A 288358-nucleotide genomic window follows, 5' to 3' on the forward strand; every position below is an offset into this window, starting at 1 on the left:
AGTAACGAAAGTGCTGAGAAAGAAGCAAGTGAACGGTCAGAGCTTCTCCTTGGTTCGCTGGTTTGGCAAAGAACACGACAGTTGGGCTCCGAGCAGCGACGTGGTCAAGATTGGAAAACGACGTGAGACATCTACGTCCACCTGCTCTCGAACGCCAGCATGGATAAGTTTTCCTCGAATAAACTCAACGCCTTCACGGTAGCTTTCGATAGTCCGCTTCATCTCTCGAATCGCTATAAAGTCGGTCTGATGGATCTCAGCATAAGCAACGATTTTTTAAATATCGGGTACGAAAGGCAAGATGCGAAAATCGAAAATCGATACGAAACGGGAAGACGTTTGCTGTTGCGGTCCAAAGGCAGAACCAATCTAACGTTGCATTTCAAATATGTACCGTAATTCCCGCAAAATAATTCCCGTGTACACGGGACCCCTTTTCCAACGAGGGGGCGGTGTGTTGAGCAACATATCCAAGTTTATCGTCCTCATCTAGCACCAAATAAAACCGATCGCCAAGAGAACGTTGAAGCGCTTGGCGCGGAATTTGGCCGATGGCGAAGGAATATCGCGCGCAGTAAAAAAGACGGCCATAGCAACGGGGAGAGACGTGCTGGATTCCATGGAGGGCTCTGGAAACAACAATGGGAAGAAACGCCGCAAAAGACAACAAAACGCGCCGACACACGACGCACCTGCAGATATCTTTGGTACGCCGTGAAGGTCACACATCCGCTGCATGCTCCATCCATCATGACGCCAACAAAAGGAAAAATACAGACACAACGGTCACCGCATTGTCTTACGAGTGACGTGATGATATTCGAACCCCCTTCCATTCAATACGGCGTGGAAGGTACTTCGTACCAACCCTTTTATCCGGTCAACGGAGTAAATAATTTCGTGATCGAACTTTCTATTCAAAATTTACAAAGGGCACACTTGGATCTCTACGGCAGTTTCGTGTCTTTGACGGTGTGCATTGTTCGCGACGACGGGGGAGAAATGGACGAGAAAGATGTCGTTTTCCCAATAAACCATCTGTTGAGCGGCATGTTTAAGACGGTCACCGTTTATGTGAACAACAAGCTCGTCAGTTCCAACGAGTTGTACGCCTACAGGAGTATTTTGGACGTCGTGCTTTATTCCACGCCCATGGCTCAAGAAACAGTGCACGCGGCCGGACTCTATGTCGAGGACGACGAACATTTAAAGAACGATTACGACGTCTCGTCTCGCGGTCCGAAACAACGTTACGAAGCGACAAAGGGTGGGAAATACTTTAACCTCGTCGGTCAGATCAATACCGACCTGTTTTAACAGCCGCGCCTGATGGTACCTGGCGTCGAGATTCGCGTCGTTTTCCTCTTAAACAACGACGAATTTAAACTGATATCGGTCCCCAACGACAAGAAAACGTACAATTACGAGGTGGACATTAAAGAAATGACGTTATACTTGAAAAAGGTGACGCTGGCACCTTCCTTGTTTTTGGAATACGAGCGGTGGCTTCAGACCACGCCGGCCATCTATGTGTTACGCGTATTGGAAACCGAGGTGCGGAGCTTGAGTGCCGGGAGCTTGGAGGCTCACTTTGAAAATGTTTACCCCGAAAGGGTGCTTCCAAATCATGCGTCACCACGACTTTCTCGGCGACATCCAATCGAACCTCTACAAATTCCGCCATTACGACCTGTCTCATTCGATGCTCTCCGTGGACGGCCAGCAAGTGCGAGCCGAGTACGACTTTAAGAACGACCTCGTCAAAATTTCCTACTTTAACTTCTTGCAAGAACTGGGTGAAAAACATTTCAAGTATAGCTACGAGCGATTTAAAACGAACGCGTTCCTTCTCTACTTCAACTTGGACGTGGACAAGTGTTCTTCTCCTTCGCATTTGAACGAGTGGCGAAAAGGAAACGTTCGCCTGCAATTACGCTTCGCTAACGCCCTTCCACACGCGGTCACCGTCCTCTTGGTTTCCGAGTGTCCCAAGCTCATGTGCATCGACAAGGACCGGTCACCTTCCCATAGAAAAGATGTACGAGAGCGACATCTTGGAACTCGTGTCCCTGAACCCTCTCGCTTCCTCTATGCTGAGAGGCATTTGCGCTTCCGACGAAGCTTTCGTTTTACGCAAGCCCGGCTATTTAATCATCAATACGGAACAGCGAAGAAAGCGCAAGCAGCACTGGGTGCTCTACCTGAAAAACTACGACGGGTCTGCCGTGTTTTTCGACAGCGACGGACTTCCCCCATCGAAGCAAACCTTCGAAGGACTTTACCTGCAGTGGACGAGTATAACGACAAGTGTATTCAATCACCTTTTTCACCTTACTGCGGGCTTTTTGTATCTACGTAGCCACACAGCATGTCGAAACGCTACAGCTTGAAAAATTGTGTATCCATATTTTCCTGTAACCTCGAAGAGAATGACGAAACAATAAAACGTCTCCTCGTGAGCGAACTCGTTTCATAAAATAGTCTATTAGTCGTGTTTGAACATGTTTGGACGTGTTCAGCCACGGGCGGCGAACCGTCGAAGTCGCCCCTGGACACACTAGTTCCTCTCTCTCTATGACATCATTGAACATATTTGAACATGTTTGGACGTGTTTGAACATGTTGTGACGTGTGTAGACACGAACCCCGCAATACGAGAAACATTGCGCAGCACGAACTAGACTGGTGGTTAGTGTGCCGCGTCCAGTGTAGGAGGTCCTGGGTTGGAATCCCGCACTGGGTCTTCTCGTCGTCATATACAAGACGTCCCAGAGTGTTAGTTAGACATTAGTGTAATGTTTTATTCAACGTCGATGGTATCATTGTCATATGCGACATCGCAAAAAGGTGCGAAACACGGAAGGCGGGGTGGTCAAAGTAGAGATGACACCGTCGCAATGCGAGGAGGAGAAGAGCGGCGTAGCCACTATAAAAGGTGCGCTGGTTCTATACGACGATTGATCAAAAGCCCACGAGGGGCATCCATCCACGACGTGAGTCGTTTCGTGGACCAAAATGTAAGTTGACCGTCTCTGCTGTGAGAGTGTATTCTATGTATGGCGTTGTTTTTCAGGAACCAATAGCCGCTGTCACCGCATGACACTGAACACACACAGGGACTCATCCCATCCTCTCTCTCATCATCAATCTCAAGAATTCCTCAACTGAAGGGAAAAGTGAGCATTGTTTCGTGAGGGGAAATCTCGTACTGATTTTGTTTGACCGCAGTGCCACGCTGTCTCGTATGTCAGTACGACCCCATCGATGCCATGCTCGTGGCCGTAGAAAGAGAGCACGAAGCTAGAATAGAGAATCTCGGTAACAGTCCTGTCGTCCTTTCAGATGACGACGACAACAACAGAGTTAGTAGTCCGCCTTTCGTAATACCTGAAACGGACGACGACGAACCCCTAGATGGGCACGACAATGCAGACGAATTGGTCATATGGGAAGGGGATCAGTCGTAATCAGATTTTATGCCTCTGTCTGGTAGAGTTAGAGATGAATCACCAGATGCAAGCCCAGAATTTCAAAACGAAGCTGAGCCTGTCCAGGGTCGTAGAATCGTTGAATTACGAGGACACGTCGTAGAGAATCATCCCTCCGTCACGGAGAGACGATTCCTTCCTTTTTTGTCACAGATGAGGCATTCGACGGAACGGCTACTAGGTACATGCTTCTCTGTTCCCCGCACGACGACAACGTCGACGATTTGCGACTTTATCTACCGAGCATAGCTCCAGTAATAACGCGCGTCCTCAAAGCCTATCCCATGCCTTTCAAATTTTGTCTGTGCTCGAAAGCGCTCATGATTAAGGACGGAGCTGATGGGTTGACTTCTCATCTCCTCCACCTGAACCTTCACTTGAGAGTGGTTCATAACCGCCAAGAAATTGAAGGCGCGATAAATGCTGCCATCGCAGAGTCCTCGCAACGCGTAGAAAACTATGCGAGAGAAGGGTCTGGTTTCACCTCGAACGACGGTCCAATCTGTCGACTTAAAACTAACGCGCTTAAAACCGAAGCGGATTGGGTGCACGATCGAGCTTCCCGAGCTGCTAAAAAGAAAACGAAAGACTCTCACAAACGTCAAACTTCCGCCGAATCACGAAAACGAGTGTTTCAAGTATAGCGTGCTGGCACTCTTGCATCCGTTGAGGAACAACCCAAACGATTATGTTAGATACCGCAAATACATGAATCCTTCGAATCCGGAGACGCACGTAACGTACTGGCCGCCCTGCTTCCCAGTCACTTACGAAGACATTTCCCTGTGGGAGAGAAAAAACAAAATCTCCGTGTACATCTATGTGTTCGACGAGCAGACGAGTTCAATAACAACAGGACGGTTTCCCTGCACGCTCTATAAAGATAAAGTCCACTTGCTCGAGGTTAGAGACCATTTCTATGGAATCAGAAAACTTTGCACTTTCATGGGATGAAGTGACTACTTTAATTGCGAGAAATGCACGTCCGGTTACGGGACGAGAGGGGCATTGCAGCAACACGAACGTCTGTGTAACGACGTAAACGTAACGTAACGTAAACGACGTAACGACGTAAACGAAGTGATTCTCGAAATGCCAAAAGCAGGGGAGTGTGTCTCCTTCAACAAGATACAGTACACGCATCCCTATCCCTACTTCGCGGTGTTGGACACGGAGAGCGTCTTTGAAAAGGACGCACTCGTTAAGGACGCCGGGAGTGTGCACAGGATGAGCTCGTACTGCATCGTTGTAGTGAGAAGTTGGGACGGAAAAATACTAGGCCTAGATGGCTATTTCGGACCCAACGCAGCAGAGAAATGCTTGCTCTCGCTCAAGCGATTTAGCGATCAAATCGATAGGTTGAACCGTTGTCCCTCACCGTTGGTCGTGAGTATGGAAGACCACTTTCAGCACGCGAGCGCTACGCACTGCGAATTTTGTGGAATCAAATTTAACCGACAAACGCGAAAGGTGTCGCATCACGACCACACCCGCTTCGTAGAGCCCGGTTCTTCGAATTTTGTCGCGACGCTGTGTGATACGTGTAACCTTACGTGTCGGAACACCAAAGAACTCGTCGTGTGCGTGCACAACCTGCAGTACGATTTGAGCTCCCTTCTCCGCCACATGTACGTTCTAAATCTGGGCGAACCGTGGATCTTAGCTTCGAGCTCGGAAAAGATAAGAGGGTTCAACATTGGCGATCTCCATTTCCGCGATACCACGCAGTTTTTCAACCTGTCCTTGTCGAACCTGGTGGAAACCCTCCTCGCCAGCGGTGGCGAGAGCGCGTTTCATTGTACCCGTCAAATGTATGGTGACCGTTTCCGGCACCTCCTCAGGAAGGGCATTTACCCGTACACCTTCGTCGACAGTTTGTACAATTTGCCCGCACTACCGCCAAAGGAAGCTTTCAAAAGTGACCTGAACGACCAAGAGATCACGGACGAGGACTATCAGTACTCCCTCGAGATTTTCGAATTGTTCGAATGTGAGAACCTCGGCGGTTACACGCGGCTCTACGTCACGCTCGACGCTTGTCAGCTCTGCGACGTCATGCTGTATTTCAGGAAGATTGCGCTAGAGATGGATGGGATGGATATCCTACGTGCCATGTCCCTCGCCAGTTACGCGTGGAGTAGCGCTCTGAAGCTCACCAATGTCAAACTCGAGCTCATGAGCGATCGCGAGATGTACGAAACGATCGAAAAGGGAATCAGGGGAGGCATTTGTAACAGCTTCCACAGATACTGTCGGGCTAATGACGAGGGGTGTGACGATTACGACCCCAGCAAGAAAAGACTTTTATCCAGTACCTCGACGTGAACAGTTTGTACCCGTACGCGATGACTTTCCATCTCCCAACAGGAGGTTTTGAGTGGGTGGATCCTTCGAGGTGGAGCGAGATCGACATTCTCAACATTCCTCACGATTCGGAAGTGGGTTACGTGTACGTGGTAGACTTGTCATATCCAGAAGAACTGCACGCGCTCCCCAGGGATTTTCCCCTAGCACCCGAACACAGGTGCGTGGACGAGAACGAACTGTCCCCCAACGAACAGCACTTGAAACATGCGTTGGCGCTAAACACCCCTCCCACAAAGAAACTCTTGCTGACGTGCTACGACAAGGAACGCTACGTCGTTCATTATGCATGGCTCGCTCTGTACGTAAGGTTGGGCATGAAAATAAAACGAGTTCACAGCATCCTCTCGTTCTGCCAAGACAACTTTTTGCGGACCTTCGTGCAGAGAAACGTCGCGTTGAGGAATGCTAGACCACGAAATTCGAGAGACTTCTGTACAAAACCATGTCGAACAGCACGTTCGGTAAGTCGATACAAAATGTGAGACGCATGAAAAGGTACGCTATAGCCTACGACAAAGAAAGTGCACTACGAAAAGCTAGCTCCGTCGACAGTCATCATTTTCACATTCTGAGTGACAAGTGCATCTTGTACGAGATGAAACAGCGTCTTATCAAATGCACGCACCCCCTTTACGTGGGCTTTGCCATTTTAGAGATATCCAAAGTCCGAATGTACAGCTTCATCTACGAGTCGCTCTTTTCTCGCTTGGCGTGCCCAGTGCAATTGATCTATAGCGATATGGACAGCATAATTTTTTCTCTCACGTGTGCAAGCCTGGAAGAACAGCTGATGAAGATTGACAATCAGTTAGATCTGTCTTCCTATCCACCGGACCACCCGCTTTTCAACGACGACCACGCGAACCAGATGGGGTACTCCAAAGACGAGACGGGAGGTGGTGTTGTTCAGGAAGTCGTAGCCATCCGAGCGAAAATGTACAGCATTCTCTTGGCTGGGTCACACAAACAGATCGCGAGAGCGAAAGGAGTTAAGAGGGACGTGGTGAGGAAACACTTATTGCACGAAGTGTACCGAGATTCTCTGTTCAATGAAAAGACAGTCTCTCAGAAGCAGTGCACCATCCAGAGTATAATGCAAACAATGTACACCATTTCGAGACTCAAGAAGAGCTTGGTCCCCTACGACGACAAGCGCTATCTCGTGGATGCTGTACACTCCTTCCCTTACGGAAGCTGCAAATACGGTGAGCTTCGTTATGTTTTGACGCGTATACAATTACGATAGTACTCTCTCCTTGTGCAGCACCGGAAAACCTGGAAGAGAGTCCGAGAGCGTCGTCGTCAGGCATCGAGTAACCGTGGAACAAAGAGCTGCATGCGCATGTAATCGAGAATAAAAGTTCTAGTCGAGACATGCTTCTCTCTCTCTCTCTCGCAGACAGGAGAAGCACGGGTCATCGTGGCAGTGTGGTAGCGGAATGGGTGTACGAAAAGAATGACCATTCCGTCATCGTACTGGTTCCGTGACCCGCGCAATCACGTCGGCACGAAGAAGATTCCCCTTTTCTGGCACGTCTGATTATCTCGTTCTGTTCGTGAGATCAGGCAAGTTAGGGAGGGTGCAGGCATCTATCGTCCAACTCCTTTGTTTGTATTCAATAAAGATGTTTCAGTGAAAGAAAACACAGAGACTCGTCAAAGTTATTCGGACTGTTTAATGCGTTGCATGTCGATAACCAAGCTGTATTTCAATAAATCGGTAACAAAGTTGGCGATGTAGACTGCTTGCAAATGTCACTGCTTCCACGGGGCGTCCTTAATATGAGCGATGGCACGAGCTAGAAGGTCCACGATGTCTGCAGCGGTGTAGTTGAATTCTGCATTGGACAAGCTCACAAATTCGCTCATCAGTCCCAGGGGTCCGTCCGGAACCGTTATGCAGACGTTCTTGTAACGGGCGTAGATCCGACGCACCATCTCCTGCAGCGGCCCCGGCGAGATCTCTCCTATATTGCCAAAGCCTACCATGTCTATCACGTAGCGAAAAGCAGTGATGACGAGCTCGTTGCGGGGATTTTCGCTGTTTAAACATTCCTTCTCCACTTCTTCCCAAGAAGCATGGGTGCGGGAACAATTTTGTAATGAGTGGTAGCTGTACATCTTCACTTATTGATGACGCGAGTGCGCGCTGCCTTTATACAGATAAACGCGCGCGCAAAGAAAGGAGAGCGAAACCGAAACTGAGAAGCCACCCGTCGCCGCTAGGAGCGCGCGCGCAGCGGGAGGAGCGGAGAGGCGAAACCGAAACCACCCGCGGGTGGGTGGCGCAAAGGGCGCTAGGAGTGCGCGCGTAGCTGCCGCGGAGCGGCGTCCCAGTCAGTTGCTGGCTGTGTGTCGCGGAGAGCAGACGTGTGCTCGGTTGCTCCGCAGTCCCCGCGCCCGCTCAGTTTCTGCCTGGCTGATGAGCAATCAACGCGGGGGAAAAGGTGAGTGATTTGCCGCGTTGTTTTACCGCGCTCCTTTTCTCGCATGTTTGCCGTGCCCCCATGTTTAGCGGTGACCAACGAGTGATTTGCCGATGTTTGACTGCGCTCGTGTTAAGCCTTTTCTCGCATGTTTAGACTTGTTCAGCAGTGACCAAGCCTTTTCTCCGTGTTGACGCACATTTAGCGGTTCCCACCTTGTTTTAGCTGCATAGTGTTGTGACGCTGTGGTTAGGCCTAGTTGATTGCCTTTTTCCCCAGTGTGTACTGTTTTCTCCGTGCTGTTTAGCAGTAGTGGTTAGACCTTTTCTCTCGCATGCCTAGACTTGTTCAGCAGTGTTGCCATGTTTACCTGCCGCTAGTGTCTTGTTCTGTCTTTCTCGCATAGAGCTACGATGGTGGCGCCATCTGGTGTGATGCCTTGCAACTAAGTGGCCACCTGTCGTCGATCTCTGCAACTGCTGGGTGCCAACTACCAACATGGCGGGCGCTGGTTACTCGGGTGTTGCGGAGAGGTTTCTTCGCCGCGGCATCGTCAATTTTCGAATAAATTGTTTCTCTCCTCTTTATTTCTATATGTGTATTTTATTGTCGACATATATTTTTATTTTTTATGGACTCTCGTAGTGCACAACGCTCAGCTGGTCTGGACACGAGATAGACGCTCCCCAATTAGTGTGGTGACTCCCTGGAGGGTGCTGATTAATGTGGGGTCCCAATTAGCTCTAATTGCTAATTAAATCGTGTTCAGGACAGTTGAGCGTTGTGCACTATGAGAGTCCATCCCATACTACTCATTACATCCTGTCTGAAGAGGTGCAGAGTGGGGCTAGGCAGCGGCAAAGGCAAACCCTCCAATTATTTATTGAATCGCAAGATTATTTCCTTGACAGGAGCTCTGCTGCTGTTAAAGTGATGAAACAGTGCGCTCGCTCGGGGAATCAATAAGGGGTCCCGATCGCGCGCGTCTTTGCGTCAGTGCACTGTTTTATCACTTTAACAGCAGCAGAGCTGACATGCTAAATGATGACTCCCACAAAGTAATGAACTCTTGAAAATGACAAAGTAAATAAAAAGATACCCTGTAGTTGTTGTTGTTATCATTTCCTATGTAGTATTAACACAACGGGAGTGAGACTTAGTTGGCGTCTCTTATAGAAATTCGACATGCAGCAGACGATTATCCTTGCGATCATCTGTTTATGGAATTTTATCGTGCATGTGCTTCTCTTCGTTCCCTAGTGTCATTTCTATGTACTCTGGGACATTCCTAAGTGTGGGAGCGATGTGTACTAGTTGTGAAGAGGACAAAATTAAAGCCAATCATATGGACTGTTCATCTACATAGACAAGTGTTATTCATTTCTGCTTAGTTGCACCACGTACACACAGGTGAGCGTAAATAACATGTATGCGGGTGACCGTAAGTACAAGAGGTACAAAAAATATAAAGTCGTGCATAGCCCGGGATTGCATTGCATGCAGACTGAGTCAGACGTGTACAAGATGCTCGAAAATGTATTTAAGAAAATACAATAAATACTAGCGTTAGATTGTAATTAAGATAGAGTATAAGTACATGAAAATCGAAGTAATTAAAGTAGAGTAAAATACTTCAAATGGTATTTGAAATACAATTAAGATACTATTTATCCTTGAACGCAAAAAGTCACTGGTCAATGTGGCAAGTCGCTGCTATGTGACATGAATCACCTAAACCCCGCGCACTACGCTAGCCGCCGCTGTGTGATAGAACTCATCTAAACGCAAGTTCCAAAAAGATGACAAAGAGGTACCACATAACTCCACTAAGTATATGTGACCAAAACAAAGCCAACTTCTAGCAGGTCCCTGCTCGGCGAGGTCAGAATTCGGCGTCACCGCGTCAGGGCACACATAATTGAACCTACACCCGCCAAGGATTAGTACACACAGGGCAATATCTCTAAATGGAGACTTCCAAGAAGGGCCAATGTCCGCGTCAAGCCCTAGGGACTCAGGAAATTTCCACTGAACAAGTAAGATAATGAAAGACGAGACACAGAAAGTTTGAGAGGGAGATCCAAAATATGTAATTAGGCTATTGAGTACAAAATACAATGAAATTCATTTTAAATCGCGTACAAATACACAAAACAAAACGTATTTAGTAGAGTGCCAAAATACAGCTAATTGTATTTAAAAGATAGTACTCCAATACGTACAGGTCTAGACTGACTGTATACACACACGATATCTACACTCACTGCACGCGAATAGCATTCTTATGCAGCTTGCCAGGATGATGAAGTTGCCACAGAATTAAAAAAGTTCGTCCAGTTCGCTTATGTCCACTGCTTTACCCAGTAGTTCCATGTGTCTCGTGACTCGTGGATCAACTATCTCAGGAATCATATATCCTACATAGAGGTTATTAATGTTAGGCAATATTTTTTGCCAGAACGCAAGGTTCCTCTTGATGGTTACAACTTGCATGTCCGTCCGCGACCACACTGCGAGTTTGCAGTAGCTCCTCTTCGCAATGTTTAGCTGAGCTTGTATTTGATAGAAGTACTTGTGTGATTCTGGAAGATATAAGCTGCCGTCTTTCGATATTTTTACGCCAATGGAATGGTTGCGAGCGGTCTCTGCGATGGTCATGTAATTCTGTGCTGTTGCAGGGCATTTTATTTCGAGGATTCCGTCGTTGTCGATAAGGCGGTCAGGAGTGGTGCATACGTAGGGTATACCAGGGTCGACGAAAACGCCACATTTTTCACTTCAACGTTCGGGTATCTCGCTTGGAATGCTGATGCTGCGTCTTCCTCGTGGTCGATGCCGTACTGACAATCTTTCCAGCGGAACGACTTGGGATACATTATGGCCTTCACTAAAGAAGAGTGCTTGAATGTTTTTCTGTGTGGGCGACATATACTATGTATTGAGGTTGATGGTATCCTCATCTTTCTTTGTGAGTGCCACAGATCAGACTTGTTCTGTTCTAGTGTAGACTTCTGCAGACTGTCAGCTTCCTGGCTGGTCAACTGTATGCCACGCACAAAGTCTTTGGCTTTCTCAATAAAAATTGTCCTGTCCAGATCTAGTTTTTGAGACTGTCCTCCATAGTCCTTGTCTCCAACGGTGCTTGCGAATTTGGGTGTTCTCGATATTGGAGCCCTGTCGAACCGCAACGCTCTTTTGCATTTTCGTTCATTGCGCTTTTGTCTTGATGTTATTAGTTTCTTCAGGGCGGATGATGGACTTTTCGCGACGAACTTGCGCAGATAGAAGTCGTGCCATCTTGCACGTCTCATGTTGTATGCGAGTGCTGCGGCGCGACATCTGTTACCGTAATTTTTACCCTTTGCACAGTCAACGCGTTTGCCACCGACTGTACGCGCCACCATGCTCATGTAGGTCTCAGCGGCATTACTTGTTGCGTCGAGGAGCAGCATATCGGATCTGTCTGCAAGTACGTCTATTGCTTTCTGGATTTCAGTCATCATGTTGGATCTCAGAAGAAGATTGCCCTTTTTCGTTCTGCTTTCAAGTTCCACAGCGTCGCCTCTCTTGACGGAGCAGTGCTCGCTTGGACAGCCGCTGTGGATACCAAATACGTGGTATGGGCCGTTCCTCAGTGGATGGCGCAGGCTACTGACCGCAGCAGGCGATACTGCAGTGTTCTCTTGTGCATGCCGTCTTATTGTGGATCTCGCAAGACCTTTTAGGGCTTTGATGTTAGCTGTAGACAATAGCTTCCTGGCGTCTTTGCCTTCAGCTGTAGCGAATGTTTCAGTACCCTTTGCTAGGTTATACAGCCGTTGTGTATAGTTTTTTACCATGTGATTGACGCATTCTACCTTTCTCACTGAACGGCCGTAAGGAACCTGTTCCTGGACTGCAACGAAAACACTGCTATCCCCGTCTCCAATCAATGTAGTGTACCTAAGGCCGTACATTTCTTCACTTTCTTTGAATCCCTGTACAATAATGTCTCGCTCCATGGACGTTGAAGACGATTTCCAGTTGCAAGAACACGAGTGGGGTAGAGGCTCCTTATGCTCCAACTCAGCGCGTCGACAAGTTGTGCAGAACTTGTTGCGTACTCCGATGTAGAGAATCTTGCGCGTGTAACGACCGACAATGACAGCCACCCCGCTATTCGCATTGTGCCCATGGCCGAAAGATCGCTTGCTCCATCCTCCATCTACAATGACTGGGATGTTCCAAAAGCCGTCGGGATCGCGACACTCCTTTGGTTGTTTGGCAAGCTCAACCTCTTCGGCCGCGGCTCTCTTCATGGAGTCTAATGTCGCTGATTGAAGGTTTTCCCCAACTTTGTTCTCACATTTCTGGTAGAGCTTATGCGAAAGGAATGGAAGGCCGACTGATGCTGTTAGTTCTTGCGCCTGCGTGTACCCGATCCCGATGGAAAGGCACCCTCTAACAAAATCAAGATTTATGCTGTCGTTTGTGACGGTCATTTTTTCCGTCCGCACGAAGTGAGTGAAACTGCACAGAGGTTACTTGGAACAATGATACTCCAGAGTGGCGATAAGTCCAACTCTGACTCAGAGTTGGACTTATCGCCACTTCAGAACACCTATGTCAGAACACCTAACCTAACCGACCCTCTTGCCGGACTCATAAAAACGAAATATGTCGGAACACTTAACCTTACTGACTCTCGTGTCGGACCCTCACGAGAACGAAATATGTCTCAACACCTAACCTAACTGACGCTCGTGCAGGACCCAACACCAATCGTCCCCAAATGTGTGTGAGTGCACGCGTGAAATCAAGAACAGTTCACGAAATCAGCATTATCACATGTAAGAAAGTGATAGTTCTGAGATGCGAATACCTCATATCCCATACCCAATGGGGAAAAATGTAAAGTCAAAATTCAGGTGTCCAGTCTCGTGAAATAAATTCGCGTACACGTCCGACCATGTCTGGCGTTGTCAAGCCCGTTCCCGGCCCGGGCCCGGTGGCTGGAGCCCGAGACCGGCCCAGGACTGCCTAAACAAAGAAGGCTTCTTTGTACAACTGTATCTCACCACAAAATAGACAGTTTTGCTGGTGGGTCAAGGCTACATCTCCGTATTCTATAAGCCTCAGTGGCAGGTCAACAACCAAGGCTGCTCTCTTGGTTCCCTTCGTACTTTCAATCTCAATGTGGCTGGTGTTCGCCTTATGTGTTGATGTGGATGCACGAACACCTTCCGAGGTGTCGCCTTTTCCAGACGTCGAAGCCTCGTCCTGCTGCTGACTGTGTTGCCGTACGTTAGTAGTTCCAGATAGGGAGGGTGAAAGGACCAGGTCGTCTGCACCTCTCCCCTGCATCTCAGGTTCCTCTGAGCTCATGGGGCCACTTCCGTCGTCAGGGCCGGTTTGAGGATCGACAGGCATCCCATTCCAGCTCGGGCCCGGCCCGAGCCCGAGTCCGCCGGCCCGGGCCCAGCCCGTACCCGATTGTTTCCATGTTCAGGCCCGGTTCCAGCCCGCCTCTGCTCTATCTGTTCTCGAGGTTCGGAGGCGTACTAGATTTACTAAAGAGCACAGCGCAGCAAGGAAAAGGACGTAGCTAATTGGTGGAGAGTCAGGAGGTACACTCGAACGCAGCAGCGGCTGTGTTTCTCTGCCGGCAAGCCGCTCTGTGCTTGGTGCTTGCTTGCTTTGGAACGCAGCGGCGCGTGGGCGTATGTACATTGCGGTTCAAAAGAGACTCATCGCAGCTCTATGGCACATGATTCGGTGTTAGTTCCTGTTTCTTGAACTTTCACGGGAACGAAATATATGTCAGAACACCTAACCTAACCGACCCTCTTGCCGGACTCTCATAAAAACGAAATATGTCGGAACACTTAACCTTACTGGCTCTCGTGTCGGACCCTCACGAGAACGAAATATGTCTCAACACCTAACCTAACTGACGCTCGTGCAGGACCCAACACCAGTCGTCCCCAAATGTGTGTGAGTGCACGCGTGAAATCAAGAACAGTTCACGAAATCAGCACGATCACATGTAAGAAAGTGATAGTTCTGAGATGCGAATACCTCATATCCCATACCCAATGGGGAAAAAAAGTAAAGCCAAAATTCAGGTGTCCAGTCTCGTGAAATAAATTCGCGTACACGTCCGACCATGTCTGGCGTTGTCAAGCCCGTTCCCGGCCCGGGCCCGGTGGCTGGAGCCCGAGCCCGGCTCAGGCCTGCCTAAAAAACAGCAAGCCCGGACCGGACCGGCCCACGGGCCGGGCCAGGCCGGGTCGGGCTTTCGGGTAAGGCCGTGGTAAGGCATTGTGGAGGAAGCCTTTCAAGTCTGCCGCCTGGAATGGTTGCAAGCGCGTCAAGAAATGTGTCAGGACAAGATGAAGACGCTCGACCACATCTTAGCGGCGGACAGGCTGACGAAAAAGAAGTCCAACTTTAGCCTGGATAATCTGTATTGGGAACGCAGTTCCCAATACAGATTACAGGACAACGACGGACAGGACGACGGAACACACGACGGAACAGGACGACGGACAGGACGACGGAATACAGGACAACGACGACGTGTAAATAAAAGTGATGCATTTCTCTTAGAGTCTCAGTCTCTTCTTTTTCTTCGTGCAACGCGTACGCACGCAACATGTCTTACCCCGAACCTTTTCGTTTCCATCATCCTTTTCGCGGTATCTTAAGCAGCCCCTCCATGTGCGGCAAATCTACTCTCGTTGCTAACGTGCTGCGGAACCTGAACGACGTGGTGGACAAGCCTCTGTCACAAATATTCTACGTGGAGAAATATGCTTCGCTGAGCATGCAGGACGAATTTGGGGACTCTGTAAAATTTACCAAGGAGCTACCGCGAGAGTGGGACACGTCGCGCGCTACGCTGATGGTCGTCGACGATCACATGACCGACGCCGGTTCCTTGAAGGAGGTAACCGATCTTTTCATTCGGGGTTCTCACCACGCCAACGCGTCGATTTTCTTACTCGTTCAAAACATCTTTTTCGACAGTACCCATTTTAGAACCATATCCTACAACGCCAGTTACGTCGTCCTGTGGCGCACCGTACGCAGCGTGCACCGGATGGAACATTTCGGGCAACAGCTATTTGGCAGAAAAAGATTGGAGTATTTTCTGGACGCATATAAAGAAGCGATGTCGTCGCCGCACGCTTATTTACTCGTGGATCTTCACAACTATACGCACGAGGACCACAGGTTGCATAGCAATATCTTTCCGGGAGAACGTCAATATATCTACGCTCCGAAATGAACCTCCGCCTTCACCTCACTTTACTCAAAGTACTCTCCACTCTACCCTCTCCGCGCCGTCGCGACGTCTTGAGACGTTCTTCTTCGTCCGACATGAAACACCTCTCCGAAATTTGCCTCAATGTATTGAACGGAAAGGTTGCTCTAGATCCAGGCATGTTCGCGCGTTTGAAGAAGCACAAACGCTTCTTACGACGGCTCGCCTACAAAAAGATTCACAAGAATCCGCAACGTTTGAAGCGCTATCTGTCTCAGCAGCGAGGACAGTGTGTTCTTTCGTCGGTGGTTCCTCTCATACTTTCCACCGTGTTGAACCTTTTCCTCAATGGCCAAGAGAATTGAAGTGACCACCTCCTCCATCGGAAACATTCTTTCCTCGAAGGAGAGTGATGACGTCAAAGTGAAACTCATACTGCAAGCACTGTATCGCATACTCAAGCAGTACGGATTTGACCCCTACGACAATAAAAACAAGGCGTCCGACGCTACAAATAACTTTGACTATTCGCTCCTCTCTCCAGAGGTGGACGAAGAGGAAGCGGAAAGGGTCGTCTCAGAATTAAAGGGGCCGTAAACAGGTACAAAAGGTGCACATTTCTTTGTGTTATATTATTGGAACTTAGTCAGTGAAAACTCCTTGCAATTACTAACGCTCAAAAACAAAAGGCGCTTGCATATGGTTGAAATATTCACTGCACTCTTTCGCATTTTAGCTCCGCCCCGCGCTCTAACTTTACGTCATTTTGACGTAGCGCTTTCCCCACCAATTACGATTGAGTGTGCCGCGTATGATTTTATTTCAAATGCGGAATAGGACTAGATGAACGTGAACCCTCTTCTATTCAAAATCTAAACAGTTACAGCCTGAAACTGAGAAAGAAATGCGTTTAATTTACGTATCATACGCGCACTACGTTTTCTGGACAGTAGCACGCAGCACACCACGAGTGCGAATGAATATCCGGGACTACAGTTGGCGATGGAACATCTTCGTCATCTTCGAATGGTTCTAACAACTGGGCTGCCGTACTTTGGTTTGAGCCACGCGGCATCGCGTCACCAGCTCGCGTGGTACAGTGGATAGCGTGCCGGACATATCACGTCGTGACTGGGAGGAACCCGGGTTCGAATCGCGTCATGTGATAGCAGCCCGACTGTTGACGTTTGCGCCAGCCGGAGATGTTGAAGATGTCGTGACGTTGAATTTCGGAACCACGGAGCGCAAAACCTCGTTCGCAAAACCACACAGCTGATAACGAAGTATGTTTATTGGCTGGTAATTTGAAACGTCATGTGCGCAGCTGGGCCGCCCGATTGGACGGCAAACGGCTACGTAGCCATGTGACGTATGCGTTGTGGAGAGAGGCTCGCTGGTTACTTATCTTTGAAAGCAGTTATATGGGTCAATGAGCTGGCACGAGCCGAACGAAATGTATATTTGGGTATTATGAGCTGCGTTCTTTCATGGGGTATCATTATTTCAGAAATGTTTGGTGGCCTCTTTACGGCCCCTTTAAAGAAGGTTATTTCCTGAGATCGCGAGGGTTGTGTCTCCGTCTCGGGCAAGCCCATCAGGCACGCCTCCATATACGAACTCGTCAATTATTTGTTGCAACGCAGACGGGAAAGAAACCTTCCTGGTTCCCCAAAGTCTCGAAACTATTGCGTCTGATTTCTCTGCCCAAATCTCGCGAGTCTCAACAGCAGCAGCAGCAAGCCTCCATTGCGTGGACGACTTATGGAGGGATATGACAAGCCAGCGGGTGGTTTGGGGGTGTGGACCGCTATAGAAAAGCGCATCACTTGAGCAAAAAGAAGGCTCTCGCCATTCTCAGAAAGCTGGATGCCTACACGTTACACCATCCGGTCAGAAGAAAGTTTAATAGGAGACGCATCATCGCGCTCAAGATCAACGACGTGTGGCAAATGGACCTCGCCGACTTTTCAAAATACAAGAGATTCAACGGTGGCTACCGCTATATTCTCGTGGCAATCGATTCCCTCTCCCGCTTTCTGCGCGCCCTCCCGCTAAAGACTAAGCGCCCCGCCGAAATGAAAAGGGCTATGATACGACTTTTTTGGGGAGGTAACGCACCTACACGCATCTTTTGCAACAGAGGAGGGGAATTCTACAACAAGACCGTCAAGGAGTATCTGTCACGAAAGAAGGTCCACATGCATTCCACCTTCTCTCCAGTAATCAAAGTATCGCAGGCAGAACGCGTGATACACACTTTACGCGACAGAATATTCCGCTATTTTAGAGTAACCGGAAAATACCACTTCGTTTCCGCGCTTCCCAAGATCGTGCGCGACTACAACAACACAAAACACAGGACTTTGGGCATCAGCCCGTCCGAAGTCACACCCGAAAACGAATTGGAGCTGTTCAATAAGATAAATGGGAAGCCCGTCATACCCTCCGTGAAAAAGAAGCTCAAAGTGGGGGATAAAGTGAGGGTCCTACTACACAGAAAAGGTTTTCATAAGAGCTTGGAAGGGAGTTGACCGCCTCAGATTTTCACCGTCTCCCGCCTGAGATACACCTCCCTTCGCGTCGTGCACCTGGAAGATTACCGGGGTAAGGAAGTGGACAGATCTTTCTACCCGGAGGAGGTACTCGTCGTAACCCGAGACGCCAATCAGTCTTGGCCAGTAACGAAAGTGCTGAGAAAGAAGCAAGTGAACGGTCAGAGCTTCTCCTTGGTTCGCTGGTTTGGCAAAGAACACGACAGTTGGGCTCCGAGCAGCGACGTGGTCAAGATTGGAAAACGACGTGAGACATCTACGTCCACCTGCTCTCGAACGCCAGCATGGATAAGTTTTCCTCGAATAAACTCAACGCCTTCACGGTAGCTTTCGATAGTCCGCTTCATCTCTCGAATCGCTATAAAGTCGGTCTGATGGATCTCAGCATAAGCAACGATTTTTTAAATATCGGGTACGAAAGGCAAGATGCGAAAATCGAAAATCGATACGAAACGGGAAGACGTTTGCTGTTGCGGTCCAAAGGCAGAACCAATCTAACGTTGCATTTCAAATATGTACCGTAATTCCCGCAAAATAATTCCCGTGTACACGGGACCCCTTTTCCAACGAGGGGGCGGTGTGTTGAGCAACATATCCAAGTTTATCGTCCTCATCTAGCACCAAATAAAACCGATCGCCAAGAGAACGTTGAAGCGCTTGGCGCGGAATTTGGCCGATGGCGAAGGAATATCGCGCGCAGTAAAAAAGACGGCCATAGCAACGGGGAGAGACGTGCTGGATTCCATGGAGGGCTCTGGAAACAACAATGGGAAGAAACGCCGCAAAAGACAACAAAACGCGCCGACACACGACGCACCTGCAGATATCTTTGGTACGCCGTGAAGGTCACACATCCGCTGCATGCTCCATCCATCATGACGCCAACAAAAGGAAAAATACAGACACAACGGTCACCGCATTGTCTTACGAGTGACGTGATGATATTCGAACCCCCTTCCATTCAATACGGCGTGGAAGGTACTTCGTACCAACCCTTTTATCCGGTCAACGGAGTAAATAATTTCGTGATCGAACTTTCTATTCAAAATTTACAAAGGGCACACTTGGATCTCTACGGCAGTTTCGTGTCTTTGACGGTGTGCATTGTTCGCGACGACGGGGGAGAAATGGACGAGAAAGATGTCGTTTTCCCAATAAACCATCTGTTGAGCGGCATGTTTAAGACGGTCACCGTTTATGTGAACAACAAGCTCGTCAGTTCCAACGAGTTGTACGCCTACAGGAGTATTTTGGACGTCGTGCTTTATTCCACGCCCATGGCTCAAGAAACAGTGCACGCGGCCGGACTCTATGTCGAGGACGACGAACATTTAAAGAACGATTACGACGTCTCGTCTCGCGGTCCGAAACAACGTTACGAAGCGACAAAGGGTGGGAAATACTTTAACCTCGTCGGTCAGATCAATACCGACCTGTTTTAACAGCCGCGCCTGATGGTACCTGGCGTCGAGATTCGCGTCGTTTTCCTCTTAAACAACGACGAATTTAAACTGATATCGGTCCCCAACGACAAGAAAACGTACAATTACGAGGTGGACATTAAAGAAATGACGTTATACTTGAAAAAGGTGACGCTGGCACCTTCCTTGTTTTTGGAATACGAGCGGTGGCTTCAGACCACGCCGGCCATCTATGTGTTACGCGTATTGGAAACCGAGGTGCGGAGCTTGAGTGCCGGGAGCTTGGAGGCTCACTTTGAAAATGTTTACCCCGAAAGGGTGCTTCCAAATCATGCGTCACCACGACTTTCTCGGCGACATCCAATCGAACCTCTACAAATTCCGCCATTACGACCTGTCTCATTCGATGCTCTCCGTGGACGGCCAGCAAGTGCGAGCCGAGTACGACTTTAAGAACGACCTCGTCAAAATTTCCTACTTTAACTTCTTGCAAGAACTGGGTGAAAAACATTTCAAGTATAGCTACGAGCGATTTAAAACGAACGCGTTCCTTCTCTACTTCAACTTGGACGTGGACAAGTGTTCTTCTCCTTCGCATTTGAACGAGTGGCGAAAAGGAAACGTTCGCCTGCAATTACGCTTCGCTAACGCCCTTCCACACGCGGTCACCGTCCTCTTGGTTTCCGAGTGTCCCAAGCTCATGTGCATCGACAAGGACCGGTCACCTTCCCATAGAAAAGATGTACGAGAGCGACATCTTGGAACTCGTGTCCCTGAACCCTCTCGCTTCCTCTATGCTGAGAGGCATTTGCGCTTCCGACGAAGCTTTCGTTTTACGCAAGCCCGGCTATTTAATCATCAATACGGAACAGCGAAGAAAGCGCAAGCAGCACTGGGTGCTCTACCTGAAAAACTACGACGGGTCTGCCGTGTTTTTCGACAGCGACGGACTTCCCCCATCGAAGCAAACCTTCGAAGGACTTTACCTGCAGTGGACGAGTATAACGACAAGTGTATTCAATCACCTTTTTCACCTTACTGCGGGCTTTTTGTATCTACGTAGCCACACAGCATGTCGAAACGCTACAGCTTGAAAAATTGTGTATCCATATTTTCCTGTAACCTCGAAGAGAATGACGAAACAATAAAACGTCTCCTCGTGAGCGAACTCGTTTCATAAAATAGTCTATTAGTCGTGTTTGAACATGTTTGGACGTGTTCAGCCACGGGCGGCGAACCGTCGAAGTCGCCCCTGGACACACTAGTTCCTCTCTCTCTATGACATCATTGAACATATTTGAACATGTTTGGACGTGTTTGAACATGTTGTGACGTGTGTAGACACGAACCCCGCAATACGAGAAACATTGCGCAGCACGAACTAGACTGGTGGTTAGTGTGCCGCGTCCAGTGTAGGAGGTCCTGGGTTGGAATCCCGCACTGGGTCTTCTCGTCGTCATATACAAGACGTCCCAGAGTGTTAGTTAGACATTAGTGTAATGTTTTATTCAACGTCGATGGTATCATTGTCATATGCGACATCGCAAAAAGGTGCGAAACACGGAAGGCGGGGTGGTCAAAGTAGAGATGACACCGTCGCAATGCGAGGAGGAGAAGAGCGGCGTAGCCACTATAAAAGGTGCGCTGGTTCTATACGACGATTGATCAAAAGCCCACGAGGGGCATCCATCCACGACGTGAGTCGTTTCGTGGACCAAAATGTAAGTTGACCGTCTCTGCTGTGAGAGTGTATTCTATGTATGGCGTTGTTTTTCAGGAACCAATAGCCGCTGTCACCGCATGACACTGAACACACACAGGGACTCATCCCATCCTCTCTCTCATCATCAATCTCAAGAATTCCTCAACTGAAGGGAAAAGTGAGCATTGTTTCGTGAGGGGAAATCTCGTACTGATTTTGTTTGACCGCAGTGCCACGCTGTCTCGTATGTCAGTACGACCCCATCGATGCCATGCTCGTGGCCGTAGAAAGAGAGCACGAAGCTAGAATAGAGAATCTCGGTAACAGTCCTGTCGTCCTTTCAGATGACGACGACAACAACAGAGTTAGTAGTCCGCCTTTCGTAATACCTGAAACGGACGACGACGAACCCCTAGATGGGCACGACAATGCAGACGAATTGGTCATATGGGAAGGGGATCAGTCGTAATCAGATTTTATGCCTCTGTCTGGTAGAGTTAGAGATGAATCACCAGATGCAAGCCCAGAATTTCAAAACGAAGCTGAGCCTGTCCAGGGTCGTAGAATCGTTGAATTACGAGGACACGTCGTAGAGAATCATCCCTCCGTCACGGAGAGACGATTCCTTCCTTTTTTGTCACAGATGAGGCATTCGACGGAACGGCTACTAGGTACATGCTTCTCTGTTCCCCGCACGACGACAACGTCGACGATTTGCGACTTTATCTACCGAGCATAGCTCCAGTAATAACGCGCGTCCTCAAAGCCTATCCCATGCCTTTCAAATTTTGTCTGTGCTCGAAAGCGCTCATGATTAAGGACGGAGCTGATGGGTTGACTTCTCATCTCCTCCACCTGAACCTTCACTTGAGAGTGGTTCATAACCGCCAAGAAATTGAAGGCGCGATAAATGCTGCCATCGCAGAGTCCTCGCAACGCGTAGAAAACTATGCGAGAGAAGGGTCTGGTTTCACCTCGAACGACGGTCCAATCTGTCGACTTAAAACTAACGCGCTTAAAACCGAAGCGGATTGGGTGCACGATCGAGCTTCCCGAGCTGCTAAAAAGAAAACGAAAGACTCTCACAAACGTCAAACTTCCGCCGAATCACGAAAACGAGTGTTTCAAGTATAGCGTGCTGGCACTCTTGCATCCGTTGAGGAACAACCCAAACGATTATGTTAGATACCGCAAATACATGAATCCTTCGAATCCGGAGACGCACGTAACGTACTGGCCGCCCTGCTTCCCAGTCACTTACGAAGACATTTCCCTGTGGGAGAGAAAAAACAAAATCTCCGTGTACATCTATGTGTTCGACGAGCAGACGAGTTCAATAACAACAGGACGGTTTCCCTGCACGCTCTATAAAGATAAAGTCCACTTGCTCGAGGTTAGAGACCATTTCTATGGAATCAGAAAACTTTGCACTTTCATGGGATGAAGTGACTACTTTAATTGCGAGAAATGCACGTCCGGTTACGGGACGAGAGGGGCATTGCAGCAACACGAACGTCTGTGTAACGACGTAAACGTAACGTAACGTAAACGACGTAACGACGTAAACGAAGTGATTCTCGAAATGCCAAAAGCAGGGGAGTGTGTCTCCTTCAACAAGATACAGTACACGCATCCCTATCCCTACTTCGCGGTGTTGGACACGGAGAGCGTCTTTGAAAAGGACGCACTCGTTAAGGACGCCGGGAGTGTGCACAGGATGAGCTCGTACTGCATCGTTGTAGTGAGAAGTTGGGACGGAAAAATACTAGGCCTAGATGGCTATTTCGGACCCAACGCAGCAGAGAAATGCTTGCTCTCGCTCAAGCGATTTAGCGATCAAATCGATAGGTTGAACCGTTGTCCCTCACCGTTGGTCGTGAGTATGGAAGACCACTTTCAGCACGCGAGCGCTACGCACTGCGAATTTTGTGGAATCAAATTTAACCGACAAACGCGAAAGGTGTCGCATCACGACCACACCCGCTTCGTAGAGCCCGGTTCTTCGAATTTTGTCGCGACGCTGTGTGATACGTGTAACCTTACGTGTCGGAACACCAAAGAACTCGTCGTGTGCGTGCACAACCTGCAGTACGATTTGAGCTCCCTTCTCCGCCACATGTACGTTCTAAATCTGGGCGAACCGTGGATCTTAGCTTCGAGCTCGGAAAAGATAAGAGGGTTCAACATTGGCGATCTCCATTTCCGCGATACCACGCAGTTTTTCAACCTGTCCTTGTCGAACCTGGTGGAAACCCTCCTCGCCAGCGGTGGCGAGAGCGCGTTTCATTGTACCCGTCAAATGTATGGTGACCGTTTCCGGCACCTCCTCAGGAAGGGCATTTACCCGTACACCTTCGTCGACAGTTTGTACAATTTGCCCGCACTACCGCCAAAGGAAGCTTTCAAAAGTGACCTGAACGACCAAGAGATCACGGACGAGGACTATCAGTACTCCCTCGAGATTTTCGAATTGTTCGAATGTGAGAACCTCGGCGGTTACACGCGGCTCTACGTCACGCTCGACGCTTGTCAGCTCTGCGACGTCATGCTGTATTTCAGGAAGATTGCGCTAGAGATGGATGGGATGGATATCCTACGTGCCATGTCCCTCGCCAGTTACGCGTGGAGTAGCGCTCTGAAGCTCACCAATGTCAAACTCGAGCTCATGAGCGATCGCGAGATGTACGAAACGATCGAAAAGGGAATCAGGGGAGGCATTTGTAACAGCTTCCACAGATACTGTCGGGCTAATGACGAGGGGTGTGACGATTACGACCCCAGCAAGAAAAGACTTTTATCCAGTACCTCGACGTGAACAGTTTGTACCCGTACGCGATGACTTTCCATCTCCCAACAGGAGGTTTTGAGTGGGTGGATCCTTCGAGGTGGAGCGAGATCGACATTCTCAACATTCCTCACGATTCGGAAGTGGGTTACGTGTACGTGGTAGACTTGTCATATCCAGAAGAACTGCACGCGCTCCCCAGGGATTTTCCCCTAGCACCCGAACACAGGTGCGTGGACGAGAACGAACTGTCCCCCAACGAACAGCACTTGAAACATGCGTTGGCGCTAAACACCCCTCCCACAAAGAAACTCTTGCTGACGTGCTACGACAAGGAACGCTACGTCGTTCATTATGCATGGCTCGCTCTGTACGTAAGGTTGGGCATGAAAATAAAACGAGTTCACAGCATCCTCTCGTTCTGCCAAGACAACTTTTTGCGGACCTTCGTGCAGAGAAACGTCGCGTTGAGGAATGCTAGACCACGAAATTCGAGAGACTTCTGTACAAAACCATGTCGAACAGCACGTTCGGTAAGTCGATACAAAATGTGAGACGCATGAAAAGGTACGCTATAGCCTACGACAAAGAAAGTGCACTACGAAAAGCTAGCTCCGTCGACAGTCATCATTTTCACATTCTGAGTGACAAGTGCATCTTGTACGAGATGAAACAGCGTCTTATCAAATGCACGCACCCCCTTTACGTGGGCTTTGCCATTTTAGAGATATCCAAAGTCCGAATGTACAGCTTCATCTACGAGTCGCTCTTTTCTCGCTTGGCGTGCCCAGTGCAATTGATCTATAGCGATATGGACAGCATAATTTTTTCTCTCACGTGTGCAAGCCTGGAAGAACAGCTGATGAAGATTGACAATCAGTTAGATCTGTCTTCCTATCCACCGGACCACCCGCTTTTCAACGACGACCACGCGAACCAGATGGGGTACTCCAAAGACGAGACGGGAGGTGGTGTTGTTCAGGAAGTCGTAGCCATCCGAGCGAAAATGTACAGCATTCTCTTGGCTGGGTCACACAAACAGATCGCGAGAGCGAAAGGAGTTAAGAGGGACGTGGTGAGGAAACACTTATTGCACGAAGTGTACCGAGATTCTCTGTTCAATGAAAAGACAGTCTCTCAGAAGCAGTGCACCATCCAGAGTATAATGCAAACAATGTACACCATTTCGAGACTCAAGAAGAGCTTGGTCCCCTACGACGACAAGCGCTATCTCGTGGATGCTGTACACTCCTTCCCTTACGGAAGCTGCAAATACGGTGAGCTTCGTTATGTTTTGACGCGTATACAATTACGATAGTACTCTCTCCTTGTGCAGCACCGGAAAACCTGGAAGAGAGTCCGAGAGCGTCGTCGTCAGGCATCGAGTAACCGTGGAACAAAGAGCTGCATGCGCATGTAATCGAGAATAAAAGTTCTAGTCGAGACATGCTTCTCTCTCTCTCTCTCGCAGACAGGAGAAGCACGGGTCATCGTGGCAGTGTGGTAGCGGAATGGGTGTACGAAAAGAATGACCATTCCGTCATCGTACTGGTTCCGTGACCCGCGCAATCACGTCGGCACGAAGAAGATTCCCCTTTTCTGGCACGTCTGATTATCTCGTTCTGTTCGTGAGATCAGGCAAGTTAGGGAGGGTGCAGGCATCTATCGTCCAACTCCTTTGTTTGTATTCAATAAAGATGTTTCAGTGAAAGAAAACACAGAGACTCGTCAAAGTTATTCGGACTGTTTAATGCGTTGCATGTCGATAACCAAGCTGTATTTCAATAAATCGGTAACAAAGTTGGCGATGTAGACTGCTTGCAAATGTCACTGCTTCCACGGGGCGTCCTTAATATGAGCGATGGCACGAGCTAGAAGGTCCACGATGTCTGCAGCGGTGTAGTTGAATTCTGCATTGGACAAGCTCACAAATTCGCTCATCAGTCCCAGGGGTCCGTCCGGAACCGTTATGCAGACGTTCTTGTAACGGGCGTAGATCCGACGCACCATCTCCTGCAGCGGCCCCGGCGAGATCTCTCCTATATTGCCAAAGCCTACCATGTCTATCACGTAGCGAAAAGCAGTGATGACGAGCTCGTTGCGGGGATTTTCGCTGTTTAAACATTCCTTCTCCACTTCTTCCCAAGAAGCATGGGTGCGGGAACAATTTTGTAATGAGTGGTAGCTGTACATCTTCACTTATTGATGACGCGAGTGCGCGCTGCCTTTATACAGATAAACGCGCGCGCAAAGAAAGGAGAGCGAAACCGAAACTGAGAAGCCACCCGTCGCCGCTAGGAGCGCGCGCGCAGCGGGAGGAGCGGAGAGGCGAAACCGAAACCACCCGCGGGTGGGTGGCGCAAAGGGCGCTAGGAGTGCGCGCGTAGCTGCCGCGGAGCGGCGTCCCAGTCAGTTGCTGGCTGTGTGTCGCGGAGAGCAGACGTGTGCTCGGTTGCTCCGCAGTCCCCGCGCCCGCTCAGTTTCTGCCTGGCTGATGAGCAATCAACGCGGGGGAAAAGGTGAGTGATTTGCCGCGTTGTTTTACCGCGCTCCTTTTCTCGCATGTTTGCCGTGCCCCCATGTTTAGCGGTGACCAACGAGTGATTTGCCGATGTTTGACTGCGCTCGTGTTAAGCCTTTTCTCGCATGTTTAGACTTGTTCAGCAGTGACCAAGCCTTTTCTCCGTGTTGACGCACATTTAGCGGTTCCCACCTTGTTTTAGCTGCATAGTGTTGTGACGCTGTGGTTAGGCCTAGTTGATTGCCTTTTTCCCCAGTGTGTACTGTTTTCTCCGTGCTGTTTAGCAGTAGTGGTTAGACCTTTTCTCTCGCATGCCTAGACTTGTTCAGCAGTGTTGCCATGTTTACCTGCCGCTAGTGTCTTGTTCTGTCTTTCTCGCATAGAGCTACGATGGTGGCGCCATCTGGTGTGATGCCTTGCAACTAAGTGGCCACCTGTCGTCGATCTCTGCAACTGCTGGGTGCCAACTACCAACATGGCGGGCGCTGGTTACTCGGGTGTTGCGGAGAGGTTTCTTCGCCGCGGCATCGTCAATTTTCGAATAAATTGTTTCTCTCCTCTTTATTTCTATATGTGTATTTTATTGTCGACATATATTTTTATTTTTTATGGACTCTCGTAGTGCACAACGCTCAGCTGGTCTGGACACGAGATAGACGCTCCCCAATTAGTGTGGTGACTCCCTGGAGGGTGCTGATTAATGTGGGGTCCCAATTAGCTCTAATTGCTAATTAAATCGTGTTCAGGACAGTTGAGCGTTGTGCACTATGAGAGTCCATCCCATACTACTCATTACATCCTGTCTGAAGAGGTGCAGAGTGGGGCTAGGCAGCGGCAAAGGCAAACCCTCCAATTATTTATTGAATCGCAAGATTATTTCCTTGACAGGAGCTCTGCTGCTGTTAAAGTGATGAAACAGTGCGCTCGCTCGGGGAATCAATAAGGGGTCCCGATCGCGCGCGTCTTTGCGTCAGTGCACTGTTTTATCACTTTAACAGCAGCAGAGCTGACATGCTAAATGATGACTCCCACAAAGTAATGAACTCTTGAAAATGACAAAGTAAATAAAAAGATACCCTGTAGTTGTTGTTGTTATCATTTCCTATGTAGTATTAACACAACGGGAGTGAGACTTAGTTGGCGTCTCTTATAGAAATTCGACATGCAGCAGACGATTATCCTTGCGATCATCTGTTTATGGAATTTTATCGTGCATGTGCTTCTCTTCGTTCCCTAGTGTCATTTCTATGTACTCTGGGACATTCCTAAGTGTGGGAGCGATGTGTACTAGTTGTGAAGAGGACAAAATTAAAGCCAATCATATGGACTGTTCATCTACATAGACAAGTGTTATTCATTTCTGCTTAGTTGCACCACGTACACACAGGTGAGCGTAAATAACATGTATGCGGGTGACCGTAAGTACAAGAGGTACAAAAAATATAAAGTCGTGCATAGCCCGGGATTGCATTGCATGCAGACTGAGTCAGACGTGTACAAGATGCTCGAAAATGTATTTAAGAAAATACAATAAATACTAGCGTTAGATTGTAATTAAGATAGAGTATAAGTACATGAAAATCGAAGTAATTAAAGTAGAGTAAAATACTTCAAATGGTATTTGAAATACAATTAAGATACTATTTATCCTTGAACGCAAAAAGTCACTGGTCAATGTGGCAAGTCGCTGCTATGTGACATGAATCACCTAAACCCCGCGCACTACGCTAGCCGCCGCTGTGTGATAGAACTCATCTAAACGCAAGTTCCAAAAAGATGACAAAGAGGTACCACATAACTCCACTAAGTATATGTGACCAAAACAAAGCCAACTTCTAGCAGGTCCCTGCTCGGCGAGGTCAGAATTCGGCGTCACCGCGTCAGGGCACACATAATTGAACCTACACCCGCCAAGGATTAGTACACACAGGGCAATATCTCTAAATGGAGACTTCCAAGAAGGGCCAATGTCCGCGTCAAGCCCTAGGGACTCAGGAAATTTCCACTGAACAAGTAAGATAATGAAAGACGAGACACAGAAAGTTTGAGAGGGAGATCCAAAATATGTAATTAGGCTATTGAGTACAAAATACAATGAAATTCATTTTAAATCGCGTACAAATACACAAAACAAAACGTATTTAGTAGAGTGCCAAAATACAGCTAATTGTATTTAAAAGATAGTACTCCAATACGTACAGGTCTAGACTGACTGTATACACACACGATATCTACACTCACTGCACGCGAATAGCATTCTTATGCAGCTTGCCAGGATGATGAAGTTGCCACAGAATTAAAAAAGTTCGTCCAGTTCGCTTATGTCCACTGCTTTACCCAGTAGTTCCATGTGTCTCGTGACTCGTGGATCAACTATCTCAGGAATCATATATCCTACATAGAGGTTATTAATGTTAGGCAATATTTTTTGCCAGAACGCAAGGTTCCTCTTGATGGTTACAACTTGCATGTCCGTCCGCGACCACACTGCGAGTTTGCAGTAGCTCCTCTTCGCAATGTTTAGCTGAGCTTGTATTTGATAGAAGTACTTGTGTGATTCTGGAAGATATAAGCTGCCGTCTTTCGATATTTTTACGCCAATGGAATGGTTGCGAGCGGTCTCTGCGATGGTCATGTAATTCTGTGCTGTTGCAGGGCATTTTATTTCGAGGATTCCGTCGTTGTCGATAAGGCGGTCAGGAGTGGTGCATACGTAGGGTATACCAGGGTCGACGAAAACGCCACATTTTTCACTTCAACGTTCGGGTATCTCGCTTGGAATGCTGATGCTGCGTCTTCCTCGTGGTCGATGCCGTACTGACAATCTTTCCAGCGGAACGACTTGGGATACATTATGGCCTTCACTAAAGAAGAGTGCTTGAATGTTTTTCTGTGTGGGCGACATATACTATGTATTGAGGTTGATGGTATCCTCATCTTTCTTTGTGAGTGCCACAGATCAGACTTGTTCTGTTCTAGTGTAGACTTCTGCAGACTGTCAGCTTCCTGGCTGGTCAACTGTATGCCACGCACAAAGTCTTTGGCTTTCTCAATAAAAATTGTCCTGTCCAGATCTAGTTTTTGAGACTGTCCTCCATAGTCCTTGTCTCCAACGGTGCTTGCGAATTTGGGTGTTCTCGATATTGGAGCCCTGTCGAACCGCAACGCTCTTTTGCATTTTCGTTCATTGCGCTTTTGTCTTGATGTTATTAGTTTCTTCAGGGCGGATGATGGACTTTTCGCGACGAACTTGCGCAGATAGAAGTCGTGCCATCTTGCACGTCTCATGTTGTATGCGAGTGCTGCGGCGCGACATCTGTTACCGTAATTTTTACCCTTTGCACAGTCAACGCGTTTGCCACCGACTGTACGCGCCACCATGCTCATGTAGGTCTCAGCGGCATTACTTGTTGCGTCGAGGAGCAGCATATCGGATCTGTCTGCAAGTACGTCTATTGCTTTCTGGATTTCAGTCATCATGTTGGATCTCAGAAGAAGATTGCCCTTTTTCGTTCTGCTTTCAAGTTCCACAGCGTCGCCTCTCTTGACGGAGCAGTGCTCGCTTGGACAGCCGCTGTGGATACCAAATACGTGGTATGGGCCGTTCCTCAGTGGATGGCGCAGGCTACTGACCGCAGCAGGCGATACTGCAGTGTTCTCTTGTGCATGCCGTCTTATTGTGGATCTCGCAAGACCTTTTAGGGCTTTGATGTTAGCTGTAGACAATAGCTTCCTGGCGTCTTTGCCTTCAGCTGTAGCGAATGTTTCAGTACCCTTTGCTAGGTTATACAGCCGTTGTGTATAGTTTTTTACCATGTGATTGACGCATTCTACCTTTCTCACTGAACGGCCGTAAGGAACCTGTTCCTGGACTGCAACGAAAACACTGCTATCCCCGTCTCCAATCAATGTAGTGTACCTAAGGCCGTACATTTCTTCACTTTCTTTGAATCCCTGTACAATAATGTCTCGCTCCATGGACGTTGAAGACGATTTCCAGTTGCAAGAACACGAGTGGGGTAGAGGCTCCTTATGCTCCAACTCAGCGCGTCGACAAGTTGTGCAGAACTTGTTGCGTACTCCGATGTAGAGAATCTTGCGCGTGTAACGACCGACAATGACAGCCACCCCGCTATTCGCATTGTGCCCATGGCCGAAAGATCGCTTGCTCCATCCTCCATCTACAATGACTGGGATGTTCCAAAAGCCGTCGGGATCGCGACACTCCTTTGGTTGTTTGGCAAGCTCAACCTCTTCGGCCGCGGCTCTCTTCATGGAGTCTAATGTCGCTGATTGAAGGTTTTCCCCAACTTTGTTCTCACATTTCTGGTAGAGCTTATGCGAAAGGAATGGAAGGCCGACTGATGCTGTTAGTTCTTGCGCCTGCGTGTACCCGATCCCGATGGAAAGGCACCCTCTAACAAAATCAAGATTTATGCTGTCGTTTGTGACGGTCATTTTTTCCGTCCGCACGAAGTGAGTGAAACTGCACAGAGGTTACTTGGAACAATGATACTCCAGAGTGGCGATAAGTCCAACTCTGACTCAGAGTTGGACTTATCGCCACTTCAGAACACCTATGTCAGAACACCTAACCTAACCGACCCTCTTGCCGGACTCATAAAAACGAAATATGTCGGAACACTTAACCTTACTGACTCTCGTGTCGGACCCTCACGAGAACGAAATATGTCTCAACACCTAACCTAACTGACGCTCGTGCAGGACCCAACACCAATCGTCCCCAAATGTGTGTGAGTGCACGCGTGAAATCAAGAACAGTTCACGAAATCAGCATTATCACATGTAAGAAAGTGATAGTTCTGAGATGCGAATACCTCATATCCCATACCCAATGGGGAAAAATGTAAAGTCAAAATTCAGGTGTCCAGTCTCGTGAAATAAATTCGCGTACACGTCCGACCATGTCTGGCGTTGTCAAGCCCGTTCCCGGCCCGGGCCCGGTGGCTGGAGCCCGAGACCGGCCCAGGACTGCCTAAACAAAGAAGGCTTCTTTGTACAACTGTATCTCACCACAAAATAGACAGTTTTGCTGGTGGGTCAAGGCTACATCTCCGTATTCTATAAGCCTCAGTGGCAGGTCAACAACCAAGGCTGCTCTCTTGGTTCCCTTCGTACTTTCAATCTCAATGTGGCTGGTGTTCGCCTTATGTGTTGATGTGGATGCACGAACACCTTCCGAGGTGTCGCCTTTTCCAGACGTCGAAGCCTCGTCCTGCTGCTGACTGTGTTGCCGTACGTTAGTAGTTCCAGATAGGGAGGGTGAAAGGACCAGGTCGTCTGCACCTCTCCCCTGCATCTCAGGTTCCTCTGAGCTCATGGGGCCACTTCCGTCGTCAGGGCCGGTTTGAGGATCGACAGGCATCCCATTCCAGCTCGGGCCCGGCCCGAGCCCGAGTCCGCCGGCCCGGGCCCAGCCCGTACCCGATTGTTTCCATGTTCAGGCCCGGTTCCAGCCCGCCTCTGCTCTATCTGTTCTCGAGGTTCGGAGGCGTACTAGATTTACTAAAGAGCACAGCGCAGCAAGGAAAAGGACGTAGCTAATTGGTGGAGAGTCAGGAGGTACACTCGAACGCAGCAGCGGCTGTGTTTCTCTGCCGGCAAGCCGCTCTGTGCTTGGTGCTTGCTTGCTTTGGAACGCAGCGGCGCGTGGGCGTATGTACATTGCGGTTCAAAAGAGACTCATCGCAGCTCTATGGCACATGATTCGGTGTTAGTTCCTGTTTCTTGAACTTTCACGGGAACGAAATATATGTCAGAACACCTAACCTAACCGACCCTCTTGCCGGACTCTCATAAAAACGAAATATGTCGGAACACTTAACCTTACTGGCTCTCGTGTCGGACCCTCACGAGAACGAAATATGTCTCAACACCTAACCTAACTGACGCTCGTGCAGGACCCAACACCAGTCGTCCCCAAATGTGTGTGAGTGCACGCGTGAAATCAAGAACAGTTCACGAAATCAGCACGATCACATGTAAGAAAGTGATAGTTCTGAGATGCGAATACCTCATATCCCATACCCAATGGGGAAAAAAAGTAAAGCCAAAATTCAGGTGTCCAGTCTCGTGAAATAAATTCGCGTACACGTCCGACCATGTCTGGCGTTGTCAAGCCCGTTCCCGGCCCGGGCCCGGTGGCTGGAGCCCGAGCCCGGCTCAGGCCTGCCTAAAAAACAGCAAGCCCGGACCGGACCGGCCCACGGGCCGGGCCAGGCCGGGTCGGGCTTTCGGGTAAGGCCGGCCCCTGCAGTGCTCTAGACCCGCACCGGAGCATCTTGCATTATAAGCAAGTTCCTCAAGCTTGGCTGCAATCGACTATATGTCGCATAATTACAAACGAAAAAAATGAAGAAACAGAGAATGCTAATCAGAAAGGTAATTAACAAACTTTTGCTAACTGTGCTTACGGGCTCGCCCTCTATCATGTGACTTCCGCGGTGGCGTGTGCACCTATGTAAAAAAAATCGATTAGTATTAGTTAATAATATAAAAATATGTATGGAATAAAAGAGGTCACCCTGTACATTGTTCCAAAATGCGTTGTTGAAAGCAGAGGCTGTCCGCGGGAACAGAACAAATCTCTCGCAGGCACCTGTTGTTCTTCCATTCTGACCTTTGTGGTTACATATGCGAAGTGGGCTTATTTTTTTCATCCTCTTCAACCTCCTTAATGAACCATTGATGCGTTTCATTAGTGCAAAAACAGTACGGAAGAACAAGATTACTTCGTGTTCACTCATTTTCCAGTGCACTTGAAAACGTTCACACATTCCGTGAACTTCCCATTCCATCGTCATTCCATTATTACGTGTATGCGTGAGTGTATGTGTCAAGCAAGAAGACCGCTTCGTTTCATCATTTTATTTTTTATTTATTTGTTTTGTGTTCCACTATTCTTAAACAGGCACGCACACTCAGAATGAGGTGAGGCGCATGGCACGTGAAATCTTTGCGATAATGCGCCGCTGCGCAGCATGTACTGCGTGTCCAGCCATAGTCAGAATGTAGTGGTTGTTTGGTTCCCCAAATTCGCTTTCTCCAACTCGTGGGCAGTAGAAGAGAAAGCCGGATACCAACACAGACAGGAGACATGGCCAGCGACTATGTCCCTTCCTACCTTTATCGCTGCTCACCAACTGGGACTGCAGCAGACAGGTAGAATCATGTGCTTTCTCTGTAATACGCCACGCATAGCTACTTGATAGATTTGTACCGCCTAATCCGCATGCTGTAAATGTACACAATGTTATCACCCAAATTGCGAAGAACGAAAACTCAGACACAAGTTGGTCGCTCGGTTTCGCTCAGTTCCGCCTCCCCAATTAGCGTCCCTCATTCTGTAAGCAAGTCCAAATGGATTATCACTTCAAGCCATTCGCGAAACTGTCAGCAAATCTGCGAAGCGATGACAAACCAGCCGAGACGATCGAAGCAGCTGAGCCACACGCCACATCTCGAACACGCGCCGCCGCTAAACACAATAAAAGCATGGACAAATATAGCAGCAAACCATACGTGAATCATAGCTCAAGGTCAGGCCGAAACCCGCGTGCTCTCGACTGCTCCGCCCTTACGAGGAGGAAACAGTCACTTCCATAAGGGAGAGCAAGGAGGGTAAAAAAAAGCAAATCATAAAAATTTCTCCCGCGCGCTATATAGTGAAAGAAGAAGACGTCACCAAGCCGGAGCGTTCCCCCTTAACGCGGAGGGTAGAAATTTCATTCCCCGTGAGACGAATCTGCAGTAATTTGTTGCATTTTAGGTAGTAGTGTTTAAATTTCATGCGCGCTCTGAAGTTGTGAAGAAACAAGGGAAGGGATGTGCCTGCTCATGAAAGCGAATTGCGAATCGGTATCGCAAAACGTTTCTTTTGTGTGTGTGTGTGTGTGTGTGTGTGCTAAATTTAGTAATTCTTGCCCTGCTTTATTACATGATAGGACGCGTCATGTAGCAAGCAGAAATATTGTAGCAGCACCAGCGGTGCCATCATCATCCTCGTTCATCATCACGCGCCCGCGTAGCCGCGGAAAATAAATCAGTTGGGCTCTCGCCGTCAAACCAGTCGGTTCTCTTTGTCTCTCCTTGAGTTCCAACAACTGGTGACCCGAACGTTCCGTGACCGAACATTCTAGAACCTTGGCCCGTGCTCCGCCATGCCTCTCGGGGACCCGCAAGCCAGCTCTGCTCCATCCCCGACGTCTTCACTGGCTGCCGTCGCCGTGAAGCTGCCCTCGTATCTCGACCGCAACCCAGCTGTCTGCTTTCTCCAAGCTGAGGCGCAATTTAACTTGTCTGGCATAACCGCACAACAGACCAAGTTTTACCATGTCATTCAGCCCTTAGTCCCTCTGCTGTGAAGGAAGTCTACGACATACTGGCAAGTCCTTCCCCTTCTACGCCGTATGACCAGCTAAAGAAGGCTCTTTTCCAGCGAACGACGTTATCAAGCCGCTCACGCCTGCAACAGCTTCTCTGGACAGAAGAGCTCGGTGACCGCAGGCCCTCTCAGTTACTGCGGCGCATGCGACAGCTGCTCGGCGTGGACGATGCCCTCAATGCGATGCGATGATCAATCAGCTTCCGTGGACGATGCCCTTCTGCGTGAGCTCTTTCTTCAGCGACTCCCGCAGAATGTACAAATGGTCCTGGCCACAGCGGCTGACATGACCCTCGACCAGCTGGCCACGCTTGCTGACGCGGTTATGGAGGTCGCCAATCCAGCTGTAGCTGCTGTGTTCCCTGCATTGCCCCCTTCGGAACCCGACGTCAACCGCGCCAGCCCCCGGAGTCCACCATTGACGACCTTTGTCGCGAGTTCCGCTCCCTGGCCGCGCTCATAGCCGCTTCCCACGCGTCAAGACCAGAAACCCACCTCAGACGGCAAAGTCGCGACCGAAGTGGCCGCAGTACAAGACGGTCCCCTTCCACCAACCGTTCCGCCAACCGAGACCGCAGCCCTGCAATGTGCTGGTACCACAGCCGCTTCGGTGCTCACGCACACCACTGCTTCCTACCTTGCTCGTGGCAAGAGGGAAACCAGTCGGCGGACAATTGATGGCGACCAATGGCCCAGGCTCTTCCTCCAGTCGCCTTTTCTACGTCCGCCAGCAATCTTCTGCCCGACGTTACCTCATTGACACTGGGGCGGAAGTCAGCGTAATCCCCGCAAGCCGTACAGACCGTCGACAACAATCCTTGTATTCCCTTGCTGCAGTGAACGGTTCCCGAATTCCGGTCTATGCGCAGCGGTCGCTCACCCTAAACCTCGGCCTCCGACGCACCTTTCGGTGGATTTTTCTCGTGGCCGACGTAACCCAACCCATTATCGGAGCTGATTTCCTTCCCCACCACCATCTCCTCGTCGATATGCGCCGTCGCAAACTCATAGACTCCTCCACCAGCCTCACTGTGTCGGGCATATGTTCGTCCTTGCAATCGCTTCGAATTGCCTTCTACCAACACTCAAGCAACCCCTTCCTCGCCATCTTGAGGGACTTCCCGCAGCTAACTCGCCCTCCTGACTGGACCCGGACCGTGAAGCACAGCGTGGTACATCATATCGAAACCACATGTCCCCCGGTCTTCACTCGTCCCCGTCGTCTTCCGCCGGAGAAGATGGCCATTGCACGCGCGGAGTTCGACCACATGCTGGAAATGGAAATCATCCGCCCATCCTCCAGCAGCTGGGCGTCGGCGCTGCACATGGTGCCTAAGAAGACCGGCGACTGGCGCCCCTGCGGGGACTACAGAGCCTTAAATCGCGTTACCATCCCCGACCAGTACCCCATCCCCCATGTCCGTGACTTCACAGCATCCTTACATGGCGCTACTATATTCTGGACCTCATACGGGCATACCATCAGATCCCCATTGCCGAGGCAGATATCCCAAAAACGGCCATAACGACCCCTTTCGGGCTCTTCGAATTTCCACGGATGCCATTTGGCCTTCGTAATGCAGCTCAATCGTTCCAACGGTTCATCGATCGTGTCATCCGTGGCCTACCGAATGGCCATGCCTACATCGATGACATTCTTGTTGCCAGTTGAACACCCGAACAGCACGACGCCGACCTGCGCCAGCTATTTTCCCGCCTCACCGATTTCGGCATAATAATCAACGTTAACAGGAGCGAGTTCGGCGTTCCCGAATTGGACTTCCTGGGCCATCACATTTCCTCGGCTGGCATTTCTCCTCTACCATCCAAAATCCGAGCGATCATAGATTTTCCGCAACCCGCCAACTTGCAGCAGCTACGTACATTTTTGGGGATGACAAACTTCTACCGTCGCTTGATCCCGCACTGTGCGGAGATATTAAGACCACTCGAATGGTTCCTGTCCATCAAGCGCTCCGCCACCTCGTCTCTGTCCTGGACGCTGACACTTCTGCCGCATTCGCCAACATCAAGGAAGCTCTTGCTAAAGCCACCATGCTGGTGCACCCGGTACATGGCGCACCAACCGCCCTCATGGTGGACGCTTCCTCCACAGCCGTAGGCGCGGTCCTCCAGCAGAGGACATCAGGAGATTCTGGATCATGGCAGCCCCTGGGATTCTTCTCCCGCAAGTTGCGTCCACCGGAAACGCGCTATAGTACCTTCAGTCGGGAGCTACTCGCAATTTACCTTAGCGTCAAGCACTTCAGACATTTCCTCGAAGGCCGTGCTTTTTCAATCTTCACGGACCACAAACCGCTCGTCTACGCATTCCGTTCTTCCGGAGCCAACTACTGCGGTCGTGAGCAACGACATCTTGCCTTTATCGCAGAGTTCACCTCAGACATCCGCCACATCTCCGGCCCCCTCAACCCCGTCGCCGACGCCCTCAGCCGCGTTGACATAGAACTCTTCGCCCTTGCGTCCGCGCCGCCTGCACTTGACCAGCTAGCCGAACTTCAAGCCCAATACGAAGAACTGAAGTCTCTGCGGTCGGCGGCGTCGACAAGTTTGATTCTTGAGGACGTAACCTTCCCCGAAGCTTGGACCCCAATCTGCTGCGACGTTTCCCGTGGCACTCCTCGACCATTCCTGCCCCCTGCAGTACGCCGCTCGGTGTTTGAGCACCTCCATTCTGTGGCACACCTCGGTATCCGGGCCACGCAACAGCTAATTTCTTCCCGTTACGTCTGGCCTGGTATGCGCTGCGATGTCAAGCGCTGGGTTCGTTCCTGTCAGGCTTGCCAGAAGTCCAAAGTCACCCGGCACACGACTTCGAACCCTGGTCGATTCCTTGAACCGGACATCCGTTTCGCGCACATACATCTCGACCTCGTCGGCCCTCTGCCTCCATCAAACGGATTCCGCTATGTCCTCACGATGATCGACAGGTTCTCTCGATGGCTGGAGGTCACGCCTATTGTTGACATCTCCGCTACTACGGTACCAGCTGCCTTCGTCCAGACATGGGTCGCCCGATTCGGCGCGCCCGCTACCATTACAACGGATCGAGGCAGGCAGTTCGAGCCCCGTCTTTTTGCCGAGCTCGCCGCCCTGCTGGGGGATACAAGACCCGTACCATCATACCATCAGGCATACCACCCCCAAGCTAACGGAATGGTAGAGAGCCCCCACCGAAGCCTTAAGACTTCCCTCAAGGCCACTTCCACATGCCCTTGGACAGAACCACTACCTCTCATACTGCTGTCGCTACGAACAACCGTCAAGCAGGACCTCCAATGTACCCCTGCTGAACTTGCCTACGGGACCACGCTCCGTATTCCCGGCGCCTTCTTCCCACCTTCTGCCCCCACCACTCCAGTCGACATAACTTCCTATGTTGAGCGACTACGGTCCTGCCTTGCCGACCTCCAGCCCCGCCCCCCCCCCCCCCCGATCTAGCACCCGCCCGTCTTACCAGCACCCTCTCCTGCAGACGGCTACCCACGTCTTTGTCAGGCACGATGGGGTGCGCAAGCCCCCCCAGGCCCCATACGATGGGCCCTTTCTGGTCGTGTCCCGTGGCCCCAAGCACTCACCGTCCAGATAGCCAACCGCACGGAAACGGTCTCGCTTGACCGGCTCAAACCGGCTTTCCTGGACGACAAAGTCGACGCGCCCCGGCTTCTACCACAGACTGTTGGTTCCCCTATCCTCCCCAGTACCTCCCCCGCCACACCCCTCAACGACGTGTCCGCCGGGCCTCTCCGCTACTTCATCTCATCAACCGCTACGCTGAGGGGAGAGCCGTGTAGCAGCCCCAGCGGTGCCATCATCATCCTCGTTCATCATCTCGCGCCCGCGTAGCCGCGGAAAATAAATCAGTTGGGCTCTCGCCGTCAAACCAGCCGGTTCTCTTTGTCTCTCCTTGAGTTCTAACAATGTTATGTGCGAAAAACTGTTTTTAGCTACGTTTTTTAAAGCAAAATCAGAAGGAAAAGAAGGCCTTCAACACAGTGATTGTGGCGAGGGCTGCGTTGAGCTACATTTGTTAGGCTTTCTTCAAGCAGTGTGCTTGTGCTTGTGGAAGCGCTTATACGCTGCTACCGCGAATAGAGACAGTAGAAATGAAGGATTGTGTTTGTTAGTAGTTATTGTTGTCGTTAGCGTGTGCATTTGTTATGCTTGTGAGTATGCACTTTGCTATTCGAGCGCGCTTTCGTGCTACTTTAATGGCAGCATAGCAGAAATTTTTAATTTTTCGATGGCTCGCACAAAGTAATGAGCTCTTGGAAATAGCGCAATAAAGAAAAAATGCTTTGATATTGTTGTTTTTATTTCCTACATATAGCGTTTAACACGCTGAGACGAGTCTTTTTACCATTTCTTATTTCAAAAAAATACGACGTGCAGCAGATGATTATTTTTGCGATAAATCTTTATTCCAGTACCTGCAGGATACATTCAGAAAGGTTTCGAGCTTGCTAGGTGGACCCAAGGGGAGTAGAGGGTTCGCAAAGCCCACTGCGCTGTTCAGTACTGAAACCTGCAGTCAATGATGTGGGGATTATATATATATATTTTAATTTTATTCGTGAGCCACTCCCCTATTTTAGTGAAAGATAGCATGCTTATTAATCAATACAATCTGGTTTGCTTTAAAAATGGTTTAGAGCTGCAGCGTGTAGCGGATGCTGAAATTATGTTCTCATTTTTCTGTTCCACTGTATATTATGCCTTCAAATTATTTTGGTGCAAGCGAATAGAAGTAAAAGGAAAGAATCAGAATTTCGTGTAGCCCATCTCTATTATGGTGTTGATGTTGATAAAAATAGTAGTAATAATAGGGAGGTGTATGATAGTTGCTGCATATAAGCATGGTGCCGTGTCTTTCTTTTTTTTCTGTACGCATAGCCATAGCCAACGCCCATTCCTGTTGAACATGAAAGAACTGATGTTCTGACTAACCTTTTCAGTGACTTTCATCTTTCAGCCCATTCCTGGCCTGCTTTCACTCGTTTTATTCTTTCATTTTTTTCTTTTTTCTCTCTCTCGTACGCGTCGGTCGGCAGGTGGTGAATCCTATTACATCCGAACCGAAGCTGTATTGCTTCATGGCTGCATACATAGTATATATCGGCAGTGTTTTGCGATGAATAATTATTGACTTAGAGAAATAATATGGATTTCTGTGACTGTAAAGACTCGCGACGCTCGTTGTGTGTAATGAAAAATGTTAGTCTGGATGTGTGTCTGTGTGCGTGCCTCACCCCACCCCATCTCGTCGTCATCATTTATTCTTGTTGTTCTGTGCGTGCGTATTTTATGCGGGGACCCCACTTCGCAAGTATGTTCTTTGTGTACGCCTCTTCCTGTGAGTCGAGTGAATAAGTTATGTACGATTGCGCGAAATATTAGTTTAAAAATGAGGTTTATCGCGCGCATTTTCTAATAGCGTTCTTTGTGGAATGCATTGCGTGCAATGTGAAGTGCTTGTTTTGGGCACACTAATTTACCAGGATTGGCACGGATTTTATGAGCCTTGCACGCTGTTATCGCAGCGAGGGCCGTGTTAAAACTACATCTGTTATGCTTTCATAAAGCGGTGTGCTTTGTTCTTATCGAATCGCTCATGCCTTTAGCGTTGAAATGAATGGGTGTGTTTGTTAGTTAACCGTCACTTATTGTTGTAGGTGCTTGATAGATTGTGCGTTTGTCGTGCTTGTAGCTGTGTTCAAGCTTAGTTCTATCGGTAAAGTTCAGAGTATATTATGCTGCTTAATAATTTTCTGAGAGGAGAAATGAGTGTGTCTGTTAGTTGTTTGTTAGCGTGTATCTTGTCATGCTTCACGATTCTTGCGTATGCACTTTGCTCGATAAAGCATGACACGCATTATAACTGTTATGTTTTGCAGTCATAGTTATTACAATTCCAGCAGCAATACGAGTATCTGGGCGCTTAACGCAGAGGGTAGAAATTATCGTCTCCGTGAATCGAATCTGGATTTATCTGGACGAATCTGGAGTAAGTATGATCACTGGATTTTCATAGCCAATGTGAACCAAAAACGGACGGTCGTGTGCGTGCTCATGGAAGCAAATTTCGAAATGTAATGGTGTAAATGACTTTCATATGCTAAAGTCACCAATTCTTGCCCTGCTTCACTGCATGAGAGGACGCGGAAGTCGCAGGAAGGAATGAGAAGTAAGAAAAACTTGGAGCGCTTAATTGCTAGTTAACACTGTTTTAAAAGCAAAATCAGAAAGAAAAGTCGTTTTTTGTGAATCGTGCGGCCTCCCACCCGGTTATTGCGGCGATGCCTGTGTTGAGCTACATTTGTTAGGCTTTCTTCAAACGGTGTGTTTGTTCTTGGATTCGCTCACGCATTTAGCGCGAATTGAGAGAGCAGAAACGAATGGGTGTGTTTGTTAATTGTTGTTTTTCAGTTCTTGTTTGTCAGTGTTAGCGTTTGTCGGGCTTGTAGCTCTGTTCAAGTTTAGATTTCCTGGTAAAATCCAAGGTGCGTGCTATTACGCGGTTCAATAATTTTCACACAGTAGAAACGGGAGTGTTTCTTTGTGTGTGTTCTGTCATGCTTGGCAGTAGGCACTTTGCTTCATATGGCATGACGCACATTATGACTTATGTGTTGATGATGGTGCTTAATTTTGCAGTCGTAGCGCCGAAAATCGTGTATATGAGCGTTTAATGCAAATTTCCGTCTCTGTGAGACGAGTTTGCTGCAATTTGTTGCATTTCAAGTAGTAATATTTAAAGTTCATAGCGAACGTGAACAAAAAAGGGAGGGTTGTGTGTCTGCTCAGGGAAGCAAGCTGCAAAACGGAATGGAGGAAATGCATTTCATATGCTAAATTTATTCATTCTTGCCCTGCTTCACTGCGTGACACATCATGTAGCAAGCAAAAATGGGGGCTGAGGAAAACTTGACGCGCTTTATGGATAATAATAATAATAATAATAATAATAATAATAATAATAATAATTGGAGGTTTACGTCGCGAAACAACTGAGATCGCGCTTTGTGGATAGTGCGCTACTTTTAAAGAGTAACATCAGAAAGAAAATATGATTTTCGCGCAAGTACTTTGTACTTTTTAGTACTTTGAGTGGTCCAGACTCGCTTATTATTTTCTCATCTTCAATAGGAGCGATTATTTTAGACAGAAGCAGCAGCTTCCATGAAGAGTGATTAGTTTCTTGAATTGTTGTACAAAAAAATATTGATGTGGTTCTTAATGATTGAAAGTAGAAAAAGCAGTTTTTGATATGTTTATTTAGTCATTTAGAAAGTCTTCGGAGTAATAGCGCTTAATTGCAAGGCTCAGTTTTTTTTTTCTCAGCCTTTGCGCATGGATGGTGTTTCCCTTAATGAGTGAATATAATTTATGACTGTTAAAAATGAGAGTTATTTCGTATGATCTTCAATAACAGGAGCAAGGGATTTTTTTGTAGCAGTAGTAGTTTTTGTAATCTTTAATGTAAGAATGAAAATCAGTAACAGCGCAGTAAAGAAAATAATATGGCGATGTAAATTCAATTAATCAGGGAGCATGAAGCACTCCTGTCTGGCGCGCATTCTTCACTCCTGATCGCAAGAGCAAACCTTTAAAACGTTGACCGTTGGGGCGGTGGTTGGATGCTCACAGGAGCAGCCTCAGACAATGGGAGGAAATGATGACGTCAACCAGCGCGGTGTCTGGTGGACTAGTGCTTCATTCTCGCAGGGGAAGCTAGGGCAATGGTTGTGGTGTAGGTGCGCACCCGTGTGGATTTCGCTTTAATGCAAGATTTCCATAAACATTGACATCATAATTGGTTAATGTATTTAACGAATAACAGAGGGGGATTTGCGAAGCTCTCCTGTCTAGACGACCTTTGGAACGGATGACGTCACGACCAATGACAGCGCAGAGCTCCTGATGCCCTGTCGGAGAAATCAACGGACGCTTCATTGCTTCGGGTGGATCTCTGAGTGGTGGTCATCCTGTTGGTGCTCTCCTGGCCACGGACTTCGTGACGAGCGACTTTAGGGCGAAGACTGTTTTGGACTGAGTGATGTGTGTGGAAATACTCCGGTGCCGGTGAGTTGTCGTTTTAATACCTCTTCTGTTGTCGCGTCTACCTACCCCCTAACTGCGATTACTTGACAGCGTGTATTCTGAGTAGTTTATGTTTTGCGATTTACCTTGTTGCGATTAGCAGAAAGTCTTCCCCTTGCTGTTGTTGTTATGCTTGTCCGTGCATGCCCAAACATGTTCGCAATTCCCTTGTTGCTATTCTAGTCGGTGCATGCCCACACATGTTCGCGATGGTGAAAATCTTGTGTGTGCCTGTTTTCGCGCGCGTTTCCCCCTCGTTAGCACTTTATTTTTTTTTCTGCATTCCGCGGAAGTCATCATAATGACAGCGGTGCTGCCACCTGACGTGATGCTTTCCAACCTGCCTGGTGTGACGCTTTGCAACCCGTAATGGCGGCGCCCATGGGCTGATGCTGTTACCGATCCTGGATTGACACATTAATGAATTGAATATGTATAGTGATGACTTGAATTATTAAATGAGTTTAGAAAGTGTATTTATGCGTATGTGCGCTTCTTTTCATGTGGTTTCATTATAGAAAAATACAAGTTAATGATAATTTGATATTTGCCTCCTCTCTCTCTCTTGTTGGAATGAATGGAAATTGAATTTATTAATTGAAAATTATATTCTACGCTCTATTATCGCATTCTTATGCGTGTATCAGCGATTTTAAGCGGAAAAATCGAAAATAAAAAACATAAAAATTCGGTGGCGGTGGGTATTTCAAAATAGGGGTGGCAGGGGGTGAGAGAGGAGGAAAATATCAAGTTGCTCGTTAACTTGTATTATTCCCTTACTACTAGAGCGCATTGGTACACTGCTCTGTACAGGAAATATGTAAGCTGAAATCGGTTGATTACACGAAAAAATCACACAGTATCGACGCATGTTTGTCCTGCAATATTTTTGGCTGGAAGTCTCGATACGTAAAAAGTGATTCCGAAAGCGTGCGAAGTAAAATTTAAAAGTTATTACGTTTATATAACAACCGAGCATACGCCAATGAGCCGCTCGCTGCACAGTTCGCTGACAATGATTTTTACCTCAGAGAAAGTTCTCCTATTGCACTACCCGTTCACCAATTATTCAGCCGGGGGACCTTATAAAACACCCGGTATACAGGCCATGTGAAATTTTAAATATGCAAGAGACAAATGAATGCAAATCAAATAAGCTGGTGTGAAGGGAAGAATATGTCTCGAAATCAGGAGCATGCCACACTTCGTCCATGCGATCAAAAAGAAAAGCAGGACGCATGTTTCGGGGAATGAAACGAGAACAGCCAAGAACAAATGTTATCAATGCGGCGAATAACATGACGCAAATTCGTGTCGCTCTCGAAAGACAAGATGGTATCAATGCAAGAGCACGGGCCATCTGTCTCGCGTGTGCAGATCTAGGCGGACAACGGCCGACGCAGTTCATAACGTGGACGACGAACAGCATGATAGCGAGCTGTTGTTATACAGCGTGTATCACTTCGGGACAACGAAGCGACCGTACGAAGTGGAAGTGCGGCTTGAAGGTATGCCTGTGAAAATGCAAGTCGATACAGGCGCAGCTGTTTCTCTCCTGTCAGAAAGCCTGTTCAAGCTGCTAAAACATCGCTAAAACGTCGCTTGCACAGTGCCCATTGAAACTCAAAACGTAAGGCGGAACGCCGCTTGAAGCCATAGGCCATGGCCCAGTCGCTGTGGAGTATAACCGACAACGGAAGGTTCTGCAAATCATCGTGGTACCCGGAGACAAGCCAGCTTTGCTTGGACGCGACTGTATTGAGAGCCTCGGGGTCGACTTGAACAGCATTCACGAAGTCCACCCCCAGCTAGCTCCGGACAGCCTCGTTAGAACGTATGCAAGCGTCTTTTCACCGGGTTTAGGCCTGATAAAAGGCTTTCAAGCAAAGCTTGTGCTTAAAGGGACTATCGCATCCGGGAATGTATGTAAGATACCGATAGGATAATGTTCGTCACCGTTTCAGAGTCAACTTTGCCAAATTTCTCTTCCGAAAACAGCTCACATATTAAGTAAACGAGTTTTAAAGGTCCGCATTCCATCTGCAGCCAACACGATGATGACGTAAGCCAGGCAAACGAATGGGAGCGCAGCGCAGGCGATTGTCTCAGAGATCGTCTGCTTGGCGCTCGCATCGCACTATACTAATAGAAAAGTACTCGGTAAATACGCTGACTTTCGCTTACCAGTGTGAGTGCAGTCCCTTTAAGGAAGGCAGCTTACCGGTATTCTGCAAGGCACGACCTGTACCGTATGCCATTCGTGAGCCAGTTAGAGAACAACTAAAGGATCTGCTAGCTGACGGCGTCCTTGCGGCAGTCACGCGGAGCGACTGGGCCACACCGATAGTAGCCGTACAGAAGCCAGGCAACAAAGTGCCACTTTGCGGATATTATAAAGTGACTGTAAACCTGTGCATCAAGAGTGATCATCACCCCTTGCCCACGGTCGAGGACTTGTTCACTGTTTTGGATGGCGGGAAGATGTTTACCGTTCTTGATCTCTGCGCAGCGTATCAGCAAATTGAGTTGCACACGGACTCACGTCCTTTGTTGACAATTAGTACGCACATGAGATTGTACCAGTACGTCCGAATGCCGTACGGAATTTCGAGCGCACCTGCAGTGTTCCAAGCCATTATGGACGAGCTTCACAAGGGACTAGCTGGGGTGGTCGGCTACCTTGACGATGTTCTCATCACGGGAACGACCTACGCCGAATGCCAGGTCCGAGTGGAGGCAGTCCTGCAGTGGTTCATGGAGCACGGCGTAAAAGTAAGGCAAGAAAATTGCAAGTTTTTCATGAAGTGCTGTTGCGTCACGCGGGGAAACAGTTGTCATCCCAAAAGCACTACAAGCGGAAGCATTACAACTTTTGCACGAAGGACACCAGGCGTGACGCGCATGAAAATGTTATCAAGAGGGCACGTCTGGTGGACTAAGTTATCCACGTGCATTGAGGAAGCCGTAAAAGGCTGTTCAACCTGCCAGCTTACTCAGAACGCAGCACCTAAAATACCGTGTTTATCGTGGGGTTGGCCAACCAGACGTTGGCAGAGGGTTCATTTGGACTTTGCATACTACAAGAACGAATGGTTTTTGGTTCTTGTTGACGCCTACTCCAAATGGGTGGATGTCCAATACATGAAGTCAACAACAGCGGCAAACACTGTGAAAACACTACGCTCGGTTTTTGCAGCTTTCGGACTTGGGGAAAAATATCGTGACGGACAATGGTCCTCAATTTGCCTCTGACGAATTTTCAAGTTTCCTCAGAACGAACGCTGTGCAGCACACGAGGACACCGCCGTACCACCCAGCCTCAAATGGAGCAGCCGAAAGACTCGTCCAGATAGTCAAACGAACTCTCGTACGCCAACTTCGGGATGAGGAGAGCACAGGAGTGACTCGGACGATTCGACATCGACTGGACCAGTTCCTCTTCGCCTACCGACCGTAAGACGCCAGCCGAACTTTTTCTATCCTGGAAGCCACGCACGAGATTCAGCATCTTGCACCCCGAATTAGCAAAGCGAATGGAAAGAGGTATTACTCAAGGACAAAGCCACCAAAACGGAACTTCGTGGAGGGAGTTTGAAGTAGGCGATAGCGTTCGAGTAAGAGGGACCAGATCGGGTGATCCAATATGATTGGAAGGCACTGTCGTGCGTGTCGAAACAAACAGTCCGGGTTCAAAGCCAAGAGCGGTTTGTCCATGTGGACGACATTACTTCACAGGCATGTCGTATTCCTGCCCCCAGAACGATCCGGACTCCAGAGGAGGCTGACTCGGCAGTCCAGCCTCAGGTAGAAGACCAAACAGGGACTCCTTTGGCAACGCCTGTGTCTACTGGAGATGAAGCCACTCCGGTGCCGGAAGTACGGCGAAGCTCGAGAACACGAAGGCAACCCGAAAGTTATGGTTTTGAGACAAAGTAAAAGGGAAAGAATGTAGTAGCCGATAGGAGGCCTATCGGGATGACGTCACATACGCTGCACTGCGTATCTGTATAGTATATCGGCATGCGTGCCGTTGCCGTGTCGAATTAAACACGTTTCCTCCTAGCATGCAGTGTGTCTTCCTGCCCGGCTACTACAGTATCATAGTAGTATTGGAGCACCCCAAGAACCGGACAACTTATAGACTAGCTTAGCCGCCATTAAACTGCAATTCGAAGAATTTAGGACCACCATATCATTTCTCGATTTCTGTACGCGCGATATACACAACGCTTCTTGGAAAGCAATTTCTGTGTTCCGCGCCTCGGACGACCTGAAACTAATCGACAAAATGTGAATCCAGTAATCCCAGTTTCTGTACCTACCAACTACCTCCACAGAAATATGAGTGGTCTTATTTCTACCACTGTGGTCTTGCGAGGCGTATCCGGCTATACGAACCTGCTGTCTGGCACATCTCTGCAATGCAAAATGGCACAACAATTCGTGCACCCACCCAAGCATGTTCATCACAGCTCAGAATATTTTTGTAGTTGTTTACTAAACGTAGGTTGATACAAAGTACACACTAACCCTCCTGCTTCTAATGCCACCTGGTACCAGCTTCCACTCCAACGGCCAAGTACTCAAAGCACGCGCTCAAAGTTTCAGATTGCTCGCTAGCGTTTGAGGAAATATGACCATCTGGCACACACATTCTTAATGAAACAGAACGAATTTGCTCAAAGGAACAAAGGCTCGGACTTTGTATAGTTTTTGTAGAAGTATACCTTTGAAGCCGGGATTTGTTTTCGTGATGAAGTTTAGCGAAGTGATGGTGCCTGAATCGATACTACCACGGCGACAAACTTGGGTGGCCCTCGAGGCTGTCCAAGTAGGCCAGGTGTGATGAAGTGCCCACATCGGCAGGTATTCATCTTGCGAATGCTCGCAGGACGCGCGATCCTAGCGCCATCCGCGGCGCCGCGCATACGCCACACACGCTCATCACGCCTCCAGTTATGATAGCTGGTCTGGGCAGGTTTGTACAGCACTGAACAAGCAAGAAGCCAGAGGAGTGCAAACTTTTGTGTAAGAATGAAAAAATATCCTAACAATGGACATCATCAATAATTAATAACAAGGACAATGCAGGCATTAAATCAGCCCACTGTCCAACAGAGCAACAGTAACAAGGAGCAGAGAACTATATGTCAGTCCTATCCGAGAACCCGCAGGAGAACTAAATAGTGATGATTTTTCCCTCCTGAATAAAGTCATGCATCTGCCCCTACGTACAGTGGTTACCTTAAGTGGTTACTTTGTGAAGTAAATTAATCGCAAAATTATTAAGAGTCATGGCAGTGCTACTCTCATCCAAATCAAGGGTGTGGCAGCAGTATCATAATTGTGAAGACGAAAATGATACTGCTTCAATAAGATTTTTTTTTCATGTCAAAAAAGAGTACAGAATGAGCAGCTAGATGTGTCAACAAGGGAAAGCATGCATCATAAGACAGAGCAGGATGGGACAGGTCTTGGCATGTCTGGACGTTGCTCAATGAGCAGTGTCATGCGAGGAAAAAGATAGGCTCGCATGACTGCTAGACAAGAAGGGAAAGCAAGCATAGAGAAAGCACTATTCAGCTGAGTGGGCCGAAAGAACATACACTTGACCAAAGTGGAAAAGACACTCACCAGCATTAAACTATATCTCAACGCACACACACACTCCACTTATTCAAAAACAGTCCTTATCGTAAGTTCGCCCGCCACAGAATCCACTAAAATCAACGCACACAATGCGCCACTGAAGAGCAAGACCCCGCGAGAGGTAATCCTTCAATTTTCTGGGGCTACAATTGAATCGCGAAATTATTAAGAATCGTTCTAGCACTGCACCTGTTTTGATCAAGGTTGTGGCAGTACTGGCATCATCGTCAAGACAATAATGACCAACAACAACCTTTCTTGTCCAAAAAAGAAAAAAATGCAGAGCTAGATGCATCAACAAAGGAAAGCATGCATCTTAAGACAGAACAGGTCAGGGCACATCAGGAATTGCTCAACGAGCAGTGTCACACAAGGCAAAATCGCGCGACTGCAGGGCAACAAAGGCAAGCATGCACAGAGAGGCACTAGAACAAAGTGAAGAAACAGTAATCAGCATCGAAGTATTTCCATGTACACAGCACTTCCACACTATAAATCTGCTCGACACAAAATCCACCAAAATTGTCGCACACCACCCCCCAGTGACGAGCCACACATCCGTACCCAGTGAGAGGCAAATTGGATCCCATTGCGGCTACACTTTTCCACTAATGGCCAATGCAACTGCTTGGAACAGAATCAACATGTGCCATCCACCAGTGGGACATCCATACCCGCGAGAGGCCAAGAGAGAAGTGAATCCATGCGCCCTCTGCAGCCCTTGCTCATTGGTCATGACGTCATATTACTGTCTCAAGGCTACACTGCTTTTTCCACTAATACCCAATGCAACTGCTATGGACAAGGTCCACCTAAAACAATAGAACCACGGCATGACGTCATCACCCAGGCATGCAGCTACATGGTTCAAGGACGCATGCGGCTGATTGCAAGATTGCACTCCTACTATATTAACGATTTTCCCTCTTGCTTTGGAGTTTAGAAAAACTACCACAAAAAGCCCGTACTACTCTTAATAAGCTATAACTAAAAGTTAACTATAAATTCTGGAGCCCTAAAATTCTACTCATTATAGAAACTGTACTATAATTGCGCTATTACATAGATTACTATCACTCAAGCGCTCCAAGTTTTTCTCTCTTCCCATTTCAGCCTAGCGGGTTCTGTCATGCAGTGAAGCAGACTAACATCCGAAATAATTAACCAAATACCACTGAGGGTGGTGTTCTTCATAGGCATTTCTACCCTGCGGTCAGATGGAAGCATTTCCGCACGAATACCCATAACTGCAAACAGCTTACTTCATAAACACACCGAGCACCCAACAACATCTCGCCCCCCAAACAAACAAACAAACAAATCCACTTCTCATGATGAAACACTGTTCAGCTTTACAAAGCGGCTTTCTTCTGTGCAAAGGCATTGAAAGAAGGAAAGAGCAGCGAAAAATTGCACATACTTGTGCTCGAATTGCTATGACTTTACAAACTGAAGCATACACTGATAAACTGCGAAAAACACGCATACTCCTGCTATTACAAAATTATTGCATAATGCGATACACACAACTGCATTGATCCTGTGTAAAGAAAGCACGGGACAAGGTTACACAAATTCCCATAAGCGATGATGGAAAAATGACTTCTACTCGGGCAGCATAATACATATACGCTGAATTTTTACGGGTGAAAATTGCTCTAAGAAAGGCACTGCTAAGCAAGTCGAGACATGCAACATCGCATACAAAACACTGATCATCAGGGAAATGGCCTAAGCCTGTGGCAGAAAATCATAGAGCATTCAGAAGTTAATTTTTCCATTTCGCGTAAACTAAACGGATGATGGCAATTTCTTGCTTGGAAGGCGACGCACAAATTCTCGTTAGTGAGCAGGGGAAATAACTTCTACTCGTAACACACTCTGCATTTCTACCAAGAAACCAACAGGGCAATGGACACCCCTACGCGACAGCGAAACAATAGAGATGCGGAACAAATGTAATGGATATTGTCAGTTAAAGGGACTCTGACAAGAAGTTCAACAAATCTTTCGTTTGCATCTATTACGAAGGTATAATATGCCTCCAAGCCACACGCGAAATATTTTGCTGTGCGCGGCGGCAAAGTTTGCCAAACGGGGAGTTGAAAACCAGCTTCGCTTTTCCTCGTCAACTCGCGCAATCGGCGCCGAAATCTAGCCTATTTGTAGTGGATATCCCGCAATTTTCATATGCGTGACGCAACCGTGAGGTTCATGTTTCATTGGGCGCCCGGGCCGGAAGTTCTGTTAGTGAGTTTGTGAGAGGGGCGGCATCCGGAAAGCAATCTTCAATATGGACGTCGAAGCAAGGAATGCGGAGACTTCGAGCCCGGAACTTTTTTCTGACCTTTCTGCGATCGACAAGGAAATTCTCTGTGTTGATCAGTTCGGGAGCCTCGCATTCGAAACGTCGCCGATGCCGAAAATGCGAGCCGAAGCCAGAGCTCTACGAACATCGGTCACAGATGAAGCTGGCAGGAACAGTCGCCGGTCTTTGACAGACAGGTAAGCGATGAGCTTTTTAACGCACACCTTGATCGAACATGTAAACGTTCTCCGAAATTTCGTGTCCTCATATTTAATGCGTGCTTGCTGTTTAAGGTGCCGGTGCGGCTGGTGTGTCATAATGCCGAAGGAGATCGAGTGCTTGTGCTGCAAGGAGCTCGAAAGCGCAGCCGAATGAGAGAAATATGAGTGCGTTACAACCTACGAAGATTTCCAACTTCTATGCCTCAGTCGACTGTCCTGAAGGTGGCATATTTTGAATTCCGTGGGCAGTTGCGAACCTATGAGCGACCATATTCACAAGTAAGTCACATGTGGCCCTGTCGAACGATGTTAAAATTTGAGCGCTCAAAATTGGTTTGGTCCTGCATTAACGTCGCTAAAAACTCTAGTACAGGGCGCAGCACATAAAAGACGACACAATACAGAACTGTGAATTGGAGAAAAGCAATATAGGCAACTGTGTAATTGTCAGTGTGCTGTGTCTTAAGTCACCTTTTTATGTATTGCCCTGTGCTTAGGTTTTGAGCGTAGGCTTTTAGCAATATTGAGTTTCTTACTTTCGACTCACTGAAAAGTAAAAAAAATGTTGGTTTCTAAAAGAATACAGCATATATAGTAATAAACAGGGTGTGTGCAGATAAATTGCAGTCACTCTCAAGTACATGTGGAAATGCCACGACACACACCCTGTACTGTGACCTGTTGCCTATTTGCCTAAACGTATTTTATGTACATCTGCGTAGACGCTATGGATATATTGCGTATCGCCAGTGTGCAAGGTGTTGTTGCCACAGGGTTGGGAAAAACAAGAGCATGGTCATCCCAACCTGTGCGGTGAACAGGATCTGGCGAGCCTTCCACACAGAAACTGCCACAGACTTCGAGTACCCAGCATCCTAACTGGAGGTACCTCTCCGCACAGCTCGTCTATCGCATTTAAAATAATTCGGCATCTGTATTTAAGATGACTTATAGCTCTCAGGATGATGCATGGTTCATGAGTTCAATATGTTGTGTTGTAACACAACACTAGTGCTTTTTAATGAGTCTGGCGGAACGATAGATGCACTCCTTTCGTGACATTGTGTACCGTTGCTACAGTGAAAAATTTATTGATCAAGACTGACGAACAAATGAAAAGCAAATAAGCATGTTCCTTGTAACTTCTGTATTTGTTAAGTGACCCATGTTGATGTCCCCCCTCATGTAATGCCCGCAAGGGCCTTTGAGGTATATTCATGAATAAATAAATATCAAAACCAGAAAGAGATGAAACATGTATTGTAATACCTATCCTCCCTTTGTGCAAATGATATATAAACATTCTCAGCAGGTATGTTGTCACACTTTGTCTCATTGTGCCTAAAGCCTAACTCCACCTCGTACATCATCTCCACATCCTCAACCTCCAAAGTTGATAAGGCTAAAGTAATAAGGTACTACATAAAAAAGGGGGAAGGAGGAAATTAAAAGCTGGCACGTCTAAAATTCAAAGAAACCTTGGTGCTTTCTAGGGGCTACTAATGTCTCAGTCCTGGATCAGATCCCCATAGAAAACAGCTTTTTCTGAACCTCAGTGATTGATTCCCTTGATTGCCCTGACTGTGAGGCAATACTCGTCGGCTTGGTGGCAAGTGGGCTTCCGTCTGATAGTGTGGTTTGGAATAAAGCGAGCAAGGAACATCTCTCTACGGTCTTAAGAAGGATATCAACATAACCTGTCAAGGCATAGCATTTCATACTGCTTTCAGTAAGTACAACACTGCTCATAGAAGTTGCGACCATTCATGTTGGGAAAGCATGCTGAAGTTATCTCAGGCAGTGCATCCCGAACTGGGAGTCAGGTTCATAGAGAGCACCTTATGAGAGCAACAGCGACAGTGCCCAGTGAAGACACTCCAGGAAGTTTGCGCAAGTTTAGGGGGTCACACCTTTTAACAGTTTTGATGGAAAGCAGGTGTGTGTAACACTGACCTCTGGTGTACGAGTTCTTGTTATCTACATTCACGTAGCCTTGTTCTAGTACTCTGGAAAAGCCTTAGCTCTCTTGCAGGAAATTGCTAATGAGTCTGAGTGTCTTTTGTGGAAAGAGGTTGTAACTGTCTTTTTGTCCACCGTTGTTAGTTGCCCTATAGCAAAAGCAAATATGTAATGCTACACACAATATCTAATGCTAGCACACTAATTGCTTTGAGTGTTCTCAGGCTCCTGAAATGGAGCTACCTCATGCATACGCTGTGCCATGTAGGCGAGAATATAAATCAGATTGTCTGTACTTTCGTAATTGGCCCTTCAGTGCTTTATGTGACTTCAAGAGTGGCATCCCCTAAACAATAGGCAATAAGAATGAGTTCTACAATGTAATGATCTTTGTAAAACAACACCTTTATTTTAAAATATATTCTAAATGCCGGGTGACGACCTCATAACATAACATCCTTTACTGCAAACACCGCTTAACACAACGATTAAAAACAGAGCGTAAACATTTTGCCGCCTATCCGGGTGGCCATAACAGAGGCTAAAGACGAGCACATCAGCCTACTTATCTAAGGGGGCGTCATACACATCTAAAAGGGTAGGCCTCGGTTTGTATTACAGGCTAATGAATCACGTCTGATAAACCAGGAGTCTAAGAACTTCCTAGGGAACATCGCAAGTCATGTGCAAGTCATGTGGTGTTACCGCACCATCGAAATTAAATACATGTCCCTTAAACCAACAATGGTAGACTAATACTAAATCGGTCCTGGTTTGAGTAGCGTTAGAAGCCCTGGCAAAGTCCCTTCTGTGCTCTTTTAGTCTTGTCCCACGTCTTTTGTCTGTCTCGCCAATGTAGGTGGCATCACAGTGTATGCACTTAACTTTATATGCACAGTCTTAATCCCTGATAGGCAGGGTACCCTTCAAATGGCGTATGAAACACCTTGGATGAAAGGACCAGTGATTTGACTCCTTCATTGTTGTTTATGACTGTTCTTTGTTGTAGCGATGAGACCACCCGGATAGGCGACGAAACGTTCACTCTCTATGTTCTCAATCGCTGTGTTAAGTCGGCGTTTTAAGTAAAGTATTCTACATTATGAACTTTGTTTGAATGACGATTAGTGGCGAGCTTCATACCCTGGACCACTACTCTAACAATTGCTTGCGGTAAAGTGGTGAAATGGGGTAATGAGCCTTGTAAACAATTTGCTTGGCAATATATTTATTTATCTGTCGTAGGTTGAAGAACGTGTGGTGTTACATAAAGGAGGGGCGTGAAATTATACAAGACCGAACACCTGAAGGCCTTGCTTCACACTAGATTAAAATATGATGCAAATGTAACGTGACAAACGCGGTATGGTGACGATATGATAGGTTCTCCTCACGAATGTTGGTACGGTGGCGGTTAGTCAAGAAACTGCATATCCTGTTAATGGTAGCAGGATCAAATTTTAATGAGGATAGTTTGGCCAACAAGCGAGCTTAAAGCACAGTGTCAAAAGCCCTTGGAAAAAAAATACTGCACCTACGAGGACCCAGAAATCAAGAGAGTTTAAAATGCCGTGACCGAAATATGTTAGTTTTGCCTAAATACCCTTTTCTAAAGCCATGCTGGAATTTAAAAAAAAAAAATGATAGACTCAACATGGTGAACAACGTGCTTGTATATGATGTGCTCCATTAGTTTACAGGGAACCATAAAAAGTGGAGCTGGTTAGTAGATAGAAGAAGCATAGTTGATACCTCTTCTGAAGACAGAAATTAGCTTGGGATCTATGCCCTCGACTCAGACACATACAAAGCACGTTTCACACAGATTAACGCATCTTCGTTCCAGCACTTCCACCTTCAAATGTTCATCGCTGTTGAGTGGTCTGTCATTCTTGTAACACAGATCTTAATTGAAATGCAGGTGCATAAGGGATGCTCTGAAAGAAAACTGTTTGGTTTTAGTCCTCTTAATGTTTCCGAAAACAAACTTCACAGTGACTGTTCTTCTAAAATGAGCAACTCCAGAACGAAGGTAAAAAATATCTCTGGCTATATCATTGTATACAACTGAAACATGGCACTTCAATTGAATAATGGCAGTTAAAGATGATGATGATGATGATTCAATTTTAATGTTACATACGCAACTCAGACTATAGTGCGCCAAAACGCCAAAACTGGTGTCGAGTTTTCCACACTAGGTGTTCAATAAGAACGTACGCTAGATATGCTATAGCATCAAAAGTACAGCGATATGCACACTCAACATGTGGTGGGGATATGTGAAACCAATATAACAATACTTACATTTCAAACTTCTTTGAAAAAGGCAGTCCAGGTCTGTCGGATCTGTCAGACTCGATATAAAGCCAGTAAGCACAGTGTGGAAGTATATACCGTCTCATCTTTCGGAAGCAGAGGTGCAGCCCCCACGACCTTCCGTCGTCTCAATGCTTCAGAGCCGCGTAGCCTAGTAAGGAGCCATCAGAAGGGTCACATAAAATATAACTGGGTTCATGAAGCGGAGGGTTCTGTGGGATACGTAACAAAGCATAGGTGTTACCATTACAGAACAGCTACGAGAATGATCAGATGCACTTGCATGGTTTTGAGTGTGTAGACTTGGAACTGAAATATAACTGTGCTAACCTTGTTGAAACTGCTTTTCCGTCAGCACCACACGAGATCACACTTGGTTTCTTTAAATGAAGGTTCAAAGAATTCAACTTCAGGATTTGCAGTACATCATCAGGTCCCAATGCTCCTTTGATATGCAGCAGACAGAATTTCACTGAGGGGAGTGAACCCCTCAGTGGGCTGCCACTGAGGCAGCTTTGTGGCTGCCGTTGCGGTTCGTTGCTTCGCAGCATATCAAGAACAGTACACCGCCATAAAATAGCCTGCCCAAAACAAGGGCTTCACCAGGTTCGCGAGCCAATTCTACTAAAAATGCTCGTCCCATACTACAAATTGCAATACAAACGCGATAACCATTATTTTAAAACCAATATTTCATGCAATAGTACAAAAATTTATCACTCGTGTCACACGAAATGGCAAACAAAAATAACTTGCAAAGTGAGATCCCAGCTTCACAAACACATCACTCACTGTCATTTTTCACATGCACACGCCACGAGCGAAAACCAATAAGTATCATCACAACCACAGAAATCCGTATTATTTCTCTAAGTCAATAATTTGCCACGCGTGAAACCACAGCCTACATGTCCTGTATACGTGCGCGCCGACGAAACGATAGAGCTTCGCTCCGTATGTAATAGGATATCGCCAGTCGACCGTCGCAAACCAAAAAAAATAAAGTGGCTCAGGAATGCTTGTTAGCGATACATCCAAGGAAAAAGCGCTGCGTGTTCTTGCGCAGCAATTATAATACAGAAGGGGAGTGGTTTCATTTTACTTCGACTTGCTTACACCCATATATTTTCTAATACTACTGAGTGGAACGGGTAAATGAGAACATCATTGGCTACACGCTTACCTCGCATCATTTTTAAACAAAACCAGTTTACAAATGTTCACAAGCACACGACCCTTCACCAAATAGGTGAGTCGCTTATGATCAAATAAAATGAGATAAAATAGTCATTCCAACATCATTGATTTCAAGCTTCAGTACCCAACAGAGCAGCGCGCACCCATCAACACGGCTTTTGCTCACCTCACACACTCGAAGAGTTTCTGAATGCGTTCTGCTGGCACTGGAATAAAATATTTATCGCAAGGATAATCGTCTGCTGCATGTCGAATTTCTATAAGAGACGCCAACTAAGTCTCACTCCCGTTGTGTTAATACTACATAGGAAATGATAACAACAACAACTACACGGTATCTTTTTATTTACTTTGTCATTTTCAAGAGTTCATTACTTTGTGGGAGTCATCATTTAGCATGTCAGCTCTGCTGCTGTTAAAGTGATAAAACAGTGCACTGGAATCGCGTCCCCACGCGAGGCACACGCGGCCCGCTCTCTCGATTTGGGCACTCTGACGCAAGGACGCGCGCGATCGGGACCCCTTACTGATTCCCCGAGCGAGCGCACTGTTTCATCACTTTAACAGCAGCAGAGCTCCTGCCAAGGAAATAATCTTGCGATTCAATAAATAATTGTAGGGTTTGCCTTTGCCGCTGCCTAGCCCCACTCTGCACCTCTTCAGACAAGATGTAATGAACAACAACAACTTTATTTTGACTTTGGAGAGCAGGGAGGTTCATCGCCAAAGGCGATACTCTACCCCATTGCTGGTGGGGATGTGGGGAATAAAATAACGAGCCCCCTCACAACAACGATCGAAGTCCGATGGTGTCCAGAAATATCAAAAGAGCTTTTGAGCGCAGATCATTGCTGGGCTGGATTGGGTCAGGGACCAAGCAGTTTCGATAGGGAGAAGGGGCGAGAGTCCAGCTGACTAAGAGACTGTTCGGGAAGGTTGGTAGTGGGGGCAATGAAGAAGAATGTGATGACGTCATGCAGTGGCTCTATGTTTCAGGTATCTGTAGCATTGTGTTGACCATTAGTGGAGTGTAGCCTCAAAAAATGGGAGGTTTAGTTCTCACTGGTCAATGGTGTGCATTTTCCTGGGCAGATTTACGATAAGGACTGTTTTTGAGTAAGTTGAATGTGTGTGTATGTGTGTGTGTGTGTGTGTGTGTGCGTGTGTATGTGTGTGTGTGTGTGTGTTTAGAAATAGTTTGATCCTGGAATGTGTGTTTTTCACTTTGTTCAAGTGTTTCTCTGCTCTTGCTTTCCCATGTTGTCTGGCAAACATGTGACTTTTTCGCGCGTGATAGTGCCCGTTTGGCAATGCACTGAACTGCCCAGACCTGTTCTGTCATATGATGCATGCTTTCCTTTTGTTGACGCATGTAGTTCAGTAGCTTTTCTTTTTGACAAGCAACATTCTTGTTGAAGCACTGTCTTGACGATGACGGTAGCGCTGCCACGCCCATGATCTGAATGGGGGTAGCGCTAGCATGATTCTTAATAATGTCGTGATTAAATTAGTTCAGCATGTAACCGCAAGGGGGACATGTGCGTGGCTTTATTCAGGAGGAACAAAGCGTCATTATTCAGTTATCTGCCTGGCTCTTGGATGGAACAGAGATGCCTCACTGAGCTCCTTGTATTTAGCCATTGACGCTGTTACTCGTTAGGATATTTTGTTCTTTCAGGACATATGTAAGACTATCTGGTCGTTTAGTAAGTCTTTGGGATTAAAAAGCATACTTATTACGATCAATTTTCATACGTGGCGTTTTGTGCTTTTCTGCAACAGTTTTTCTATCTTTTATGCAATCATTGTAGTAGAATGAAGGAAATAATCTTTGTATAGTGATTCAATAACTAACAGGTCCCCTGTCTACAGCGCGCCCTTGAACCGTGCAGCACCAAGCCTGGGTAAAGACGTCATACCGCGGCTCTATTGTTTCAGGTGGACCTTGTCCATAGCAGTTGTGTTTTGGCATTAGTGAAAAAAAAAAGTATAGCCTTGATACAATAGAATGACGTCATGACCAATGAGCCCAGGGCCAATAAGCAAGGCCCACAGAGGGGTCAAGGATTCACTTCCCTCTTGGCCTCTCGCAGGTATGTATGTCTTAGTGATGGATGGCGTGTGTTGATTCCGTTAGTGGAAAAGTGTAGCCTGAGTGGGATTCAGTGTGACTCTAACAGGGTATGGATGTGTGGCTCGCCGCTGGTGGGCGTTGTGCGACCATTCTGGTGGGTTTTGTGTCAAGCAATACAGGAGTGCCGTGTACGTGGAAATAATTCGATGCTGGTGAGTGTCTTTTTCACTGTGTTCAAGTGTCTCTCTGTGCTTGCTTTCCTTTGTTGCCCAGCAGTAGTGATATTTTCCTTGTGTGACAGTGCTCATTGAGCAATGTCCGGACATGCCCTGACCTGTTCTGTGTTATGATGCATGCTTTCCTTTGATGATGCATCTAGTTCTGTAGTTTTTCTGTTTTACACGAGAAGGATTCTTGTTGATCATTCTTCGTCACAACCTCGATCGTCACAACCAACGTCGATCACAACCTTCGTCTAGCTAGAACGATTCTTAATAATTTTGCGATGAAATTGGTTCAGAAAGTAACCGCAACAAGGACAGATGCGTAGCTTTTAGAGGAGAAAAAAGCATTACGATTCAGCTCTCTTTCCTGCCTCTCGGATGGAACAGATGTGGTCACTCTGTTTGCGATTAGCAGTGACGTGCCCGTACTTGCCGGGCGCTAGTTGTTGTTGCTCCTGTCCATGCATCACCACCATTTTCTGTGTTCTGCACAAGCTGCCTTGGCCTCGGGAACAAGAGTAGCATTGCCATGATTCTTAATAATTTTGTCATCAAATTAATTCAAAACGTAACCGCTAGGGGGCAGATGCATGACTTTATGTAGGGGAAGAAAGCATTACGATTCAGTTCTGTGCCTGGCTGTCAGATGGAGCGGACGCATCGTTCTACTCTCCTCGTGACTGCTGTTGTGTTGGACAGTGGGCTGATTTGTTGTGTGGCTAATTCTTTCGGATGTGATAACTTTGTCCTCGCTTTGTTTCTGATTAGCAGTGATTTGCCCGTGCATGTGGAGTGCGGGTTGTTGTTGTTCATGTCCAGGCATCCCTGCCATTTTGCAATCTTCCGCAAAAGCTGCCTTGCTCTCAGGAACAACAGTAGCGCTGGCATGATTCTGAATAATTTTGTCACGAAATTAATTCAAAAAGTAACCACTAGCGGGTGCAGATGCTTGATTTTATAGAGGAAAAAAACATTATGATTCAGCTCGGTGCCTGGCTGTCGGATGGAGCGGACGCATCGTTCTGTGCTCCTCGTGACTGCTGTTGTGCTGACATGTTGTTTGCCTTGTCCCCTTTGTTGCTGGCCATTGATGGTGCTTCGTGTTAGTATATTTAACTCTTGGTTTCGCAGCAGTTTGCATTCCTCTGTCTCGGTTACGAGTGTTTTTCTCCTTGCTCGTCCAGAGCTGTCGTACGCTGCCCAGATACGCCATGATGACGTCACTCGTGACGTCCCAGGATGTTCAGAACTGGTGGTCACGAGAAGGGTGGTGGCGCCACCTGGCGTGATGCCTTACAACTAGGTAGTCACCTGCCCCTGTAACCATCGAGCCAGCGATGGTCAGCGGCCGTTCCAGACCGCTTTCTTCAAGATGGCGTCGTTGATCTTCAACTAAACTGCTTCTCTCCTCTCTATTTCCTTTTTTTTGTTTTTATGGCAACGACTATCTGAAATCATGCAGAGCACTCTGGACACGTGTTAGATGCTTCCCAATTAGTGTGATGACTCACTGGACGATGCTGATTACTGTGGGGGGTCGTAATTATCTCTAATTCCTAATTAATGGCGTCCAGAGTGGTTTGTTCATTTCCAGATAGTCGACTACGCTGTCGCTTTTACTGGTGACCGTCTAGCCCCAGAAAATGAAAGGATTGCCTCTCACGAGGTACGGACGTGCTCTTCAGTGGAGCATGGTGTGCATTGATTTTTGTGGATTATGTGGACAGCAAACTTACAATAAGGACTGTTTTTGGACTGTTTGTAAGGACTGTTTGTTTGAATAAGTGGAGTGTGTGTGTGTTTAGATATTGTTTAATTCTGGTTAGTGTATTTTCCACTTTTGTTCAAGTGTATGTTCTCACTCACCTCTGCAGTGTGCTTACTTTCCATTGTTGTCTAGCGGTCGTGCGTGCCTATATTTTTCTTCGCATGACAATGCTCATTGAGCAATGTCCAGACGTGCCTAGCCCTGTGCCATGCCATTCTGTCTTATGATGCATGCTTTCCTTTGTTGATACACCGAGCTTCTCCTCTGTATTCTTTTTTGACAAGAACTTGCGGGGACAATGTCATTATTGTCTTCACAATGACGATACTGCTGCCACACCCTTGATCTGGACGAGAGTAGCACTGCCAGGACTCTTAATAATTTTGCGATTAAATTTGTACACAAAGTAACCACTAGGGGCAGATGCATAACTTTATTCAGGAGGAGGGAAAAAACATCACTGCTGAGTTCTTTGCCTAGCTGTCCGATGGAACGGATGTGTCCTCCTTCTGTGCTCCTTGTTACTGCTGACAGTCGGTTGATTTGATGTCTGCATAGTGCTCGTTATTAGTTATTGATGGCGCTCATTGTTAGGATATTTTTTTCTTCCTTTCACAAAACTTTGCATTCCTGTGTCTCCTTGCTTGTTCAGAGCTGTCCTAACCTGCCCAGACCATACTGGAGCCGTGAGGAGAGCGTGTGGTGTATGCGCGACCGCTTGGATGGCGCTAGGAACGCGCATCCTGCGAGCATGCGCGAGACCGGTACCAGCCCACGTGGGCACTTCATCACACTGGGCTACTTGGACAGCTTCGCGGCCCACCCAAGTTTGTCGCCGTGGTAGTATCGATTGGAGCACCGTCACTTCGCAGAACTTCTTCATCACGAAAACAAACCCAGACTTCATAGGTGTACTTCTGCAAAACTCAACAAAGTGCAAGCCTATGTTTCTTTGAGCAAATTCATTCCCTTTCATTTAGAATGTGTGTGCCACATGGTCACATTCCCTAAACCGCCGGCAAGCAATCTGAAACTTTTTGGCGCATATTTTGAATCATTGGCCATTGGAGTGAAAGCTGGTACCAGGTAATCAACTGTAGCAAAATTCTGAGTTATGATGAACGTGCGTGGGAGGGTGCGTGAACTGTTGTGCCATTTTGCATAGCCAAATACGCCAGCCAATAGTACACTGGTAAAAATAAGACTACTCATATTTGTGTGGAGGTAGTTACTATGTGCAGAAACTGGGATTACAGGATTCACATTTTGTCAATTAATTCCATGTCGTCCGAGGTGCAGACCACAGAAATTGCTTTCCCAGAAGCGTTGTGTGCATCGCGTGTACTGAAATCCACAATGAAATTGAGGTCCTAAATTCTTCGAATTGCAATTTAAATGAGCATAGAAGTGACAATTAACATGACTCGAAATCCTGCTGCTCCTGTGCAGCTGTCCGCAAGGAGTCACCATGCAAAATATTTCCGATCTGCGGCGCATTGTCACTGCGCAATAAAATTTAAAAAAAACAAGGCAGTGGGAGAACTGCAGCAAGCTCCTAGGGGAATGCTCCTTATTCTTGAGCGTAGTTCTTTGCTTTAGGTGCAATGCCTTTCCGTCAAGATGAAACTTCTCGTCAACTGAAGTCCTTAACATAATCAAAGAACCTGAATCAGAGAAGATGTTAGTATGTGACGTACATGCCATTTTGGCTGTTCGGCTTCCTGCACTCCTTCGCGGTTATCAGCCTCTCTTTTGGATTAACTACAAGAGGGTGACCGTGCGGACGCTCTGGAAGCTTTTTCGCAATACTATACCAGGTTTTGCACAACGAATGAATCGCACCTGAAGAGCGAAATGTGCAGTCCAACCAGGAAGTGGTACTGCGTGCAAATTTTCAACCTTAACCAACTTAAGTTTGAGGTCTCCACACACTTCATTTTGTACGTAGAGCTCTTCTCAAATGCTTTGCGAAATGAGTCATTAATGATTGATGTTAGAAAAGAGTTTTCTGAGTACGCTGCTTCTGTGTGTCCACCATATGAGGTGTCCCCTATCAAGTTCTGGACATCCCGCTCTAAATCATGGCCATTGTTATCAAAATGTGCATTGGACACGCTGGCAATGCCGGTTTCTAGCGCAAGCGTTGAACGTGCATTCTCGAAACTGCGAGTCGTTAACCGCAAAGGGCGTCCTGTTATGACAGACAAGAGTATGATGATGTGTGCATGCATTTATTGCAACAAGTTCTAGATGTCACCTTCATTTTCTACGTGTTTTGCATGAAAATCAATGACGTTACCATAGCTTCCTCACGTGCCACTGTTCGTATTACGACTCTGTTACACTTAATTTGTATCTAATTATAAGCATGCGGATTCGGGCATTTATTTTCTGGTCTGTGGAAAATTGCCGGAAATATCCGAAATTTGCCAAAGGACGTAAATGCCGAAGAACACCCGAGGAATTTCAGCATAGCAAAATGCCGAAAACTTCAAACCCTATTTATAAGGTACCCCGGCTGAATAATTGGTAAACAGGTAGTGCAATAGGAGAACTTTATCTGAGGTAGAAATCACCGGCAACGAATTGAGTTGCGGGCGGCTCATTGGCGTACGCTCGGTAGTTATATCAACATCATAACTTTTAAATGTTACTTCGCGCGCTTTCGGAATCACTGTTTACGTATCGAGACCTCCAGTTAAAAATATTGCAAGACAAACACGCGTGGATACTGTGTGTTTTTTGTGTAACTGATCGATTTCACCTTACATGTTTCCTGTGGGGAGAAGTGTATACCAATGCGCTCTTTGATCAGCTATTCGGCTGTCATCCTCCCAGTTTGCGCAATGTGGTGATGGGACATAAGAAGCAGCCGCAAACAGCAGGAGATGCATTGGTGTGATAGCACACAGCGCTCGCGGTCCATTCATCATAATCCATGATAAAAGAACGTTATTATGCGCTATCTCACCTATGGAAAGACAGCACTGCCAGATGTTTACCGGTCACGTAGAGAACAGATAACAAAGCGTCTCTTGCCCCTGTTTGTACTCGAAAATAGTGAAAGGACGCAGTCTAGCTGCTTCATACTGGCGGCATGAAGGCCCGAGACAAGAAGGAAGTAATAGACAACAATTTCTCAGACACAGCAGCGAACTTGTCGCGCACTTGCGTGAATGCAACGGATGCGAACCTATCTTTTCTGAAACTGAAGTACTGTGTAAAGAAAAGGACTTATGGCGTAGATTACTTAGGGAATCTTTGCAGATAGCTACACGTCGCAGTTGCGTCAGCAACCCATGCTTTCTGCTCAATCCTCCTCTCCGGAGATCTTTGTGTATTTAAGCCTTGGGTGCCATTAAAATTTTGAGCTGTGTCTGAAAAATTGTTTTCTGTTATTTTTTCACTGTCTCGGGTCTTCACGTCGTCATTGTTCGTAATCTCCCGTCGTCCCTTGCGTAAACCAGGCGGATGAACACGAAATTGACAGTCGGATAGATGATCCAAAGAGCGCATTGAGGCACTGCTCCGCGCAAAAAATGTGTAAACCGAAACCGATTAATTCCTCGAAAAAAAATATTGTGTGTCAATGCAGTTTTTTAATAATAACAAGACAGAAACGAGAAAAAGCACGACAGCAATTGAATAAACAGTATAACATGCGTACTGGTCATGGTTGATCACATGTAGTCAGTATCACAAGGAGCTATGGGCTCAAAGTGATTTTTAATGTGCCTTTTAAAACCATATATTGATCTACTCCCTTGTATAGGAAGTGGTAACGTATTCCATGTTTTGCTGCTGTATACTGAAATGAATAATAACCATAGTTTGTCCTAATTTTGGGAAGACTTAGTGAGTACGATCCATGGTACGACTTAGTGGAATAACACTGTTCCTTTCATGTAGAATAACAAATGGTATGAAACACATATCATTTCTTCGTTTGTAGACGATAGAACACAACCTGCGCATTAGCAACACTTTTACCTGAGGGACATTCAGCAATTGAAAGGCAAAAGTAACACTTTCCTGTCTTTGCAGTGATAATATAGCGCACAGCGCTTTCTTTTGCGCAAGATTGATGGAGTTAGTTGTTGAGTCGTAGGTTAGGGCATAGCATTCAATACCATACGTAATATGACTTTGAATGAAGGGCATATAAACCGCTCTGTGAATCGACAACAGGAAAATAATCTAAATTTAGTTATTACATAGATACCCGAATAGACCTTTTTGCGAACATGCGATGTGTGTTCATGCCACGATAAGTGTTCGTCAAGAATTATACCTAAATAGTTGACAGATGAGCGTTTACTAATAGTGTCGGGGCCGAGTACTAAATTGGCACTGAATCCTCCCGTGAACATTTGAGGTGATTTAAACACAACATAGGACGACTTCGACCAGCTGACAGTTAAATCGTTGAACTTCAACCCTGTATGGATCTTAGAAACTGTGTCATTTGCCTTAGCGTACAGATCCCTGATGTTGGAGCTTTGTAGACATATGGAGGCGCCATCAGCATATAAAATTGTTGGTACTTTTAGGTAGGAAATCAGATCATTCGTATAAACCAAAAACAAAAAAGGCCCGAGAATGGACCCTTGCGGGATACTGGCAGAGTGATAATGATTATGATGGTTTGACACTTAATGGTGTGAAGACATTGACAGTCAAATAGTCACAATGCATGTATGAAGTAAAGAGAGGAGCTGTAAAGAATGGGCAAATAAATCGTATTTGCATCTGGCCAAGGTGCTCTTCAGTGATAAATCACTTGAAACAAATAAGCACAATGCAACTAACGAAACGTCATAGGGCATCTTCGCAATACGATATGTTTGAAGCCTTTAAGAATACCTCAGTTTGTATTTTGTTTGTCTCCTCTGAATAAATAATTTACTTTGGACGGATTTATTCTGAATTCTAATTCAATGGCATTAGTGTGTAGCATTATTTCCGCAGTGTCGAGATCTCATACAGCAATTGCATCAAGTCTGATGGCTGATCACAAGTATATACATTAGGGTGCAGCGAGTTTCATATTTTGCGAATAAGTCTCATGGTAACAAGAGACAATCATAATGTAATAATGAATTTTCGTTAGCTGAACTGAGTAACCAATTCAGTGCATTATGATATGTACAAGGATGTAGTGTAGAGGTATGCAGGTAGAAATGTAGTAATGTGTGGTACAGCACTACAATCGCATTGGAGAGGAGACCTTAACACCTCTCACAACCAACACTGGGTGGAAGGATGAAGCGGGTGGGTGCAAAATGTACTACAGCACGTATTTACGTTTCCAAAGTTTCCAGCTCCCTTCCGTCACATCAATGGGAAATGGTATACGGTAACCTAGAAACAACATATTCACCACCGTCAATCGTCCCATGTATGTGAGGAACGTATCATTACGCGACCTGCAATATCCCCAGTTGGAGCGCCGTAAGCCCCCGTTGGCACACATTCCCTGTATAGAAGTGCGCAATCTTATTTCAACAAGATGGTCAGGAGCATGCTAGGGAATATGGGCATTTTGCGATCAATCATCTTGTTTCGGGTCCTGTCAGTGTCGCCTACCGTGACGAAGTGCTTGCACAAGAGTTATTGCGAGCACGGCGTTAGGCTCATAAACGTATAGCCATTACTCATGAACGTGCTAGTCATAAACGTATCCTTGCAGTATAATAGACAAGTTCCGCAAAACAAGACGGTCCGTGCAAATGCGACCCTATTTTAACCCAAGTACATTAGACGACCGAACACTGACAAAAGTACACCAAACTACCTCGTGTGAATGCGCACTGCTGCCTCTTCAATAAAATGGCCAACCCTCTCGGTGTACAATGCTTTAGCGACCATGCGTCGCCTCGTTTCGCATTTCTAACATTCAGATAGGCCTAATCACCTATACACAGCCATGGTTCACTCGAATCCCACAGCCTCACGAAGCAGCGCGGCTCTCTACTCTCCGCCCTCGCACTCTTTTTGCCCTTACCTTCTCTCTCACAATTTTCCCTCACCCGTCTTGTGACATTATAAATAATGTGCATGTGCTGTGGTCATACTTGCCAAAGATCGGTCCTCTAAGTCGGATACATCACGTGATGTGTCACGACGTGTCCGACATCGCTAAACAGAAGGTTTAAACGCGTTGGTGAATACGAGCATGCCCTAATGGGTGTTCACCTGGGACTCTCTTTTTTCAAGAGCACAATTCACACTGGTGCATCTCTGCGCGAGGTTTGTGTAGCACTTTGTTGTTTTCTTGGGTTGTTGTTTGGTATGTCGTATTTCACTCATCATTTCATAGTTCATCGAAAACACCAAGCCTATGGGCTGGACCATATTTATTGCAGCCCACGTGGAGCTTAAGCATACTATTGCTTGAAATGGTAATAAGATCTTGTCCTGACTAGTCCGCTAGGAACTGTCGATTTACACTCTTTTGAGTGATTACGCTAAAATTTCTGACTTACACAGTACATCCAATTGGTGGGTGAATACTAAACTATAGGATGCTCATCGAGCAAGGTGTTGGCAGACACCTGGTAGGTGGCGATGAGAGGGACGATGACCAAAGGAGCCGTGTGAGAACCGTCTCTTGAACATTCCACAATAGCAATCTATTGGAAGCGAACTAAATGCAGATATCTAGTAACTTATAGCATACAATATCAAGTAACTTAAACATGCTCATCTGAAGAAAGTAAATGTAGTTTCAATAGCTTTTAAACAAAGAAAAATCGGTCTTGAGTTTTATTTCTGGATGTAACGAGTTCCAGGCACGTGTGCTATAATGTAAATTAAAGACAATGCTTGGCGAGTGGCTTCTCGACGCTCTGCGCTCATTGGTGTCCAAGTGACTCAGGATACTGAGAGTAAAAGGTAATGAAATTCTGGTAAAAATTTGCCGTATGGCAAGCACCCTGGCAATGCCATTCTTCAATGTGAGCATGTCAATATTGAACCCATTCGACCGAGGTTCCAGTTGAACAACTGGAGTTAGCAGTATGTTAAACAACGAGATTTGGCCGAGGCAGACCACACTTAGGGACGACACAAACATGTATTAGCATCATTAGTATTATTCATTAGCAGTATCTGTCCCAGTTACAGAATATGTGTCCAAGCTTTAACCAAAATACTATTTCTGCTTGGGTATTTCTTCATACAATTTTCTGCACAAAGCATGGCCTGGGAACCCCGAATCGTCAATAAGCGGCGCAGCTTTCCTCAGTGACGTCCTGAAAGAAGAACAAAGAACATTGAAATCCAGACAAACCACGTGTTGCGAAGAAACTTCGCAATGAGACAAGGGCTGCACAGTAATGCCAAAAAGACAAACAATTGACTATTATTGTTATAGTTGATATTCATTTTAACTTTTTATTCATCTAGGTATAGCTAGTTTTAGGTATTCGTATTGCAGTTGATGCAAATACAGGGGCAGTTAATAAGGGTGCTTCTCAACGAGTGAGCCCTAATGTTCCTAAATGTTCGGTTCGACATGATGTTGTTTCGACAGCAGCCTCGACTCCATATCAAGTTTCGTAATTAGATACGTTCATTAATAAGATATGTCGGTTGTTTAAATGAATAATTATGGTTCTGAGGTCTGAAATCCGGAAACCAGAAACCGCAGCGTGCTGCAGTATGACAGGAGCAAAAACGCAAGATATGCATGTGTCCAGCGGAGTCCCGTGCCAGATGCGGATGGTTTTTCGCCTTTCCCTTGCTGTGACCCGCTCTCTCAGTGTGCCGTCGCTCAATCGGTTTTGCGCACACAATCTTTGCTGCCGTTAATAGCGTCGCTATCGCGATGATTTCTAGTTCTCCGGTGTTTCCGGTCACAAATGTAGAGCACTACGTCACGTTATGTACCCGGTCATATTCCGGAGTAGCGTGCATAAAGTTGAACTGTCGCTATATGTATTATTGATTTACAGGGTTGCCAGCATGCGTGTTGTTTTGATATGGCTGTAGTTTCCTTATCACTACATCGAGACTACTACGGTCGAGATTATGGAGGGCCACGCCTACCAGGTTTAACTGATGTGGGCTGATCTGGGCTGATGTGGAAAAGGATCCCGAACAAAACTGAAAGGAAGATTTCGCATCATCGTGACACGAAGGAACGACGATGCGGAAGCATCCTTTCAAGACTAGTTAGGGCGAGTTCTCACTTGGCGACGCCCGACGCGGCGTCGTGAACGGAGGGCGGAAATAGATGTGCATTTCCGCCGACCGGTCAGCGCGCACGATTTTCATGTTCCCACCACACTGGCATTCCGTCGTCAAAAGCAGACGAAAAATAAGGAGGAGTGGTCTTTCTGTGTCACCTGATTGGTCGCCGGTACATCGTTCTCGTGAGTTCTCGCCGACGTCGTGAAAGAAGTTCGGCATGGCAAGTTCTTTGGTTCGACGTCTATCTTGTCTCAACGCCGGAAATGCACATCTATTTCCGTCGTCCGTTCACGACGTCGCGTCGCTCGTCGTCAAGTGAGAACTGGCCCTTAAAGGTCAGTCTTGCCACGCCAAACCCCGAGTGATCATATCCGGTTTACACGAAGGCATCATCCTACGTGGTTGGCGCCTGCTCCACCGGAATAGGTGATAAAGGCAAAGAAGTCTCTATCGCTTTTCCCGAGGCACAGATTCTCGGAAACACAGATTCGTTGAGGGGCGTTCGAACCCGGGCCGTTTGCGGTTCGCTGGGCTCTTAAAAAGAAGTTTGGTCGTTGGATATTTGGTGGAAATATTACCGTGGTATCCGATTACAACCCTCTTGCCTATCTAGCTTGCACGACACCACAGGGATGTAAACTTGACGCTCGGCACTGGCACTGCTGAGGTGTAATGTAAATATTTTTCACTGCAGAGGTAACACACACGCACATGATAACGCACTCGCTTTGTCGCAGTTGCGGTTCGAGTAAGGATAGGTCGCCAAACACTTTTATGTTCGGATTAATTCGAACCCTAGAGCTACTATCGCACACCTTTGCATTAGGTAGATTTTTCTTTTGTGTGATCAGTTTCTTCCTTATATCATTGCCGACCATGGCTGTGAGCTGTTCTTGTTACACCTGACACCCATGTGTAGCTGACATACGCAGAGTTTTTTTTTCTTTTTTCTTTTTAGCCTTCCGGAAAGGATTCCGCCTACATTTGTGAACATTCTCCTTTTGAGTGACTGGGAAACGAGCTTCGGTGTTTTCTTTCTTTTCTAATGAGACTCCTACAGCTTAAGGTCCCACAACCCTTAGTTATTTAGTCTTTGTAATACAATAGTGCACCACAACGAGTTTGAGGAGGGGGAGGCAAGAGCTGTACATATGTCTAAACCCGAAGCCAGCAACCGTCTCAGGCCATGTTCATTGAGTGCACCATTGTATTGTGTAATGAGTCGGAGACATGTAGCCCCCTTGCCGGGTATGAGTAGAGGTGATAGCGACCCGTTCGCCCCGCTTTTTTTGCTTGTGTGTTTTTCATTTGGGTAACCCTAAGTCGGAAGCACTGACGACACCACGACGTGTTCAAGAATGCAGACAAGATTATCAGATTAAAATCACCTTGAGGGTAGCCTCTGACGTGTTCAGCATGCATGTGACCAACATAGTTCAATTAGCCAGTTAAGAGTTTGGTTTCGTCATTTTCTCGAGCGCCTCTATTGGGACAAACTGCTGGGTAATAGTTACTTTTAGCCTTTATAAGCTTGTGTAGGTAATTTTGGAAAGATGTCGTGCGGAGGAATTCGCCACGAGAAGGCCTTGATCGGCCTGAATATTTCCTTCAGCCAGCCGAATTCTGGATCAGCATGTCGTAAGCCGTATGTCGTTGCTTCGTACATACTGTAAATGAACCTGACCGTTGTTGAGCACTTTCGTTGCAAGGCGTGTCCATGGAATTCATTTCGAATTCGAACGGCACACCGAACCGATACGTCAACTGGTGAAGCAGTGGAAGAAATCGTACTAAAGGGCTTTCGAATGCTACCGTCCCCTTAATGCAACTCATCTACCTCACAATGACAGATCAATGAAATCCAACTAAGCCACTTTGGGGGAATCTCAGATTTTCTGGAAAACTCTGAGTAGTTTCCTGATGTAAAACTTCAACCCAACCGCAACGACGACTTCAAATGGAGCAGCAGGGATGGGCAATTGATGTGACGCTAATCTCACCAATACGGACCAAACACAGCCATAGGAGTGACTCTTCCGACTGGGTATATAATTTTGCGATACCCATGTTCAGAATTTATGTTTCCTGTTTCATCAATGCCTCCTGTGCATAATTTTATAATGAAGTTCATTGCAAGCATATATAAAATAATGGTTAGACAATGTCGAAAAGAAACGCTTATCCTATACGCAAACGCGCGAAAAACTAGAAACGACAAACTTTGATTTCGCGCCCCGATCATCGTAATTTATTTCGCACAAAAACTCATCAGCGACAACAATTGACCAATGTGCAAAATCCGCGATTGACGTGACCTTCCTGCTTGATTTTACATGGGGCCGACAATCTGTCTGACATACCTATTAAAATGTTCACAGATAATGCAAAAATCATAAATGTGTGTAAGTTAAATTGGAAGAGATTGTGTGGACTGATTGCCGGAGCGGAAAAGTACTAAATCACTGGCACGTTATTTAAGCTGCAACATAAATACTTTCTAGGCGTTTCTTATGTTTGCATTTTTTGCACTTTCGTATTTACTTTATCTTTCCTTCATCTATGTTACCTGTCATCGCTTATCAAGACGTTCGCGTTTTTCTAATGTGCACACATTTGTACAACACTCCCGATGGTCCCAACACATGGTCCGTATGAAATGATCGCCCCGGTGATACGAAATACCGATACATGATCCGTACAACGGCTAACATAGCGCAACGCAGCGCGCAACGTAGTAGAGGTTGAATAATTGTCAAAATGCAACTGGGGATAATCGAGAAAGTGTTTGTGATCGTCTGCATCTTCGGGTTCAGTCAATTTTCATTTAGTAGATTTTGTTGGTTCCACAAGGGGCCTCATATTAGAAGGCGTCCTTGTGGGGTAATTTTAAGCTGGCTACATAAAGAGTATAAGAGCAGTTCTTCATTCCAAGAGACAAGGAATTGCCCTCTCGCCAAAGTGCTGCTTGTGTTTAAAGCATTTGCCTCTCGTCGTAGACGTTGCTACTAGCTACTAACATAACAGACGATATCCGCATTGATGAGCATGAAAACATTTCAGTACGTCGTTCTCATGCAGATACTTACATGGAGAAGTCGACAGTGCATATATTCCTCCTACAAGTGGGCCGAACACTGGGATACCCTGTAGTACAGCAGCGATCCTAGCATGCCTTGCTGCAGTTTCCATAGACTTTCTCATCTGTGGAAGGTAAAACATGTCATAACGATGTGTGTTGTACCAGAGCCCTGATGCATGTCAAAAAATGAGGCAGCTTTCAGTTTACCTTTTCCATATCTAGGCCGTATTTTTCTTCCATAGCAGCAAGCGCTACGTTGCGTTTAGTGTGCTCTTCTTCAATCATCTAAAACAGAAAACGCGTTTATTAGAGAGGAAACAAGCCGATGCTTCTGCTAGCTCATGCACTTGTCTCGATCTACATTTCGTTTCCTGATGGCTGCGTTGTGTGACACATTTTTGTGCTGATATTCTGTGTACAACAGAAACAAATAGTTCAGTCCGTTAGGTATCAGAAAGAGAGTCGGAAATATTATTATTTTCGATAAGTAACCGTGGTTGGATGTTACTACAGTTTAGGTGCCGGCTTCAGAACTCGTATAAAGTCACATAATAAGGGTAACCTCTTTCATTTTCTTTTCATACACACGGCGAGCCTCGTCTCGTTCTTTCCCGACCCGGTGCTCCATCTCCTGCACACAAACAGTCAGACTTATAGGACAACACAAAACCTCAGTAGAGGCACATAACAGTTGGGCTTACGTTGGTGTAATCCTTCAACAATTTACGGCTACGTTTCCATGTTTCGTAGCGACCATCGATATCCTGTAACGAATATGCAAAGCCGATGAGACAATTGATGTTCTGAGGCTGGAACACATAGCAGTGACAAATACATACAAGGCCCCAAGTGCCTAAGAAATTAATGATGAAATATGGAAGTCACTGAAAGGGTTAGTCAGCTGTAGGACTCGAACCCACATCTTCTGGATTACCAGGGTCTACCACTTGAGCTAAGCTAACACACCTCCCCATCGATTTCGAAAGGTGCGTCATCTGAAGGGACAAACCAACCACTCTCTCACTCATCCCCCTTTCACTCTTACATTTGCTCAGATTTGCTTCCAGTAGTCGCTCGTGTCGATCCTGTCGTATAAATGTTTGTATGAGAGATATCCACCACTAACAGTGGTGGATATTATACAGGATAATGCTATATGATTAAGCGGACTCATCGTTGACGTTACTACCGAAAAATTGGCGCAATATAGGCAATATTGGCTCGCCAATATAGGAAGCCCATATTGGGTAAATGTGGAGCCTGGCTGCAGTTTTCACGTTGGACCAGTGTTGGAAGAACTGGCCAACCTGACTGTCCACATTGGTCCGATATTGTGTCAATTTTAGTGTGCTCTCCGTAAAAGCATTTTCCGTATTACAGCACCACAAAAGCTACCCAAGTTATTAATCAGAAATTTCCATGACTCGGCTTTTTCTGCAGGTCACGGTAGCTGCAGCAAGACTCATTGTAAGTTATATCGTATCCCGTTGTGGCCTCGCATGAGACAGGATGTTTTGCGGTTTGCTCGCTGCTGTCCAGTATGTGAAATGGACCGATTGGACGGGCCTTACCGGTTGAGTGCGCAACGTACATCTGTTACGTTAGAATTGAACATTGCAATATCTGTTCCTTGCCACAAACGAGTACATAGAACGCATCTATTCAGCAGGACGAAGGGCAAGAGCACTCCAGAACATGTTCGTCGCCATCCCAACCTTTCTTCCACACTGTCGACACAGTTGCAAACCGCTCGGGATGGGACAGCCCATGGCGGGTTAGCGGAGTCTCCTCGCTGCAAACTTTGCCCTCGTTGACATCAAATGTGATGTTTTTCTTGTTCTTTTTTGTAACTTCTTATTTTTTGCCCTTTCCAGATGCCACGTCTGATCAGACGATCGACGGCCCCCCTTATGCGCGGGCGTGATGGCGGCCGCCAGTGGACAATCGTCAGCTTCATCCTCAGGAGAATATATCGATGTGCGTGTCCTTCGGGATTACGGCGCGTCGGAACACGAAGCACCCGTGGATTGTGGGTCCTGGATCGCACAGTGTTAACGTTGAAGCCTCTCTTCGGTCCCATAATCACGAGCATTCTTCGAGAATAGTCTCCAGTTTTGAACCTCTATACATTGCGCTTTATGGTGTAAGACTAGGCAGAGTCTTATCAAATTCGCGGTTCGTTTTTCTTTCGGAAAGGTCGTTGAATATGAGTGATTTTACGCTTTGTGGGTTTCGGAAGTGTGTGATGATGATGATGGCCAGCACACTTTGAAAGACATTAACGTTCTGGATCAAGTTTGTGTTGCAGCTTACTGTTTCGCCTGTGTTCATCTGAGCGATTCGCAACTCCACCGTGCATATTCTGTCGTTTGCAAGGCATGTGAAATAACAGCTATACGGGGTGCCCCAGAACATGTGTCATTGAATTATAATAACAAAAATACACCACCTAGAATCATGCGGCCAACGACATTTGTTTTTACTAAGTTTTTGCCACCTCCTCCTCCTCCTGAACGTCGTGTAACGTAAGTTTAATTATGTAAATTTTTGCGAACTGAAGTTGGAAATTTGCCAAGTAAAGGTCGCTTTTTTACCCCACCAATGTGAAGAGCGTGCCTAACTTACTCCAAGTAATGATAATTCGCAGGGATATTCAGGAGTTATCCCATCGGAAAAAAATAACCGAACATCATTCTCTACGGGGCTCCCACAGGATAGCACGCGAATAATTTTTCAGCGCAATCGTTGTCAGTCCGACGAAAGGAGGTTGGAAACCCAGCCCACACCGGCATAGCAGAAAGAGATAACACAGGCAAGGCTTATCGCGTCCCGGTTTCGCTGGGATCTGCTTGCCCTCTCCCAATTTCAGGAACTGCCACTTTTTTTACTGTCACTCTGTGGGCTGGGTTTGGAACCGCCTTTCATCGGACTGAGAGCGATTCCGCTCAAAAAGTCGTAGCGCGTTATGGTCCGATGCTCCGAATGAACGATGTTCGGCTATTTTTTCCGATGGGACAGCCCGTGAACAGACCTGTAAAAAATACTTTTCCAAAGTAATTGAATTACGATTATAATTACATGTTCATAAAAGAAATTAAATTACAGTTACAATTACTCATTTTCTATTGTAATTCGATTACAATTACTGAAAAAAGTAATTGCATTACACTGAATTACATTCACAAAGTTGACTGCAACGGGCAAACTGCAAGATTTGATGTACACATTTATTGCACATGTTCTGAACGATGGTGCTTCTGGTACAAAAACAAGTTAGAGAATTCTTACACAAGGGCAAGTCTCTTGCTATGTTAAAGAAACACCGAACATCACACTCGAAAGGCTTTCTTTCTTCAGGTATGTGAACAAAGTGCAGATCATGAGTGCAGCTTGTAACTTCCATTGGCTTTCAAGAGTATGGTATTCTCAAACTTCTTGTCTGTGAGGCTGCCACGTCTCCTTGTCATAACAAGACCACTAACCGAAGACAGACGTTCCACTGGTGCACTGCTGGGCAGCCCAACGTTGTACTTCTTGAACACCTTGAACACCTCGAGCAGGAAGACCTTTCAAGCACTCTAACGACTCTGAAGTGCGGGCCGATACCCACAACTCCTGCTCCTTTTCCCATGGCGCAAGAGTTTTTCTCCTTCTACATTCGAATGTAAAAAATCTATACCGAAAAATGTGCCGATCTGAATCGAGTCTTTGGGTAATCACTGCGAAAAAAAACGAAAAAAACGATGTGGAACTGACAAAAAACTTTAAACATTGGGCCTTCCCAGATAGCGTTCAAAGTCATTCCGAAAGTAATTCGAAATGCGTTACGCATTACTTGTAAAAGTAATTCAATTACGGTTACAAATACATAAAACCTAATGTAATTCCGGAAGTAATTAATTACTACGAAACTAATTAATTACAGTAATTCAATTACTTGTAATTACTTCACAGGTCTGCTCGTGAATATCCCAGTTAATTATCATGAATTTGAGTGAATTCGACACGCTCCTCATACTGGTGGAGTAAAAAGTTGACCTGTACTTTACTTTAATTTCCGAGTTCAGTTCGCAACTATTTGCATAATTAAACTTACGATACATGCCATTCACAATAGGAGGTGGGAAAAACCTAGTAAGAACAAATGCCGTTGACCGCATGGTTCTAGCCTAGGTGGCGCAGTTGTTTTATTATAATTCAATGACACAATTTCTGGGACACCCTGTATCATTTTATACGGCGGTTGTGCTTGCCTTTATTATACAGTGTGCGTCACTTAAGGCTGACAATAACTTTGAAATTTGAAATTTTTAAATTTGAAAAAAAAAAAAAGTCGTTGAATATATGTATTCCCGAGGAGGCCTACTCTAAGGTCCTCCTGTATCAGGGCGTAGTGTACCAGTAGTTATAAAGTCCTACCTCGTCAATATTGGATTTGATGTTTGTATCAAACAATATATTTACTAGAGAAGCGGAATGCAGCATCCTTGAAGGCATATCGGACCACAGGATGGTACTGTTAGAATTTGGGACCCTTCACCAAAAACGGCAGCAGTTAACAACTCGCGTATTTAATGACTTTTCTAGGGCAGACGACAATAGTGTAATTGATGAGCTTTCCAACTTCTTTGATACCTTCAGTGCCCTAGCAATTTCATCTGTGTCAGTCAACTCCCTGTGGGACCTCTTTAAACGAACAGTGCATGAATGCATCCGGAAGTTCGTGCCCCAACGCCGTAAACGGTTTCGTTCCGAAAATCCATGGATAACTCGCTCAATAATTCATAAGAAAAGGAAAGTACAAAGATTAGTTAGGAAGGGCGACAAGAACCTATCTCTTGATATCAGGCGGCTTCGTGCTGAACTGAGAGCGGATATACGGGAATCAAAAACAAGGTACTTCAACATAACACTACATAATCTGCTAACATCGGACCCATCCAGGTTCTGGAGGCACGCCTCGCCGAACAAAGATAATCAAATAATGATAGCACATGGCGATAATATTGTTCACGACGGCTGCTCCGTATCCTCTCTACTCAATGAACATTTTGCTGCCATATTTACCATTGACGACGGGTGCTTACCATCTGTGGCCAGTTTTCCCACAGAACCAGTGCCACGACTTAGCATTAGCGAGCAAGGAATCCTTACACTACTCCTTAACTTAAACGGCAAGAAGGCCATAGGCCCAGACGGCATCCCAAATACTTTTCTAACTCGGTACGCCGAGTGGTGCACCAAGTACCTTTTTCTTATTTTTAACGTATCTTTGACACGTGGGGAGCTCCCGGACGATTGGAAGATAGCCAAGGTTGTTCCTATTCCTAAAACAGGTTCCAAACTAAATATTGCAAATTACCGGCCGATATCCCTTCTGAGCACATGTAGTAAAGTATTAGAACATATCGTATATAAGCATATTTCAAAATATCTGGAAAGTAAGAATTTCTTCTCCACCAGTCAACATGGCTTTCGCCACGGTCTAAGCACAGTGACACAGCTTGTGAACATTACCCATGACCTTGCCAAAGTTGTAGACGCTCGTGGACAAGTCGACGTTATTTTTCTGAATTTGGCTAAAGCATTCGACAGAGTCTCTCACAGTAAAGTATTATTAAAATTGAAGGAAATTGTAAATGATGAACTCTTTACCTGGCTTTCCAACTACCTTGACAATAGAAAACAATTTGTCCATGCGAATAACGCCGACTCGTCCTTCGTACCAGTTACATCCGGTGTTCCCCAGGGCTCGGTCTTGGGTCCTTTGTTGTTTTTAATTTTTATAAATGATGTTGGTATGGGTATCGATGTTAAAATGAACTTTTTTGCCGATGACTCTGTATTGCATAAGGAGATCAATGGCGGTGATGACTATGCATGTTTAAATAATTGTTTGCAGAAAATGGCTGACTGGTGTGAGACATGGCAGTTACCTCTTAACATAAATAAGTGTGTGGTCATGAGTGTCACTCGGAAAAGGAAACCGCTCACCTTCAATTATTGTATTAACTCAGTGAATCTCTCAAGGGTCTCCGAATACAAATACCTGGGCGTTTTTCTTACATCAGACCTGCGCTGGAATAAGCACATCCAGTGCATAACAAAGAAGGCTAACAAGAAATTATGGTTCTTAAAACGTCATTTCCGTGAATGCACAGCTCATACTAAGTTAACGGCATTCAAAACATTAGTCCGTCCTATTCCGGAATATAGTGATATTGTTTGGGACCCGTACACCATTGCGAATATTCGACTTCTTGAATCCGTACAAAGGAGAGCGTTACGTTTTATTTTTAAGTCGTACCATCGTCTCACCTCAGTTACTCCTCTTTACGCACGGAGTGGCTTAATACCGCTGGAAGAGCGTAGAAAGACTCATAGGCTCCAGTTTCTTTTTCATTTACTCAATGGTCAATTTCGAATCAATCATCAGGACTATATCACTCCACACGCACCCAGATCAACACGGCTAAGCCATCAGCGCACACTCAAACCATTCCAGTGCAGGACTGACTGCTTTAAATATTCGTTCTTTCCTCGAACCGTCGAAGAATGGAATTCTCTGTCATCTGCTCAGGTCTCACACCGCTCTGTCACGGCATTTGTGAAAGGCTTGAACGCAGTTACATGATGTGACATATGTGTCCTGTTGTAAATTATTTTGGACTTTCTGTGCCCCTCCTACTGGGACCCTTTCAGGGTTTGTAGTATTTTATAAATAAAAAAAATAATAAAATAAAAAGCCGTTAATCCACTTCATAATTTATCTTCTGAAATTTGTAAAAAGAACTTCGACCGCGCAATTGCGAAGTTTTAGAGCACAACCATGAGGTGTTTAGTCCACTAGAATCGAAACAGCATCGCATTTCTGTGCCCTAGGAAAAACAATATTTGAAGGGAACTATTTTTTAGCGTTGCGCGAGTCCTGCGGCCACTTTTTCATATCATTCTCTGGGTGCATTATGATCGTAGTTGTCAATGCGCAAAAAAAAGAATAAAAAAAAGAGAACTGAATCATTCTCTGGATGTCAGGCTCTTTCTCAAAGCACGGGGCACCACCTACTTCGCTAAACCCAGTAGAACTTACACACTTGTCGAGTAACGGAATCTGTGATTTCAACTTTGTTATCTACGTGGTTTTTTGAGGTTATCGATATGCAGTTCTATTGCGTGAGCTGCTGACCCACGCGACCTGCTCACTGCCCTAGGGAGAGCGGGGCACCAGATCGCTCACGTCATGGAAGCCCATTACACTCTTTTAAATTGAGAAGGTAAGTGTGTCAGTAAACCATCTATTACATTGTCTGATAACGAGGTCGCCTTTTTAAACAGTTAACCATGCTGTTGTTATCTACGGAGTGAGATGGTTTGTTTCCCACATGCGTGTGGCGCTCTTGAATGTCGCCACCTGTCGCCTGTTACCGGTCTGTGTGCCTACGTCTGTTTGTACTTTATCTAAAATACACTTCAGTTGTCTGTGTGGTTCCTTTTGTGCCTCGTCCGTTAGTGTTCCTAAATTGCAGGGATGTGCAGTAGTTAACTAGTCGTGGTTAAACTACTAGTTAAGCTACTCTTAGTTAAATAGTAGTTAGAAACTACTTTCCAAAATGATAGTTACAACTAGTGGTTAAACCACAAGTACTTAACTACAGTAGTTAGGTTACCGCGGGCTGGAACTACTTCGCATTTTTTCACTTAGCCTTCCGTATGCCTTACGGCCTTCTTTTTTGTACTTACTAGCGACAACCGTGATAATTTTTGGTGCGTCACACGTATGCACAACATATCACCAGTGTGCATCTGACGCATGCGGCAAAAACTCCTTCAGCAGTGTCATTCAGGGAGAGAGCCGCATAACGCACTGGAATGCTCAATGCTGGTGCACTGAGACCCATGCTCTGCCTGGCGCAAGAGCGCCAAGCGCGTGGGGCGAGAACGTGTTTCGGCGGGGCGTCAGGTGACATGCATGACAGGTGTTGCAACAGGAGCGATGGCTGTCGGAGCATTGCACAAACATGTTGACTGAGGCTGCTTATGCTACGTTCACACTACGTCAGGGAACGCCGCGAATGTCGCGAACGACGGAGATGCCGGTGAACTTGTCACGTTCACACAGCAATCCGTGAATTTCGCGGACGCCGCGAAGGTGCCAGAAGCCGCAGCGCGAGAGTAGAGATTGCTTCTGGTGGTGGTGGTGGTGGTGGTGGTGGTGGTGGTGGTGGTGATAGGGCTTGCCGTTGTCGGCCTCACGTATGTGGGCAACGTCACGACTCACGCCCTGGGGGAATGTGCGTCCTGGGCCGACTTCTAAGGGAACTGTGCCGACATATGTCTGAAAGCGTCTGAGGAAAACCCAGGAAAAACCCCAGACAGCACAGCCCGCACCGGGATTCGAGATTGCTTCTACTTTTGACGGCAGTGCCGGGAAAGACGCGAGTCTGGACCAATCAGCGCGCTCCGCGAGCGAGAATGCTGGGACGGGAGAACAGCAGCGTAGAGAACAAACATGGAGGATGCATAACCTGGTCTACGAAATTCTAATCAAGACTCTAAGGTAGAGCTAAATGGTGTACGACAGCAAACGCAAGAGGAGCGGAAACGTAGATATAAAGACCTCATCATAGCAGCTGCTGAAAGACGAGGAAGTAAGTGTGTCGACTCTGTGTAGACATGTGTCGTCTGCTGCTCGAAGCGGGCGTCGCTTTACAGATTGCTGTATAAAACGCAATAAATGTATCACAACGACATTTTACGTATTGCACGTGTGGAGCTTGAGTACAATTCGAAGAATGAAACGGATCAGTTTCTGTAGTGGAGTACGGTGGTGCCAGTAGTGCCGGCATTCCCGGCGTTCCGAACACAGTGTGAACGAGAGGGCCGCAAATGCCGTAAAAGCACTGAATTAGTTTCCCGCGTTCGCGGCTTTCGATGACGTAGTGTGAACGTAGCATTAGACGCCGAATGGAGACATTCGTTGTCAAGTTTGTGTTCAAAAATGTTACGGCGTATGAGCGGCAAATACTTTTTTTTTGTCTTAATCATGCTTTGAAGAACAGCCTGATGTCAGTTGCGAAAGGGGGTTAACACCCAAATGGAGAGACGAGAAAGTGGCCACAAACCCCGAATATTTTGTACCTTCACACACACACGCATACAGGGTGTTTCCTTTTATTTGCAACAAATTTTCATAAAAAGGGGAGTTGCCTTAGAGCGGTTTTACTTTTGTCATTGGATTACTCGATGGGGTTGCTACTAGGAAACCAAATTTTTGGTAAGTTAGGGGAGTAATTCTCATATATTTCAATTGACTTTATAGTTATTACTTCAGGGAGCACATTGCAATTATAATATTAAAGCCTGATCACCACATGATTCACTCGAACCACTGATGAAGGACTAACGTAATCGCACAGTGTGCTAGAGACCTAAGTATTCACCTTGGCCGTCCAATGGACACACAAGTTGATCGCAAAAAGAGCGACGGTGACGTCGATATTTCAGCCCTCACTTAACGTCGCAGAAAAACTATCTTTGTTTGTTTTTGTTTTCTTTTTTGCTTGCAAAGAGCTTCGCGCATCGCCACCACATATCAGCGCTTATCGTACCGGGGAAGGGCAAGAGCTGAGTCCAGCAGGATGAAAGGACTGATGCGGCAGCGACTGCGAACACATGAAGGAACGAAAGGAAGGGGAAAAAAAAACAAAGATCGTGAAACATACGGCGGTAAGGGTGTGCCACAATCGCGTATGACGTTCTTCTGTGACGTTAAGTGAGGGCGGAGATATCGACGTCACCGTCGCTCTTTTGGTAATCACTTTCTGTTTACAGCGGACGGCCGAGGTGAAATGCTTAGGTCTATAGCACGCGCTGAGATTAGTTTAGCCCTTCATCAATGGTTCGAGCGGACCATGTGGTGATCACCATTTAATATTACAATTGCAATGTGCTCCCTAAAGTCAATAATTGAAAAGTTCATTATAATATATCTGTTAATTAGTCCCCTAATTGAGCAAAAAATTGGTTTCCTAGTAGCAACCCCGTCGAGTAATCCAAAGGCAAAGGTAAAACCGCCCTAAGGCAACTCCCCTTTTTATGAAAATTTGTTGCAAATAAAAGGAAACACCCTGTACATACAGGGCGTTTCACTTAAGAGTGACCGAAAACAAGATAAGCCAATTGTCCTGTCTTTTTTTGACGCGAGTGACGTCACATCACTATAGCCTTGGATTTGATAACTTCGTTTATCGTAATAGAGTTCTTCCGGTGACTACTTTCGGCTTACTTGTCTGGAATCTCCATCCCGTGGCCCACCTGTCCCCTATCGGCAGCGAGAGAAATAAAATGTACTTGAGATAAAAATTAGAAACCTTCTGCGTCATACTTGTGAAGGTTCTTGCCGCCACAACAGGTGGTTTTCATCAGTGTACCTCATTAATTTGTCTAATTAGCTTAATTGAACAAAAAAAATCCCAAGGAAAGGGAATTTTTTTGTGCTAATTAGAAAGGCCATGGCCACAGCACACCATATCAGTTACAAACAGCATCTTTCACGATATTTACACAAAAATTAGACACCCGAAAACTTGCCATCTCTGTAAGCGCGCTTTTGGAATTCGCGGCGGCGGGACTATTGTCTCGGCTCGAAGACACTCCCACTGCGCATGGAACCAACATGAGAAAACAGAAGGAAAAAGGGAGGGCTTGGACTGGATTCAATCACGTATTTTGCCTTCACAAGCTTATCTGTTCGCAGCCATGAGTTAATGATAATCACCGAAGCCGGTTGTCCTCCTGGGTGTTTTTTATTCCCTTCACTATTTCACATAAAGAGTACACGTAGAGCACATAAAAAAATGTAACAGTTAAAGAAGGTGCTCAAAGTGGCTCCCATTTTTCCCGATGCACAGCTGGCGTCTGTACAATGCATGATTTGCTGCCATCCGCAGTTCCTCTTGTGAAATCGCACGACAGAAGTCGGTTATTCTCCCCTGTAGTTCCTCTGGCGTTGCGGACTCGCTTTGGTAAACCGCGTCTTTAATGCGGCCCCACAGATAGAAGTCCAAGGGGGTCAAATCGCTGACCTTGCACGCCAAGGCACAAGGCCGTGACGTGGCATCGCGTGCAGTGTGCTCCTTCACCCTCTCACATTGGTGTGAAGGAAAGACGCGGCTTCCAAGACGCGCAAGGAACAAAATAAGGAAAAAAATGGTGTTCCTTCCCGAATTTTTTGTGGACGATCTATCGAACGGATTTTTGTTCTGAAAACGGCTCCGGTATCAGGTGACCGAATGGACCAGATGTCCTCATTGGGACAATTCCGTAGCTTTTATAATTAAAAAGTTAATTCTTGACAGTTAATTAAGACATTGCCTTAGGAGTTTGGTAATGCCCACCCAAGGAGCGCCCTTCAGCATATGCTATATTGCAATTCACTTGATCTAGGAAAAGTGGTGAGTGTGAAAAAAAGTGAAAAGTCAAACGTCGCCATGCCAGTGCTGGACAGCTGTTTCGGCCTTCTTGGGCCTCATCAGCAGTACGCAGGCAGGCAACGTTTGAGCGGATGGCGTCAGACGTTCACGTGGCACGTGATGCCTCCCGTCAGGGTGTCCTAAGACACCTCTGAAAGCCCAGAGCAAAGCCAGTCAAGTGTATAAGGGGGAAAAAAAATAGCAGGAGCTCTTTGGCTGCACGTATAGCATATGTTTGTAAGTCAAACGTCGCCATGCCAGTGCTGGACAGCTGTTTCGGCCTTCTTGGGCCTCATCAGCAGTACGCAGGCAGGCAACGTTTGAGCGGATGGCGTCAGACGGTCACGTGGCACGTGATGCCTCCCGTCAGGGTGTCCTAAGACACCTCTGAAAGCCCAGAGCAAAGCCAGTCAAGTGTATAAGGGGTAAAAAAAATAGCAGGAGCTCTTTGGCTGCACGTATAGCATATGTTTGTAAGTCAAACGTCGCCATGCCAGTGCTGGACAGCTGTTTCGGCCTTCTTGGGCCTCATCAGCAGTACGCAGGCAGGCAACGTTTGAGCGGATGGCGTCAGACGGTCACGTGGCACGTGATGCCTCCCGTCAGGGTGTCCTAAGACACCTCTGAAAGACCAGAGCAAAGCCAGTCAAGTGTATAAGGGGGAAAAAAAATAGCAGGAGCTCTTTGGCTGCACGTATAGCATATGTTTGTAAGTCAAACGTCGCCATGCCAGTGCTGGACAGCTGTTTCGGCCTTCTTGGGCCTCATCAGCAGTACGCAGGCAGGCAACGTTTGAGCGGATGGCGTCAGACGGTCACGTGGCACGTGATGCCTCCCGTCAGGGTGTCCTAAGACACCTCTGAAAGCCCAGAGCAAAGCCAGTCAAGTGTATAAGGGGTAAAAAAAATAGCAGGAGCTCTTTGGCTGCACGTATAGCATATGGTTGTAAGTCAAACGTCGCCATGCCAGTGCTGGACAGCTGTTTCGGCCTTCTTGGGCCTCATCAGCAGTACGCAGGCAGGCAACGTTTGAGCGGATGGCGTCAGACGGTCACGTGGCACGTGATGCCTCCCGTCAGGGTGTCCTAAGACACCTCTGAAAGCCCAGAGCAAAGCCAGTCAAGTGTATAAGGGGTAAAAAAAATAGCAGGAGCTCTTTGGCTGCACGTATAGCATATGTTTGTAAGTCAAACGTCGCCATGCCAGTGCTGGACAGCTGTTTCGGCCTTCTTGGGCCTCATCAGCAGTACGCAGGCAGGCAACGTTTGAGCGGATGGCGTCAGACGGTCACGTGGCACGTGATGCCTCCCGTCAGGGTGTCCTAAGACACCTCTGAAAGCCCAGAGCAAAGCCAGTCAAGTGTATAAGGGGTAAAAAAAATAGCAGGAGCTCTTTGGCCGCACGTATAGCATATGTTTCTAGGTCAAACGTCGCCATGCCAGTGCTGGACAGCTGTTTCGGCCTTCTTGGGCCTCATCAGCAGTACGCAGGCAAGCAACGTTTGAGCGGATGGCGTATCGATTACGGTGGTATGGTATTATATGGTAATATGGTATCGATATGGGTATCGATTATTGATTATCGATTACGTATCGATTATGGGGATCGATGGGTTAACTGCCATCCGCTCAAACGTTGCCAGCCTGCGTACTGCTGATGAGGCCCAAGAAGGCCGAAACAGCTGTCCAGAACTGGCATGGCGACGTTTGACTTACAAACATATGCTATACGTGCAGCCAAAGAGCTCCTGCTATTTCTTTACCCCTTATATATATATATATATATATATATACAGGGTGGTCTACCAACCCATTTGCGGAAATGAGTTTTGGCGTGACTGAAACATGCTCCATCCAAGTTTCGGAAATCCGGGAACCTTTCTGCAGACCCGGGAAAAAACGAGTTTTAGACCTAGAGTGTTGCAAGCCACTGGATTCGTTTTCTCATGGCAGCGCCTACAACTTCACAATTGACATCTTCGTTGTAATCCTCGTAACTAGAAAGTTATAATTTTTTTTCCACTAATCAATTAATTAATTGCGGTACTAAAATACTCTGAAACACTTTAGGCTACTAGTAATACTATGCAGTTTGTTTCGTTGTGATGCAATGAGCCGTTATTTTTATTAAGGTGGGGTTCGATTTAAATGAAACACCTTGTATGCATATATATATATATATATATATATGTCTGTAACTCAAACATCGCCATGCCAGTACTGGACAGCTGTTTCGGCCTTCTTGGACCTCATCAGCAGTACGCAGGCAGGCGACGTTTGAGTGGATGGCGTCAGAAGGTCACGTAACACGTGATTCCTCCCGTCAGGGTGAGATAACTCACTCACTGAAAGCCCAGTGCAAAGCCAGTGAAGTATAAAATGAAAAAAATAGCCGGAGCTCTTTGGCTGCACGTATAGCATATGTCTGTAACTCAAACATCGCCATGCCAGTACTGGACAGCTGTTTCGGCCTTCTTGGACCTCATCAGCAGTACGCAGGCAGGCGACGTTTGAGTGGATGGCGTCAGAAGGTCACGTAACACGTGATTCCTCCCGTCAGGGTGAGATAACTCACTCACTGAAAGCCCAGTGCAAAGCCAGTGAAGTATAAAATGAAAAAAATAGCCGGAGCTCTTTGGCTGCACGTATAGCATATGTCTGTAACTCAAACATCGCCATGCCAGTACTGGACAGCTGTTTCGGCCTTCTTGGACCTCATCAGCAGTACGCAGGCAGGCGACGTTTGAGTGGATGGCGTCAGAAGGTCACGTAACACGTGATTCCTCCCGTCAGGGTGAGATAACTCACTCACTGAAAGCCCAGTGCAAAGCCAGTGAAGTATAAAATGAAAAAAATAGCCGGAGCTCTTTGGCTGCACGTATAGCATATGTCTGTAACTCAAACATCGCCATGCCAGTACTGGACAGCTGTTTCGGCCTTCTTGGACCTCATCAGCAGTACGCAGGCAGGCGACGTTTGAGTGGATGGCGTCAGAAGGTCACGTAACACGTGATTCCTCCCGTCAGGGTGAGATAACTCACTCACTGAAAGCCCAGTGCAAAGCCAGTGAAGTATAAAATGAAAAAAATAGCCGGAGCTCTTTGGCTGCACGTATAGCATATGTCTGTAACTCAAACATCGCCATGCCAGTACTGGACAGCTGTTTCGGCCTTCTTGGACCTCATCAGCAGTACGCAGGCAGGCGACGTTTGAGTGGATGGCGTCAGAAGGTCACGTAACACGTGATTCCTCCCGTCAGGGTGAGATAACTCACTCACTGAAAGCCCAGTGCAAAGCCAGTGAAGTATAAAATGAAAAAAATAGCCGGAGCTCTTTGGCTGCACGTATAGCATATGTCTGTAACTCAAACATCGCCATGCCAGTACTGGACAGCTGTTTCGGCCTTCTTGGACCTCATCAGCAGTACGCAGGCAGGCGACGTTTGAGTGGATGGCGTCAGAAGGTCACGTAACACGTGATTCCTCCCGTCAGGGTGAGATAACTCACTCACTGAAAGCCCAGTGCAAAGCCAGTGAAGTATAAAATGAAAAAAATAGCCGGAGCTCTTTGGCTGCACGTATAGCATATGTCTGTAACTCAAACATCGCCATGCCAGTACTGGACAGCTGTTTCGGCCTTCTTGGACCTCATCAGCAGTACGCAGGCAGGCGACGTTTGAGTGGATGGCGTCAGAAGGTCACGTAACACGTGATTCCTCCCGTCAGGGTGAGATAACTCACTCACTGAAAGCCCAGTGCAAAGCCAGTGAAGTATAAAATGAAAAAAATAGCCGGAGCTCTTTGGCTGCACGTATAGCATATGTCTGTAACTCAAACATCGCCATGCCAGTACTGGACAGCTGTTTCGGCCTTCTTGGACCTCATCAGCAGTACGCAGGCAGGCGACGTTTGAGTGGATGGCGTCAGAAGGTCACGTAACACGTGATTCCTCCCGTCAGGGTGAGATAACTCACTCACTGAAAGCCCAGTGCAAAGCCAGTGAAGTATAAAATGAAAAAAATAGCCGGAGCTCTTTGGCTGCACGTATAGCATATGTCTGTAACTCAAACATCGCCATGCCAGTACTGGACAGCTGTTTCGGCCTTCTTGGACCTCATCAGCAGTACGCAGGCAGGCGACGTTTGAGTGGATGGCGTCAGAAGGTCACGTAACACGTGATTCCTCCCGTCAGGGTGAGATAACTCACTCACTGAAAGCCCAGTGCAAAGCCAGTGAAGTATAAAATGAAAAAAATAGCCGGAGCTCTTTGGCTGCACCTATAGCATATGTCTGTAACTCAAACATCGCCATGCCAGTACTGGACAGCTGTTTCGGCCTTCTTGGACCTCATCAGCAGTACGCAGGCAGGCGACGTTTGAGTGGATGGCGTCAGAAGGTCACGTAACACGTGATTCCTCCCGTCAGGGTGAGATAACTCACTCACTGAAAGTCCAGTGCAAAGCCAGTGAAGTATAAAATGAAAAAAATAGCCGGAGCTCTTTGGCTGCACGTATAGCATATGTCTGTAACTCAAACATCGCCATGCCAGTACTGGACAGCTGTTGCGGCCTTCTTGGACCTCATCAGCAGTACGCAGGCAGGCGACGTTTGAGTGGATGGCGTCAGAAGGTCACGTAACACGTGATTCCTCCCGTCAGGGTGAGATAACTCACTCACTGAAAGCCCAGTGCAAAGCCAGTGAAGTATAAAATGAAAAAAATAGCCGGAGCTCTTTGGCTGCACGTATAGCATATGTCTGTAACTCAAACATCGCCATGCCAGTACTGGACAGCTGTTTCGGCCTTCTTGGACCTCATCAGCAGTACGCAGGCAGGCGACGTTTGAGTGGATGGCGTCAGAAGGTCACGTAACACGTGATTCCTCCCGTCAGGGTGAGATAACTCACTCACTGAAAGCCCAGTGCAAAGCCAGTGAAGTATAAAATGAAAAAAATAGCCGGAGCTCTTTGGCTGCACGTATAGCCAATAGTACCAATAGCCAATAGCCAATAGCCAATAGCCAATAGTAGCCAATAGCCACGTATAGCACGTATAGCCAAAGAGCTCCGGCTATTTTTTTCATTTTATGCTTCACTGGCTTTGCACTGGGCTTTCAGTGAGTGAGTTATCTCACCCTGACGGGAGGAATCACGTGTTACGTGACCTTCTGACGCCATCCACTCAAACGTCGCCTGCCTGCGTACTGCTGATGAGGTCCAAGAAGGCCGAAACAGCTGTCCAGTACTGGCATGGCGATGTTTGAGTTACAGACATATGCTATACGTGCAGCCAAAGAGCTCCGGCTATTTTTTTCATTTTATACTTCACTGGCTTTGCACTGGGCTTTCAGTGAGTGAGTTATCTCACCCTGACGGGAGGAATCACGTGTTACGTGACCTTCTGACGCCATCCACTCAAACGTCGCCTGCCTGCGTACTGCTGATGAGGTCCAAGAAGGCCGAAACAGCTGTCCAGTACTGGCATGGCGATGTTTGAGTTACAGACATATGCTATACGTGCAGCCAAAGAGCTCCGGCTATTTTTTTCATTTTATACTTCACTGGCTTTGCACTGGGCTTTCAGTGAGTGAGTTATCTCACCCTGACGGGAGGAATCACGTGTTACGTGACCTTCTGACGCCATCCACTCAAACGTCGCCTGCCTGCGTACTGCTGATGAGGTCCAAGAAGGCCGAAACAGCTGTCCAGTACTGGCATGGCGATGTTTGAGTTACAGACATATGCTATACGTGCAGCCAAAGAGCTCCGGCTATTTTTTTCATTTTATACTTCACTGGCTTTGCACTGGGCTTTCAGTGAGTGAGTTATCTCACCCTGACGGGAGGAATCACGTGTTACGTGACCTTCTGACGCCATCCACTCAAACGTCGCCTGCCTGCGTACTGCTGATGAGGTCCAAGAAGGCCGAAACAGCTGTCCAGTACTGGCATGGCGATGTTTGAGTTACAGACATATGCTATACGTGCAGCCAAAGAGCTCCGGCTATTTTTTTCATTTTATACTTCACTGGCTTTGCACTGGGCTTTCAGTGAGTGAGTTATCTCACCCTGACGGGAGGAATCACGTGTTACGTGACCTTCTGACGCCATCCACTCAAACGTCGCCTGCCTGCGTACTGCTGATGAGGTCCAAGAAGGCCGAAACAGCTGTCCAGTACTGGCATGGCGATGTTTGAGTTACAGACATATGCTATACGTGCAGCCAAAGAGCTCCGGCTATTTTTTTCATTTTATACTTCACTGGCTTTGCACTGGGCTTTCAGTGAGTGAGTTATCTCACCCTGACGGGAGGAATCACGTGTTACGTGACCTTCTGACGCCATCCACTCAAACGTCGCCTGCCTGCGTACTGCTGATGAGGTCCAAGAAGGCCGAAACAGCTGTCCAGTACTGGCATGGCGATGTTTGAGTTACAGACATATGCTATACGTGCAGCCAAAGAGCTCCGGCTATTTTTTTCATTTTATACTTCACTGGCTTTGCACTGGGCTTTCAGTGAGTGAGTTATCTCACCCTGACGGGAGGAATCACGTGTTACGTGACCTTCTGACGCCATCCACTCAAACGTCGCCTGCCTGCGTACTGCTGATGAGGTCCAAGAAGGCCGAAACAGCTGTCCAGTACTGGCATGGCGATGTTTGAGTTACAGACATATGCTATACGTGCAGCCAAAGAGCTCCGGCTATTTTTTTCATTTTATACTTCACTGGCTTTGCACTGGGCTTTCAGTGAGTGAGTTATCTCACCCTGACGGGAGGAATCACGTGTTACGTGACCTTCTGACGCCATCCACTCAAACGTCGCCTGCCTGCGTACTGCTGATGAGGTCCAAGAAGGCCGAAACAGCTGTCCAGTACTGGCATGGCGATGTTTGAGTTACAGACATATGCTATACGTGCAGCCAAAGAGCTCCGGCTATTTTTTTCATTTTATACTTCACTGGCTTTGCACTGGGCTTTCAGTGAGTGAGTTATCTCACCCTGACGGGAGGAATCACGTGTTACGTGACCTTCTGACGCCATCCACTCAAACGTCGCCTGCCTGCGTACTGCTGATGAGGTCCAAGAAGGCCGAAACAGCTGTCCAGTACTGGCATGGCGATGTTTGAGTTACAGACATATGCTATACGTGCAGCCAAAGAGCTCCGGCTATTTTTTTCATTATATATATATATATATATATATATATATACATATAAAGTAAAAAAATAGCCGAAGCTCTGTAGCTGCACGTTGAACATATGTTTACAATTTGATCGTGCACTCTCAGCCAAGTACAGCTGTTTCGCTCTACTTGGAGCTCGTCAGCCTGGCGTAGGGAAGTGACACGATCTTGGGTCGGCACAACAGTGCGTCTCGGCGAGACGTCAATGTTCCACGGTGACGACGCCACCTGTGGAGGCCGCAGTGCAAGCCAGCAAGTACATGTAAAAAGTAAAAAAATAGCCGAAGCTCTGTAGCTGCACGTTGAACATATGTTTACAATTTGATCGTGCACTCCCAGCCAAGTACAGCTGTTTCGCTCTACTTGGAGCTCGTCAGCCTGGCGTAGTAGTACTTGCTGGCTTGCACTGCGGCCTCCACAGGTGGCGTCGTCACCGTGGAACATTGACGTCTCGCCGAGACGCACTGTTGTGCCGACCCAAGATCGTGTCACTTCCCTACGCCAGGCTGACGAGCTCCAAGTAGAGCGAAACAGCTGTACTTGGCTGGGAGTGCACGATCAAATTGTAAACATATGTTCAACGTGCAGCTACAGAGCTTCGCTATTTTTTTACTTTTTACATGTACTTGCTGGCTTGCACTGCGGCCTCCACAGGTGGCGTCGTCACCGTGGAACATTGACGTCTCGCCGAGACGCACTGTTGTGCCGACCCAAGATCGTGTGACTTCCCTACGCCAGGCTGACGAGCTCCAAGTAGAGCGAAACAGCTGTACTTGGCTGGGAGTGCACGATCAAATTGTAAACATATGTTCAACGTGCAGCTACAGAGCTTCGCTATTTTTTTACTTTTTACATGTACTTGCTGGCTTGCACTGCGGCCTCCACAGGTGGCGTCGTCACCGTGGAACATTGACGTCTCGCCGAGACGCACTGTTGTGCCGACCCAAGATCGTGTCACTTCCCTACGCCAGGCTGACGAGCTCCAAGTAGAGCGAAACAGCTGTACTTGGCTGGGAGTGCACGATCAAATTGTAAACATATGTTCAACGTGCAGCTACACAGCTTCGGCTATTTTTTTACTTTTTACATGTACTTGCTGGCTTGCACTGCGGCCTCCACAGGTGGCGTCGTCACCGTGGAACATTGACGTCTCGCCGAGACGCACTGTTGTGCCGACCCAAGATCGTGTCACTTCCCTACGCCAGGCTGACGAGCTCCAAGTAGAGCGAAACAGCTGTACTTGGCTGGGAGTGCACGATCAAATTGTAAACATATGTTCAACGTGCAGCTACACAGCTTCGGCTATTTTTATACTTTTTACATGTACTTGCTGGCTTGCACTGCGGCCTCCACAGGTGGCGTCGTCACCGTGGAACATTGACGTCTCGCCGAGACGCACTGTTGTGCCGACCCAAGATCGTGTGACTTCCCTACGCCAGGCTGACGAGCTCCAAGTAGAGCGAAACAGCTGTACTTGGCTGGGAGTGCACGATCAAATTGTAAACATATGTTCAACGTGCAGCTACACAGCTTCGGCTATTTTTTTACTTTTTACATGTACTTGCTGGCTTGCACTGCGGCCTCCACAGGTGGCGTCGTCACCGTGGAACATTGACGTCTCGCCGAGACGCACTGTTGTGCCGACCCAAGATCGTGTGACTTCCCTACGCCAGGCTGACGAGCTCCAAGTAGAGCGAAACAGGTGTACTTGGCTGGGAGTGCACGATCAAATTGTAAACATATGTTCAACGTGCAGCTACAGAGCTTCGGCTATTTTTTTACTTTTTACATGTACTTGCTGGCTTGCACTGCGGCCTCCACAGGTGGCGTCGTCACCGTGGAACATTGACGTCTCGCCGAGACGCACTGTTGTGCCGACCCAAGATCGTGTCACTTCCCTACGCCAGGCTGACGAGCTCCAAGTAGAGCGAAACAGCTGTACTTGGCTGGGAGTGCACGATCAAATTGTAAACATATGTTCAACGTGCAGCTACAGAGCTTCGGCTATTTTTTTACTTTTTACATGTACTTGCTGGCTTGCACTGCAGCCTCCACAGGTGGCGTCGTCACCGTGTAACATTGACGTCTCGCCGAGACGCACTGTTGTGCCGACCCAAGATCGTGTCACTTCCCTACGCCAGGCTGACGAGCTCCAAGTAGAGCGAAACAGCTGTACTTGGCTGGGAGTGCACGATCAAATTGTAAACATATGTTCAACGTGCAGCTACAGAGCTTCGGCTATTTTTTTACTTTTTACATGTACTTGCTGGCTTGCACTGCGGCCTCCACAGGTGGCGTCGTCACCGTGGAACATTGACGTCTCGCCGAGACGCACTGTTGTGCCGACCCAAGATCGTGTCACTTCCCTACGCCAGGCTGACGAGCTCCAAGTAGAGCGAAACAGCTGTACTTGGCTGGGAGTGCACGATCAAATTGTAAACATATGTTCAACGTGCAGCTACAGAGCTTCGGCTATTTTTTTACTTTTTACATGTACTTGCTGGCTTGCACTGCGGCCTCCACAGGTGGCGTCGTCACCGTGGAACATTGACGTCTCGCCGAGACGCACTGTTGTGCCGACCCAAGATCGTGTCACTTCCCTACGCCAGGCTGACGAGCTCCAAGTAGAGCGAAACAGCTGCACTTGGCTGGGAGTGCACGATCAAATTGTAAACATATGTTCAAGGGCAGCTACAGAGCTTCGGCTATTTTTTTACTTTTTACATGTACTTGCTGGCTTGCACTGCGGCCTCCACAGGTGGCGTCGTCACCGTGGAACATTGACGTCTCGCCGAGACGCACTGTTGTGCCGACCCAAGATCGTGTCACTTCCCTACGCCAGGCTGACGAGCTCCAAGTAGAGCGAAACAGCTGTACTTGGCTGGGAGTGCACGATCAAATTGTAAACATATATATATATAAACATACAAGGTGTCTTTTTGATATCGATTTTTCATAAAAACTATAAGGGCTATAGACATCCTGTTTTCACTTCTATCATCTCTGTGCCGGCGCTCAACCGTCGAATGGCTAATTCGCTCAAAATCGTTAATTAACGTTTTAATTATTGAGGCTACTAAGTTATTTCAATGAGAACATGTCGTCCCTCTGGTCTCCTGATATCGTAGCCGTTTTTCAGAAGAGAAATCCGTTCGACAGGTCGTCCGCACAAAAATTCGTGATGCAACACCATTTTTTTCTTGATTCTGTTCATGGCGCATCTCCAGGGCCGCGTCGTCACTTCACTTCCCGTTGCACTGGGCTTCCAGTGGTGCGTTATCGCACTCTGACGAGAGGAATCACGTGCTACGTGACCTTCTGACGCCATCCGCTCAAACGTTGCCTGCCTGCGTATCGCTCATGATGGCCCAATAAGGCCGAAACAGCTGTCCAGTACTGGCGTGGCGACGTTTGAGCTCTTAGAAACACCCAGACAGAACACTTTCTCAGGTAGACGTCCGAAACAGATCCCAAGGTCCATATCCGGAAATCTATATCCGTCGGATATCACTGGGAGCCTCATACATGGACGTCCCAGGATCTGTACCCACAGGATGCCCGGTCGCGGTTGTTTCAAGAATTGTCCCAGTTAGATCCCTGTCGGGATATTACACGGATCATTTATTGCGGGAGAGAGAGAAACTGGGGGAGATGTAGCACTGCGAAGTTTGGCTTTCGATGTGCCAGCTGAATGTCTCTAACCGAAACCAGTAAGAAACACAGACGTTCTCTTGATAGCGAGTTAATACACAGATCAATTTCTCAGTTCGTTGTTGTGTGCGTGCGTAATCGAATTAAGCTTAGACAACCCACCCATCATTTTGATTCACAGGCGAGAAGGTATCTGGAATATGGGGATGCTCGCGAGACAAGCAGTACGTGGTATCTGTTTTCTCTTTGGAAGGAAATGGCACTGCCTTTCGAAGTGAGCTTCTGGGAATGGGTGGTCTTCACGGAGCTTTCATAAATATTTTTTTCTTATTAAAACGCTGCGTTCGTTCTGCGTCATGGCATGTACGAGAAACAAAGAGGAGCAACAGAAATTAAAAGGTGCGGAGGCGGGGATTAAAACAAAATGGCAGGCAGAAAAATGCTGATTTCTACGAAAACTGAGGATCAATGTCTTTCTCCTCTACGAATGTTTGTATATCCACACAACGTGTGCATGTAAATAAGTAAGTACGTGCAATGTCCAGATATCTCCATGTAACATCCTATGAGGAACGGATATATATGGGAAGTCCGAACCGTGGCCACTCGGAGATGTGGGGGACGTCCGTCGGAAAAATATCTGTCTCCCAGGGAAGTCGGAATTTCCGTGAAAGGATATCCACAGGAACACCCCGAGAGGTTTGTTCTGTTCGGTATGCTATGCGTTCAACCAAAGATCTCCGGCTATTTTCTCCCTAATATACTTCACTGACATTGCACTGGGCTTTCAGTAGTGGGTTAGCACACACTGACGGGAGGAATCACGTATTATATGACCTTCTGACGCCATCCGCTGAAACGTTGCCCGCCTGCGTAGTGCCGATGATGACCCCATAAGGCCCAAAACGGCTGTCCAGTACTGGCGTGACGACGTTTGAGCACTTACAAACGTATGCTATCCGTGCAGCCAAAGGGCTTCGGCTATTTTTCTCTAGTATACTTCACTGGCTTTGCACTGGGCTTGGTTAGCACACCCTGACGGGAGGAATCAGGTGCTACGTGACCTTCTGACGCCATCCGCTCAAACGTTGCCTGCCCGCGTACCGCTCATGATGGCCCAATAATTACGAAACAGCTGTCCAGTACTGGCGTGGCGACGTTTGAGCACTTACAAACATATGCTATCCGTGCAGCTAAAGAGCTCCGGCTATTTTCCTCTAATATACTTCATTGATTTTGCACTGGGCTTTCAGTGGTGGGTTAGCACGCACTGAGGAATAACGTGCTACGTAACCTTCTGACGCCATCCGCTCAAAAGCTGCCTGCCTGCGTACAGCTGCTGCTGCTGGATCAATAATGCCGAAACAGCTGTCCAGTACTGGCATGGCGACGTTTGAGTTACAAACATATGCTATACGTGCAGCCAAAGAGCTCCGGCTATTTTTTTCATTTTATACTTCACTGGCTTTGCACTGGGCTTTCAGTGAATGAGTTATCTCACCCTGACGGGAGGAATCACGTGTTACGTGACCTTCTGACGCCATCCACTCAAACGTTGCCTGCCTGCGTACTGCTGATGATGGCCCAACAAGGCCGAAACAGCTGTCCAATGCTGGTGTGGCGACGTTTGGGACTTATAAACATGTGTTCAACGTACAGCCAAAGAGCCTATGCTATTTTTTTTTTCATTTAATACTTTACTGGCTTCGCACTGGGCTTTCAGAGGTGAGTTTCTCACCCTGACGGGAGGACATGACGTTCCACGTGACCTTCCGACGCCACTTGCTCAAACGTCGCCCACCTACGCATTGCTGATGAAGGCCCAATAATGCCGAAACAGCTGTCCAATGCTGGTGTGGCGACGTTTGCGACTTATAAACATATATATATATATATAGATACTCATTGAACGATGCGACAGCACCAGAGGACACGTGTTTCGCCGTGTTTGCGGCTCGTCGGCCCTGGGTAGCTGCGCATCGTTCGGGATTGGCAAACCAGGGGTCACTCAGCGAGCGATCCCGAGCGATCAGCGAGCGAACCCAGCGAGCGATCAGCGAGTGACCCCTGGTTTGCCAATCCCGAACGATGCGCAGCTACCCAGGGCCGACGAGCCGCAAACACGGCGAAACACGTGTCCTCTGGTGCTGTCGCATCGTTCAATGAGTATCTGTTTCTCTACGTGCAGCCATAGAAGCGATTTTAATCTGTAAGTTTGAATTTCAAACACGTCTAGCATCATTTACTTATTTTTTTTTGATGGCTTTTCCCCCTTTTTATAATTCACTGGCTTGCACTGTGGCATTGAGGAGTGCTCAGTCACCCTCCCAGGTGTATATCGCTCGCTGAGTGACCCCTGGTTTGCCAATCCCGAACGATGCGCAGCTACCCAGGGCCGACGAGCCGCAAACACGGCGAAACACGTGTCCTCTGGTGCTGTTGCATCGTACCATGAGTATCTGTTTCTCTACGTGCAGCCATAGAAGCCATTTTAATCTGTAAGTTTGAATTTCAAACACGTCTAGCATCATTTACTTATTTTTTTTATGGCTTTTCCCCCTTTATATATATATATATATATATATATATATGTATATATAACACATATACATACATATACACATATATAACACGTTGAACACATGTTTATAAGTCCCAAACGTCGCCACACCAGCATTGGACAGCTATTTCGGCCTTATTGGGCCTTCATCAGCAATGCGTAGGTGGGCGACGTTTGAGCGAGTGGCGTCGGAAGGTCACGTGGAACGTCATGTCCTCCCGTCAGGGTGAGAAACTCACCTCTGAAAGCCCAGTGCGAAACCAGTAAAGTATTAAATGAAAAAAAAAATAGCATAGGCTCTTTGGCTGTACGTTGAACACATGTTTATAAGTCCCAAACGTCGCCACACCAGCATTGGACAGCTGTTTCGGCCTTATTGGGCCTTCATCAGCAATGCGTAGGTGGGCGACGTTTGAGCGAGTGGCGTCGGAAGGTCACGTGGAACGTCATGTCCTCCCGTAAGGGTGAGAAACTCACCTCTGAAAGCCCAGTGCGAAGCCAGTAAAGTATTAAATGAAAAAAAAAAAATAGCATAGGCTCTTTGGCTGTACGTTGAATACATGTTTATAAGTCCCAAACGTCGCCACACCAGCATTGGACAGCTGTTTCGGCCTTATTGGGCCTTCATCAGCAATGCGTAGGTGGGCGACGTTTGAGCGAGTGGCGTCGGAAGGTCACGTGGAACGTCATGTCCTCCCGTCAGGGTGAGAAACTCACCTCTGAAAGCCCAGTGCGAAACCAGTAAAGTATTAAATGAAAAAAAAAATAGCATAGGCTCTTTGGCTGTACATTGAACACATGTTTATAAGTCCCAAACGTCGCCGCACCAGCATTGGACAGCTGTTTCGGCCTTATTGGGCCTTCATCAGCAATGCGTAGGTGGGCGACGTTTGAGCGAGTGGCGTCGGAAGGTCACGTGGAACGTGATGTCCTCCCGTCAGGGTGAGAAACTCACCTCTGAAAGCCCAGTGCGAAGCCAGTAAAGTATTAAATGAAAAAAAATAGCATAGGCTCTTTGGCTGCACGTTGAACACATGTTTATAAGTCCCAAACGTCGCCACACCAGCATTGGACAGCTGTTTCGGCCTTATCGGGCCTTCATCAGCAATGCGTAGGTGGGCGACGTTTGAGCGAGTGGCGTCGGAAGGTCACGTGGAACGTGATGTCCTCCCGTCAGGGTGAGAAACTCACCTCTGAAAGCCCAGTGCGAAGCCAGTAAAGTATTAAATGAAAAAAAAAAGCATAGGCTCTTTGGCTGCACGTTGAACACATGTTTATAAGTCCCAAACGTCGCCACACCAGCATTGGACAGCTGTTTCGGCCTTATTGGGCCTTCATCAGCAATGCGTAGGTGGGCGACGTTTGAGCGAGTGGCGTCAGAAGGTCATGTGGAACGTGATGTCCTCCCGTCAGGGTGAGAAACTCACCTCTGAAAGCCCAGTGCGAAGCCAGTATATATATATATATATTACAGCACAGAAACGCACTGGGGTTTCAATTCTTGCCACTAATATTCCTTAGGGTTGTGCTATAGACCTTTGCAATTACATGGTCAACCCATTTTTACTACTCATGAAGGTTAATAGTGCAAATTATTTAACGGGTTGGCTGAGCTACTTACCGATACACAACAATCATCGAGTAGTCCCCATTGGGAATAGATATATTAAACGACTTTTGCACAAGAAAAGAAAATCACGAATTTCATCTACTTCATGTCAGTGTTACGTGGCGCACCCTGTATGTCGTCACAATAAAGGTCACTAAAAAGTAAACGTCACTATCGCTCACTTGTTATTTACTACCTAGAGTCCCAATAGGCCCGTAGGTGTTCATTTTCACAACATCCTTTGTATAGCGGTACGTTCCCTCATGCAGGTGTTACACTACTCTGCTTTGCAATGACATAAAAATGCCATAACTGGATGCCAAGGATATAATTGGACCATGCCATTATTTAAGTCCACCCTCTTTCACAAAAATCATGAAACAAGAACGCTCACTGAGGTATAAATTGCAAAATTTCGCTTACAGATGGGACGTAACGAGGCGACAACAACAAGAACTTGCTGTAATGACGATGACGTTGAATTTCACCGACAAGGGGGATGTTGTGAAATGTAATAATAGCTGGTTTTAGTACTGCTGGCGACTTACTTATCTGGAATCTCCAGCTCATGGCGGAGCGGCCCCCAATCAGCAGTGTCGTTAAATTGAATGGTGCGTTCACATTTTCTTCCGTCCTTAATGTTGGTGTACCACAGTGTTCCATTCTGGGCCCGCTTCTTTTCTTAACATATATAAATGACCTGCCAAACCATATACTTTATTCCAATGTTTCCTTATACGCGGACGATACTGCCCTGTTTATCACAGGAGAAAATACCCAAGAGTTAATTGGAAAGCTGCAGGTCGATCTGGACATCCTAAGTAAATGGTGTCTTAATAATTTCTTAAAACTAAATTTCGACAAAACTGTTTGGATGTCATTTCATTCTCCTCACCGTAACGTAGCTCCTTTAACGCAACCTCCCCTGTTTAATACCCTACTTAGCTATAGTAACGAGGCCAAATTCATTGGTGTTGTGCTTGATAAGCACCTGGGCTGTCAGCCACATGTAAGGCTCATTTAAAAAAAAATAATCTTATGGTATTAGCGTACTTGATAGAACACAACAATATTTCTCCTACCAGTACTTCTCAATTTGTATTTTTCTTTTGTTCATTCACACTTCATGTATTGTGCTCCTGTCTGGGGCCTTACTTGCTTTACGCATATTCGTGCCTTACTGGTTTTGCAAAACCGTGCCATAAAAACTATAATTTAGACTACCATATCTGTTTCCTGTAACTTCCGTGTTGAATAGTCTTAGAATACTAAATGTTCACCAAGTAATCTCACATAATGTACTAACCATTGTTCGCTCATACATTACAGGCTCTGTAGTGTCAGAAATGCTGAATTACAATCAGCTTAAAGTAAAACGTCATACCAGGGCACGAGCGGTCGGTCTATTCAATCTTCCAACAATAAGAACAAACTATGGTAAATATTAATTTATTTTCCGCAACGTGAGCGAATGGAATCTCTTCTTGCCTGAAATAAGAAGCATTGTAAACTGTAGGACCTTTAAAGCTCGAACTAAAACCTTTCTGTTGGATACCAAGCAACCACTACATACGTCACTTTATAAAAATAATATGTGTATAATTCATCGTACTTCATAATCCAGTTCTGATTTAATGTTTATGCATATAATATAGATTTATTAGTGTACGGGTCTACTGTTTGTGATTTTATGTATGCACAATGGAGGACCCTTTATCAGGGAGTTGTTTCCCCCTGGCTCCTCGCCCTGTACATTATGTCCATGTGTACTTTAATTCGATGTGACAATAAAATTCACGATTCGTGTGCGGAGGGCCGTACCATTATCGCCACCGAGGGGAAATCGTGTTTCACATACCGACACGAAAACGGAGAGCTCATCTGGGATAATTGGGCGTCGTCTGCTTGCATGAGAGAAAGAGAATGCTAGCAGACGACGCACAAGGCGATGGAGTATCACGGATAGGCTCTCCCGTTTGGTGGCGTTGTGTGAATCATGATTTCCCTTTGGATGCGATAATCGTATGAATCCTTCGCGCGCGTACCGCCGATAGGGACAGGTGGCCACGGGATGGAGATTCCAGACAAGTAAGTCGAAAGTAGTCACCGGAAGAACTCTATTACGATAAACGAAGTTATCAAATCCAAGGACAGTGACAGTGATGTGATGTCACTCGCGCAAAAAAACAGAAAAAAAAAACAGGACGATTGGCTTATCTTGTTTTCGGAATTGCTGTCCTAAGCGCCTTCTGATGCACAAAGACCCGCTAATGAGTCGCACCACTGTGAGCATTGAAATGTTACGATATCTTTCGAGCGCAAAAAGCTATAAAGGTTCCCGTATGTTTTTTTTTTTTCTAGAAAGCAAAATACGGGTAACCTTCGGATTATCGAAAAGTTATCAATATAGCTAGCAGACTGAGGTCTGTCTCAATCAGTCCAGTCACTCTACACTGCGTTTCCCCCGACGTGAATGCGCGCCGTTGTTTTTGCTCTTGACAAGTCGTTGTTCCAGTTTCGGCTCCTTTGCGAAGCAATATTTCGCAATTTATACCTCAAAGCTCGAACTACTCTAACTTTTTTATAAAAGAACATGGATTTAGATAAAGACCGGCTCAATCTTGCGATGTGGCACTCCCCAAAAAACATATAATTACTAAGTTCAGGGAAATTTAGGTAACAAGTTCTGCAAGAGTTACATAGGCTACACCAAGGAGTGTCCGCCTGGCCGCGTAACCAGCCTGCGGAAATGACATCAACGCTGCTCTTACAGTTTTTATGCAAAAATATAGCATGAACCAAAAAAAAAACCTGAATGGTTCCATACTATTCACCATGTATTGTATATTATTGACATTGAAGCTTGTTCGGTACCTGTATCAGCTGCTCCCGAAGTTCTCTGTGGTGGTCTCCCAGCTTAGGCTCTTTGTCGAACTGTGACAAGCACTCTTCCTTGAGTTTATTATGGTTCATTTCAATGTCAGCATCAGAAGCAGAAATATTAGTCACGCCGGTGGCCTGTAAAACCAAGTATGTAATGAAACGAACGAGCCTATTACACTGCATGAATCAACTGACAGGTTTGTTTTCCACTGATTTCAATACTGATGGTTGAAAATCTCGAAAATGACGCCAGCATGGTAGTGGAAGGTACAGGAAAGCACGACACACGAGGGCCTATCGTCCAAGTCCTCGTCACAGACACGTCGTTGAGGAATATTAAGCGGTGTAACGCGTGCACAGATTTCGACTCATGTTAGAGAAGCCACACGTAGCGAAAATTGATCCAATCCACCGTGGTGTATAGCTCATGATATTAGTTGCCCCATGTCCTGTACTCCAACGCACCAAAACAGTAAGCAGTGTAACCGCAACATTTTTCTAGGGCGCGGATGTTTAGGCAATGAAAAGCCCAAAATACGTTGAAACTGAAGCCCCCAAAACAAAAAAAAAAAAATAGGCAGCGAAAAGAGGCAATAAGACCGTTCTCTTGAGGTTGTATATTCACATTCCTGTAAGGCTTTCCACGATATATGATGCTGGCGCTTTTGCTCGTTTAAGCAATGTTATAGTACGTAAGATTCTGTTTAACCATACTTGTACAGATAGCGCCGATCCTAGGATGGCAGTGTGACTTTTAGACTGAGATTTTGGCCCGACGGAGAATCATCGAACCCAAATCGGTCTTGGTGTCAGCCCCATTTTCTGACTCGATTTAGTCGAATTTTGGACGTTCGAGGCGTACGTGTTTTTGTCATCCATATTTGTGCCATGCCTGGACTAATTCTTCTCCTGTTACTTCGTTCAACATGTGGTAAACACAGGTCATTCTTCACAGCTTTCGTAGTCCAACAACCTTGGCGTGTGCGCATGTAGAGGGGAGCAGTTTCTTTTTCTGGTAGTATACAAAAAAAAAACTGCCCCTATACGTGCTCACGGCCAAGGTTGTTGCACTACGAAAGCTGCGAATAATTACCTGCTTTTACTCTATGCTACTATATATGACAGGTGAAATGGTTCGGACGATCGCGAACATATGTAGCTGAAATGAAAAATGAAACACAGACTACGAAGGTATACGGGAAGTAAGAAAAAAAGGGGGATGACGTATTTACATTTAAGATATTCCAAATGGGACGAATCCAAAAATTCTCGAATCCGACTCCGAATCCAAGGAAGGCTCTACGAATACACGAGTCTTACGAATCTCGAATCTTTCGAATGCTTTCTTTAAAAAGAGTTTTAAAATCCGAGGAAAAACACTTCTAGTGAAAAATGTTCCGAAGCAGAATATGATAGATTTCTTTAATGACAAACGACGTAAATAATGCTTCAGTTTCGGGAGAAAATACACCCATATAGCTATTCTAAAACGCAATTTATTTAACATGTTGTTCGTCGACTACAAGAAATTCATAAATTCTCGAGTCTGAATTATTTCCATAAAACTAAGCAACAATCACAAGCAAAGCCATGTTACTTTTAAACTTGTAATGCAACAGTTCCTGTCTGAACTCTTTCAGTCTAGAGCAATGTAAACAAACAAACAAGAACACAGCTGTCGGCCAGTGAGGCTTTCAGCGGACTCCGAGGGCGCCAATTTGAAAAAGTAACAAACAAACGGTGCTTGGTGGATTCGAAAGATTCGATTCGTCGTTTGGGGCTCTGGGATTCGCATTCGCTAATCTCGAATCCCTGCCTAGGATTCGAGGATTCGTGAATTCGCGGATTCGGTTGCCACATCCCTGGCTAAAAGAGTTGTCTACGCCTTAGTCGGGACTGTCTTTTCTTGATGTCCTGAGATATGATATATATATATATATATATATATATATATATATAGGGTGTTCAAAATTAGGCTTTAACGAGCGCTACGCAAACACAGCGATGACAGGCAACCGGATAATAACTTTACGCTACTTGTGTAAGACACAGGTGCTGCTAATTATGTAGCACCTGTTTCTTACTCAAGGAACAGAAAAAGTAGCACCCGTTTTCTTTTGTTCGCCTATTTATCAAGTGCTAGTGAAAGCTTAATTTTGAACACCCTGTATAGATACAAATATAAAAATGAGCAAATACTCCATGGCTGCACGTGAGGCATATGTTTACAATTCAAGCGTGCCCCAGTCCCAGCTGTGGACGGCCGTTTCGAGCTTCTTGGCTCTCATCGGCACAGCGTAGGGATGTGACACGCTCTTGGGTCGGCACAAACACTGTGTCTCTTCAAGACATCAATGTTCCAGGGTGTTAGCAACACCTCTGGAGGCCGCAGTGCAAAGCCAGTAAGTACAGATACAAATATAAAAATGAGCAAATGCTCCATGGCTGCACGTGAGGCTCGAAACGTCGACCCCTTGCACAATTTACCCAGCTGCCCCAGCTGAAATGAGGGGCTTATTTTTTCTTTTCGTTTCAGCTGGGGTCCTGACAACGCCCCTCTCCCCGACCCCAAGGACCATGACATCACCTCACTACCGACCGATCCCGATAACAACGGGAATTATACCTTATCTACAAATTCCTGTCCGCCATAAAACAAAGGCATTGGTGTACTGTCAACTAAAATAAGTTAACTACTTAGATAAGGTGCTGCTTCTTTTTTCTTTCAGCTGGGGTCCTGATAACCCCCCTCCCCCACTCCAAGGATGATGACACCACCCAGACTTGACACGACGTACCTGGACTTGATCTACTGACAGCTTCCCTACTCCGGGATGACTAGTCCCAAGTAGGACGAAGCAGCTCTACTCGGCTGGGAGTGCACGATCAAATTGTAAACATGTGCTCGACGTGCAGCCATAGAGCATTAGCTGTTTTTCCTTAGTATATGTACTTGTTAGCTTGTACTGCGGCCTCCACAGGTGGCGCTGTCACCGTGCAACATTGACGTCTCGCCGAGACGCACTGTTAGTGCCAACCCAAGATCGTCTCACTTCCCAACTCCGGGCTGCCGAGTCCCAAGTAGGACGAAACAGCTCTACTCGGCTAGGAGTGCAAATTGTAAACATATGCTCGACGTGCAGCCATAGAGCATTAGCTGTTTTTCCTTAGTATATGTACTTGTTAGCTTGTACTGCGACCTCCACAGGTGGCGCTGTCACCGTGCAACATTGACGTCTCGCCGAGACGCACTCTTAGTGCCAACCCAAGATCGTGTCACTTCCCTACTCCGGGCTGACGAGTCCCAAGTAGGACGAAACAGCTCTACTCGGCTGGGAGTGCAAATTGTAAACATATGCTCGACGTGCAGCCATAGAGCATTAGCTATTTTTCCTTTGTATATGTACTTACTAGCTTGCACTGCAGCCTCCACAGGTGGCGCTGTCAACGAGCAACATTGACGTCTCGCCGAGACGCACTGTTAGTGCCAACCGAAGATCGTGTCACTTCCCTACTCCGGGCTGACGAGTCCCAAGTAGGACGAAACAGCTCTTCTCGGCTGGGAGTGCAAATCGTAAACATATGCTCGACGTGCAGCCATAGAGCATTAGCTGTTTTTCCTTAGTATATGTACTTGTTAGCTTGTACTGCGACCTCCACAGGTGGCGCTGTCACCGTGCAACATTGACGTCTCGCCGAGACGCACTGTTAGTGCCAACCCAAGATCGTGTCACTTCCCTACTCTGGGCTGACGAGTCCCAAGTAGGACGAAACAGCTCTTCTCGGCTGGGAGTGCAAATTGTAAACATATGCTCGACGTGCAGCCATAGAGCATTAGCTGTTTTTCCTTAGTATATGTACTTGTTAGCTTGTACTGCGACCTCCACAGGTGGCGCTGTCACCGTGCAACATTGACGTCTCGCCGAGACGCACTGTTAGTGCCAACCCAAGATCGTGTCACTTCCCTACTCCGGGCTGACGAGTCCCAAGTAGGACGAAACAGCTCTTCTCGGCTGGGAGTGCAAATTGTAAACATATGCTCGACGTGCAGCCATAGAGCATTAGCTGTTTTTCCTTAGTATATGTACTTGTTAGCTTGTACTGCGACCTCCACAGGTGGCGCTGTCACCGTGCAACATTGACGTCTCGCCGAGACGCACTGTTAGTGCCAACCCAAGATCGTGTCACTTCCCTACTCTGGGCTGACGAGTCCCAAGTAGGACGAAACAGCTCTTCTCGGCTGGGAGTGCAAATTGTAAACATATGCTCGACGTGCAGCCATAGAGCATTAGCTGTTTTTCCTTAGTATATGTACTTGTTAGCTTGTACTGCGACCTCCACAGGTGGCGCTGTCACCGTGCAACATTGACGTCTCGCCGAGACGCACTGTTAGTGCCAACCCAAGATCGTGTCACTTCCCTACTCCGGGCTGACGAGTCCCAAGTAGGACGAAACAGCTCTTCTCGGCTGGGAGTGCAAATTGTAAACATATGCTCGACGTGCAGCCATAGAGCATTAGCTGTTTTTCCTTAGTATATGTACTTGCTAGCTTGTACTGCGACCTCTACAGGTGGCGCTGTCACCGTGCAACATTGACGTCTCGCCGAGACGCACTGTTAGTGCCAACCCAAGATCGTCTCACTTCCCAACTCCGGGCTGCCGAGTCCCAAGTAGGACGAAACAGCTCTACTCGGCTGGGAGTGCCGATCAATTGTAAACATATGCTCGACGTGCAGCCATAGAGCATTAGCTGTTTTTCCTTAGTATATGTACTTGCTAGCTTGTACTGCGACCTCCACAGGTGGCGCTGTCACCGTGCAACATTGACGTCTCGACGAGACGCACTGTTAGTGCCAACCCAAGATCGTCTCACTTCCCTACTCTGGGCTGCCGAGTCCCAAGTAGGACGAAACAGCTCTACTCGGCTGGGAGTGCAAATTGTAAACATATGCTCGACGTGCAGCCATAGAGCATTAGCTGTTTTTCCTTAGTATATGTACTTGTTAGCTTGTACTGCGACCTCCACAGGTGGCGCTGTCACCGTGCAACATTGACGTCTCGACGAGACGCACTGTTAGTGCCAACCGAAGATCGTCTCACTTCCCTACTCCGGGCTGCCGAGTCCCAAGTAGGACGAAACAGCTCTACTCGGCTGGGAGTGCAAATTGTAAACATATGCTCGACGTGCAGCCATAGAGCATTAGCTGTTTTTCCTTAGTATATGTACTTGTTAGCTTGTACTGCGACCTCCACAGGTGGCGCTGTCACCGTGCAACATTGACGTCTCGACGAGACGCACTGTTAGTGCCAACCCAAGATCGTCTCACTTCCCTACTCTGGGCTGACGAGTCCCAAGTAGGACGAAACAGCTCTTCTCGGCTGGGAGTGCAAATTGCAAACATATGCTCGACGTGCAGCCATAGAGCATTAGCTGTTTTCCCTTAGTATATGTACTTGTTAGCTTGTACTGCGACCTCCACAGGTGGCGCTGTCACCGTGCAACATTGACGTCTCGCCGAGACGCACTGTTAGTGCCAACCCAAGATCGTGTCACTTCCCTACTCCGGGCTGACGAGTCCCAAGTAGGACGAAACAGCTCTTCTCGGCTGGGAGTGCAAATTGTAAACATATGCTCGACGTGCAGCCATAGAGCATTAGCTGTTTTTCCTTAGTATATGTACTTGTTAGCTTGTACTGCGACCTCCACAGGTGGCGCTGTCACCGTGCAACATTGACGTCTCGACGAGACGCACTGTTAGTGCCAACCGAAGATCGTCTCACTTCCCTACTCCGGGCTGCCGAGTCCCAAGTAGGACGAAACAGCTCTACTCGGCTGGGAGTGCAAATTGTAAACATATGCTCGACGTGCAGCCATAGAGCATTAGCTGTTTTTCCTTAGTATATGTACTTGTTAGCTTGTACTGCGACCTCCACAGGTGGCGCTGTCACCGTGCAACATTGACGTCTCGACGAGACGCACTGTTAGTGCCAACCCAAGATCGTCTCACTTCCCTACTCTGGGCTGCCGAGTCCCAAGTAGGACGAAACAGCTCTTCTCGGCTGGGAGTGCAAATTGCAAACATATGCTCGACGTGCAGCCATAGAGCATTAGCTGTTTTCCCTTAGTATATGTACTTGTTAGCTTGTACTGCGACCTCCACAGGTGGCGCTGTCACCGTGCAACATTGACGTCTCGCCGAGACGCACTGTTAGTGCCAACCCAAGATCGTGTCACTTCCCTACTCCGGGCTGACGAGTCCCAAGTAGGACGAAACAGCTCTTCTCGGCTGGGAGTGCAAATTGTAAACATATGCTCGACGTGCAGCCATAGAGCATTAGCTGTTTTTCCTTAGTATATGTACTTGTTAGCTTGTACTGCGACCTCCACAGGTGGCGCTGTCACCGTGCAACATTGACGTCTCGCCGAGACGCACTGTTAGTGCCAACCCAAGATCGTGTCACTTCCCTACTCCGGGCTGACGAGTCCCAAGTAGGACGAAACAGCTCTTCTCGGCTGGGAGTGCAAATTGTAAACATATGCTCGACGTGCAGCCATAGAGCATTAGCTGTTTTTCCTTAGTATATGTACTTGTTAGCTTGTACTGCGACCTCCACAGGTGGCGCTGTCACCGTGCAACATTGACGTCTCGCCGAGACGCACTGTTAGTGCCAACCCAAGATCGTGTCACTTCCCTACTCCGGGCTGACGAGTCCCAAGTAGGACGAAACAGCTCTTCTCGGCTGGGAGTGCAAATTGTAAACATATGCTCGACGTGCAGCCATAGAGCATTAGCTGTTTTTCCTTAGTATATGTACTTGTTAGCTTGTACTGCGACCTCCACAGGTGGCGCTGTCACCGTGCAACATTGACGTCTCGCCGAGACGCACTGTTAGTGCCAACCCAAGATCGTGTCACTTCCCTACTCTGGGCTGACGAGTCCCAAGTAGGACGAAACAGCTCTTCTCGGCTGGGAGTGCAAATTGTAAACATATGCTCGACGTGCAGCCATAGAGCATTAGCTGTTTTTCCTTAGTATATGTACTTGTTAGCTTGTACTGCGACCTCCACAGGTGGCGCTGTCACCGTGCAACATTGACGTCTCGCCGAGACGCACTGTTAGTGCCAACCCAAGATCGTCTCACTTCCCTACTCCGGGCTGACGAGTCCCAAGTAGGACGAAACAGCTCTACTCGGCTGGGAGTGCAAATTGTAAACATATGCTCGACGTGCAGCCATAGAGCATTAGCTGTTTTTCCTTTGTATATGTACTTGTTAGCTTGTACTGCGACCTCCACAGGTGGCGCTGTCACCGTGCAACATTGACATCTCGACGAGACGCACTGTTAGTGCCAACCCAAGATCGTCTCACTTCCCTACTCTGGGCTGACGAGTCCCAAGTAGGACGAAACAGCTCTTCTCGGCTTGGAGTGCAAATTGTAAACATATGCTCGACGTGCAGCCATAGAGCATTAGCTGTTTTTCCTTAGTATATGTACTTGTTAGCTTGTACTGCGACCTCCACAGGTGGCGCTGTCACCGTGCAACATTGACGTCTCGACGAGACGCACTGTTAGTGCCAACCCAAGATCGTCTCACTTCCCTACTCTGGGCTGACGAGTCCCAAGTAGGACGAAACAGCTCTTCTCGGCTGGGAGTGCAAATTGTAAACATATGCTCGACGTGCAGCCATAGAGCATTAGCTGTTTTTCCTTAGTATATGTACTTGTTAGCTTGTACTGCGACCTCCACAGGTGGCGCTGTCACCGTGCAACATTGACGTCTCGACGAGACGCACTGTTAGTGCCAACCCAAGATCGTCTCACTTCCCTACTCTGGGCTGACGAGTCCCAAGTAGGACGAAACAGCTCTTCTCGGCTGGGAGTGCAAATTGTAAACATATGCTCGACGTGCAGCCATAGAGCATTAGCTGTTTTTCCTTAGTATATGTACTTGTTAGCTTGTACTGCGACCTCCACAGGTGGCGCTGTCACCGTGCAACATTGACGTCTCGACGAGACGCACTGTTAGTGCCAACCCAAGATCGTCTCACTTCCCTACTCTGGGCTGACGAGTCCCAAGTAGGACGAAACAGCTCTTCTCGGCTGGGAGTGCAAATTGTAAACATATGCTCGACGTGCAGCCATAGAGCATTAGCTGTTTTTCCTTAGTATATGTACTTGTTAGCTTGTACTGCGACCTCCACAGGTGGCGCTGTCACCGTGCAACATTGACGTCTCGACGAGACGCACTGTTAGTGCCAACCCAAGATCGTCTCACTTCCCTACTCCGGGCTGCCGAGTCCCAAGTAGGACGAAACAGCTCTACTCGGCTGGGAGTGCAAATTGTAAACATATGCTCGACGTGCAGCCATAGAGCATTAGCTGTTTTTCCTTAGTATATGTACTTGTTAGCTTGTACTGCGACCTCCACAGGTGGCGCTGTCACCGTGCAACATTGACGTCTCGACGAGACGCACTGTTAGTGCCAACCCAAGATCGTCTCACTTCCCTACTCCGGGCTGACGAGTCCCAAGTAGGACGAAACAGCTCTACTCGGCTGGGAGTGCAAATTGTAAACATATGCTCGACGTGCAGCCATAGAGCATTAGCTATTTTTCCTTTGTATATGTACTTGCTAGCTTGCACTGCAGCCTCCACAGGTGGCGCTGTCAACGAGCAACACTGACGTCTCGCCGAGACGCACTGTTAGTGCCAACCGAAGATCGTGTCACTTCCCTACTACGGCCTGACGAGTCCCAAGTAAAATGAAACAGCTGTACTCGGCTGGGAGTGCACGGTCAAATTATAAACACACACACATATATATATACAGTTATGAAGGAATGAAACGCAAACAAAGAAGGTAGGGGAAGTAAAAAACGGGACGATTTATTACAATTTAAACGAATAGAAATATATTTAGGGGTATGGTCAACGTTGCAGCGGAAGCTCCGCCTTCTTCAGGACTTCCTTCATTCCTTCATAACTTTACTTTATATTTACTTCTTGGCCTTCTGAACTTTTATTCGTCTCCATATATATATATATATATATATATATATAGACTACAAGTAATGAAGAGACTTGGGAGGCCGTATAAGGGTTAAAAACATTTGCTACTTTTATTACATTACTAATTAAGGGGGCGCTAGGAATATATTTACAGTTAGGGGTCGACGTTTCGGCAGTCAGCGCTGCCTTCAACAGAACTAAACTTGGAAATAGGTGACAAGGACTTATATACAAGGGAAAGGGGGAAAATGAGAGGGGAACAGTGCACGTGGAGCGGAGTTGGTGATGTTGCAGGAGCATTGTTGCTAATGGTCCATTGAGCACTTGCAGGAGCATTGGCTGTCTTCCAGGAGAGTTCTCCTTGGTCGTCTGATAAACCTGAAATGATAACAGAGAGACGGCAGAAAGAACGAAAGAGGGTCGGGGTACTTGATCTAGGAGCTAAGGCTGCGAACTGTAGACAATACGCCGGGGTCTTCGTTTATCGTGGACTGGAATTTGTGGATTAGGAATGATTCACGCTGTTGCCTGCTACGGTCTGAGGGGAAACCAGATTGTAAGATGTACACGTGGATGTCCTTGAATGAGTGGCCGGTTTGATTGAAATGACGCGACACAGGGAGATTTGGTTTCTTTGTAATATCGGACTTGTGATTATTAAAACGAATTCGGAATGATGTTGTAGTTTGGCCGATATATTGTGCTTTGCATGCGTTGCATTCCAATAGATATACTACGTTGGATGAGTTGCAGTCAGAAGTAGTTTTGATTTTTACTTGGAAGTTGCTGTTTGTGCTTTGTACCCTGTCTGCAGTCTGCATTACAATACAAATTTGGCATCTTCGTCCGTTGCATGGGTGGCAGCCCTCGGTTGTAGAAGGTGGCTTATTGACTTTTGCGTTGACTAAGTGGTCTTGAAGATTCCTTGCACGACGATATGCTATGCGAGGCGGTTCTGGGAATATTTCTCCAAGACGCTCCGACTGTGTTAAAATTGGGTGATGACGTTTCAGTATGTTTTTAAGGTTAGGGATCGCGCCATTGAAGGTGACTGTAAGATTAACCCGCTTGGGGCGTTCGGGGCGTGTTGAGTTTTTTAGAAGTTCACTGCGATTAGTACGGCGGGCTCTACATATCGCGTCCTTCACGAGATCCTGGGGGAAGTTTCGGCTGACCAGCGTGTTTTGAAGATCGTTAAGGTTTGCGTCCAGCTCGTCCTCTTGGGAACAAATGCGCCGGTAGCGGAGGGCCTGACTGTACGGGATGGCCAATTTTGTATGTCGGGGAAATGACGGGGAATGACGATATCGGGGAATGACGATAAACGAAGACCCCGGCGTATTGTCTACAGTTCGCAGCCTTAGCTCCTAGATCAAGTCCCCCGACCCTCTTTCGTTCTTTCTGCCGTCTCTCTGTTATCATTTCAGGTTTATCAGACGACCAAGGAGAACTCTCCTGGAAGACAGCCAATGCTCCTGCAAGTGCTCAATGGACCATTAGCAACAATGCTCCTGCAACATCACCAACTCCGCTCCACGTGCACTGTTCCCCTCTCATTTTCCCCCTTTCCCTTGTATATAAGCCCTTGTCACCTATTTCCAAGTTTAGTTCTGTTGAAGGCAGCGCTGACTGCCGAAACGTCGACCCCTAACTGTAAATATATTCCTAGCGCCCCCTTAATTAGTAATGTAATAAAAGTAGCAAATGTTTTTAACCATTATACGGCCTCCCAAGTCTCTTCATTACTTGTAGTCTATTTGTTTTCGCGTCCATCTGTACTCAGTTATACATTCATATATATATATATATATATGCGAATGCTCCATGGCTGCACGAGAGGCATGTGTTTACAATTCAAGCGTGCCACAGTCCCAGCTGTGGACGGCCGTTTCGAGCTTTTTGGCTCTCATCGGCACAGCGTAGGGATGTGACACCTTCTTGGTTCGGCACAAACACTGTCTCTGCAAGACATCAATGTCCCAAGGTGTTATCAACACCTCTGGAGTGCGCAGTGCAAAGCCAGTAAGTACAGATTATAGTAATACAGTAATAGTATATAGATACTCATGGAACGATGCGACAGCACCAAAGGACACGTGTTTCGCCGTCTTTGTGGCTCGTCAGCTCTGGGTAGCTGCGCATCGTTCGGAATTGGCAAATCCCCCTAGGGGTCGCTCAGCGAGCGATATACACCTGCGAGGGTGTTGGGAGAGGAGTGTTGGGAGGGTGTAGTATATATATATATATACAAATATAAAAATGAGCGAATGCTCCATGGCTGCACGTGAGGCCTATGTTTACAATTCAAGCGTGCCACAATCACAACTGTGGACGGCCGTTTCGAGCTTTTTGGCTCTCATCGGCACAGCGTAGGGATGTGACACGCTCTTGGGTCAGCACAAACACTGTGTCTCTGCAAGAGTGTTAGCAACATATCTGGAACATTGATGTCTTGTATATATAAGCACAGAAAAGGTAACGAGGGAATTCAGAAGTTTACGTGCAACAATTTTGAATTCGATAACAAGCATTATCTGCAAATTAGTGGTACAGCTATGGGAACAAAAATGGCCCCCAACTATGCTAATATGTTCATGGGCTATCTTGAAGAACGCTTCCTAGAGACATGTTTGCTCAAACTCCTTCTCCAGAAACGCTTCCTCGATGACGTATTCATGTTGTGGCCCCATTCTGAGGAAAGCCTTTTATCGTTCATAGATAATTTTAATAACGTCCACCCGACTATAAAATTTACCCACACTTATTCTAAAGAGGCCATAAGCTTTCTGGACGTTCGTGTTAAGATTTGTAACAACTCAATAGAAACAAACTTGTACCGTAAACCAACAGACTCCCAGCAGTACCTGTCATTCAACAGTTGTCATCCGCGACATACTAAATTAGCCATCCCTTACAGTCTAGCCATACGCTACAGAAGAATCTGCTCCCGCGATGACGAATTAGATGGTAACCTTGCCAGCCTTCAAGAAACTTTAGTTAATCGACAATTCCCGCCAGACCTAGTGAAAAATGCACTCAGTAAAGACCGCCATACGAACTGCACGGATCTCCTGAAAAAATCAAAGCAACCTAAAGATGAGAAATTTACTTTACTCTAACCTTTAACGGTAATATACCTGACCTTAAAAATATCTTACAACGACACCAGCCCCTTCAATCCTAGTCGGAACGTCTAAATTAAACATTCCCTACACCGCCCCGTATAACATACCGTCGCGCGCAGAACATTCAGGATCACTTGGTACAGGCTAACATTAACAACCCGGAACATACAGTCAAAGGCTGCCACCCTTGCATGGGACGTTGATGTCAAATTTGTAACCTGATGCAGACCGCGGATACACTACACAGTACAAATTGTAATTTCCATATAAAGATCAGTGGCGACCACGACTGCAACTCCTCTAACGTCGTATATTTATTACAGTGCAATTTTTGTAAAGCACAGTACATTGGCCAAACTACAACAAGTTTCGGAATTCGATTCAATAATCATAAATCTGATATGACAAAGAAACTAAATCTCCCGGTCTCCCACCACCTTCGCGAACCTGGCCATTCCTTCAATGACATAACTGTATTCATTTTACAGTCAAGGTTCATATCCAACCGCAGCAGACAACAACGTGAGTCTTATTTAATTCATAAATTCCAATGCACAATAAACGAAGAAAGGCATATTGTCCACAGTCCGCAGCCTGAGCTCATGGTCAGATTTGAGCACTCAGTCACCCTCGCAGGTGTATACCGCTCGCTGAGCGACCCCTAGTTTGGCAATCCCGAACGATGCGCAGCTACCCAGAGCTGACGAGCCGCAAACACGGCGAAACACGTGTCCACTGGTTCTGTCGCATCGTTCCATGAGTATCTGTTTCTCTGCGTGCGGCCATAGAAACCATTTTAAACTGTAATTTTTCATTTCAAATACGTCTAGCGTCATTTACTTGTTTCTTTAATGGCTTTTTCCCTTCATTATAATTCACTGGCTTGCACTGTGGCATTGAGGAGTGCTCAGTCACCCTCTCAGGTGTATATCGCTCGCTGAGCGACCCCTGGTTTGCCAATTCCGAACGATGCGCAGCTACCCAGAGCTGACGAGCCTCAAACACGGCGAAACACGTGTCCTCTGGTGCTCGCATCGTTCCATGAGTATCTGTTTCTCTGCGTGCAGCCACAGAAGCCATCTTAATCTGTAAGTTTGAATTTCAAACACGTCTAGTATCATTTACTTGTTTCTTTAATGGCTTTTTTCCCTCTTTATAATTCACTGGCTTGCACTGTGACATTGAGGAGTGCTCAGTCACCCTCCCAGGTGTATATCGCTCGCTGAGCGACCCCTGGTTTGCCAATTCCGAACGATGCGCAGCTACCCAGAGCTGACGAGCCGCAAACACGGCGAAACACGTGTCATCTGGTGCTGTCGCATGTACATATACATATATCTGTGTGTGTGTCTTTTTTGCTAGGGCGTGTGCCGAGGCAACGACGGTCGCAGGTAATCTGCAGGGGCGTGCGGGGCTCTATTCCTAATACTTTTAGGAAATAGGTCAATTTTTGAAAGAGGAAATTGAAGAGTGAGAGAAGAAGGCGGAGGGTACGTGGTGGCGTAGCCTATTCCCCTGGCATGTGTCTCGCGACGTCATCTCGGCATTTCAAGGATATGTAAGCAGCGCGTGATCTGAGAAGAGAAGAAATGCACGGGGCTCTTTCGACGTCACGGGAGGATCGACCATCCGCGGCTGCTACGGTCTGCCACGGCTTTTGTAAATTTGATTGCGCTGTGATAGTAGAAAGCACAGCGATAATATTTTGCATGGTGATTCGTGACGTGCAGCTTGAATGAGCTTTAAGGTGGGTTAACCTCGCGTCACCGCTTTCCGTTCGCTGACTTACAAATCAGCGAATTGATAGGATGTGCAAAAAAAGGATATCTCCTTTAGGCTCATGAGAACGATAAGCTACAATGTCCCAGGTGATTATCTGGTGCACAGGCTCCATTAAGGCCTAATTTATTTTCGCTACGCTGCTCACAGAGCCATGTGCGCCCGAGCGACGCTATGTGTAGCTAAATTCACTAGTGAATTGAAGAAAGGAGATTCTGCAGTACATGTACGTCACAGTGACACAGCGTTTAGCCACGATGTCCCTCTAGCCAAACAGCTGCTGCACGATTGTTCGCTGCTGTGCTTTGCAATGTGTACTTCGCTGGAGTATCCCACAGATGACCAGGATGATACTTAGAGTGACCGCTGGAAAGGCGCCATGTAGAGGCATACGCCTGTTTGTGACGCTTATGTATTGAGAGTTTCTTTTGGGTGATATTATCCTAACTGGCCGACAGAAAAAAGTTTGGTTGAGCAAAATATACCAATGGGGGGCTTACCTTTTCCATCTCAGTTTCATATTTTTGGATGATTTCGTCCCTGATTCTCTTATTGTGGATAAATGCAGTTGCCTGTGAATAGAAATGATGCTGAGGAATTTTTTTGCATCGTTATCAAGGTAAGATATAGAAAGTACACGGGAAAATTTCAATTATTCGTTGTATTCATTAATACTGATGTGTGAGAGGCAGGTTCTTGAACATTACGTCACTTGTACTTAAATTTACTACACTAACAAATGTCATGTGTAGTCAAACCTACGTTGAAGACAGACATGGGTTGAGGGAGCTCCTTTTGGTCGAAGACGGTGAAATAAGTCTGAAATATATAAACACATTTTTATAGTCACTTCCCCGCTGGCAGTCTCGCGCACATGGGTCAATATAAATAAATCGTAACGTTGCTATCGCGTGCTTCATACACAATAATAAATAAATATTGATAAATTATGTCAGTAGATATTGAATGCTTCAACAAAAAGAAGCCAAATAAGGGTAAAAAAAAAGTTCGGCAATGTCCTTATTCTGTGATAATACAATGCGTCTACAATATACAACACACAGAGCTCACCTGAAACATCCACAAGAGCTCCTTGCAGTTAATAATCCTTCCATTGACCTTTTTTGGAACAAGCCTTTCGGGTGAAAGAAGATAAGACAAGAGGTCCCTCAAGTGACGCTTAAATACTCCAGATATATCTGTGAATGAAGATTCGTATTGTGAGGTACCGATGTACTTGACTGTGTAGTTAGAAAACAGTGTACACGTAGGAAGAATGTTCAAGCAAATGAGTGTTCTCGTAGACGAATCCCTCCAGCTGAACACAATTGTGGCGACTGAAAAATGGGGGCGATAGGAAGAGTGCATAGTAAACCCTGTATCCAAGAGCTACCCAAGGGCGACACAAATCCGAGTGCTCCCTGTCAAAAGATTTCTTCACAGGACTACACTCCTATTTAAGCGGACCGGGAGTGTAGTTCCTGACTTACCAGATTTCATAGGACTGTGCTTCCCCCTATGTTAGTGAACGAGATGGTGAGTCCACGCACATGTTCCCCTTATGATCAAAGAAGGAGGACCTCGCATGCCTCCTTTATACTATAATTTTCTGTAGGACGATGCTTTTGTAAAGGTCACGGCGACGCGGTTCATAACACTTTAATCGGCATTCGGAATTTTATAAAATTCCCAAATTATTTAATTTTTGCAAAAGTATTTGACTCAAAATGTATTTATTCCCGATGGGGCCTACTCAAGGCGGTTGTGTAACTATAATTATCAAAGCCGTTAATTAACTTTCATAACTAATCGTAATAATTAGTGAAAATAGGTTCACCGCATAATTACAAAGCTGTAGACCATGAGAAACGCACCCCTCAAGAATCGAAACCGCAGACCCTTGCTGTGCTGTAGTAAAAAAAAAAATGGGCGAAAATGCAAACTATTCCAACATCGCGCGGGTTTTTCGGCCACTTTCTCCTGGACCCTTATCGGTGCCACCCTTTCTCAACTGACAACATGCTGTTTCTTAACGCATGAAACATCCCGTTTGTCCCCAGCAGTAAGTGTGAGACGGAATATTGATGCTACTTCTCAGTCCGCTTAAAGTTATACACAGAGGAGAGACAACGACAGAAAGAACCAGACGGGGGGGGGGATCCTTCGCTATGTACATGACTTTTTGTTGTGCTGTGACACCTCAGATGTCAATTCGGACTTCAAAATTGCATACATAATGAATCTTTTCGACCAGTATGTACAGGGAATGAAATTTACAGATGTGTTACCTGACAATTTTCGGATATCATGATCATGCGGGAGGCTGGTCACCTGTGTTGGGCCTATGACTCAAAATCTAATAAAGGTATCCTTTCATACGATTCAGGGCATTCAAGGACTGTGAAAAGGGTTATCATCATGTCCACACTTACTGCAGCCTTGGACAAATCATGTACGCATACCCTCAATGAAACATTCCGCATGCAGTTAGATAGAATGAGAAGGGAGGGGGTACCAAGAAACCCTGTTGTTACAAATTGCAGAAACCATGCTAAACACATTAAAAGGTTCGAATAAGACACAACAGCAGACCGGTCAAGCTACCTTACATCCATAGCATCACGCACAATTAAAAAGAAATGGGAGCAAGACGCGCAGTTCCTGTGGCCATCACGGCCCCAAACAAATATCTCAAGGTATGCCCTGCCATAAACAAAAAAGAAAAGAAGCTAACAACTTGGCGGCTACAGCGCAGAATGAACTGGTAGATGTGCACAAGGGACTGTCTACAGTATCCTTTTATCATGCAACACAGTCTTTATGGGCCAAACGGGCAGATGTACAAAAACAAGGTTCAGAGAGCATGCGCCTGGTCATCTGGCAGTTATCTGCAAAAACTGCAGATGCGAACCTCTATTTCAAAAAGCCTCCATAGCAGCAACATTTCAAATCCAACTGGATAGAGAGATCCTTGAAGCCTACTAGATACACAAAGCCTGTGATAAATGTGTAATCACACCATCTCTCGATCTCAAACAACAATCTCACAACAATCTCAGACGACAGTGATTTGTACACTCTTAAAAATGAACTTCACCGCATAGCACGCCCTTACCTAACCGCCATCATCTCAAATGATATCGTCATCTGCTCTGATTTGTTGAAAACGGATGGCATATGCCTTTTTTGTGACACTTATGCGGTTCATAATTGTCACAAAAAAGGCGTACGCCTCCCATTTTCAACTAATCGTGGCAGATAGCGATATCATTAGCGATGATGGTTGGCTAGGAGCGTGCTATGCGCTAAAATTCATTTCTAAGAGTGTAGTGTTCACGTGTTTGTGATATATGCCTACCAAATGGGATTTTGCTATTTAAGTGTGTCAACAATAAAAAAAAAACTTTTAGTTTTCAGTACGCAGCCTTCCCGTCGGTTATTTGTGTCCTTGTCTCTCTGCTCTGTAAAGCTTTAAGTATGAATTACCAACCACGCCCTTTCTCTACCTTAGTTCTCAGCCGACGTTCTCACCAAACCTACGTTATGCCGCCTTTGGTTTCGTTCTCCACATTATCTGGTTGACATCGTCATTTTCATGAGTTTTGAGGAGACCACATACCGCTACATCCAGCCCTTTTGCTGAGTGACAACCTCTTATACCTCCTTCAAGAACGCTTAGCTTTTTTAGGGATATGGGCTTTCAAATACACTATGATTGTGCGCGTCTTAATTTCTACGATATTTTTCTATGGTGTTTGCGCATTATAGCCTGAGTTGCTTTTGGGCCAATAAAATACAATCATCATCATCAACAACATTATCCCCCCCAGACACCGTTCGTGATTTCATCTGATAAATGTCACACAGTAAAACTGCCTATCTATAACTTCCAAAATCACGCAGATAAAGAATGACTCACTTCGCTGCTCGATAGGTGTGTACCTTGTACGATGTTTTAACAAACAAAAATAACGGTACCGACCAGGACGCTAGACAGCGAGAGAACGATAGGAAATAGGGGCCGCAGGACGCGATCGCGCATCGCTTGAAAATATTGCATTTTCGCACATTGTTTACCACGGCTTTTTTGTGCACGAAAAAGCGCTGCGGTTTCGATTTTAGCGGAGGAGACTCCCCGGGGGTGTGCTGTGCAACTTTGCAATTGTGCGGTCAACCGATTTTCACTGACTATGAAGATTAATTACAAAAGTTAATTAACGGCTGCGCCTAATGGTGCACCTCCACCTTTGAGTATAGCCCATCGTGACTAGGTATATTGAACAACTTTTCTGTGTGAAAACCAAATCGGGAATTTAATAAAATTCTGGACAGCCGTAAGGCCTGTTCCGACGTATAGCAGCGCGCTAATATCGCGGTACAAAACAGCGCGTTAAATTAGCGCGCACTGTTGTCGGATGGTTCGCACTTGCGAATTCACACTGGCGCTATAATTCAGCGGAAGTTCGGAGGTTGTTTCCGTCTCTCCCATCATGGCACCTACGGAGTTCGACAGCATGCGAACGAACTACTTCGATCGACTGACTAATCCAAAAATTACCAGATATTTTGGATGACAGACTCGCCAGTTCTAATGCGGTCGCCGTGCCGTGAAATCCGGAAGAAAAACAACTCGACGACTTCCGCGACGTCATCACTGAAGAGCCCCCTCATTGGTCAACACGAATTTAGTGCTAATATTTAGTGCTAACTCCGGCAAGCGCTAATTCTTAGCGGTTTGGAGTACTGTGAGGAGGAAAATATTGGGATATTTTCTAGCGCTATATAGAATATAGCTATATGTCGGAACAGACCTTTACATGATGCACCCTGTATTTATTTCATCGAAGGAATCCAATATACGAGGTATTTATATTTAGTATTTACATAATTTTTATTTAAAAAGCTATGGGAGCAAAATAGATGCAGTTTGCGAAATGCGAGGCTGCATCCTCTGGAAGACAGTACGTAACAACGAGGTGACTAATTACTTAAAATCCATTAATTAGCTTTTGAATTACGAAGTTTCGGTGCAAAGCGACATGCAAGGTTGAAATACTATCCTCGTTGAACGCCATATCCCGTTTAAAATATTCTGAAGGGCGCCCCTGCGTTAAAATATGCGTTCACGAATTTTTACATGCAAATGAGCCGAAACCGAAAAAGCGCCCCTGAGAGGGTATATCATCCTCACCGAAGGATGCTTATGTGGGCCGGAAAGCGATTTATCAGGGCAGCTACACGGCACCTACTGTAATCGCTTCATTCCTCCAAAGCATGTGAAATAAGCGCTCCGCATTCCCGGTCTCCGCGGTTTCGGTTTTGGCTCATTTGCATATCAAAATTCGGAAATAGATATTTTAACGCACGTGCGTGTTTCAATCTGCCATATCGCTTTTACCCGAATACTCCTAGTTAAAAAGTTTATTAATGACTTCAAGTAATTTGTGATCTTGTAGTTGCACACTTTCTTAGAGCAGATGTCTCCCTGGCCGTAGAACTCAACTGGAAAAACATCATCTAGGCTGCTCTTATACCATACAGGGTGTCTCAGTTAAATCCCCAGGCTAAATAATTCACGAGCGGGTACACCAATCGAATAACTTTCTTTTTTACAAGTATCTGTCGGTTATCACCTACAAGCCGCGCACCTTGCGAATGAGTATGAGGGGCTCATTATTTAAATAAAAATTCAAATGTGTTTCGTGAAAAACAAGACTTCTAGAGCAGGGAGCCGTCGGCACTAAAATGGGTACTACATCTTTTGGGACCAACGGTGGACACCTTTTAAAGAATATGTATATGCAGGGTGTCCCAAGTAAATACGAACATATTTTTTTAAATATATATATATAAGAGTCCCGTCGAAGGCGGCGCTGACTGCCGAAACGTCGACCCTCGTAAATCGCTTTTTCCGAGATGAAGTCAATTGCAATATAGCATATGCTGAAGGGCACTCCCTATGAGGGCATTAGGAAACTCTTAAGCCAGTGGCTTAATTAACTTTCAATAATTAACTTTTTAATTATAAAATGAGAACATCTGTTTCCTTCGGTCTCCTCATATTGTAGCCGTTCTCAGAACAAAAATCCGTTCGGTAGGTCGTCCACAAAAAAATCGTGAAGGAACACCGTTCTTTTCGTTATTTTTTTCATTGCGCATCTTCGGAGACGCGTCTTTCCTTCACCCCCAATGTGAGAGGGTGAAGGAGCACAGTGCCGCCCCATGCGCCGAAGAAGAGCTTTAACTTGCCGAAAGAAAACAAAAACAAATGTATCGGGTGACTCTGCCGGAACTGCCCTGATCTTGGGTTGCATTTTCTGTCTTCTTTTGACCTTTTCCAGGACGCAAGAGGCGATAGTGTGCACTTTCACCCTCTCACATTGGAGATGAAGGAAAGACGCGTCTCCGAAGATGCGCAATAAACAAAAAAAAGGCGTTCCTTCACTGATTTTGGGGGGACGGTTCTATCGAACGGATTTTTGTTCTTGAAACGGCTCCGGAATCAGTTGACCGAAGGGACCAGATGTTCTCATTGGGACAACTTCGTTGCTTTTATAATTAAAAGTTAGTTATTGAAAGTTAATTAAATATTCCCTTAGGAGTTTGCCAATGCCCTCCTAAGGAGTGTCCTTCAGCATATGCTATATTGCAACCGATTTCATCTCGGAAAAAGTGATATATATATGTATACTCATGGGACGATGCGACAGCACCAGAGGACACGTGTTTCGCCGTGTTTGCGGCTCGTCAGCTCTGGGTAACTGCGCATCGTTCGGAATTGGCAAACCAGGCGTCGCTCAGCGAGCGATATCCACCTGGGAGGGTGACTGAGCACTCCTCAATGCCACAATGCAAGCTAGTGAATTATAATGAGGGGAAAAAAGTCATTAAAGAAACAAGTATATGACACTAGACGTGTTTGAAATTCAAACTTACATATTAAGATGGCTTCTATGGCTGCACGTAGAGAAACAGATACTCATGGAACGATGCGACAGCACCGGAGGACACGTGTTTCGCCGTGTTTGCGGCTCGTCAGCTCTGGGTAGCTGCGCATCGTTCGGAATTGGCAAACCAGGTATCGCTCAGCGAGCGATATACACCTGGGAGGTTGACTGAGCACTCCTCAATGCCACAGTGCAAGCTAGTGAATTATAATGAGGGGAAAAAAGCCATTAAAGTAACAAGTAAATGACGCTAGACGTATTTGAAATTAAAAATTACAGATTAAGATGGTTCTATGGCTGCACGCAGAGAAACAGATACTCATGGAACGATGCGACAGCACCAGAGGACACGTGTTTCGCCGTGTTTGCGGCTCGTCAGCTCTGGGTAGCTGCGCATCGTTCGGAATTGGCAAACCAGGGATCGCTCAGCGAGCGATATACACCTGGGAGGTTGACTGAGCACTCCTCAATGCCACAGTGCAAGCTAGTGAATTATAATGAGGGGAAAAAAGCCATTAAAGTAACAAGTAAATGACGCTAGACGTATTTGAAATTAAAAATTACAGATTAAGATGGTTCTATGGCTGCACGCAGAGAAACAGATACTCATGGAACGATGCGACAGCACCAGAGGACACGTGTTCCGCCGTGTTTCAGGTTCGTCAACTCTGGGTAGCTGCGCACCGTTCGGGATTGCCAAACTAGGGGTCGCTCAGCGAGCGATATACACCTGGGAGGTTGACTGAGCACTCCTCAATGCCACAATGCAAGCTAGTGAATTATAATGAGGGGAAAAAGTCATTAAAGAAACAAGTATATGACACTAGACGTGTTTGAAATTCAAACTTACATATTAAGATGGCTTCTATGGCTGCACGTAGAGAAACAGATACTCATGGAACGATGCGACAGCACCAGAGGACACGTGTTTCGCCGTGTTTGCGGCTCGTCAGCTCTGGGTAGCTGCGCATCGTTCGGAATTGGCAAACCAGGGATCGCTCAGCGAGCGATATACACCTGGGAGGTTGACTGAGCACTCCTCAATGCCACAGTGCAAGCTAGTGAATTATAATGAGGGGAAAAAGCCATTAAAGTAACAAGTAAATGACGCTAGACGTATTTGAAATTAAAAATTACAGATTAAGATGGTTCTATGGCTGCACGCAGAGAAACAGATACTCATGGAACGATGCGACAGCACCAGAGGACACGTGTTTCGCCGTGTTTGCGGCTCGTCAGCTCTGGGTAGCTGCGCATCGTTCGGAATTGGCAAACCAGGGATCGCTCAGCGAGCGATATACACCTGGGAGGTTGACTGAGCACTCCTCAATGCCACAGTGCAAGCTAGTGAATTATAATGAGGGGAAAAAGGCCATTAAAGTAACAAGTAAATGACGCTAGACGTATTTGAAATTAAAAATTACAGATTAAGATGGTTCTATGGCTGCACGCAGAGAAACAGATACTTATGGAAAGATGCGACAGCACCAGAGGACACGTGTTTCGCCGTGTTTGCGGCTCGTCAGCTCTGGATAGCTGCGCATCGTTCGGAATTGGCAAACCAGGGATCGCTCAGCGAGCGATATACACCTGGGAGGTTGACTGAGCACTCCTCAATGCCACAGTGCAAGCTAGTGAATTATAATGAGGGGAAAAAAGCCATTAAAGTAACAAGTAAATGACGCTAGACGTATTTGAAATTAAAAATTACAGATTAAGATGGTTCTATGGCTGCACGCAGAGAAACAGATACTCATGGAACGATGCGACAGCACCAGAGGACACATGTTTCGCCGTGTTTCAGGCTCGTCAACTCTGGGTAGCTGCGCACCGTTCGGGATTGCCAAACTAGGGGTCGCTCAGCGAGCGATATACACCTGGGAGGTTGACTGAGCACTCCTCAATGCCACAATGCAAGCTAGTGAATTATAATGAGGGGAAAAAAGCCATTAAAGTAACAAGTAAATGACGCTAGACGTATTTGAAATTAAAAATTACAGATTAAGATGGTTCTATGGCTGCACGCAGAGAAACAGATACTCATGGAACGATGCGACAGCACCAGAGGACACATGTTTCGCCGTGTTTCAGGCTCGTCAACTCTGGGTAGCTGCGCACCGTTCGGGATTGCCAAACTAGGGGTCGCTCAGCGAGCGATATACACCTGGGAGGTTGACTGAGCACTCCTCAATGCCACAGTGCAAGCTAGTGAATTATAATGAGGGGGAAAAAGCCATTAAAGTAACAAGTAAATGACGCTAGACGTATTTGAAATTAAAAATTACAGATTAAGATGGTTCTATGGCTGCACGCAGAGAAACAGATACTCATGGAACGATGCGACAGCACCAGAGGACACATGTTTCGCCGTGTTTCAGGCTCGTCAACTCTGGGTAGCTGCGCACCGTTCGGGATTGCCAAACTAGGGGTCGCTCAGCGAGCGATATACACCTGGGAGGTTGACTGAGCACTCCTCAATGCCACAATGCAAGCTAGTGAATTATAATGAGGGGAAAAAAGCCATTAAAGTAACAAGTAAATGACGCTAGACGTATTTGAAATTAAAAATTACAGATTAAGATGGTTCTATGGCTGCACGCAGAGAAACAGATACTCATGGAACGATGCGACAGCACCAGAGGACACGTGTTTCGCCGTGTTTCAGGCTCGTCAGCTCTGGGTAGCTGCGCACCGTTCGGGATTGCCAAACTAGGGGTCGCTCAGCGAGTGGTATACACCTGCGAGGGTGACTGAGTGCTCAAATATGACCATGAGCTCAGGCTGCGGACTGTGGACAATATCCCTTTCTTCGTTTATTGTGCATTGGAATTTATGAATTAAATCAGACTCACGTTGTTCTCTGCTGCAGTTGGATATGAACCTTGACTGTAAAATGAATACAGTTATGTCATTGAAGGAATGACCGGGTTCGCAAAGGTGGCGGGAGACCGGGAGATTTGGTTTCTTTGTCACATCAGATTTATGATTATTGAATCGAATTCTGAACTCTGAATTCTTCTAGTGTCATTTACTTGTTTCTTTAATGGCTTTTTTTCCCTCTTTATAATTCACTGGCTTGCACTGTGGAATTGAGGAGTGCTCAGTCACCCTCCCAGGTGTATATCGCTCGCTGAGCGACCCCTTGTTTGCAAATTCCGAACGATGCGCAGCTACCCAGAGCTGACGAGCCGCAAACACGGCGAAACACGCGTCCTCTGGTGCTGTCGCATCGTTCCATGAGTATCTATCTATCTATCTATCTATCTATCTATCTATCTATCTATCTATCTATCTATCTATCTATCTATCTATCTATCTATCTATCTATCTATCTATCTATCTATCTATCTATCTATCTATCTATCTATCTATCTATCTATCTATCTATCTATCTATCTATCTATCTATCTATCTATCTATCTATCTATCTATCTATCTATCTATCTATCTATCTATCTATCTATCTATCTATCTATCTATCTATCTATCTATCTATCTATCTATCTATCTATCTATCTATCTATCTATCTATCTATCTATCTATCTATCTATCTATCTATCTATCTATCTATCTATCTATCTATCTATCTATCTATCTATCTATCTATCTATCTATCTATCTATCTATCTATCTATCTATCTATCTATCTATCTATCTATCTATCTATCTATCTATCTATCTATCTATCTATCTATCTATCTATCTATCTATCTATCTATCTATCTATCTATCTATCTATCTATCTATCTATCTATCTATCTATCTATCTATCTATCTATCTATCTATCTATCTATCTATCTATCTATCTATCTATCTATCTATCTATCTATCTATCTATCTATCTATCTATCTATCTATCTATCTATCTATCTATCTATCTATATATATATATATATATATATATATATATATACATATATATATATACATATATAGAGTTCCAACGTAGTATATCTATTGGAATGCAACGCATGCAAAGCACAATATATCGGCCAAACTACAACATCATTCCGAATTCGTTTTAATAATCACAAGTCCGATATTACAAAGAAACCAAATCTCCCTGTGTCGCGTCATTTCAATCAAACCGGCCACTCATTCAAGGACATCCACGTGTACATCTTACAATCTGGTTTCCCCTCAGACCGTAGCAGGCAACAGCGTGAATCATTCCTAATCCACAAATTCCAGTCCACGATAAACGAAGACCCCGGCGTATTGTCTACAGTTCGCAGCCTTAGCTCCTAGATCAAGTCCCCCGACCCTCTTTCGTTCTTTCTGCCGTCTCTCTGTTATCATTTCAGGTTTATCAGACGACCAAGGAGAACTCTCCTGGAAGACAGCCAATGCTCCTGCAAGTGCTCAATGGACCATTAGCTCCGCTACGCTCCACGTGCACTGTTCCCCTCTCATTTTCCCCCTTTCCCTTGTATATAAGCCCTTGTCACCTATTTCCAAGTTTAGTTCTGTTGAAGGCAGCGCTGACTGCCGAAACGTCGACCCCTAACTGTAAATATATTCCTAGCGCCCCCTTAATTAGTAATGTAATAAAAGTAGCAAGTGTTTTTAACCCTTATACGGCCTCCCAAGTCTCTTCATTACTTGTAGTCTATTTGTTTTCGCGTCCATCTGTACTCAGTTATACATTCATATATATATATATATATATATACATACACACATATATATTATATAGGAAATAATCATATTTTTGCGACGTGCACTTATCTGTCTCTCTACCGTATCACACCGGGTATGACCCTGCCAACCCGATGAAAGCGCAAGGGGCGGAGTGTACACGGACGAAATTGTACATTGATCTTCCCATATCACATAAGGTTATCAAGGACCCAAATAACGGCTTGTTTATATCAGGATTTCCTGGTGTCGTTTTCCGACAGGGTTAAGGCACATTAGTCAAATATTAGTTAGCTGACATAACAATGTACAACTGACAAACATTCGACTGTGTGTTATTATGAACATCAGAACATTTCTACCTAGTCAATGGATTCTTATATGTCACTCGAAATATATTAGGGTAAGGTGGTCTATGTTGAAGGCAGTTGAACTAATTTCTTAATAGCAGTCAGAATAATCGCCTAAATTGTTCCATAATTTGTTAACTAAATGCCCAAACCATTGAGCAATGATCCACAAATTACTGTGGTGCTAAACCAGATATTTCTTTCAAACGAGCCAAAAATGACAGGCTAGATATTTTCATCAACTTACCCCACCCTATGAGTAAGCTGATGATATGAAAAATTAATGCCCGGTTTAAATTTTGTCTTTTGTTTTGGGGTTTTTGGGTCAGCTGAAAGGTCAGGTAACGAGTAGTGCACATGGAAACACAGGGCAGTAAGACAGCATCATAGCGAGGAGGTCATATTTTATTAGACGGGGAGCAGAAGTGAGGAAATTGCAAATTGTCCATGCTGGCGAAAATTACAGATGGAACAAAAAGAGTTCCCTCTTCCCTCGACCACATCTGCAAAACAGCGTATGACGTCTTTCTAAAAAGCCACGTGCAGAACGTCAACATGTTACTTCAAAGCCCAGACAACGACAGCGTTCACCTTGGTGTCACAGACGAGACAAAAATATTGCTAAGAAAATGCCACGCGAAAGACCCAAACTCTCCTCAACTTTCCCCCGTCTTCAAGTAGCCCCACTTTACCCTATACCATGTGTATGCCACAAAAATGTGGGAGCATCAACTGCATTGGGCGCCGACGTCAGTACCTATTCAAATTTGTTGGTAACCTGTTTTGAATTTTTGCTTTTGAGCACCCCGAGAGTAGGCCTACGGGAATTGAAGATGTATCATCAGGGAATATAAGCACCATGAGTTAATATTTCAGTGTAATCTCCACAAGTTCAACAATGTGTGCTGTGATAATCTGGACATTACTATCTATCCAATGTCCAGCACTTGATAAGTTTTCTCTACCATTATTGTCTAGCCATACTGCTGCACAAACGTAAAATGCTTGCGCTTCTGACTTTTGTAGTGTTCTAGAGCTTTTAAACGTATTTCCGGTAAAATGTTTCTTGCGTGAGTGATTGCCGTGTTAGTTTCATTTGTATAATAGACATTTTTGCTATTGTACGCAGGTACAGGAAAGCTGCTAAGTGTTGTCTCTGTGCTGCCTAAAGGATGTATGATCCGGGGCTCCACAAGGAAAATTGAGGTATAACTGTGGCACAAATTTAGAAAGTATGCCTAAAACAGGCCTAGGAGCACGTTCTGTCTGGTCTACAAAATGTCTCAAGTTGCGCTAGAGTAAGATGTCGGATGTCTCGGGTTAGACGTCCAGTGACGTAAACCTTAGCTTTGCTAGAGGAATATTACAGGACGCCCACTGGACACTAATGGTATTAGGAGATGTCGAGTAGACATACCACTCGTCTAAATGTAGATATCCACGTTTTGCTACATGGAACTGGACAGACTGAATTACGACGGGTATCCCTGGAGCAGTAGTTTAGAGCTCATCGATGTGTTAACCAGGGACATTCCTTTCTCCTACATACTCTACTGTGAGGGATATACGAAAGTTAAATTTTCAAGAATCTTACCACGAAGCCTTCCGTCGAAAATCGTGTTCTCTATCGCGTCACCAGGTCTGGGCATGAGGAAACATCCCAATTCACCGAAGCTGGCTCTGATATTTTTACGCAGCTGCCTGACTTCATCTGGGGGTGAGGGGTTATCTCCAAGGTAAGAATCAAGCAGCGCTTTTCCTCCTTCCAGACCAAATGGCTGCTCTCCGGGATATTGCCAGTCCCGAACCAGAAACAGGAGCTTCTGGAACGCCTCTTTTCCCTGGCCCCCTTTGCTTTGAGCCATGCTAGCATACTCCGCAAATAGCTGAAAAAAAAAGAAATCGATTACAGACTGTTGACTAGGAACAAGTAAACACCCTTGCTATTCTTTTATCTTTATTCCATGACTTTGTTAAACCGTCGTAGCGCAGCCTGACCTTTCCCTCCTTTTTTGAATAATAAACATATTCCCCATGGCTTTTTTTTTCTTGCTTTGCTTCTTTTCGTCATGACTCCACAAGACATCCGTGTCATTCACCACAGATACTCGTTGGCCCAGGCATGATCTTTCTCTTACACAAATGCATGAATTATTGTTCTTGTTATTTTTTTGTGCACGATCCTGACGTATCGGTGCTGCGTTCATACCTGATGGAGATATTCGAGCTTCTTTCTGGAAACAACACAACGCAACACCATACCGGTCATCCGTTTGAGGAGCTGCCGAAAGTTTACGAATCAGTTCGACGAATACTCCAGGTGTGATTACAATATAGCAGTTGACGCACTTTTATAACCACAGTTCCTTGTTCTGGTGTTCTTCATGTAACAGATCTGAATATGATGAAAGGAGGAAGTCACTGAAAAGGTTATCCAGCTGTAGTACTCGAACCCACATCTTCGGGATTACCGGTTCAGGACTCTACCAACTGGCCTAAGCTAACACAGCTCTCCAGCGACTTCGACGGGTGCATCCATCTGAAGGGACAAACCAACCACTCTCTCTCACTCATCCTCCTTTCACCCTTACATGTTTTCTCCCTCATACACATATTCAGACGACGGGATCAACGCAAGCGCCATCTGTTGAACATCATGGCAATTGATGTTCTGACGCTGGAACACATAGAAAGGACAAATACAAACAAAGCCTCAAGTGACTAAGAAATTAACGATCAAAGAAGGAAGTCACTGAACAGGTTATCCAGCTGTAGGCCTCGAACCCATAGCTTCTGGATTACCGCACTTGAGGCTTTGTATGTACTTGTCCTTTCTGTATGTTCCACCTCGGAACATCGATTGCCATTATGTGAATATGTATCTTTTTTTTCTGTTTTGGGAAAGACCAGTCGGTAGCGTTCTTACTCGCTGAGCTCAAGACTGAAGATACGACACCGGCGGACGAAGGGCGGGGGGGGGGGGGGGGGGGGGGACACATCGGTCTACGAGCGTGCGTCGGAGTTTTCCGGCGCACATTAATGAAGTGACTCTGTGATGTGAAAACAACAACAGTAACCACTTTGTTCCGAAATGACGAATGGGGAGCTGATCGTAACAGTGTACGAACCATTGAAGTGAACCGACTCATCAGCCTAGCAAATATGCGTTCAGTTAGTTCGATGGTTCAGCGTAGATCTCAGAGCTTTGCGAGGAACAACAAGACTGCTTGCGACTAGCAACCTGCTGCTAATAAGTTCCAAATACTTAGTTAACTTCCACAAGCGATATCCACGGACATCCACACTCCCCTCACCCACCGTCAGGGTTTTGGGAGCATGTTTTGCGAAAGTATCCTTGAATTAAAGTTTTTCTACGCTCCTTATTGTTTTTGTACCTGCGAAGGAGCACTGAGGCGACCCCCATTTGTTTTTATTGGTGTCTGTGGTGTGAGACTGCAAGGAATAGAACTAGCTTCTGCAAAACAGTGACTGGCAGATGACCAACATATCGGTTCCTCAGACTTTTTAAACACACAAACACAAAATCCTGCACTGGCGGAAAGAGCGTATCAGGAGTAAGAGAAGGAGGAGGGGACGTTGCAACGTCTCCTCGCACATGACTCGTGACGTGGACCTGTGCAGCTCACGTGAGTTAAAGAAGTGCGTGATTCGATAAGAATGAATCCAATAAGAAAGACACGGAGCCGTTCCGACGTCACTCGAGGAGTGTGCAAGCCGGCTGCTTTCTCCAACTGCCTCTGTAAGTTGGATTCCGCAGTGACAATACACCGCACCGAGAAAATATTTTGCATCTTGGCTCGTGATGGACAGCTCGACAAATGAAACGCGGCTTCGAGGCACGTTAAGTATTACTTCATTGCTTCTTTAAGATTACACTTCTGGTACATCCTTAATCTTACCATTGAGCTTCTGGTGCAGCTTTGTCATCACGCTTGCATGTGTTTGGCAAGTCCGTACTACCGTACTACCAATGTACTACCGTACTACCAAGCGTACTACCAATGTGAAAGGCCGTTTGAATCTTCTTGAACAATATGTCCGATTCCTTTGCGGGATGTTAGTGAAAGAAACGGTACGCTTGGCCAAACGCGTTCACTTCGAACGACACGGCGAAGCCGGCGCCTCCAATCGCCGACGCGTGTTCTCTTGCGGACTCTCGCCCCTCCACTGCGTCGTCTTTGCAGATCACTTTCACAATCACACAAGTCGAAGTTGCCCCACTGGTTGGGGGTAAGGGCTCACCCTGGACAGTCGAATTTTCCGCCTCCGCTATTTCTCGGCACTCCGGTAGCTGTCTCCATTGCTCGAAGCTGGAGTTTGGGGACTTTGTGACTTCTTGAGACGCCCTGTCCTCTCGTTGTCGTTTTATTCGATCCTGATCATATTTTCGTATTTTTGTTTCATACATGCCGACATGGCAACTTTGCACGTTTAAAAAAAATAAGGTTGCTGTAGTTGCAACCAATATGCTAGAACATCTCAAGCGTGTTCCAACAACACATCGATCGGCGTCGTATCTTCGCGCGTTCATGAGACAGACTGGCCGCAAAGCACGCGTGCCCCTATATTTCCTGCTCTCTAAAAATCCCGCGCATACACACAGAATGCGTCAGCAGCCGCAATGACTTTGTTAGCTAGAATCTTACATGTACCAGCTATCTGGATTTAACTGGTTGGTTGCTATCCGTTCATTACTCACAGACTTATTCCATCGTGAAATTCGGCATAATTTCGTTGCATCGTAAATTTTGACGTGGTTACCAAACACACATTGCAGACGTTTTCACTTCAACAAAATGAGAGAAACCATGCTCAACCATGCTAAGATTGCGCGTTCCTAACTTGCAATTTTTGATATCGGCAAACTTTTCGAGAAACAGAATCACATCACAGCAGGCTTTCTTAAGACAGCATGGACACTATCCTCATGCGTTAGAAGCAAAACTGTAATTACACCAAAGTTGGTAGAAAATAATCTTGAAATCACCCACATATGTCACTCGTACCCACCTTCAGGTGCTCCAAATCGGATTGAGTTATCTGTTTGTTGAGGTTGTATACTTGTACAGAACTCAACAGCATGCTCATTGAGAAAATGGCAACATTTCCTTCCAGCGTGGACGTGCTGTCGAATGCACCTTCCGTGTCCATCAGAATGACTGCCACGATCCCGTATTGTGGCGTCTTCACCTTGAACACTTTCCGCCACAGCTGAATACCAGTTGTCTCTCTTTTGCTGCCGTACTTCCAAGAAAAGCCCGTCAATGGTATATTCTCCTCGTCCTTCCAATCTGATTGGTTTGACGACGTCTCTAGGTGCTCTAGATACCTGTCACATCATAGCAAAGAAGTAAGCACACAGTGGTAAGCACAGAAACAAGCACATAAACGTAAGCTCAAGTGATCCATCTAAATTATGATCTAAGCAACCTATGTCAGTAAACTTTGTCAGATAATCAGGGACCACCATCTTTAATGGTACTTTTTTTTTATTTAATGTGCACCTCGCCCAAATATTAGGCTGAGGAACAGTGCTGATTCTTATCCAAAACAGTTCGTTCCGTCTGTGCGAAGTAATACTGTCAATTGTAGGAGAGTTCACAAAATACATGCATTCACATATCCCACCGTTTGTGTTCTTCCCGTGTTTAACTGATATATACGGCTGTCCAATCCAGCAATCTTACGAGCGACCAATACAAGAGAGCAACCACTCTCGGTTGTACACAGATAAACAGGGTGTCTCCGAGAGGGTGAACCACGCTTCTGCACACACACAAAAAAAGTCAGAAAAACAACTAATATATTGTCCGCGAATAAAACCGGTTGGCTACTGTTAGCCTTCTCGAATGAATGGATTTTTGTATTTTCTCTGATTACGAAAATAATTATTTTTATTTGATTTATTTATTTATTTATTTCAAGATACTGCTGGCTCTTCTGGTGCCATGTATTAGTATTTCGTATTAGTATATGATAATATTTTTATTATACCGCAGTCTTTTCTCCAAGGGTGCACAAGCAAATGTAATTTACTATCTAAGAATGCAATTGGGACAACTTTAGCGTACGCACTGCGTGAATCGTTAAAGTTATGGTTATTCCACGATAGATGAGATCGTAAATTTTTGTGGGAACGGTAGTGCGTATGCCACATTATCAGGGTAATTTTGCACGATGTCGACGAGTATAATTCCATATCGGCATCTCAAAGCATTGGAATCCACACGATTGGAAATTCCCCAGCATAGAGACGTATGTGCGCCGCCATGAGACAACAATGTGACGTTACAGGGGTGTTCCCACCCATCGCATGGCTAGGATAGGCAAGGCAGCGGAATCGAGGCCTCGTTTTCGCTGTCATAGTGGCATCCATGCTGACATGCGCTGTGAAATGAAGGAAGGGAGTTGCCTCGGGACAGAAGCCGCCGATATTTCGAACAGAGACTGTTCTTCTTCTGGGCACCGCCCTCATCATTGGTATGTTATTTAAAGGGTTAGGTGTGACGTGTTTAAAGGTTCATGCGAATTGTGGGTCAACAGCCCGGAGGGAAGAAAGGTTCCGTACGGGCTTTTACGGCCGGAGTGAATGGCTGCTTTGTTAGAGTGTGGAGGGGATTATGTGAACGTAGTGATCTAGGCTACAGACCGGTTACAGAAAAATGGAAGGTTCACGAACACGTGGACGAAACGGGACAACAGGCAAGAATTGGCAAGCATAACGAAAGATAAGGAGGTCAGTGGTTACGTGGGGAAAATTCCAGAACCAGCAAAGGGTTGTTTTTTTTTTAACACTTGTAATGCAAAGTTGTGGCATGCAATAAAGAAAGTAGAAAGCAGTGGCCATGCAGAACATAACAGATGATAATGGAGGTAGAAGGGAAAAGCATATTTTATTTGTGAAGTGTTTCTAGGGTGCCTTGTGAAGCACTTCACAAATAAAATATGATTTTCCCTTCTACCTCCATTATCATCTGTTATGTTCTGCACGGCCACTGCTTTCTACTTTCTTTATTGCATGCCACAACTTTGCATTACAAATATTTAAAAAAAAACCTTTGCTGGTTCTGGAATTTTCTCCACGTAACCACTAACCTCCTTATCTTTCGTTATGCTTGCCAATTCTTGCCTGTTGTCCCGTTTCGTCCACGTGTTCGTGAACCTTCCATTTTTCTGTAACCGGTCTGTAGCCTAGATCACTACGTTCACATAATCCCCTCCACACTCTAACAAAGCAGCCATTCACTCCGGCCGTAAAAGCCCGTACGGAACCTTTCTTCCCTCCGGGCTGTTGACCCACAATTCGCATGAACCTTTAAACAAGTCACACCTAACCCTTTAAGTACCATGCCAATGATGAGGACGGTGCCCAGAAGAAGAACAGTCTCTGTTCGAAATATCGGCGGCTTCTGTCCTGAGGCAACTCCCTTCCTACATTCTACCGGTTCGCTGGATTTCTACCCATCTACGCTGTGAAATGAAGTACGTTGATTGTGGCCAGCACTTGGTTTTCTTCCGTTGTGACTACAGAGGAATGCACAACGGTTGCCTGAAACGGAGAGCTGAATAGCTGGGCCGGAGGGCAGAGATGGAAGTGGCGCAAGTCCGGCTGTCGTTGAGATACCTCGAGATTACGGCGACCGTAGGGTGTTCTGAGTGTGGACACTCTTGCCATTATCCGGTCGCCGACTCAGGCGCCCGGCAGTGGGAACCGACCTTGAACATAACAAGTGTACGATGTTGGGGTGCTTGGTATCTATACATATTGTTGAATGCAGCTATAAACAACACAGAGAAGACAAGAAGTTGACGCCATGGCAGCTTACTAAGAAGGCTTCAGAGATATCTCAGATCTCTATCAAGCCTTCTTTCTGCGTGCCCTTGTGGCCCACGCAGATGGGTGGATGGATTCAGTTTCGAGCTGCTGGAGTGTGACACTCTCCAGTTTTTGGACCCAAAATTGAGCCGAAGCGGTCTGCAAGTTTGCTGGACATACAGTTCGAGGTCCAAAAAGGGAGCCGTACCTCTGGATTCATGTCACACGAAATTAGTAAAAAGAGCTATTACTTGAACGGCACTTTGGCCGAAATCATGTGACCACCAAATACAAAGCACCCTCGCCTCTCAGGTCCAGAGGTTGATGGGGGAGGCTACCCGCTTTCACTTTTGCAGAACGTTGCTGAGACTTTACTGCAGAAGGTAGAGGGCAAAGGAAAGAGGCTGAGGAATGTGTTCAGGGGCAGGACGGTAAGCATGTCATATATTCATACCCTGTCCCACAATTTTAAAAACGTGGTTCCAGTGGTTCCGACTGCTCGCAGGAAACTCTGTGCTGAGGGTTCTGTGCTTTATGGTCAGGAACCCAAAGCCCACACATAAATGTAAAATGCAACACAAAAAAGAAGCCTTCGTGGATCATCGACAGCAAGTAGCGTACAGCACACCGCTCTCATGCGAACGACAATATATTGGACAAATGGGGCGCTGCCTCAACACGAGGCTGCTTGAACATAAGGACAGTGGTGTCGAATTGAACTCCCCCTGGACACCTTGCCATCCGCTGTCGAGCATGTGGTTGCAAGCGACTTTTTGGACAGACAGAAGTAAAAGGTATGTTCAAACAAAAGATAGCAAGAGAGATCGCTGAAGCCTATTTAATAATAAAAAAACGAGGATACTTGTGCAGGCCAGCCCTCCATTGACCTGGCCTTGGATGATATAGCATATCTGAATATGATATAGTCTCCGGAAGCGGATCAATACATTCGGTATGTTATCAGGCATGTGTGGCGGTGTTATGTTGTGGCGGGTTCATCTGTTAAGCATGGGCGTTTAAGTATGGTAACAGTGACTGGAACAGTGTAGCTAATTCTGGTTTTGAAACGTGTTCTTCGCATGTGGTGTTGATTTCCTTGTGTGTGCTAAATAAAGACTTGTGTTAGTTTTGAGTAAGCAGCCGTGGCGTCAACTTCTTGTCTCCTCTGTGTTTATTGCTGCACTCAACAATATGTCTTGAACATAACCCAAGGTCATGCGGGCGAAGTAGGTGCTCTCTAGTTTTCTCCTCCGTGTTTATCTGCCCGCACTGGAAGCTTTCACGACAAAATACAAATAAGTTGCAAAATACCCCAGGCAACGTACCAATGTTGGTCCAATATTGGACCAATCTGGGATACCAGATTCGCCAATATCGGCCCCATATGGGCTGCCAATACTGGTTCAATATGAAAACTGCAAACAAGCTCCCAATTGGACCAACATGGGCTGCCTATATTGGCAAATCCATTTTGGCCATATTCTGCCATTGTGCCTATATCCTGCCATTTAGCCCATATTCTGCCAGTTTTTTCCTTGACAACACCAATGATGAGTCGTAATAATAAAGCATTATCCAGTATATTATTTAATCCGAAAAGTAAGCTTTCTTATATCGTCTTTCTTTCTTTTCTACAGGTCTTTTAATTGAGCCACGTCGCATCGTGTTACAAAAATAACACTGCTGCGCTCTAAAAAAGCAGAACAGGTGGAGTACGTTTTCTTGCTCAAGGACTCGGGTAGCCCCACAGTGCCACCGGTGTTTAGGAAAACGTCTTCCCGCAAACAACACCGCAAAAGGGTATTGCACTGACCACAGTTTTATAGCCCGTGCAATCAAACACACGGCACACCTGGCGGAGGATCGCATTATCAACGGGCCGTTCCCCAAAATATGAAGGGTCGGCTTCCATTTGCCAGCGGGTACCCGGATTTGAAGGGAGACCGATGTCAAACGTCCATCTTTATTGTTGTCAAGCAGGAGGACTACCTATGGAGGTAAGCTGCTTTAAATAAAGTGGAACGCTATATGCGCAGGATTCTGAAAAGCTGGATAACAACAGAAGCCTCATTGGGATCGTTCAACTATATGACCCATAGACTTGGTGGCGTGATATAGGGGGTAGATGCGGTCAGCCTGCTGTGAAGTGGCGGCACCCACGGAAGAGAGAAGAGGGGAAGGGAGAGACGATAGTGGAAACACGAGACGGAGGGGTGTGCTCCTGCTCTGGGATTTGGGTAGCCCAAGCGAACTACCCAACAAAGAAAACATATGAGCATCCCTCAGAAGTGTTCATTGGAATGCTGTCCGCCAAAACTTACATCCCGCTCCAAAGCAGCGATACTCTTTCGTGACAGTGTCATACGACTCAGCAACTCGCATTGCATCAACAGCAACTTCATCTGCATCTGCATCAGCATCTACAGCAACTTCAAGGGACCTAGCGTTCCAGAAGAGACCTCCATCTCTATCAGACATTGTCTTTTTATTTGACCTACCACTTCCGTTGTCATTAGAAGAACCACCCACATATTCCCTCCAATGAAACGACCTAAATGACTGTCGCGCATGCGCATTAGTTGTAGGACGCGGGGTTTGCTCTGAGTTGTTCCGTTTTATTCCGCAGCTACGACCGATTGGCATCGCGAAGCAAGATGGCGGCTGTTCGCAGCAGGCGTACCAGCTGAGTTACAGTGCATGTTAGAGTGTGATTGCAGGATATGTTGACTGTTTCGAACAATGTATATCCTCCGCGAGAAGTTGTTGGATGTAACGAGGTATTGAGTAGGGCATCTCACATGCTCCAACGTCCAATCCTGCCGTGCTGCTTGGACATTTGGTACGAGTACCAATATGGGTTCATCCCATTTTCCACATTTTCGGTCAATTGGGGTGCACACGGGAAATATGGGGTCCATATTGCCGTTATTCTCCTCATATTGGTTCAAACTTGGCACTATGCGCCCATTACTGACTCAAACTTGGTAGCACGGGACCATATTGCAGAGTTTGAGCCAATATGGGGAAAATCCTGGCAAAACGGGTCCCATATTGGGTCCGTATCGCCAATGCCCAGCCGGTATGGGCCCAATATTATGTACTGCCTGGGACAGTTCTTACAGGAGCAAGAGTTATTTGCAGACGAATGCTCCTGCTACGGACATATAGTTAATTCAATTAACATAAATGGCTAATCAGGTGACATTTAACATGACTCCAAACACTTTCCCGTCTGTGAAGCTGCCCATCGGGAGTCTCCACGTAAAATATTTTCGTTGTGCAGTGTATTATTGCTGCGATGTCCAATTCACAAAAATACTCGGAGAAAGCAGCCGCGGACGGCCGACACGATCCTGGTGTGACGTTGTGAAGTCCCAGTGCCCTTTCCCTTTGTTTCTTCTCAACTCACACGCAGATTATACGCGCTCTAGCTGTGCTGCTGTTCGTCAACAGTCACGTGCCCGGAAACCACGCTACGTCACGATGTTACCTCATTCTCCCATACGGTCTTATCACGAGCAAAAGATATTGTAAACGTGCGCAAAACAGAGGTCTCGCGCGCTCTCTGCGGGTGACCATTCTATCCGATGAAGAACATGCCGCGGGGAAAAAAGGGTATCACCTCAGTGTTCTTTTAAGAATCGAAATTACCCTTTAAAGCATTATAGGTGTATGTGACGTGCTTTATATGTCGGTGTGAGTTAATTCCCAAGCAGAACACTATATTGGCACTATCAAGGTTTCATTGTGCCGAAGGTGGCGTAATCAAGCCAATGAAGAGCCAATAAATATCGGTGGATTGGCTGTATTGGTGTTATCTTTTGGTCAGCCGCAAGTATATAAAAGTGAACAAATAAAGTGCATTTTGTTAGAAACTAGCAAGAATACCATTACTATTGAAGTTTGAAGCCATGTCGCCCACATAATTACGGTCTGGAATTGCTCAATGAGCGATGGCGCTTCATTCGCGTTACATTGATCCGACATCGAACCAAACTGCTAATGTACCTTCACTGGCACTCCATTGTTCATCCTGGTATGACCGTGGCTGTACTTTAGTATTCCCATAATGCGTTATGTGTGGAAAAACAATAGTGTTCATAAAATTGAATTTGTCGTCACGCGAAATATTCTGTCAACAAATATTTCTTATTTGTACTGTCCATATGCTGCAAATTTGAGCAACACACCTCAAGCCATGCACACAAATTACTGGTCTTTTGAACTGCAAGGCAGATAACGATAACGATAGCGGCTGCTCAAATCAAAAACACACTTTGTACGTCTGTCCCTTTGAATTCATTATATATTCATTGTACGCTGCTAATACTTGTGCCACTCACCGTTCCGGGAGAATTACGCTCCTTTTACCCTAGGTGCGGGTTGTGTGTACAATTTGCTAGCTTTGTCGATAATTCTGGCTGTTACTATACGATGCTTCCCAACGAAGCCAGGTGAGGGACGCTTGCATATCTTTTCTACGATGGGTATTTGTGTGGGAACACCTGGACCCCAGACCAAGTGGGATCTTACTATGTCATCCCGGCGTGCAACCGCTGGCACAGCTTGAGTGTCTACAAAAATATACCGAAAGAAATGAAAGGGAAAATAACGCCTTGTAATATGATGCGTTGCTGTTGTCGTGCTGCACGTTACAACCAATTAACACTAAACCGGTGTGGCAGTTCATATTTTTCATTGGCTCCCAACTTTCTTGCAACATTGGAACAATATTGGCAGTTTCATTGGCGCAATATCGGACAAAGTTGCACGGCCAATGTTGTACCAATTGTACCAATGTTGGACATATATTGGACTAATTATGGTGTGTCGCTTGGATTATGTTCACTCCTATGGCCTTACATGGCGGTACCATGGATGTGCAGGAGCGGCTTTGTTCATTCACGGGGTGCTTCAGAACGGTCAAGGGGCAGCTTTTTGCGGAAACGTAGAGGAGCATACGGTCGATCGGTCTGGCGCTGGGGGTCGCTGAGGGTTGGAATGGCAAGTGACCAGTTGCAGTCTGTCCAGGAAGCACTCTTATAGAAAGCGGAGAGAGAAATCTCTTCAACACAAGTGGTGATGTCATATTCTATCCCATTGCTGGTAGTGATGTGGGGAATGAAATAATGAACCCTTTCACAATAAGGATCGAAGTTCGACTGTGTCCAAAAAGACCGAAAGAACTTTGGATCCGTTCAGGGACCAAGCAATTTTGATAGAGGGAAGGGGGCGAGAGTCTAACTGACTATGAGACCCGGATAGTGCGGTTCAGGAAGATTGGTAGTGTGGACAATGAATATGAATGTGCTCCAGATTCCCTAGAGCACAGCAGTGATAACAACTGGAAGAGTCAACTTGTCTTAAGCGGTAACGTCACTGAGTTGTTAGAGCCACGTCGTGTCGGATTGGATGCATTAATACAGCATCTCGACGAAAGGTTGTTTCGTGGCATGCGGAAAGCGAGCGTCGGGTCAACTCTCCTCAGCATATTTTGGGGGAGAATGTCGGTTGTTCATTGGCTGGAAGCCAGGGTGTCACGAGGCGTCGCATAATGCAACGACGGTCTCTTCTCAGCACTGCAATACTGGTCTCCTTCCGACACTCCTGGCTTCTGCGGCGCTGTCGGTCCGCTCATTCCCCACAACACCACAGTAGGCTGGAACCCATTGGAGATGCGGCGTGTGGTTTGCTGCGTAGATAGTGTAGTAAGCCATTAACACATCCGTGATTCGGATTGCGTGTGAGCCTCGTATGCCTGAATTTTCAATAGCTTGCAGAGCAGATTTTGAGTCATTGAAGACTGCCCCTTCCCGCGGGGTAAAATCAACGACGCGCTGCAGAAAGAAAATTATGGCGTACAGTTCCGCAGCTGTTGATAAGGCTTGATGCGAAAGGCGTCGTCCTTGCACTACTCATATATCAATGATGCATATCAATACATCTATGAATGCATAACGCATGATCAATGATGCGCTTGAAAACTGATTGGGCCTATCAAATGTCGCCGCGAAATCGCGTTAAACCTTCGCGACACTTTCAATTTAAAAATATAATTTGAGTTAAAAAAGTCCATCTGATATTTTTTGCTATATCTTGCTAGGAAGATGATGCATCGAATGACACCTTAATCGCGCTTGTCTCGACCTCCTCACACAGAATATTTCGGTACAAAAGTGCATTTTGTCGAATTTTCACAGATTCCGGATTTTTTCTTGCGGCGTACATTGCACCAGTAGGGTTGGATTTTTTCGTGCCTAAAGCACAACATAGAGGCTATTGGACAAAAAAAATTGATGAACAAATTCAACAATTTCATATTGCAAAAGAAAAATCGTAAACTTGCACAAATTTTGCAAATTTCGTAGAAGAAATTTGGTAAAAAAATAGAAGTAACATTGATAGTATATCACAAGAGGGCAGAACGTTAACAGGAACAGATGGTTGAAAGCTTCAACAGTTACTTTGTGAATCAACCTTCGGGAAACGATAATTCCTTATCAGACGCAGCTATGAGCCCTATACGGGTGCCCTGAAACGTTCTTTTTTCGCCTGTTCATGAAAGTGAGGTAATCCGCTCCATTCAATCGCTGAACAATAGTAACAGTACGGACATATTTGACATGCAAATTGCACCTGTTAAACGCGTTGCTGCTAATATAGCGTCCATGCTATGCTACATCTTTAACCTGTGCGTTTCGGCGAGAGTCGTCCCATCTAATATGCAAATAGCTAAGGTATGCTTAGTTCACAAAGGTGGCACTTTATCAGATATGTCCAGTTACCATCCAATTTCTATATTGCCAGTCTTTTCCAAGATACTTGAAAAGGTTATTTTTACTAGAATTAGTTGCTCTCTTGATTGTTTTCCTAGATCACGATCTACTGAAATGGCACTTTTAAAGATGAAGGAGGCGATAATAGAGAACATTGAAAATAAGCTACTTACTTTGGGCATTTTCGCCGATTTTTCCAACGCCTTTGGCTGTATAAGCCATGCTATTTTATTTCAGAAATATTGGTACTTCGTGTTCCGGGGCGTAAGTTCGTCCCTGCTTAAGACTTACCTCAGCAGTAGAGTACAGTACGTTGTTGTAAATGACTATAAATGAGCATTAAAACGTGTAACGTGTGGCGTACCCCAAGGAAGCCTGTTGGGTCCGCTCCTTTTTAATCTATATGTGAATGACATTGTCAATATATGTCCTGACACGAGGTTCGTTCTATATGCGGACAATACAAGTATGTTCAAAAGTGGAAAATACACTATGGAACAAGCCGCAAAAGCAAATGCAGTGTTGCACAGACTTGCAGAATGGTCCAGTAAAAACTGCCTTAAATTAAATCCATGCAAAACCAGTGCGGTCACATTTAGGCCCAGAAATCGCCGGCTGTCTGTACCAATCGACATACGTTTGAACGGCGCTGTCATTAAAATCACTGACACAGTCAAGATACTGGGCGCTTATCTGTCTGACACGTTACCATGGAATGCCCACATTCATCATGTTCGCTGGAAAATATGTTCGGCCTTAGGTGCGATTAATAGGTGTAAATATTTTCTTCCGCCAGATGTTTTAAAATTGTTATACATGTATTGGCTCCCACCTTAATTACTGTTTGTTGCTTTGGGGTACCCACTCGAGATCATCTCTATCAAATCTTTTAACTCTTCAGAAAAAATTCCTGCGCACTCTAGAGAATATACATTATACTCATACAACAAGGGGCCTATTTGATAAGCACAAAATAATTAAAATCCACAACTTGTACAACAACAGACTCTCACTAACATATACGGGAGCCGTAAAAAAACAATCTCAGATTTTCTAACTTTGATCGATCTACATTCTAATAGCCACACGTACAATTGTCGTCACCCAATATGTTACGTGATACCACGATTTAGAACATCATATGGTCTCCAAACATTACAATATAATATAGTCAAGTTGCTCAATAGCAATAACGAGCTATGCTTATTACCGAAAGCGGATTTGTTGTGATTACTATCTGTATCTTGATTAACTCGTTTGGACACTATACTGGGGTATATTGCTTGTATAATTGCGGACTGTTCTTTTTTGCTTTTCTTGTTTCTGTTGGTCTGTTCTTTTTGAATTGTACCCTATGATTTGTACATAGGCTTGTAAATGTGTTTATTATTAATATATTTATAATGCTGCCGCGGGGTTGGGACCTTTGTCAAGTCCTTTCGGCTTTTTTTTGTCCCAACTCCCACCCACGAGAGTGGTAAATAGAGGTTATATTATTATTATTTGGCGTGTAATGGTCCAGATGCAGTACGAGTTGCTGAGGCGTATCCGTCACCGTCATGAAAGTGCTTCCACCCTGCTCTAGAAAGGGGTTATATGTTTTGGATCAGATAGCACTGCAATCCCAATGGAAGGTTGTGAGTTTTGTGGGACTACCTGGTTCCTTGAGCAAGACTGGCACTGCATCTGTTCTTCGTTTTTACGGCGAGGCAGTATTGTTTCTGTAACGCGATGCAACTGGGATGAGTTAGATATCTGCACACACACACGCACAAAAAAAAAAGAACATGAACGAAGTAATATCACTTTTAGTAATATCACTTTAGTAATATCACTCATCATCGGCATTATCACGCGAGAATTGGCACAATACGGGGAAAAGTGGGCTTGTCGATATAGAAAGCCGATATTTGTCCAACGAAGAGCCTGGTTTGGCTGGTTTGGCAGCGAAGAGCCTGGTTTGGAGCCTGGAAGGGCTTTCTCTTTGAAGAGAGGTTACCGTGATGCGATTTTGGGCTATTGTTAAATGCAGACATGATGTCATTATGGACGGCTTGAATGTAATTATCTATGAGGGGGGTTGGTTTGGCTGGGATCAGGTGTTCAAGAAGAAGTTCGTTTGAAAGATTCAGCTCTATCTGTGCATTTGTCATAAAAGAAAGTACGGAGGTGCATTCTTCTGCGTAGGCTCTGTAAATCGTTGAGTACTTCAAATTCGTTTATGATAGTCAGTGTGGGAGCGAAACTGAGGCCTTTGTACAGAACATTCTACTCTGACTGACTCAATTCGGCGTTAGAAAGATTGAAGACTACGTTTGTGGCGTTGGATGATAGTGGGTTGACTGGCATGTGCGTCTGCAAGATGTATCGGGGATCAAGGGATGTCAATATTACGTTAAGTTTCTTTGCTTTATTCAATTTTACTTTATTTATTTCAGCAGCCTTTTTGAATGCAAAGGATTCTAGTTCTGAAAATCAAGCTGAGTGAGTAGAGGTGAAATGTGGCGAAGTTGGTTGTCAAAGTCCTTTGTTTGACAAGAATATTCATACTGCGCAATCTTAGTTAGTTCCAATGACGTATTATTTAAGACAGTATACCATCGGGTGGCATTGTGTGGGGAATGTAATTCAAAAGGAATTCAAAATCATCTTTACCATGCTCATCACCTGAGATCTCTCAACGGTTTTTGTGTCCGGTAACGCTCCTACTGTACATCGCTTTCTTTTGTATTTTCTTTTTAGCGCCCTCAGTGCTCTCTAACAAGAATTTCTATTTCCTCCTCACCACCTTGTTTGTCTCCTTTCTCTGCTGTACATTAGTATAAATAGCTCTACTAAGTGTTCAATGTATCGTACCTGACGAAGGACGGACTCCGTGCGAAAGCTTGTTTTTCAGTAAAATAAATGTTTCAATCTCTTTAAATACTTATTTCAGCCCATATGGGGCAGAAATTGGCAGACCTGGAAGCCCACATTGGTCCAATATTAGGTCAATATTGGTTTGTTCCCTGGGTAAGTAAAACCAATCAGCAGCGGCCTTGTAGAAGAAGAGGAGGTCTCCTATAGTGGGACAGCACATTACATTTGCGTCGTGTATGATCAATTAGAGCAAACGTGAAGGACTTACAATTAACGCTTTTGTACACCCTTTATATCCGAGAGCGAAGTTGGCCTAACACTGTTCCATGCGACTGAGGAAAATTCCATAAGGGTAAACCGAGTGCTTTGCAAAGGAAAATAATTCCAGGGGTGAACTGAAGCGTCTTGTTAGACAAAACATAATGCCCAGCAGATTGTGGGCCTAAAACAGTATTGGAAATGTGATTTGTGAAAGTAAGGGGGCAGCCGTGCAACACACCTGAGTTTCTTACAACAGTATCCTGACGGATAATAACGTCTTGCAGCGAATAATTTTGTGTAAACACGTTTTTGGTACGTGAAAAAAAAAGATGACGGATATCCTACTGGTTTATATAAGTAGGAAGTTAGAAGATCAACAATCTACAATCGAATTGATGTCATCGTGCGATGGCGAACAATCATTAAAGGACTCAGTCAGGTGGTAAATTCTCAAGTCATCTGGGTACAAGACGCAACTTGAGTGTTCGATGGCATTTAGAATATCATTAACATAAACATTAAATATCAAAGGGCCTAAACCGATCAAAAGTTCAGTGCAAAAGTGCAATCAGAGAGTTCTTTAAGCTAAACTCTTCCCACTCACACCGCTCCTTCTAGAACGATCGCTAACGGCGTAAAAATACCAACATATCTGCACCTGATACAGAAGCCGAGAAGAAAGGACTTCCCGAGTCGGCAAGGTCCTGCGACTGAGACAACCACCACAGGGAGATCAGCAACTTCCCTCTCGATGAGAAGACTTGACAGATTATCAATCCGGAGTTCCAGGGAACTGGTATCGTGGTGAGGACGCACGACGATCGGACATGCTGTAGAGTCCCGTAGCTCCTGCAAATGGCATATGCCATATTCATTATTATGTACAGTAGCATTTTACACGTATCCCCTTACAATAACAGATGTCATGTTTCGGCAGCGCTCTGGCGAGTTTTCTATGTACCCCGTAATACTTCTTTCTTGTGTGTGTGTGTGCTAGCGCCGTGAACGAACTGTTTGTATATATGTGGTGTAGATACGTGGAGAGATCGAGAGAAGACTGCAGGAAGGGGTGGGGTACAGAGTGGACCCCGTCATCTTTCTGCTTTCTGTGGCAAGGGTGACAAACATAATATTCTTAACTATCGGCCTATTTCGTTAGCATCTGTTTCATGCAAGCTTTTGGAACACGTGATAGCAAATGCTCTAACTGCATTTTTAAGAGAACACGGCATTCTGTCAGATAGCCAACACGGATTCCGCCGGGGTTATTCCACTGTCACTCAACTCGTAACTACAGTTCATGAATTTTCAACAACTTTAGATAAGGGTGGCCAGACGGATGTAATTTTTCTTGACTACTCCAAAGCATTTGATAAGGTCCCACATAATAAATTAATTTCTAAATTGTCTGCTATAGGGGTACCATCCAACATCATTAGGTGGATCCAAAGATACATATCCTGTCGTAGGCAGTTTGTGGACATAAGTGGAACACTATCGGGCCTTCTAGAAGTCAAATCGGGTGTTCCCCAAGGGTCAGTCTTGGGCCCATTATTGTTCTTACTGTACATTAATGATCTACCGGATTTTGTAGGTCCCCAGGTTTCAATCCGAATGTTTGCGGATGATTGTATATTGTTTCTTCCTGTGTCATGCATTGAGGATCAGGAGCACTTAAATATTAGTTTACATAGAGTGTCAGAGTGGTGTTCCCAGTGGGACATGGTTGTTATTCTTGAAAAGACCGTTTTTATGAGCATAACAGCAAGAAAGAATCCTTTCGTGTTCACATATAACATAGGTGATACTGCCATAACAAAAGTAAGTCAATATAAGTATCTCGGCGTAACCATTACAGATAAATTATCCTGGTCCAAACATATCGCAAATATATGCACAGTGACTCGTAGGAAGCTGGGATTATTGCGAAGAAAGCCTCACTGTACTAGCAAGGACCTTAAGATCGCAGCTTATAAATCTATCGTTCGACCATCGGTTGAATACGCTGCCGTGGTATGGGATCCCAATACACAGAAAGACATAGGTGAACTTGAGGGGATTCAGCGCCTTGCAGCGAGATTCATTTTTAATAGATACAACAGGCGTAGCTCGCCAACACAAATGCTTCGCGATGCCGGTTTAGAATCTCTAGCTCATAGAAGGAAATGCGCGCGGTTAAAATTCCTCTACATGCTGTATACCCGTAGACTAGGGCTCAACCCTGACCAGTATGTATCCAGCATACAGTCTAGAAGTACCCGACACCGTCATGAATACAGTTTAATGCCAATATATGCTCGTACAAGTAGATTTAAAAATTCATTTTTTGTCCGCACTATAGAAGATTGGAATAATATCTTTCAGGTTGCATTTACATCACTAGAAAGTTTTCTTTCCTGTCTCGATCGTATGTAGCACTTGTCCTGTCAAACACTTGTGATCTCGTGAAGTGCAAAGCGCTGCTATTCTATTATTGCATTATGTGATAACTTCGGAATTTCTTGTGTGATAGATACTTGTTTGCATTCCTTTCTGTGTAGTGTCAGAGACCATTCCTGCTCGGACTCCAACGGAGTCTGCAGTATATCATAAATAAAAATAAAAAATAAATAAATAAATAAAGTGTACAGAAATCTTCATCAGACATATTACGGGCTTTCTTTACCCTTCTCTTCCAGGAGTTTTGACCACTCTGCATGCCGGATGTATGCACACTGTAACCTCTACATGTCACTACACTAAAAGTGTCTTTTATTTATTAGGCTGGAATTAGCTGAAAGAGTTCCTTGGTGTAACAAATTAGTGACGTGAATCAAAAGCATATGTGTCATAAAAAGGTAAAATGATTTAAGTATGCATATCTCTCAGTGCTGGCACAACACCACTTGGGCGCACATGCTTCACTGTTAATTGGAAAACAGTTTTTTCGGTGTAATTTGGGCGTCATCAGGGTGCTATCGTTTCAAACCTCCTCAATTACGCCACTTGTGGAAGAACATGTATTTCATCTGGGGTGTAAAATAGGTGTTAGAGCAAAATAACTCCCCCTTTCCAGACTATTTAGAACCATCTGGTGTAAAAATGGTGTTTGCAGTAGATACAAAGTTCAATTCACATGGTAGTTGTCTTTCGTTTTCTTCAGTAATGCAAAAAAAGTTTGGGAATTAAGTCAGCATATGCATGGCTGCAAGAAGTTTGTTTACTGCTCACTGCTTCATGCAGTGCCTCATTTCCAAAACATATAAACTTCCATTCGATGTCATGAAAAGTTGAGAACTGGACGTAAAAACACAAATGATGAATCGGGATAATTAAATCAGTGCCTCACGTGGGTTTATAAGATACATGTCGCCTTTCTTGTGCACTTTTGGGTACGCCTAAGGGGAAGGGCCCCACACACACAGAGAGAGAGAGAGAGAGAGAGAGATTTATCCTGTTTTACCCATCTAATTGTATCCTTTTATAGATGGTTCTCTATGGTCTTAATCAGCTCCAGACCAGCTCCCGTGGCAAAGTGGCTACGATGCTCGCGTTTCACGCCGAGACTGGGAGTTGGCACGGGTTCGAATCCTGCCACCGGCTGTGCTCTTAGGTTTTCCCTGGGTTTTCCGAAGACTTTCCAGACGAATGTTGGCAGTTCCCCCCGAAGTCGGCCCTGGACGCATACTAACCCTCCTGACCCCCACTCCTTCCTGCTGTCCTCTCTCCATCCGTCCACGTCTGTACACCGCTCATGGCCACAGTTACTACGCGGCGCTAACACGGAATTTAAAAAATCAGCTCCAGAAAGAGATATTTCTTTGCTCTTTTATTTATCGACTATAGTTATTCTAGTCAAAGTTGTGTCAACCACAGGGACAGAGTTCGCTTTCCAATGTACCAACAGGGTAGCGCTGTCCCACAGTGTCCTCTAACAGTTCAATGACTTTTGTTCGAGCTGAGAATCACATTGGACTGGACGCTTCAAGTCCTCACACTAAGTCCGATGCCCGTTGTGCACCTCTCCAAAGAAGATGGGGTTCGTGGGATGAGGTACACAAGCGTTACACTGAAGCGAACACCGTCAGACAGTGGGTACACAACCGATCACACAACATACACAACACCCAAGCATGCCTTCAAGCAGGCATTTTCCCACTACACCCCTATACCCCTATACCCTGCATTCGGTCAAGCTATTTGCCGTTTACGAAGCAACATCCCCTCAACTTCCGCCCGGACCTCCTTTGCGCCACCCATGTGGACACTTCACTACCCCACTGTACAAACGTCAATTTCGGGCCTTAGGAAAAAGAAGGTTGTGCCAACAGTTGTGGCCTGCCAACTGACCTTGTTCCACATCTACAGTCACCACCGGCATCGAACCCAAATATACACCGATGCTTCAGTCTCTCTAGTTGGGTCGTCTGCTGCCTTCTGCATCCCAGAGGATGGAGCTGAGCACGGCTTCAAGCTCCCTCTTATGTCATCTGCTGAGGCCGAGGCATTCGCACTACTGGCCGCTTTGAGACATGTCTCCTCGTGTGCGCCCAGGGCCTGGTCGGTCCTCACCGACAGTAAAGTGGCTCTGGAGGCGCTGGCCTCTTACTCTGCCGCAGTCATCAGTGACACCTACACCACGGTCATCGCCCTACACTCTGAACTTGTATCACTGGGACACGAAGTGGTGTTCCAATGGATTCCGAGCCATGTCAGAATTTCAGGCAATGATCGTGCTGACGCTCTTGCTCGGCAAGCCCACGACGCTGAGCAACCAACTGTCTTTCCCCTTGCGCACTCTATGTGCCAGCTGAAAATCCGCCGCTTCACTGCCAACCGCACACAGCTCTTTCAGCAAGAAGCTATACGAACCAATGCCTTCCTTAAATCCATTGACCCTTTAATGACATATGCTGTGCCTGGCCGCATCCCGCGCATCGAGGAATCGCTGCTTCATCGGCTGCGGCTGAATGTGGCCCGAACTCCTCTCCTCCTATTTAAGATGAATCAGCACCCATCACCTCTTTGCCCAACGTGCAACGTAGAAGCCGATGTGCCACACATTCTCATTGCCTGCCAGCGGTACGAAGACCATCGATCGAGTCTCCGGCGCCGCCTTGCTCATCTAGGCTACCGAGAGCTTTCCCTCGCGGTGCTACTTGGCCCTACCCAGCACGCTGAAGTCACGTCTGCGCTGACACGATTCCTTCGGGAATCTAAACTCCTGGGCATTCTCTGATGCGTCCTATGCGCAACGATTAGTGAAGGAGCAGTTTCTTCTGTATTTTTTGATAATTTTCTGTATCCCAGCTGTTTTCTTCTGTTTGCTTGAAAGCATTAGGGAACCATATTAGGGAAGCATATAATTCATTATAGTGATGACAAGGATGACATTTATTATTTCAGTTTACACTTTGTTTATTTCGATAAATTACAATTGTCCTATTCCAAACTCTGAAGTTTTCCTTTGCTGTTTTCATTGATGAATTGAGAATCATCGCATAGTGAGGTCATATTATGGGTCGCTTGAATCCAGCGTTAATTAATGCAATCGATATGTGGTCGCCGTATTTGTATGACTTAAGTAACTTGCACTTAGTTGCCACGAACTTGCACAATCTCTTATTGATGTTTCCTTTCTTTGTATGAGGATTTTTGAATGGCATACAAGAGAGTATTATATGAAAATGTCCACCGCAGTAGATGTAATCATTGAATTTAAATAAGTGATGATACATCAGACCTTGTACAACAATATTGAAGTTCTGCTCATTCGATGTCGTTGCAAGAACAGGTGGAAGAAAATAATTACGTAGCCGTGGTAGTGGAACATATCACATGATAATATTTTTTATGTGCTTTCCATGTCAATAGGTAGATGTAATTTCAACAAATCCATAATGAATCGTGCGATATCGACCACTTGTACATGATAATTTGATCTCACTGCTTTCTTGATGGCTGCAATGCCCTTTGCAATGATTACGATTACATCTGGTGCTGAGTACTTCAATTCTTCGTTAGCCGACCTCAAAAACTTCTCGATCAATCCCAGTGGTCATTCCGATGTTGATGCGCAGATATTTTTATAACTCTTGTAGATTGGGCATACAAATTATTGCACGTTCAATTCTGTAACATGTACCATATCTCCGTATACGACTATGTCTAGGACGAATTGAAATGCAGTGATAATGGAATCGCTTCGCGGCTCTTCTTTTTCTAATCAGTTTTTTGTCACGTCTTCCCATGATTATGGGTGGGTGGGTGGGGGCGGGGGAGTTTACGGTCATCGGATTCCATCTCTCACTTTATTGTTTGCATGCACTAGTTGATCCTGATTGAGACAGACAAGTTTATGTACAGATTCTGTGGTGTATTCAAGCTACTTGCTTAGAAATGATTTGTTTGATGAAATTATTGTTTTTGACTTTGTTTAATAATAATAATTAATAATTAATAATATTGTTAATTAATAATTAATAACTTTGTTAATAACAAAGATAAGACAGACATTTTTTTATGTTCCTCAGAAGGTGATGTTCCCCAGTCTCAGTGTGCCGAAGTATTTAATACCGTGTTCATAAATGTTTTTTCATCAATCTCAAACGGAGCTTTGCCGCATTTAGATCCACATAATTATGTCGTCATGGATCCTATAGCTACTGATGTCTACGGTGTCATCAGTATAATTAACAACCTCAAGCTGTCATCCAGTAGTGGTCATGACAGTATCAATACCAAGTTCCTAAAGAACACGGCAACATATTCAGCGGTATTCCTTGCTCGTATTTTCATCCAATCACTCGAAAGTGGCTATCTTCCGGCCGACTGGAAAATTGGGAAGGTCATTCCCTTGTTTAAATCTGGTGACAAACTGTGCGCTACTAACTACCGCCCCATCTCACTGACCAGCATTTCATGCAAAATAATGGAGCACATTGTTTATTCACACGTAGTCAAGCACCTCGAATCTAACTCATTTTTTCATCACAGCCAACACGGGTTCAGAAAACATTACTCATGTGAAACCCAGCTGGTGTCTTTCATTAACGACCTCCACAAGGCCTTGGATCGTGGTTCTAACACGGATTGCATATTCATTGATTTCTCTAAAGCATTTGACAAGGTCAGTCACGTACTTCTACTTCATAAGCTACACGCAATTAATATCGATAATAATGTTATCGCCTGGATCCAATCGTTCTTAACCAACCGTCATCAATACGTTCTAGCTAACAACAGCACGTCAAGCCTAGTTCCTGTTCTGTCCGGGGTACCACAAGGATCGGTTCTCGGTCCATTGCTTTTTTTAAATTTACATTAATGATCTCCCCGGCCTTTTTTCATGTTCTGTACGTCTTTACGCTGACGACTGTGTTTTATATCGTGAAATAACAGAACCTTCAGAATCCATGCAATTACAGTCAGATCTGAACCTACTACAGTCATGGTGCTCCACGTGGCATATGGAACTAAATCTCACTAAATGTAAACACCTGAGAGTATCTCGTAGTAACAGCGAATGTCCCACACACATGATTGGTAACACCATACTAGAACAAGTTACACTATATAAATATTTAGGCGTACACGTTTCCTCTAATCTCTCATGGGGTCAGCACGTCGAATATATAACCAATAACGCCACACGCACTCTAGGGTACATTCGCCGCAACTTCAGACTCGCACCGCTCAACGTAAAACTAACACTCTACCGAACGCTAATTCTTCCTAAATTAGAGTATGCCGCTTCGGTGTGGGATCCAGGGCAACAATCACTCATTCACCAACTGGAAATGGTTCAGAACCGTGCTGCTCGGTTTATTCTCGGAAATTATAGTCGTACAGCCAGTGTCACTGCGATGAAATTAGCCCTTAACCTATCTTCCTTGACTGTTCGCCGCCAGTTTGCTCGACTCTGTCTGTTCCATAAGATATATTACTACAACGAAACGCTAAAACTCCATTTAATTGCACATCCATCATACGTCTCATCAAGGCTTGATCATCGCCAGAAAGTTGGTGTCCCATCCTGCCCTACTAAAACGTGTTTTGACTCATTTTTACCTAAAACCTCACTGGAATGGAATCATCTCCCGGGTCACCTTACCTCCATCACTGACGGTAGACAGTTCAGAAAACTGCTTCACGACCACTTGAATGCAGCGTAAGATTATTTAAGCTTTACATATACTAATCTGATTGTCCACCAGTGATACTATCTATGCTCGTGTTTTTGGTTCGTTGTGTTTTTTATTTTTATTTTTATTATTTTTTTTATTGTATTCCACATTGTTCCTGCTTTGTTTCAAGCCCCTTCCCTCATTAATGCTGTAGCCCTGAGGGTAAATAAATAAATAAATAATAATAATAATAATAACCTTTATTTACCACTCTCGTGGATGGGAGTTGGAAAAAAAAAAGCCCAAAGGACTTGACAAAGGTCCCAACCCCACGGCAGCATTATAAATACATCAATAATAAACACATTTATAAACCTACGTACAAGTCATAGGGTACAATCAAAAAGAACAGACCAAAAGAAACAAGAAAAGCAAAAAAGTACAGTCCGCAATTATACAAGCAATATACCCCAGTATAGTGTCCAAACGAGTTCATTATTTATCAAGATAGATAGTAATCACACAAATCCGCTTTCGGTAATAAGCATAGCTCGTTATTGCTATTGAGCAACTGGACTGTATTTTATTGTGATGTTTGGTGGCCATATGATGTTCTAAATTGTGGTATCACGAAACATATTGGGTGACGACAATTGTACGTGTAGCTATTAGAATGTAGATCGATCATAGTTAGAAAATCTGTGAGGTTGTTTTTTTACGACTCCCGTATATGTTAGTGAGGGTCTGTTGTTGTACAAGTTGTGGATTTTAATTATTTTGTGCTTTTCAAATAGGCCCCTATTTGTATGAGTATAATTTATATTCCCTAGAATGCGCAGGAATTTCTTCTGAAGAGTTAAAAGATTTGATAGAGATGATCTCGAGGGTGTACCCCAAAGCAACAAACAGTAATTAAGGTGGGAGCCAATACATGCATTGTATAACAATTTTAAAACATCTGACGGAAGAAAATATTTACACCTATTAATCGCACCTAAGGCCGAGCATATTTTCCAGCGAACATGATGAATGTGGGCATCCCATGATGACGTGTCAGACAGATAAACGATCAGTATTTTGACTGTGTCAGTGATTTTAATGACAGCGCCGTTCAAACGTATGGCGATTGATACTTACATTCGGCGATTTCTGTGCCTAAATGTGACCGCACTGGTTTTGCTAGGATTTAATTTAAGGCAGTTTTTACTGGACCATTCTGCAAGTCTGTGCAACACTGCATTTGCTTTTGCGGCTTGTTCCATAGTGTATTTTCCACTTTTGAACATACTTGTATCGTCCGCATATAGAACGAACCTCGTGTCAGGACATATATTGACAATGTCATTCACATATAGATTAAAAAGGAGCGGACCCAACAGGCTTCCTTGGGGTACGCCACACGTTACACGTTTTAATGCTCATTTATAGCCATTTACAACAACGAACTGTACGCTATTGCTGAGATAGGACTGAAGCAGGGACGAACTTAAGCCCCGGAACCTGAAGTACCAACATTTCTGCAATAACATAGCATGGTTTATACAGTCAAAGGCCTTGGAAAAATCGACGAAAATGCCCAAAGTAAGTAGCTTATTTTCAATGTTTCAGTTTTTCAATGTTTCAATGTTTCAGTTGTTCACTCGATTGATATTCTGTGAGTTGGGAATTATGTACGCATGATATATTAATTGTGTGTGTTGATTTCCTCTGTAGGAAAACTTTTAAATATTTCTCGCTTGCTTAGAAAAATGATTTTCTGAAATAATTATTATCTTGTTTTTGTTTCAGTTATTCATTCGATTGACATTAATAAAAATAATCTCTCAGTTGGGAACACCTCATATTTCTGAGTTGCATTTCAGATATGTTGTTTCTCTGTGATTCATATATGTAGAGCTTTCTGTTGCAAGATATTACAAAAATTTGAAGTACACTACTTAAATTTGCAATGTTTCTCGTTTTGGCTGAGTATTGCTTCTCTGATGTTACCATAATATTTCTCGTTCGCAAAGATAATGCTCGTCTACAACAGATTTGCTCTGATATTGATGTCTGTTCGTAGCTTTCTGTTGGCAATTGGATGGTTTGATAGAATTCTTGTTGTGTTCCTCAGAATCGAATAATGCCACATCTGTTTGCGATAATTGTACAATAAAATATATAGCCTTTGCACAATCTTATCTGACCTTGAGAGCATCCTGCTTGCTGAGAGAAGGAATGGAATGGAAGGTGTAAGAGACTGAGTCCACCCACGCATTGGAGTGACAAAGCATGCACAGTTGCTTCCTTTGGTTGTATAGATTGAGAGATAAGGTCTCTTTACTTTGAGGAAAAAGATGGAAAAGTGACAGCCTTTGTTGTTTCTCATTGTAGCATGTCTATTTTCTGTGTGTTGGATTCATAAAACAAAGTAGGGCTTCTCCTGTGTCTTACAATGAAAATTGAACCTCTGAATGCAATAAGGAGATAAGTCGAGAAATCCCAAACCGGGAAAAGGGGCCTGATCAGATTGTCCGTCCCACTGACACATATGCATTTCCCGTTTCTTACCCTCCTGTAGCGAGCCAATAAATTGCAATACGGTCGCAAATTTTCCTTGGCAGGTACATACTGGTATGTAGATGACGTTGCAGCAAAAATAGCAAAAAGGGGATAAATCGACTTATCCCTTTATTGCATACAGAGGTTCAATTGTACACTGTTCGATTTGATTAATTCACGGGGATGATTTTATGATAGTTCAAATGATAGATCATTTTCCTCTATTGTTTACGTGTTGGAGAATGCGCCGCTTAGAGTGTTCCTCTGTTCTTGAGCGTTAAGTCAGTGCTAGTCACAGTTGGAAGTTATTAAATTTGTAATTTTTCTCGTTTTGATAGATCGTTTCACTATTATTTTCCTGCATATGGCTGTGTCTGTCTGGCAATATGTGTCTGTTGTTTACATGTCGGATGATGCGCAGGTTTGGCTCTCTATTAGTGCTAGCTGTTGATCGCGTTACGTTGTTTCCCATTATTTACTTATATCTGTGCTATTCACTTAAAAAGAAATTGAATAACTAAAAGTAGTGTCACGTTGGAATAAGGCATAATCAACTTAGCTTCCCTGTTGTGCCCGAAATTACTTACATCTGTCAGAACCTGTAATTAATTGAAATTAAAACTCCATCGTATTGATTAACTAGACGTGGTGTCCTAGATTTTAATTCCCCCTGTGTTCGTATAGTCCCTGTGTGTTCCTGTGGTCTTTCACGGTCTCGGTTGTGCACAATTATTTACTTGCATGTACTACAACTTGTAATTGAAATTAAAACTCACTATTCTTAGAGTTGGGTGATTCCACGCGAAATGATCCAGCGGACCTGCTCGGCCCCTACAAAACGATCCCGGATTTTAACGAATTTTTTTTAGCAGTCCCTAATAGTGCATAACGACAAACTACGAAACATTTCTTCCCAAATCTCAATGTGGCGGGCGTTAGACACGAGCAAAGTTCGCAGCGCTGGCGAAAACCTTGCCTGGCCTGAACGGCAGGTGCGGCTCATAGAAAGCACCTAGAACTGTGCGGTTTTCTTTTACGTATAGAGGAAACCATGCTTTACATGGCGTTCAAATCCCGATTGTCGTGCTTTAATCGGTGCTGGTATACAAAGGCCGGAAGTTTCGCAATTTTCCTCCTACTTCGTGATTTTTTTGTGGAAAATCAAACCATTAAATTTTAATGAATATTTTTCCCTGACAATTCCTCGTGGGATACTTCCACAAGAAAAATCTCAAGACACGTAACTCTTGTAGTCATTGCAGGAAAAAAAGAGGAAGTATGCGATTTTTCTAAAATTCGCTACAATCGAGCGTAAAACATGCAATGAAGAGGTCGGAAGAGACGCCTGAAACCAACGCAGGTTTATAGAGCGAGCCTTCCTCTACAACATATTAAAAAATCTCGAGGGTGTTTTTTCGTATACAGGAGAAAATAATTTTTTTGTAGTAGATGGTATTACGGCCACACTGACCCACGTTGCATGTATCCGGTGGGGTGCTATATTTGTTTCTTGGGCTCCCGTTTTAATTCCTCGTATTTCTGATTTTTTTCTGGTTGGTTTTCAATATGACAACCACCCGGACCAAAGGAACATGGCTTCAGTTGAGCGCTGTGGAGTTCCAATTCACCAGTATGAATATTATAGGCGTGTAGATGCATGTTCACTTGATGAAAGTTCCCTTTAACTGTCACATTTAAATGCTGGACAATTCAGCAAAAATAATAACCACAAAAAGTCTAACAAATTATAACGCTAGAGGAAAAGACGAACGTGCAAAAAAGTCATTTACATGGCAGTACTGGAACCGACGGAATCTCGTGGTGGTGGTTCATCGTCCATGCTGTCCTAGGTTCCAGTGAGGCTCACAGCTATATAAAGCCTTGCACCATGCGCGTATGGAAGCGTATACCTGCGGATATCCGCAAGGAACTTCTGTGTTCTAATGAAATATGGACGCTTGTTGTGATCTGCGGATCGGACGCGGATGGCGCAGGCTCAGAAGCGGGTCAGACTCGGATAAACCGCGAGATTGCGCCATGAGTTTGCTTCACACTAGGTACAGAACATTGAGTACAAGTTGTATGAAAGCCGCTCGCGCATCTGAGAGAGATCTCTGGCGTCTCGAGTCGAGGTGCGCGTTCGGCGCCGATCTTGCGTTTCACTTGCAATAAACTCTACTTATCCCGTTTGCTGCAAAATGTGTTGCTGTGCTTGGTGCCGTATAATCTTTCGTGGAAGCTAAATCTGTACTTGCTGTCGTGTATCCTTTGGTAGCATCATGGACGCTCAGGACCTGTCCTCGCTAGAAAAGCTATGCCGCTCCGGGGTTTTCACTGTCAGAACGAAAGAGAGGAAGTTGCCCGTGTTGATGAAGTTTGGTGACAGCTTTTTTTGTTGCATTTTTTTTTTTTTTTTTGCTGTTTTGTGCTGACGGGAAATAACGTTTAATTGCTGGAAAATTGGCATGATATATCGAGCATAGAAACTGAACTATTGCTGCGTGCCGTGGGAGACGCGGATTTTTCGGATCGGATGCGGATGTCAAAAAGCCCATCCGCGCAGGGCTTTAGCTCACACGACAAAAAGTGTTACTTAGACCTGCCCATCACCGCTAATCCCCAATCTCCGTTGCCGGCACCGCGCACACCGGAAACAATGCCATAAACTTAACCACCCAGGATTGCAATACGCGTGTTATCTACAGAAGCAAAGATTATGGTAACCTTGCAGAAGTCTGTGCCACAGCATATTGCTTGCTCATTAAAACCCAACCAGACCAGAGAAAAATTAAAATTAAAACGAATTAATATAGGAGCCCAAGAAAAAAAAAATATAGCACCCCACTGGATACATGCAACGTGGGTCACTGTGGTCGTAATACCCTCTACTACAAAAAAAAAATATTTTCTCCTGTATACGAAAAAACACCCTCGAGATTTTTTAATATGTTGTAGAGGAAGGCTCGTTCTGTAAAACTGCGTTGATTTCAGGCGTCTCTTCCGACCTCTTCATTGCGTGTTTTGCGCTCGATTGTAGCGAATTTTGGAAAAATCGCATACTTCCTCTTTTTTTCCTGCAATGACTATGAAAGTTACGTGTCTGGCGATTTTTCCTGTTGAAGTATTCCTTGGGGCCTTGGCAGGAAAAAATATTCATCAAAATTTAATGGTTTGATTTTCCACAAAAAAATCGCGAAGTAGGAATAAAATTGCGAAACTTCCGGCCTTTGTATACCTGCACCGATTACAGCACGACAACCGGGATTTGGACGCTGTGTAGAGCATAGTGTCCTCTATACGCAGAAGAAAACCGCACAGTTCTAGGCGCTTTCTATGAGCCGCACCTGCCGTTCACGCCAGGCACGGTTTTCGCCAGCGCTGCGAACTTTGCTCGTGTCTAGCACCCGCCACATTGAGATTTGGGAAGAAATGCATCGTGATGCGTCGTTTTGCACTATTAGGGACTGCTAAAAAAAAATTCGTTAAAATCCGGGATCGTTTTGTGGAGGCCGAGCAGGTCCGCTGGATCATTTCGCGTGGAATCGCCCAGCTGCAATGATGGTGGTCACGTCTCACCCTTTTTATAATAAAACTTGTAATGTTGACTGTTAGCATATTTATTAAGAATGTATTCTTTGATTAAAAGTCACGTCGGTTTCTTGTTTTGATACAGCAATATTTCGATAATATTTCCCTACACGTAATTGTTTGTGTGTCGAAGGATGCGTCAGTTTTGTTTCTCATATAGTGCTATCTATTGATTGTGTTGTGTTGATTCACATTATTTCCTTACGACTGTGCTATTCACTTAATAGGAAATTGATTAATTAGACTTGTGTCATGTTGGAATAAGTCATATGCAACTTAGCTTCCCTATTGTGCTCAAAATAACTTACATCTGTCAGAACTTGTGATTGAAATTAAAACTTCACTATTGCAATGATGGTGCTCACGTATAGGAGTATTAGCCTTTTTATAATGAAACTTGCAATCTTTATTGTAATCGTATTGATTATGAATATCTTCTTTGATTAGATGTGCTATTCCATTTTAATTCTGGTTCATCGAAAACTTGTGCGTATGATTACCGGTAATAAAAAATATTGTATTCCATTCTTTGTGTGTGGCACCTGTTCAGTGTTATTGCAACATACCTGTAATAAGTAAGTATATTCTTTATTATCTGTATTGTATTGTATTAAGTTTCTTCAGTTTTATAATGTTAAGTTTTTTTGCCGGGTTTTTTCTTGTTCACACAGAGTCACAACATAATTCCCGGCACTATTGGCTTTAACAAATATATTTTCACTTGTACTTTTGTCTGTGGCTATCCTTTAAATGTCTATACCAGCATGTAAACCACCCACCGCACACCTGTTGTAGAGTAAAAAATTTGCGAATGAATTCGGCCCAGGCTGAAAAATCGCGAAAAAAGTCGACCCAGGCTGAACAATGCGCAACGATAGCGCATGGGCAGCCCTCCGCCCGCCAGTAAGCGCACGGATAGCTCTCCGCCCGAGCGCCACGCCCCGCCCGCGGGAAAAAAAATCGCCAGTGAAGTCGGCCAAGGGTGAAAAATGCGATACGATAAGCGCACGCGCAGCCCTCTGCCCACCGGTAAGCGCACAGACAGCTCTCCGCCCACGCGTCAACCCCCACGCGCGGGAAAATTTGGCGAGTGAAGTTGGACCAGGCGTGACATTGGCATGAAATCAACTGGACACCGACCCCAGCCGACACCTATCTATATGTACTTTTTATTACATGTACTGTCTTGATTTTTGTTTCTTCTGTTTCAGGTCGTGAAGGTTTTTGGCTGGGTTTTTCTCCTTCACATGATTGGCATCATAATGGGCTTTAATAAATACATTGGCAGAATTCCCAGCACTATTGGCATTACACCATTATCTTTAATAAATATATTTCGACTTGTACTGTTTGTGTATGGCTGTGTAGTACTTTAGTGTTTAGTTTGTTGTAGTACTTTTCTACCTTGCCTTTTGCACGCTCCCGTGTTTGTTTTTTGTTTTTAGTTCGTATACATATTTCCGGCCATGCAGCCGAAGAAGAGGCTCGAAACCGACAGCGTTGAGGACGAAAGAGGACCCGCTTGGGCAAGTAGCTGCACTCTGCACTCTACTGTAACAGCAACACGTCAGCTGCCCAGTCGTCTTCGGAAACCCCGCTACGCCTGAGCGTGACGCTACCGACTTTTCGGGCTACAGTGCCGTCAAGTCCGTCGAAGATTTTCTTTCAGAGAGTGACGCTTACCAAACTGCCATTGTTGAAGTTACTGACGACGCTCTCCTGCGCCGGATACCACCATGTGCATTGGTAAGCTCAGCTGCTTTATGGCACAGGTCTTAACCCTATTTCTGTCGATGACTGAATTTCAGCGGCTGCTTCGGGAGGAATTTTTTGCCCCGGATTACGTAGCGCGCATGCGTGAGGGACTTAGGCCCGAATGCAGCACGTGGAGGAGAGCCTGTAATAGTATATCGAGGCAATACAAAAGCTCTACCGCAGAGCTGACGTCCTTGTTAATACTCTCTAATGACAGTGGAGGGAAGATAAAGTAAAAAAGCGCAGTGTCTGATACCAAGGAATATCTGTTCCGTAACGTTTGGTGCTTTGAAGTTACTGCAGATGCATCGCGAGTTGCTGAGACGTGTGTCCCTCACCGTTACCAAAGTGTTTCACTTCCTTGTACTCTAGGAGGGGGTTGCAAATTAGAGGACTAAATAGGGAGGTGCTGGGATTCCAATGAAGGTTTGTGCTGTATCCCCGGGTAAGCCACATGCAACAACGTGATGTGGGCAAGAGGGCGCTTGTTTGCTATACAGTCGGGAACAGAACCTGCTCTTCGTTTTTAGGACGAGGGTAGTACCAATTTGAAGCCTGATGTGGGCAGGTATTGCGCATGTCCCATCCTATAGTTTACTATACAACAACTCCTGGTTTTCGAGAGAGCTATAGTATCTTTTGCAACGTGTTGCAACATAGATCAGTCCAAGTATCTGCACAGAAAAACGAATGAAAGAACGTCTCTTTGAGCGCTTCATATTATATCGAATATTGCATTATTATTTTACACGGAATAACTTGCATGATAATGGTGATATGAGCTTGCCAATATGGTTTGCCCAATTCGACCACATTGGTCCAATGCAGGCCTGGCTGCACTAGCCGCATGGTCCAATATTGGCAGCCCATACTGCGCGCTCCAAAGGTACGCGCGAAGCCGTGACGGGTGTCCCCCAAACAAATTGTTCAGCACATGAGTTTTTGTTCTCCTGAGGATCATGACCAATACACGTGTACTAGACGCCTACGATTTTGTTGAGCAAGCGAGCAATTATATGTAGTTTGAAGTACAGCAGACTCCACAGAAATTGGGAAGCGAAGATGATGTCCAATGCTCCAGGTTCTCGGATCATTCAGAAAAAATATCGAAAGCATACGCCTGAAAAATTTCAAGCAATTCGGATTTATAAAAGAAAAATGTCGACTTTCGGGAGTTCTAGTTACCGAGAGCTGAGCGAGAAATGCCATTCCCTGATATCTGGTCGACGGAGCTACTTTCTTGTGCGTCGAGCTTTTAAGCTGCTCCCGTGACAAGGAAGGGTGGATATCTGGACCCAAATCCAGTGTGCAGTAGTCCTCCACTTAACAACGCCTGAACTATCGGTGTAGTTCATTTCAGCCAATTCCCTGTACAGGAACTCTCTGAAGGATCTCCCGCACAGCACTTTTTTTTTTCAACGCAGCTTCTCATACTTTTTATCAACAAATCAGTTCGCAGCCGTCGTTGCTCTGAATGCCGGATATTAAGGCAGCTGCAGAAAAGTATGAAAAGAAAGCAAATAAAAACTTAGAGTTCTCGGAACACAGCAAACTATAGAAAACACTTTCAGAATATGTCACAAAAATACCCTATGTACGACAGGAAGCATGGGCGAACGCAATAAAATCGATAAAACCATTATCCCTCTGTTTGAGGGCAAAGCTGCGAAGAAAGGAGGTTACATTGACACGCCACACGAGGGGGGAAAGGGTTCAAACACGTGCGGTGAGTGCGGCAATCAGACTTATCTTATCAAAAATGAGGTCATCCGACGGCTTGTAACCCTTTCCCCGCCTCGTGTGGCGTGACAATGTAACCTCCTTTCTTCGCATGCTTTGCGCTCAAACTACGAGCCGTCAAAAAAGAGGCGGAGCCAAGGGCTCATTTCCACGGATTTTCCGCGTATTTATTTGGACAATTGCCATTGCATTACGAGTGGGATTATGTGCTATACTGAGTCGGAAAACGTTCTGCTATCGGAAATAGTTCTACGCAGCACTATGAACAGAAGCAAAGATGCGGACAGAAACATAGAGATATCACTCACTGCAGGCGTCAACACTCAATGAAAACAAGGTCTCGGTTTTTTAAAAGACATAAACCAACGAAGAAGCGATGCTACCACGCTGCACCTGAGCTCGTAGTTCTCGCGGCGTTGGTGAGGGCGAGTGTGCTTTACAGCCTTCCTATTCTGTGCAGGATATCAACAACATCATTAAATACCCTTCGGTCCCTGTTTACAGGAAGCCTTCGTCGCTGCATCGGAGTTCCAAGAATGGCTGAAACACGGCAAGTACTGGCTGAAGCTGGTGAACTCCCGATTGAGGTTCTACGTCGACGTGAAACGGCTCGGCACTTCCTACGTTTGCGTGCTCACATTCCCCGTCACCCGCTCCTCAGGAAAATTCGTTACCGTCCTGAAAGCGACTTCTCTCGAGTAGCCCAGAGGACACGCCAGACTCTCACTGGCTTCATAGCTAAGGCTATTATACCGCCGGAAGCCCCCTGGTCTCTGCCGGTACCGCCGACTTTCGTAAGCCTTCCACACCTTCTGGAAAGAAGAGATCAGGTCCCCCCTCAAGTCCACTGAGCTCATTTTCTTGTTCTGGTAGACGAGAAGTTTTCTACGTTTACGGCAGCATATACTGATGGCGCATCCCGAAACAACAAGTCCGCCTCAGCATTCGTCATACCATCCGAAGGCGTAGTGCAGGGACGACGCCTTTCACGTCCAACCTCCTCCACAGCTGCGGAACTCTATGCTATCCTTTTCTTTCTACAACACACTGCTGATTTTACACCGCGGGAATGGGCAGTTTTCACAGACTCCAAATCTGCAATTCAAGCTATTGAAAATTCCGGCATACGAGGCCCATCCGCGCCCCTAGTCACAGATGTGATAACGGCTTACCACACTGTCTACGCAGCAGGCCACAGGATAGTTCTCTATTGGGTTCCAGCCATTGTGGTGTCGTGGGGAACGAGCAGGCAGACAGCGCCGCTGAAGCAGCACTCTCGTATCGGACACGGACCACTATTGCTCTGCTGAGAGGAGACCGCCGTTCCATTCTGCGACGCCTCGTGACACCCCTGGCTTCGCGCCAATGGACAACCGACATTCTCCCCCCATCTATGCTGAGCAGAGTTGATACAACGCTCGCTTTCCTCATGGCACGAAACACCTCTCGTCAAGATGCTGCATTAATCCAATGAATCCACTGAATCGATGTGGCCTTTACAGCTCAGTGGCGTTACCGCTTGAGACAAGATGACTCTCCCACCTGGCAGCAGGTGGGAGAGCCAACTTGTCTCAAGCGGTAACGGTAAGCGGTAACTCTTGGAGATCTGGAGCACATTCTTCTTCGTTGCCCCCACTACCAACCTTCCCGAACCGCGCTCTCCGAGTCTCTTCGTCAGCTGGACTCTCGCCCCTTCTCCCTATCGAAATTGCTAGGTCCCTGGCCCAATCCAGCCCAGAAACGATCTGCGCTCAAAGCTGTTTTGACATTTCTGGACACCATCAGACTTCGATCGTTATTGTGAAAGAGTTCATTATTTTATTCCCCACATCCCCACCAGCAACGGGGTAGAGTATCGCCTCTGGCGATGAACCTCCCCACCTCCAAAGTCAAAATAAAGTTGTTGTTGGTCATGTGCATCTTTAGATCATAGCTTCTGCACCTTCTCTAAATCTACACCCACATGTTCTTATGTACTTACATCCGCCTTCGACGAAGAGGTTGAAGGTGTAGCCATCTTCTTTCTGGCAGTATCCAAGTGAGGGAACTGCAAGGGAACATCATAATGTTTAAGCGAAAGGCACACAGAGCTTCATTTGAATAGCAGCCTCATTCAGAAACATGAAGGACCCCTGAGAAACCTCACAGGGAAAAGTGGTTCGAGAGGAAGTTAAATAAGGCTTTGACAAGTCCTGAAATTCACCCAACTTTTCGGGCCGAATAAGGCCCGAAAAGTCAATATAAACCTATCGAAACATGTGTTCAGCGGAAAGCTTGACTTCTAGAGTCCGAATGTTACAGTGTGTCAACAATGCAGTAGGCGTTGTACGCACAGTGCACCCATGTATCGGATCTTTGAATCAGTACTTCGGGTCAAATAAATGTTTGTTTCAGTCCAAAGTCGCTGTAGTTATTTCGAATACCGAATAATTCAAAAGTCCAGAATCTAGAAAATCCAGAAATCGATGTTACACCCTCGCGAAAGAGACGGATAAATGTACGCTTACATCCAATCTTACCCTTACTAAGCGTAAATTTCGGCAAAATGGCTGACGCCGTATCCGTCTAGCTGTGTTTTATTCATATAGTAACCGTAAACGCGCACGCTGTAAGCGTAAATGGCGGAGTTTTATGCGCAAATGGCACGAGGAACATGATTTACTCTTACGTTCTGACGCATAACATTTCGCCTTCACGGGTAAACTGATGCTCTGTGTCCGAGTATCGGCCCTTTATGTCTATATTGACGCGTATTGTTTTTCATTTGTTATACGTGCCCTGACTTCTGAGAATACGTGCATAGCTCCGTGTGCTAAGCGTCTTTTCTTTAGCTTGGTTAACGGTCACTATGGCTTCTGGCGTCTCATGGCCTCATATCGGCTTAGTGCAGCGATAGACGCGGACAAAGGAGTTAAAACATAAAAGGGACAAACCACCTGCAGACTCTCAACTAAGTGAAGTTTAATCAAAGAGGAAGTACTTATAGAACAAACATTGTAAGCCCATGTGAACTTGTACCAAATACTCCGCTTTGTTCCTGTTGTGTCTCATGGTCTCACATCATGTACCGTCTACGAATGTAAGTCGTCGGATGATTATTGTTGATTATAGCGCAGCAAGATGTGTTGACAGGAAGCAAATAGATTTTCTGACTTATAAAAAGCGGTCACGATTTTCTATAACGTGGTGGTAAGTAGTGGAAGACAGGTGTGGAATGCCACTGCTTAGATAGCTAAAAATGATGTATGCGTTTAACAATATTCAATTAAATATCGTGTTAAAGGACAAGAGTGTTTCCAGTACAGCAAGTGATTTTTAAAGTCCGTGTTTCGTATATGCCCACTTCATATCAGTGGCCTCTGCGGAAAAGGACTCGGGTCTTCCAAAGAGTGTCATATATCGGACGAGTCGAGTTCATGCAAACAACGACTTTTAATGAGTGCGAGCAGGAGTTTCTGCATAGTTACATGAGTCAAGACTGGGAGCCGACTGGCCCGCGCGGGGGAGAGACAGTTGCATCACGCAGTGCAACCGCGATGCACTTCATGCACCTGGGGCTCAGTCTGTCGTTAACAATGGCAGCTACATAACATGCCCCCCCCCCATTTTTTAATATAGTGGTTATAGATATACTAGCAATCAAAAACAATGCAACGCAAAAGTAAGACGATACAGAACAACTGAAAGATTCAGTCCTTGTATCTTCTTGTGAAAGGTTTACTGCTCTGCCCGACCATGTGATCCTGTGTGGCACTGTGAGTTGAGGGGCTACAGGTGCTGACGTAGTCACTGTTGGCCCATATCAGGTTCTGATGTGAACGAACAGTTGTCCTCCGGAGATGCTTTCTGTTTCTCAGGGCCGTTCAATGTTGCAGATGGTGTTGAGGCTGGTCGTAGGTGTATGCGGTTTCTGCGGTATACTCCTCCCGTTCCAGCTCTGATCAGGTATGATCGTAGGTGAGGCCCAACTTGAATCGCCGTTGCCCTTTTCCACTGGCGTCCATGCCAAAAACACACTGACTGATTTGCTTTTAGGGGCTTCAGGTTTCTTGTGTGCCTGTCTGCATGTTTATGCTGGGCTGCAGGCCTCTTCCGGAATGCATCTCTGTCCTGTGATGCGGGGAAGTGAGGCTTTAGGAGCTTGGGAAGTGTGGGTATGGTGGTTCTCAGTTTTCGACCCATTAGCGTCTCTAGTGGGTAGGGAAGCCCACCTCTTGAGGTTGCTCTGTAGCTAAGTAGCACAAGCGCAGGTTCCTGGCCACTCTAGTTTGCCTTGATGAGTGAAGTTTTCACTGTTTGTACACAACGTTCCACAAGTCCGTTAGACTGGGATTGTGCGGTTGTGCCAAATATACCACTCCTTGATAAAGGAGGCAAATTCACTTGAGTCGAACGGTGGTCCTTGGTCGCTGATTATTTCTTCAGGAATGCCAAATCTAGCGTAAATAACCTTTATCGCTTCGACAAGGTCTTTTGCAGTTGCTTTATTTGTTTATTCAAAGCACCCTACTTCTCCACTTACTGTGGAATTGCGTAGGGGAGAGGGAAATAAAACTGATAACAATAATGTCAATCACTATAGCTAGCTAACAGAAACTCAGTTCTTTCTGAGTATCAGGAAGATTCAGATATAGATAAACAAAGATTCATGGAGAACCTGTTTCTACTGTTGGTAGCAACTAAGTCCCGTGGAAGGCCATTCCATTCTGATATGGTTCGCACGAAAAAGACGTACGACCGGTGGCGATACGGCTCGACCTTGCATGCCTGATCCAGCCGTTCCGAGATAAAATGGGGACTTCGCAAATAATCGTATCGGCTAACGCCCACGGTGTCCATAGTACATGTCGAAAAATAGTTTCAAACGAGACGCCTTGCGGCGATTTTCCAGTGATGTCCAGCCCAAGGCTGCTTTTAAATCTGCTGATCTGACATCCTGAGAGTAACTGTTCGTAACAAACCTTGCAGTTTGATTTTGTACCCTTTCTATTTTCCTCCGAAGACCAATACCAGAATAGTAGAATATTCCAAGATCGGGCGAACATACGGCTCGTAAACTGTTATCTTGATCTCTTTAGGAGCTGATCTAAAACTTCGTCACAGGAATCCAAGTGTTTTAGTAGCTTTACTAACAGTCCGTTCGATATGTTTTCCCATGTTTGTTGATAGAATTTTCTTGATTTCAATGTACTTCGAGTAGTAGTCCGTAAGAAGGAGATAGGTCGTCTGTGTTGACTTGAGGTGAAAAAAATCCATTGCAAGCTTCTACCATGGACGGTGAGATATTTCACGAACCAACAACGGCTCCTTCTGGTTTGCACGTTGGTGCTCTTGACATGTTTCGCAATTACGCACCATAGCTTCGATGTCACTCTTCATAGAAGTCCAGTACAGAGATTCTCGTGCCTTGGCTTGGGAAGCCGCCATTCCTCTATGTCCTGTGTGGAGTTTGTCAGGCGCATCGGGTATGCACGACTTCGGTAGCACTAAGCTGTGTCCTCTGCACAAAAGTCCATCAGTGTACTGGAGTTCCTCCCTACAATTCCAAAATTTCATTAATGCTCTGGTTGCAGTTTTAGGGAGGTCGGGCCATCCATGTGAAACCGAAGTTTTCACAGACGCAATTATAGCTTGAAGCACTTCATCCTTAGCTGTCTCGTTCCTTATGTGTTCCAGCTTCCCCTCTGAGGCCTTGACGATGAGGTGTAATGTCGCCTGGGGGGCTTCCATAATGGATGAGTCAATCTGCTCACTCGGGAGTGGTGTTCTTGGTAGTGTATCAGCCACCTGCAGATCTTTCACTGGCACGTACAGAAGTCCGATGTTGTAACGCTGAAATCTCAGTTATAAACCTTTTAGACGCTAGAGATCACATCAAATGGCTTTGACGAGAGGCCAATGAGTGGCTTATGGTCAGTTTGTACTCTTATTTGTCTTCCATAAACATAGTAGTGGAAGCGTTTCACTCCAAATACAACTGCCAAAAGTTCCTTATCAATCTGAGCATAGCGACATTGTGCACCATTCATTGTTGCTGAGGCAAAAACCGTAGGCTTTTCGTTTTGCAACAGTACAGCACCAAGTCCTCGAGAGCTGATATCCACGGAGAGGACGACTGGCTCATCCGGATTGAAAAATTCAAGACTGGCGCTGACGTGAGCAGTAACTTGAGACGGTTGAAACTCCTTTGGGTGTTGCTATCCCAAATCCAAGGTGCATTCTGCCGTAGCATCTGTCGTAGCTTATGAGTTTCTGGAGAGAAATTGGGAATAAACTTGGAAAGATACGTGGCCGTTCCCAGAAAGCGATATAGGTCTTTTTTTTACATTTTGGTGTTGGGAACGACACAATCGCTTCAATCTTGGGTGAATCTGGGGCAATTCCATCTTTTGTTAGCACATGTTCCAAGTAGTGAACCTCAGAGACAACTAGCTGCATCTTTTGTTTGTTGAGCTTCAGGTTAGCTTGTCTAGCTATTTCAAGAACACGTCTGATCTGGTCACAATGTTCTTGTAGACTGTTTGCTGCCAGTAGGATATCATCAAAATAGTGGTTGATGTCCTTTTCATGTTCAACCAGATTGTCCATTTGCACTGAAAATATTTCTGGGGCGCAGTTGACACCGTATGGCATAACCACAAATCTATACCTCCCAAAGGGCGTCGCAAACGTGGGTAACTTTGAACTACACTGTTACTCGAAAAGGTGTTCTGATGGAGTGAAAAAGGTATATTTCTCATTTCTACTCTTTTCACGCCAGATTTACACTTCACAAAAGGAGAAAAGAGGCGTACGAACCTCGCGGAGAAGCAGTAACGCGTGCATCTTACTCCTTCTTACACCTTCTCTCCTCGACCGCTTCGCCGCCGTGCACTTTCATCCGCGCATGTCGGGCACATAGTTCCCAATATTATTAAACGTTTAAACATTAAGTCGCAATATACATTTCCGTGACCATATAAAATAGGTTGATTCTGTCTCTCGTTAGTCGTCACCAACGCAAGCGAATTACTTGTGGACATGTTTGATTCCGAACTCTGCCGCACTCTTGTACCCTTACGCGACATTTCACGCCGGCCTGGAGTGTGGCGAACGCTGGTTTGTTTTCGGTTGTTCACGAAGTTTTCACCGTGGCTGTGACGTTGAAGATCGTATGTGCGAAGCTCAAAGTTATCAGGGAATGGATACTTTTCGGAAGGATTCTTCGGACAGAATGCATTCGGTAGTATGTCAACCCATGGCCGTGAAAGAAGTTATTGAATACGGCAAGGCTTAACAAAAGCGCTCTATACTGATAACCTTTGTTCGATGGAGTCAATTCAGCGAATTATATATCATTTTCAGGTTGCATACCAGCTTGAGTGGTGATGAGGCGTGTCACTGTGATTGAAACACAGGTGAGCTGATGTTGCTTTGCAGGTCCTTGCATTGTGTTTGTGGTGAGTCGCTTACGACGCACGCCTGTTTGTTTTACAGTTTAATCGTGCAAATTGGCCGCTGGACGTTCGAACGCTGAAAAAGACTTTCCAAAGAAAAAAAAAAAAGCTTGCTTCCAAGAAAAAAGCTTTCAACGAGATTGTGCACATAGACGTCATGGTATTAATTGTCACAACTTGCAGTGTTTCAATAGGTACTGCCACTTAACCGATTTGCATTTCTTTTTGTGGTTGATACTGGACACTTCAGTACTAATGGCCAAGCCGGCTTGGATTCGAATTTCGACGTGTGTACTATTTCACTCTTTGTACCTGTTTCGTGCCTCTATGGCTAATAAATCTGTATAACAGTTCGCATTCGTTGTTCTGTGGTGCCACACTGACGTGTTGCACTTCTCTCGTTAGGTATTTCGTATTTCACTCCTCATTTGGTATATCATGTGGGCTGCATCGAAGGAGTATATCTACTACATCCCAGAAGGAGTACATGCTTACTCCTTCTAGAAATGGTAGAAAAAAACACTCCTCTAGAGGGGTTCGCTATAGGACAAGCCGTTTACTCCTCTTCTCGAGTTAATGTCTACCTTTTTGGATAACAATGTATCCTCGTCCAGTTCCTGGTGATGGGATGCATGAGAGGCATCAAACAATGTGTAGTACTTGGAGCCTTTGAGCTTGGAGAACAAATATTCCTGCGTGGGAATCTCGTAGTGCGGTCGGTTTATGTTGTCGTTCAACTTCCTATAGGGTCGAGGCAGATGCGGATTGACCCGTCTTGTTTTGAGACGACAACAACTGGACTGACCCTGTCAGTTGGCTCATTCACTTTCACAATCACTTTGTCGCGCTCCATTTTGTCTAGTTCCTCTTTTACTTTGTCCTCGAGGGCCTCGGGAATCTTTCTTGGAGCTGCTACGCACGGAACTGCATCGTCCTTCAAGGCTATGCTGTATTTTCCTTTTAGGCGACCCTGGCCAACAAACACATCTCCATATTCTTGCACAATGGATTCAGGCGTTTCTGTCTTGCTTTGTATGATGCTCAGTAGCGCGTTGGTATTTACTGGTTAGCCTTGATGCGTGCGCTTCACTAAATCCAGGGCTTTACAAGCATCTAGTCCAAGAATTGTCATGGCATGCAGGTCCACCACAATAAATTTTACTAGTTTTTTATATTGGGTTGTGGTACACTTCAGTTCACATTCAATAAGTACTGGAAGGTTCTCACCAGGATATGTCGTAACTTTGGTTTTGGTGCGGTAAACAACTGGTCTCTGTTCCGATTTTACCAGGTGGTACTTTGAAATGACATTGACTTGGGCTCCAGTGTCTAACTTGGCCAGCACGATTTGTCTATTCAATTGCACTTGTTCTATCCACTCGTCAGAGTCTGCTTGCAGGTCACTGACAGTCAAAATGTCCAGACTGACGACATCGTCATCATCTATGCGAATTGGTTTAGTGGGCGTCAATCAGAAATGTTGATTTGCACAGCCGGTGCCGGCTGTGCTGTCTGGGGTTTTTCCTGGGTTTTCCTCAGACGCTTTCAGACATATGTTGGCACAGTTCCCTTAGAAGTCGGCCCAGGACGCACATTCCGCAGGGGGTCAGTCGTGACGTTGCCCACATACGTGAGGCCGACAACGGCAAGCCCTTTCACCATCACCACCACCTGATTTGCAATTGATTTAATGGGATCCAACGTGTTGTGTATTACAGACTGCGCTAATAGAAGGAATGACAAACTGGCCTAATGTGTATCAGTGAGAAAATGCTTTCCAATTGAATTAATTGGATCCAACATGTTGCGTTACCGCAACTACAGTAATGGAGAAGTCAGTTGCTAATGGAACGATCGTAATGGTGACCAACGGTACATATCTACACTCTCAAATTAAGTAATTATATTTGATTAGGAAGAACGCTGTACATTCGTGTTGAGGATGAACTAATTCGAACCAATTAAAAGAAATGAAATTCCAGGACACGAACCGCATGGAAAATATTACAAGTGAAATTTGAAAAAAAATTTGAAATTAAAATTTATTCTGAACGAATAGACTGAGGAGGCGAACGGACCGTCGGCCGCGATGGCCACGAGGGCGCGACGTAATACATTTCCCTGCCGCACCACATTGTGGCTAGTGCGAGCTGAAAATAGTTCGCGTTATTTCAAATGTTTGTGAACATATTATGATCAGTAGTACATGTGCCGTGGTACCTTGATATGGCTGTACCCTGTTACCCACTCTTAATAATAAAACTTTTGAAATCCACGCTAAGAAATCCACCCTTCAAAATCAAACCTTTTGAAATTCACGCTGTCAAAATAAATCATAATGGGTCTATGCAGTCCAGTGCTCAGTATGGTTTTACGTGAGAAAATCAGTGTTTAAGAGGGTCACACTCCCGAATAACGAGTCTTTATGCAATTCTGTATCGTATTAATCATGTATCACTCACTTATTCATTAATTTAATTAAGTTACAGGCGTAAATGACTACGCGTATGAATACTAGGAAAACAACGCTGCAGCAGTTCGGCTGTTCGGCTACCATTGGGGACGAGGCTATTTGAGAAAATGGAGTAACGACGGAGCCGTATGGTGTTGCGGGATGTGCTGCATAAAAAGGATAATCACTGCAAGTTCTAATAAAGCATATGTTTCTTCTGCCGATTTCGTCAGGTATTTTTCAGACGTGTAACGACTTGGTGTGCTAACACGCGCGTGCAACTCATGAAGGAATTCATGGGTGAAGTGGCATTGATGCAGTCGTAGCTGTTTTGCACAGGAAATCAGGTAGTGAAAAATGTCCGGGATGAGCAACATATAAAACGTACCGCAAAACTGCTGTGTCGACCATTGGTCACGACGGTAATCACGTAAACATCATGTAAACGTCCCTTGCTTTCCTCGGCCTCAGCCTACGAAGAACCGCTAATGTTATGTTTGATAAGAGCCGCGAAAAGTGGTTCAGCAAGGTAAAACTACCGGGAACACGGTCACATGAGGGATGTGTTTAATTAAATCACAGTGAAAGATAGCAAATGACTGTTACTGGTCATGAAGTAAGCAGATCTCGTTCGCCAACACATCAATGGATTGTATAAATAGTCTTCCTGTCAATGGACAACTGACAATTTCCTCCCGTCTATACTGAGCGATGTTGACCCAGAGCTTGGTTTCTGGATGCCACAAAACACTTCTCGCCAAGATGGTGCACTGTGACTCAATGGGGCATTTACAGCTCAGTGTCATTACCATATATCAGGCAAGTTGACTCTCTCAGATGCTGTCACTGCAGTGCTGTAGAAGACCCAGAGTATATTTTTTTTGTAATTGGCCACACTACCGAGCTTTCCAAACTGCTATTTTGGGATCTCTCAATAGTCTGAACCCCTGCCCCACAAAAATTGCTTGGCCTATCGCTAAATCGAGCCCACGAATGCCTGCCCTCAAAGCCCTTTTGGCAATTTTGGACTCCATGGGACATTATTTCCTTCCCCACACCACAAGCAGCTATGGGGTAGAGTATTGCCCCAGGCAATGAAACTCCCTGTCCATCTTAAAATAAAGTTGATGAACAGCATCTGCAACTTCTGCGAGGCGGTTTAAACAACTCTTATAACTGAAGGTTATGTGTAACCTAGGAATGCTGGTATGTGGGTGGAGTGGCTAGCTTGCCACAGTACCACAAATAGGAACACAAATGACTGATAAATCTGCTACAGATACTGGGCCAAGACGATGAGCCCTTGGAATCTCCACAGTTTTTAGTGCCATGCAGAGGAAGATAGAGTAGAGTACTCTCACATTTTGTAGTACGTTGCCTGAATTAGTTGTAATTATGCTGCAGCTACATAGGCAGCAGTTAAAATGCTACTCACAATTGCCAAAACTTCATGCTAGCACTCAATTCTTTTTACAAACTTTGGTTTGTGATGTGATGAATGTTTCGGTGACTTCCATAGGCCCGGTTTCACCAACTCTGGTTAACTGAACCAAGATCAAAGGTTGCCAATTTTTGAACTTAACAGACACACACTTCTTTTTTTCATCGGTGATGTGGTGAATATTTCAGTAATAATAACTCCTTTAGTGAAGCAGATAGTTTAATGACCGTTCATCTTAGTTCAGATGCTGAAAAGGTTGGTGAAACTGGGTCATAATGTAGCCTTTGTGCTCTGGTGCTGTGCAATGGTTTTTCAAGGGATTCAAGCTACAAAAAGGTTAATAATAAAAAATTTCTCGGCCACCTATAAATACATGTCCCGGACAGCACGTCAGAAACTCAACAAAATATGAATGTCATCATGACGTTGGTAGACAGACTGATACCAAAACAAATCTGAAGGGGAGGGCTGGATTCCACGAACGGGCACTTGTTCGCTCTCTCCTCAGTAGTAGACTTAGAGACTGTATAAGAACCAGACTGTATAAGAACTACTTTTTTTTAAATCCAAGATGGCGTATTCTAATCCAATTCTAAGCCAAAATCCAGTTCTAAGCCAACACAATACACTTGTAATCCAACACAAGCCAAATCCAAAGCCATCTGATTGGCCGCCATTAGCTCCGCCCACTTCACCTTGATTGGTCCATGCCAAGCCTACTGATCATTGATTGGTCAATGTTAATTAGTTGGCTTGGCTCCGCCCACTTCACGGTGATTGGGGCATGCTAAGCCTACTGATCGTGGATTGGTCAATCGTAGCTCCACCCCTTAATGCTAATTACTTGGCTTCGCCCACTTCACACTGATTGGTAGAGGCTGATCGCTGAGCTCCGCCCCTGATTAACCGGCTCCACTGATTGGTTCATTTAAGCCCTCTGATTGGCCACTACCGATTGGCCCATTCTAAGCCCACTGATTGGCCAGCTGAACATAGCCTTCACCAGCACCCTGGCTGTCGTTCTAGGCCTACAGAACATAGCCTGCACTAGCGAGGCAGCGGCTTCACTGCGGCTCTATCTCATACGTCCAAACTTACCTCGTGGCATGCAACTTTCCGCCCACTTCATGCTGATTGGTCCTACCGATCCAGACTTCTAATCTGGTCCACGCTAGGCCTACTGATCACTCTCCCAGTGCTCTGATTGGCCATGTAGCAGCAGCGTCATAATCATCACCAGCACCGCCATCGGTTACGCGCAGCACTGCGCGTGACCCGAGCTTTCGTTTTCGGTTCATAGCCATTAACCGTCATTAAACCCATCAACCTCAGTAGAGCCTGGTCGCCTCATTTCTCGCTCTACAACTGGTGACCCGAACGTGATGTTTTAACGTTCCACCATCATGAACGGTGACCAGCACTCCACCAGCTCTTCGCCTCCCAGCCGGCCACCGCCACTTCCCCCGCTTGAGGCTTCTGTGGCACCGCTCCGCCTGCCGCCTTTCTCCATCTCCGACCCTCAGCTGTGGTTCGCGCAGGCGGAGGTTCTCTTCGACGGACGCCGCGTCACTTCTCAAGCCTCAAGGTTTGGCTACGCCATCGCAAACCTTCCTCCCGAAGCTGCGGCGGAAGTCCGCGACCTAATCATCCACCCTCACCCCGAATTACCCTACGACACCTTAAGGGACGCGTTAATTCGCCGCACGTCTGCTTCGGAGGAGCGGCGATTGCAGCAGCTTCTCAACAGGGAAGAGCTCGGCGATCGACGGCCCACACAGCTACTACGCCGCATGCGCGACCTCGCGGGCAACCCTACCACGGACGACTCACTACTACGCGAGCTCTTCCTACAACGTTTGCCTCACAATGTACGCATGATCCTGGCCGCTGGCGAAAATTCCCGCCTGGATGACTTGGCGAAGATGGCGGACCGTATTCTGGATTTTGCTGGCCATCCATCACCAGGAGCCGTTGCCGCCCTGGCCCCCCGCACCTCCCCTCCACCGGTGGACGTCGCAATCAATGCCATCAGCACGTCGGTCCAGCAACTCCAGACTACGGTGGCGGCCCTGGTGAACCGGGTGGACGCCATTCCCCCGCAGCGACCACGTTCCCCTCGGCGCCCGTTTTGCCGTCGCTGCTCGCCATCCCGTCAACGGTCTCCTTCGCTCTCTCAGCACCACTTCTGCTGGTATCATCGAAAATTCGGCGATGCCGCAAGGAACTGCCAGGCCCCTTGTCGTGGCCGGGAAACGCTCCCCCCAACCATTAACGGCTGGCCTGGCTGGGGGCGACAACAGCCGGCTCTTCCGGATCACGGACCGCGTGTCCGGCTGTCGCTTCCTGGTGGATAGCGGGGCTGACGTGAGCGTCGTTCCACCAACGCCCGCAGAAAAACGACACCGACAACCAGACTTGACTTTGCAGGCCGTCAACAAGTCCACCATCTCAACTTACGGTCAACGCTCCGTCACCCTTGACCTCGGCCTGCGCAGAGTATTTCGTTGGGTTTTTACCATCGCCGACCTCCCCTTCGCAATCCTTGGCGCCGATTTCCTCCACCATTTCGACCTTCTTGTGGATATTAGACGCCAGCGCCTCGTCGACAACACTACTTCTTTGCACGTTTATGGAGCCCCAGCGCATATAGCCGCCATTTGTCCCACCATTCGGCTACCGTTGCCCACTGCTTTCGCCGACATTGTCACGGAGTTCCCCGCTGTCCTGCGCCAATCGCACGCCTCTTGCCCACCTCGCCACATCGTCACTCACCACATCGTGACACGGGGCCCCCTTGTCTTCGCTCGCCCCAGACGGCTGGCTCCGGAGCGCCTCGTCATTGCCAAGAGGGAATTTGAGCACATGCTCGAACTGGGGATCATTCGGCCTTCCTCCAGCCCGTGGTCTTCCGCTCTCCACATGGTGCCCAAAGCAACACCTGGTGATTGGCGCCCATGTGGGGACTACCGTGCACTCAACATCGTCACGGTACCGGACAGATACCCGCTTCCCCATATTCAGGACTTCACCGCGAATCTTGACGGAGCGACCATCTTCTCCAAGATAGACCTCATCAAAGCCTATCACCAAATTCCCGTCCATCCCCCTGACATCCCGAAGACTGCTATAACCACCCCTTTTGGCCTCTTTGAATACGTGCGGATGCCCTTTAGCCTGCGTAATGCTGCGCAGACATTCCAACGATTCATCAACGAAGTGCTCCGCGGCCTGGACTTCGCATTCGCATACATGGATGACATCCTCGTCGCAAGTCCATCTCCGGAGGCTCATCGCGCCCATCTGCGCACCCTGTTCTCGCGCCTGGAGGACTACGGAGTCTCCATCAATGCCGCGAAGTGCGAGTTTGGCGTTACCACCCTTACCTTCCTGGGACACACCATCACCCCGCAAGGCATCCGGCCACTCGCATCCAAGGTCCAGGCCATCCGAGACTTTCCTGCCCCCACTTCTCGCAAAGGACTTCGTTCATTCCTCGGCCTCGTGACTTTCTACCGACGTTTTGTGCCTCGCTGTGCTGCCTTGCTCCAGCCTCTCTACGCAGCTCTCGGCGCTGACCATCCGAAAGAGGCCCGTGCCGCCCCTCTGGAGTGGACACCGGCCGCAAAACGCGCGTTCGCAGAGGTCAAGCAGGCCCTGGCAGATGCTGTGCTGCTCCACCATCCTCGTTCTGACGCCGAGACAGCGTTGTTCGTCGACGCCTCCACTGCTGCTGTCGGCGCAGTCTTGCAGCAGCGTCAGGATGGCAACTGGAAACCTCTCGGTTTCTTTTCCCAACGCCTCGCCAGCAAAAACACGCTACAGCACCTTCGGGCGTGAGCTCCTCGCCGCCTACCTGGCATGCAGACACTACCGCCATTTTCTCGAGGGCCGTCCGTTTGTGCTGTACACCGACCACAAGCCTCTCATGTTCGCCCTGCGATCGGCCTCCCTCAACCACTCGCCTCGCGAAACCCGCCACATGTGCTACCTCTTGGAGTTCACGACCGATGTGCGACACGTCGCAGGCGAAGACAATGCCGCTGCCGACGCACTCTCGCGGCCGGACATCAATACTCTCCATCCGCCCCCCGCGGTCGATTTGGACGGCATCGCCCAGGCGCAACAGGCTGATCAAGAGCTCGCCGCCCTTCGTTCATCCCCCGCCTCATCCACCACTTTTCGGGAGATCTCGCTCCCCGGTTCGACGGCAAGTCTATGGTGCGACACCTCTACTGGTACCCCGCGCCCTTCCGTTCCCCTGGCCTTCCGCCGGCATGTTTTCAACGCCCTCCACTCGCTGTCCCACCCTAGCGTGCGCGGCACGCAAAAGATCGTCGCAGAGCGCTACATATGGCCTCGCATGAATGCCGATGTCCGTGACTGGGCGCGGGCCTGCCTGGCCTGCCAGCGGTCCAAAATCTACCGCCACACCATCTCGCCTCCATCGCGGTTCCTTCCGCCAGATGCACGTTTCGACCAGGTCCACATCGACTTGGTCGGCCCGCTTCCTCTGGCCAAAGGCTACCGCTACCTGCTCTGGTGCATCGACCGCTTTACCCGCTGGCCGGAGGTAACGCCTATTCCTGACATCACGGCAGAGACGGTGGCCCACGCATTCCTCTTCTCCTGGGTTTCCCGATTCGGCGTCCCGTCCACTGTAACCACGGACAGAGGACGCCAGTTTGAATCGGCCCTCTTCCGTCACCTGTGCAGCGCCCTCGGAACCCATCACATCCGAACCACGGCCTACCATCCGGCTGCCAACGGCCTGGTCGAGCGCCTTCATCGGCAGCTCAAGGCGTCCGTCCGCGCCACTGACCACGGCGACACAACCTGGCCCGAGCGTCTACCCTTCGTCCTGCTTGGCCTTCGCGCCGCCATCCGCCAGGATGACTGCAGCGCGACCCACATGGTCTACGGCTGCCCGCTCCGCCTTCCCGGAGCATTCTTCACCCCATCGGCCCCGCTCGTGCACGACCCTTCCTCCTACATCGACCGTCTCCGCCAGCTCTTCCGGGACCTCAAGCCCACGCCTACCCGCTCCGCTCCCGCAACACGCGTGTTCGTGAGCCCCGACCTTAATCAAGCCACCCACGTCTTCGTCCGCCGGGACTCTGTGCGCTCCAGCTTGCAGCCTCCCTATGACGGCCCCTACAGAGTCATCTCGCGAGCCGGGAAGTTTTTCCGCCTCGATCTTCCGCGGGGACCTGACACTGTGGCCATCGACAGGCTCAAGCCCGCATTCCTGGAGTCGGCACCTCTGGTATCGCCCGACCCGCCCTCCCTACGTCCGTGCTCAGCTCCTGTCTCCAGCATTCCTCCCCCTCCACGTCGAGTGCATTGGGCGCCGCAGCTCGCACACTACGAGCCGCCCGCCGCCTCGGGTCCGGCTCCTGCACTCCTTGGCCTCGGCGCCCGACCTTTCCGCCAACCTCGGCCCTCCTCGCCAGCTTTGTCATCCGCCACGGGGGGGAGCCCTGTAGCAGCAGCGTCATAATCATCACCAGCACCGCCATCGGTTACGCGCAGCACTGCGCGTGACCCGAGCTTTCGTTTTCGGTTCATAGCCATTAACCTCAGTAGAGCCTGGTCGCCTCATTTCTCGCTCTACAGCCACTACAGATTGGCCCAACCCGCTGAACATAGCCTTCACGAGCGCCCGCCCTGCTCGGCCGCAGCTCCACTGTGGCTCTATCTCAGATATCCAAACTTACCTTTTTACTACGTCTGCCTAATCATGCTGATTCGTCCATTCCAAGCCTACTGACTTCTAAGCCAAACCACGCTAAGCCCACTGATTGGCCCTTCACACCGAAGCCTACCGATGGCTGGCCCCGATTGGTCTACGATAGCCTACTGAACAGTGATTGGCTAGCCTGAATTTGTCGGCACCAGGCAGCCGCTTCAGACAGGACACACGGCAATTGTTGATTTGAACCTTTATTTGGTACAACAGCCTCCTGGTCCAGCTGTGGGTTGGTTCAGCTGCATCAGAGAGATCGTTAGTCCCGGTCATCTCATGCGCTCGTTGGTCACTCAGCTTCCTCGGTAGATGCCATCTGGCTCATCTATCTGCAAGTGCTCATTGGCCCATCTGACTACAAGCCTCTCATTGGTCACTTATGTGTAGAGCTCCCTAACAGGCTAGAACTGCAATTGGTGACTTCCACTGATCGCTATACCGGACTGCTATTGGTCACTCCCTCTAATCTCTACATGAGATAACATAAGTTTAACTGTGGGATGTTGAAACTTTTACCATAAGATAGGTTTAGCAGGGGCTGGTGGGCTCCAACTGCTATCGGCCCATGCCTCCATCCGCGGCTGCTCACTGGTTCACAATGAAACCTTTTCACATGCTCTGACGGCGCCAAAGAAGGTTCCCTACACGTACAATAGATGGCGCCGGTTGTATACACTCTTTGCAAAGATGGACAGCTGCGACGCGAGTGTGAAAAAAAAGGTCCATCGTGACTCATTTCTATCCAACTGGTTCATACTTCTAGAGTTTTAATACGCGAGGCCTCGGAAAACATGATTTACGAGGTGACCCAGTTTCTCGGAGAAAGCCTATTTACATCACCTTTACGCAACATTTTTTTCTGCTAGGGTCCGCCATGACGGGTGGAAGTGCGTTTTGATATAAAACAGATGGCTCGAACACATCTTCAAGGTGACCCAATTTCTCGGACTTGCAACCTTGCGGAAACGAGCGAGCACTGTTATAAAAGAGATGGCCTCAACCGGAGGGTTATATTATGCGCCTGTGTTCCGGCTATCTAGTTTTCTGTGCGGCTGGCACGGTAAGTTGTCGACATGCGGGTGCCTGGAAGGTGCGCGACATTTTGGTGTGTCACCGAATGTTGAGCCTGTGTGCGCGGGCAGGCTAAAACCGTGTGAGCTGTCCACGCGCCCGAAGTTAGTGCCGTGCCGTGCCGTGCCGCGTCGCGCGACAAGAATCTACGGGCGTCATACCGATGTGATGAGGTGAGCCCCTTTTTCTTTTTTTGATGTGATGAACTTGTTCATAATGCGACACCGTGTGATTATCCTAAATTGATATTTCTAATGGTGCTTCATACTGTTAAGTAGTGCTCATGCGAACGCGGAGGTGTGTCGCGTGAAATATACGCTGGCTACGTTTGCGGCGTGATGTAGATTTGTAAACCTGGAAGGTGCGCGATAGTTTGATGTGTCTATATCGGCGCATGTTGAGCCCGTGCGTCGCGATCATACGCAGATTACGCATTCAAAATTGTATTGTGTGTGTATGCATAGCTACGTGATAATGGTGTGTGCATGCCTCTCAGGTGAAAAATTGCAATATAGGCAGATATGGCTAAATCGCGTGAGCTGTCCACGCGTTTCAGATATTGCGTGCTGTATGGTGCTCGTGTCGCGTGACGGGCGGTAAATCTATGTGGTGTAAAACCTGTCATATTTGTAACTGTGATACTGTTAAAGTGAACACATTTATTCTGAGGTGAACATGCTTATAATGTGATGAACTTCGCTCATTTTGAATCTGTGTGATCACCCTTAACTTATATTTCTAATGGTGCTTCTTACTGTCTAATAGTGCTCTTGCGTACTGTTTTGAAGGAACGCGTGCTAGGTGTGTCGCGTGAAATATACGCTGTATACGTTTGCACAGAATGCCTCCGTGAGAGCTCTGAGGGCAATCTGAAATTGTGTTTCTTGCTACTCAGCTTGGGTTGAGTCTTCTTTTTAATATTGAGTACGTGCAGAGTTTCACTGCATAGCACCAACCACTATGTGTCTACTGGATCACTTTGTTTAATAAGCATTGGAGCGTCAGTGAGAGAAACAATCTTGAGCTTCACCGCATAGCATTACTATGATTCGCCATTCTGCTTGATAAACATTTAATTAGTGCCTTGTGTTGAACTGCAACGCACACCGTCTAAAACAAAACGATCCTAAGCTTCCTTGCAGGTGCAGCTCTACAGGATTTCTTGATGATCTGCTCAATCGACATTGAAATCGTTTCTCTAAAACGAGCTTCTCTGTACAGCATCAACTCTCCGTGTTTCTCGATCATGTGCGTCTTCCTGCTCAGCTTTTTAGTACGAACGCGTGCGGAGCTAGTGGGTTTCACTGCTTGCCATCACGTTCTGCTTATTAAACATTGAAACATTTCGTTTTGTTTTGTTTTGTTTTGCTGTTGTTGTTGAAGCACACTATCTGCGACAAAATCCGTTCTTCAGCTTTTAAGAATGAACGCGCTTCACTCTATATCATTCTTTATGTTTTTTCCTCTCCATTCTGATTAATAAACACTGAACTAAATTTTGATGTTGAAGTGCAAAGGCACACTATCACAAAAACGAAAGCTTGTTCCCCGAGGTGGGCTTCCCCCTACGCATGCATACAGCATGGTTAAGCCCACTTTACTCGTGTTCTATGGAGAGATGGGTAGAGTGTGTTTTAAGATGTGTTCATCGTACCCTGAACATTTTATTTTAATTTACCGTTAGCACAGTGAGGCAATCGTGGCTATGAGGGGCATGGATAGCATGAAGGAGGCTGACTTCAGATGGCGGCACCGAACATATTGATGTAAGCTGTTTTATTCGTGTTTTGTAATGTTAAGCAGCAGATTTGGCTTCTAATGTTGGCTCTCTTGCTAGAAGTATGAACCAATAAGCAGTTGGATAGAAAGGAGTGACGAATGCGGTTAGAATGGATATTATGAACACTCGCGTCGCGGCTGTCCATCTTTGCAAAGAGGGTATACAACCGGCGCCATCTATTGTATGTGTAGGGAACCTTCTTTGACGCCGTCAGAGCATGTGAAAAGGTTTCATTGTGAACCAGTGAGCAGCCGCGGATGGAGGCATGGGCCGATAGCTGTTGGAGCCCACCAGCCCTCGCTAAACCTATCTTATGGTAAAAGTTCCAATATCCCACAGTTAAACTTATGTTATCTCATGTAGAGATTAGAGGGAGTGACCAATAGCAGTCGGGTCTAGCGATCAGTGGAAGTCACCAATTGCAGTTCTAGCCTGTTAGGGAGCTCTACACATAAGTGACCAATGAGAGGCTTGTAGTCAGATGGGCCAATGAGCACTTGCAAATAGATGAGCCAGATGGCATCTACCGAGGAAGCTGAGTGACCAACGAGCGCATGAGATGACCGGGACTAACGATCTCTCTGATGCAGTTAAACCAACCCACAGCTGGACCAGGAGGCTGTTGTACCAAATAAAGGTTGAAATCAACAATTCTCGTGTGTCTTGTCTGAAGCGGCTGCCTGGTGCCGACAAATTCAGGCTAGCCAATCACTGTTCAGTAGGCGTATCGTGGATCAATCGGGGCCGGCCATCGGTAGGCTTCGGTGTGAAGGGCCAATCAGTAGGCTTAGTGTGGTTTGGTTTAGAAGTCAGTAGGCTTGGAATGGACCAATCAGCATGAAGTAGGCAGATCTAGTAAAAAGGTAAGTTTGGATATGTGAGATAGAGCCACAGTGGAGCTGCGGCCGAGCAGGGCGGGCGCTAGTGAAGGCTATGTTCAGCGGGCCGGGTCAATCTGTAGTGGCCAATCAGAGCGCTGGGAGAGTGATCAGTAGGCCTAGCGTGGACCAGATTAGAAGTCTGGATCGGTAGGACCAATCAGCATGAAGTGGGCGGAAGGTTGCATGACACGAGGTAAGTTTGGACGTATGAGATAGAGCCGCAGTGAAGCCGCTGCCTCGCTAGTGCAGGCTATGCTCAGTAGGCCTAGAACGACGGCCAGGGCGCTGGTGAAGACTATGTTCAGCTGGCCAATCAGTGGGCTTAGAGTGGGCCAATCGGTAGTGGCCAATCAGAGGGCTTAGAATGGACCAATCAGTGGAGCCGGTTAATTAGGGGCGGAGCTCAGCAATCAGCCTCCACCAATCAGCGTGAAGTGGGTGGAGCCCAGTAATTAGCATAAAGGGGCGGAGCTATGGTGAACCAATCAGCAAACATGGGCCAATCATCGTGAAGTGGGTGAAGCCAATAAATTAGCATAAAGGGTGGGGCTACGATTGACCAATCCACGATCAGTAGGCTTAGCATGCGCCTATCACCATGAAGTGGGCGGAGCCAAGTCAACTAATTAACATAAAGGAGCAGAACTACGATTGACTAATCAATGATCAGTAGGCTTGGCGTGGACCAATCAAGGTGAAGTGGGCGGAGCTAATGGCGGCCAATGAGATGGCTTTGGATTTGGCTTGTGTTGGATTACAACTGGATTGTGTTGGCTTAGAACTGGATTGTGTTGGCTTAGAACTGGATTTTGGCTTAGAATTGGATTAGAATACGCCATCTTGGATTAGAAAAAAGTGGTTCTTATACAGTCTGGTTCTTAAACAGGCTCTGTCTACTACTGTCCTCTTGAAAAAAAAGTAGGACCGAAAGTCGCGTGCTCTTTCAGAGACCACCGTAATCCCCTCAAGACCGTGCCGTTTAAACGCAAACTCGTCCCCCCTAGCTTTGAGAGTAGCTCAACTGTACCAAATTCGTGGCACTGTTGAACAGTATGATGTCATTTGTACAGTTTCCAAACCGTTTCCAAGGCACTTTGTACAAGGGTTTTGTATGCCAGCAGTGTATTGTCTGCGAAAGGTAGTTTTCGTGTCCACTTCAAGAAGACAATGTTTTTAAGAGGCTTAGAGGATGCATAACTAATGTGTGAGTTCCACTAAATATCAGAAGAGAGGTGCACACCTAAATACCTGAAACCCTCAACTCAATTAATTGTAGGATCAAAATTACATGGGAATATATTGAGGTTTGTCTTGTTCACAAAAGATATCATTGCACAATCTGCAAAGTCCATCGGTAGTTGCCATGGCCTACATCAATCATAAACACTGCAAAGTACTCATTGAGCATAGTCAGTCCGCGGTACAGAAAGTGAAACGCGTCATTGCCCATTATGAACATGGCCATGCAACAGTGCTCGCGGCTTTGCATTTCTCACTGTTAGCAGAACGGAAGTACACAGTGGACCAGTCGTTCGAAGAACCAAATCAGACAACCACTGTCTGCTTTATTTTAGTAAGCAGTAAGCAGTAAGTAAGCAGTTTTATTTTGTGACAAAGAAAAAACCCCTCGCGCCACGAAATAGGCAGTGATACTGATGATGATGGGTGATTAACCAGACGCGGGATATTCGTACACCAACCCCCCGACGCGTCGGTTAATCATTTAAGAAGAGAGAGTCCAAAACCAGTTTTGCACATGACGTTCTGTGCATGAGAGACTGGCTTGGTTAGTTTATCTGCGATCATCTTGTGCGTCGGAATGTACTGAACCAAGAATTCCTTGTTCTCTACTTCGTTGCGTGCGTAGAGATACTTCAAGGCAATATATTTTGACCGCTGATGATGAACTGGGTTTTCCATGAGTTTGATAGCTGACTGACTATCACAGTTGAGCTTTAGTCCTCCAGAGCTGTATTTTCCGAGACCGAGTTCATGTAAGAACATCTTGAGCCATTTTCCTTCTCGAATGGTTTCCACAAGAGCCAACTACTCTGCTTCACATGTTGACAAAGCCACGAGTTTCTGTTTGCACGACCTCCAGCTAATGGCTCCCCCCGAGAAAAGAAACACGTAACCGCTTCTGGATTTGCCTTCATTTTGCTCATTCCAGTTAGCGTCGGAGTACCCGATCAGGTTGTCTGCACGAACTGAGTACGTAAGGCCAGCGTCTCGTGTTCCTTTCAGGTATCGCAGTATCCGCTTCGGCAAGTTCCAATGCACTTCCGAAAAACAGTTATTGAATTGGCTCAAGAAATTCGTTGCAAAAGCAATGTCAGGATTAGTTCCCTGAACCAGGTACATAAGATGGCCCATAAGACTTTGGTACGGTACGTTTAGCTCCTTCTTGTTCTCCTGTTTCCTTTTTGTCGTCCTGCGCTTCGTTCTGTAGTAGAGCTTTCGAGTTTGAAGCGTCCATGGGTGTTTTCACCGGTTTACACTCTTCCTTGTGGAACTCCTTGAGTATGTCACAATGGCGTTGAGCACATCTCTGTCGTTCTTCTCCCATGTTGCTCTTTCGGCGTCTGCCTCTGGAGGAGAACTTTCTATGGCTCTCCAGATGCCTTTCGTCTTGAGGTAAATCATCATCCTGTACCTCCAGGTTGGGTAGTTGCTCCAATCCAATCGTTCGATGGTGGTGAGCGGAGTTCCATGATGCCCGTCACTCATCTTGCTGCGGGAAGATACTTTACGCCCCTTTACATTAGGCGTTGAGGTTCCATTCTGGGCCCATAACCTTTGTTAGCAGAATGGAAGTACGCAGTGGACCAGTCCTTCGAAGAACCAAACCAGACAACCACCGTCTTTGTCAGGCATGGGACAAGTAAGCGATTTTATTTTGTGACAAAGAAAAAAACCCTCGCGCCATGAAATAGGCAGTGACACTGATGATGAGGAGCGATTAACCAGACGCGGGATATTCGTACACCAACACTCACTAGTTTCTTTCATCACTTTGTTATGAGATGACTAATGCTTTGCCAATTCAACACGAACATAATTATACTTTGGAACAACTTGTTTGCAAAGCATATGTACTCGTATGCACTTCCTTTAATCGCTTCAGGAGTATTTCTCCCATAACATATCTCAGCAGATGCAGCATGTCATGTAGGTAACACAATTTTGGCACAATATTTGCTTAATATGTCCAACAAGCAGAGATATCAAATCTTTGTGCCAAAATAGCGTGCTACATGTCCGTGTAAAGACGAGTCGCTTAGATGGAATAGGTATAGCACCTTGATGTTGAATGCAAGAAGTTAATGTTGTACAACATATATGTCATGGATTAAATAGAGCAGTATATCATACACATCTGAAGAATGCCAACACTTCAGTACTATACCTTACCTGTTATTCCAATGTTTCTTCTCCCTTCTATTGGCATTATGTATTTCAGAATCATTTTTGTATTATTGAATTTTCATTTGGCAATCCTTTCACATGTCTTGTGATAGACAGGTTAGCAATGTAAGCAGTGTTTATGTGCCTCTCACAACCTGCATCTTTATGCAAAAATACTCCAAAAGCCGGGAGACGACATAACTAGACAAAAAAGTAGAGAACTCCGACTTAACACAACAAAATAACAAGTTTACTCAGCATCAGTGCCAAACTGAATAAGGGATTGCACAACCGGTCGCTATTTAAGGAGATGGGAGTATTGTTCGGGGAGGGGCCACGGTTTTTGTTACAAACCGAGGGGCCACCGCGTATGTGCCAAGACTCTAGAACCTTCCTGTGTTCCCATCTTTGTTCTCTCTTGTTATGTTAAGTTGGAGTCCTCTACTTTTTTGTCTGCATTTTTATGTCTGAGGCTGTTTTTGTGACGAGAGGACAAGGGTGCCGGCATCATGGCAGATGTTCACAAAAATGCAGAACCAGAGAGACACACACACACACACAAAATTTACAGCATAACACAGTCCCAATCATTTTGTCGTGTCCTTTTTGCTGTGTCGTCTGTTCTACATTTGTTAATTTTTTGTGTGTGTCTAGTTTCTGGATTTTAAGCCCAAGAGCAGTTGCTGTAGAGGACGCTGAGAACATGTGAAGCATACATTTTCTCATTCTCACATTATGCTGTAAGCAGTGTGAAATACAACTCAAAAGGAATTTCATGAGATACAACTTGTCACTAAGATTAGTGTGGGAACATCGCAAAGGAAGCATAATTCTATACCATAATATATTCCTATCCTATTCAATGGTACAGTATCAGATAAAAGTTATTCAAATAATATTAAAGAAGTAACCGTGCAAATTATCAGCCAAACAGTGAAGCTGGCTGCAGTACACTACAATGTGTCACATGTAACAATATCAGTGTTTCCAAAACTGACACATAAACCTTAGGGAGGCCGCAATAGTCAAAGCGGGGGTTACACCACTTGGCGAAAAGAGAAAGCAGATGAAGTGAACGCAATACGCGACAAAACCAAGGAAACTATCTCGCTACAACTGCAATATATTGAACTTGTTTTACAAAAATATAAGTTCAGTTCAGCGCACAAACACTCGGGAACCGAGCTAACGTGCTTTCCGTCAGGTCCGTCGCATTATTTCTCACTGCATCATGACGAGACCCCGGAACCTACAGCATACTTCACTTGCGCACAGTAGTATAACATTTATATTATTGTATATGTGTCAGGGAACACACACGCACACAGGCACAGAAGAGGAAAGATATCAGCTGTCGCACACACAGCCATCCCAAAACTTGCCCATCAACGATGCGCCCACGAATCCACAGGAAGACCGCCGAGGCTTTCCCACTCGGATTAAGTACCTGTACCTTGAACTGTAAACAGTTTGGTGTAAACTCCATAAAACGAGAACAACTGATTGCCGATTTCATGGGCGCGGTCATGCGAGCCGACAAGGACAGTTCAACAGAGGAGCAATTTCAGGTGAACGCGAACGTAGCGCTAGTGGTGGGCGCAACAATTTGCACTTCAAACGACGTAAAATACCAAAAAGTGAGCAGCGAGGATGCTTGCTTGCTCATTTGCCATTATTTGGGCATGTAATTCACATCAGGGTGCAGAAAGGCTGCTAAATGCCGATGGCCGGCACAAGAAAGACGTGTTTGCAATGGTTTTCGTCCCGTTGTGGTTCCAGCGAATATACCTTTTGTGCTGCTTCCTTCCTCTCTTTTCTTTTTTTTTTCATTATCGTTTTTTACTGTTGTCGGTTCGTTCCGGAGCCCTAGCTTAGAAAGCTGCTCCTGTGTAGTTTCGGTATAAATCGGAATGTGGGGGCAGGGGGAACAGTCCACCGCTCCCCGAGTTTTCACGGTGGCTCTGCCCCCCCCCCCCCCTCCCGAATTTTCGCTCTGAGGACCTCTTTGTATAAGCCGCACTTCTCAATCTCGAACTCCATGTCCCGCAGTGCTCTCCTTCAGGTTGGGTTAGGTTAGGTTGGGTTAGGTTAGCTTAGGGCTCGCTGCTCCTTGCCGTAAAGGACTTCCGACGCCCTTACGGATAAGGGAAGTAGAATAGTGCGAGCGAGGTATCTCCGTAATGGAAAACCTGAAACCATGGAGAGAGGAAACACGGTACACTACAAACAGATGTCACCTCTGTGGATAATAATTTGGAGCATGCAGATATGAAGGATTCATCTCATATCTAAAATGAAAATGAAGGACGATTGCCAGAAATTCTGCTCTTTCTGTTTCTCTAAAGAAAGGAAAACAGCTTCATAAAAAAATTACATCTTAGTGAATTATGGAAATTAGAATGCCAAAATACCTTGCAGATAAGGTTTTCCTCCACTCGCATACGCGTAAGTGCGAATCGAATGCACACGCAGTCCTAGTTGTTTTATTAAAAATAAAAAAATCACTATTAAAAATGGCTACGACAACGCCTTTGTGGCACGTTCCCGTTTATTTTGTGTGTGTGTGTGCGTATTTCAGCTTGGACAAATTTTTATAAAAAAGCAACGAGAGCACGTCATTTTCACAGTTGAGTTCTACGGGCGCATATCTTTTCCAAGAAAGACTAATGACTAATAAGGATGACTAATCAATTAAATTCATTAATTAACTCTAATAAGGACGTCTTGAACAAAAGCCAGATACCGATATGGGAGACTGTCCTAGTTAAAATCCACACCACGTTTAAAAATTTTGAAACACGTACGTGTATTAAAATATCCATCCTCCAATTTTGACGTGCAAATGGGCTAAAACCGAAACCGTGGCAACCACGTTTGGGGTGGTGGTCTTCACGGTACGGGATCTGTATACAGTGTGTTCCAGAAAACGTGTCATTGAATTATAATTAAAAAACTGCGCTACCTAGAATCATGCGGTCAACGCCATTTGTTCTTACTAGGTTTTTGCCACCTCCTGATGTGAATTTCGTGTAACGTAAGTTTAATTATGTAAATTTTTGTGAACTGAAGTCGGAAATTTGCCAAGTAAAGGTCACTTTTTTACCCCACCAATGTGAAGAGCGTGTCTAATTTACTCAAATTAATGATAATTGACAGGAATATTCAGGGGCTATCCCATCAGAACAAATAGCCGAACATCATGCTCTACGGAACTAGCGCGCGACAAATTTTTCAGCGCAATCCTTGTCAGTCCGACGAAAGGAGGTTGGAAACCCAGCCCACACCTGCAACGCAGAAAGAGATAACACAGGTATGGCTTATCGCGTCCGACTTTCGCTGGGATCGCACTTTCCTTCTCCCAATTTCAGGAACTGTCACTACTATCAGGGCTGGGTTTGGAACCTCCTTTCGTCGGATTGAGAGCGATTGCGCTCAAAAAGTCGTCGCGCGTTATGGTTCGGCTATTTTTTCCGATGGGATAGCTCGTGAATATCACTGTCAATTATCATCAACTTGAGTGAATTCGGCACGCTCTTCATATTGGTGGGGTAAAAAAGTGACCTTTACTTGGCAAATTGCCGAGTTCAGTTCGCAAATATTTACATAATTAAACTTACGATACATGACATTCACATCAGGAGTTGGCAAAAACCTAGTAAGAACTAATGCCGTTGACCGCATGATTCTAGGTGGCGTAGTTATTTTTATTATAATTCAATGACACGTTTACTGGGACGCCCTGTATACTTCTCTATGTCAACTGCGCTCGCAACTATATTGTCTTGGCTCGGAAGCCGTATGGTTCTGAAACATAGAGAGAGGAAAAAGGAATAAAAAAACACGAATATACTTAAAGTACTCTTCTCCTAAGGGAAGCGATAGTTCTCCGTTCCTTTGCTATACGCTGTGAAATTGAACCGCTGTTTTTATACCAGCTACTTTACGTTGCACTAGTGTCAGCGCGCTCAGCGGTTGAGCTGGAATTGGAAATGAAACAAAAATAATAATACTAAAAAGAAAAACAATGAGAAAGCGTTATCTGAGCTGATCGAGGTCGGTTCACTCTGGAAATTGTTGCACCGACGACTAGCGCCACATTATAAATTACTCCTCTGTTGAACTGTCCTTCTCGGCTCGCATGGCCGCGCCGATGAAATCAGCGATCAGCTGTTCTCGTTTTGTGGAGTGTGCACCAAACTGTTTGCAGTTCAAGCTACAGGTACTTAATACGAGTGGGAGAGCTTCGGCAGTCTTCCTGTGGATTCGTGGGTGCATCAACAGAGATGGGCATGCGAGATAGCTTGTTTCCCGACTGATTGTGCGCTGAACTGAACATGCATTTTTGTAAAACAACTTCAATATAATGCAGTCGTAGCGAGATAGTTTCCTTGGTTTTGTGGCATATTGCGTCACTTCATCTGCTTTCTCTTGGGCCCCGTTTGGGCTATTGCGGCCTCAATGGGGTCCTGACACATGGTTTGGGAAACACTGAGGCATACTGTATATTGTTACATGTGACATATTGTAGTGTACTGAAACCAGCTTCACTGTTGTATTGTTTCTTCGCATGGTTACTTCTTCAACGTTATTTGAATGAGGAATGCGGAGAATGAGGAAATGTATATGCCTCGCATGTTCTGGATGTTCTCTAATTGCTGAACCATGCTGTGGTCTAAAATCCAGCAACTACACAAAAATATCAACAAGTGCAGAACAGGAGACAGAAACACAGACACACTGACATGATTGGGATCATGATATGCTGTCAATTTTTTTCTGTGTCTCTGGGTCTACATCTTATGAACACGTGACACATTTCCAGCACCCTTTCCCTCTTGTTACGAAGAGAGCCTCTCAGTAATAAAAATGCAGGTTGTCAAATGCACGTAAACAGCGCTTACATTTTTTGGGGTGTTTGCTCATCTAATGTTTATGGCAGAGAATGCTCCCCTAGTTCACATGACATACTGAATATGAGTGTGCTCCACAGCCACAAACTACATTTTAAATTAGCACTGCAGTATGTTTATCGGCACACATGAAATTACCCTTCATAAGTGCATCATGCAAGCCCATTGATTCTGATGCTAACTGCTCATGAAGTAACATGGGGTGGGGTGAAAGACACTGGAATCACATGTTGCGTCACTAGCAGTGACGTACTCACTCAGCAGTGACATCGCAAGTAGTGATTTTTCATAAAGCCTGCAACTCAACAATGTAATTCATATCTTGATTGCAGAAAAAGTAAACACATGTTTGTTATTACTTGGTATACAGTTGAAACTTGTTAATGTGATGACGGTCATTCTCGTGGATTTTGGCAATAAAACCATTTTAGGATAAAAAAAAAAAACACCTGTCAAGGTGTAAGCTATGAAAAGTAGTAAATTGAGTGAGGCATAGTGAGGCATTTTAAAATGCCTTTTCTCCTTTATATTTTCAATGCTGACATACATCTGCTTGTGTAACTGTCAATCTGGGCTATTCCAGCCAAAACCAGCCAGCTTGACTCTCTTAAATATCACTGAAAAAAATTGTGTGCATTTTTTAGACGATGCATATATCGAATGTAAATCATTGTTTTCTTGAACAATGGGGGGCATTAAACTGTGCCGAAATATGAAGTTGTCCCTCACGAGCTTCCTTCTGACATCTACATATACATCATTTGTTCGCTTTCCTTACCTGGTGTTAGAGGGGAAGCACAGGTCTGCCATCCCAAAGGGCATGTAGAACGAGAATAAATCTGGTGACTTAGTGAGAACGTAAGAACGGAACACATTTTGGGTAAAGCTTACGATAAATTTCTTGCAAATTAGCATTCTTGAAGGAGCCCCAGATTATTTATGCGTGTAACTGATTGCTTGTGATTAGCTTCACATAAAAATATCAAGCTGATCTATATTAATTGTTTAACCAAGTGTTTGAGAATATCAAGCACTTGCAAAAAAATACTTTTTTTTCAGATAGTACATTCACATATAGGTCGTCTAGAAGAAATCTTCCCTTATTTGTATGACTAGTCCTCTCCTATAACATACTGAAAATCTACAGGTTTATTTTTCTTTAACAAAAACAAAAAAAAATGTCACCATAATGTGCTGCAGCTTGTTCGTCAGTTGAGGTAATCGAGGAAGCAAAAAAAAGCCTTTGTGGCTGTCTCCTGCGAAAATCGACACTCTGCTTTTCCATTTTGAGAACCTACAGGTGTATTTGTTCTTACGCAAGATAAATCTTTCGTCAGCTCATTCATATCCAATCTGTATGACGCTATAGCACACTTTGAACAAATTTTGCATTCAACTGTTCTGCCCAGTTCTACAGATTAGTTGCAGTCGCTGCTTCATAACAGCTTTGTCAACATTTATGATTGTTTTCACATACCTGAAGTCGTCTGGAATGTGAACAAATCTCATCATTTCTAGGGCATACCCTCTCCTATAGCATGTTCAGAATCTGCTGGCATGTGTTTTTGGTAGATCTTATAGCATCAGCTGACCATATTGGTCATATATCATGTCAGAATGAGACGTAACAGCTTTTCGAAACAATTTATTATGATCTCGTGTGCCCTTCAACCACAACAGAAAAAAAGCCCAGTCTTTCTTTCAGTGGAAATAGGTGTTTTTGCTGCATTAAGAGACGGTGGCTCAAATTAATTGTACCTCGTTGTGGCCTGGGTGGAGCATGCCTCACTGTGCTTTATGTCCAGTAATTTCTTCTCCAACCGTATCTCTTTGGCAGTGAACCACAACGTATGCGGTCTTCAAGCTTTCTTTCACCCGGAAGAACAGCTTACAGCTGTGCAGGCATCAGAATACCTGCACGCAATAGGGGGCTGCAATCTAGCCCTATAGGGGCCAACGTTTTAAAAGGTACTGCAAACACAGTCATAGTACCCTTTATCACGTCTCAAAGCAATTATGTCAAAGTCATGCTTGTGGAGGCAAAGCCATGCTTGCCAAAGCCAAAGAGGCAAAGTGATGCTTATGGAGGGTTTTATTATGCCCTGCTGCTCAGTGTATGGCTTTTGTTTTTAGCTGGAACAAACCAATAAAAAAATCAGAGGAAAGAAATATGCCACCTTCAGTTGTCATCGACCAAGCAAACTAAGTCGATAAAGGTGGTTGTTATTCACTCTGCTACGCGATTGTGCTCATGTTAATTCACCTGTTTGGATCTGTTAGTACCAGCTAGCTTCCTTGTAGTGTAACATATATATGACCGCATGGAGGACAAAGAGGAGGAATTAGCTAGTCTGGCGTAGGAGCTCTCACACTGGCATAGCTGGTCAAAAAGAAAATGCGGGCCATACATCATATAAGACATAAATACCAGTATATTTTCAGCAACCACTGGTTAATTTCTAGTAGGTGCAGTGCATATAGCGTGTCCATGGACTGATTTTTTTTATTCTTAGAGAAATCATATTCTTACAGTTATGAGTTGACAACATGTTCTACATCCGAAGTGGATGTACTAATTAGGTCTCGTTTAATTATTGGAAATAGAAGGTCGGTGCAAATACAACGTCGGTTTCCCTATGTGCTGCTATAGTTTTCAAAAGTATGCTCGTGACCATTTAGTGCGAGGACATGGCCCCGAAATAATGGTTGTGTGAGTAAGTCTCGGAGCGTTGCTTTTGCGTTTTCACTTAAACGTGAGGAAGAAACAACGCTGCAGAACTGCAAGCAGCACATTTAATGTAATGTCGCGCAGGATGCAAGTTTCATAGCGATTTCATATTTCAGCACAATATATACAGGGTGTTTCAGTTAAATCCCCGGGCTAAATAATTCGCGAATGGGTGCACCAATCCACGAGCTTTCTTTTTTACAAGTATCTGTCCGATACCACGTACAAGCTGCATACCGTGTGAATGAGTGGGAGGCGCTCATTATTAAAATAAAAATGCAAATGAGTTTCGTAAAAAAGCGTAACTTCTAAAGCAGGGCGCTGTCGGCATTAAAATGGGTACTACCCCTTTTGGGACCTTCAGTGGACACCTTTTAGAGAAAAATCTGCCACCGAAGCGGGTCATTTGTTGCAGTAATTAATTGGTTTCGGTTTACGTATTTTTTTTGCGGCTGGTCGCGACGAAGCGCAAAAGGGCGTATTTCATTGGTGTAATTCATTGGTGTAATTCATTGGTGTAAGGACGTAATTCATTGATGGATAAGGGAGTGAAAGAGCGTCCTTTTGCGCTTCGCAGCGACAAGCCGCGACCAATTTCACCAATCAAAATTCACTCTGGGATTCTAATACTACAGGTATGGAAGTGTCATCGAAAAAAGTTTATCCGTTCTGCATTAAAATCTGTATGCTCCATGCGTCGGCGAGCTTTCCTAAATTTTCGCGTGGACCTGCCGTCATTACCGACTGCGGTATTTCTATCCTGTTGTGGTCCGTCAGCTATTTAATTTATCAAAATTATTTCTGGGATTCTAAGAAACCAGGTAACGTGGTTCAAAGTTTCATGTTTGTACAATGAATCCTTTCGTTCCCTGCGACAGTGTGTTTGGCTAAATCTTCGTCATCTGGGCCAAATTTGGGATCTTCTATCTTCCAAGCTATTTCACCAATCAAAATTCACTCTGCGATTCTAATACTACAGGTATGGAAGTGTCATCGAAAAAAGTTTATCCGTTCTGCATTAAAATCTGTATGCTCCATGCGTCGGCGAGCTTTCCTAAATTTTCGCGTGGACCTGCCGTCATTACCGACTGCGGTATTTCTATCCTGTTGTGGTCCGTCAGCTATTTAATTTATCAAAATTATTTCTGGGATTCTAAGAAACCAGGTAACGTGGTTCAAAGTTTCATGTTTGTACAATGAATCCTTTCGTTCCCTGCGACAGTGTGTTTGGCTAAATCTTCGTCATCTGGGCCAAATTTGGGGTCTTCTATCTTCCAAGCTATTTCACCAATCAAAATTCACTCTGGGATTCTAATACTACAGGTATGGAAGTGTCATCGAAAAAAGTTTATCCGTTCTGCATTAAAATCTGTATGCTCCATGCGTCGGCGAGCTTTCCTAAATTTTCGCGTGGACCTGCCGTCATTACCGACTGCGGTATTTCTATCCTGTTGTGGTCCGTCAGCTATTTAATTTATCAAAATTATTTCTGGGATTCTAAGAAACCAGGTAACGTGGTTCAAAGTTTCATGTTTGTACAATGAATCCTTTCGTTCCCTGCGACAGTGTGTTTGGCTAAATCTTCGTCATCTGGGCCAAATTTGGGGTCTTCTATCTTCCAAGCTATTTCACCAATCAAAATTCACTCTGGGATTCTAATACTACAGGTATGGAAGTGTCATCGAAAAAAGTTTATCCGTTCTGCATTAAAATCTGTATGCTCCATGCGTCGGCGAGCTTTCCTAAATTTTCGCGTGGACCTGCCGTCATTACCGACTGCGGTATTTCTATCCTGTTGTGGTCCGTCAGCTATTTAATTTATCAAAATTATTTCTGGGATTCTAAGAAACCAGGTAACGTGGTTCAAAGTTTCATGTTTGTACAATGAATCCTTTCGTTCCCTGCGACAGTGTGTTTGGCTAAATCTTCGTCATCTGGGCCAAATTTGGGGTCTTCTATCTTCCAAGCTATTTCACCAATCAAAATTCACTCTGGGATTCTAATACTACAGGTATGGAAGTGTCATCGAAAAAAGTTTATCCGTTCTGCATTAAAATCTGTATGCTCCATGCGTCGGCGAGCTTTCCTAAATTTTCGCGTGGACCTGCCGTCATTACCGACTGCGGTATTTCTATCCTGTTGTGGTCCGTCAGCTATTTAATTTATCAAAATTATTTCTGGGATTCTAAGAAACCAGGTAACGTGGTTCAAAGTTTCATGTTTGTACAATGAATCCTTTCGTTCCCTGCGACAGTGTGTTTGGCTAAATCTTCGTCATCTGGGCCAAATTTGGGGTCTTCTATCTTCCAAGCTATTTCACCAATCAAAATTCACTCTGGGATTCTAATACTACAGGTATGGAAGTGTCATCGAAAAAAGTTTATCCGTTCTGCATTAAAATCTGTATGCTCCATGCGTCGGCGAGCTTTCCTAAATTTTCGCGTGGACCTGCCGTCATTACCAACTGCGGTATTTCTATCCTGTTGTGGTCCGTCAGCTATTTAATTTATCAAAATTATTTCTGGGATTCTAAGAAACCAGGTAACGTGGTTCAAAGTTTCATGTTTGTACAATGAATCCTTTCGTTCCCTGCGACAGTGTGTTTGGCTAAATCTTCGTCATCTGGGCCAAATTTGGGGTCTTCTATCTTCCAAGCTATTTCACCAATCAAAATTCACTCTGGGATTCTAATACTACAGGTATGGAAGTGTCATCGAAAAAAGTTTATCCGTTCTGCATTAAAATCTGTATGCTCCATGCGTCGGCGAGCTTTCCTAAATTTTCGCGTGGACCTGCCGTCATTACCGACTGCGGTATTTCTATCCTGTTGTGGTCCGTCAGCTATTTAATTTATCAAAATTATTTCTGGGATTCTAAGAAACCAGGTAACGTGGTTCAAAGTTTCATGTTTGTACAATGAATCCTTTCGTTCCCTGCGACAGTGTGTTTGGCTAAATCTTCGTCATCTGGGCCAAATTTGGGATCTTCTATCTTCCAAGCTATTTCACCAATCAAAATTCACTCTGCGATTCTAATACTACAGGTATGGAAGTGTCATCGAAAAAAGTTTATCCGTTCTGCATTAAAATCTGTATGCTCCATGCGTCGGCGAGCTTTCCTAAATTTTCGCGTGGACCTGCCGTCATTACCGACTGCGGTATTTCTATCCTGTTGTGGTCCGTCAGCTATTTAATTTATCAAAATTATTTCTGGGATTCTAAGAAACCAGGTAACGTGGTTCAAAGTTTCATGTTTGTACAATGAATCCTTTCGTTCCCTGCGACAGTGTGTTTGGCTAAATCTTCGTCATCTGGGCCAAATTTGGGGTCTTCTATCTTCCAAGCTATTTCACCAATCAAAATTCACTCTGGGATTCTAATACTACAGGTATGGAAGTGTCATCGAAAAAAGTTTATCCGTTCTGCATTAAAATCTGTATGCTCCATGCGTCGGCGAGCTTTCCTAAATTTTCGCGTGGACCTGCCGTCATTACCAACTGCGGTATTTCTATCCTGTTGTGGTCCGTCAGCTATTTAATTTATCAAAATTATTTCTGGGATTCTAAGAAACCAGGTAACGTGGTTCAAAGTTTCATGTTTGTACAATGAATCCTTTCGTTCCCTGCGACAGTGTGTTTGGCTAAATCTTCGTCATCTGGGCCAAATTTGGGGTCTTCTATCTTCCAAGCTATTTCACCAATCAAAATTCACTCTGGGATTCTAATACTACAGGTATGGAAGTGTCATCGAAAAAAGTTTATCCGTTCTGCATTAAAATCTGTATGCTCCATGCGTCGGCGAGCTTTCCTAAATTTTCGCGTGGACCTGCCGTCATTACCAACTGCGGTATTTCTATCCTGTTGTGGTCCGTCAGCTATTTAATTTATCAAAATTATTTCTGGGATTCTAAGAAACCAGGTAACGTGGTTCAAAGTTTCATGTTTGTACAATGAATCCTTTCGTTCCCTGCGACAGTGTGTTTGGCTAAATCTTCGTCATCTGGGCCAAATTTGGGGTCTTCTATCTTCCAAGCTATTTCACCAATCAAAATTCACTCTGGGATTCTAATACTACAGGTATGGAAGTGTCATCGAAAAAAGTTTATCCGTTCTGCATTAAAATCTGTATGCTCCATGCGTCGGCGAGCTTTCCTAAATTTTCGCGTGGACCTGCCGTCATTACCAACTGCGGTATTTCTATCCTGTTGTGGTCCGTCAGCTATTTAATTTATCAAAATTATTTCTGGGATTCTAAGAAACCAGGTAACGTGGTTCAAAGTTTCATGTTTGTACAATGAATCCTTTCGTTCCCTGCGACAGTGTGTTTGGCTAAATCTTCGTCATCTGGGCCAAATTTGGGATCTTCTATCTTCCAAGCTATTTCACCAATCAAAATTCACTCTGCGATTCTAATACTACAGGTATGGAAGTGTCATCGAAAAAAGTTTATCCGTTCTGCATTAAAATCTGTATGCTCCATGCGTCGGCGAGCTTTCCTAAATTTTCGCGTGGACCTGCCGTCATTACCGACTGCGGTATTTCTATCCTGTTGTGGTCCGTCAGCTATTTAATTTATCAAAATTATTTCTGGGATTCTAAGAAACCAGGTAACGTGGTTCAAAGTTTCATGTTTGTACAATGAATCCTTTCGTTCCCTGCGACAGTGTGTTTGGCTAAATCTTCGTCATCTGGGCCAAATTTGGGGTCTTCTATCTTCCAAGCTATTTCACCAATCAAAATTCACTCTGGGATTCTAATACTACAGGTATGGAAGTGTCATCGAAAAAAGTTTATCCGTTCTGCATTAAAATATGTATGCTCCATGCGTCGGCGAGCTTTCCTAAATTTTCGCGTGGACCTGCCGTCATTACCGACTGCGGTATTTCTATCCTGTTGTGGTCCGTCAGCTATTTAATTTATCAAAATTATTTCTGGGATTCTAAGAAACCAGGTAACGTGGTTCAAAGTTTCATGTTTGTACAATGAATCCTTTCGTTCCCTGCGACAGTGTGTTTGGCTAAATCTTCGTCATCTGGGCCAAATTTGGGGTCTTCTATCTTCCAAGCTATTTCACCAATCAAAATTCACTCTGGGATTCTAATACTACAGGTATGGAAGTGTCATCGAAAAAAGTTTATCCGTTCTGCATTAAAATATGTATGCTCCATGCGTCGGCGAGCTTTCCTAAATTTTCGCGTGGACCTGCCGTCATTACCGACTGCGGTATTTCTATCCTGTTGTGGTCCGTCAGCTATTTAATTTATCAAAATTATTTCTGGGATTCTAAGAAACCAGGTAACGTGGTTCAAAGTTTCATGTTTGTACAATGAATCCTTTCGTTCCCTGCGACAGTGTGTTTGGCTAAATCTTCGTCATCTGGGCCAAATTTGGGGTCTTCTATCTTCCAAGCTATTTCACCAATCAAAATTCACTCTGGGATTCTAATACTACAGGTATGGAAGTGTCATCGAAAAAAGTTTATCCGTTCTGCATTAAAATATGTATGCTCCATGCGTCGGCGAGCTTTCCTAAATTTTCGCGTGGACCTGCCGTCATTACCGACTGCGGTATTTCTATCCTGTTGTGGTCCGTCAGCTATTTAATTTATCAAAATTATTTCTGGGATTCTAAGAAACCAGGTAACGTGGTTCAAAGTTTCATGTTTGTACAATGAATCCTTTCGTTCCCTGCGACAGTGTGTTTGGCTAAATCTTCGTCATCTGGGCCAAATTTGGGATCTTCTATCTTCCAAGCTATTTCACCAATCAAAATTCACTCTGGGATTCTAATACTACAGGTATGGAAGTGCCATCGAAAAAAGTTTATCCGTTCTGCATTAAAATCTGTATGCTCCATGCGTCGGCGAGCTTTCCTAAATTTTCGCGTGGACCTGCCGTCATTACCGACTGCGGTATTTCTATCCTGTTGTGGTCCGTCAGCTATTTAATTTATCAAAATTATTTCTGGGATTCTAAGAAACCAGGTAACGTGGTTCAAAGTTTCATGTTTGTACAATGAATCCTTTCGTTCCCTGCGACAGTGTGTTTGGCTAAATCTTCGTCATCTGGGCCAAATTTGGGATCTTCTATCTTCCAAGCTATTTCACCAATCAAAATTCACTCTGGGATTCTAATGCTACAGGTATGGAAGTGTCATCGAAAAAAGTTTATCCGTTCTGCATTAAAATATGTATGCTCCATGCGTCGGCGAGCTTTCCTAAATTTTCGCGTGGACCTGCCGTCATTACCAACTGCGGTATTTCTATCCTGTTGTGGTCCGTCAGCTATTTAATTTATCAAAATTATTTCTGGGATTCTAAGAAACCAGGTAACGTGGTTCAAAGTTTCATGTTTGTACAATGAATCCTTTCGTTCCCTGCGACAGTGTGTTTGGCTAAATCTTCGTCATCTGGGCCAAATTTGGGATCTTCTATCTTCCAAGCTATTTCACCAATCAAAATTCACTCTGGGATTCTAATACTACAGGTATGGAAGTGTCATCGAAAAAAGTTTATCCGTTCTGCATTAAAATCTGTATGCTCCATGCGTCGGCGAGCTTTCCTAAATTTTCGCGTGGACCTGCCGTCATTACCGACTGCGGTATTTCTATCCTGTTGTGGTCCGTCAGCTATTTAATTTATCAAAATTATTTCTGGGATTCTAAGAAACCAGGTAACGTGGTTCAAAGTTTCATGTTTGTACAATGAATCCTTTCGTTCCCTGCGACAGTGTGTTTGGCTAAATCTTCGTCATCTGGGCCAAATTTGGGATCTTCTATCTTCCAAGCTATTTCACCAATCAAAATTCACTCTGGGATTCTAATACTACAGGTATGGAAGTGTCATCGAAAAAAGTTTATCCGTTCTGCATTAAAATCTGTATGCTCCATGCGTCGGCGAGCTTTCCTAAATTTTCGCGTGGACCTGCCGTCATTACCGACTGCGGTATTTCTATCCTGTTGTGGTCCGTCAGCTATTTAATTTATCAAAATTATTTCTGGGATTCTAAGAAACCAGGTAACGTGGTTCAAAGTTTCATGTTTGTACAATGAATCCTTTCGTTCCCTGCGACAGTGTGTTTGGCTAAATCTTCGTCATCTGGGCCAAATTTGGGATCTTCTATCTTCCAAGCTATTTCACCAATCAAAATTCACTCTGGGATTCTAATGCTACAGGTATGGAAGTGTCATCGAAAAAAGTTTATCCGTTCTGCATTAAAATATGTATGCTCCATGCGTCGGCGAGCTTTCCTAAATTTTCGCGTGGACCTGCCGTCATTACCAACTGCGGTATTTCTATCCTGTTGTGGTCCGTCAGCTATTTAATTTATCAAAATTATTTCTGGGATTCTAAGAAACCAGGTAACGTGGTTCAAAGTTTCATGTTTGTACAATGAATCCTTTCGTTCCCTGCGACAGTGTGTTTGGCTAAATCTTCGTCATCTGGGCCAAATTTGGGATCTTCTATCTTCCAAGCTATTTCACCAATCAAAATTCACTCTGGGATTCTAATACTACAGGTATGGAAGTGTCATCGAAAAAAGTTTATCCGTTCTGCATTAAAATCTGTATGCTCCATGCGTCGGCGAGCTTTCCTAAATTTTCGCGTGGACCTGCCGTCATTACCGACTGCGGTATTTCTATCCTGTTGTGGTCCGTCAGCTATTTAATTTATCAAAATTATTTCTGGGATTCTAAGAAACCAGGTAACGTGGTTCAAAGTTTCATGTTTGTACAATGAATCCTTTCGTTCCCTGCGACAGTGTGTTTGGCTAAATCTTCGTCATCTGGGCCAAATTTGGGATCTTCTATCTTCCAAGCTATTTCACCAATCAAAATTCACTCTGGGATTCTAATGCTACAGGTATGGAAGTGTCATCGAAAAAAGTTTATCCGTTCTGCATTAAAATATGTATGCTCCATGCGTCGGCGAGCTTTCCTAAATTTTCGCGTGGACCTGCCGTCATTACCGACTGCGGTATTTCTATCCTGTTGTGGTCCGTCAGCTATTTAATTTATCAAAATTATTTCTGGGATTCTAAGAAACCAGGTAACGTGGTTCAAAGTTTCATGTTTGTACAATGAATCCTTTCGTTCCCTGCGACAGTGTGTTTGGCTAAATCTTCGTCATCTGGGCCAAATTTGGGATCTTCTATCTTCCAAGCTATTTCACCAATCAAAATTCACTCTGGGATTCTAATGCTACAGGTATGGAAGTGTCATCGAAAAAAGTTTATCCGTTCTGCATTAAAATATGTATGCTCCATGCGTCGGCGAGCTTTCCTAAATTTTCGCGTGGACCTGCCGTCATTACCGACTGCGGTATTTCTATCCTGTTGTGGTCCGTCAGCTATTTAATTTATCAAAATTATTTCTGGGATTCTAAGAAACCAGGTAACGTGGTTCAAAGTTTCATGTTTGTACAATGAATCCTTTCGTTCCCTGCGACAGTGTGTTTGGCTAAATCTTCGTCATCTGGGCCAAATTTGGGATCTTCTATCTTCCAAGCTATTTCACCAATCAAAATTCACTCTGGGATTCTAATACTACAGGTATGGAAGTGTCATCGAAAAAAGTTTATCCGTTCTGCATTAAAATATGTATGCTCCATGCGTCGGCGAGCTTTCCTAAATTTTCGCGTGGACCTGCCGTCATTACCGACTGCGGTATTTCTATCCTGTTGTGGTCCGTCAGCTATTTAATTTATCAAAATTATTTCTGGGATTCTAAGAAACCAGGTAACGTGGTTCAAAGTTTCATGTTTGTACAATGAATCCTTTCGTTCCCTGCGACAGTGTGTTTGGCTAAATCTTCGTCATCTGGGCCAAATTTGGGATCTTCTATCTTCCAAGCTATTTCACCAATCAAAATTCACTCTGGGATTCTAATACTACAGGTATGGAAGTGTCATCGAAAAAAGTTTATCCGTTCTGCATTAAAATCTGTATGCTCCATGCGTCGGCGAGCTTTCCTAAATTTTCGCGTGGACCTGCCGTCATTACCGACTGCGGTATTTCTATCCTGTTGTGGTCCGTCAGCTATTTAATTTATCAAAATTATTTCTGGGATTCTAAGAAACCAGGTAACGTGGTTCAAAGTTTCATGTTTGTACAATGAATCCTTTCGTTCCCTGCGACAGTGTGTTTGGCTAAATCTTCGTCATCTGGGCCAAATTTGGGATCTTCTATCTTCCAAGCTATTTCACCAATCAAAATTCACTCTGGGATTCTAATACTACAGGTATGGAAGTGTCATCGAAAAAAGTTTATCCGTTCTGCATTAAAATATGTATGCTCCATGCGTCGGCGAGCTTTCCTAAATTTTCGCGTGGACCTGCCGTCATTACCGACTGCGGTATTTCTATCCTGTTGTGGTCCGTCAGCTATTTAATTTATCAAAATTATTTCTGGGATTCTAAGAAACCAGGTAACGTGGTTCAAAGTTTCATGTTTGTACAATGAATCCTTTCGTTCCCTGCGACAGTGTGTTTGGCTAAATCTTCGTCATCTGGGCCAAATTTGGGATCTTCTATCTTCCAAGCTATTTCACCAATCAAAATTCACTCTGGGATTCTAATACTACAGGTATGGAAGTGTCATCGAAAAAAGTTTATCCGTTCTGCATTAAAATATGTATGCTCCATGCGTCGGCGAGCTTTCCTAAATTTTCGCGTGGACCTGCCGTCATTACCGACTGCGGTATTTCTATCCTGTTGTGGTCCGTCAGCTATTTAATTTATCAAAATTATTTCTGGGATTCTAAGAAACCAGGTAACGTGGTTCAAAGTTTCATGTTTGTACAATGAATCCTTTCGTTCCCTGCGACAGTGTGTTTGGCTAAATCTTCGTCATCTGGGCCAAATTTGGGATCTTCTATCTTCCAAGCTATTTCACCAATCAAAATTCACTCTGGGATTCTAATACTACAGGTATGGAAGTGTCATCGAAAAAAGTTTATCCGTTCTGCATTAAAATATGTATGCTCCATGCGTCGGCGAGCTTTCCTAAATTTTCTCGTGGACCTGCCGTCATTACCGACTGCGGTATTTCTATCCTGTTGTGGTCCGTCAGCTATTTAATTTATCAAAATTATTTCTGGGATTCTAAGAAACCAGGTAACGTGGTTCAAAGTTTCATGTTTGTACAATGAATCCTTTCGTTCCCTGCGACAGTGTGTTTGGCTAAATCTTCGTCATCTGGGCCAAATTTGGGATCTTCTATCTTCCAAGCTATTTCACCAATCAAAATTCACTCTGGGATTCTAATACTACAGGTATGGAAGTGTCATCGAAAAAAGTTTATCCGTTCTGCATTAAAATCTGTATGCTCCATGCGTCGGCGAGCTTTCCTAAATTTTCTCGTGGACCTGCCGTCATTACCGACTGCGGTATTTCTATCCTGTTGTGGTCCGTCAGCTATTTAATTTATCAAAATTATTTCTGGGATTCTAAGAAACCAGGTAACGTGGTTCAAAGTTTCATGTTTGTACAATGAATCCTTTCGTTCCCTGCGACAGTGTGTTTGGCTAAATCTTCGTCATCTGGGCCAAATTTGGGATCTTCTATCTTCCAAGCTATTTCACCAATCAAAATTCACTCTGCGATTCTAATACTACAGGTATGGAAGTGTCATCGAAAAAAGTTTATCCGTTCTGCATTAAAATCTGTATGCTCCATGCGTCGGCGAGCTTTCCTAAATTTTCTCGTGGACCTGCCGTCATTACCGACTGCGGTATTTCTATCCTGTTGTGGTCCGTCAGCTATTTAATTTATCAAAATTATTTCTGGGATTCTAAGAAACCAGGTAACGTGGTTCAAAGTTTCATGTTTGTACAATGAATCCTTTCGTTCCCTGCGACAGTGTGTTTGGCTAAATCTTCGTCATCTGGGCCAAATTTGGGATCTTCTATCTTCCAAGCTATTTCACCAATCAAAATTCACTCTGCGATTCTAATACTACAGGTATGGAAGTGTCATCGAAAAAAGTTTATCCGTTCTGCATTAAAATCTGTATGCTCCATGCGTCGGCGAGCTTTCCTAAATTTTCTCGTGGACCTGCCGTCATTACCGACTGCGGTATTTCTATCCTGTTGTGGTCCGTCAGCTATTTAATTTATCAAAATTATTTCTGGGATTCTAAGAAACCAGGTAACGTGGTTCAAAGTTTCATGTTTGTACAATGAATCCTTTCGTTCCCTGCGACAGTGTGTTTGGCTAAATCTTCGTCATCTGGGCCAAATTTGGGATCTTCTATCTTCCAAGCTATTTCACCAATCAAAATTCACTCTGCGATTCTAATACTACAGGTATGGAAGTGTCATCGAAAAAAGTTTATCCGTTCTGCATTAAAATCTGTATGCTCCATGCGTCGGCGAGCTTTCCTAAATTTTCTCGTGGACCTGCCGTCATTACCGACTGCGGTATTTCTATCCTGTTGTGGTCCGTCAGCTATTTAATTTATCAAAATTATTTCTGGGATTCTAAGAAACCAGGTAACGTGGTTCAAAGTTTCATGTTTGTACAATGAATCCTTTCGTTCCCTGCGACAGTGTGTTTGGCTAAATCTTCGTCATCTGGGCCAAATTTGGGATCTTCTATCTTCCAAGCTATTTCACCAATCAAAATTCACTCTGCGATTCTAATACTACAGGTATGGAAGTGTCATCGAAAAAAGTTTATCCGTTCTGCATTAAAATCTGTATGCTCCATGCGTCGGCGAGCTTTCCTAAATTTTCGCGTGGACCTGCCGTCATTACCGACTGCGGTATTTCTATCCTGTTGTGGTCCGTCAGCTATTTAATTTATCAAAATTATTTCTGGGATTCTAAGAAACCAGGTAACGTGGTTCAAAGTTTCATGTTTGTACAATGAATCCTTTCGTTCCCTGCGACAGTGTGTTTGGCTAAATCTTCGTCATCTGGGCCAAATTTGGGATCTTCTATCTTCCAAGCTATTTCACCAATCAAAATTCACTCTGCGATTCTAATACTACAGGTATGGAAGTGTCATCGAAAAAAGTTTATCCGTTCTGCATTAAAATCTGTATGCTCCATGCGTCGGCGAGCTTTCCTAAATTTTCGCGTGGACCTGCCGTCATTACCGACTGCGGTATTTCTATCCTGTTGTGGTCCGTCAGCTATTTAATTTATCAAAATTATTTCTGGGATTCTAAGAAACCAGGTAACGTGGTTCAAAGTTTCATGTTTGTACAATGAATCCTTTCGTTCCCTGCGACAGTGTGTTTGGCTAAATCTTCGTCATCTGGGCCAAATTTGGGATCTTCTATCTTCCAAGCTATTTCACCAATCAAAATTCACTCTGGGATTCTAATACTACAGGTATGGAAGTGTCATCGAAAAAAGTTTATCCGTTCTGCATTAAAATCTGTATGCTCCATGCGTCGGCGAGCTTTCCTAAATTTTCGCGTGGACCTGCCGTCATTACCGACTGCGGTATTTCTATCCTGTTGTGGTCCGTCAGCTATTTAATTTATCAAAATTATTTCTGGGATTCTAAGAAACCAGGTAACGTGGTTCAAAGTTTCATGTTTGTACAATGAATCCTTTCGTTCCCTGCGACAGTGTGTTTGGCTAAATCTTCGTCATCTGGGCCAAATTTGGGATCTTCTATCTTCCAAGCTATTTCACCAATCAAAATTCACTCTGGGATTCTAATACTACAGGTATGGAAGTGTCATCGAAAAAAGTTTATCCGTTCTGCATTAAAATCTGTATGCTCCATGCGTCGGCGAGCTTTCCTAAATTTTCTCGTGGACCTGCCGTCATTACCGACTGCGGTATTTCTATCCTGTTGTGGTCCGTCAGCTATTTAATTTATCAAAATTATTTCTGGGATTCTAAGAAACCAGGTAACGTGGTTCAAAGTTTCATGTTTGTACAATGAATCCTTTCGTTCCCTGCGACAGTGTGTTTGGCTAAATCTTCGTCATCTGGGCCAAATTTGGGATCTTCTATCTTCCAAGCTATTTCACCAATCAAAATTCACTCTGGGATTCTAATACTACAGGTATGGAAGTGTCATCGAAAAAAGTTTATCCGTTCTGCATTAAAATCTGTATGCTCCATGCGTCGGCGAGCTTTCCTAAATTTTCTCGTGGACCTGCCGTCATTACCGACTGCGGTATTTCTATCCTGTTGTGGTCCGTCAGCTATTTAATTTATCAAAATTATTTCTGGGATTCTAAGAAACCAGGTAACGTGGTTCAAAGTTTCATGTTTGTACAATGAATCCTTTCGTTCCCTGCGACAGTGTGTTTGGCTAAATCTTCGTCATCTGGGCCAAATTTGGGATCTTCTATCTTCCAAGCTATTTCACCAATCAAAATTCACTCTGGGATTCTAATGCTACAGGTATGGAAGTGTCATCGAAAAAAGTTTATCCGTTCTGCATTAAAATATGTATGCTCCATGCGTCGGCGAGCTTTCCTAAATTTTCGCGTGGACCTGCCGTCATTACCGACTGCGGTATTTCTATCCTGTTGTGGTCCGTCAGCTATTTAATTTATCAAAATTATTTCTGGGATTCTAAGAAACCAGGTAACGTGGTTCAAAGTTTCATGTTTGTACAATGAATCCTTTCGTTCCCTGCGACAGTGTGTTTGGCTAAATCTTCGTCATCTGGGCCAAATTTGGGATCTTCTATCTTCCAAGCTATTTCACCAATCAAAATTCACTCTGGGATTCTAATGCTACAGGTATGGAAGTGTCATCGAAAAAAGTTTATCCGTTCTGCATTAAAATATGTATGCTCCATGCGTCGGCGAGCTTTCCTAAATTTTCGCGTGGACCTGCCGTCATTACCGACTGCGGTATTTCTATCCTGTTGTGGTCCGTCAGCTATTTAATTTATCAAAATTATTTCTGGGATTCTAAGAAACCAGGTAACGTGGTTCAAAGTTTCATGTTTGTACAATGAATCCTTTCGTTCCCTGCGACAGTGTGTTTGGCTAAATCTTCGTCATCTGGGCCAAATTTGGGATCTTCTATCTTCCAAGCTATTTCACCAATCAAAATTCACTCTGGGATTCTAATGCTACAGGTATGGAAGTGTCATCGAAAAAAGTTTATCCGTTCTGCATTAAAATATGTATGCTCCATGCGTCGGCGAGCTTTCCTAAATTTTCGCGTGGACCTGCCGTCATTACCGACTGCGGTATTTCTATCCTGTTGTGGTCCGTCAGCTATTTAATTTATCAAAATTATTTCTGGGATTCTAAGAAACCAGGTAACGTGGTTCAAAGTTTCATGTTTGTACAATGAATCCTTTCGTTCCCTGCGACAGTGTGTTTGGCTAAATCTTCGTCATCTGGGCCAAATTTGGGATCTTCTATCTTCCAAGCTATTTCACCAATCAAAATTCACTCTGGGATTCTAATACTACAGGTATGGAAGTGTCATCGAAAAAAGTTTATCCGTTCTGCATTAAAATCTGTATGCTCCATGCGTCGGCGAGCTTTCCTAAATTTTCGCGTGGACCTGCCGTCATTACCGACTGCGGTATTTCTATCCTGTTGTGGTCCGTCAGCTATTTAATTTATCAAAATTATTTCTGGGATTCTAAGAAACCAGGTAACGTGGTTCAAAGTTTCATGTTTGTACAATGAATCCTTTCGTTCCCTGCGACAGTGTGTTTGGCTAAATCTTCGTCATCTGGGCCAAATTTGGGATCTTCTATCTTCCAAGCTATTTCACCAATCAAAATTCACTCTGGGATTCTAATACTACAGGTATGGAAGTGTCATCGAAAAAAGTTTATCCGTTCTGCATTAAAATCTGTATGCTCCATGCGTCGGCGAGCTTTCCTAAATTTTCGCGTGGACCTGCCGTCATTACCGACTGCGGTATTTCTATCCTGTTGTGGTCCGTCAGCTATTTAATTTATCAAAATTATTTCTGGGATTCTAAGAAACCAGGTAACGTGGTTCAAAGTTTCATGTTTGTACAATGAATCCTTTCGTTCCCTGCGACAGTGTGTTTGGCTAAATCTTCGTCATCTGGGCCAAATTTGGGATCTTCTATCTTCCAAGCTATTTCACCAATCAAAATTCACTCTGGGATTCTAATACTACAGGTATGGAAGTGTCATCGAAAAAAGTTTATCCGTTCTGCATTAAAATCTGTATGCTCCATGCGTCGGCGAGCTTTCCTAAATTTTCTCGTGGACCTGCCGTCATTACCGACTGCGGTATTTCTATCCTGTTGTGGTCCGTCAGCTATTTAATTTATCAAAATTATTTCTGGGATTCTAAGAAACCAGGTAACGTGGTTCAAAGTTTCATGTTTGTACAATGAATCCTTTCGTTCCCTGCGACAGTGTGTTTGGCTAAATCTTCGTCATCTGGGCCAAATTTGGGATCTTCTATCTTCCAAGCTATTTCACCAATCAAAATTCACTCTGGGATTCTAATACTACAGGTATGGAAGTGTCATCGAAAAAAGTTTATCCGTTCTGCATTAAAATCTGTATGCTCCATGCGTCGGCGAGCTTTCCTAAATTTTCTCGTGGACCTGCCGTCATTACCGACTGCGGTATTTCTATCCTGTTGTGGTCCGTCAGCTATTTAATTTATCAAAATTATTTCTGGGATTCTAAGAAACCAGGTAACGTGGTTCAAAGTTTCATGTTTGTACAATGAATCCTTTCGTTCCCTGCGACAGTGTGTTTGGCTAAATCTTCGTCATCTGGGCCAAATTTGGGATCTTCTATCTTCCAAGCTATTTCACCAATCAAAATTCACTCTGCGATTCTAATACTACAGGTATGGAAGTGTCATCGAAAAAAGTTTATCCGTTCTGCATTAAAATCTGTATGCTCCATGCGTCGGCGAGCTTTCCTAAATTTTCTCGTGGACCTGCCGTCATTACCGACTGCGGTATTTCTATCCTGTTGTGGTCCGTCAGCTATTTAATTTATCAAAATTATTTCTGGGATTCTAAGAAACCAGGTAACGTGGTTCAAAGTTTCATGTTTGTACAATGAATCCTTTCGTTCCCTGCGACAGTGTGTTTGGCTAAATCTTCGTCATCTGGGCCAAATTTGGGATCTTCTATCTTCCAAGCTATTTCACCAATCAAAATTCACTCTGGGATTCTAATACTACAGGTATGGAAGTGTCATCGAAAAAAGTTTATCCGTTCTGCATTAAAATCTGTATGCTCCATGCGTCGGCGAGCTTTCCTAAATTTTCTCGTGGACCTGCCGTCATTACCGACTGCGGTATTTCTATCCTGTTGTGGTCCGTCAGCTATTTAATTTATCAAAATTATTTCTGGGATTCTAAGAAACCAGGTAACGTGGTTCAAAGTTTCATGTTTGTACAATGAATCCTTTCGTTCCCTGCGACAGTGTGTTTGGCTAAATCTTCGTCATCTGGGCCAAATTTGGGATCTTCTATCTTCCAAGCTATTTCACCAATCAAAATTCACTCTGGGATTCTAATACTACAGGTATGGAAGTGTCATCGAAAAAAGTTTATCCGTTCTGCATTAAAATCTGTATGCTCCATGCGTCGGCGAGCTTTCCTAAATTTTCTCGTGGACCTGCCGTCATTACCGACTGCGGTATTTCTATCCTGTTGTGGTCCGTCAGCTATTTAATTTATCAAAATTATTTCTGGGATTCTAAGAAACCAGGTAACGTGGTTCAAAGTTTCATGTTTGTACAATGAATCCTTTCGTTCCCTGCGACAGTGTGTTTGGCTAAATCTTCGTCATCTGGGCCAAATTTGGGATCTTCTATCTTCCAAGCTATTTCACCAATCAAAATTCACTCTGGGATTCTAATACTACAGGTATGGAAGTGTCATCGAAAAAAGTTTATCCGTTCTGCATTAAAATCTGTATGCTCCATGCGTCGGCGAGCTTTCCTAAATTTTCTCGTGGACCTGCCGTCATTACCGACTGCGGTATTTCTATCCTGTTGTGGTCCGTCAGCTATTTAATTTATCAAAATTATTTCTGGGATTCTAAGAAACCAGGTAACGTGGTTCAAAGTTTCATGTTTGTACAATGAATCCTTTACTGTGTGTCCATATAAAACCTTTCGTTCCCTGCTCCGGTGTGCTTGGCTGAACATGAGATGCAAACGTTTGGTTACATTTTATCCTATCTGTGTTGGTATCTTATGATAAACGATTTGGCCTAACCGCGTCACCGCACAACGCAGAACAGGTAGCACAAGATGACAACCACAAAGTGGAAGGCGCAGGGTAAAAAATTAACACCGCTAAACATGCGACAGCAAGGAGAAAAGGCTTAAGACGCACAACTCTACGAAACTCAACGGCGTGGAAACCACTGCTCAACAAGTCTAGTCATACAGGCGGAAATGCTTGTGACGAGCGCAGTAAAAATGCGCAAATATCGGGAAAAAGTCATAACCGCTACGTGAAATCACTCACCTTTGCCCCGTAGCGACAGCGAAACGACGGATTGGATTTCTTCTCCACACTAAACACGTCGGCCACGTCGGCCACGTGATCATAGCCACGTAGCGAATCGCGATCCGCCACGCAGCGTCTCTGATTGGCTGCGCAATATATGTATAAATATTTGGATGCTAATTGGTCTAAAAAACTGGCGTCAGTTTCCTTTGCGCTGACTGGGCGAGAGTCATTTGACTGAGGAGCGAGCATCCGAACGCGCGAACCGCTCAACGGAAGCACGGAAGCAGTCGAACGGAGAATCACGTCTGTTCGGCACGCGCTCTCGGACTGCAACCGTTGTGCACGCAGACGCTAGGGGGTAGTTTGAGGGTTTTGAATGCTTTAGATTTAGATTGTGGCGAACTGCTAATGTGAGAACGGAATGGCACATCCACCTCATCATCACAACAGCGGGAAGACGAACATGTGATGGAATCCCTGCACCTCCAAAGGACGCAGAAATCGTCAGAGAGGAAGTCTGCACTCTTTCCGACGTACTGCAGGTGAACGGTAAGACAAGTTTGATTACTTTTTTTGTGACTGAAGGAAGTAATGCAGGTTTATCACGTTTAGTGCATTACGTACAACATTTACGAGTCACTCGGTACGTTAGCGGCGTTTCATTGTGCAGTGCATTGCCGTAACTTGTACGTTTCTGATATGCCGTTAATCAAATTATGTGTGGTTATGCTAGTTGCCCCTCATGCGCGTCGCAGCCGTTCATTCACTGTGATCTACGAACATTCGTGGCAAATGCCTTGGTGTTCAAATACGAAATCAAGATCGATTGCCTATCATAGCAGTGATTTCCGTGCAGAGTTACGGATCATCAATATATTTTTTGTTTTGTTTTAGTTCTCCCGCAGCCATCGGCAACAACGACGCACATAGCCCAGCATTGGCTTTTGAACTACCCTTCGATGCCGAAGTACCTAAAGCTCCAGTGAAGCCTGTTACAAGACGTAAAAACATATGTACTGTAGCTTTTTTGAGGCAGTTTACGAGGACAAATAAAGTTTATTTGTCATACAGCATCGCTTTTTGATTGTCTGCTTTGGGACAGCATGATCGCTGCTCTACAGCAAGACAGCAAGCGCCGAAGACAAACGGACGAGGCTGGGGGGATAAGGGGGACGAGAGGAGAGACGAAAAACCCGAGGAGAGAAGGGAAAGGAGGTTGGGAAAGGAGGTCGGTCTGCGCATGCGCACTGGGCCCCAGCTTTTTTCCCGCGCTGGCCAGCGGAGACGCTGTGAGTGGCTCCTGGGGATCACGTGGTTTGGGCGGCCGCCATTTTCCCTGGACCATTGCGTAAACGGCAGCTTCCGGCGGATGGCTACAGTGCCCTAGAAGAGTATAGTGGAAAGAGCGGAACCGGTTTCAGCCCGATAGTTGAGGAAGGATCTCCTGGCGCTGCTGTCGAATTCCCGAGGAGAAACTGTGAAGCGCCTATGTCCGCTGCAGCGTTTTTGCTGTTTTTGCGTGATGCTTTGGTGACTCCGAAAGAAGGCGATGTGTGACGCATCAAAATAGTGAAGCTTCCTTATGGCGGGCTAGAATGAATGGTGTGCTGAGCGAAGGATGAAGTTGGGTCGGGACGACGGGCCTGCCGACAGGTGGCTACCACGGGCTGCTTGCGCTGTCGTTTCCGGCGCCCTCTCCCTCACGTGATAGGGTATGTGAACAGCATCTGAGCGCGCTCCGGAGTGCTGAGAAAAATAGATGGAATCTACCGAAAATACAAAATAAATAAAAGCGAAGCGTGCGCGTGCTCATAGCTGTCGTATACGCACGTGCTGCCGGTCTCGGCAGCTGCAACAAATGCACTCTCAAAGACAAATCGTGTTTCCTTCAACATGTATATGGCAAACATAAACAGAAACGGTAATGTGCGAACATCATTTGCACGACTGGTGAAGCACACAAATAGAAACTTTAGACTGCCGCACGGCTTTTTACACATAAAAATTATGCGGCGTATCAATTAAGTGAGTTAGTTAATTCGATCGATGTGTACTGTGATGGGCGGTCTTGCATTTGCAGCTGAGGCAAAGATGCGTGTCCCAAATAGAAAGTCATCATGAGGCATATTGTTGCCTGTTGCGAACACAGTTTTGGTAGAGCATATTGGTGGATGACGAAACCAACGCGAGATGTCAAACTACTGGATGATGAAATGTGTCCTATGCAGTACATCTCAAAGCGTACGAAAGGAAACGAACCGTTTCCTTTCGTACGCTTTGAGATGTACTGCATAGGACACATTTCATGGTGATGGTGATTCCAGGTAATGGTGAGCATGAGCTTGACGAACTCTTGCTTCGGGGGATGCGAGGCTTGTACAGCGTGAGGCCGTTAAGGTGGCTTCGGATCTGAACGGCTAGGTTCACCCACATTTTATCACACAGGCTCGGATGTGTATGCGCAAGTGTGACCCTCGGCATAGCTTTGAGTGCAGGAGCCCCACAGTCGCAAAGCATAGTTTTCATGTGCTCCCACAGGAACTTCGGAGCCGTGCAAGAGCAAAAGCACAACTTAGCGGGCATAACGTTTGCATCTCAAACGCTGTGCATTACGCGCGCCGTAGCAGTTTTCCCAGTAATCGACCTCTGAGGGGGGTTCGGAGCAGACCTGTACACGTTACCGAAAAAAAGGAACTAAATACCGGTACTCGTTACCATGAAAAAAATGAACTAAATACGTTACCCATTACCAAAGTAACAAAAGGAACGCGTTCCCGTTACTCGATAGTAACGAGTTACTTTTACGTTACCACGTTATTACAGAGCCGCTACCATGTCTAAATTGGCACGTGCTTCATTTGGTCCGACTATTCCATGGAATTCGCTTTGAAGAATAGTTGGTGCTCGAAATGGGCATCGGTCATTTTTGGTGCATTTGCTCGAGAGAGCCCCTGTGGCAAGACTGAAAAATATTTTTATAACTGAACATGTTATTAGTTACAATTTTTAGAAAAGTAACTAGGTCGTTACTTCGTTACCGAAAAAAGTGACTGGTTACTGGATAACAAGGTTATGGTTTATTGCTTTTTTTTTAAAGTGAAAAGAGCAATTCCCTTTCAGTGGTCGTTCACAGGGATGCTTACACTAGGTTTTCTGCTTCTCTGGCCGTTTTATTTCGGTGTTCGGTTCGGTGTTCTGATTTTCGGCCTTTTGGCTTTCGGCCTTCTGACACCTTCGGCGTTATGATTTTTCGGCCTTTTGGCTTTCGGCCTTATGATAGTTCGGCGTTCAGATTTTTCGGCCTTTTGACTTTCGGCCTTATGATAGTTCGGCGTTCTGATTTTCGGCATTTTGATAGGCTTCCTTCCCCAACACAATTAACGACGATGAACAATGTCCATCTGGGGTCAGCTCGTACTGGGAGCAGCACACTTTTCTTTCATGGTGTTTGCCTGCTACAACATGTACCGTGGAACAGTTTTTCAGCACCCTGCGGAGGGTAAGAACCTGGCTTCGTTCCACAATGACTGAGGACCGGCTAAACGCGCTGTGTATGATGAACTGTTCATCGCGAAAAAGTGGGTGGCGACAACACATTTGTGGAAAAAGCTATCAACTCTTTTGCGCGAGAAAAGCAAAGGCGCCTACAGTTTCTGTCTAAAGAGTGAGGGACATAGGGAGTGAGGGTAGAGAATTATCGTCTATACTGATACTGATGTCCATATCTGCTGAAAATAAGCCACCACTTGATATTGTCAACTTGTCACAAGTAGACACGGCTGTTTCACCGTGTGTTCTCGTTTTTGCGAAATCAACAGAAATGAGATAATCGCTGACAGAAAGGGCAGCAGGAGTGGCGACGGCAAACGTATAGTATGAAACAGAAAATCAGGAGCGAGCCTTTGCACGGACAAGGGATTGCGTTGCCGAGAAATGGCAAAACGTAAAAATTCCGAAGCATAGGGTTACTGAGCCAAAGCAATATAGTTGCGAATAGACACCCATAACTAGAGGAATATCCCGTACCTTGAGCACCAGCCCGAACGCCTCCACACCCGCCCTGCACTCGCGGCACCCATAACGACCCCCCCACCACCACCACCACCACCACCTCGGTCGGCATTAGTTTGCCCCCCCCCCCCCCCCTGGAGAAAATCCTAGCGGTGCCCATGCCAGGGGATGTTTATTAATCAATGTCTATGGGTGTATGCATTGGTAGGTAGCCGACCCATATTGGGCGTTCCCAAAAATTTTACGTTTCACAGTGTTGTTACTGCGGCAAGGGAATATTTGCTTTAGTGTGTCTCATCTCACAGAATGCCTTTTTGTATTGCCAACTCACAGAATGCCTTACGCAGCAATCGTTCAACGTCCCGGACGAGCTATATTTGCACATGAAAACTAAATAAACAACCAGAGAGAAGACCTCGCGCGAGCGCTCGCGACTTTTGGCGCAGATGGGCTGTACAACTTTTCAGCCGGAGCGAATCTGTGCTGCAGGAACGGCACGTGGTCGGCTCGCAACAGAAGGGCGTTTGTGAGCCCCACAAAAATGTGCCTTTCCGCGTGGCGCGCTGCGAGCGACAGCGCAAAAGCTCGTGCAATTCGCCGCCATCTTGTCCACGGCCGTGACCACGCGCTCCCCATGCATTAGATTAGGCGCTTGGCACACCAGTCCTTCTAGCCCGCCATAGCTTCCTGTCAATTTTGCCGGTATTTGCGTGTGCTAGTCCTCGATGGAGAAGAAGAAAAAGAAGTTAGAGACACATTGCTTCGCGCCCCGTTGCAAGACTGGCTACCCGGGCAGCTTTCTGTCTAGCTTAAAACAGCTGTGGGCTTAAAGGGACCGAAAAGTGAAAAATAACCCCCATATTTTTGCCCACTGTCGTGCACAACATCGTTGTTTGATAAGACACAGAAAGCATTACTTCTCAATTCGGCATATTTTCTACGTATAAATATTTTGAAGATCGCCGGAACATGGACGGTGCTGCCAGCGAACGGCGAAAAAGAGCAACTTGGGTTTCGGGTCAGGGCTCCCAGGGATTGGTCAACCCTTACCACGTGAGAGTTGATTTTGTAGAGAACAAAGTTCACGCACATTATCTTACAGCTCAACGACATTTTAAAAATGACGCTCACTTCCATAGCTTTTACGTTAATAAAGCATTCAGCTACTTCGCCGCTACGAGCTACGATCCGCCGCGCCATCTGCAAGGCCATCTGTGTTATCGCGTTTATTGTTTACGTCGTGGGTGGTCATGTTGGTCGCCCGAAGCACAAAGTATAAGTGAATGGCATGTTCGTGGCTGTTGTGTCAATTATTCCAGAGACCTACATATACCTGGTGTAGTTTTGGTGCTGGGGGATGCAAAAATCATGTTCGTTCACCATCGGCGGCGGGCGTTTTCTACCACAAGATTCAACAGGAGAGTGCGCGAAAACGAATGTGGTTCGAAACACTCGGTTATTAGATGTAGCAGTCGTGTCGTGTGTGCTGAGCTCATTTTGCTGCCGATGACTACGAATATGCCGTAGAAGGCGAATTGCGAAGACGTAACGATTGCACTGATGCTCAGTACCCAGTGATTTTGGTTCACCGAGGTGAAGAGTTCAACACAACGTCTAAGGTACGTACAGGCGTCACACATGTATAAATTATAATATAGCGATGACGTATTCCATTTAACTTATGTTATCCTACTTGTCCCATACTCAACATTGTCAACATCAACAAATTTAATTTTAGGGGCCTTCCAGTGTTGAAGTGGCGCAAGACTGCTTCGTGTGTGTGTGATCCAGGCACTCAAGTTGACATGACAGAAATAGCTGAAAGCGGGTATGCAAAGTAAACAGATGGAAGCACTAGATTTGTTGCAGACTTTGTGACATTTTTTGGAGTCTTTGGACAGGTGCAGAACATTAGTATGACGTCAACAATAGAAGAAACCGATGAGAACTACTAGCTTGTTTGAAGGGTACAAGAATACTTCCTGTTGAGGTGTAGTTATGACTTCATGGCTAAGGAACGCTAATTAATTTTCTAGAGAAGCATCCTCTACACTTGAATGCCCTATGAAACAGCGAAGGTTCATTGTCTTTGAAGCCCCACTACTGGAATTGTTCAATGTGTGTCAGAGCTGTAGTGAGCCATGCTAGGTTATCACATCATATCGGTCCTAAATTTGCAGAGTTCCCCTATCTCAGACGCAACTGTCATTTCTCTTTATTGCTCTTCCGATCCTACCTTCTCAGAGATTAATATGGTTCACCATACACTGCATGGGCACTGCCTTGCTTTACTCATGCTTTCGGTTTCTTGTTCTGTTGAATAAATCTTGACTTGAGTTTGCAGCCATCACGCTGTCTACTGTGTTTGGCCCTCATCTATATTGATGTGCTATAACGGTATAGCACATCAACATGCCAACAACCTACCAACAACTACCAAACAACCTTGAGTAGTCCTACTTTTGGATGGAAACTACACGATGTGGTAACATCCACACATATAAAGTTTTAGTCGACGGAGATTTGCTGTTTTTGTACAACCTTCATTGTACATTTCTTTTGTCTCACTTAGCATGCCTGAAGAAAAGTTCTCATCTTCATCAAGATTATAGTTCCTGTAATCTTTTCACCAACAGAGAATACAAAAGTGAACAAATGGTAAAATATAACCGCTTCTTAAATTCAAAAGCAAAAGACAAAACTGTTTATACGTCTCTTGTTTATTTTGTTGCAGGTTTTACAACTCTATCAAGTATGTCAAAACATCAGAGGGCAGGAAGTCCTACTCTGTTTCCTAAGTCCCTGGACAATAAATAAGAAAGATATAGTTTGAGTTGTGACAAAACGTTGCTTCTGCTCTTATATTATATTTCAATCAAATGTTAGATGCATTGTACAAAAAAATGCAAAAAAATATGCATTTGTACTGTACACTGAAGCCAGTTTCAATTTGCAGGGCTGTCAAAAGTACGTTACAAAAGTACATCTCAATTACAGTAACAGAGAACTTATGCAATAAATTATTTAGCCATTTTGGAGTACTATGCACACCAATGGTGCATGGTTAACTTTGAACCCAGATCAAGGGTTAATAATATTTGAAGTCAGCCCTCAAGTCCTTCTTTACAAATGTTAGTTGGTGACGTGATAATGAATCAGTCACAAGTACTCCGTTTAGCAAAACAGAGTTAATTAATTGTTAAATCCCGATCTTTGTTCAAATATTAATTGACATTTGGAAACATGGTCACTAAGAAGTGTACTAAAAGGTTATGAACACAGTTCAGCTGAATGACACTGATGAAAATTATCTTACTCACTCCTCACGTATACAATTGAGACATGAGTATAACCTAGAAATACATCTACGCCCACAGATTACTTAACCCTCCAGGAACAAACTAGTAATTATAATATGCTGTGACAGCAAAGAAAAAGGAATGAGAAAAACTTGCAGCAAGCACGAAATGAAAATATGCTGACATCAACATTTCTACAAGTCTGCTAGCTGATGGGAAAGCATCCCTAATTGCATGCATGACGCAGATCGAGAACCAGTGGAGTACTTTCTATTGTATTTTCTCGGAGCACCCCATATCCTTCGTGTGAGTGGAAGACCTCCTCCAACCAGGTGGTATAACGGAATTTCCTGCAGAAATAAGGGTTTTTCGTCCAGTTTGCTGTTCAAGTAGCGCGTAAAGACCACACGGCGCTGCCGTGTATATTGCCATGCTCTTCGGTTTCTCGGATGTATGTAAAAGACACTTGCAGTACTTCGGTGTCAAGGCACAGTATTTCGAAATATTCGTTAGTTCTGATACAATTGTCTGTCTGCCTTCCACACGCATTCTCTACCTCTCAGCAGCAAAAACCGTAGTATCCATCCGTAGTATCCGTCGGTTTGCATTTCACACATGAACACCTGCGACGAAAAAACAGCGCTTGTTTCGGCTTACACAAGTGCTTCTCCCTGATACATGGAAATTTCACAAATCAGTCCATGTTCACGGCACGGTGAGCTACTGCTGAAGACGAGTGTGACTCCGACTAATCTCTGGACGAGGAATCTTCTGCTGCGAAGAACACACTTTCCACCACCCTAACGCATGAACAACAGTTCTGTGTGAGCGACAGTTCTCGAATGCGGAATTCCAGCGCACTCATGTTCAAGAGGCTCGACATTCTCGACGTAGAAAGTGGTCACAAATGCCCACTGCCATTTTCGTTTTCGCCGGATTAGCGCCCGGAAGTGCGCGTGTTACATGCGTCCTCGACAGATGGCGCGGGGTCATGCAATTGTTGACAGACTGGTCGGTTTCCTACTAGGTCCCTGGACATGCAATTATGGAAAATTCGATTACAGAAAAACTACTGCGATTTCAGCGGAGTTCTTTGATATTTGAACTTTTGAAAGTTCAAGCTTTTCGCTGAACATAAAGTTTCGATAGGTTTATATTCACTTTTCGGTCCCTTTAAGGGTCACCATTGCCAGCACGCTGTCCTTGATGGACTACTTAACAAGGCACGTCGGGTATAAGTTCTCCGTGACATCACGAAGTCAAGATCCGCTTGACAACGTTTTTGGCATCGTGAGGCAATCTTCAGGCTGTCACATCCAACTCCACAACAGTTTTTGATAACTGTTTCTTGCCTTAGCTTTTATATAGTATGGCAAAATCTGTTGCAAATGGAAATGCGGAGCCTGGTGTGTTAGATGCTCTGCTCAGTACAAACGGCATAGAGGAATACAAATGCGTAAAGCAGACTCTGATAGACAAGTTCATTGGAGATGGTGACCTCAGCAGCGCCGAACTTGTAATTGAAAAGTCAACAGACCGTGTCGTATATCCTCAAGAAGCGACCAGAGACTAATTTTTTATATAGCTGGCTATGTTGCCACAAAATTCCTGTCTAAATCAAGGTGTGACATGTGTAGAAAGTTGTTGCTTAGCGACAAGAATGATGTACAGAACCTGCAGGCAGCTCAGCTGACTCAGTTGAAAGATAAGGGGGGCCTGTTGTATCCATCAGGCTTTATGCTTAGGTTCGTGGAAAATTTGGAAAACGTGTTTACCAGCTGCTTCAGTACGCAGGAACTTCACCATGAACGCATTATGGACGTCATTGCACTTCTTCATAGAATTCGACAGGATGCCATTGGTTGCACTGAACATAGCAAGCAACTGAGTGCTGAAGTTATGGCATTTTATGTCACCACTAGGCTTCATTTTTTTGTTAAGTCGCTGAATCGAGCCAAAGCACAGAAACGCGACTGTGCAAAATATCTGAACTTCAGTCGCTGCACATAACTTGTCATTTTTACCTGCCAGTAATTAATTTTGTACTTCACATTATGTGCATCCAATGTTGCATTTAATTTCAGTTTCATTGTTTTTTTATATATTCATACTCTGTGGTCGTTATAATCTTGTGTCTTGTACTTATCAGCCAACTTTACATCGTCATAGCCTGCGATCGTTCCATACCTGAAAGCATAAACCTGTCTCCCTCATTGCGTGCGCTTCCCGTTTTATGTGGCATATGCCGGTAGACTGTGTCGTTTAGTAAAAGTTTTTGAAAGAAGTAACAAGGAATAATTCACAGAGAGACACACACACACAAATAACAATCCTAGGAAGTGCGATAACCCAATACGCCGGCGCCAGTTTCTGCTCGGGGTAACTACGCCAGCGCCCCACAGCGGCATCCGCCTCAAGAGCCTCACAAAGGGAGCGTCGCATTTTCCACTACAATCTTCTAGGGCAGTGTAGTATCGCGAAGGCAGCCCCCGCGTCTGTCACCAAAAAGCGCGCGCTGATTGGATCGAACTGCGCATGTGCGCTGCATGCATGCCCTTTCCTATACCCTCTCTCTCGGATACGCTCCCTCCCCCCTACTTCGTTTCCGTTACCGCCATTCCACCGGGCCGTCTGCAAACCTTAGATCGGGAACGGTGGTAGCAGCCTTACCGCGTTGTTGCTATCTTACAGCTGCTGTTATCTTCAAGCACTACCGTCTGCGAAACATCTGCCACGACCAGTTCCGCGCCTATTTGCCTTGGATTTCCCCGCGAGTGTCCTGTCTCCTCTGGAGTCCCGACTTTCCTTCAACTACTCTGCTAATTTTTCAACACAGGCCAAGCCACGTATTCATTACGTCAACGGTGACAACTACAAAACAGTCACCACATAACTTCTTAACCAGTGGGAACGGCGGTAGCAGCCGAAGTATGTTCGCGTACCGCTTTCTTGCTATCTTACAGATAGGTGAAACAGGCACTTCTTGTAACCGTTCTGATGATGTGTGTCTTCTGCTGCTGCCTTTCCCACACATTGTTGATTTTCTGAGTTCTGTACGTAACATCCTCAACCTATTTCTACTGCTTCAGTTATCCGGCGACGTAGAGCAAAACCCGGGCCCCATGACAAAATCACAGGAGGGACAACTGAGCCGCGCTCTTGATATTCTAACCAAATTAGATGGGAATGTAACTACATCGATGTCAGAAGTAAAAGCATTACAGGTAAACCAACAGACAACGCTATATCTGTGCTTTCAAACAAATTAAGCATTGTCGAAGACGAAATGTCTTCGATGAAGGACACACAATTTGGTCTTCTTGAAAGACTTCAGTCTGACGTGAAAGAGCTCCGTTCACATAACTCTCAAACCGCTGCACGCGTGTCGGCCATAAGTAGCCGTCTGATCGACCTCGAGGACAGATCCCGCAGAGATAATGTTGTGTTCTATGGTATACCAGACTCTGCTACTGAATCTTGGACCGTAAGCGAATCAAAAATAGTTGACATATCTGTGAGCACGTTAGGTATTCAGTGTACCGCGGATGATTTCGATCGAATCCACCGCATTGGGAAATTTACTCTTGATAAACAACGACCAATTATTGCAAAGTTTCGCTCCTTTAAACTAAAGGAAAGCGTTATATCGTTGGGACATAAACTAATGGGGTCTGGGCTTAGTGTCGCGAATGACTTCTCGTCGGCCACGCGTACAGCACGTCGGCCACTGATTGACTTTGCAAAGGGCTAGAACATGAACTTTAAGCTACGACACGACAGGGCTGTTCATTTGGCCCAAGTCGTATTATTTTGATGCCGGTGCTGACGGTGTAAAAGAATGTGCGCGACAGCTAGAATCAAACTGTCCACTTGTAAATTCTCCAAAGCCTACGGCATCCTCACATATATCGGTCATGTGCACTAACATCCGAAGTGTTCTATCAACGTTTAATGACTTCAGTGATTTTGTTCACGCCGGTTCATCTGATATTTTCTCTGTAACCGAGATATGGTTAACTGATGCCATGTCGAACGACGAACTTCCACTGCAAACTTCGAGTTGACCACAACAGCTGCAATAAACAGCAGCGAAAGCAAACTATCAGTGCGCAGCATCATAAACATGTGCGTATGCGACGAATGCTCAGAGGCATGTCTTTTCGGATTGTGTCAGAATTGTCCCAGTACGGAGGCCCTCACAACAGAAAGCCTAGGATTGCCGGACGATGACGAAATCCACCATGCCACATGGGAGCATGGAGGGATGGTGAAGCGCACGTTGCCAGTAACCGACTTCGTCGACGTGTTGCGGAATTCGGTCGGATCGTATATCACGTCGGGCGACTATGTCAGAAAGGTCCAGCGGGAAGCCATACGTAAAGAAAAATGCGCAGTGAAGCCCGGCAACCTATATATAGCCGAGTCCAAGTCATCTTGATGTAATGGATTTCTTGGGTATGGGTCGGGCGTCACCCACACATGTCTTTCCAAAACCAACTTCTTCGCTTTGCGAATCATGTATCGCGTCGCTTCGGGAATGATCTCTTGTATATCGCGCTCAGCCATGGACACTGGGAGCAGGGTAAGAATTTGACATTTTTCTTGCAAGGACTTACTTGCCCTGTACGCTGCTCGCAGATTCTCCAAGACTTCATTGTAGAGCTGCGTCGACGAAGTCGACGTACCAGGAAGAGAAACTTCCAAGGCAGTTTCGACCTGTCTTCGGGTCTTAACATTCAGGGCCTCATTATTTCAGAGTGCTTCCTTGCTGCATATGACGCTGAGGACCTCTTGCACTTTTTCAGGGGTGTCACACCGATCTCTTGGGACGTTATCAGGGTATTTATGTCCTCGATCGCTAGCTCGTCTGTCGTGAACGGCACATCCCCAACACTTCCTTCTGAAGAAGTGGATGTCGAGCTCTTCTCCGCCAGCGTTAGACTTCTTAGGAACACAAAACAATTCCTGCAGAGCATATCCGATTCGTTGACGTTCAGTGCCAAGCACAGCTCTCACTGCACCCACTCCAATTGCGGAAACACATCTGAAATCCCTCGTGCGCAGCATCTTCTTCTGATGCTTGTGAAAATAGTCCGCACAATAAATACAGTTGCCGCTGTGGACTGAAGACACCGCAGACATTGCGGACGAAAATATAAAGTGAGTGCACGGCACTAACTAACGAACTGAGACGAGTCGTAGTAAGACAAGGAAACGCAGTCTCCAAAGCTGATATGTACACACTTACTGACGCAACCACAAAGATGGTCAAAAACTGGTTTTGGCATATCCACTGTACCATTTTCGGAGGAATATGACAGGGTAATCGTCGCAGACGCATATCCTGTGAGCGGTAATCTCGTTAAAATCAGCAAGGCCACAGGCGCTATAGCGAAAAAAACGAAGCGTCCCAGCCGTACACCTCTCATGGGAAGACCGATGTTATAAGCTCCAACGACAGTTTCATATAAGTTTGTATTAATGAACGCGATTCCATTACACAGTATCACACGCTATTCAAAGGTGACCCCCGGAAGGAGCAGACGACGGGAGGGCTTGAGCACGTGCACCGGCGTTAGCTCGAAAAATCGCTGGGTCAGCTGCGGTCAAGAACGAATGCGTATTTTTATTTCAGATATTGTTCAAACATTGTCCTGAAATATGTCAGAAGCTGGTGGCATAATTTTAGTGGCGCGCTCTTGCTATAAGCGTCCAAAGTACGCTAACTTTGCGATACGCCTTTCCAAAAATGGTCAAAAAATATCACTTCTGCGCAGACAAAAGAAACAAAATTGACACCACTGTAAAGAGCTTTGAATGGCGAAAACACACGTGTTGATCTCGCATTTTTGCGATGAACCAGTCACGTAAGAGAGGGTCTCAGAAACCAGCGAGTTTCGCGATCTGTTGCTACTTTCACATTAAAAAAAAAATAACTGCCCCTGCTATAGCGAAAAAAGTATCCCGGTGGTTACCCACCAACAATACGTTCTATAGTAAAAGTTGTGGCGTTCTGCGACATGCGGTTGGCTCCAGGGAAATCTTCGAAATCGCCTGCGACGGCTAGTCTAAAAACGGCACCAAGAATTTGACCCCCTCTCCCTCACGAACCGCTTTGCCCCCGAAGATGAAATTGGGTAATTTTCCAGCATTCACGATGGTCTACCGAATATATTTTTTTCAATCGAATTGGAGACCCAAAGGTTCCATACTTGTTCGAAATTCGGGGGAATTAGCCCAAAGTGTATTATAGTAGTAGATTTGATTTATTCGCAAATATATGCCCAGTAATCAGTTATATTTGATAAGGCAAGTTGCATAATCACTTGGAATCCCTCGCAAGTACTCCATTAATCAATTTCAACTTCGTTTTGTAACCGGCGAGACATTTTGCAACCGTCTCTCTCGTTCACGTCATCCCCTTCCACACTAAAAGAAAGCGGCTTAAGGACGCTATGTCTTCAACTCTATCGTAAAAGACTAAATGGACCTTTTATACCGTCCAGTCTGCTGACATTCACACGTAGCGTATACCTTTCAGTTCCCCACATATGCAAGCACATTAGACGTAAACATGAAAAAGGGTTGGTTGGTGATTCATATGAATTAACAGAAAGCAGATTGAATATATATAACATGAAAAACGGTTAAAACCTGGGCTGGTTGGTGACCACGGGAAGAAATTTGTAGAATGCCATATCGGCAATCATCAAGGTGCGTAAACACTCATTTAAAAGAACATTCAACTAATACCTCTATTACATATAGTGCGTTGTGGGACCACTTATTGACACGTGTGGGATGTCAGGCAGAATTCCAAAAAACAATTTTTGTTCAGGTGTAAAAAACAAGGTAGCCTTCTCGTTCGAGAGGCGCATGGGATCAAAAAAGCAGGTAGTAACTGCATCAGTAACCCCTCTATTTTTCCCAAAAAATATCAGCATTCATGTCAATCACTTATGTTCACACACATGTTGTGTGTGCAAGAGATGGCCGTGTAAACAGAAAGTCCAACACGAGAGGGAATAAAGGGGGAGAGGAGGGTTCTTATGTATTTAAGGCCTCGTTTCGCAAAATAAAAATTCTTTGGTTGGCAGTTCATTGCCGTGTCCTCGTGTTCCAGTCTCGTCTTTTCCTGTACTGTGGATTTTATCGTTCTTAACTATATTAGGCGTAAGATGTGAAACAGTGATTTCGTTCACAAATCATATGCACATATGGAGTTTACTTTGCTGTAGATCACTGATTATAGATTTCTTAACAAAATTTGTTTGCTTCGCTTTCACATGAGTCGAGGCATGCATGTAATTAAGAAATCTGTGCAGCAGTAAAGGATGAGTAAAGTGTTTGTATTACACTTTACAGTTCCCAGAATTGCGGGACACCCCCTCTTAAAGTTGGCTTGACCTGCGTACTCCCTGCCCTCCATTGAAGCAATGCATTCCACTTAGTTTTGTTAGAATATCCGTTGACCCCGTGCTTTAGAAAGAAGTGTCCACGCTTAGGTGTTTCTATGAGATGTCCCTCGATAGTGTACAAGTGGAATGGAAGCGCAAGAGTGTCACAGTTCTTTTCTGGGGCACTTATTTTCGCCCTGTTGGCTTCATGGCAGAATACATTGGCGTGCTCGTTTGCTTGTATTTCGCGTAAACAATGGGTTCCCCAGGAAGTATCCATGTCAGGCATTAAAGCTGAACCTGCAAGGTAAATATAGATGGTAGCGAAGCTTGCATTGGCCACCACGTCTTCAAGGGCGGCCATGATAAAGACCGTCAGCGCCATCCATCCGTTGCGGGGCAAACTACAAGTTCCGTCATAATGACGTTACCTGGTACGTCACCATTACGTATAGCGCGGGCCGGGCGCTCGAGCTGCGCGTTCGTTCCATCGCGATGTCGAGCCGCGGAATATCACAACCGCTGTTGAAAGCAAATCCAAGAGCAAAAACTCAAACAATTTGTAAACCGAGAAGAATCAACACTAGCGACATGCATGTAACAAAGGACACAGGAGACGCGGTAGGGGCTTGCTTTCTTTTATCACAGGTAAATTCGCCATGCCGTTGTAAACAGTATAAATACCCACATGAGACAATTGATGTTCTGAGGCTGGAACACTGACTTTTCAGTGACTTCCATCTTTTATCATAAATACCGACGACAGAATAATGTACAAAATAACCAGTATGACAGTCCATGTACTGAATAAGCACGAAAGCGTAATGTACAAATTCCAGCAAACACAGGTGGGGCCCAGGACCTTAATGTCCAATGCATGCTGCTTAGCTGCCCTCATGTACATCTGGAACTTTCCACATATCTCTCGTACAAAGAAGGTGGAAGTGAACAAATTTGCACTTGAAGATCACATTATATGATATTTGCATACGGTGTGGTGCTATGTCTGCCCACAGTTTTTGGCACTGTAACGAATGCTATGGGGGAATAAGAAGGCACAAGTCCATTAGCTCTTTTTAGAAGTCTGTGATACTTTATCTTGCAAAACAGCCACAATAGTATCAGCTTCCAGCAATGACAACCTTGTTCAGTGTGTACACACCCTGCTGATGACTACTTCTACTTTGATTACAACAGCATTTTTGTGTTAAAGGCATGTCAAAGCACCGACAATGTTCTGTGCTTCTCCTATTTTGTGCACATTTTGCAATGTGGTTTAGATTTTCAAGCTGCACAAGGTGCTTAGCCCTGCACATAACTGCGCCTACATACTTGCACGCAACTACTGAACTCAGCGCAGGATTCAAAATATAAAATAACGTGCTAGGGATCTATGTACACAGGTATACACTTAATACGTATCAAAGGATAGGCAAACTGCTGAAGATTCAAAATAGAAAATGTATGCTATGTATCTATGTACACCTGTGTGTGAACATATAAATAATAGGCACAGACTACTGAACTCTGCATGGCTGTCATAATACAAATAACACAGTAAGGAACTATCTGCAACAGTGCACTTCGACAAATCGAATGCTACACAGAAATGAAAGAATTACAAGAGATCATGTGTAATCTAGGTTACAACTGAAAGCTCTGGATAGACAACAGAACCATGCATATCCCTTTGCATGGAAAGAAAACTTCTGGTTACATCACAACAACGTGCAGAGATTACGAACTTAGTCTCGCTGCCTGCTGCAGTGCCTTCTGACGTAACGTACTACTTCGTACTTCCTCATTCCTTCTCGTGCAAACCAGAACGGTCGTACACTCTCACAAAGAAACCGGATAGTAAGGGTCAAAAATCGTCAAATTTTTGACCCATATTCTAAGGGTCAACACCTTACGCATAAAAGTATGACGGATAGTAAGCGTAAAAAAATCGTCAAATTTTGACCCCTATTTTAAGCGGTGTTCGATGCCGGTTATTCTATGTGCTGTTTGGCTACCCTTGTGATACCGCTTACTGCACCTAAAAATACCACACAGTATGCGTTAAACCTGAGCGCCGTAGACATCACGTGACCTCACAGTCCTTGTACAGGCAACGGCTGCAATTCTGAAATGACCCGCAATGCGGTTTTCCGGCGGCTGTTCTGGAAAAGGGTATGTGGTTCCCGATTGCCAAAAGCATTAGAAAGAAGTTTCCAGAGCAGTAGACGGAAAATCGGATTGCCTGTCAATTTTGCATTGCAGCTATTGCCTGCCCAAGGGACGCTGACATCACGTGGCGCCTAAGGTTCCCAGATATGATGCGTACTGCGCGGCATTCTGGCGTGCAATTCTCTGTGCAAAGACGGCATACCATGCGAAATTGTTTCATAGGAAAAAAAGAACAGCTGCTACAACAGGATCTTGATGATACGAATCTCACAAGGCATGAAAAAAACAGCTCGTATCATCCGAGACTCGTCAGCTGTACCACATAGGTGCACGAAGCATGTATACGGACGGAAGCCCGTTCACTTTTATATGCTATCTCTTAAAATATATCCATGGTATAAGCATAGCTTGTTGTTCATCCAAAAGAGTTGGCAATTGACAGTACGCCACAATAGCTAGGCCCACTGCACTGCAAAATCGTATGACACAGACAAACCCATCCATCACGTGAATAAAAGATATAAAAGGCACGTTCTTGCGCAAGGCAAGCAATATAGAAGAGTTCTAGCGACAGTCAAAAGAAAAATAAGAAGCACGAGTGCATCACTTGAACCGGGTTCATCGACTCACTATAGCCCGCGTACGCCGCTATCTCATTTAAATCAGAACAACTGAATACATGCAAGTATTTCCCACAGCGTTAGTAGCACGCATCTAAACCGTAATGCAACAAAAATTCGCCAAATAGTTCCACTTTATTGCAGGAAAGAGCCCAAAATAATAGATACATGCCTGTGTTTATAGAATATTGCACCGACTTACTGAAAATGATGTGGCATAAGGTGCACGTGACCAAACATTAAAAAAATGGGAACAGCATACTAGCCATAAACCAACGGATTACAACACCTGCAATATTTTAGAGAATTATGAAATGACATCTGTGCATCTTCACAACACTTCAACACAACAAAATATAAATTGTAGACTAGCTATATGAGCTAGTAATTGAATTAAATTACGTTTATAATGAAAAAACATTTAATGAGCGTTATATCACAGGATGAGGCATCGAGGTACACAGAATATCAGACATATACAAAAAGAAATCCATAGCAGACAGGTCATAAACTAATTATATATAGGGTGATTCCACGCCGGATCAGGCAGGGTGTTCCGGTCGACCTCTTCAATTTTTTTTTGTTTCAAACATATATTAAAGCCTTGGCCCTAGGAGGCATATTGGTGCTGAAAGTAGTTGAAAATAATTGGTGGGTATTTTTAATGATTTATCATTCAGATGTGAGCTTCCTACGCTGCTTGACGCCACGCATCTTCAAACTATTTGACATACTCAGTCTATCACTTTTTTTTTCTTTTTTTTTTCACGTATTGTCTGGGGTGGGTAGCATTGAATCCTAAGTTGTGAAGATCCTAAGATTTGCCTTCGAGGAGAGAAAAAATCGAAAATTTGCCTCATTTGTAAAATATCGTATGTTTTGGGAACCTCACAACTCGTCCCCCAGTTGTGGTACCCGAAAGTAATCTACATCATTGTGTTCGTCTCGAAATGCCCATTCTTCGCATAGCGAGTACTTCGTATTGTGAATTGGGGCAACGCTCCCAATAGACGTTTTCTGAGGGATATCTACGGAAAATGCAGAAATTCGACACCGCGCATCCCATATATTCCTACTCGTAACATCGTTCATTTTGTTCGCAAGCGTTCATCATGACTATTCTTAGTTGTCGTATACCCCAGACTAAATGGCAATAGTTTAGGTGAGACACGAACAGTGAACGGTATAGAAGTAGCTTAATTCGATAAGGAAACATGTGTCTATGCCTAGCGGTCATGCCTAATATTTTGCACAGTTTATTCTGAACGCATTCAGTGCGAACTCGTGCTCGTGTTTGTCCTCGTTCCTGTTTCGATGCATCGAAGGATCATGTATCAACCTGCCCATCTAGTAACGAACGTATTCAATGTGTTCATCCCATAGCAACTGTTCGTTAAAGATGATACTCAAACATTTGATGCATTTTACAATATCAACAGGACTATTAGGATATACTATCTCTTTATTTAGACTAACGCTCCTGCTTTTGGTCAAAATATGATTGCTTCAGTTTTACTACTATTAATGCGTGAGAGTTTAAATTAACCCATTTTTCTAAGTTGCAAAGCATCTCGTTAGCAGTAGTGGTTATTACATCATTATCAGAGCCACTGGAAAACACGCTTGCATCGTCCGCATACGTAATAAATTCACAATTGACATCAATGTTAATTATGTCATTTAGATATCGGGTATCAGATCCGTACGTACCATACGTACCGAAACGTAACATATTTTACAAATGAGGCAAATTTGCGATTTTTTATCTCCTCAAAGGCAAACCTTAGGATCTTCAAAACTTACAATGCAATGCTACCCACCCCAGACAATATGTAAAAAAAAGTGTTAAATAGTTGATAGAAGATACGTGGTGTCAAACTGCGTAGGAAACGCAATGGTCGAAATGTCCACATCAGATTGATAATTCATTAAAATAGAACCACCGATTATTTTCAGATACTTTCAGCGCCAATATGCCTCCTAAGGACGAGCTTTTAATATATGTTTGAAATAAAAAAAATTCACCACCGCGCATGATCCGGCGCGAAATCACCGTATAATAACTGAAGTATACAGGGTGTTCAAAATTAAGCTTTCACTAGCACTTTATAAATAGGCGAACAAAAGGAAACTGGCTGCTATTTTTCTGTTCCTTGAGTAAGAAACAGGTGCTACATAATTAGCAGCAGCTGTTTCTTACACAAGTAGCGTAAAGTTATCTTTAGGTTTCTTGTTATCGCTGTGATTGCGTAGCGGTCGTGAAAGCTTAATTTTGAACACCCTGTATAGTTCAGTGTATTGCAGACGTTGCATTTATCGAGCAACGCATCATTACTCATGAAGCAGTCACAACTTACAAGTCATCTTTACAGGTGAGTTGTACTGGTTGTACATGCGTAAGGGAGTAGAGTCTTGTGTACTTCTTCCCAGAATGTGTCGCACAGTAGAAACTTTAGGAGCACCACCTAATGCAGCTGAGGGTGCATGCGTGGTATTATGCAGTCCAGCATGGCTACGAAGAGCGTGTCGTGTCCTGTTCCTTGGGATGCTGGACATAGAAGTTTATTGTCATGAGCGCAAAATAATGTGCTTGCTGATATTGTCAAATGGCTACGCATGTCAGTTCAACTAGATTCCAAAGATATGGTATTGCATTTCAATGAGAAAGCTAATCTCGAAAATGTGCTAACGTCATAATACGTGATGCAGATAAGGTCTTCTTCGCCAGACCTGGGTCATCTCCAGAGACCTCCCACATGAAATGGTCACAGGCTGGCAAACATAGCATTCTGAAATCTTTCTCATCCTTTAAGTAGCCTTCAACTGAATTTTTGTAGACCTGTAAATCAATTTATCATGTCATTGGTGTGATCTGTGGTACTGTCAAATGGATGCACGTGTCTGTGCAGCAGTATATATGCGGAGCTGATACTGTTTCTAGCGTTGAAATGGGAAAGCAAATCTCGTAAATATGGTAACGCCGAAATAAATCATGCCGATGAGGTGCTCTTTGCCAGACCTGAGTCCATCCCCGCAGAGGCCGCTTACATGAAATAGTCATAAACGTAACATGGACTTCAAAAACCACTTACTACAACTGGAAACACTCTAGTCCTTTAAGATAACAGTTAACTGAATAATGTTAGACGCGTAACTCATTTCAGCTGTCTAAGAAGTGGCGTTCCACACGTGTTTTGCAGCACCACCACAACCACCACCTGCACCACGTTATCGATAATCGTGACCATCAGAAAATCGATTTGCTTCATGTCAACACATCATGCTGCGGTATAATCAGCAATAATCATCCGAACTCCTATTAGAAGAACGGATTGAGGAATCGTTAACACAGATGCTTCAACGGGGAGAAACGCACATCCGAGAAAAACGAGAACGAAGATGATGAAGATGATCTCACCTGATGGACAATGGGCGTACGCATACGAATTTGTAGCGCGGAGATAGCGTGGAGAATCACAACTGTTCAAGCAGCGTCGTCAGCGTGCCTTGCCCAGATATTGTGCGACGTTGTCTCGTTCGATGCCATCTCTTCCTGTGATAAGTTTGACACAAATGAAATATGAAATTTAAAAAACTACAGACACCCAGCGCGAAATGTGACAACTTACATTTGCTAGACCGTGCATGATGTGAGACCGTGAGACGCCAGAAGCCAGAGTGACCGTTAACGAAGCGAAGGAAAAGACGCTTTGCACACGGAACCATGCACGTGTTCTCAGAAGGCAGGGCCCGTATAACAATTGAAAAACAATAAGCGTCAATATAGGCGTAAATGGATAATATGAGACGCCAGAAGCCAGAGTGACCGTTAACCAAGCAAAAGGAAAGACGCTTTGCACACGGAACCATGCACGTGTTCTCAGAAGGCAGGGCCCGTATAACAATTGAAAAACAATATGTGTCAATATAGGCGTAAAGAGCTAATACTCCAACGCAGAGCGTCAAGACGAAATCGTATGCGTCAGGATATAAGAGTAGATGATGTCCTCCGTCCCATTTACGCATAAAACTCCGCTCTTTACGCTTACAGCGAGCGCGTTTACGGGTATACAAGGAATAAAACAGAGCTTGACGGATACGGCGATTTTGTCACCTTTACGCTTAGTAAGGGTAAGATTGGACGGAAGCGTAAATTTATCCGTTTCGTTTCTGAGAGTGTACCCTCACAAAAAAGTGAAATAGATCATCATACACCGATGAAGAACACGAACTCAATGCCTTTGGCACAAGTGTGTCCAACGCGTCACACAGCTTGGACCTGACCCCTTGAGAGGTGAGGAATGTCTTGACGTTGGCTTTGAAGGCTTCCTCACACGCACCCACAAACGTCGCAAAGGCAGGAAGAGGAACCGACAGCTCCAAAGTCAGTACTGTCCACATTCTTCACACTCAAATAAAGCAATAGCTGGCTACTGTTCTGAAATGTGGCATTCCTCCGAGGAATGTCCCATGTTCGACTTGGTGGTTTGAAATTGAAAAGACGACGATGAAGAAGAAAACGGCTATGAACAGTCACAAAGTGCGCAGTCAACGTACAGCAAGCTCGTAGCTAACAACATGGAGAGCGACAGGAACCGGAAGAGTACTCGGCTCTGTCTATAATCTTACGTATTACTGGCAGACCACGCGAATTGCTATATTAAAAACATGCATATTGCATTAGTACAGACAATATTCGCGCCTGCGATTAAATTATTTTTGTTTACCTTCGTAGTTTGCCCCTCAACAACCACGCTCGCATGTGTATCATGAAGGGCGCAGTGTTGCTAACACAGATTTCGTATTTTTCCCGCCTTCGCTACCATTTATGTTTACCTTGGAACCTGTCTTCTATGCTTTACAACTTTGTGGGCAACTGTAGGATGCTCCAGTTTTTTTCCCACGACGAAAGAAGTGACGACGGATTCAGTGTGGCTTCCGAAGCATTTGCGTCTTGATCCCTCAGGATGATAACCTGTTGTGTTGTTGGCCTAGTGGTGTAGATGTATTGGCTTCCGCGTTCGCTGGTTCGATCCGCGGACAATTGCGTTTTCGTAGTATTTCTTTTTCTTTTACAAAGAGAGCTCCGACAATAACAGCCTGCGAGAGCGTCACAGTTTTCTACCTGGAGGGCTTATTAATACCCTACTGGCACTATGACATAATCAATTCCTGTTCTGTTTTGCTTTAGTTGCTGTAATGCTGACATCTCGCCTGTACGCTTAGCGTGTGAAAAGTAGACCACTTTCCACTGCATGCCGACCTACTTCACCACCTTCCGATGTACTTGGCAAATTAACAATAGTAGAGAAAGAATCTTTAATCGCCAGCTTTAGACGGGAATGGGGAGGGTCGAAATTCCTGTTTCTCTCGTTTTTTTTTTTTTAATTTTACCTGTTCATCCTTAACATTGTGTTCTTGTTCGCACCTGCAGGCCTTCCCACGCATTTTTAATCCAAATGTAATAACGAGTAATGCACATGCCACAGGGACAGCTTTGCACGTGGATTAGTCATTACAACACTTATAGGACGGCTGGGAAAACCTGTATTTTTTCCCTGCTTCTCTTATTACAAAGTGTACACTTCATGTGGGCGTATACGGGCCTGTTGTTGAGGCCAAGTTGTAGTCTCTTATTTCGTGTTATCAATAGCAAGCCTATATTATGTTTACTGCATTTCGTAATAAAACGCATAAAGCGCCCGCAAAAATTAAGAAATGTAGATTCGAGTAAAGCACATGGCCCAGGTCCGCCCGAAGCCCGAACAAATATAGGTTACCTCGGCCCGGCCCAGTGTAGTAAAGTTGACCGTGACTCACTAATAGTGGGGTAACACATGCTTGAGCCCAACCTAGGCCCGGTAATGTATGGGCCCGGGCCCGAGTCCATGCAGGGCCCACAAAAAGAATGCTATACCCGCCCCCCCCCCCCTGCAGTGTTTTAATTTCCAGTCAATCTGCGAGATACATCACGGGCGTTTGCTTGACTCCACTCTTGGCGCGATTAAAGGAAACTTCGATATGACATCCGTTGATACCTACAACCTTATCACCACCGTTTGCAGATTACGTCTCTCTTCCTTTTGTCTGATTCTCGTGCTTATTTGAGCAGGCTTTACTAACCACTTTTTGTGTTAAAAACGATAAAATACCCCAGTGGAGGGGACACAAAGAAGAGACGAACACTAAGAGCACTGACTGGCAAACCGAAATTTTATTTGACAAAGAAACACCCTTATAACGCTATGCAAGTAGGTCAGCCATTCGCGCAGCCCTTCAGCTTTTCCCTTTCCCGTCGTGCACGTAGAGCAGTCTTGCTCTTAGCTGATCTTAGTTAAATTGCAATTAAAGTATTGTACTTAAATAAGGTACCACAACAACTACACGTGAAAGATGAAAGTCTACACGTGAGATCCACAGGACTTCGCCTTTTCACCGTAGTGTTGCGGCCCGTCTGCGAATGGGCCCACTTATTGCTGTTTTCTCAGTGGACAGACGCTTTGTCACGTGCTTTCTCCAACCTTTTCTTCCTGTTATACGCAGAGACATACTGTCGTAGTGTATTGGAAGACAAGGTTTCCAACAAAACCACTCTGACCTTCGTTACCACAAACCCGAAACCTGGGGTATTTTATCACTTTTAACATGCACTACAAAAGGCCCCGGGTTTTTATCACTTTTGTCACCTTTCGTACCATATCATAGGTCACATGCGCTTGGTACAAACTCGCGCGAAGGTCACTCTGTAGCCTCCTCCAAATGTTCTGAAATTGAGCATTCTTCGGCTTTCTGCTTGTTGTTCTTTCGTTTTACTTTCGGGAGGGGGAGGGGTGCCGTTGACCGAATCTGTTGCTAGACCGGGAAAAAAAAAAAAACACAGGGCGAAAACGACAACCACGGGAGGAACACAAGACACATACGGGCGCTTACTGCAACTAAACTTTACTGCACTGAAGGGTGCGCAGCTACATGGAAGTGCAGTAAAGTTTAGTTGGAGTAAGCGCCCGTGTGTGTCTTGTGTTCCTCCCGTGGTTGTCGTTTTCGCGCTGTGTTCTTTTTTTCCCGGTCTAGTGATAAATTACAAACTAGCCCAACAAAGAATTTTGTTGGACCGAATCCGTTTTCGTAGCGTTTTCGTTTTAGTACACCGTACGCTAACGCCTTTGCGCACGGAAGGGATAGCGTTTGTGGTTCTGTGCACTGCGCGAAGCTCTCTTTCTGTTGTGGGCGTGCGCAGAAGCATCAATGCTGTCCCTTCCGTACGCAAAGGCGATAGCGTACATACACTAAAACTAAATTAGTAAGTGTTAGTAGACCGCTACCGGGAAGCCGGTAGGCTACAGTGTCTACCGCACCCTATCAACACATAAGATTATGAGTCACGGTGTATCTCTCATTGGTTCCGGTAGGCACGGTAAGTTAACGGTGACGTTATCACCGGTCTACTACCGCTTGTACGCTATCGCCTTTGCGTACGTAAGGGATTGGGTTGATGTTTCTGCGCACGCCGATAACAGAAGGAGAGCTTGGCGCAGTGCGCAGAACCATCAACGATGCGTACGATGTATGAAAACTCTCTATGGTGTGGTAATTTCTGGAATATACCGCAGAGGGGAAAATTGTAGAGACATGTGGCCTTACTCACTATTTTTATTATATTTCTTTTCGCATACAGATTTCTTACACAGTGAGTCCCAACTACGCTTTTGCTGCGTAACGATGTTGCAGTCTCACTAACGCACATTAATAATATACGTGTTAGTATACCGTACGCTATCGCCTTTGCGTACGTAAGGGCTAGTGTTGGTCGTTCTGCGCACGCGCAGAGCATAAAGAGAGCTTTGCGCATTGCGCCGAACCGTCGCGATATCCCTTACGCACGCAAAAACGGCAGTGTACGATATGCTAAAATTCACTAATATCTGAACCAAGACCAAACGTCTTTGGACGCCGGTCATTCTCAACCCTTCTTTGCAAACACTGGCTAACATTGTAGAATTAATATTATGTCGCTAACAGACGATGCAAAACTAGTCCCGGACTAGTCCTAAGTTTACTGGACCTTTAATGAAACCGAGCCACACTTTGTTATCGTGGATCAGGTCCTGCTTTATACGTGCCAATCGCTGTGTTCCACACGCTAGGAGTTGGAGCTCAGTCTTCTGAACAGCAGTACAGCAACGGAGCTGCTTGTTAAAAGTTTTCAGAGCTGATTCATCACATTTTCCCTGTTGGTTCGGCGTCTGCGCTCGTGCAGTCTACCCAGGCTTTGTTTGTCTGCTGTAGACTGTCCCGCGCTCGATATCTAGCGATATCTGATGTACAAATTCCCTTTCTCGTCTTCCCGCGCCTCTTTCCATCTGCTTTCCTCCTCACGTCGTGCTTATCTTTTAAGTTGGCTTTCTTACATGTCGTTCCGCTATATGGCAAAACCGGCACCACAGGAGGTGTCCCTGAATTCTGGTCATACTAATATCTGCAAAATACATATTCACCCACACATATGGTTGTTGCTTTTTCCACACTAACGCTTCATGCTTGATATAAGTGAAATGTGGAACACAGTCATTGTGTACACAAAATGTGTCCATACGTAGTGCCATTACTTTGCTGGACGTAACTACTTATTGCTTTCAAGTAAAATTTGTATATATATGGACATGTACAACATATCTGGCCTTAGCTCTGTCGTGTACCATGATTGTTACCTGTGTCTGAGTGGCACGTTGTCGTTCGGAGGAAGTTCACGGAAGGAGGAAAGAAAAGAAAAAAAAGAGGAAGAAATCACGTGCACCGTGCCTTCTGTAAATATCTCACTTGTGCACTTCCAAAGGGTTGTCTCTATGCGATGATCTAAAATGCACAGATGACAAGTGGTTGCAAAGCAACATGTACGCTCTGCCTGTATGTATGCTCATCAAAGTGAAGAAGATTTTCTCCAATAAGGAGGGATAAGTTATCTTGAGACTGCTTTGCATAAACAGAAGCATGCTGTTCCCACTTTGGTCAACCATGATACCATATATGCTTGTTTTGCTGCAGGAAGAGAACAGGTTATACTCACCAGTGTGCTGTGAGAGTTTGTCACTGCTGTACCTTAGAAATGAGCTGCTTGAGTAATCATGACAGAGGAAAGAGGAAGCATTGAGTCATTGATCTGTAACATTTTGGTTGATGTCTTCTGTTCTTTTTTTTTTTTTTTGCTATGCCTTCCCCTGTGGTCCATGGAGGCTTTACATCAGGATTATGCCATCGAAGTGTGGTCCACATTTCGTGATCTTTGGACGTCTGCATTTATGAATTAGGTTTTACCCTTAGCAGTATTGAAATGCTGAGAGCTTCACGTTCCATTCTCCCCCTCCTTTGCAAATACATTAAAAGCATTTCAGGGAGGTTTTGACTCAACATCTAGTTCCAGATGTGCCGGCATATGATAGATATGTAGCACGCCAAAACCCGCGACCAAGAAACCGAAACTGTCATTGTCGAAACGTAGGAACGTCTGCCAACAATCGCTAAGAATGTCAAACACAACAATGGCTAGTTATTACAAATTTTTACCCGTTTACTTCATCATTTTTCAATAAATTCGTTTGTTTAAGCAAATATTACAAAAATACAACGGCGGCGTTTTGTGCCGCCGTAACGGGCGAATTCGGGTTTACGGGTCTGGCAACTGCGTTCCACAAGATGGCAGCCTCCGCTGTTTGACGCTGATTTAACGGCAGCTTGACCCACCTGGTTCAACCTGACACGAGTCATCTCACAACCAACAAGAATAACATCAACTACGAAATGCATCCTCGATCTTGTTCTGACTTCACACCCGGATCATATATCATCCGTACACGTTACTGTCTGTCTTAGCGACCATAAAAACATCATCTTCGATATAACCACAACTCGACCTCTCTCTCGTGCTTGTACCGTCTAGACCACTCAAGCATACAATCGAGCTAACTTATTCTGACCTCATCAGAATGAATAAGAAAACTGACTCGTCAGATAGATAATCCTCGTGGAGAGGTGAAAAAACATTCATGTATTTCACCTTGAGTTACATGTTCAGACAGAAGAGAGCCAGAGCTCCACAGTGGGACTACGTAAGACACAAGGAAGATAAGAAAGATCACGTGGTACAGAGACCCAAGGCGTTGTACACGAACGGAAAGAAAGGAAACGGAGCGAACCACACACCGAAGCCACCCCACCCCGCCCAGCGTTGTGGTTATGGCCTCTGGAGTCAAACAGGGGTTCTTCGAACTGTATCAGCACCGGAGATCCCACTTCGAGATGTGTGGCATGTTATGGTTCCCTCCAAGCTGCCTGTGTGACACTTCGACTGCTGTCATTTGGTTAGAGTGCAAGGAATTCGCACTATAAGAATACAGAGCAAAGAAACGCCTTGTAAGCGGCAGCACGTAACTCCCAAGCAATTAATGAGGGCCTCATGTCATTTTATGAAAACAACTTTCTAAACTGCACATTGCGCACAGTTGATCATAATTGGCGTCTGTTCCGTGATTGTGTCATGCAACTTGTTGATACCCACATTCCAAAAATAAAAATAAAATCATATCACTGCAACCCATGGTTCTCAAAGCATCTTAGAACTCTTCTCAATAGGAAAAAACGCCTGTATAGATGAGCCGAGTTCCGCGATTGTACCCGTGAATACAGCCGTTCCGTCAAATGTGCCAAACAAAACATTTTATAGCCATGACCTTCCATGACCTTCCCAACTTGTTGGAACACAACCCGAAGAAAATTTTGGAACATTGTGTCACCACTGAAATCTTATCACATCACTTTAACGGATTCTTCCTCGACTGTTCTACCGGATAATCTCAGAGCTTCGGAATTTGCTTCCTTCTTCTCATCTGTTTTCAGTGCTGGTAGCTCAAGCATTCATCCCCCCTTATAAATCCCTTTACTGCATCAATGTTCCACACAGATATTAGCTCACATGGCATTTGTAAAATAATGGAAAACATAAAATTGTCATCCTCTGCTGGACCAGATGGAATTAACTCGAATATATTATACAACACTCAAGTGAAATCATGTGTTGCATATTCAGACAATATCTCCACCTGTCTACCCTGCCGAGTGACTGGAAAACAGCCATGGTCATCCCAGCACACAAGGAAGGTGACACGCAGCTTGCATAGAACTACCGTCCGATTTCTATTACCTACATGTCATGTAAAATGTTTGAGCACATTATATACTCTAACATGATTAAATTTCTTGAGCAAAATAATTTCTTCTACCCTTTCCAACATTGATTCAGGAAAAAAAAACTTCTCTTGTGAAACGCAGCTAGCTTGTTTTGTTCATGACATTCTTCGTAATGCCTCTAGAGCGGACGCTGCATTCTTAGATTTCCGAAAAGCATTCCAAATGGTCCCACATAACAAACTTCTATACAGGATGTTTGCTCTAACGTGTCCAGAAATTATCTTTAAAGCCAGCGATAAAAGAAACACAAGTGGTACTTCTCTGCTACTTGAGTAAGAAACAGGTACTGCTTCACTAGTAGCAGCTGTTTCTTAGTCAAGTAGCTGAAACGTAGCGCTCTTTTCTCTTTTATCGCTCGCTTTAAATAAAATTTATGGACAGGTTAGAGCAAACACCCTGTATAAGCTCTCCATTCTAAATCTGGATTATTATCTTCCGCGGTGGATAAAAGCATTTCTTACAAAGCGTTCGCTCTTCGTCTCGTGTAACAATTTCCACTCTCCCAAAACCCCAGTAACACCTGGCATACCGCTGGGCCCTGTTGTCGCACCTCTGCTGTTCCTCATCTATATCAAGGACTTACCTAATGGCCGACTCAACCGTCCGACTCTTCGCACACGATTGCGTCATTTATCGTAAAACTGCTTCTCCTCTGGACCACTCAAGATTACAAAATGACTTAACAGTAATACAGGAATGGTGCACTGTATGGCAAATGCCCTTGAACATCAACAAATGTAACATTGTCTCTTTCTCACGACAACGACTCTGCACCCTTCCCCCTTTTTCTCACACAATCGATAATCTGCCACGAGCAGATTCTTACAAATATATTGGCGTTCAGCTCTCAGCAAACATGACATGCAGTACACACATTGACTAGATAATGTCTAGCGCTAATAGTTCACTTGGCTTTATCCGTCGAACATTGAAGCAGGCACCTCCTCACTTCAAATATTTAGCATATCTCACACTCACTCGCCAAGAACTGGAATACGCCTCCGCACGCTCCCACAACCCTCATTGATAATCTTGAACGCATCCAAACCAGGGCAACACGATTCATATTCAACAATTACTGCCCCACAACGTCAGTAACCGCACTCAAAGCTGAGCTTAACCTCTCGACCTTAGCACATCGTCGTACCATTTCAAAGTCGTCCCTCTTTCACCGATTCTTCCATTATACCATTCCCACAGATCAGTCGCCAATTTGCGATTACCTCCCAGAACACACAGCTACCACTCAAGACCACCATCATTTCTGAACATTATACGCCCGCTAAACCGATTTTTGTTTGTTTTTGTTTTTTTTTCTTTTAGATTACTTGCAAGGGCTATTAAGTATATTCGTGTTGCTCAATGATGTACTAACTATTTTGCAGAGTTCGAGGTAACTTGTTACAAGTAACTCGTTACTGTAACTAAGTTCCTTTTATTGGTAACTTCTAACTTAACTCGGTCCTTTTGCGCCGTGGTAACTTTCAGAGGAACTCGTTCCTTTTTCAGGTAACTTTGCCAAAGTAAGTTAAGTTAAGTTCCGAGTTACTTTTAACTCGCTTTCCACTCACGCCCACATATTTTCTTGCTTTCTCTCCGGTTCCTTCATGGCATTTTTTGTCATAAAACGTGATATTCAATCAATGACAGTATTTTATTGAGGAAGTAAGAACCGCTGCCATTGAAATGAAGCTGAACCATTTTACGCCCACAGGGAGTAAGATGCAAAGCGTTCGAATAGACCTCTACCAGAGAAACGTGATAACATTGGCAGACAGACTGAAACCGAAACAAATCGGAAGGAGAGGGCTGGGTTCCACAAACGGGCACTTTTTCGCTGCCTCTCATTAAAAGAAAAGCAGGATCGATGGTCGCGCCCCTTTAAGGAACCATATCGTAATCCCCTAAAGACCGTGGCTTTCGGGCGCGACCTTGTTCACCTCTAGCTTCGAGCGTAGTTCAATTCTACCAAATTTGTGGCGCTGTCAGACACTATGACGTCATTTGTTTACAAACAGGGAGAGGTCTATTGTTGGACATAAACGAAAACGATCTAAGCGTGTTGCACTCCTCGGCAGGCAGCTCAAGGTCTAACTCAACTGCTCACGCGCGTTGCACCTGCGTAATGCTATTTTGTGTCCGAAGTAACTTGGAAGTAACTCGTTCTTTTTTTAAGTAACTCAGTAACTGCGAGTTACATTTCAGGCTGAAGAACTTCGTTATTAACTTAGTTACATTTCGCACACGGTAACTTAACTCGTAACGAGTTCTTTTTGACGGGTAACTTCTCAATCTATGCTATTTTGTGTTATGTCCACTTTTCTTTTCTTTCTTTTTTCTATCATTGCAAAATATTCACTGTATCTTATTTGTATTTTATATACTGTATTTACTGTTTTTCACTGTATGTTCACTATTCCACTGTAACTTTATGCATGTAGCTATACTGTAATTGCAACTGTTTGTTTTCCCACCCCCATGTAATGCCGTAAGGGCCCCTTGGCGTAAAAATAAATAAATTAGAGTGTTTTAGCAAACCGTTAGGCAGCGAACGGAAGGAACGCTATTCTCCACCTGAGCAAGAGCGCATGCGCGGGTACGAAAGCGCGACTTCCGCGTTTAACGTCCGAACGATCGGCTCATCTTTTTTTGCGTTCCGTCCTCTACGTTGTTTTCGTCGCACAAAACAAGATGGCTGCCTGCAACACCTCGTCCACTGTGTCCCAGGTGAAGACTACAAGACTGCGCTTCAGCATGAGGGACTATATCTTCTTGTTAAGAGAAGCTGTATACCTGGTACCATTCGGAAACACGAGCTTGTTGTCTCTGGATGCTGCCAACGAAGTCTGAGTGAGCAGTAGCATCCGCCATCAAGACAGGGGATAGCGATGAATTGACCGGTAGAAATAGCCCGTTGTCTTTTCGTTTGTTCGAGTGTTATGCTTTATGTTTTACGTAACGCCGTTACAAGTGACGTCGCTACCGTAATCGCTACCTTTTCTTGTATAGAAGCGCGGATCGCGGTATTTTCTTAAATACGTATCGGAAAAGTATTTCAGCTACAAATTTATGGCAACGCGATCCACCTTTTTTCAGCGACGACATTGCTTACTCGGATTAACTGGTCCGCCTAGCACTCGACAAGCAGCCTTGGGATTTTTCCTACGTGCTCGGTAACGGGAAATATACCAACCACACGTTTGATACATAAAAAAAAAAAAAAAAGAAGACGACGTTAAGAAGAAAAACCTGCACATGTTCACTTTTTTTTTTTCGAACCTGGAGGAAATAATCACGCTGGGCTCAATGAAAAAGTTGAAGTCAAGGAAGAGACGTCAAGTGCTTGACAGTGCGCTCTAGGTTCCACTGCAAAACTGTCGTGCCGCATTGAGTCACGCTCACATATAATGTGGTATTGTCCACTTCGGATAGGTTTCCTTGCTCAGTGGACTCCACGGCATATATCTAAGCCTACCACAAACGTAGTAATCATCGGTCTCTGTCCGTTGTCGGAGAGACCACGGTCTGCTACGATGACAGAATAAAACTTTGAGAATCCGCTATTGATAAACGTCAAGCAAAGTGTCGGAGCCACATGACAAACATGCTGTCTTTTTTCTGCGAAATTGTCTTCTCTCAATTTGCTATTATGCAAATTAGCTGTTATGTGTTATTCTGTGCAAATGGGCTATTACGTGCTATTATGCAAATGGGCTATTCACGTGATCTCGCTGTTGCATGTCCTTCGTTCTTCGAACGCGGGGTGGCTCATTTTTAGAGATATTTTTTTTTATTGCCTCGCTTCCTCGCGAAGCCAGCATCCCCCGCAGCGTTTAATTTTGGCACGTCCACAAGTCACAGAGGATAGAGACAGTTTGAAAAACCAGGCGAAGGAGTCCAGATGCAGTTTCGTCGTGTCAAACACGAGACAAAAAAAGAAAAAAAAAGCAGTTGCAACCGGAGCATGCAATCTTAGGGCGCGGCACTGTATGTATGTATCTGACGAGTGTTTATTCTGCAGCCAGTTTTTACTCAACGAGCAAGATACATCCCTTAACATCCGAGCGCCCGATTTCATACCACGTTAAACCTATTCGGTGCTTTAAAAACCCCGCATTAATATCATAATAACATTTTCATTCCCCAACAGAGTTCACCTGACGTTTCTGAAAGCGAATTGCGCGTAAAACGCCCTCAGATCAACAATCCCTGGAGCGATGAGCTGTTGCTTCTTGGTTTGGAACTGGTTTGGAACTCTCGGTTCTTTAATTGGCATCATCCGAGGAAGCCGCTCACTGATTCCAGCACACAAGTTCACACACGCTTGAACATCCGTTATCAGCACACAAGATACCCGTTGGTATTCAAATACAGCCATCAATGGGTTTGCGTGGAAAAGGACATCGCGTGTTAACAAGCCTGTATCACCAGGCTTTCCAGGAAAGCGCAGAATTCAAAACACAACGAACCGCATAGCATTCATAATTCCGTAGCACAGATCTCACGGGCCTTCCACCACGTGTATTTTTTGAGCCGCTCCACAAGTGTGTATGTTTGTACAGGCCAGAGGTGGGCCGCAATTGTAAAATTTCTCTTATAACGCAATTTCTCTACTATTTCGAGTGTCTGTATTTTGTATTATACGGTGTGTTGCATGGATGCATTTGTATAGCTACTGAATACTCAGATTTGAAGTATTGTATTATAATACCCTAGCTGATGTATTACTTATTAAGGAACCTCGCGAAATTCTCGGCCCGTGGTGGAACGCTGCCCACTTGATGCACAGCCTTTGTCTTCTTGCGGAGTTCTTGAGCTCCACTGGTCTGGCGACGATATCTGAAAGTGGTCCCCACAGCATTGTCCCTTCATCTGCACCAAAATGTGCGATAGGGCAGTGTACCGCCTGAGCGACGGTGAGTCACCCACCTCATCATCATCCAGTGTATGCGTGTCTGTGTGTGTTTAGTAAGGGATCGGAAATCCTACCTGCCCAGTGTCATCAGTGCATGTGATCGTTGATGTTTCCAAGTCCATGTCCGGCGAACCTTTGGTTACAAACAATTCATTTGCCTAAAATGGTTGTCCGGGGGTTGTGTATCGGTTAGCCAAGATAAAATCCGTATTTCGTCCACTTCGTAAATAATGCCGCGGGAGAGCGGAAACTTTTACTCGAGTCCGAGGAAAACAAGACGGGCGGTCAACAAAAATACCGTCGACACGGTAGATACTGCAAATTTCGTATATACGTATGGAGTGCTCAAAAACGTGTAAAAAAATTTCAGCTTCCAACTTTGTTCCAGTAAACTATGCCAAATGAAAAACCATTCGCTTTTATACATTGCCAATACCCTATTCTGCCGTTTTCATTTCCGACAGGAACCTTAGTGGATTTGCAGTTAACTCTGGACGGCATATTTGCTAATAGTGGTGCAATAAAAATGCATATTATGATTGCAAATTGTAAAAACTGCAAATTAAATATCATAAAGCCGGGCTCCCATACGAAACTACGCGAGTGCGCATACACACGAGGGTCAGCCAGAAAGGTCAGCCCGACAGAGGTTGGCTTGCTATTAAAAAAAACATGAAGAAAAGGAAAAAGAAGAAAAAGAAAAGAAACAGAATAACAAAAACTGAAAAATCAAACGCAATCACAAGGCGTTCACACGACTTTGCAGGCGGTATAAGGCATTGGCAATGTTAAGAGGGCAGCGTTCTTTTTTTGTTTTCGCAGTTTTTCTGTAAAAAATTGGAGCACGTTGCAATTATTGTATAAAATTATTGCAGATCATACGTCTCTGAATGTAGCTCAGCTTCCAAATACACTTCTTGTTCGTTTTATCAGTATCACAAACCCGGAACTTTGTTGTGAAACTATCTTGGCGGTCCCTGTATTACTACTATTAGTCGCATGATACACATATACCTGTACTTAAATTATGTATTATGTTACAGTAGCCCAAGTTATGATTATGTAAAATTATTATTATCCCTCAGGATCATAGTATTACGTATTAGTGTTTACTGATTTTCGGGAAGTATTATACGGTTGGATTACGTGATACAAAATACAAGTATTATCGCTCTTCCGTGGTATGAACCACACAATACGGAGAATACTATAATTTATCCAACCGACAAATTATTGGGTTGTTTTTGCGATGTTTATATCGTTGATTACAATCTAAAAACAGAGATTCACCCCAAAGCACGCTCCTAGCCAACCATCATCTTGAATGACAACGCTCGCGTCCTTGACCTGATGAAAACGGGGGCGTACGCCATTTTTGTGGCAATTATGAACTGATGCCACAAAAATAGTGTACGCCCCTCGTTTTCAGCAAACCATGGGAACGAAGGATGTCGCATGGGTTGATGGTTGACCACGAGCAGTGGCGGATCCAAGAGGCGGGCGGTTGGGCGATCGCCTCCCAAAACGTCAGTTTACAACATTGGATTTCCCTCTCCCCCTCCCCCACTACGCGCTCCGACAAAGAACCCCCCCCCCTCTAAAACGAGGGTCTGGATCCGCCCCTGACCTCGAGCGTGCTACGTGGTGATACTCATTTTTGAGAGTGTAGACGGGCTGTAGATGATGCAATGGGTTCGCTAAACCATGTGCGATATTTAAAAAAAAAAAAAATGTTGTGTGCGTAGACCGCTTATGTGCGCGTCACAGCCCAGGTCCGTCACAGTCCGAAATGTATTTTCGTCGAGATCTTGGGCTCGAAGATCAAGACTTCATGGCGCCCCATCGGTAGTGTGAAGCGAGAAATGTGTACGCAGGGAAGCGTTAAATACCTGAATTGCGCAGGAAACGAATTTTGAAACCAATTTGAACAATATCATTTTCGTCTCCATTACAGGAAATCGAACCGAAAACGAAATTGAAGTGTGGTGAGGAAAACCGAAACGGAATTCCCGCAAGGCAATCCTCCTTCTCCGTCTTTGAAATTTAATGTTAACTTATAATAGATAAAACTATTCTCCCATTCGTAGCTCATCACGTTAACTGTACGACGAAATACATATCGACTGTGCGAGTGGCAGGGGCAGAGAGGTCCACGCGAGCGACGCTTCTTCGCAACATCCCCTTATAAGCAGTGCAGTCTACTGCGGATCATTATGCACGGCCGTGCTCGTGTTTGTGCCTAAAATAGAGCATGCGTGGTCGGGAGAAACCACGTTCTTGTTTCTCTTATCGTATGACTCCGACAAGCTTTCAAATTACATGCACTTGCTTCCTGTTGTTAACCGCCGCCACATTCAACACATGATGTTTCTTTATAAATATGTTCACTCCATATTTGGTTCTTTTTTTCTGTAAGGCAGCCTAAATGTTTGTCCCCCACGTGCTACTCTGCGGAACCCCCCAACGTTCTATGTCAACCACTGCTGTCCTAATGATCCCCTTACACGGTTCCAGATTTTGTTTAAATCGCTTCCTTCATGTCTTGATATTTTTTTTTTCATTAATCATGTACATTATTTACGCGTTATGTCTTTTCTCATTTTGCGGAACTTTCTTTTCTTTGATTTTTTTCTGATAATTTTCCTCTTGTTGCCGTGCGATTGTATGTGTGCGTATCTCTCGTTACAATGCGCGTGTGCTATTTTGTTATTTTCAATTCAAGTCATCTACATTTTTTTGTGATTGCATAAATCGTGACTCGTTATTAGTGTCTGTATTTGCATATTATATTATTGTATTTATATGTATATGGCGTCTATACACTCTAAAGTCTGTACCTGCTACGTACCAGACGAAATAAGAAGTTCGTAAGGGGTTGATAGACGGTGCGCCTTCGCGAACCGTCTCATTCATGAGGTTCGGGCTGCAGCCTGAATAGTTTTAAAGGGACTGTAGCGACGTACAGATGCCAGTCATCGTCAGCGCGTCAGAATCGGGCCGGTCATCGTCAGCATCGATGCGCGCCTTATCGCGACCGAGGTATCATGTGGCGCGCCAGGTGCAGTGGGCGTGTACCGAGTTGTGGTGGAACGCTGTATTTTGAAAGTTATTGTCAGTAAAGGTTCACGTCTCGACAGAGCTGTTTGAATGAGCCTCACTCCTACTTACCTACCTACAGGACTATCGCATCCATCCCGATCGATTCCGAAACTTTAATGCCACAATATTTCTCGGTGGTCCCTGACAAGAGCAGGGAAATCCCAAAGTGAATAGGTTGCGTATATGCTGAGCAATCTAATGAAATGCATCGGAAGAGTAGACGACGGAGTATGAAGTCCCTCTCCACCAGCTGTCCCCAAAGTCTTGAAAACGTCACGCCCAACAGGGCCAATGAGAGCGCGTCTTCTCGCACAGCTGATCGGTGGGGTCGGCGAGCATCTGAAATGTGAGGCGGCGAGCAGACAGCCACTGTCATGTCGGAATCATCGTAATACGAAAGTGACGTCGCGTCGCTTCCAAGCGATTCTGGGGATTACAGCGTTGAAGAAATTGTGTTAGATGACGACCCTTACTCCACAGACCATCGGCCACTTGACCCTGCCGCAAGTGAAGGTGCAGGCACTGAAGAGAGACCGTCCGATGGCGACGACACTTTCAGGTGAACCTATCATATCCGATCGCTCATGATGATTGTGCACTGCCGGGCATTTTGACATTTGTCCACTTGGAAATGAAGATGCCTCTGCACTCGCTATACTCCAGTGGAACCTGACGAACAGCGGGTGTCACTTGCCTCGGAAATTGCAGGGACAGTTGTATCGAGTTGTATCACCAGAGGTGGGCACACTACGAGGGCGTGTGAGGGTGAGGGTTTCCTCACCCTCACCTCACCCTGACCTCACGATATTTGAGGTGCATATGTTTGCATTTATGGAGGTTAAGCTCCATGCCCCATTGAGTACACCAGGCAAATATTTGTGCTAGATCAGACTGTAGGTTATTTTTGTCAGAATTGTTAGTGATTTGGCGGTAGATGACGCAGTCATCTGCGAATAGACGGACGGATGAGGAGACACAGCTAGGCAGGTCATTGATGTATATTAAAAAAGAAGTGGTCCAAGAACAGAGCCTTGATTATAACACCTCGAGATTTGAGATGGGATAAACCACGGGGTGCTGATTTCAGACAACCCTGCCGCAAGCAGTACCCTAAATAAACAATTTTCGTTAGAGTTGTCTTCCCGTGTGCGTACACGGTAGCGTACACTGCTGCCGATTTTGCGGCCAGCATTATATCTGCTTCGGCCACCAAAGTGTGCGATGGACATGTGCCAATAGCTATTTTAAAACGTAAACAAACACCTTGAGAATCCTTATGTAACCGAACCTAATTAGGAGCCAGAAGTTGAATGACCAAACTGAATATACACTGTATATCTCAGGCCGCTTGACTACCGCTTATTCACGAGTGACAGAATAGCAAAAATCTCGCCTCTGAATTAGAGGGTTTCTACGTGACCTTGAACCGCGTCCTCGGTGCTCGCTTTCAGGCGGTTCCCGGGGCTTTATTTTCCATCGCGCTCTTTCACACTCTATCCCATGCTGTGTACCACCTTCATCTACCACGAAATGTGGCCCCGAACGGTTGACGAAAATGTGCACAATATACGAACCAAATTCACTTTATTTCCCAGTGTCACGTTGTCTGTGCATCAAATTCCCACAAATAAATAAAGCCATATACAAAACGAATGTACACCTATTTTAAACGTACTTTACCGCGGTTAACCAACATTCCTGCACGGTTGGAACTGTTGGAGTGGGAACACGGGCGGATGAGCAGGAAAAAGAAACACATGCGCACACGACAAGCACTTTTCCTGTTTAGTTGTCCATATCACAGCGTGAAGTCCGGTGTCGATAGAGTCTAGCACGGAACTCCGTTGACACACATAAGAATTCAGCAGGAAGCGGTTCACCGTGACTCTTCACTGTGGATTAGTTGCTGCTTCATCCACACGAAAGTCCAAGCAGACACACAGAGAGCCGGGAACACCTGCCGACGAAATATTCAGATCAGAACTCGAGCCAAGCAGTTCAGGTTTCAAACCTACGTGCTGTGATTCACTGTGCTTCAAAGTTGCCCAGTCACGCGATGTAAGGGACCTGCAAACTTCAATGAAGGCATGGCAAATATTTAGATATAGTGATCGGAGACGCACGACACGTTATACCGGGTGTATCAGTTAAATCCCGGTCTAAATAATTCGCTAACGGGTGCACCAATCGAAGAACTTTCTTTTTTACAAGTATCTGTCTGATACCGCCTACAAGCCGCGCATCGTGTGAATGAGTGCGAGGGGCTCACTATTTAAATAAAAGTTCAAATGAGTTTCGTGAAAAACAAGGTACCGTCTGCATTAAAATGGGTACTACCCCTTTTGGGACCTCCGGTGGACACCTTTTCTAGAAATATCTGCAACCGAAGTGGGTCATTTGTTCCAGTAGCTAATTGGTTTCGGTTTACACATCTTTGTAGCGGGGCCATTCCACGCCAACTGATCCAGAGGGGACGCTGGAACCCCCCCCCCTTCCCCTGCGCCCTACAATTTTGTTGTGAATTTTTTGGTGGTTGCTTATGACTCCTAAAGGAACAGAACATTGGTCTTTTCTAACGAAATTGAAATTTATACGATGCAGAGCCCCTCAAAAATGCAGGACTTGGCGAAAAGCTGTGTCGGTTTAAGCAGGTATTACGGCCCACGTAAGGCACGGAGCACGTTAAAAAACATCTTATTTGATAGGGGAGAGTTCATTTTACGGTATGTAAGCACCTTTCACCATCACACTCGACGCGATCGACGCTTGTGGCGTGCACGAATTTTGCAAAATTTGTGTAAGTTTACCAATTTTTTTGCAATATAAAATTTTATAATTTCTTCTTCAAAATTTTGTCATATAGCGCCGGTGTTGTACTTTCAACACAAAAAAAAATCCAACCCCGACGGTGCACTGTAAGCCGCCGTAAAAAATCGGGAAGTTGTAAAAATTCGACAAAATGCACATTTTTTACTGAAAAATTCGGTGTAAAATCTCAGAGGTACTCTTTGTTAAACTCAAATAATAAAATCTAAGTTAATCACCTGTTGCCCTGCAGCATGGGCAGCCGGTCTCGCGAGCCAATCAGGACGTTCGTTGGTGTTGTTTTCGTTCGACGGTGTTTAGGGTTAGCAGGGCCCTGACGGCTCAAATGTTTGTGCCTGGTTGTTTTGTGATTTGTTCCTGAGGAACTTAACACGCTTGTGATTACCAATGGCTTGGAGTGAGTGTTCAACCATCGGTACCGCATGAAGTGCGATTTCAGGACATAATTCAGTTCATTTATTTTACTATTTGCAGCTAATAAAGTGTTCGACAAAACGTGCGTGAAACATATGTTGTGCCAGAGTTGCAGATAACATGTTCGCTCCTGTTCTGGTTAGTACTTTATAACCCGTGACCTGATAACGTACAGGCAAATTACTTCCACGTCCATCCTGCGTAAAAACCATATTAACCAGATTGCCTGTGGAGATCGACGGCTTGCGAGGTAGGTTTTTATAAATGAAACTGACCCTTGAAAAGGGTTCGATAGAGATAGAAAATGTTCAGCCTACAAAAAGGTTCGGGAGAGATAGACAATGTACCTTATTACCTTATGAAAACAGGCACAAACAAGTGATGACTAGCAGAAGAGGCCGTTGCTTTCGTTAGACAGCTTTATTTCACTAACAGCAACGTACGCATTTGACAGTCACAATATAACGAGGCGATATTTATACGACAAAATCCCTGAACAGTCTCCGTACAACCGCAGCAGAGGCTGTTCTGCACAGCAGTGCAAAAGGACGAACCTACGTTGAATGTCACGAGACTTCTTACGTGTCAACGAAGAGTCAATTAGGTAATATGAGGCTCAGGCTACCACCACAATCATTTCACAGCCCACTTGTGAGCTATACAGATCCATAATATATCTCACACTTTAGCCTTTCACCTGGAATTGTGTTCCTACGTGTGTGTACTAAAAGGCTTAGCTACTGCGCACGCCTTCGGAATGTTCGAAATGTAAACAATGCCGTAGTTGCCAACACGTTTTGGATCTCCTACGCCGCTGCTGCTGCTAATTCAAAACGAAGCTATGGGACGCCCCTAGTACCAGAGCCGCGGCAGCAGAAACCTGCTCTGCTGACATGCTGCCGTGTTGCTGCTGCTGCTTTGCTACTCCTGCTCGCATAAACCTATGGGACCCAGCCCTAAGGGGACTGAACCAGGCTCCAACAGCTCCCCATAGAGCCCATAGTTTGAGATAATTCACACAACGCTGGGCACACAACCAATGAAATTGCGATGTGGTGGATATTATGCACAACCAGTCGGCCAATCTGGAGCCTCAATGCCTGGCTGGCTTTTCGGCGGGTCCTAGGTACCATCGACTTCTACTGGATTTCAGGCCTGCCGCCATTATTCGGTATTCAAAATAACTAAAGCGATTTTTGGGTAAAATAAATGTTTATTTGATACAAAGCACTGAGTCAAAGATCTGGCACATGGGTGCACTGTGCGTACAAAGCCCACTGCGTTGCTGACACACTGGGACAAAGTTCAAACATGAAGCAGAACGAACACAGCGTTCAACTCTTAATACCGAGCCAGTCTCATATGAGTGGGTACCATTTCCTGATGACCATCTTGTTTCGCTGCCTGCGGTGCATCCATTATAGCGAAGCGAATAGCGCTTGTGTAGCACAGTAGTAAGTACTGACCACGTTTATCCGGAAACGCACATCTTCGTCTGGACGCCATTAATTAGCAATTAGAGCTAATTGGGACCCCCCATATTAATCAGCACCCTCCAGGGAGCCATCACACTAATTGGGGAATGTCTATCTCGCGTCCAGACCAGTTGTGCGTTTCCGGATAATCGTGGTCATAAAAAATAAAAAAATAGGCAGAAAATAAAATAAAAAGGTAAAAATAGAGTGGTGAGAAACAATTTATTCGAAAATCAACGATGCCGCGGCGAAGAAGCCGCTCCGCAACACCCGAGTGACCAGCGTCCGCCATGTTGGTAGTTTGCACCCAGCAGTTGCAGAGATCGACGACAGGTGGCCACTTAGTTGCAAGGCATCACACAAGATGGCGCCACCATCATAGCTCTAGACGAGAAAGACAGAACAAGATACTAGCGGCAGGTAAAAATGGTAGCACTGCTGAACAAGTCTAGGCATGCGAGAGAAAAGGTCTAACCGCTACTGCTAAACAGAAAACAGTACTCATCGGGGAAAAAGGCTTACGGGGACGATCGCTTAGGCCTAACCACAACACTACGCAGCTAACACAAGGCGGGAACCTCACATCGCTAAACATGCGTCAACAGGCTTGCTCACCGCAAAACAAGTCTAAACATACGAGGAAAAAGGCTTACGGGGGGACGATCGCTTAGGCCTAACCTCAACACTACGCAGCTAACACAAGGCGGGAACCACACATCGCTAAACATGCGCCAACAGGCTTGGACACCGCAAAACAAGTCTAAACATGCGAGAAAAGGCTTAGCACGAGCGCGGTCACCGCTAAACACGGCAAACATACGAGAAAAGGAGCGCGTCAAATCACTCACCTTTTTCCCCGCGGCAACTTCCAGGCAGAAACTGAGTGAGCGCGAAGAACACACGTCTGCTCTCTACGAGAGCCAGCCAGAAACTGAGCGAGCGCGCGGAGCGCACGTCCGTCTTCCGCGACAGTCCGAGAGAAACTGAGTGAGGCGACGCGCCGCGGCAGTTATGGATGCGCGCGCGCCCTCTGCTCCACCCGTCCGCGCATGCGCGCGCGCGCTGCTAGCTCCCTCTGCGCCGGCCGCGGGTGTTTTCGGTTTCGGCTCTCTGATGCGCGCGCGCATTCAAGTATCAAGGATTCATGTACTTGTGGTATCTAACATGCAGGTTTGGTTTGCTCCTCAAAGGATGTAAGAGTGCCAGCACGCTATACTTGAAACACTCGTTTTCGTGATTCGGTGGAAGTTTGACGTTTGTGAGAGTCTTTGTTTTTGTCTTTAGCAGCTCGGGAAGCTCGATCGTGCATCCAATCCGCTTCGGTTTTAAGTGCGTTAGTTTTAAGTCGACACATTGGACGTCGCTCGAGGTGAAACCAGACCCTTCTCTCGCATAGTTTTCAACGCGTTGCGAGGACTCTGCGATGGCAGCATTTATCGCGCCTTCGATTTCTTGGCGGTTATGAACGACTCTCATGTGAAGGTTCACGTGAAGGAGATGAGAAGTCAACCCGTCGGCTCCGTCCTTAACCATGAGCGCCTTCGAGCACAGACAAAATTTGAAAGGCATGGGATAAGCTTCGAGGACGCGCGTGATTACTGGAGCTATGCTCGGTAGATAGAGTCGCAAATCGTCGACGTTGTCGTCGTGCGGGGAACAGAGAAGCGTGTACCTAGTAGCTGTTCCGTCAAATGCCTCATCTGTGACAAAAAAAGGAAGGAATCGTCTCTCCGTGACGGAGGGATGATTCTCTACGACGTGTTCTCTCAATTCAACGATTCTACGACCCTGGACAGGCTCAGCTTCGTTTCGAAATTCTGGGCTTGCATCTGGTGATTCATCTCGAACCCTACCAGACAGAGGAATGAAATCTGCATACGACTGATCCCCTTCCCACATGAACAATTCGTCTGCATTGTCATGTCCATCTAGGGGTTCGTCGTCGTCCGTTTCAGGTATTACGAAAGGCGGACTACTGTCTCTGTCGTCGTCGTCGTCATCTGAAAGGACGACTGGGCTATTACCGAGATTCTCTATTCTAGCTTCGTGCTCTCTTTCTACGGCCACGAGCGTGGCATCGATGGGGTCGTACTGACATACGAGACAGCGCGGCACTGCGGTCAAACAAAATCAGTACGAGATTCCCCCTCACGAAACAATGCTCACTTTTCCCTTCAGTTGAGGAACGCTTGAGATTGATGATGAGAGAGGATGGGATGAGTTCCTGTGTTCAGTGTCATGCGGTGACAGCGGCTATCGGTTCCTGAAAAACAATGTCATACATAGAATACACTCTCACAGCAGAGACGGTCAACTTACATTTTGCTCCACGAAACGCTTCGTGTCGTGGATGGATGCCCCTCGTGGGCTTCCTGTCAATCGTCGTAGAACCAGCGCACCTTTTATAGTCGCTACACCGCTCTCCTCCTCCTCGCATTGCGACGGTGTCGTCTGTACTTTGACCACCCCGCCTTCCGTCTTTCGCGCCTTTTTGCGATGTCGCATATGACAATGATAATACCATCGACGTTGAATAAAACATTACACTAATTTCTAGCTAACACTCTGGGACGACTTGTACATGACCACAAGAAGACCCAGAGTGGGATTCGAACCCAGGATCCTTCTACACTGGGCGCGACACACTAACCACCAATCTAATTCGTACTGCGTGACGTTTTTCGTATTGCGGGGTTCGTGTCTACACACATCCAAACATGTTCAGACACGTCCAAACATGTTCAGACACGTTCAATGACGTCATCAAGAGGAAGAGAGAGGAACGAGTGTGTCCAGGGGCGACTTCGACGGTTCGCCGCCCGTGTCCGAACATGTTCAAACACGTCTTAACATGTTCAAACACGTTCAATGACGTCATAGAGAGTGAGAGGCAAAGCTTTACTATAAATGTCGAAGCGAATGGTCGATCGTCATTCCATCATGATCAGCTTGGTAGATCCTCGTAAGTAATACCCATGACGTCATCATCGCCGAAATGTTTGAAGAGTTTCGTTTCCAGTGTACAACACTTTTGCTGCGCGTGAAGTCGGTTTTTTCCCGCCTCACATATTTCGGGAGATTGGCAGCGCCCGCTTCTTCTGCACCAATTGCGGTGGATTGTGGTCCAAAGGTACGCTTCCTCGTTATTTTTTTTAATACGTTCTATAATCGTTCACATTTTTTCAGAGCAAAAGCATTGGACGGACCGATTGATTCGCCCGTTTCTCGGCTGTCGGACGGTACCGTTCGACGTACGTTGCGAAGGACTTCGACTATTGAAGGAAGATGGAGAAGATGGACCATCAGTGTCACTCTGTGACTGAAGAAGATTTTACGTGTGTGTTTGAGTTAAAAAAAAAAAACACGCGTTTCTCACACTCCTTTCGTTGCAGATTACGAATGGCTACTGGGAGATCTACCCCTGGTCCTAACCTTCAAGCCTCCTCCAAAGACGTTCTTTTTGCGAATCGGCGATCAACTGACTACCTGTCGTTGCGGTGGACTCTGGTCGAGAAACCCCAGCCATTGGTTAGACTCGAGCCTTCGTCCGTATTTGGGCTGCCTTCCCGGCTACGAAACCAAAGCTGGAGCCTAATTCATGTGTAACGAGAAATAAAAAAAGGTTGTCTACTCTCATTCCGTCTCAGTCATGATGACGCCCGAGCAGAGGTTTGCCACCTTTGTGCAAACGCGAAAGTATCGGGACTTGCTGCGATTACGCGATTATATTCACGGCGATAGCGGCGAGGGAGACTTTCGCTCGATTCTCAAGACGATACCCTTACGTCTGTTCACCGTCAGTGGGAAGATTGCAAAGAAAATGAAGCGTTTCGTAGATTACAAGCTCGAGCTGTTGGAAAAGTATAGACGAGGAGAGACAGTCGACCCGTGTCTCATCAACGCGGGTTTCAACCGACCTATCGTCCGTCGCTACCGGCTTCTCCACACATCCCTCGACGTCACGGTGCAGACCGGCGACGACGGTGAGCGTCGGGTCAGCACGTTGGAAGATCGTCTCGCAAGGGTCTTGTGTATGTCGTGAAAAAATAAATATACTATTTTTTACGAAACGAGTTCGCTCACGAGGAGACGTTTTATTGTTTCGTCATTCTCTTCGAGGTTACAGGAAAACATGGATACACAACTTTTCAAGCTGTAGCGTTTCCACATGCGCGTGGCTACGTAGATACAAAAAAGCCCGCAGTAAGGCGAAAAGGGTGATTGAATACACTTGTCGTTATACTCGTCCACTACAGGTAAAGTCTTTCGAAGGTTTGCTTCGATGGGGGGAAGTCCGTAGCTGTCGAAAAACACGGCAGACCCGTCGTAGTTTTTCAGGTAGAGCACCCAGTGCTGCCCGCGTCTTCTTCGCTCTCCGGTATTGATGATTAAATAGCCGGGTTTGCGTAAAACGAAGGCTTCGTCGGAAGCGCAAATGCCTCTCAGCATGGAGGAAGCGAGGGGGTTCAGGGACACGAGTTCCAAGATGTCGCTCTCGTACATCTTTTCTTATGGGAAGGTGACCGTACGGTCCTTGTCGACGTACATGAGCTTGGGACACTCGGAAATCAAGAGGACGGTGACCGCGTGTGGAAGGGCTTTAGCGAAGCGTAATTGCAGGCGAACGTTTCCTTTTCGCCACTCGTTCAAATGCGAAGGAGAAGAACACTTGTCCACGTCCAAGTTAAAGTAGAGAAGGAACCCGTTCGTTTTAAATCGCTCGTAGCTATACTTGAAATGTTTCTCTCCCAGTTCTTGCAAGAAGTTAAAGTAGGGAATTTTGACGAGGTCGTTCTGAAAGTCGTACTCGGCTCGCACTTGCTGGCCGTCCACGGAGAGCATCGAATGAGACAGGTCGTAATGGCGGAATTTGTAGGGGTTCGATTGGATGTCGCCGAGAAAGTCGGACGTGGCGAGCAGGGCGACGCATAATTTGGAAGGCACCCTTTCGGGGTAAACGTTTTCAAAGTGAGCGTCCAAGCTCCCGGCACTCAAGCTCCGCACCTTGGTTTCCAATCCGCGTAACACGTAGATGGCCGGCGTGGTCTGAAGCCGCCGCTCGTATTCCAAAAATAGGGAACGTGCCAGCGTCACCTTTTTCAAGTGTAACGTCATTTCTTCAATGTCCACCTGGTAATTGTACGTTTTCTTGTCTTTGGGGACCGATACGAGTTTAAATTCGTCGTTGTTTAATAGGAAAACGACGCGAATTTCGACGGCAGGTACCATCAGGCGCGGCTGTTGAAACAAGTCGGTATTGATCTGACCGACCAGGTTAAAGTATTTGCCACCCTTCGTCGCTTCGTAACGTTGTTTCGGACCGCGAGGCGAGACGTCGTAATCGTCCTTTAAATGTTCGTCGTCCTCGACATAAAGTCCAGCCGCGTGCACTGTTTCTTGAGCCATGGGCGTAGAATGAAGCACGACGTCCAAAATACTCCTGTAGGCGTACAACTCGTTGGAACTGACGAGCTTGTTGTTCGCATAAACGGTGACCGTCTTAAACATGCCGCTCAACAGGTGGTTTATTGGGAAAACGACATCTTTCTCGTCCATTTCTTCCCCGTCGTCGCGAACAATGCGCACGGTCAAAGACACGAAACTGCCGTAGAGATCCAAGTGTGCCCTTTGCAAATTTTGAATACAAAACTCGATCACGGAATTATTTACCCCGTTGACCGGATAAAGAAGTTGGTACGAAGTATCTTCCACGCCGTATTGAATGGAAGGGGGTTCGAATATGATCACATCACTCGTTAGACAGATCGGCGTCTGTATTTTTCCTTTCATTGACGTCATGACGGAGCGCGCGCAGCGGATGTGTGACCTTCACGGCGTACCAAAGATATCTGCAGGTGCGTCGTGTGTCGGCGCCTTTTGTTGTCTTTTGCGGCGTTTCTTTCCATTGTTGTTGTTTCCAGAGCCCTACATGGAATCCAGCACGTCTCTCCCCGTTGCTATGGCTGTCTTTTTTACTGCGCGCGATATTCCTTCGCCATCGGCCAAATTCCGCGCCAAGCGCTTCAACGTTCTCTTGGCGATCGGTTTTATTTGCTACCAGATGGGAACGATAAACTTGGATATGTTGCTCAACACACCGCCCCCTCGTTGGAAAAGGGGTCCCGTGTACACGGGAATTATTTTGGGGGAATTACGGTACATATTTGAAATGCAACGTTAGATTGGTTCTGCCTTTGGACCGCAACGGCAAACGTCTTCCCGTTTCGTCCGCGAGAACGATCGTCACTGAAGGAATTTCGAATTGAGACAGGTTAAAATACTGGATGTTATCTAACGTGTAGGTGACGACGTGCTTGTCTTTCTCGTAATAAAAGGGTAGTATTTTTAATATAGGTTTTTTCCCGCTCCCCACGTACGTGGGTTCCACGATATCCGTGTAGACGATTATGTTGTGAAACGGGGGTTCCAGGAGTACCTCGACGGAGCTCGTGGCATCCTCCCCCGTAAACACGGTACGCGATTCGAAGCCCAAAAGCACGGCCAGGTACTCGGAAAGTCTTAGGGTGGAGGTGCCCTCGGAAAGTCGAATTTTACATTTCTGTTCGGTTCCGTCGAAGCTGAAGCGCGCGCGTTCGCCTACGCGCTGGTTAATCGCATTTAGAAGTGCTTGTGGCGTCGCATAATAGCCGGGAGGCAGATGTACTTGCAAAGATCGAGGAATTTTCGTCTTGATCGTGAAAGAAAATTGACGCGCTACGGGGAGAGAGACGCGTAGCGTTTCTTCGTGTCCCTCGACGGGTGTGAGATGTAGCAGCTTGACAAAGGGTTCCGGTACGTGCAACCCTTTCGGTGTTTTCAGAGAGTAGAAGTTATCCGCGAATTCTAGCGAGGCGTCCAGCTTGTGCGTCTGGAAATACTTGTTGAGTGTGTTCCGTAGGGACGTGGTTTCCGAATTCAGAGTGATGTCGCCGAAAGCGACGGGTGCGGCGTGCTCCAATAAGATGAAGGTGGCTTCGCGTTCGCTCAATTTGGGAGGTTTCATCGGCGTGGAGGGGGTAGAGTGGAGAGTACTTTGAGTAAAGTGAGGTGAGGGCGGAGATTCATTTCGGAGCGTAGATATATTGACGTTCTCCCGGAAAGGTATTGCTACGCAACCTGTGATCCTCGTGCGTATAGTTGTGGAGATCCACGAGTAAATATGCGTGGGGCGACGACATCGCTTGTTTATATGCGTCCAGAAAATACTCCAATCTTTTTCTGCCAAATAGCTGTTGGCCGAAATGTTCCATCTGGTGCACGCTGCGCACGGTGCGCCACAGGACGACGTAACTGGCGTTGTAGGATATTGTTCTAAAATGGCTACTGTCGAAAAAGATGTTTTGAACGAGTAAGAAGATCGACGCGTTGGCGTGGTGAGAACCCCGAATGAAAAGATCGGTCACCTCCTTCAAGGAACCGGCGTCGGTCATGTGATCGTCGACGATGATCAGCGTAGCGCGCGACGTGTCCCACTCTCGCAGTAGCTCCTTGGTAAATTTTACGGAGTCCCCGAATTCGTCCTGCATGCTCGGCGAAGCATATTTCTGCACGTAGAATATTTGTGACGGAGGCTTGTCTACCACGTCGTTCAGGTTCCTCAACACGTTAGCAATGAAAGTAGATTTGCCGCACATGGAGGGGCCGCTTAAGATACAGCGAAAGGGATGACGGAAACGAAAAGGTTCGGGGGAAGACATGTTGCGTGCGTACACGTTGCACGAAGAAAAAGAAGAGACTGAGACTCGAAGAGAAATGCATCGCTTTTATTTACACATCCTCGTCGTCGTCCTCTACATCGGAACTGCGTTCCCAATACAGATTGTCCAGGCTAAAGTTGGACTTCTTTTTCGCCAGTCTGTCCGCCGCTAAGATGCGGTCGAGCGTCTTCATCTTGTCCTGACACATTTCTTGACGTGCTTGCAACCATTCCAGACGGTGGACTTGAAAGGCTTCCTCCACGATGCCGCGTATAAATTCGCGAAGTTCTTCGTTTTTTGTCTTTTCCTTGCGACGACGAGAAGCGCAGGAGAATAAACCACACATGGCGTTTTCCACGTATCGGTCAGAATGATGACGCGAGCGCGGTGCGCGCTGCCTTTATAGAGATAAACGCGCGCGCAAAGAAACGAAAGTGAAACTCAGAAGCCACCCGTCGCGGCTAGGAGCGCGCGCGCGCGCGCAGCAGAGAGCCGAAACCGAAAACACCCGCGGCCGGAGCAGAGGGAGCTAGCAGCGCGCGCGCGCATGCGCGGACGGGTGGAGCAGAGGGCGCGCGCGCATCCATAACTGCCGCGGCGCGTCGCCTCACTCAGTTTCTCTCGGACTGTCGCGGAAGACGGACGTGCGCTCCGCGCGCTCGCTCAGTTTCTGGCTGGCTCTCGTAGAGAGCAGACGTGTGTTCTCCGCGCTCGCACAGTTTCTGCCTGGAAGTTGCCGCGGGGGAAAAGGTGAGTGATTTGACGCGCTCCTTTTCTCGTATGTTTGCCGTGTTTAGCGGTGACCGCGCTCGTGCTAAGCCTTTTCTCGCATGTTTAGACTTGTTTTGCGGTGTCCAAGCCTGTTGACGCATGTTTAGCGATGTGTGGTTCCCGCCTTGTGTTAGCTGCGTAGTGTTGAGGTTAGGCCTAAGCGATCGCCCCCCCGTAAGCCTTTTTCCTCGTATGTTTAGACTTGTTTTGCGGTGAGCAAGCCTGTTGACGCATGTTTAGCGATGTGAGGTTCCCGCCTTGTGTTAGCTGCGTAGTGTTGTGGTTAGGCCTAAGCGATCGTCCCCGTAAGCCTTTTTCCCCGATGTGTACTGTTTTCTGTTTAGCAGTAGCGGTTAGACCTTTTCTCTCGCATGCCTAGACTTGTTCAGCAGTGCTACCATTTTTACCTGCCGCTAGTATCTTGTTCTGTCTTTCTCGTCTAGAGCTATGATGGTGGCGCCATCTGGTGTGATGCCTTGCAACTAAGTGGCCACCTGTCGTCGATCTCTGCAACTGCTGGGTGCAAACTACCAACATGGCGGACGCTGGTCACTCGGGTGTTGCGGAGCGGCTTCTTCGCCGCGGCATCGTTGATTTTCAAATAAATTGTTTCTCTCCACTCTATTTTTACCTTTTTATTTTATTTTCTGCCTATTTTTTATTTTTTATGACCACGATTATCCGGCAACGCACAACTGGTCTGGACGCGAGATAGACATTCCCCAATTAGTCTGATGGCTCCCTGGAGGGTGCTAATTAATGTGGGGGGTCCCAATTAGCTCTAATTGCTAATTAATGGCGTCCAGACGAAGATGTGCGTTTCCGGATAAACGTGGTCAGTACTTACTACTTAGCACGTAATCCTGTCTTTGTTGACAGTCCTCGAAATCCAACGGCGCTCGAACTTGTTCTTCACGCTCCAACTCATGAAGCATTCCGGCACCGCAGTTGATCGATTGTTCGTGGGATAATAGTTGTGTCTAGGAACAGCACAATACGCGCAGACTCACAATGACGCACGAGTACCCCGCGAACATATTTCTGCAAATGTTCTATTGATTGACACACAGGAGGACGACATGCCGGCGGTGCTATTTCGATACTATGCTGAACTGGCTGAAACGGGGCCGAGACGCTACACGCACATGCGCGCGTACAAAATGCGATTTCAAAACATTCTCGACCAATCGGGGCGTGCGCACAGTCTAGGCCAATGGGCTTGCAACATGGTGTATGGGCGCAGTGGTACATACTCCGCGAGTACCTTAGGAGGACTGACTGAACTTCGCCCCAAATTGCTCGAAGCTTTCGCCGCCGCGAGGCTGCGCTCTGGTTACCTTTATCTTTAGCCACCAGTCGAGGCGATGCAAAACCATTCTCTCCATCAGTTTTCCCATACAGCTTGTCAGGCTCACAGGGCGAAAGGAGGATAGGGCATTTGGGGGCTTGCCTGGTTTCAAGATAGGAACAACCAATGCCTCCTTGCAGGTAGTGGTAAAGATCCTTGTTGCCAAGACGTATTATACACATGAAGGAGAGCATGGAGTGACCGCCCGTCAAGGTTTCACAGTGCGGCATAGGTGATTTTAGCGGGACGATCCGGTGTCGGGGGTTACCGTTCCAGCAGATTTTTGTCCTAAAGCGAATTGTCAAATACTAACGAGAAACGCACACTGCGCCGACCTCAGAGACTGCTTCATCCCGGCAACTCTAACGTGTACAACAGCAGCAACGCATTGTGCCTGGTCTCGTGGTCACTTCCTCTTTAAGCACTACAGTGCTTTGGGAGGTGAAAAGCGCTATGAGTAATTCCGATGTCAACAAGACCAGGAGCCATCCCAAACGTTGGCGCCCTACATTAAAGGGACTTTCGCATGCAGCGGCATACAAACCGAGACATTGGTGTGTGTGTATCATATGGCCGGCAATTTTCACAACGGCGCAAACGCCATACTTTGCACGCAATTTGACCAAACGTGCAGCAAAGCAGACGACGGTGTAGCGAAAGTCCCTCACCGAAAAACCGTCAAAATGTCACATGGAAGCCCTACACTCTCAGAAAAAAAAAAAAAAGAAATAACAACAGATAGGAAGCGTCAAAAAACGATCAAATTCTTTCCCTTCATTCTATGTGTCATGGGCTTCGACTTTGCGCTTTTGACGAATAGTAAAGGTCAAGAATTTGATAGTTTTTTGACGGCTATTTTAGAAGCAAGCTACTGACTGCTGCTTTATGCGTAGTGTTTTTATGCTTATATTTCCCCTTATTACGGCCGTATACCACCAGCTATACCGGATAGCACACGTCAACACAGAACGCTGTATACTCTCTTAAAATGATCTTCACCGCATATCACGCCCCTAGCCCACCATCATCTTTAATGATAGTTATCTGCCCTGATTTGTTAAGAAGGGGAGGCGTACGCCTTTTTTTGTGACACTTATGTTGTTCGTAATTTATTGTCACAGAAAAGGCGCACGCCTCCCATTTTCAATAAATCAGGGCAGATAACGATGTTTGGCTAGGAGCGTGCTATGCGGTGAACTTCATTTTTGATTCGGGTTTTATTGGCGCATCAGCTACAAAGGCCATAATGCGCCAAATACCACTGAACACTAGTTAGTTAAAAAGTACATGTGCAGGACTAAAATTCGAGTAACTGTTGCATTAGTATTTAAAATCACAGATGTTTTAAAAACCCAGTATCTTTAAAAAACCTATACACGTTCTCAAAAGGAACAAAGCTGTCATCACCCAGCAGAAGCACTGGGTGGAGGGGCAAAAAGGTTCTATAAAAGGGGGCAAAAGAACTTCATTTTTAAGAGTGTGGCCGTAACAGACTACACTTGTCGCTGCAAGATAAACGCCTTTGTGCCAATGTAATCTTCAGAACAAATTCCTTGCAAAAAACTGCGAGAATTGAAAGGAGCGTACAAAAAGCGACACTCCATGTCCCTCTCTGGCAAAACGGTTGCGCGTAGTATTGCGCGCTTCACGCGCACAGACAGACAATCACTTTTTAGGTGCTTATCGCCGATAGTCCACACTGCGAATAACATTCTGCATAAAAAATATGTATATTGGTATCTAAGAGCTGTCATATGAATGATAAATAATTCCCGCCAATGCAGATTACGAGCACGCATCACTGGACGACACAACACTGCGCCAGTTACATTATCCATGTTTATTGCGTCTATGTGTGTCCTGTGTAGCAGAACTGTGTTCTACGAACACATTTTGTGCAGCATATGGGTCACGGCACATATGCCGGAAACAGAGTTAGCAGTCACTTGTGCAGTAAAATAACGCAAGTATTATTTTATTATTTTTTTTACAGTGTATCATGCAAATTCCACAAAGACAGATACCGTTGTTTGAAATAAACCGGGAGAGGGCAGCATTCACTGCAAACAAAATTGTCCGGTGCTCTGTGGCTGTTGCCTTACGGAGACACTCCTTGCAGAAGCACTGGTTATTCACGAACCACCGTTCGCTGTAGACAATGGTGCCAAAGTACCTCCAGATATGACGTCGAGTCAGGTGACGAGGAGTATTGAGGCGTCGAAGGAAACGATGAACTTGATGATGAAAACTGATGAAAAACGTTCTGTGATACCATATAGCACGTATAAAATAAGGGGACCCCAGTCAATCCCAGAAGACTGATGAACACACAGAACATACGGGTAGTTTGTTAGCACGTCACTCGAGCTTTATGTCATGAACGCACGCATATGTCCACATTTTTACATTGCTTGCTGTTCAGACTGTGCGTTGAAAATAAATGCTTCGAAAGATTCGTTTGCTTCGCCTTTTGTGTGGGCAGAAGCAGTTTTCATTCTTCGTTGCAAACTTGCAGGTCCTCGTGATTGCTGCTGTGCCAAACGACATACGGAAATAACCCAAGGGCACAAGTGAGTGCGGAATTCTACGCCGCTGAATGGTGTTCTTCTTCTTCTTTTTCTTTTTTTTCGTACCGCACTTATTTTCAAATCTTGTTCTTTGTTGCAGGGTTGGAGGGACCGACGCGGGAATCGGGCATGATGTCTTATCGTTAACATATTTCCTGAGCTGCAATATATAACGCGTCTCCCATCACTATATCTAAATGTTTGCCTTCATTAAACTTTGCAGGTCCCTTAAATCGCGCGACAGGGCAACTTTGAAGCACAGTGAATTACAGCACGTAAGTCTGAAACCTGAACTGCTTGGCTCGAGTTCTGATCTGAATATTTCGTCAGCAGGTGTTCTCGGCTCTCCGTGTGTCTGCTTAGACTTACGTGTGGATGAAGCAGCTGCTAATCCACAGTGAAGAGTCACAGTGCATAGCTCCCTGCTCAATTATTATTTGAGTGAACGGAGTTTGCGTTCCGTTCAAGACTCTATCGACACCGAACTTTACGCTGTGATATCGACTACTAGACAACTGACTACTCAAGAGGAAAAGTGCTTGTTGTGTGCGCATGTGTTTCTTTTTCGTGCTCATCCGCCCGTGTTCCCGTTCCAGCCGTTCCAATGCTGGAATGTTGGATAACCGCGGCAAAGTACCTTTAAAACGGTCTACATTCGTTTTGTATGTGGCTGTATTTTTTCTCATTCCATACAGAGATAACGTGACACTGGAAAATAAAGTGAATTTGGTTTGTATTGATGCTAACATTGCCTTGAGCTTGAGGGGAAAGCACAGGACGAACACAGGACGAGATGAACAGATAGACTCACAAACCAGCAATGCAGCTTTAATACACAAAGTGCAAGGGAGACAGGGTAAAAAGAAAGTGTGCACGCCGCGGTTCAGTAGGCTACTGGTTCTAGGCTACCAGGTTCAGTGCCGCGTGGTTCTACCGTTTTACCACGGTATTTCACATGTCTTAGGAAAATTCGCAACCTCGCAAGGAATCAGAGTAGCCTACTCTATTCACAACAAGCTGTCCACCCTCACACCCTTCATGAAATCTGGTCACAGCCAGCGATGCACCACATCCCACACAAAAAAGTTCGTAGACTGCAAAAAGACGTGCGTGTACCGTACACCCCTTCGGTGTGGGGGTTCCTACATTGGCCAGAGTGGCCGTTGCCTAAACGATAGGCTTCGGGAACACGCTCATAATGTCAAAACAAAATCAAATACTTCTTCTGAACTTTTTAAACATCTATACCCGTATTCACCAACTCACTTAAACCATTGGTTTAGTGACGTAGAGTTTAAATCGATCACGTGAGACATTCGTTCGCCAATCCTGGATCACCACCACATGCCCTACAACCTGCTGCTGTGAAGCCAATGGCACCGCACATAGCGAGCTTCCTGCACGGCGCATGCGCATTTCGCCAGAGTCTGCCAGAAGCGGTTGTGGCCGGTAGGCCTAATCCCCGGTTCACGAAGAATTTTTCATCAAATCTTCGGTAAGTTTTGATTGATATAGTTGCTAGAAGCGCCCAGGAGATGGATTTGATCGCAATGGGACGAATATTCCCTTCAAATATTCTATTTCGATCATCCACCCAAGCTACTTAAACCGGTGGTTTAAGACCCATGTATTTGAATGGGACGTGTTTTAAACTAGGGGAGGGGCTAGTTTAACGTCGGCCTAAGTACGTTGTAACTGTGAACGTGTGCTGAAAAAACTATCGTAGAGTGGTTGTGGTAGGTGATGTTTCACTAATTCGAAGTCTAACTGGTAAAAGTTAAGCAGAATCGGTTTAAATGCGCGGTTAGTAAAGCAAAGTGGCGTAACGCTTGACCGGGATCACGAAATGCAGCAGTTGTTTTTCGAAGGCGCTATTGCAAGCTCTTGCATGGTAAACGTAAAAGCACCGTCGAAGTGTGGTCAAAGTGAGTGACATCGACATGTGCCACTGGACAAAATCCAGATACCAATCCAATGGACCGACAGAGCGTGCGGATGGCCGAACTTCAATGTGCATCTTCAAAAACAAAGCGTAGTGCTGTTTGTGCTGGCGCTTATTATGAGTGTCATCTCCTGTGATACACACTGCAAGCACCCCTCTCATTGTACAGTAAGAGCAATAACATGCTAGATGGTTGTTGCAAGCCCCAATGGAGAAATTGAGGGGCGTTACCCACTCGCATGTTTATTAACCGTCCCAGTATCTCTCATCTCTTTGCAGCGTGTCTTATCTCCAGAGACCTTTAACCGTGCAATAGAACTGATCGTAAAGTGCATTAGCGTCTTGCGGCTGTTGTGTGGATACTATCTAGGCATGGAAATATGCATGTTGTTGCACTACACTGAACACGGAATTTGAGCAGATTTTGCTTTCCCAGGTTATGAAAATACTGGAGCAAAACCGAACGAGGTCCCCATTTTCCCTGGATTCACATGTAATAGATTTGTAATTCACATAGATGAAACTGAAATGTGTGTTTTACTTATTTCAGCATGCCACAGCAGAGGAGACCAATGAAAAAAAGTTATTCAGGTATTGTGTTACAACTGCTACATTCGAAAACATTCAAAAAGACAGCTGCTTACTTCTATTTTGATTTATTGTATGGTAACAGTAGATCTGCTTTTGTAGGGCTGTTTCTGCAAAAGACACTACACAGCAGTGTGCTAAAGGTGGCTGGAGACCTTTTGGATGCATCATTACTTTAGGTTAACTATTGCAGGTACATAACCATAACCAATCAATGACTGTTTTTGTGCATTGTATAAGCACATATTCTGGAGATCATTTCTTAAAAAATCTCTGTTGTGGACTCATTCGTCACAACAACTTTGTATTCGTGAGATTTTTGTTTATATTTAGACAATAAAGGCTATTACGTAGTTCCACAAGGATGACTTTTTTCATAGAGGCATGCACTCTCGATACCCTGCTCAATTAGATGGTGAGGTCACGTGAAAGCATAAGTAAGCAACGGTTCACAAGGAAAAAACTCCTTGCTACATTCCACATGCTGACTCCACTAATATGTCTGAGGTTTACTGGAAAAGAGCTGAATTGCGTAGAAATCAATGGCAATGTGTACAGAAACTTTAAGCTCTTTTGCTCATTATTGCATTGCACTTGAAGTTGAAAATTAGATCAACTGCAATTACTGATAATAACACCTTCCAGATAGATTTAACAAAACATAGGGTACAGACTTATCAATAGATGGTTTTGACAATTATAATAGTAGCCAGCTGGTACATGCAACATCAAAATGGAAATGTGGTTCTGTCATAACTGTAGCATGAGTGCATGGAAATATTGTACATGGCCACGTGACTGTTGTCAACTACTTAAAAGAAAGTTAGCTTCTGTTAGCATGGGTACAGATTTGTCCTGCCAGTGCAGCTGTTTGTATATACACTGAGCACACGAGAACGTGAAAAGAGCACGGTCCCATGTTAACAGTAGCTATTGTTCTTTTATGTTATAGACAGCTGCCATATGGCTGCATAGTTAACTTCTGTGTGCACGTGTTCAATGTGGATATTGATGACAATAGTAAAGCAGGGTAAACATGCACCCATGTTACACTATCTCTCCTTTTATAATGAAAGAATGGCTAGGAAGCAAGCGAGCTGGTGAAGATGATGCATAATGTAAAACCCCCCGGAGACTAGGGAACACGAAGGGACAGACACAACACGAAGTCTGTTGTGTCTGTCCCTTCGTGTTTCCTAGTCTCGGGGTTTTTACATTATGCATCTCCTTTTATGTTGTTGATAGCTGTCATATGGCGACAGAGTTTATCCATGTACTCAGGTGTTGAGTGTGAATATAGTACTAAACAGAAAAATAGAGTCCCTTTTGTGTCTCCTGAAGCTCAAGGCTTTTCTTTCAAGCTAAAATGTATGCATGCTGTTCTGCATCATTTCTGTGAGCAGGACTGTTAAAAATTGCTCGACGACACTGCAGCTTTACACTAGTGTGATCAGTGCACTCTTGTTGTGTAGTCTCTTATCCTGTAGAGGCACATCTTAAGAATGGGAAAACACATTCCTATGGAATCATGCTACATGATTTATAATATACTCCCGCATGCACATTGCTATCATGCTTGTATTTATCACGAATGCCACAATGCCTCTAATTTGGTGTTGTGCCTGTCTTCAACGTGTTCTGAATAGCTGAGTTCAAAAATAGTGAACCAAACCAATATCCACTTCTAATATGCATATGTGTAATACCTTACTGTACATTCAACTATGTTACAAATTGTTCCCCTTACACCAACTCAGGTGCATGCTAAGGGTCCACAGTTTTTCCCGTACGGCATGTCCTGTACAATAACTACGCAGAATGGGTACTCCCATTTCACACCAGCTCTCCTCTGCCTTGACTCGCACTCCACTCCTAAAGCAGTGAGTGAAGGGTATACAGAATATTGGAATACTACGGTAACAAAGTTCGGATGTAGCTAAGAATGTGTCATCAGCGACAAATGGTTTTAACATCTATGGATCTGTCACTCGAAACAATGCCTGAATGCTGTTGCAATACACGACACTATGACATACATTTATCGCTGGAAAGCTTCCTTCCCCCTCTTCATCACCAGGAGAATATGTGGCATCTCGTGCAAACTAGTTTCACTGAATGACTGGCACCAAATGCCTGTGACATTAGATTGTATATGTGTCACACCTGGTTATTTATTTTGTTTCAAGTAAGCAGTTCTTCAAAGTCACATGTGAATAAAATTTACTGCTATACAAATATGTGGCTGGCATTAGCTTAGGCCTATCACATACCATGCCATCCCCAACACAACTGACCTTCATGTAACACACGAAAAACATGTCTGTGTAAGAGCTTGCTTCACCATAGGTTCATAAATCTTGTGGTTAAGTGTGAAAAATTTTTCATTTCTTTTTAACGGGAAATTCACACTACTTCCGTTTCTTTTCAGAACCCCACCTCTCCTCCCACATTTTCATTTTCTTAGGGGAGCATAAAGTTCAGTAAAGTGGAACGAAATAATTACATGCTTATCTTGGGCGCCAACATAATGCATTTGGCCGGCACTTGTGAAACTGTTGCTTTGGGTGCTGGTAAATCTTTTGAACCATTTCCCCATACATCATGTATTAATTTCCTGAAGTTGCCTGAAGACTGCAGGTTCATCACTCGTTACTGAAGTTAGGTGGTTTGTCATGCAGAGGCATCTGTATTATTTTACTACATATTCAGTGTTATGTCCTATACATCCCAAACTTTGTCCTTGATGATGCAGTACATCATGCTCACTACATTAAACTGTCCAGTTGCATAGATTTGTGTTGACACAACTGGATGAATATGTCCGCCTCTACAAAGTGACAACTACCAAAGTGGTTCAAAAAATAAGTGAAATTGTGGAAGAAAGATATACAAACATGTAAATTTTAATAAAAGTAATACAGCACATTGTAGCTAAGATGCACGTGATTTCAAGTTGCATTTCTTTCTTTGTGTGAGCTTATTTGCATTGTGCATATTTGTCCATCGTGAACTTCATGTCACTGTCTGCTATAGATCAATACAGAAAGCAAGCAGACAATGATCAGTGCTACTACAGAGATTTCATGCTAGAATGAGCACCTCTAGGTGTGCCTTGCTTTGATATTCCACTGTGTCGTTTCTCAAGAAATAGCACAATCTCTCAATACAAAGCTGTACAGTCAAACTGCATAACCACACAGTGCAGAAATGCAGCCTGCGCAATAATTTTTCAGAGCTTTATCATCGGTGTAAAGAACGAGAATTAGTCGAGGCAGGTCACAAACATGTAATCCTCGAATGCCCAGTTGCTTGAATCACCGTGTATATCTCAGGATGTCTGCAATCCAGTCAGGCATGGAAAACTGGGAAAATAGTCAGAGAACTATTCCATGACTGGAAAACTAAAAAAATGGCAAGCAAGTGGTGAAATAAAAATTAACAAAATAAGTTTACACAATTATACAGTGGCAGTTATCATTCTCATGGCATCACACAGGCCTCTTATGTCATTTCACAGTCAAAGTTGAGTGATCTGTGTTAGGGTGGAGCGATAACTTACTGCATCACTAACGCAAATTCTTTCTGAACAGGAATCCTAAATTAAAAGCTTAGATAAGGAGTGATTTCACAGAGCGTAGTGCATGATGCAGTCGTCCGTGTTATTGTTCTTCTGTCCGCGTCTTTTGGCTGTCTACACACCATAATTCGTATGACCTACCCTGCCTTGCTACACTTGTTTAGTGCATGATGTGCTCTTGGCAGCCGTATTTTAGCATGGCATGGCATGAGCTGGGGGGAGTTTTTAAGCATTGGTAGTCGTGGTGGTTTGGCATGTAATGGTGCGATGATAATGCTAGTGAAATTTACAATGCCAGTATGAAGTTGAAAGAGAAGCTTGTAAAGAATGAGCATGGAAAATGTGCAGGTCCCGAACCAGTTGCATAAAAGTGTTCCCTCAATAATATATGAAGTTGAAGAAATAAGCACAATGCAATTATTGAACAAAATAACAGCACAGGCTTATTTGTAGCTGATGTTGCAGCTGTTGTATGTGTTTTCTTTGGCCCATTCCTGTTTGCTCTATCCTTTGAATACCACTTGTGAAACTGATATAACACCTCCTTCTTTATGATATATTTGGTTAATTTTAACATCTGTATTTTGTGTACATGGTCTCATTAAACTACAAATCCTGAATGGTTCAGACGTAGTGTGCTGGCACTAAAGTGTGGCCATTTATTTTAACAATGTTGAATGCATCATATCAAATGACAAATATGCTCAGTAACTGTAAGGACAAATATATACATTAGATATGTTCCTATTTCGTGAAATTTCATCAGAGCAAGAGACAGTCACAACGTAACGATGAATCTTCGTGGGCTGAACAGAACAATCAATTTAGTGCTTAGTGATTTCTACGATAATCTGATATGCTGAAATGCAGAAATAAAAGAGGTCAGAGTTAAGCACAGCAACGCACCGCACTGACAGGGGGTCACGACACTTCCACGCTCACAAGCAAGGACGCCCTGGGTAACATGACGAAAACAGAGCTAAACAAACAAACGAAATACACAAACACACACACACGCAGGACGACGACGGAAACAAGGCAGCACCCTGAGCACGGTGACCACAGGGGTGACACAAACCCGCCATTTTTGAAGCCTCCCCCAAGCGGTCACTTCTGGCAAAACCGCCATCTTGTCGTGGTCTCGATCGTCCAATCGCATGCCTTGATTTTTTTATCGCGCTTTGTCATCTGCTTCGCTTCTCCTACGGACGGATGCGTTTCCGCAGTTTCTGTTTTCATGTGTGAGTGGCAATCCTTTACCTGTGACGATGGTTGTGTGCTGCTATATTGGCTGCAATAATCGTTCAACGCGCGCCAGCAAGGAGTCTGGCGTAACTTACCACCAGTAAGTACTCTCACTACGTGCGTGTTCCATCACCGCTTATAGTTTCCGTTTCTGTATCGTGTTCGTTCGACGGTACCATTTAGCTTTCCCCGAGAGCCCTGTCTGCGATTGCAATGGGTCAACGCGATCGGGAGGCAGGACTGGACGCCAACAAAGAACAGCGCTGTCTGTTCGGCACATTTTCGAAACGTGGACTTCGACAGAACATCGCTGTCAAGAGTCCGCTTGAGAGAAGGTGCTGTTCCGGTCACACACCCCTCGGTCCGAGCTCAGCAGGTAAATCCGCAGGTAGGTAGCTATGATGCGTGTTTTGCATGACGTCGTTTGTGACATCGTTGTGAAATTGGCAGGTGGTGGTGCTGCCAATAAGCGTCCCTGGACTGGGAGGGCAACAGCTCTCATTTCCACAGGTAAACAGCCATAGTGCACGTATTGATGTCGGTTGTTACAGTGTTGTTAAATTTGGCAGGTGGTGGGGCTGCCGGGCATTCCAGGGCTGGGAGAGCAGCAACTCTCAACTGATGTAAGCATGGTGTTTATAGCATTTGTGGTGTGATGAGCTTGACCCTGTTTATACAGGTATGTGGAAGTCTGGGTGCGCCTATTGCCCCTGTAGGTGTCGCACATCCGTTGCTTCACATCCAGCAGGTAAATATCCAGCTTTTGCATTATCGCCTGGGAGCTCTAGTGTGTGTTCAGTTGTGCAGCTAACCATGTACGTTTGTCAAATCATCAGGAGGTAGTCCCGTCCAGCAGAGCTTCAAGTGAACATATTTCTCCTGCTGTAGGTGTCACGCATTCCCCTGTTGACATTCAGCAGGTAAACAGCTGCAGGGTGTGTTCAATTTTAGCTTGACTCACGACATTGTGAAATCTGCAGATGGTGGGCCTATCAAGCATCCTAGGGACAGGAGGACAAGATATCTCGGCTGATGTGAGCGTATGCTAAAAAACATTCATTGTGGTATCATATGAACATGACCGTGTCATATTACAGGCGTGTGGAACTATGGGGGCACTTGTGGACCCCACTGCAGTTAGTACCACTTTCTAGTTATTTTGATATTAGTGTACTCCAATTTTTATTTCCTTCGAAATTCATATTAATAAAATGAGACAATTCACTCACACATGCCCATTTTGCAGCAGGGCACATCATGTTGTCCCCTTGATCCACAGCTCAGTGGAGTAAGTATTCTTAAGTTAGTTTAACAATGCTGTGCAACTTGCAAATACCATTTGCTTATAGTTATCAAGCATTGGACAACTATCAGGACATAATGCATTTATAATGCAAGGCATATATGTCTTTGGGATTTTTAACTGTGCTTACCACAATGTACAAGACCCAGAGTATCACACACCTCTTTTCTAGGTGAGCACCGGACTTGGCCTCGGTAGCACTTCAGTGTCCAGTGAATGGCCTGACACAACAGCACCAGTAAGATGTTTTCTGGTTACTGTCTTCATGTAGTTCGTATTCACATTACTGCTGGTTGGCCCATAATGTAGCCACCTGAATTGGTTTGAGCATGTACTATTGTGTCCTGCCTTTTCAGAGCTTATTCAATGAAGGTGAAGCTAGTCCCGAGAGAGAAGGGCAAATGTTGTCTACAGAGTCCCCTATGGTATGCATATGAAAAATTTTTGCTAATTGCATGCTTCCAAAATCTTATATCAGTACCATTCATATGAGGGCCAGCAAAGGACAGTCAGAATGCATGTTTGCGCATAGCTATCAAGTGACGATGATGGAAACTCGTCGAAAACCCTCAGTGGAGTTGTATTGTACTTCACTCCCTTGTCCCCAGCCCCAGGGTCTCAGATGGATAGAGATATCATCTTGCACATTCTTTCGTAGCTACTCATTTTGCGCCTTTTTTGTTTCGATGCATATTTAGGGGACATCCACGTGCCGCTTCACCCATTCGACTCCAAGCACCAGCAGACATGACCCTGTGGTAAGGATAGTACTCTGAGCTGCTAAGGATTGCATGTTTACAACTAACAGACTTTGTGCAATGGACACAGTGCCAGATGGGAGCCATTTAGGTATCAGATAGGAAATCAGTAAGCTGGTCCATAATGACACACAGAGGCTGGGGGAATAAGAGGCAGAAAACAGCACACGGGGTGTGTGTTGTCTATCCTTTGTACAGCCCAGCCTCAATGTTTTGTTATGCACAACAGTGGGGTGCAGTTGTGTGAGTCCCCAAATCATTCATCTCTCGCGCAGGGTCGGCGTCTACTTGCGGTGCTGGGGGGGGGGAGGTAAGCAGCGAAATTTGTGCCCCTCGTCCAGACATCAATAAAGCAAATGGCAGTTTGTGCCCCCCTTTCAGGCCAGTTCTGAGGGGGGGGGGGAATGCCATCCTGTACCCCCGTTGACGCCAGCCCTGCTGTCACACTATTTAAAACGCACTTCAAATAAATTAATTACGGCCCATACTGGGGGTGGGGTTCTGTGGTAAGGTCACTTCCTGCTGTTACTTCTGCAGTGCTTTGCGTTAGTGCTACATTTTGTGCTGTGTCTAAAGGATTCTCCAGTTTATTGTAGAGTTATGCATGCTGTTGATTATAACTAACCTACGTACCTGTCACAGATGAATTGTACTCAGTTCAAGGCAATAAAGATGGACTTGACCAAGTTTGATCACATTGTGAAGATCCTGTGATTTGCATGTCTGATTTCTTAGTCATCACTCATCAGCAAAGCTGCAATGCAAAATCAGCTCTTCCTACACAGTAAGTGTGTCACAGCAAAGTTCTGTCAGTGTTAGGTGGTGCATGTGATATGGTTAGACCCTGAAGCATAGGGTTTAACCCTTTTCTCCCCAAATTTGCACCACAAATCTAGGCTGGTCTGATTAGGGGTAAACCCGATTATTACCCATGACACTGTTCCTAACCTTGTCACTTCAGGGTAGCAATATACTAATCCTCTACAAAATGCGCACTTCTAAAGCTGCAGATAAACAATATAACAAAAGGTAGTTCCATGAAAAGCCCGGTTCCTCCTTGAATTCGGTCTGATACTAATTTTTCCTCCCGAATGTGCACAAACTTCTGACGTAGTTATTTCTGCCCAATTTTTACCTCCCCGAACTTGGGAACAAAATAGAACCCAAAAACTTCAGGGTCTCGATATGGCACAAAATAGCCGGCTACAACACACGATGGCATACAAGTTACAAAGCGCATCTTTCTGAGCAGACACATAAAACAGGTGTAGCTGTTTGCAAGGCTGTGAGAAAATTAGCTTAATGACTGTAATCCTGTTGACAGCTGACAAGTCACCATCAGTAGTGTGAGGTGCATAACTGAGGTGAATTACTACTAATAATCATGGCAGAGAAACCCTTTCATGACTGACATCATTTTGTTGACCAATCTTAATGTTAATTAGGTCCACAGTTGTGGCCGACAAGCATGCTATTTCAACAGAAGTGCTTGTGCGTGTATGTGTCCGTTTTTATCCTTGTGTCGTACTGTCTTTTAGTCTTTCACACTGCTTTTATCGGTTTTAACAGATAGTGCAGTTTTGTTGCAAAGTAGCATCGAAATATATACCTGATCTCCGCATGGGATGGATGGCATGACACTTCTTGTGACTGCCACTTTCCTAGTTATCTTCATAACAACTAATAAAGCTTCTGACTACATGCCATCATAGGAGAAACCGGCTGAGGACACACCAGTAAAGGCCTTTCTCAAAAAAGAAGTTGTACGCATTGCCAACCTCCATACCGTTAGTAAAAAGAAGATCAAAATCTTGCAACAAACACAACGGCGGATGAAGCGGAAGGTTGCAAAACTACAGCACGTCATATCAGATCTTACGTCCAAGAATATTTTGCTCCAAGAACAGGTGGGCTGTCTTGAGAACCTGGCTGGGGCTAACAAGGACCTGCTGATGAGACAGACGGCTAAACAAAAGGGGACTAGCCTGCCTCACACTTATAGCCCTGAACTGCGGGCGTTTGCACTAACCCTGCATTTTTACTCGCCACGTGCATATGACTATGTACGCCAGGCCTTTGATACGTGTCTGCCCCATCCACGTACCATTAAGAGGTGGTACACGTCAGTTGATGGTGAGCCGGGATTTTCGAATGAAGCACTTTCAGCACTACAGATGAGAGCAACAATTAACAAACAAACAGGAGCACCAACAATATGTAGCCTTATGGTTGATGAAATGGCCATCAGAAGGCACATAGAATGGGACGGGCGCCGCACATATGGCTACGCAACTGTAGGACCAAGCTTGGAGGATTCCTGTGTCGTAGCCAAGGAGGCTTTTGTTATTCTGCTTGTATCACTACATGAACAATGGAAGCTGCCCATTGGGTACTTCCTTGTGGATGGGATATCGGGAGAACAGCGAAGCAATCTTGTTCTTCAAGGGTTATCTCTTGCGCACAACGCAGGGGTCACAGTCGCATCCCTTACCTGTGACGGCGCAGCGGCAAACATATCAATGATACAAAGCCTTGGATGTTCACTCCAGCCTGACAATTTAAGGACCAGTTTTTCACATCCAGACACTGCAGAGCCTGTAAATGTATTTCTTGATGCCTGCCATATGCTCAAATTAGTGAGGAATGCATTGTCACACTTCAAATCTTGTGTCGATGAAGACGGCTGTGAGATATCTTGGAGCCACATTGAAGCACTCCACTCACTGCAGCACAAAGAAGGGCTTCATGCAGCTAACAGACTGCGAGCAGCACATGTTCAGTGGAAGCGACAGCCCATGAAAGTGAGCCTTGCTGCAGAACTTTTGAGCATGTCTGTTGCAGATGCCATACATGAGTGTCGCGACCTTGCTGTACCAGGATTTGAGGACTCTCAAGGAACAGAGAGATTCCTTAGAGTTATGAACAATTTATTTGATGTGTTAAACTCGGTAAATATGCACCAAAAGTCCTGGAAAAAACCACTGTGCCCCGAAAACATTGACAGAGCTCGCGCAATGTTGCAAATCGCATCAACCTACATACATAATCTACGTAAAGGCCACTCTGGATCACTCCTACTGCAGACGAACAGAAAGACCGGGTTCCTTGGTTTTGTCATATGCTGCAAGAGCATCATTCAACTCTATGATTTCCTGGACTCCAAATCTGCAGTAAAATACCTACCAACACATCGGGTTAGTCAGGACCACCTAGAATTATTCTTCGGCCTAGTACGTGCACATGGGGGATTCAACAACAACCCCACTGCAAGGCAGTTTGCTGCAGCCTACAAAAAGCTCATCATCAACACAGAAGTGGATAGCAGTCAAAAAGGGAATTGTCTACCTCTTGAAAATGTATCTATACTTCACGTGAGCAGTGCTACACAACCGCGGTCAGAAGACGTCATCAACTGGACGTCAAGAGGAAGGAGTGCAGCAGGAGAACAAGAATTTGAAGAGGACGAGCTGTGTGACCACGACTATTTCGCGGACCCAACAGAGCCATCTGTTTTTGGGGACAGAGTAATTGTGTACATTGCCGGACATATTGTGTGCCGCCTTCAGGTGTACCTGAAATGTGAGGTGTGCATTTCCCAGTTGACAGTTGATGTGCCATCCCTTCACCACTCTTTAATAGAGCAAAAGGAGCGGGTTTACAAACTTCCCTACCCATCAGATGATGTCATCATCATCTGCAGGGCATCAGAGAAAATGCTGCGCAGGGCTCTTCTTCAAGAGGGCATGTCTTCAACGACCCTTCTACAAAGAATACTCCTGCAAGTACTGGAATCTATGGTGGACAGAGGCGTTTTCAGGTCTATACGGAGCGATCACATGCTTGAGCAAACTTCACTAGAGAATCACTATTTCCACTTAATACGGTGCATCTCTCAGAAGTACTTGAAAATACGTATGCATCATGCTAGCAAAGCACGCACAGAGGAGATGCACAAGATGCGATGTCGGCAAATGTTTACAAAGCTGACTCAGTTTAAAGGACAGTAAACAGGGGTGATGCCTCGAACATGTACCTAAAGTGAGTATCGCCAGGTGTACCTGATGCTTACAACGTGATATATGTACATAAAGCAAGGGTCGTGGGGTTGTTTTGTAACTATTTGTAAATGCTATGATGAGGACTATTTGATTCACGTTTCCTGACAAAGTGCAGGGAATAGAAGAGTTATGTCCAGTTCCCAAAGACCCCTACTTTTCACAGGTTCCAGTTCCAGTACATGCTACATTGTCATAACGAAGTATAACCACCAGTCCTTTTATAATCAGATCATGTAAATTATGTAAATAATCAGGATTATGTCTATAATGGTTAACAGAGACGACTCAAGCTTTACTCCCCAACTTCAGTTCCCTCTTTCTCTGTCTGTACCTGCATTAAGTAATTACTACGAAAACCACACGATCAAAACCTTGTTAGAAAATGCAAATACACCACGAGTAAGGCAAGGCACCCCAACGCTACCAAAGAATAAAATGTCCAGTTGCACAGTCGTACGCTGCGACTGAGTATCTACTGTGTATGTTTGCTTCTCTATTTTCTTGTCACTCCTGTTTTCTAATTCAAGGTGACAGCGTGTGGTATTTGTATGTTCTGATGCGGGTGTGGGCTATTTAGAAGCAAGTCTGCACTCTGAAAGGTGGGCCTGTGTTGTTCGACTGCTCCCTTCGTCTGTATCTGTTTTGCGCCATATGAAGATGTTTACTCTGAAAGGACTCTGTCATGGTAAGCATGAGCCAAATAGCAAAACCCAATACTGAATCTATCAATCAACTGCACGACGCAGATGAGCATGAGCACATGTTATATTTAATAACAGCAGCTTGCCAAATTAAATCGGCGTTCGTCTAATGATTCACCCGAATCTGCCAATGTCGTACACGAGATCTGTCAAGTCACAGTTCACTGGATAATAAGCGAATAACCACTATGAAATGAAGTTCCAAGATTTTCTAACCACCGGCAGCACGGCAACTGTTTTGTTTACATCTTGCTCAGGCGAAAGCCATGGGCGCCGCCATTTGCATGGTGGTCACGTGGGATGCAGCTAGACCACGACAAGATGGCGTCCAGCGGCACGGTATTCTCTATGGGCCGTTGTATTGTATGCCACCCCTGTGAACGTGACCCTGAGTAAGTCTTCCGTATCAGTCGCGCTCCAAAGAAACACAGCCAGCAAGGAGATAATCTAACGCGTTGCAGGTTTGTGACACGATGAACGTATAACGTCGATTTCTTAAAACGATAACACTTTAAAAGTTGTGCGTGTAGGAGTCCCATGCAGCAGCATCAACTTTCTTTCTGCTTACATAGCCCACAGTGATCGAACACTTGCACACACGTTGCGCTCATGACACCAGGCTCGAAATTGTATAAAGGAATGCCCCCGCAATCGAGAGGCAATCTTGATCGTTGCAGTTCACCACATATATCGCACAACAGACGATAAATAAGCGATGGTCGATGCGGATGAAATTATTACACGCAACCACAATCGACGACCAAACACTGACAATAGCACAACGATCACCTCCGCGAGGATGCCTACTTCTGTTTTTCAAATAACATTGCAAACGCTGACTATGTACACCTTTTTAGCGACCATAACAACCATATCTCGCGGAGCTTGTCATTAACAGATACGGAGGTAGATCTAACCACCGATTATCGATACAGGGGAATGAACGTGTAGTATAATTCTATTGTTGGGAAAAACTCACGTGACCTCAAGCGTTGGGCCAATCGTTGGACGTCGGTTGAGTAGCTTTTTGCTTTGCCTTTTTTTGTCTCCTTGGGTGACCTGTGACGCTGGCGAGGCTTTCCCTTTCCCATCTGTTTTCTCCCTCTCCCCCGCTTTGGCGGTTCGGGGCAGTTCTGGGTGGTTGTGGGTCTCCGTTCGCGTCGAGTGAAATAATAAATAACAAAATGTGGAAGCGTTGGCTGCTTCTGTTACACAAAGTGCTTTATTTTCCGGGATAGGTATTTCCAAAGCACAAATATGAAGTCTGCTGTAGCTGTGCACAACACGAACATGATGAACAAAGTTCGAATTAAATGCCGAAGCAACTTTTGCATTCACTGATAGCTCATGTCTCACGTGGAAGATTTCACAGTAGAACAACAGTATATTGGCTGCACACGCACACACATTCAGAGGTTCGGCATGACAGAGAACATGTCCATATTGCTGCTTGTGTAGGCGCCTGGTTGATCCGTGACAAAGGAAATTGTGAAGCTGCTATGCCGAAAGATGATGATCCAACCACTCTGAGTGTCATATCCATTCTACTGTATCCATGCAGATGCTATTCTGAAGCAGATATGAGTTGAGTGCTTATACCTGAACAAGAAAGATAGGGATCAGAAGCATGAAAACCAAAAATTCTACCTGCCAAAATGCTGCGTAGATGCCACAAGTGCCGGCTTGAGCGCGCCAAGGAAAGTTCATAATTTCAAACCAACCAATGAGCGCTCGCATACCGGGGGAGCGGCTTCAGGAGCCAATGGGCTTGTGACGGTTGAGAACTCGCGCTTCGACGTAAAAATTCTGACGTTTCATGACGTTTGATGACGCGAAAAGCTCGCAGCGCCTCACTTTAGTCCGCAAGTGAACTCGCGAGTTTCATCCCCTTGCCGATACCCTGATCCGCAACTCCGCAACCACCTGCAGCAGCGCCATCTCAACTTTTCTTCCGTAACCTCATAATAAAAATAATAAAAAAACAGGAGCCTTCCCTCCCTCGCACTCCTGTCGTCTGCTACTTTCTCCCTCCCCTCAACCGTCGCGTGGCAGTGTGAATAATGCGCATGCGTTGTGGTCAACCCTTTGGATGGCGCTTCATAGCCGGAGAGATCAGGTGATCGATTTAAACCCGACGTCACTAAACCAATGGTTTAAGTCGACTGGTGAATACGGGTACTAGAGGCCTGTTCAGGTTGTACGGCAGACCTTCCCGGAACCAACTGTTTAATCTCCTGCAATGACAAACTGTCCCGCACTCTACTACAATCCTCCCTAATAGCAACTACAAAAGGACGTGTGATCCAACCTAGCATTGTCCTCCCAGAAAGCTTAGTCACTCTCCTTAGCCCTGTTAGCCCCGGATAACTTCTTTAATCTTGACTAATTCCATGGGACAGACTCAAACACATTTTATTCCGCACCTTATTCACTTCTGAGTTTTACTTGTATGTTTATATTTCTATATGCTTTACTGTTACTGTAATATTTTTACTTTTTATCGTCCTTTCTGCAATTGGTACTGCTTTGGAATATCTTGCAGACAGTTTCAGGTGTACTTTGTCCACCATTTTTTTTATCCATACTTCATCAATTCTCCGTCCTAGTGTTCGTCGCGAAGCCGTGAGGTTCGTCCTCTGTAAGGCCGCTATGGCTGACGCCGAGCGTTTTCGGCTCGCCCGCTGTAGAAAGAGAGAGAAGTGATTTTTCTGGAACCATCTAGAACCCTCGCGGGGATCACTCTGGTTTACACTTCGCAAAATAAACTTCGAGAATAAACTCCTCAAAATAAATCACGAAAAAATCCACGGTGTAAAGATAAAGCCGTAAAAATCAACTTTTGCGATACAAACGCTTCAGATTCAAACTTTCAAAATAAATCGTCTCTGATTGGTCGACAGACACGGCAGCCTCAGAGCAGCGAAGGCTTTTGGCTCCCGCGTCTCAAAATAGTTCCCCGCAGGGTGAGGCTTCTTGCGGTAGGCTGGGAACGAGAGTACCGAGTCTGGTCGAATCGTTTACTGTATTCTCCGCCGGCTATCAGGATTCTGTTGACACTGCAGTTAATGATTTGCTCTGCTGCTCGCCTGTCAAATTTGAGTATGTCGAACTCTGAATTCGTGTGGTGTCACCGAATGAGTTCCCGGTGTTGGTCCCAGCCGTCCCAGCTATGGTGGACACCTGCTATATTATGAACATTGTCGCGAACATCGCCATTGTCCTGCAGCTGCCTTGGTTGTGAAGTCGTAGAGTTGAAAAGTGACGATCGACGAAAAAGCGACTATCCTTGACTTTGCTGACCAAGAGCGAGGGAGGCTCCGCCCCCAAATGGCGCGCCAATAGGAGGACTCGGGAGGCGGAGCGCTGCGGCCTCTGCTCTTGCCTAATAGATGGCGCATCGGTAGCGCTCGGATCGGGATATGTGAGCCGCTGTCGTCTGCTTCTTCCGGTAGAGCTACGACCTTGAAGCCTCTGCTCTCGCGTAAGAGATGGCGCTACATTGGCGCTCGGTAAGGGCACGTGTGGTCGTTCCAACTTTGAGCCTCGACCTTGAGACTGGCCGGTAACCTAAATTCCGATGACGCGGCGATTGCAAACCATAGTGCGTAGTTTTGACGATTATGCTTCATGGATGTATTATTTTGGCCAGTTCGACGTTTATGAAAACGGAAAGAAATGTTGCTGCTTTTGTTCTACTCCTCGCACTGAAATAAATCATTTAAAATAATTGTAGTGTGTGCTTCTTTTTTTTTTCTTTTTGTAAGTAGTTACGCAAGTGTACTGCGTAGTTTTGACGATTATGCTTCATGGATGTGTCATTACATTACCAAATTTTTGGCCAGTTCGACGTTTCGCTCCGCTCTTCATTTAAGATAATTGTACTGTGTTTTTCTTTCTTTTTTTTCTTTTCTGTAAGTAGTTACGCAAGTGTACTGCGTAGTTTTGACGATTATGCTTCATGGATGTGTCATCACATTACCAAATTTTTTGCCAGTTCGACGTTTCGCTCCGCTCTTCATTTAAAATAATTGTACTGTGTTTTTCTTTCTTTTTTTTTCTTTTTGTAAGTAGTTACGCAAGTGTACTGCGTAGTTTTGACGATTATGCTTCATGGATGTGTCATTACATTACCAAATTTTTGGCCAGTTCGACGTTTCGCTCCGCTCTTCATTCAAAATAATTGTACTGTGTTTTTCTTTCTTTTTTTTCTTTTTGTAAGTCGTTACACAAGTATACTGCGTAGTTTTGACGATTATGCTTCATGGATGTGTCATTACATTACCAAATTTTTGGCCAGTTCGACGTTTCGCTCCGCTCTTCATTTAAAATAATTGTACTGTGTTTTTCTTTCTTTTTTTTTCTTTTTGTATGTAGTTACGCAAGTATACTGCGTAGTTTTGACGATTATGCTTCATGGATGTGTCATTACGTTACCAAATTTTTGGGCAGTTCGACGTTTCGCGCCGCTCTTCATTTAACATAATTGTACTGTGTTTTTCTTTCTTTTTTTCCTTTTTGTAAGTAGTTACGCAAGTATACTGCGTAGTTTTGACGATTATGCTTCATGGATGTGTCATTACGTTACCAAATTTTTGGGCAGTTCGACGTTTCGCGCCGCTCTTCATTTAACATAATTGTACTGTGTTTTTCTTTCTTCTTTTTCCTTTTTGTAAGTAGTTACGCAAGTATACTGCGTAGTTTTGACGATTATGCTTATGGATGATTATGGATGTGTCATTACATTACCAAATTTTTGGCCAGTTCGACGTTTCGCGCTGCTCTTATGCGTGAACATTGTCTCAGCTCATGAAAAAGGAAAGAAACGTTGCTGCTTTTGTTCTACTCCTCACACTGAAATAAATCATTTAAAATAATTGTACTGTGTGTGCCTCTCTTTCTTTTTTGCTATTTATTTGCATTAACTGCTAAACCTGCGTAAGTTGTTACGGAAGTATGCAAAAAGTAAAGAAATGTTGCTGCTTGTTCTACTCCTCTACAGAAATAAATAATTTGAAATAATTGTACTGTGTCTGTTTCTTTTCTTTCTTTTTTGTAAGTAGTACGGAAGTACGCCAAGTTACCAACGCCTTTTTTTTTCTTTTTCTTCCCTGTTGTCCGCGCACCAACATGCACCGAAATGTCCGTGCACCGTAATGTTCGTCGCCCGGTTGTAATGAAAATGCTGCTCTTGCCCTTCGGAGATAATGATTGAAGCGAAAAGAAACAAACCACAAAGAGTAGGTAGTTAAACGTCCGTTTATTGACTAGCAGCTTGGGCACATCCATGTCTTAATGTTGTTACTTGCTACTCTACAATGAAACTGGTGTTTTGCAGGGGGAAAGCCACACCGCCATGAGGGGCGTTAAAACCCAGGGGTAGTGGGTGTTGGTATCCGAACCCGGGATGCAAAAGAATTATGGGCGTCGGCATTACCTGCACTGGGAAAGGTGCGGTGGCCAAACTTACAATGACGGGAACGTTGTTTGTATTGCTTAGAGTCGCCGTAACAGCTGGAGCCGCGCTTGACGCGTTTGGTCGCGAGTAAGGTGAGACCTGCTGCATCCGATGTCTTCGTGCTGTTTGTACCCGTCGAACTGCCTGCGCGTTCGAACCTGAGTGTGCAGAAACCATTACAGCTGTAGTCGCGGCGTTGGTCTGTGGCAGGGAAGGACCCGCACGCTCTGATGGTTGAAAAATAGGAATGATGTGAGATGCCGGCGGTCAGATTTGCTTACTGAACAATTGAACAAACAAATAGCGACGAAAATGAAAAACATACCTGTAGTACCGACGACGCCTGCCATGGAAGTTGGCACACGTGGTATGACAGCCGTAATAGTACGCCTGTGGCTAGGTACAGCACTGCGTCGTCGTGGAGAGCGTGCTGGATGATGGCCCAAGTTCTGGTTGCGAGAGACGGGACGTGTTTGGTATCGGAGCCCCTCTGTTCCCGAGAAGACGCGACTTTTTGCTGTACCAACACACTCCAAGAAGTTGATGAATGGGTCAAGTCCCATCCTCTGAACATGCCTCCGCCACAGCTGTTCGTCCAAATAGCGTTGAATGTCTTTCCTTTGAGGGCCTCCACGATGAAGCGACCGTTTAAGTACGCGCCAGGTGGACTCTATGGTCTGCGTATGAACCTCACGATTCGGTCCTGTAACGAACTCAACCCGGTGATTGACAACTTTGTGGGTGTAGTACTTCCGCCTCCCACGTCGTCTCCATTGCTCAGGGTTTTCACCTAGAGTTTCGAGGTTTCTGTAGCCACCCCAGCAGTCCGTGATTATGGTTGTCCCTCTCTTGATGTAGCGTCTGATAAGCGGTATAAGGGTGGCTTTGTCCCGCTTGTTGTTAGGACAAACTACAACCCTCAGCTTGCCTCCTTTGCGCTTGGCGTTTGGGTTGACTTCCCTTTCTACCATGCCCAGAACCCAATGACCTTTCCTGACACGACCTCTGTGGTACTTCCGCTTGCCGAAGAGACTTTCGTCGATTTCTACGATCTTTCCCCTTCCACCAATTTTACCTTCTGCTGCAATCTGTCTTTGAATGGCCACGGATACGACGGATCGGCACAAGGACAGCCAGCGAACGATCGTCCGATCCGCTATTTTTCTGGCAGTTCTCGAACACTCCAGGGTTAAATACTTGTACGTGTGCCGGTCATGAGCGAAGATATGCATCAGCTTCAGGGCGAGTCTCAGTGGAATCTTATACTTCCTGAACATGGAATCATGAAAGACAGATTCCCCCCAGTTGTGGCCGTGGTTCCTGCACCTCCATCTTGCCGTACCCGTAGCCGGGCTGAACAGCGTCGCAGGACGATTGCATAGTCTGCAGCGCATGTCGCTACGCAGTGCACCTTGCTCCATGAGCCATCTGATGACCTCAGGTTGACCTAATGCAAATAAATTTGCAATTTCATAAAAATGCAATTTCATAAAAACCGGGAGGAATAGATGAGTACCACTCAACAATATCAGTGACCATTTTCACGACCTTTCATTTAAGAAATTGTGAAACTGATTATCTTACTTTGGGCAGCGATATCCTGCAGCACATCTGAGCTGATCTCCATGACAGTTAAGCAGCAACGAGACTCTTCGGATGAAACATGTTCCAAGACAAGAGTGACACTATATGCGGTCACGTACGGTCTTTATAGTGCATACCCAGACGGAGTCTTCGACCTCTTCGACCTCGGGAAGACGCTTGAAAGAAAGCGTCCTCCCGAAGTGGTCGAAGACTCCGGCTGAGAAGACACCGGAGACATTCGGTTTCCTTGTGCACAATGGTCAATGTCGCCATGTAGTCCAGACAGTATACAAATGGGTGAAAGAAAAAGAGAGCAATGAAGGAAGGTTCCTAAACGGTCTTACCCCTTTAGGAACCTACTGTCTGGACCTGTATACTGTCTGGACTACATGCCCACATTTACCATTGTGCACAAAGAAACCAAGTACGAAGGAAGTCGTCGGCATACGAAGAACTAGTGCGTAAGTTAAAAAGAAAGAAGGAAAAAATATACCGTATTTTCCGGTGTATAACGCACGCGTAATACAGCAAAAAAAGTGCTCGGAAGAAGTCCTGCGCGTTATCTAACGGTGCGCGTAACACGCGGAAATATTTTCCTGCAGAGTTCCTTTTCAGGACGGTGCCGTACTAGCGTCTTCAAGGGTGTGCTGTGAGTTTCTCACAAATCTCTTACGGTCAGTTGACAAAACCGGCGAAAGGGCACTGGACTTCATAAACGGTTAAAAGTGTGTGAGATCTGGTTGAACTGAACTCACCAACAAAGAATATAAAACGCTGCTCGACAGTTTTGTAAACGCACTGGCCGCATTTGTTTTTGAATTGGATTTTTCATGTTCTTGGACTTCGCGCATGGCATGATTGAGAAGTGACGCGAAACGGAAAGCGGAGAGAAGACTGAAGTATACTATGACACCGACTCTGTTGCATCGGTGTGTTTCAAATAAAGCATATCCATCAATGATACACCGCCTTCTTTTATTGTGCATGCTGGTGGCATTAAACTTGTAGCAGCATTGCGGTGCGCGTCATGCACTCGTGCGCGTTATACATCGAACGTTTTCCAAATTCGGCCCATTGCAACCGGTAAGCATTGTTGCTTGAACGTATATTGTTGGAAACAAACTCAGAAAACAAAATGTTTCCTTTTACTTTTTCCGGTTTCAACTCCGATGTCAACTGCGTATTTAGAGATCTTTGGCCGTGAGACATGGATCGAAGCGCTTTTTATTGCGTCTTGTCAGAGGATAATAAATATATGCGGTCATAAGAACATTTTTTAAAATCGAACCTTGTACTGCTTCTTGAAGTTGCTTCTTCTCGGTAAAGTAACCGAAATATCTTTAGGATTATAGACAAGACAAG

General features: G+C 45.5%; 1 protein-coding gene, 3 long non-coding RNA genes and 1 pseudogene across 4 annotated transcripts; 4 read left to right on the forward strand and 1 right to left on the reverse strand.

Moving 5' to 3' along the window:
• The first annotated feature begins 45934 nt into the window (after positions 1 to 45934).
• On the forward strand, positions 45935 to 46490 carry LOC135369155 (uncharacterized protein K02A2.6-like; annotated as a pseudogene).
• Positions 46491 to 67828: 21338 nt separating this feature from the next.
• LOC135369212 (atlastin-2-like) lies at positions 67829 to 211987 on the reverse strand. Its single transcript, XM_064602841.1, has 14 exons — positions 211952 to 211987; positions 164674 to 164739; positions 145622 to 145812; positions 132262 to 132580; positions 128825 to 129116; positions 116365 to 116492; positions 116056 to 116112; positions 115794 to 115865; positions 101369 to 101512; positions 72726 to 72788; positions 72587 to 72655; positions 72232 to 72309; positions 72032 to 72146; positions 67829 to 68005 (listed from the first exon to the last, which is right to left on the reverse strand). Coding segments are annotated over exons 2-14 (1566 nt in total). The 5' UTR covers positions 164710 to 164739; positions 211952 to 211987; the 3' UTR covers positions 67829 to 68003.
• Positions 211988 to 212218: 231 nt separating this feature from the next.
• LOC135369213 (uncharacterized) lies at positions 212219 to 213004 on the forward strand. Its single transcript, XR_010414977.1, has 2 exons — positions 212219 to 212485; positions 212831 to 213004. It is a non-coding gene; the product is annotated as an uncharacterized LOC135369213 (long non-coding RNA).
• A 50155-nt stretch (positions 213005 to 263159) lies between these two features.
• LOC135369214 (uncharacterized) lies at positions 263160 to 266278 on the forward strand. The gene is made up of 4 exons (XR_010414978.1): positions 263160 to 263358; positions 265734 to 265788; positions 265886 to 266060; positions 266119 to 266278. It is a non-coding gene; the product is annotated as an uncharacterized LOC135369214 (long non-coding RNA).
• A 7100-nt stretch (positions 266279 to 273378) lies between these two features.
• Positions 273379 to 273763, forward strand: LOC135369340 (uncharacterized). Its single transcript, XR_010415084.1, has 3 exons — positions 273379 to 273525; positions 273588 to 273647; positions 273707 to 273763. It is a non-coding gene; the product is annotated as an uncharacterized LOC135369340 (long non-coding RNA).
• The last annotated feature ends 14595 nt before the right edge of the window (positions 273764 to 288358 follow it).

The sequence above is a fragment of the Ornithodoros turicata genome, chromosome 9, assembly GCF_037126465.1.
Source record: "Ornithodoros turicata isolate Travis chromosome 9, ASM3712646v1, whole genome shotgun sequence".
Lineage (NCBI taxonomy): Eukaryota > Metazoa > Arthropoda > Arachnida > Ixodida > Argasidae > Ornithodoros > Ornithodoros turicata.

Coding starts and splice junctions, on each gene's coding strand:
- LOC135369212 (XM_064602841.1), bottom strand. CDS start 164,709: ATGGCTACACCTTCAACCTCTTCGTCGAAGGCGGAT. Junction 101,513..115,793: donor ATGAAACTGAGATGGAAAAG/GTAAGCCCCCCA, acceptor TTGGTTTTACAG/GCCACCGGCGTGACTAATAT. Junction 72,147..72,231: donor ACGGCCTAGATATGGAAAAG/GTAAACTGAAAG, acceptor TACCTTCCACAG/ATGAGAAAGTCTATGGAAAC.